The sequence below is a fragment of the Typopeltis vanoorti genome, chromosome 14, assembly GCF_054136105.1.
Source record: "Typopeltis vanoorti isolate ZY-2024b chromosome 14, IOZ_Tvanoo_1.0, whole genome shotgun sequence".
Classification (NCBI taxonomy): domain Eukaryota; kingdom Metazoa; phylum Arthropoda; class Arachnida; order Uropygi; family Thelyphonidae; genus Typopeltis; species Typopeltis vanoorti.
Window position 1 is genome coordinate 17,815,112 of NC_143562.1, and position 247,283 is coordinate 18,062,394.

Genomic DNA, 247,283 nt, shown 5'->3' on the forward strand with positions numbered 1-247,283 from the left:
ATCTTTGGATTGTAGCCCCGTATTTAGGTCATTCATATGCAATGAGATGTCGGTCACAAAGGCAAAGTTTATCCACTTCGGATCGTTAAATTCCGCAATCGGATTCCCTTTGGTTTGCATGAACTGCTGCATTTCGCTCCTTAAGTCAAAGACTCTTTTAAGAACCTTTCATTTGCCCAACCAACGCACATCACTGTAATAAACCACATCGCCGTGATACTCTTCGCACTCTTGGGTCAAAAACTCTTGGAATCGACGATGATTCAATCCTCTTGCCCTAATAATGTTGACGACACTCACAATAACACTCATGACATTCTCAAATCAAATAGTTTTCTGCACAAATTACCCTGGAGGATTACACAGTGGTAATGGACGAAATGTTTTCGTTCTAGTTCCAGTTCTTTCCGTTGCAGCGCAACAAACCCTTCGTTCTTTTCCACCATAGCAGGGGCACCATCAGTCACCACACCCTCAAGGTTGGTTAAGCTGAGGTCGAAATGCTGGAGCGTTTTCTTGGCGGCTTCAAGAATATCAGTGCCTTTCGTCGTTCCCCTCATAGGTATGAGTTCATAGCAGTTCCTCTGTCACACTGAATTGTCGATCAATGCCATGGACAAAGATAGCCAGTTGTGCTGTATCCTTCACACTTGTGCTCTCATCCAAAGCAAGTGAATATGACGTAAATTAGGACGACCGTTTTTTAGTTCCTTCAATGTCATTGGCAAGGTCTTCGACACGTCGTGCTACAATTATCCCAGACAAACTCGGTTTTTTAAACACTTTCTTATTATTTGGGCACAGAATATCCCCAGAAGTGATGAGACACTCTTTTACAAACTCGCATTCCAAGAAGGCTTTGATTTTTTAACAATTTTTTCAGCTATTGCATAACTTACTTTGACGCACGCTTCGCTGTCTTCCCTCTGCCTTTTAAACGTACCCTGCTGGCATTTTAAGTCAATTTGGAGACTTTGTACACACGAAGCTGCCCTTGAAGGTGATCGAAATTGAACGCATGCTTTGTCTCATAGTGTCGTTTTATATTGTATTCTTTTGATACTGACACTGACTCACGACAAATTAAACACACTGGCTTATCGTCGATCGGCACAAAAAAGTATAAATTGGTCCACTTTTCATTAAAAACCCGACAAGAATCACTTGATTTTACGCTTTTTTCTTGTAGACGCAATATTGACGGAAGGTGAACCTAAAAAAAGACCCAAAATGGCGGTGTAACGGTTATTATTCACTGACTATGTCTCACAATAATGAAAAATGACTGGCAATATAAAACCACAATAGGCTATGGCTGACAGGACGAACCAGCGTGCGCTTACACACGAATATCACACTGTTCACGACTGACTGACTGACTGTGGATGAGATCCTCTTGTATTTATATGAAAATAAAGAAGTATTGAGAACCTTCGAGATGTATCTGGAAGGCACTAGACAGCGCACTCGAACGAACTACTGCTTCAGCCTGCGACGTTAGTACTAGTACTTAAGTACCGTTTGACGCTGGTAGATGGCTGAAGAAGCATGTCTATTTGATATTTATTTTTATAGGATTTTATGTAAAGTATCAAATGCACAGCGTTCCTTGTAAATCTGGAAAGCATCTTACAATTCTAAATACCGCAGTATAGCTTAGTGGCCCGCGGGCTTCATTGAAATATTTTTTTATTTATTTAATCGCGTTTTAATGTTAAGTAGTTACTTTTTTCAAAATGGCCGGCGGGCCATGCGTTGAAGACCCCTGTTCGAGGACATACTGCAGATCCTAACAGTATCTGCAGTAATACAAATATATAAGTTTTTCTTAGATGTTAACAACTCATAATTAACCAAAACCTACAACAAATTAAGTTAACATTAATAATTAAAATAAAAATATATATATATATAACTTTCAGCAACGCTGTAAACACCGGATCTTTTTATAATTTAGCCTACAACATCTCCCTCAATATATAATAATTTTTTCAGAGTCAAATCGCAATAATATCGTGGTCTGCTACTAGAGGACGTTGTGATGTGTGCTAAATTCTATTTTAAAAAGGTGGATTACAATTATAATATGCAGTGTGAGTATGATGTTCGAATATCACATGTCGGTTATGTTGAAGAGGATATTTGATGCTTTGTGGGAGAATTACAAACAATATACGAACCGCAATAAAATCTCATTTAAATAAAGCAAATTAAATTAGTGACTACAATTGTGATGAGAAATCGAGGAATGAAAAGAATGGTACGAGAGTAACATAAAACTGGTTGCTAAGCAATTTCATTCTCGCTTTTTAATCTCTTTGAAGAAATGAAAGAATAGAAGTCTTTTGAATAATTAGATCAACAGTATATATTAACCTCGTAATGTCTTCCCATAGGAACAGTCAAAGTAGCTTGCTGAAATATGATCTCATAACACGGACTGTAGATCAAATCATGGTTCGGTGCAAAATGGAAATTTCGTGGTTTGCTGAACGTTTCCAAGGTTGAAGTAAAATTAAATTGGATTCCAATAATTCCGGACATTGCAGGCTTGCATGATTCTAGAATTAGAATATAAATGTTTTCTAAGTTAATTTCACGCAGCTCCCAGATATCCCGTGCTATGACGTCACATCCGGAACGATATATTTTTAATGCAACTATTTTAATCACTACGGTTTGAAAACAAAACAAAGTGGTCTCAATTTACCTCCAAGTATTTGGAATGACCTATAAAGGATGGTCTTGTTTACATGACATATTCTTATTATGATGGTAATGTCGAGTTTTTCAGTATTATTAAGGTAATACAGTGTCTAATAAAATTGGGGATAACATCGGTATCAAAGAAATGCCATCTTGACATTTTCATTTCTGGGACAAGGCCACACATTTTCTTTTCAAGATGATAAACTCAGAAAATACATACGCTAGTCGAAATGGTAGCGATATTGGAAGATAAATAAAAGCTTTACATGAGTAATAAAACCACGAAAACAACTCCCAAATCGATAAAAGTATCTGTAGATATGTGCGAGGTTTCGAAGATATTCTTGTGGTCATAAATCCAAAAGTTTTTCGGTTTATTTGAAGAGGAGTTTGAGCCTTCCAGAGTTTACGTTTCCTGAGTATTAAAGAAAAGGTTACGACAATATTTTTGCTTCAGTAAGCTGTTCTGAGGATTTGCCGAATGCATCATAATAGAGAGTATGTGGGATCCCTTCCTACGCTTGGAAAAAAGATTGCATCCAGTGTACACGTGTGTTTGCTACATTTATTTGGTATCTGATTTAAGAAATTCATTTCAAATATGAACAAGTAGTTTGCTCAAGATATTCGTTCCAATTATATTTGTTGTAAAGGGGGGGGGGGGGGCTCGTGAAGACAGATAGAAAAATAAAATGGAAAAATGGATCACTGGTAGACGCTCAAACTAAGAACTATGGCGCCTGTAATTATAATAATATTATAGACTTTATAATAATGCACTTTAAATAGAACGAGGATTTTGACGTTATAACTAGGAAACGTTGTAATGGAATCAAGAACAATTATGGTGTTTCTATAATTTAGTATTTACATCTGCTAAAATTTGCCGAGTTATCTCAGTTTTGATTTGAATTAGACTATTTCCATCCTAATCCTTTTTTTTATATGAACCTACTCGCTGAAATTGTTAGCTATTGGACCGAATAACATGTAGGATGGGCTAAGAGTTAGATAGTCTAGAAACCAAATATGAAACCTTTTGAAGCATTTAGGCCTCCAATGCGATGAAATTCATCAACAACTTAAATACATTCACATTTATATCTTCAGGGCAGCAAAATGACTCAAGAAGATTCAAAAACATGTCATAAGTGATAAAATAAATAATGTAGTAAAATGTTCAGTAAAAATGATTGTAGGTAATCATAAAAAGTTAGGTATAACAACATTCTTGTATAGTGACACCTTCATTATCGCAACAGTTAAGCCTAATACTGTTTGGGGCTCATGTACTTTGGACATACTTTTGTTAATTTTATGGTAATACTGAAATAGAAAAAAATACCAAATTTTATTAAATATACTGAATATCTAGTTTATGGGGGGGAAACAAAACAAAACAACAACAACAACAAAAAATAAGAACTCTAAATTCACTGGTTGTAATAAGGAATGACCTCACCATGCAAAAATGCCATAGTGAAACACCTTTTTTTTTGTCACTGTTTATTATTTCATACTTCTTTTTAACTTCTTTTTCCAGCTCGAATGAGAATAAAACGTAAAATAAACAGCTGGATTAATTCAGCGATAGCCAGAAAAGTTACGACAAAGACTGTGAGAAAATGACCTATTCATGTTTGAATATCGTTAAATGAGAAAGTAAAGAAGTCGAACAAAGATACCTTAACAAGGAAGTAAGAGAGAGAAAGAGACAGAGAGAGGAATGGAATGACTATTCTCTCTTGATATTGTCCTGATATTCCACAAAATATCAGGACAATTTCGACAATACTTTGTTTTGTGAGAACATCTTTGATGATGTTCCCAAAATTATAGCATGATTAGAAACAACAGAAATGATGTCACGAAAATAAAAGCTTTTCTGTTGTAGGTCACTTATCCAGTTTCACACGGTGTTGGAAAAGCTTCCCCTAAGTACTAAATTTATATAAGAAATATTATACTTGCTCTTTGGGTTCCGCAACTTGAGTGCCTCACCCAATCCCGCTTTGTCGAAGTGGGTTTCTTCTAATGTTTCTCCTGTTAATGTTCTGAGTTGTAAATGTGATTTCAACTCCATTGATTCTGCTACTTTTTTTTTTTTTTTGGCTTCAGCAAAATAAATAAATAAATAAAAAGTCATACGAAACAACAGAATTTAGAAGCACCTTAACGTCTTCAAATTGGTAGACAAGAAAAATTAACTGAATGGTTTGAAAACGCTTAAGGACTGTTTGTTTCATTTTGTCAATTTGTACGAATGCGAATCCTTCACTCTGACTGGACGCATTTTGCTGAAATTTGATATCTGAGATCATTACAGACATGTGTCGCGCTATTTTAACTTTAATTTACAACGGATCATCCGAATGAACGAAATTTTTTTGAAATATTACAAAGTAACAATTTCTTTCTGGCTAGATGAAATTAGAATAATTTTAGTGGGAAAATATAGCAAAACTATACAAAATTAAACAGCATATAAACCAGTAACTAAAAGAAAAATTAGTTATTTTACTGTTCTGTCTTTTTGTGTAGGATGAAAAAAAAATATATATATATATATAAAAGTAGTTAACTATCCGTAAACTTCCTTAATATATATGTATGTATATAGTAATTTGGAACGAGAAATGATGGTAGAAAGTACTCCTACCATACCCCCTTATACCCCCCCCCCACTTAAAGTAATTTCGTGAAGATTCGTAACAAGGCCATTCTCATCTTACCTCTCCTTGCGAAGAGAAGCTGCCTGATCGAGTTTCTTTTTCGGAAACGTTTGAATCCTCATCAGAAACGGAACAGAAAACATCGCGTTGATAGCGGAATACGAATAACTCTCCAAGTGTTAAATAATGTTAGGCTTTGTTTCTGGCCTTGAAGGTATACGTGCTATTTGTGTGTTTTAATCGATATCTGACAGATATCGATTAAACGTACGATTTGAAGACATACGAGCTGGCTCGATTAAACGTACGTTTGAAGACATACGAGCTGGCTAAACTGACCTAATAGGTCAGTTTAGCCAGCTCGTATGTCTTCAAATCAATAGTGGATACACGATCTGTCTAAGATCGTGTATCCACTATTAATTTTCGTAAAAATTTTCGACACGAGATACTATTATGTGTCCGTTGATTTCTGTTAACAGTGGATTACAAGATACAAATTTTACAACAAATCTTACAAGATACGACTATAAGTTATCGTGGCTTATATATAAATTTACCTTCAGAGTTTTTGAATTACACACAGGAAAGGTTTTTTTTCCCCCTGTTCCGCCGGTCTATATATATCAGGGGTTCCAAAACATTTTGGTCAAAGACTCGTAAACCAAAAAGTCACTAATAACAAAGATCCCCAACAGCAATAAGCTTCAAGTCAATATATTTTATAAACAGTTTTTTGATGTATCCAACTGTAATTTTCAACGAATATTAAAAAAAAAAACATTATTTAAAATATTAAATATTTTTAATTAAAAAATCAGCTAATAAATATTTTTTATTCCCTTATAGGAAGTATGTGAGGTCGTTTTAGCTCTATCCGACTTCTCTAGACTGAGTGAGTAGTGCATTCTTCACTGGTAGACAATCAAGATAACTGGCCAGAGACAATCTCTAATTATAAGCGGTAACCGATGAAGAGATGGAAAAATAAGTATTCCCATCTCGTGTCCCCTAACCCTAACATAATGTGTTATTGTCTGAAATAGTGTAGATTCTACGGTCGATTTTCTCGAGTTTCCAGGAGGGAAAAAAAAACCGCCTGCGCGTGCCAGAGACGACCTGCTAACTCGAGAACAGGTCGGAGAAAGGTTTAGAAAAAGTTACTCTAGTTGCCAATTAGATTTGAACTCAAGTGTATCTTCGGACAGCCTAGTGCAAAGAATGCAAACGCCATTTCTACTGAGCTATACAGGTCATTAATTTAATTTATTTTTTTAAATACTTTTAAATATTATTTTAACAAAATGTAAATATTCTACTAAATATTGACGACATTTCTTTTTGGCACCAGACATTAGGTTAAACATTAGGTGTCAGATCATTAGAGATTTTCTGTAAATTATTTCAACGCAACTCGAACTTTTGATAAAAGAATAATTTTAATAAGAAACTATTACAACAAAAGGAAATAATCCACTCCAACACTGCAGAACGAAAATATCTAGTGGCACCAGAAATATCACTGAAATTTGACGACAGCAATGACAGTAAAAGGACACCAACCAAACGAAAATATGCTTGGACACTAACTAAAACAATTCATGTTATCAAGAGTACTCAATTGATGTGCTGCCAATTACACGAGGATATGCTTTGCTGATTGCTTGAGTTAGCGACTTGTTTCGTAAACTAATTCTAGATTTCTAGAATTATCTTTGCGAGGAAGTATTTCCTGCAATCCCCATAATAATCTAACCGACCCCCCACATGCTTTATTAGGAACTAAATACCCCCCCCTCAAACTTCTCCTAATACCCCCGAGTCTTTTATATCGATACATACTTCACTATCTTACACAACATCGAAATATTTGATTGGCTGTACTGCACTAGTGCATAGTTTCGAAACATTTCTTTGCATGTTATTTCTTTTTTAAATTTGAACATTAAAATGTTAAAGGGAATTTTGTTTTCTCTTATTTATGTCATCAGTTATAATTTATGTTCAAATGTTAGGATTTTGATTACGTCCACTGAGATATTGCAAGCGCTCTTGCTAATTTGAAGATTTTAACGTCATGCACTTGCGCAGTAGAAGAAATCAGAGCACCTCTGTCATTTGGCGTTGGCAGCAAACAACGTCACACCAATCCTGTTGTTTTAAACGGTAGGTTAGGCGCGCAGATCTGCGAATTCTCAACTTGCTTAAAATCGTCTGCTGCTTAGCCACTATATTAAACAGAAGTTGCACAACCTCATCTAAAGCGAAAATGGCAAAAACGGTATGTGGTTTAGACTTTGTCCTTGTTTTATTATTAAAAAATAATTAGTTTTTCGTATGAATAAATTTTCTTGATTAAATAATTTTTTACTTTTTTTTCAGTAATGGCGTTAATTATCTGTAAATACAAAACAAAACAAAAACACAATGGAATGTATTCGAAGAATATTCAGAAGAATTAAAAAAATATGTATATGAAAAAACAATTGCATGAATTATGTTATTATAAATGATGAAGAAAGGTATTTATCTCAATTGTTTTCATGATTTGGACAAAAATGCCTATTATATGTTTAGAAGATATTTTGAATTATCAAGAAGATCTACGTGCTGTTTGTTTATGACAGACTTGCCTCGTAACCAATGGATACATGCATTTTATAGTGTTATTATTCTTAAAGCCAGAAGAAGTAAACGGTAGTTTTATTTAATTTATTATCATTATCGACTGGTTAGTTTCGTAATTATACTAATAAAATGTGACTCATATTTTCACTCAAGGGGTAAAAAAATAAAAATATCACGTCTAAAACGAGTCATTGTCCTGAAACTCTGCGCCGTTTACTTGTATTTGGCTGTTCGTCTCCTAGCAACAATTTCTAATATCGAACGTTGCCATGATAAATTACTAAAAATATCACTAGGGGAGTTTATAATGTTACTGGCAAAGGAAAGGAAAGCAAAGCAAAGCAGTTGATCAAAATTGCTATCTCGAGTTATGAGAAATTACTTTTTTTTTTAAGTCTAAATGTAAAGTTACTTCGCATTTGTCCCCCAATTACCTGCAGAGTATTTGTTTGCAGGTTTGCATTCCTTGTAAATTTAAGAATACATAACGTTTTCTTAAAACCTTTTCCAACTACTTCGAATACATTTTAAGCAATTAAGTGATGTTTTACAAAACAGTGCTGTTTGATGCTGTGTTTCATGCAGGAAAAGTATTTAAATATTTACACATTTTTCTTTACATCATCGCGGTATTATACATGATGTCTCCTTAGCTGTACATAACGGTGGCCTTCTGGGATATGCGATAGATTCGTCATGAATGGATAAATGTCGTTTGCAATATAGATCTATATTGAACTGGACAACAAGTGTAACAGCGCGTTTTTGAAGCAGGAAGAGAGGAATACCTGTTTTGTCAGTGAAGGACACCCCGTTTAAGCGTTTTATCTACCAGGTGGTTTTGGAATGAATAGATATATATACCCAAATCTGGAAAGGCTTCGAGACAATCAGAGATTGGGGACAGTTGGAATCTAAAGCCTAGCCATGATTAAAAAAAAAAAAAAAAAAAAAAACTCACGTGATAAACATGCTAAGGCTATTGACGCCTCATGGCCTTAACACTTGATTGAACTTAATCTATATTCTTATACATAAATAAATAAATAATAATGACAAAGTCGCATGGCATTTTCGTGCGTGTCTAATGCAGCTGATATCCTCAGTAATGTTATTATTAAAAGCTGGCCAATTGAATCAAAATATACTTTTTTTTATGTAATAATGTTATGTTCCCTCTCAAGTAATAGTTGAAGTTGACTATTTTAATAAGAATTTCAAAAGAACATTGTTTTTGTTTTGACTATTTACTGAGAATACATTCACACTATATGAGCGACGCAAGAGTATTTGTTCCTAACTATAACACTTTTTTTGAATGTTAGTCAAGTGAGTTTTAATTTATCGTCCTACATGTTTCACCGATTTTGAAAAGAAATGAACTTTCACGCCAATTACATTATGTCTCGTAACAAATAAATCATGTTCCCGAGACACGCGCATTGTCTCGCACAGTACTAATTTTGTATGAATTAGAATTGTCAGTTAAAACCTAGTCTGTTACCTTCATATAGCTTACCAATCGTATCCCCTGAAATGCCGATAGTAAAAATCGGTGAAACATTTAGGACGATAAATTAAAACTCACTTGACTAACATTCAAAAAAGTGTTATAGTTATTATACAAATAGTCAAGAAAGAAAAGCACAGTATCTGTTCCTGTTGCATGTTCTTTTGCTAAACAAATTTGGATGATCTAGTGTGAAATGGATATGGTGTCACTGCGGTTAAATTAATAAAATAAACGTCCCTCAAAAATATCCCCCCCCCCCGAAAAAATTTTTTTAAAAATTAAAAACTAAATCAGTCTCTTCCTCATTCACTTCACCAACATTCCTGGCATAAACACTAACTTAAATTATGTGTACCACTACAGACATACAAATATTTCCAGCTTTTGAACGAACCCAAAATCACTATGACAATATGAACAGTTCATCCTGACTGTCTAAACGATGCTATACTATACTCTGATCACTGCAGCCACGAAGGTGGTACTTGTGCATTTGCGAGAACTAATACTCCTTAGAGAATGCCTAATCTTGAATCTCTTCTTTTTGACCTCCTTGGCTTCAGAAGGTTTCTTTGCCTCATTACGTATCATTCATCTGCTGTCTCTACCACTCCCCTTAATTCCGAAACAACATTCTTCGAATTCTTACAACGGAAGTTTGATTTACTGATGCCAAACTACTTTAACAGTGAAGTCATAATCTTTGGTGACTTTAATGTCCACAACTCCAACAAGTAGCTTCCTTCTCCCCCCTCCCCCATTTTTTCCAACTGGAAGAGATGTTGAGCTGTTTATTAGAAGCAGTGACCTATATAGAAACTGTTCACGACCAACCACAATATCCGACAAGTCTCTGCTCTCAGTCAATATTCTGGATCTTTGATCTTTCTTAACCATTTTTGTACTATAACCGTTTCCCTCTTCACATTAGTGAAACGCCTTCCCCTCAGCCATTTACCACCTTGTATCCTTTGGCGCCAACAACGGCAAGTGGGAGGACCTCGGAAACTTTTATTCCCTCTTTCAATGGTCAGAATACTATTTCCATTCTACAGGTACTGATTCTTGTTGTGAATTCAACAACCGTGTAACAGAAATTACCCATGCTGGATTGAGTGTCTTCATTCTCCACTCTGCTCAAAATTCTCTCCCGGTCATGGTTTTACAAGAGGTCTTCCATGGCGATCGAAAACAAAAACATATAATAAGTGGATTGAGACAAAAACTCAAGTTTCATATACAAAAAAAAGCTCGCAATAATTGCAAAATCGTCTTCAACAGTATTAAGTTTGACTATTAAAGGATTAAATGTAGAAAATTTGCCATCTGTGCCAATGGCAGTGGAACCTTCTTAAACACTTGCAAAAGCTTTTGGGCACAATTTCTGTGTGTTCGCTTTAGTGCTCTCTCTCTCTCTCTCTCTCTCTTTTTATCCGTCGTCCAGATGGCTGTATTAGATCATCACCTAAAGACAACAAAGCTGACTTCCTGGCATCATCCATTTTATCCAACTTTTACATTGGTTATCTATGCAAGAGTTGGATAAGACCTTCTGCTAGAAAGTCATCAGAAGAATCTTGAACGACCTGAATTACAAATAATAATAATAATAATAATAATAATAATAATAATAATAATAAGCTTTTGGTTTGATGGTACCTCACTATTTGCGCTCCAAAACTGACACCTCACTTTTTTTTCATCTTCACACTATATGACACTCAGTCAGCATTCACTTCAGAGCCTGAAGCAAGTCCATAACAGGCAATTCCAAGTAAAAGACAAAAATATCTGTCATGAAATTATCGACAAACTGTTCTCATACAGGCTCAGTCTAAAGTAATGGAGATGCCTTCAACATTCAACTTCTTCAACACCTAGAGAACTGTCAGGGATCTTTTCTCAGTGACCTTAAATCCAATCCACGTTCTTTTCTTTGTACATACCTGTTTCTTCATAAATAAGCTTACCTTAAATCTAATTACTTCCTCGGCAGTTTCATTTATATTCCGAAGGCTATGTTATAAGATACTTCAAATATAATGAGGCAGCCAACCAAACACTATAAAATATCCATGTTAAAAAATGTTAATTTTCTTGACCATAACAGTTTCGAATAAGATTGCAAGACTCCTTAGACCACATAAAATAAGAGTGGCCTTTAAACCTATAGAAATGATTAGACAATTCTTAAGATCTCCAAACGATAACCATCCTTTCTTCAAATATGCTGGAGTTTACAATATACCCTACTCGTGCGGCTTGAATTATATCGGCCAGACTTCAAGGAGCCTTGAAATTACGCAAAAAGAACACCTTGGTGACGTCAATAATAACAGAGAAGAAAAATCGGGGTTAGCTTTTCACTTCTCAAGAACGAACCATGTCATACAGTGGGATAGAAACACAATTCCTTATATAGAGGAGGACTTCCGCTCCCGATTTATTAAAGAAGCCACAGCAGTTACCCGCTGTACACAAAACCTTAACAGGAACCAAGGCCTAATCTTGCCCGTGATTTGGAAGACCCTTATTAGATCTCTTAACTCACCAGAACTGAATTACAGTGCCAACCATAGAACGTTCCTAAATAACAAGTGAGATCATGCACGCTCAATGCATGTTTTGTACGCGCTACGTTCTTTTGTCTAATATAATTTGAAACGGTTGATTATGGTTTGTAACAGTTTTTTACTTTTTAGTGCCTTACATCAGTTATGTACCCTGAAGATGCCAACAGTCTTAGTTGGTGAAACTAGTTGGTAAAGCATAGTTATTTATTATACGTACTTGATCAATATAGTCCCATTAGAAGTCTTTTTATAACTATAAAATATCTTTTCTTTCCAAGTAACGTTATCCTTACTTCTGGATTATCAGGCATCCGGCACGCCCTCTACATAATCCTTTAATACCAAACACGCGATTATGATAAATTGCACTAGACCTCACTGTTGAATTAATAACAGTAACAAGCGACTTGTTTGGTAAAATCACAGCGTTGCATAGTAATGAATAATCCCTCTTAGCACACTCTAAATGTAGCTTTTTTATTTTATTTTAATTTTATTAACTCGCTCTTAAATTAAGTTGTTTACCAAAATCAAATCCGTTCTTTGTATTTGTATTATTTTGTATTGTAAAGAAAAATTCGTCTGACTATTCATCACAAAGCGTAATAAACAAAGTTTAATTAACTAGCGTCGGTGACAGAAGGTGAATATTTGAACAGATTTTACCAGTGAAAGATCTGAAAAATAAAATATCAATATTTTTAAGATCTTTCACTGGTAAAATCTGTTCAAACTTATTATTCATTTATAGAAAGCGCTTTTTTAAGATAACAGCAATTATATAGATTTCATTATTATTCAGAACGGCTTTAGCCTTCTCCAAAGCTCTTCATGTATCCTTTCCGGTACGCTGCCCTGCTATGACGTAGTTCCGGTTTTGTCCAATATTCAAGGTTGAGAGAATAAATAGTTCTAAAAATAGTGCTGCCATTTTTAGTCCGAAATGTATAGGTTATTTTATAAATAAATAATAAGTATAAAATACAAACAGTTGTTGTTATTCTTGAATATCCAATTCATTTTATTGGATAACAAGACTACAGCATTCCTTCTGCTTCCAGATATGAAAGGATACACTGTGTTGCAAGAATTATTAGGACACCGAAATGTTTCAGATTTTGTTGTCGTTGTTGTTTTGTAAATTTTTTTATTTGAAAAGTAACAAATGCATATGTTGCTGATCTTTTGCTTCGATAAATATTAGAAATAACGAGGGAATTTATCTAAAAGTAGATGATTGTTGAGAACTGTGCGCTGTTCAAGAAAAAAAAAACAGTTAAGGGAAGCGAATAAATATCAGCACTGAATACCAGAGAACCAGAGAAAGGTCCTATGGAGTGATGAATCCTGGTACCGTTTTTCTGCAGACAAAAAAACATGAAGCAATTCACCTATCATGCCTAATCACAACTCAAGGCGGCACAGTGAATTTATGGTCTGAGGAATGTCTTCATGCCACTCCTTGTCCTTGTTTCATGATACTACTCGTGCAATGACTGAATTTGTGTCATTGCACGAGTAGTATCAGGATACTTTGTCTCCTCAACCACATCTCAACTCATTGAGCATTTTTGATATGCTCACTAGAATGATTGGCCGAATAGTTAGCATCTGAGCTTTCTAGCCAACTAGGTCTGTTGGGTCGAATGCACTGAAAGCGCATTCGATGTTTGTGATGGTGGATGTTTGTGAATGTGTTTACGTCACACATGGATTTCATCATATCGTACGAAACCACCACTGTGCTTACTAGAGCCCTGAAATGGCTTGAAAAAGTTCCCTGTTAGTTATTCTGTGTACAGCATAATCAAAATTATCATATACCTAACCCTACAAAATGAACGACAGGTTTATAAATAGGTTTACAAACTTTCGTGGGGGAATTTACCTAAAAATGAATGTTCATATCAGGCCTGCCTCACTACCACAAATCCCACAGAAATTCATAATTTTGCTGAGGATTATTATTATTATTATTATTATTATTATTATTACTTCTTTATTTTAAACTCCACAGTGGCTGATTCAGAATCATTTGTTTGTCACTACTTTATTGAGAACTCCAATGAATAAATCGCGAAATATAAAAAGTGTGTGGTTGCACAGAATGTGCCAAGGCTGGTCTGGCTGAAAGTTTAAACAAGAATTTGAAGCAAGAAGCTTTATATTCGAGACAATACGGAACAGAACTTCAAACATTATGAATTCATTTAATGCATTGAAAATTATTTCGCCAACTTCTATTCAAAGAAAAAGCCGTTTCTGCAACAAGTTTATTTATCACCAAGTCAGCAAGTCGCCTTAGGGTTAGGACTATTTATGTTTATGTTTACTTTTTTTAAAGAATCTGTATTATAATTGTTGATCGAATCTTTGAATATTTTACGATAAATATTGTAATGAATTTAAGATAAAATTATTTTTTTAATTAACTTTATTTTTATTTATTTTTTTATATTGCTAAATATTTCAAGACGACATTTGCTGAGATAAATGGTTAAAGTTATTTTTTTGAATGAAGTTTATTTTTGTTTTAATATTATCATTAAAAGAATATAATCTTTTAGAATTTTATTTATCTTTTAAAAATAAAATGGTCATCTCATCTTGGCATAAATTCAATGCCTGGATGCATCTTTAGTTCAATATCTAGATGAAACTAGGTGTTGAACTTATGCCAATTTTATAGATTTATTCCGATCTTTTAACCAGACTAGACGAAAACCATTTGTGAGAAAAGACCCAGTTTGCAGAAGAAAAAAAAATCATCTTTCATCAGGACAATGCACCTGCCTACAAAGGTGTTTTGACAATGGGACAATTAAGTGATCTGCACTATGAATTGTTGGAACATTCACCCTATTCCCCAGATTTGGCTCCCTCTAACTTCCCTCTCTTCCTAAAACTAAAACTCTTCCTCGCTGGTCAGCGTGTTTCTTCGAATCAAGAGGTGATTGCAGATGTAGACAGTTATTTTGCAGATCTCACTGAGAACCACTACAAGGAAGGGATAATGGCGCTGGAACATCGCTGGAATAAATGTATTAGTCTTAAAGGAGATTATGTTGAAAAATAAAAATAATTTTGAAATTATAAATTCGTTTTTTGATTGTTAGGACGAAAACATTTTCAGACCACCCTCTATCTCAAATGCAGAAATGCACTTGAGGTAATGACACTATTTTTCATGACGGTTAACAAGATACTAGCCAACAATGAGTAATAATGATGTCAGAACCTATTAAGTGCTTAGATGAAGCCTTTCGTAGTCAACACTTGGAACTATTGTGCAGGAAGAAGCGAAGAATAAATGTTAAAACGAAATAAAATAAGAGGGGTAAAGATCATGACTATTCTCTATGCGTGTAGGATTACCACTTGAAATTCGATGTAGTGTGCTCAACTTAAATTCCACTTTTGAATTTTACTCATGCAAGGAGAAGAAGGGATGAAATCGCAGAGAGAGAGAGAGAGAGAGAGAGTATCACAAAACGTAAGACAAGTTTCGCATTTCTATGTAATCAAATATAAACGGGCATATTACACGACTAAGCAGTAACAATTTTGGATTTTCCAGTTAGCCGACCGAGGATGCGAATGTAAAACTCTGAGAAATTTGTTGACACTGCATACTTTTAAAATAAACGAAGCCAACGACTGTATAAGCTCAGAGCTTGAGACACTTTGCCATGACGTGCAGAACCACGTAGAACTGTGAAGTAGTCCATATGAAGAACAACTCATAGTGGATAGAGATGACAAACTCTGCATACTCTCTTTAAAATCTTCCCTTTAGCGATTACTTTTAGATATGCCTTACACGTGAGGAAAATAAATCAACACGTCAACAGAGACTGACTTCATCTGTTTATACAGACCACTTTTGTTTTATCTCGCAAGTCAAACCAACCTGGCCAGAGAACATACTCGTATCGATGGACAGACAGAAAACTGCACATAAAGTACGAAAAAAAATTTACTATACCGGATGCCTTTCCAGTGAGTGGTTACTTAACTACAGAAAGAAGTGACACTTCCGAAATAGTCTGTAAGCAATTTAACCTGTTTTTTAGGGAGGGAGGGGGGGGGGTTATATGATCATCAGACTCTACTGAAGTCGAATGAAAAAAAGTACTTAAAGAGTTGTCTCTTTAGATAGAAACAATGAAGCTAATAATCAGTTAATAAAAGTAAAAATAGGGTTTATAGGATTATAAATAGTACAGCGACAACTTCAGGCCTCTAGTGTCAGCTAATTGTCGAATTTTCAATCCCGGTTACATTAACGTGGCTCGAGTTTAGAATGCTAGCACCACTACGATATTCTGAACTATTGGTTTAAACTAATAGTGTTTTCTATAATATATGACATTAATCAAAAATGCGATAAAAAAATTATGTGGCTAACTAACAAATTCGTACTCTACACCATCCAATCTCAGAAAGCGTCAGTAATTATATATATTTTCCGAATTGTCTACAGAAAAAAAAAAAAACAGCAGGTTCTCCTGGACAATTTCCCCCGTAGAGAGTTTGGCGGCACGCATACCAAATGTAGAGACATACATATGGGTGATAGTAGACAGGTGACCTTTATATTATCATCTAATTCACCAGAGAATTTTTTATATCAACACATTATATTTAAATACATTATACAGTAAAGCTTGTTCAAAGCGGAATCGTAAGTGTCCGAATATATTTTCCACACTGGCCAAGTTTCCGCATTATACAAAATTGCAAAATAATTTAAAATCCATGAAAATCATATTACACGGTACATACCTGTTTAGGAATGAAAATCAGCGGCGCTGGCTCTTGTAAGTAGTTGATACTTGTAGACCTATGCTATTAAAATAATAGTAATAATAATAATAACACATTATTCAAGTATTAATGCTCTATTACACTTTACACTGCACATTACACGTTTCCAATATACAACTCATTGAGATTTTTTCCACAGATCCAACAAAGAAACTTGTTTCCACTTTTTTGTGATCATGTCTTTTTGAATGCAATCCTTAACTGTATACAATAGGTCAAGAAGGCTGGAAGAGTTTGAATCAATCGCAAACTGCATTACTTCACCGATGCAATGAAGGGCCTGTTCATGCGCACGAATTTTCGTTGAAATATCCTGTTCTGAGGCTGATTCTCCTCCTCCTTCTTCCTCTTCCTCCTCCTCCACATCTTCGTTTTGCGTATTTCTTCCTGCTAGTAGAGCTGTAGCAGATTCAAAGTTAATGTGTGGCTTAGATGGTCATCACTCCGAACAAAGTTCTTTTCCTCTGCAGAGATTGGATATTGCACCAATGGTTTCACTCGCCTCCTCCAAATTATCGGCCACATCACTTTCCCCAAACCCAGCTTTATCAAAACACCTTTTTTTACTGTTTCTGCTTTAATTTTCTTCACTGCCACCCGATCCAATTCATAACATCCAGAACCGATACAGATCTTGCTAATACGTAAGCGCTATCGGCTTCTTCTACATTCGAAATCAAAGATTGCATCAGTATTACTTGTAACACTTTCAAAATGCGATTTTCACATTTTGAAAGTGTTACCTTTGAGTGGCAGGTAGCATTGTCATGAAAAAGGATGACATTTCTATTTTCCTTCTTCATTTTTGCATTAAACATGTTCAACCACTCTTCTATTGTAGCTGCAGTTATTCAAGCTTTTTTTTTATTGTTTCCCCAAATCACTGGTAAATTATTAATTTTCAGGTTCTTGAAACATCTTAGTTTTGCTGCTTTTCCATTTCTCCCATCATATTCCCACACAATACCGTTGTAAGTCTTTCTTTGGACATTTTGCCCCTGGTACACTTTTCTCCTTTAACTGCGAGTGATTTTGTTGGTAATGGCCGAAAAAACAATCCTTTTTCTTCCGCATTGTAAATGTTTTTAGGTTCATATAGTGAAATCAATTCTATCAGTTTTGGTTTCCACTCACTCACCACACTTTCATCCACATCTTTAGATTCCCACACTCTTCGTTTCACACAATATTGTGCCTTTTCTTAAAACTATCCAAGAATCCTGTAGACGCCTTAAACTGATCATTCCCGAGAATTTTTGAACGAAACAGTAAAAGCAACACAAGTGCCAAAATCTAATAAATATAGGCGTATTTTTAAAACACTTACCGCTTTATACAAGTAATTTTTAATAAATTCTTCAAATATTGCTTTCAGTTTCCGTGTTGAGCAGATTCCTCATTATACAAAATAAATACCACTGTAATGCCTCTTCTTCTGTCCGGGACTATAGAATTTGTTCACATTGAGCAAATTTCCGCCTTGGACAAGTTTTACTGTATTTCCATGCTACGTCAAAACAAGTGCGTCATCATATTATGTGCAAATATAATATAATATCCAAGCAATAGTCATTGCGCTTATATAATTTAAATTAATGTAGTATTATTATTATTATCTGAGACTTAGAAAATTAATGTAATTTTCTAAGTGCATTGTTTACTAATACCCTTAAATTTTAGACAAGAAAGGGAGAATAACTTAATTTTTAGGAATGATAAATTAGAATTTAACTTACATTCACATTTTTAACATAATTTAAAATGTGAATGCGATTTAAATTTAAATGTACGTCTAGATATTTACAATAACGTCTGGTCATAACTTTACTGCTAACCATATTTTTATTCTGGAGTGCCGATACATGAAATAAAAACTGAATAACGGAAGTAGATTTATTAAATAAACACACACGCATTAGTTTTTCTCACATGCTGTTAAAGTTTAGTCTACTATATCTTCCGGGCTTTCAGCTAGCGCTCTGTTCTAAGCTATTAGAAATTTCTCTTGCTCTGAGAATCCTGATTAAAGCTATTCATTGATGTTTTGCCACTTATCTCAAAAGAAACTCGTAGTGGAAAGTACATTAAGGACGTGCAGGATTTACTCAGCAGATAAAAATATTTCATTCCCTCCAGGCGAGAATTGTTTTTTAGCACTAAGAACTCTTTTCACTAGAAACTGATTTTCTTTCTATCCAGTACAGCACTCCGGAGATGCCACAAAAATAAATGCTCTTATCTTAATGAACAAACCAAAAGTTTGCTTATTCTCATAGCCTGTTGATTTTTGAGTTATAAAACTACAATATATTTTCTTGCAATATAATTGACGCTCCTTTTTAGCATTCAGAAATGTAATTAGGTTATTTAAATATTATTATTATTATTATGAGAGACCTTCAGCGAGTCAGGGACTCATCGAGGGAGGCCACATACTACACTCACAAACTATCGAAATTATTCTTAAATTCATTCACACTGCTTGCACTCACAACATCCAATGGCAATCCTTTCCAATCATGCACCACCCTGTGAGAGAAAAATCTATTTCTGACCCTCTTCTTAGCGCCTTCATTGTCAGCTTCCAAAGATGCCCTCTCGTCCTTTCCTCACGCTCCATAAATCGAAACCTTCCATCAACTAAAATCCTGTATGACCCTTTCATAAGCTTGTAAGTCTCAATCATATCACCCCTCTTTCTCCAGTTTGCTAGTGTTTGCAATCTACAAATAATCAATCTGTCTTCATACTCAGACAACCTTGTCAACTTCAATGCTAGTAAAATCCAATTCTGTTTTATTTCTCGCAAAAAAGAATCATTTTCCCCCAGCATTGTTTTCGATAACACTCAAATTCACAGACAAGACGAAATTTCTCTTCTCGGAATTACCTTGACATCAAGCCTCTCCTGGCATAAACACATCACAACCATTGCATCCTCAGCTTCCAAAAAATTACGTTTTCTCTTTCGCTCAAGACGCTACTTCACCTCTAAACAGCTGTTAACACTATACAAGTCACAAATCCGCCCAGCTCTCTAATACTGCTCTCACATCTGGAGTGGGGCTCCAAAAAGCACCCTCAAAATGCTTGACTCAATACAGAGGAGAGCAATTAGACTAATAAATGACCCATCCCTCACCAACTCGCTCTCCCCACTTTCACATAGACGCTTGGTCTCTGCAATCTGTATATTCTATAAATACTTTCACGGGAAAGGTTCATCTGAAACAGCATCAATAATTTCCCCATCCTGTACCAAGCCCATTGGAACAGGTACAGCTGCCGCCCAACATCCTTTTACAGTACACCTCGAAACCCACAGAACAAGTTTCTTCTCTCCTCATTCATCCCTGCTACTGCAGTACTGTGGAACAGTCTTCCCCCTGACGTATTTCCCAAGGAATACAATATACAGGCGTTCAAATCAAATGTAAACAAGTTTCTCCTTTCACAACCCATCACCCATATAGGTACTAACGTACTATAGGTTGATCAGCGAACCTCCTGTATATGGGCCCAACAACATAAAAAAAAGTAAAATAAAATAAAAAAATACTCAGTATTCCATAATCCTGATATCATTTTTAACACTCTCTTTTGTACTCTCTCCATTAGATCAGAATCACAACGGAAACCAGGAGACCAGACTTGCGCACAATAGTCTAAGCGAGGTTTTATGAAGGCCTTGTAAAGAGGAAAAATAACATCCTTATATGTGAACGTTCGTTTCAGCATTGCAATTATCTTTTCAGTTGTATTTGCAATCTCTGCCACATGACCCCTAAATTTCAACTTCCTATCTACATTACAAGATCACTAGCCTCATCAGTTTCTTCTAGCATAATACCACCAATATAATACGACATTGGATATCTAATCATGCTAAAATACATGAATTTACATTTACTAACATTGAACTGACATCCATTTTCCCATACCCACAGTTCCAGCCTATTCAAATCATTTTGTTAATACTGCATATCATCAGCATTCCTGATTACTCTACCAATCTTTGGATCACCAGAAAATAGCTGTATATGTTGTTTGTCAAATACGTCCCAGTATGATTAATGAACAAATTGAATAATCGTGGACCAAGCATCGATCCTTGTTATACACCACTGGTTATATTAAATCTTTGCAGACAGACTCAACATTCCCCACATAACACTTTTTGATATTTGTCAGTCAGCCATTCTCTTATCCACACCAATATTCTATAATCCAAACCCATATTCTCCAATTTATGAAACAGTCTACCATGCTCTATTCTGTTAAAAGCCTTAGCAAAATCCAAACATTATCATGGTATATCCATTCTCCCTTGTCAAGTTCAATGGTAACATTGTTATAGAATGAAAGCAAGTTGCTAAAACATGACTTTCCCTTAGTAAAGTCATGTTGCTCATTGCAAAGTAGAGATTCGCTGTCAACCCAATTCTGATTGCGAACCCTAACCAATTTTTCCAAAATCTTCACCACTACCACTCCAGAGATGCTGATTGGCCGATAGTCGGATACATCAGTCTTTGCATCAACCTTGTATTACGATTGCCATACATTATTTCCATTCCTACGAAATCTTCGCTGTTCCGAGACCCATATTAAATAGCCTGGTCAAAGGAGTAGCTAGCCAGGTCAGTTGAACACTCTTTTAGCACACGAGCTGATATTCCATCAGTCCATATTGCTGAATTCTTATTCAGTTTGTGCAACAGCTTTAATACCTCGTCCTCATACATCTGAGTTTCTTTATCCAGTGTAGAGTAGCAGTGAGCTCAATGTCGTGTACACCAGGTTGATAGCTTTTAACAAAATGGGCACTCATTAGTTGAACAACCTCTTCTGCATCTGTAATAGCCCTCATGCCATCCGCATTTAGAAGAGTTATTCTTTCATATTCATTCTTTCCTTTACTTGCAGCATATCGATAGAATTCTTGTGGGTTGTCTTTAGCACGCAGAGCCAGTTTCGTTTCTTACTCAGACTTATCTTTACATACAACACTTGTGGCTATTCTAGCCTGCTGCTTATAATTTTCATAACGGACATCATCCTTTTCTTACGAATCTCTTGCTTAATAAGATTACACATCCATTTTACTCCTACCCTATTTGTTCTTCGAGCTCTCTGGACATATTCTGATATCGCATCATGTAAGTGTCGTTTAAATGCTTCCCATGTTCGCGCGGTTAGCCTGGTGGCTTTGCGCTTCGCAACCATATGCCTGGGGAAAGAGTGTCCTAGGTTCGATTCCCGTCGCTGACGTGAGAAAGCTAAGGATCTGCCATAGCCAAGTTAGCCGGTCTTGGGCGTGGACAGCAGGGTCCCCCCCCCCCACAGTTTATCTGGGGTTTTTCATCCCACAAGCAGGCAAACCGGCCCCGCGAACACACACGGATCTACAGCCATAAATATTTAACCTCCCATGAGGGGGCTCAACTCGCCTCAATAGGGACGGGGGAGGAAACTCCCATGCCCACAATTCCAGCCTATTGAAATCATTCTGCAAGTACTGCATATCAGCAGCATTCCTGATTATCCTACCAATTTTGCATCATCTGCAATTAGCTAATATTGTTTACTGTGCATAATGAAAAAAAAAATATCGCCCGTTGGCTTTTTTTTAAGAAAATATAAAAAATAAGTATTTTTGTATTTTTATTAGATCTGTGAAATTTGAACATTAAGAAGTTGTAACATGAGCACCGTTATGAAGATCTGTTACTGTATTAACATCGTAGTACTGTAATAACAAAAGACAAATGATAAATGTAAAATAAAAAAAAAACTGTTTGTTTAGATATATAAGATAACATAGGCTCTCTCGAGAAAATATAATTGCGAGAGATTTTATAAAGCATTGCTTAAATTAATTGTTAGGCCTCATTTAACCTTTTTTCACTGAAAGAAATATTCGATCCATTTTTATTTCGTCTGCTTGTTCACTGAATATCCAGTACTAATTTTCGCACGCGTCACTTTAAATAATTATAAAAATTATTTATAAGAATATCATAATTAAATTATTAATTAATGTTTTTTGGTTATTACAAAACTTGAATTTAGTTTATGAAATATTGTTATAAAATTAAATATTACAACCACGTGCTTGATACTTGACATAAATTTGTTACTTCACTTTATAATTAGCATTTATAAGTTATGCAAAGCTATCTCTTTTACTCGTACTGATGTCAAAAAAATTCATGAAACTATCTTTCGTTTCAAACGATTATCAGCGAGATTAAAATCCAAATAGTTCATCATAAAATATTAATACTGGAATTACCTAAGTTTAATATTTTTATCGTAAACTTTTCGGCTAAGTTTCATAGTCATTGTCAATACAGTTATAGGAAAACTCTAAAAGGAATAACGAATTGAAAGCACGTGATATTAAGTGCACTATCGGCTGCAAGAGAATAGCTCCATCTGCATTAATAGATATTCAAAATAAATTGCAATAAATTAACTTAGTTAATTATTTTTAAATATAAGCAAAATGCAATTACAATAAAGGTGAGTACTGGTGAATATAACTTCCCAAAATTGAAAACGTTTTAGGCAATCGTTTTTGTTCAGATTCGGGTTGTGAATGTGCTTCACAGCTTTCTTCGAAGAGTCTTTCCAGAAGAAAGTAATTTTTGTGCAGCATTTTGGTTTTGTTCCACTGAATCCTGTGTTTTGTAAATAAAGCGTGGTTTGCTTTTAAACCGGATTGTTGTGTCTTTTTAAGAGAAATGTATTCTTGATGTTCTTCAAAACGAATTTGTGCGGATCGACCAGTTTGTCCATAATAAGATAAGCCACAACAGCAGGGAATTCTGTAAACTCGTTCTGTAAATTTATTTTTTCGATAGTTTTTTCATTATAACCATTAGAAATAAAGATAGTTCTGATAATGAACAGTTCTTTGTTTAGAAGAGAATTTGTAGAAAAAATTTTATGAGCTTCTCAACTAAGGATTTGATGATGAGAGTTGGAATCAATGTATTTACCAGTATGAGTTGGTTTTCTGTAAATACCGAGAACTGTGAGCTGCCATTTTTTGACGTGCAATGAGAACATCCAGAAAAGGAAGACAATGGTTGTCTTTTACTTCCAGGATAAATCTGATTCTTGGGTTTATTGAATTAATATTTTCAAGACATTAATGAAGATCGGACAAGGGGGAGTTTTATACAAACACATCATCAACGTAACTGTACCAAACGATAGATATTCCGGAATATCTTGTTCGAAATGGTCCATGAAGTAATTAACTAGAGTTGGAGAAAACGGAGACCCCATAGCTGTTCCCTCTATCTGTTTATATAGTTTGTTCTGGCATCTAAAGTGCATTAATGAAAAAGTCTAAGAATTTTACAGTATCAGGAGGAATGTCTTTATAAAGCAATCCCGTCGTATTTTACGTAGGACATCCTAGGATATCCATACGTAGGACATCCTAAGCAATTCAGGTCTTAACTCCCCGTGAAATATATAGAAATGATGTCGAGACGCCAATGCCGCCATCTAGGAGCGAAAATATAAACCAAACTATTAAAGATGAATTGAAAGACAAACAACAATAAAACTTGATTTCCCAAATTATAAATTTATATATTTATATAAAATCATATTTATATATTTATTTATAACTGGTTAAAATTTATGACGTCATTGCCTGCTGTAGTTTTTATAATAATATATGAAAGAATCATGGACTTAAAAATATTTATGAAACTATTCATTTTAAAGATATTTTCTTTCAAAACAATTTGCTTGCGGTTCACCTAACAAGCAGGAAACACATGTATTATTATTTATTTATGTATTTCCTCCCTGTTACGTATCTCGCTAGTCGGTTGTGGTTACAAGGTTTGGAAAGAACTGCGAACATTTCTTTAACTTTTCTTGTAAATATATATTTGATTTTTTGTTTAACCAGAAACAACATCTTCCTGCTAAAAGGCAATGGACGATATTCACAGTGAAAGAACTCAACTTTTCAACGCTGACATTCGGAAAACATCATTTATAATAATCAAACTTTCAACAACAATCGTAAATGTTATATAAATGACATTATTAGTTGCAGATATTTCTTATACCAGCGTAAATGTGCGCTGAAACCTATGAGCCTGACGTCACTAGAAGCATGACGCCATATTTGTCTCCAACAATGAAAGTTTATTACACAAAAAAACAGGATTACGTTATAGCATTGCGGCCCAGGTTACTTGATTTTAAGATCGTGCACGCCTATTGATTTGTTTTGTTTCTTCTGCCTGCATGCATATAATAATTCTGTCCTGACAACTGATTTAATTGAAATTTGGCATTGCAGATCATTACTAAAATTCACGAAGGCCGCCCGAAGAAAGCACATTCAAAGTCGATTCTAGTCGCAGACTAGAGGACTTTCTTCGACCCCTTTCTGAGTTAGTCAATCTCTGCCAAGAGCAGATAACTTTTCTATTTCAGGAAACGCAGCTTTTTTCGTTTCGTTAACTCAAGAAAACCGACTCCCACACTATTTCAGATAATAAATACACTGTTAGGATTAGGTGTCACAAGATGGCGGCACTTGTCAGCCGACTCTCTTCACCGGATGCTGTTTATAAATAGTGTCGTCCTGAGTCTGCTATCTCTGATTGGCTATCGGTGGAGATTAAACTTCTCCACCAGTCTACAAAAGTTAGATAGAACGAAAACGGCCTCACCTACTCCCGTATAGGGAGTAGGTGAGGCCGTTTTCGTCCTATCTATTAGACTGGTAGACTAATAGATACCATGCATATGTTTTATTTTATTTTATTTTATTTTTACATTACCATGCATTTATTTTATTTTTACATTGCAAATTATACAAATTAACAATCCCACTGGATTTAATTTAATATGAGATATTTTCAACGTTTGTTAGGACAATATTATATTTATATGTTTTAGCTGTAACATGCGAACTGACAAAAATGTGTCTGCATATATGCAGACTAACTGATAATTGCTAAAAGTTAAAAGACGCTTGTTAAAACGAAAATAATAATAAAAAAATTGATTTCATCACAACTGAGAACCATTTCAATTTATTTATATATAAAAGCAAATTGCTCATCATCATCTGGGATAATGTTTACAGAGTGACGCATTGGTTTTGAGTTCGCAATATTTTGGCTGAATTATAGGATCGGTTTCGAGGATTTAAACTTTAATCCTGTCATGTGAACATTCGTAATGGGCAGGCGGAGTGCGTGGTATCAGCCTTGCCTCGTCCTGCTTACTGTTTATGATAAAACCTTCTTTAATCATAGATCTAATAATGAGCCCATTAGAAGCAATGAAGGGGAATCAACAGTAGATTGAACTGTGTAGGCCACTTCAGCAAACCACTGTCCATGAAATTACCTAGAGAAGAGGCATAAATCAAGAACGTCTGTGAGACAGCAGTCGAAGTAAGTCAGCAAGAGAGGAATTCAGTGAGCAGCCAAATTCAACCTTTTTTTTTTTGGATATCATCAAAAACTTTTAGAGGGATGTGCCCCCAAAGAAAAAGGAAAAAAAAAACTAGAAAAATTTCAAAAAACCTTTTCCTAATTAAAATTCATTTTTATTTATTTATTTTTTTAATTTTGTGTCGCGTCTTCTATTTCTATACTACTATGATTTAGATTAAATCCTCAGTGCGCTACTGCATCTTCTTGTGTATATCCTAAAGCATATATTTTATTAAACTCCGTCCAATCATAGGAGAGTTATTGATGAATAGAATTTCGACAACAAATTTGTTCATCAGATCCCTCAATACCTTTCATATATAGACGGAATAGCACGCACGTGTTATAATTTTGATATTCTAGTTTGAATTTTATGAAAAGAATTCTGTCGGAAAATTCACCAGAATTCTCCGAATAACAAAACTTTTATCACAGAAATTCAACTCTGATTTATAATATTTTATTTCATATTAACAGTTCAAGATAATGGCAATGTCATAAAACCCAAAACGTAGTGTGTATTTTACTAAAATCGGAACTTGTATTTACCACGGAAACATTACATCACATTTTATATCGATTAGATTAGATTAGGATTGCTATCAATTAAATTAGGATTAAGATTAGGTTGATATAAATAGAAAAAATCTTAGATCATCCATAAGTTTGTGTACATTAGTACTAAAAAACCCTGCGTTTCTGGTTGAAAAAGGATCTCTTTTTTGCCTTAAATACCTTGAAAACCAGCTGAGAAAAGAAGCCTGGTAAAGTTTCTCTAATCGGCGACTAGAATCGAACCCATGTCTTTCTTCTGAGTGTCTAGCGTTATCGACGCGGAAGTGTTGCAATACATTACATAGGAACTATAAATTAGATCGAATAACATAATTTAACATGCAATTTGTTATTCAATTTATGAATATACACGAGTATTTCTATACCGGTTTATTTAAATGTACATGAATTGTATATATTTGCATACATTTTTCTACTTTATTAAATTTACAATAATTTCTGGTATTTTCATACAGTCATAAAATTCCAATAAAAGTGTTTTATTTTCCCTGTAGGTGGTGCTACCATTTCTGCTGGTAGTAATAACGATGGCTCAAAGCGATATCAAAAAAAGAAGTGAAGTTATTCTGTCAATGATTGATCCTAAAGAGATTCATGACGAAGCAGATGCTTACGGACAATATTCTTGGGATATCAAGAAGAGAGAGATCAATCAAAAATCACGGAGACCTCAAAAGAAAACGTCGCTTGATGATTACTCTGTATTACGCAGTGATCGCAGTCAACAGTCTGATCTATCCAACATGAATGAGTTTCAGAAGATTTCAAACTTATTTGGTGATAGACAAATATCCTTGCGAGAACCTCAAAGACCAGTTTCCGGCAATAAGAGAGAAAAAGTGTTATCTGATCGGAATCAAAACTCTTTGCACGAATCTCAAAAGGAAGTAATTCCCGACAAACAAAATACAACGTCTGATAAAAAACAGAAGTCTTCGCCAAAAACGGAGAAAAAATATGACTACGTACCACGAAAATTGTCACCGAGTCATCAAAATCCAAAAAATTATTTGAAACCTCAGAAAGAATTGACAAATTTTCCAAAGGCATTTAACGATCCCCGTCACGCACCTTCGCAACAGCAGATATCGTGGCAACCGTCTCAAAAAGACGTTTTTCAACAATATGAGCCAAAGATGCCAACAACCAGTCAACAACAGATACCATGGCAACCACCACAAAAAGAAATTTACAACCAAGCGTCCCAAAATATTTTATCAAGCGATCCAAATCCGAACTATTGGCAACAAACCCATGCAAAGTGGCCTGATTACAGAGACAGAACGACCGGGCATCTAGTTAGATATAGTACATATGATGATGATGGTGGCAGATATAGAGATAGTAACTATAGATATCAACAGGCGTATAATCCGGCTTATACTCCGCGCTATGATTATGGATACAATGATTATAGATCTAGGAACAGTGGATATTATGGAAATCATGGACTTCAAAGGGGTATCGCTTCTGGGTATGGCTATCCGGCGTGGACTTCGCCGAGTAGTTTTCATGATGGATATCGCAATGGCTACAGTTACGGTCATCTCAGTAACCAATATGAAAATTCGAAATCGTACGGTAGTCCAGTACAATATGAGAGTCCTTCGCAAAGCTATGTTGGTCAAGAAAGATACGACAGTGGATGGAGACAACCTGACAATAGAGGATGGCAAGGAGATGCTGGACGGTACAGTCATAAACAGTACAAGGGTTATTATTACAATCCAGAAAATCAGATTAAATATTGATAAAATTCAAAGAAATTTTACGTGTGTACTTGTATAGCGGCTTAAGTATGTGATCACTAACTGTACTCTTTCAGAAACTGTGTAATAAAATATTTTTAGTTTACGTATTTTGTTTTCCACACTTTGGACTATTTCATAGTTTTTAAATCCTTCAAAATAGGACTTATATAGAGTGTCGCTTCCTACCCTTCGAATATTATTTTAAATATGAATATGAATTCTAAATTTAATTGTAGTATTTCAATGTAGTCGCTACACACTCAGCAAACTATACCATTTTATGAAGATTAAGAATATAGAGGAATAATAATAATAATATAAAGGTACTTGCGTGGTCCTGTAAGTGGCGTTTACTTCTATAGCGTTAGACTGCCTGCCTTAAGACTGTTATAAATTTAGAGGACAAAAAACGTTACTAAAACTAATTTCTCAAAGTACTAAACATTATTCCCGTCCATCTCACAAATATCATAATGCAAATTGCTTCATATAAATGCCTAATGATAGATACCGTTTGTGTAGAGACATGCTACGTATCACACAGCATTTCTGTTTTTTTTTAACTAACGCCGTCTGGTGTTCATTTTAATTAATAATCCTAAATTGCACCAATTTATTTGCTGATTAATTACGGTACATAAAACTTGAAACAAATAAGAAATATGTCGGGCAAAAAAATAAATAAATAAATGAATAAAATAAAAATAAGTAAATGCAAAACAAAAATAAAAATAAAATAAATATAAAATAAAGTAAAGAAAGAAAAAAATAATATATATGAATCTACTTCACATTTATGGACAGTATTCTTTTCTTTTTCCTGTTATTTCGAACTTTAAAATTCCAAACCACTTTCAAGCCTTTTTTATCACTCTTGTTCACGACATCACCGGATTTCTCCGCTTCTATTCGAAGTAGAAGATCAGCAGAAAAGTAGAAGATCAGGCGTCATTGTGTTTATTGATGGTGTCACTTTAATTCTTAGTTTTATTCAAACAACAACGCTATTTGCTCTACTTAAAAATTCGAGTGTTCTCAAAGCAGAGAAAAGTTTCCCGGACGGTGAGAGAAAGGATATATTCGAATTTATTTTTTGTACAAATACAGCGAACAGGTTCGTACGTTGTCCCCATTTCTCAATCACCCAAAGCGCTCTCTAGTTTTAAAAAAGTGTCGATCTTTTTTGGGAGCATTAAAAGTGGACGACTAGCCTTCCACTAATGCTTCGTTTTCAGCTTCGATGTTATAGTAATGGGATTGATGAACTAAGCCAGTTGCTAAACGACCACTTAACTGGGACAACATTTTCAGATCATAGTACATACTGTATGTTTGGTTAATGATATATATATATACCGCTGATGTCAAAACGAAAACAATGAGAGATATTGGTAATGTCAATGCTGAGAAATAGGTTGATTTGTTAATCTAATGGCGTTGTGTTTACATACTGGTCTAGTAGTAAACATAAAAAGAGATTTAAGTGTCAGTGAGCTCATAGAGGGATGATCTAGACACAACTACATCCACTATTTTCAACAATGTTAACTATTTTTCTAACATTTAGAAGTTAATTAAAAATAACATCCTTCTATTGCACTGAGCAAAGTTACAAAGGAGTGTAAAGAAGGTAAAATTGTTCCAATTCATAAGGGAGTTATAAGACAAAAGCTTTGAATTATAGGCCCTGAGTGTCTGGAGTTGTAGTTAAGGTGTTAGTGAGATTAGTTAGGACCAAGATGGGGTTGATAACAGAAAAAATACTCTTTGGTGACCAGCATGGATTTGTTAAAGGAAGATCGTGTTTTAGCAATCTGCTTACTTTTTATATTAAAGTGACAAATGGATAAGGGTGTTGAATACACAGTCGTACATTTAGATTTTGCAAAGGTCTTTGACAAATGCCTTTATCAAAGGCATTTATAAAAGCAGGTCATTGTGAGAAGCAAGTTTAATAGATCGCATCTCACAATGATGTGCATTCGCTTGCGAGCGTAGCAATATGACACTGTGGTTATTTACCAGCTTGCCACATGACAAGCTGGTAAATAAATTGGAAAAGATGGGGCTGAACAGCAGATTAGTTCGCTGGATTGGAGATTGGCTGTCTGATAGGCAGTGACGGCTCGTGGCTTGAAATCGTGGGGGTGCTGCAACTTTCGAAATATACATACACACTGTAAGTACAGTGTATATGTTTGGATAAAATATCAAAATGTCAATGCTGAGAAATAGGTCTTTGATAAAAATTAAAAAAAAATTAAACATGAAAAAATATTGTTTATTATCGATAAAATTATACAGTTTGGTATAATTCAAAATTACTTAAAAATAAAATACATTATCATAACCCCAATAATGTTCTAAAATAAAAACTATAACTAATGTTATGTCTTTAATTGTAATGTCCAAATATTTAAAGAGACGGAGTAAACACGATAAGCACTACGAACACTCTACTACTGGCGCAAACTGCACATAAACAACAGTGGAACTGCACGACGGACAGTGCCGCATTACGCTAATAGCTCGCCTCTCACTATGACGTGCATATGCTTGCGCGCGTAGCAATATGACACTGTTGTAAACACAGTGCATCCTTCGCCCTCTTAAGTGCTACAAGATGGATTTTTATTATTTTTTATACAAAATAAAAGAATTGTATAGGATTGTTGATGATAAAATTAAATAGTACAAGCAAATATAAATAAATTAATAAATATATTTATATATCGAGAAAAATTGGGGCTGCTGCAGTTTCGCAGTGCCTGTGCACGAGCTGCCCCTGCTGATAGGTATCAGCGTGTTGTCTATGGAGGAGCGATATCCCAGAAGAGGAAAGTTACTAGTGATGTATCCCAAGGGTAGGTTTTGAGTCCATTGCTGTTTAATTTGTATGTAAATAATATTGGGAGAAGTCTGAATGGTGACATGCAGTTGTTGGCAGATGATGCGAAGTTAGGGAGAACTATTAGGAGTAGAGCGGATGCTGTGTCTTTGCAAGTGAAAACACTTGCTGAATGGATAAATGAGTGGGGATGTCACCTCAATGTGACGAAGTGTATGGTTTTGAAATTTGGGAAGCAGAGATGGGATGTAGAGTAAACAATCGGTGGAAATATCTTGGAAGAGGTAGAGGAGTTGAGAGATCTGGGAATGATTGTGGAAAAAGACGTGAAATTTCGGTAATACGTTGCTAAAATTGTGAGGACAGCAAGCGGATAATGGGAATGATGCGGAGGGTACTGACTTGCAGAAGTAAGAACGTTATGGTTGCCTTGTATAAAGCTTTGATTAGGACACACATGGATTATTGTGCAGAGATTTGGTCATCTGGTTTTCAGAAAATTAAGATGTATTAGAAAAGATCCACAGACGATTGACTAAGGTGGTTTCTGGAATGTTGAGTATGAAGAGATTGAGAAAATGCAAATTGCAGAAATTGGTGGATAGAAGGAGGAGGATAGAAATGATGGAGACATAAGCTGTTAAGAGATTATTGACAGAATGATGTTGGAGAGGTTTTGAATATGAAGGTTGAGTATAAACAAGGGGGCATCCCTGGAAGCTGTATAAGGAGAGTTTGAGTAAGGGATTCAGGAGTAGGTTTATTGCATGCAGAGTGGAATGTATTGTCCGAGTGTGGTGTGCGCAGAGACAGTGAACATATTAAGGTGCAGTATGATAATCTATGTGTGTAACAGTGGGGCCACCCACGATGAGTCTTTGATTTAATGGAGGTTTTTTATCATAATAATAAGAAGAGTCAGAAGAATTCTCTCTCTCTCTCTATGAAAGTGAAATGAGAAAAAGAAATCCCTAATGAATTGTGACCAAACTCTAAACTCTCACAGTTCATTTATAATATTGGATAGCTCAGAAAAATTGATCTAAAGATCTTTAGGGAAGCGGAAAGAATTCCCTTACAAAAAAGAACGAAACTTGGAGTTAAATTCTGAATGAATGGTAAGTCTATTAGTAGTGCGTGTTTTCAAAGATTTAGAAAACATGGTCTGTTAGACAACTTTAAGGAAACTGTGGTGAAGAATCGAATTTGTGGTGGTGAGTGGAGTGAATCAAACACAGAGGCTTATCGAATAACCTGATTATTTTACTTTAAACTAACTCTAGTTTACCGAAAGAAATGAAATAGAAAATACTAAGCGAGGACTATCTTTATATGTTTATTAGGACAAATGATCCTGCTAAACGTTCATCACTCAAAATCAACAATGATTATTTTACTCAACCATCTCAAAATGAATTATATGATATCGAATTTTTTTAATATTAACTGTAATATTAAATTTTGTAATAATAATAATCATCATCACGAACCATGGGCTCACTGCCCGTTGATGTCTGATACCTGTTTCACTATCTTCTTCCACCTTTCTTTGTCCAGTGCACAGTGTCGCAGTTTTTGTACACCCATTCCACACCAGTCTTTTATATCGTCTATCCATTCTCTGTATGGTCTATCTCTTCTGTTTAAACCATCCAAAATACCAAACATAAATGTCTTTATCTTCCGGTCCTCACTCATTCTACAGATGTGTCCAAATAATTGCAGCTTCCGTTTTATAATCTTCTACATTAGATTCTCTTTTGGTTGTATCTTCTGATAGAGCTCTTCACTGGTGATTTTCTGTACCCATCCTATTCTTAGAATCTTCCTGTAACAAGTTCTTTCAAATGTCAAAATTCTTTTTCTTGATTCCTTATTTATTACCCACGTTTCAGATCCGTACAGTACACCGCTGAAGATGAATGTTTCCAGTACTTTTAGTTTTGTTTGCAGGCTGATCACTCTACTTTTCCAGATGTTATCCATGGCCTTCAAATTTGTTCTTCCATTTGCAATCCTGATCTTTATTTCTTTTTTACAGTCCAAGTCATACGTCACTTTACTTCCCAAATATGTGAATTGTTCTACATTTTTTATATCAGTTCCATCCACTTGTATCTTTTGTTTCATGTTCTTCTCACCAAATACCATTGTCTTTGTTTTTTCAGTTCATAACAAGCCCAAATCTCTTCCCTTCCTCATTTAAGAGTTTCAGTGTTTTTTGTAGTTCTCTTTCGTCTTCTTCAATAATAACAAATGTCATCTGTGAATCTCAGATTGTTAATTCTCATTCCGTGTAGAGATAAATTTTGTAATATTAAATATCAAACCTAGAGAACACCTGTATCCTGTATGGAATAAACAAATTCTGTTGTTGTTGTTTTCAGAAACTTGGGGGTTATAATTCTTGAGGGAAATGGAGTGACTCTGCCAAAGAATGCAAGTAGGATAAACCAGCAATTGCTTGTGTTTGCAAGCGTAAGGACTGTGGAGGAATGCTGGTAGCCATTTCATGGGAGACGGCGCCCTTGAACATGAAAATACCTATAGAGCAGGCATAAGGCGGAAACCGAAAGTCTGGATCTAGTTTGTGGTTACGAATTAACCGGACTGCACTCCTCTGGATACTATCAAGCATTTTTTTTAGGGGAGGGGGGACTTTGGTGCAGTATCCCAAATGTGTGAACAATATTTTAAAGAAAGGTCGAATCTGGGATTTATACGGTGTTAGGAATTTTAGAGGTGACAACTGAGTGAAAAGGGATACCAAGTTTCTTTGGAAACAGAGGAAGGTATAGATGTGATGAGTTTTAACCTTTTGAGCTTAAAGGTTAGAACTGTACGTCAACTGAAAAGGAGAGAACTGCTCTCGTGGAGATCTGGGTATCATCAATGGTGAGAAGAGGTGAAAGGTGATCCTTTTTGCTATGTTCGATGTTGCTCAAGAAATCTGCTTGAGTAGCATCGAAGTAGTAACAAGATTTCCTTGTTCTCTTTTGCGCTGAAGAATGGAAAGATGATCAATGTTTAAGGCATCATCAGCAGCAGAACTCGATGGATAGGATTTGAACCATGGAAGAAAAAGTCATCTATGGGTAAGAGTAAGAGCACGAACGAAAGTACAGAGTCCTAGTGTACTCGGCTTGGAAAGGAAGTCGCCTGCAATAATACGTAGAAAACAACCAGAAAGAGCATTAGCAACCATATATACCGTAAGTGCAAAGCTGAAAGTAACTATCAACAAGATAAATATCCTGGAAAATGCCAACGAAATGTCTACAGGCCTTTCCATGCCTTGCCTAAGTTAGGCGATGACAGCGAAAAGGTTCGGGTGAAAACTGGCTGAATGTTGGTGGGCAGCGATTACTTGGTAGACATACAAATGGTGATAGCATTCATTGTTATTAATGGGCAATTTATTCGCCATCGGAATTTCCACCAGTTATAACATTCAGCATGATATGTTTCATGTGTCTGTTCTTACGCTGTCGCAAATCATTTTTGCCAACGACATTGAATTTAGCTAGTAATAAGCTATCACACAGCTGTGTAGAGCTAACTGTACACGAATACGAACAAATAAATAGTGGTAGAATAAGGAAATACCGCCTCTTATACAGCACGCCGTGTTGCACTCGATCTTGGCGATGGTGAAAGGCGAAAACCGGCTGTTTATCCGTTTTTTTTTTAAACATAAACCATTAAAAGAGAGTGATGTTTTTCCACTGGGATAGGTGGCACTCCATTTTTAATGAATTACAGATTTATTTACGTATTTTGTTTATAAACAAGAACATTCACGAGAACTTTAGAAGTAACTGTGGACAGATGGACTTTCTCAATCCACAATTATTAATGCTGATAAAAAAATAACATCTACATTAGATGTCACAGTTTTCATCATTCCAGCGAGGATAAGCCTTTTTAATTTTTTGTGTGTGGAATTCATCTTCGGACTTATTTCGTATAATCTCGAAGTACTAAAATGTTAGAAATCGTATAGTATTTTATAGCAAAAATAACTCACCCTATTGAGCACGGACTGCGTCAAAATAATTCACTCGTTAGACAAAATGACGGAAAATTATCAGTTATTACAAGAAGGTTATATTTCCTATTCCAATCATCAGATAGAATCGGATGCTCTAAAGAGATTCTTACCAGTTTAATAACCCACTGAAAGTATTCGTTTTTTTAGAAATATACGAAAAATTTAGCGATTATCGTAATCATCATAGTTAGAATATGTCGAAACTCGGTCGTTCTTTAAATAATTGTCACGCAACCATAAAAAAACACCAGATAGGGAAAGCAATATTCTCTTATAATACTGGGAAAGATTTGAGATCCCGACAGTTTTTATACGGCAGGACAATAAGCAGACGTATAGTTTGGATTACACGACCTCCAGAGGTCACTTGTACAAGCCATAAAGCGCTCCGTCATTTGCAGAAAATACTATGCATATTTTTGACGCTACTGTTTTAAAATTATTGGATATCCCTGAGATGTGTGATTAATATTTCTATATTTATGAACTGATACGCTGATATTCGCCTTAAACAAGGTAGATCATTATAGATTATGTTTCTGTGAAACACATGAAGGGAAACGTGTTTATAGAACAATAAATCCATAAGGTGGAATCTAAAGTGCAGTTAGAAGTGTTAGAAGCTGGACGACAAATGAATGTTAACTTACTGGTTCTAAAACATTTAACAGAATATCCTTTAGCAGGAAGGGACTCTGATTTGTAAACAGCAAGCAGTTTCTAAATTGAAAATTAGCGGAGAGAATATCAAGCGAAAAAAATTTATATTGGTAAACAACTTCTTTCTTTCGAAATATCTATTTTTTTTCCTTCTAAATTGTTATTGCTAGAAACGCGTTATTGTTGTTTTGTGTTTATACCAGTATACGCATACGATTATCTTTTGTCTAAGAAAGGAAAACGTTTTTAAACTGGAGAAATTGGTTAACGATGAGATCAGATAAATACACTCAATGGACAAAAAATTAGAGATACCTTCCTAATAGCGTGTCGGTCATCCTTTAGCGCGAATAACAGCCTGTACTCTCCGAGGCATTGACTCCACCAGATGCTGGAGGCAATTCCAGTCACGCCGGTTGCAGCACTGTCCACAACTGTGCCTCAGACGTCGGTTCCAGATACATGGATCTGATTTCTCGATCTACGACATCCAAGAGAGATTAGATCGTATTTTAATCCGGGGACCGTGGAGCCACTGGACGGTCCCAAACTCAGATGAGTGTTCCTCGAGCCATGCCTGAGTGGTTGCGGGACGATGCGCTGCCGGTGGTGCGGTACATTGTCCCGCTGAAACAAACCATCGGCTGCAGGATGTGCGAAGACCATGAAAATGTATAGGTGATCATCCAGCGGATTCTGGTAACTTGCAGCGTTTAAGGACTTCTTCTGACACCCTAAGGGACTTAATGTGTTACATGAGAAGACTCCCCAAACCATCACCGAGCCACCACCTCCTTGAACAAAGCCGACCTGTCACGACGGAGCCATGACTTTACGCAGTCGACACCACACCCACATCCTCCTGTCAGCTCTATACAACTGATAACGGGATCATCAGACCACAAGACTCTGGTCCACTCTTCAGGGGTCCAGTTTTGATGGTCCCGACACCAGGCGAGGAGCAATGCGCGATGACGAGCTGTCACCAGTGATACGCGATTAGGGCATCGGCTCCCGAAGTCTATGGTACGCAAAGTACGCTGTATCGTTGGCTCGCTGACGTTGCTTGGACCTCCGATATTGAAACTCGATGTGATTTGTACCGTCGTTGCCCTGTAGTTGGTCTGTACGAGGCCTGGACAGTCTACTTCGAATCCAAGTCATCAATGACGTGTGGCCACCACTTGCTTGCTGGGCGCTGGTACGTCCGTTGATGATATACTAGTGGTAACTCCTTGATGCAGTTGCCCCCGAGAATCTTAGGGTTTTTACCACTTGGGCGATAGAATGACTCATCTGCCTTCCGCCTATAATACGTATGTTCACGATAAAAGTCGCGAAGATCGACGAACATTTACCCATGCTCGTCGATTGCGATACACTGTTTGGGAAGCCCCGATGTCTGTCTATTTACCGTCTTCGTTCGGTTTGGGTACACTAGTGTAGTCCGTTTGTATATTTTTTTCCCAATCAATTTCACAGAATTAATTTTGCAAGAATAGAATTCGACTAAGTTTTCTTTCCTCCATTGAGAATGAAATTGCAGTTAGATTCTTAAGAAATGTATTCATTCATTTTTATACTTGTTACCTGAATTTTTACGTGTTAGTTTTTGCTTATAATTTGTGAAACTGGTAAAGGAAGGTAAATGAGGTTGAGTAAGAAGAAATAAACTTTTGGAGTGTGTAATTCCATATATGGTAAAAAAACACTTCGTTCTCTTCTAGTAATGAGTTGTAGGTTTGCACCCTACTAGCATTCAGCCTACAGCTTTTCTCACAAGATAATACTAGAGCAGCGTTGTTCCCCTTCCCGCCAAGATTTCTGTCGCACACTTACAGCACATCATCACAGGTTGTGGTAGAAAAATGGAAGGGACGAAAAGAGAGAACAGAAAGAAAGATAGAAATAAAAATCTAGAATCCAAATGTGATTTCCACTTACTGCTGTCATAAGCAAGGTGGTATCAGAACGTGCGATGAACATCTATCACGGAGCTAGTCTGGACATGCTTAAGCAAGATAAATTGTGCCCCATTCTTTTTTTTTTTTAGTGTAATTTTTACTTTGATTAAACACAGTTTCTCTTTGATTCTCATTAGAGCGCACTGACCGCTTTTAGTTGTTTTTAATTACAGTAAGCATTCCGTAAATAATACAATAATAACAAAAATACATAACTGTCAATCAAGCCAATCAAAGACATAGAAACAGAATGATAAAGGCTGCTATAGTTAGCTGAGATTGTTTGGAATCACAGCCGAAGCAATTAAGGCCACGAAATCACTGTATTTATGTTTCTAAATTGAATGTGTTCTTATGATCACTTTGTTTATTTTGTAAGATGAAAAACATTAATTTCCGAGAGGAAAAACTCTATTATAGCCTTTAGGACGAGACAGGCTAATATGAGGTGTTCAGGCGACATGTTGCCGGTGAATCAAAATAATTCAAAAATTTTAATGAAAATTCGTAAATCAGGATATATTTGATTTTTTTTTTTCTTAATGAAAATAATCACCTCTTGGGAAAACTAGGGCTGCTCTTGAGGTCTGAAGTCAAAAAGTCTCATTATTATTAATGAGACTTTTTGAAGTTATTAATGATGTTATTCTTTGATGTTATTAATGCTTAATATATAGACCAATCATTACCTTGTTATTATAATTAATTATTCATAAAAAATCCTTTAGCGCTATCGAGTAATGAGGTCATCTCATTAATTTTTAAATATCTCTTTCATGGGCGATTTACTTATAATGATTAGAAGGCCATTAAGAAAATTAGTTCATGATATTACTTCTTGTGTTTTCAGAAAAATCTTTGATCGATTTTCTCATTTATCTCTGTCGAATCATTTTTTCTATAACTGCCGAAGGAAGAAAAAGAATAAAATAAAGCGATCCAAAGAAATGGCTTTTGTATTCGACATTGAGCCATTTGTTTGGCTAATGAGCAACATTATTGTTATACCAATCCAATACTACGCAGCCAATTTTAACCTTGCTGGGCTAAATGCGTTTAATTCCAACGATTGATTGTTTGATAGGTATATATACACATTCATTCTATCTTCTATCAAACGTACAAAAGAAGAAACCAAAAAAAAAAAAAAAAAAAGCAATACAATCTGCTCTGTAAATTTTTCTAATTGTTTTCCTTGTTTTCCAAATATTTCTAAACCACATGAGCACCATTATCAAACACTAATGATAGGTCATTAATTGCAAAACTTAGAATCTACATTAAGGCTTGTCTTACCCGTTCTAATGATACTTATTTCCAATACTGGCGATCCGCCTCTAACCTACGAAGTGTAACAGACGTCTCTTCGTTTATATACGGTCTACTGAATCCTAACGTTTGTCAGTACTGAACTCTACCGTTCATAGCCTCACTTTCTGTTTATAGCATTTCTACACATAAAACGACAGTTCGCTAGATAAATTTTTATCACTGAAAACAGTTAAGTTTTTCCTTCATTTTTTTCTCGACAGGTTTGTGATTTCCAAATATGCCAGATTTTTTTAAAACAAGAACGTACTTTGCAACGATTAGCTTGGCAACGTTAACAGATAGAAGTGTTTTTCTGAGGAAGCTGTAATATTTTAAAACTGTTTATTTTATTTTATTTTTTTTATTGCCAGTTTGTTTCGTCACTTCTGTGGTTCAGTTTAAAGTTAATGAAATCATCAAGACCAACAGATAAATGCTGTTTGGTCTCTAGAACTGAAAGGTAACGGCTTTGCTAAGCCTTTTTTCACTTCCCAAACGACATGCTACGTAGAATGTTAAACGTTATTTGCTGCTTTAATCATTGGGATTATTTTGATACACTTTTGCTGACTAAAGCTATTTTACGTTATCATATATCCCCTTGAATATTCTAATTCATCTTAACTATTTTTTTTTTCATTTGCATGTTTTAACACAATTTAACACCGCTTGTGCTAGCCGATACGAAACATCAGACATTAAACCCATCAAATACAAGTAAATTATATTATAAATAAATATCGATTAAAACAGCGTAAAATTAATGCATGATTTAAAAACAAATACCTTTATTTCACAGGATATATTTACTTTGATATCGTTTACAAAAGTGTAATGCAAACGTAAAAGTTACAACCTAAAATAATTAATTAATTTCCTGTACTGCTTTGAAAAGCGAAGAATACAGGAGCGACTCCAAACGACGTTGAAAGTGACGAAAGTGAATACGTACTTTAAGCTAAAATAAAATTTAAAAATAAATATATATATAAATTATTTTCTACAACCTTTTATCGCTTGTAGTATTCTTCAATTTATCCAGGGCTATTAACTGGCCCTATCTGGGGGTTGTTTCTCAAACTTCAGATATCAGTGTACCCTTCTTAAATTTTCATTATTATCAAGCATCCCTTATCAAAACAATAATACTAATAAATAATAAATAATAAAAAAGTATATTTCATTGTAAATGTCTATTTTATTTGAATTTATATGTATATGTAAATAAAAAAAAATATTTTTAATAGAACAAAATTTATAAACATAATATAAATTTTTACTTAATTTAAATAATTTATCATCAATGAGAGGAGTGATATTGCTTATAGTGGGATAACATTTCAACAAAATTTGGCCCTGTAGTTGTTAATTTCAATTTCAGATGCGGTTCGACATCTATAATTTTGGCTACAAAATTATAGATAGAACGGGTAAGACATCATTTTGGCTACAGAATAAATTTCCTGAATTAACAGATAAATCTCTAAGGTCATATCTGTGCGAAGTTGGATTTTCGGCCCTTGTCGATATTAAGACGAAGAAGAGGAACCGCATTATAGATATGAACTTGGAAACGGACAAATGAAGCTTAGAGATTTATCTGTTAACTCAGGAAATTTATTCTGTAGCCAAAATGATGATAACTTATTCTCGTTGTATTTATTTTTTAAGAGACCATCAGAAGTTAGTTCTAAAAATTGTTCTTCTTCTATTGGCGACAGACCCTTTGGCATAGAGTTGTTGATATTGAAAAGGTATCTTATCCACTTAATATTAATGCTAAATTCAGGGAAATATTTTTTTCTAGATTCATTTGTAAGTTTTGTAAATGCTGCATGATAGTAATTTTCACATCATCATCAATTTGTCCATTTGAACTTGCGAGCAATTCATGAAGAGATGGAAACGCGTCAAATTCTCCATTACAGGAAATATAGAAATTTCCTTGCCTTGTAAAGACAAAGACTATTCAATACAGTAAATATATCTGCCTGGTATGCTAATTGACTGAGCCATTTCCAATTATGTAAATATTTTTACATAAATTTTTTTTTACATAAAAAATTCGGTATTGGTTGTTCTTTATAAGAAAGGCAGTGCTTTGGAATGCACCAATTACAGAACTCTTGCATTAATGAGTCATCTTGGCAAAGTGCTGATGAAAATACTAACAGAACACTTGAAGGGGAATATGGAGGCACATCTTCCGGATGAGCAAGCCGGATTTCGACAAGATCGAAGTACAGTGAACAAATACTCGCACTAAGACTAATAGCAGAGAAAGCTCGAAGATTGAACAAAAAGATATATTGCTGTTTCGTGGACTTCCAAAAAGTATTTGATAATATTGACCAAAATATAACATGGGCTGTCTCGGAATCCTATGGTGTGGACAATAAATTGATCCGAATGCTGAAAGTTATAAACAGCCAAGCACAAGCAAAAATCAGAATAGCAGGTGAGACTGGAGATTGGTTGGCCACAAGTCAAGGCACAAGACACGGGGACCAAATATCACCAATTATCTTCATCACACATCTGGGAAGAACACTAGATAAGATTAAAGAAGGTGGAGGCATTTCAATAAATGGCATGAGTATAAACTACCTCTGCTTTGCAGATGACATTGTCCTGATTGAAGAAGACGCAGCAAGGCTGGAACAGACATTGCAAACACTATATACAGAAGGAAAAAGATGGACTAAATGTCAACTTTGAAAAAACTAAAACAATGATATTCGGACAACAGGAGATATTGAACAGAGTTATGATAGACAGATTTCAACTGGAAAATGTGGAACATTTCACATATCTTGGATGCCACATGACGCATGACTTGGGTCCCAAAAAAGAGATAAAAATTAGAATAGCCAGAGCAACAACTATTTTAAAAGCAATGGACAAAATATGGAAGAGCCGAGCTATAAAGATGCAAACTAAACTGCGCATTGTAGAAACCTGTATTTTTAGCAGCATGCTCTATGGATGCGAGGCCTAGGTGCTCCTGAGAGAATCTGAAAGGAGGATATTGGCATTTGAGAGGAAGTGCTATAGAAAGATCTTGAGAATAAGCTGGATACAGAAAGTGAACAATGAGGAAATCTACAAACGAATACAACCAAAAGAAAACCTGATCCAGAAAATAATCAAAAGGAAACTACGTCTATTTGGCCATATATGTAGAATGAATGATGAGAAAAAATTAAAAACGTTGCCATTTGGAATGATTGAAGGAAAGAACAAAAGAGGAAAAACCAAACAGAGAATGGGGCGATGACATCGTCAAATGGTGCGGAAACTCTATACACAAACTGAGTCATCTTGCACAAAATAGAATGCAATGGAAGAATCATATCAAGATGGCAGCAGACACCTACGAGCACTGGCCCCATGGTTGTTGATGATTTTGGAATATTTTTTCAATTATGTAAATGTTTTTTCAATTGGAAAACTTGTGATGGAATAAGCACGGACGGACTGAAATCCATGGTCATGAAAAACTTCTAGTTCATTCCGAAGTTCAAATAAACGAGTAAGGACTTTTCCAACGAACATTGGCATGGAAAATATGTTGTGTATGATTTTTACTTAGCATTTCTTTGCAAAGCTGAGAGAAAAGTCTAGCATTTAGAGGACCGCCTTTAATATAATTTATGAGTTCTACAGTTTCATCCAGAACTTTTCTTAGGTGTGTAGACATCATATGTGTAGCCAAAGCCTCCTTGTGTATACAGTAGTGTATCGACTTAGCATCTGGCGCAACAGCTTGAATTCTTGAAACAAGCCTTTTTTTAGACCATGGATTTCGGTACGTCCGTGCTTATTCCAACACAAGTTTTCTAAACAGGCTGGTTTTGATACATAAATGTATTTATATTGTTGAATATTTCTTTTCCTGTTGTATGTTCTGGTAAGGTTGGCAAAATAAAAGGTTGTCATGTAGTTTTTGATTGTTTCCGTACCTAATGAACGCTAGAAGATTTGCAAAATTTGTAATGTCGGTGGATTCATCGACCTGCAATGCGTAATAATGACTCTTACGTATATCGGATAACAATTTTTGTTTTATATTTTCAGCCATTTCAGTGAGTCTTAGAAACACCACTATTTGAAAGGCAAGTCAGATCAAAAGACCTTTTTGAATTATCTCCGATCATAATTTCTGCTATTATTTTTGCTGCAGGCTTCACCAAAGTTTCACCAATTGTTTCCGCTACACCGATTTTTGCTATTAATAGTGATACACGATATGAAGCTTCTAAAACATTCATATTTTTACCTCCTGACACGATCGATATAATTTTTTTGAGATCCTTTTAAAGATTTTAGTTTATTTTGAAAAAAATCTACAGGGTTGTCCTTGTATATTCCTTATGTTTCGATTTTATTTATTTCGTATCCAAACACAAGTAGTACAGTAGTAAGTAAGTGGTACAACATGATTTACAACAAATTAGGATACATTAAGATCTAAGCTGATCTTAATGTATCCTAATGTAATGAGATGTAATGAGATTACAAGAAAGAAGGTGTTCCGTGGACTGGGTTGTCCACACTCACAATTGTCTGGGCCAGTGAAGTAGCCCCATTTGATGAGGTTTTGTTCGCAGCGTCCTGTCGTCCGGAGTCTGTTGAGGCTTTTCCAAGTATTCCAGTCCAAATGGGTACCACATGGAAGATGTTCGGCTGTTGGAATACCAGTATTATTTTCAGGATATAGTGAAAGCCATTGTTGAAGTCTTGTCTCTAGGAGGTTTGTTGGTGGTTCAACAGTTGTCAGGAAGCTATGTCGGGATCTTAGTCTTTGGAACACTGCGGTCTGGCCGCAGTGTTCCAAAGAATTAAATTAAAATTAAAATTAATTCAGTTAAAGCTAATCTCTTCCTCATTAGTGACTGCGTACATTATTAAAGCAATTATATCACTATAAAAGTAGTACAAACCTATTAATCGTTATTTTAATTAACAAGAAATGTGTAATACGATGAAATAATAAAGCACATTGATTAATTTCTGCTTAACTGTCTTATTTACATCTACTAATGATTCATCTAATTACTTTTTTTATTAGTCGCCGTTATTGCAGGCTCGCAATTTATGTTTGTTCATAGACGAAGCTGAACGAAGATTCGCGAGTGATTGCGTGCGAATTTGCAAACTATTCAAATGAAGCAGTTATCATCATTTGAATAGGAGAATTTATACATAATATGTAATTTATTGAGAAATAAATATATACGCTTAAAATAATTCTTTTTTTTTCTTAATAATGCGTTAATGATGCATAGCCGAAAATTGCCACGTACCCCCTGAAGACCTTTCACGCATCCCCCGGGGGATGCGCGTACTACACTTTGAGAAACCATGTCGTAGACAATTTATTTTCGAAGTTAACTAGCAAATAATTTTGATGTCACTCTTCTTGTAGGTGTACTTGGAGAGTGGTCCGGTAATGGTATGTGGGGGAAACTACTAAGGCCGTGATTTGCAGAGAAATTAGGTAAAATCTTCCAAATATATGGCGTAATAAGAAAGGCATTACTATATGTATTTATGTCCCTTCTAATTTCAAATTAAATAGAATCCATTAAAATTCAAACAAAGAGAAATAGATCACATTCCAGTAAAAGTATATTCCCAAAGCCTTCCAGATTCAGTTAAAAATACACGTGGTCAAAATTCCGACCTAAAGGATTTTAATTTCTGTCTCCATTCTACAAAATCACACCCACTTTATAAACTCAAATTCAGATCTTTCAACCTCTTCTTTTTGATCTACATTTATACCCTTTTTTACTCTATTGATATCTTACTATAATATTCACGGTTTTAACTTTCCTTCTTTTTTTAAGGAGAGAGATCAAGCAGGTAGAGATGCTGACACATTTACTATCACCAGTTGTTTCAAACAATTGTTCACATGCGTTCTATACTTACTATAATACTAAATAACAATAACCATTCTCTGAGCACAGTAAATCTCTTCCTCATTAGTGACTGCGTACGAGAGCGATCAATGGGAATTTTGGACCATTTTTCCTGTAGGCTCATAATGAGGTCCTGGGATAAATGTCCCTTGACCTCACCTTTCTGTTCATCTCACAGATGTTTAGATTAGGGTTCTGTGGGGACCAGTCAAGTGTGGTGACCTATATGTCCACAAACCACGCAGTTCCAGCAGCAGCAGCAGTCTTATGACATGGTACATTGTCATAAGTTGTCTTGCTGAAAGAGACAATGGTCAGTTCCGTAGAAATGCTAAAAGTAAGAGGCATTGCAGGGTGTCCAGAATGGTTAGATACTTCTTGAAGTTCAATGTTCGTGGCACCCCAAACAGAGATCAGAGGCCAAACGAGAAAAAAACAGAATCATACTACCGCACGGCCACCTCCGAATTTCATTGTTGGGGTTATGCATTCTGGTAAGCGAAGTTCAGCGCTTATCCGCAACACCGACACCCGTCCATCTGTTCGGCAGAGTGTGCAGCGTGATTTGTCGCTCCATTACACAGCTTTCCAAGTTTCCACGTGCCATTGTACACGCTTCTTGCACCACTTAAGACGATTGCATATTTTGTCAGTAATGTGGGGCTTGCATATTGTGGTCCTAACATGGAAAGCCATATTATGATCGTTTCTGAATGTTTTTGTGCAGATTCGTGTTTCAGTCGATGCCGGGAACCCCGCATTCAATCGACGAATGGCGGTTTTTATATATTATCCTTCGTAGCACCCTACGCTCACGTTGGGTGAGTGTGGTAGCAATTGTAGCTGACTTCATGCGCTTTCATCTCAGTATGGCATCACTGACTGTTGAGCCGGGATGGCCCAATTTTTCAATAATCCGTTGAACAGATAGAGCTGTAACATGGCATCGCATCACAACGCTACTTTTAAACTCTTTTAATTTCCCTTCTTGCAGTCATTTCACCTGGACACAGTTGCACTGTGTCCCGGTGAAATAACTGCATCATGGGAGCATCATATTCCTCCAATTTATATCGGCTATAAACATGATTCGGTACATGGCACGAGGCATATTGCCCATGGCGGTGTCCGTTGACTTAAACCTCCCCTGTTCAGAACCTTATGTGGGTTGATCTAGCAACTGGAACATCCGCAAATTTGGCAGGGAGACTAACCAAGACAAGTGAAGAATTCTGCGAAACAAAGTTAGTTGGAAAAGTTTCCAATAGGGGAATATGTCACTTTTCAATGTAAAATAAGTTAAAATGGACATACGAATTAATAACGAAGACTAAAGTGAAATGAAAGATTACCTTTAGTGTCATAAGTCATATGTAGTCATAAGTCATAAGTGACTACACAGTAGTCACTCTTTCTTCTGAAGTGATGCCGTGGAAGCTGCCATACCGTGCAATCTCGGGAGCTGCCCCATCTTACATAAACATCGCCGTTGCTGAAGTTGTGGAATGACAAAGCTGTTTCGCGTATCAATTTAATTTAGCGAAGCCATTATGGTATTGCAGTTACTAGAGCCAAAGTGTTGTCACAAACCTATTGCACAGCTGGAGCACATTGAGTTCACCTATGCGAAAGATCGCCTGGTTCAATGTGGCCACCATTCTCGTGGACCAAAAATTGCATCCTATTCACACCATTTTCAACAGCAGAGCGTAACATGCCTGAAGGAGAGTCCGTCACAGTCCGTGATACGTTGTCCTGTAAAGATACCAGGTCTTCAGGTAACTCCACAACAAAAAATCGCATGGAGTAATCAAGGCAGCGAGGTGCCCATATAGCTGGAAAGGAACGATTAATCACTCTTTCTTCTGAAGTGATGCCGTGGAAGCCGTCTTACTGTGAAATCTCGGGAGGTTCCCCATCGTAAACGTTCCAAAGAACCTGTTTCTTCAAACTTCCGAATCTTCGATCGGACAGAGGACCTTCACGTAAGTTCTGGCGGATTTTAAACTCACGAAGAGCGGTAGAAGCTTTGCACTCGTCAAGGTAAAATAACTTTACAAGTAAACAGCGATAAGGTAAATTGAGGCGCATCTTGAATACAACTAGCAATTGGAATGCGTTTCTGAAGTTTTCCCTTTACTTTATAGTTCTTATGATGACAGCCAAACAGGTGTTTAACTTCGTGTTGTGCATATTTTCGGCTTCCTGAGCTACAACAGCGCCATACTTCTCTCTATCGGTGACTTTTTCAACTAAAATAATTTTGTTGAATCCTTCTTCCCATTTCTTGATTGGTCTTCCTATCAAATTTGGTGCCATTCCGGTTGTTAGATCGAGCTACATAAGGTTCTGAAAAGAAGTTTAATTATGGCCATCCTGTTCCTAATATTGTATCGCTACTTTTGTTTATTTTTTTGTCACAATTTAACTAACTCTGTGGAATATCTAAAATTCAGAAGATGCATTCGGGATTATTTCGAAAAATCTCCACGAGATTTCACACGTTGAGAATTCATGCGGAACGTTTTAGAAATAATTCCGGAAGTTGAACGATTACCAGACACGATCTCTTTCTCTCTCTCTCTCTCTCTCTCTCTCCGGATAATGTGGCCTCGTTTCTGTTGAAGTATCTTTTTGTTATTTTTCACAGAAGATAATCAGTAGTTCGATAATGTTTTTGAAGGCGACAATCCTCTTGACAGCTGATTGCTGTGATTAATAAGGATGCTAACCAACCAGAACGAAGATGGTACCTTCAGGTAGTAGAAAAACGATCTCAAAATGTTTTTTTTTTAAATTTAAATCCTTTCAGTTCATTTTTTTGCACTTTTTGATACGTGGATTGCGAATGAACTCTGCGATTTTCAATACAATAAAAAAAGAGATATTATACGAAGATCTATTATCAAAAAGTTCGAACCGTTTTGTCCTAGAGGAAACATTAAGCAAATAACTCATAATTGTTTTCTAGTTAAAAGTTGGACATTTGATAGTACGTACTTGGTGAAAATTCACTTAATGAGTAAACGCATCTGCTTCTGTTACACCCTTCTGTACGTAACGTGCTAGACGTAAAGAGAACCATACTGAGTGATATATATCATTCCATATTATGTTCCCAAATGGTTTAAATGACCAGAAAAACTTTAACTGTATATTTGACTGACAGGTGTAATTTTGTACCAAATCAGACTGAGACACTGGAGGAATATGAGCTTTCACAATTGAAAGTTTTGTATTTGTTCGGTCTCATGCTTTTTCGAGTTCCTAGACCCTCATCAGCTTTGTTAATATAGACTATGGGTCGGCAAACTTTTTAGGCCATCGACTCCATCATGGAATCTTTGATCCCCAATCGATCCCAATCATGTTAAATAAATGAATAAATGTTATCAATAATAATAAAAAAAAGTTTTAATCACATCTTTAATGGCTGGCTGGTATGATGATCTCCTCACCAATGGCATATGGCTTTCCATTCTTTGCTATATTAAGAGAGATACTGGATGATGCCTTCAGTCCTCCTTCGTAATCTCCACTGGCAAGTGCTCTTAAAAATGTCTTTAAATTTGGTAGTTTTAGGATCTTTTCTTTCAGTGCCTTGAAAAAATTAAGATCTTTGTTTTTCTCATTAGCTTTCGAGATGGTCTTCCATCTTTGCAGGCTTCGTGACATCATTATGGAAAGTCTTTTCACATAATAGGCACATAGGCATAGTTTCATTGGTAAATGATGGTATAAATCCAAATTTTAAATACTCTTGGGAATACTTTCGGCACTTCTTCTTGCTATTAGGGGCCGCCATTATGGGCACAATAACTTAAAAAAAAGTACACAGTAAATTCTAAGTTATCAGATCATTGAACACCCACTCTGATAGTTATGGGCGATAAATGCAGACTAGCCCTGATTGTCTCTATTCTAGATGTCTTCATCGGGGTGGGCGTGCGCTTCTCCCTCATTGGCTCAGCCAGTTGGCGTTGCATGTTTACTAGGTGTTACTCAAAATCGTTGTAGGTGTTTATTGATCCCTTTTGACCCCTAGATACTTATCGACCCCTTAGATAGCCACATCGACTCTCAGGGATCGATATGGACCACTTTGCCGATCCCTGATATACATGAAGTCCTTTGGTTGAAAAAAACCTGGGTTCTAATCCCGTTCGAACCTTTCCAGAACATTTCATTCGAGAGTGAGTTAGCCTGTCTCATACAAAGATGGAGGGTTTTCTTCCACGAAAATCGGGTTATTCATTTAACAACAGGCAAAACGGCTCCGGTAAACTAGCCCAAACATAAAAAAGCACAGACATAAAAATATTTGTCCTCAGAGGGATGGCAAACTAGCTGCATTAAATTGCCTAAAACAGCTAATCAGCAGACTCAATCCGTATTGAACGAATGAAGATTGAATGGATGCTGTTCTATTGTAACATCGCCTAATCAGTTGATCGAGGATGAAAAATGGATAGTTTTATTTATAATGCATCGATTTTTATTTAGAGATCATTTTTATTTATAATGCATTCAAACATAAGCAGTAAAAGCTTGATTGGTTGGCATGTTGTGCCAGTTTATCGAGGATCTCCGTCTAGGCACAAATGTAACATTGCAAAGTGCACGCCTTCTGCTAAAAGCTACCGGTTGACTGCACCGGTCATTAGCTAATACGCAACAGCTCACAATTCTGATCATCAGAACATATCCTAAACTATATTATCACCTTCACCAGCCTGGAATTAGAAGTGAATGATCCCTCCTAGAGGAGGGACCATTCACTTGAGTTGTTGGCACCATACATGAAGAAGTCTATCGGTTTGGTGTTGAACGAACTGTGCAGTACATCGATGTACTACAGATACAACACCAGGACGCCAGTTAGGATTGTCGCCTTCAAACCTGAGGGTCAGCAAGCTACTCTGAAGCTGCATTACATCTATTACATTCTTTGGCACGAATCAAGAAATTGTTCACAAGACTCTCAATTCGGCAATGCCAATTTACCACACTATCTCATCTTTTTACGGACTATAGTAAAATTCATACCTTTATTGCTGAGTAACAAGTAGAATTCTATAATATGGTGAAGATTTTCGCCCTTTGGAACTGATTTCGAATTGCAAAGCATAAATTCTTTACAAGGGATTTTTTAGTTGATGCTCAGGTAGTTGAGTCTATATGAAGAAGGCACAATTTTTTCCCTCCCAAAATTCGGATTTTTCATCCTGAAAATTAGATTAGCCTAATCTAAACGAGTTGGGGGAAAAAAACACTCACAATCACTGTCTTCTTAGCGTAGGAATGGTTACCATGGCTACTCTAATCAACAGGCTGCGGGTTTGAATCCGATTACGGGTATCGATGTTTGTCAATGGCCTTTAAGTGAGTGATGAATTTTATCGGTCGGTGAAAGACCATCACCACCTTGCTTATTGGAATCCTGAATGGCTTGAAAGTTCCATGTTTAATCTCTAGCGGACGATTCACATAGGTGGGATTCCCAAAAAAAAAAATGAATTTATGATTAAGGCCTAAGCGAAACCAATCCACTCAAGACATTCAAAAGAATGAAATCAATTTTATAAATGATGAAAGCTGGATTTTGTATTAGGTTACAATAGTACTATTTGTAGTACTATTGTACTATTATGATAGCACAATAGTACTACAAAGAGTATAGCATTGACTAGCAGGTAAACATCGTTTACTATTTTTAAAAATCCAGATTTTTTTTTTTACAACAGGTGCATCTCTTAACCTTTAAAACTACGAAAATCATAAATGTTAAACCATATTAGAATGAAAATTTAACACCACGAGAAGAATGTCCAGAAAATTAAAATTATGCAAGTTGCTAACCTGAATAAGGGTGCAAACAGCGTAACGTATGATATTAGCAACACTACAAAACAGTTATTGTATAATTTAGTTCGACGAAAACTTTGCACAAATTTGTAGTTATTCCTGATACCGATTTGTGAAGAAAGGTTATTTATTTATCTGGTGACATCATTTGATATCACCACTCTGCTTTTCGGCACTGAAGGAAGGTAATTTTATATGCACCACGACTGTGCAATACCCAAAAAGAAATTTCAGCGACAAACATTGGAATGCACTGCTTGGAAAGAAGTCGACGGACATCCGTATGAGCAAGATGCATCGTGCATGCAATAAGTCACATGTTTGCAGCCGGTATAAATTGGAGGAATACTATGTTCCCAAGTCAGTGGAACTGTGTCCGGTTGAAATGGCTACGAGAAGGGAACTGACCGAGTTTGAAAGAGGGAGTTGTGATAGGATGCTATGTTGCAGGCCTATCTGTTCGCCAAATTGTTGAAAAATGGGTCATCCTAGGTCCATAATCTGATACTCATAGTACGATGGAAGCGCACGGAGTCAACTGCAAGTGTCACACGCAGTGAATGACCCATCACACTCACTGAAAGTGACCTTAGCGTGCTACGAAGGATAATATGTAAAACCGGCATTTGTAGGCCGCTACACTGAATGAGGAATTCCGTGCGTCGACTGGAACATACATCTGCACAAAAACATCCAGTACCGAGGTTCACGTGGATTTCCATGGTAGGACTGCAATATGCAAGCCCCACATTACCCAGACCAACATGTACACTCGTCTTCAGTGGTGCAAAGAAAGTGTACAGTGGGAGGTGGAAGCTTAGAAAGCTCTTTTATGGAACGACGAATCAAGTTACATACTCTACCGAGCAGATAGACGGGTCTGAATGCAGCGGTTGCCCGGTGAACGTCTCTTACCAGAGTGCATAACCCCAACTATGAACTTCGGAGATTGCCATGTGGTGATATGATCCTGTTTTTTATGGTTTGGCCTCGGATCTCCGTCTGGAGTGCCACAAACATTGAACTTCGACTATCTCAACATTCTGGAAAATGCAATGCTTCCTACTTTGTGGCGTTTCTACGGAACTGACCATTGTCTCTTTCGGCAAGACAATGCACCGTGTCATAGGGCTGCTGCTGTAACTGCTTGGTTTGTGGACATGAACATCACCACATTTGGCTGGCCTCCACAGAGCCACAATCTCAATCCTATTGAACATATGTGAGATGAACTGGAGCGTCGGGTGAGGTCAAGGGACGTCCTCCACACAGCAATCCATGACCACATTACATGTACTGTATATATGACAATTTGTCCAAAATTCCCGGTGATAGCTATAGTACGCTTGTGAAAGTATACCCCGTAGGATTGCTGCAGTTATTGCAGCGAAAGAGGTCCTACATCTTATCACGGTTGGCACCATGGCTATTTGTTCCTCACAACTATGGTTTCTGTTGAATTCTTTCCAAGCTGTGTACGTAGCTCAGTTTTTTTTCAGCCTTTTACACGCATAGATAACTATTTGTCCAAATATTAGATTTCTAATAATTTTTTTTAAAAAAATCAAATTACCTTTACTATAACTCACGAAGATAGTATAACAATATATTTTTAAAACCAACATTAAACTTAAAATATCGCTTTAAAACTAATAGCATCTTTAGGAAATTAAAAAAAAAACAGTTTTTTAAATAAGCAAACAATTCAGATACATGATAACCATGTGAATAATACTTTATAAGGGCTTAGAAAATGGTCAGAAAAGCACAAGCCGTATACAAGCATTTACCACTTATGACATTGGCCTCGTGTCATGAGTGGTTTCGCCCGTAATTAGAAATATCCACAACTAACATAACCTTGGAAGTTACCAAGGTTATACACCCTGTCCAAAACGAAACCGAAATTTTCGAAAATAGCAGATACTAGTGACACCACCTGTTATACCTTTTTGTCTTCGAAAGCGGCAACCTTCATTAGTGTTGTGTCAACTGTTTATGATATTTGTTTCATTAGAAGCCGGGTTATGGTGCCAACAGTGACAGTGTTTTGACGAACGGTCGGAAAAATGAGTTTCAAACAAAGAGCTGCGATTGACTATTGTGTTAAACTTGATAAACGTTTTACCAAAACGCATGGAATGTTTCAAAAAGTTTACGGTGATGAATGCTTACACCGTACTCAAGTTTACCAGTGGTTTAAGCGATTTCAAAGTGGTCGTAAGACGCTTGAGGACGACGAAAAGCCGGGCCGTCCAAAAACTGGACTGAGAGAAGTTAACATCCAAAAAGTGCGTGATTTCATCAAAGAAAACCTGAAATCGTCCCTGAGATTGATTGAAGATGAATTGGGGATTCCAAAATGAACTGTGCACAACATTTTGACCGAAAGTTTGGACCTTTGTAAATGGAATTCGCGATTTGTTCCCCACAAGTTGACCAACGACCAAAAAATCTATCAAATTGAACACTGCAAGGACCTCATTAAAAACGCTCGTAAGGACTTAAACTTCCTTGAAACGATCTTTACTGGTGACAAAACGTGGTGTTTTGAGTATGAGCCCGAAACAAACCGTCAGAGTGTTGAGTTGAGACCACCAGAAGAGGGGCATCCGAAAAATAGTCGCTTGGAGAAGTCAAAAGTAAAGACAATGCTGATTTGTTTCTACGATTCCAAGGGCATTATCCACAAAGAATTTATTCCGCCTGGCCAAACAGTCAATGGTGAGTTTTATCTCGAAGTTTTGAAGCGATTGATAGCGAGAATTCGTCGCGTATAGCATGAATATCGTGATGCAGGCAGCTGGTCACTTTTGCTGGATAAAGCACCATTTTATCGTTTGAACATTGTGAGACAGTTTTTGAGCAAAAATCAAGTTTGTGTGTTGGATCACTCGCCGTATTCACCTGATTTAGCACCCTGACTTCTTTTTCTTTCCCCGACTTCATTTGTCGATGAAAGGAAAGCAATACGACACCATTGAAAACGTTCAAGCGGCAGTAACCACGACCCTCAACAGTATCCCAAAAACCGATATAAAAATTAATTTAACGAATTAATTGACCCTGCCAAACGCTGTGTCGAAGCTGAGGGAGAATATATTGATTGCAATAAATGATTTCCATAATTATAATTGGTCTGTGTTTTATTTTCTATAATAAGTTCGGTTTCTTTTTGGACAGAGGATGTATAAAACCTTAGCTTATAATGTTTTTGTGCATTTTGTGTTGCAGCTCCCTACATACATCGTTGCGATAATCATAATCTCCTGACAATGCAAATTCATAAACAGCAAATTACGTTCGATCTGGTGCGTGCGAGCGCGTGTGTAAAATATATAAAACAGGAAATAAATAAAAATACGAAAATTTGCTTTAAAATAGTGTTAAATATGAGTGACATCCCCATCCAGTAGCAATTTATTATATTAAAAAAATTAATTAATATAATTAAATTGTTTACTATATCTAAGTTTTATTGGATACTGATAGAAACACAAGTAGCAAAACGAGGAGATAAAAACGTTAAGGAACAAAGCAATCGCTTAATTTCATTTTGGTAATGAGCCATGTTGGCGAATCATGTCATTGCCACAGCCATATCCTCAAATGTTTTTATTGTATTTGTAACTAAATCTTACCTGTAAGCGAAACAAAGCGCCCTTCAGAAGCAACTGGGTTAATAGTCGGAATTAGTCAGCTGTGCCGAGTTACATCGTCTGCTTCTCTGGGTAGCTGGAATTTCCATTAACCAGCAGGCAAACGAACGCAATTCCTTTTAATGTTTTTTTGTGAGACAAGTTTTATTTACTTGTGATAAAAATTGATATAAATCGCTTATAATTATATACATTATTTATTAAAATATATAAAATATAAAACATAACAATATATTGAAATAAAATACAAAAATATATTAAAATAAAAATTAAACAGCATAAATATTATGTAATAACTAATTATAAAATTCTCGATAATTATATATGTAATTTATGAAATGTTTATAAAAATAAATTTAGATAAAAATAAAAAAAAACTAAAAATATATTTTAATAAAATATAAAAAATAAATTAATTAAACTCCCCAATATCAACACCGAGTAGGAGGCTTAATCATGGCTCGATCTCCAAATCAAGAAGTAATACTGTGTAATTCAATACTTGTTCACAAATAAGTTCGTGTGTGTATGTCTGTGTGCGCGTGTGTGTTTGTTTGGGGACGATGAAAAACAAACTCAAGTTTACAGAAAGAAGTTGTGTCAACTGTTTATGACATTTGTTTCATTAGAAGCCGAGTTATAGTGCCAAGAGGGACAGTGCGTTTTGACGAACGGTCGGAAAATGAGTTTCAAACAGAGAGCTGCGATTGACTTTTGTGTTAAACTTGGTGAAAGTTGTACCGAAACACATCAAATGCTTCAAAAAGCATACGGTGATGAATGCTTATCCCGTACTCAACGAGTGGTTTAAGCGATTTCAAAGTGGTCGTGCGACGCTTGAGGACGACGAAAAGCCGGGTTGTCCAAAAACTGGACTGAGAGAAGTTAACATCCAAAAAGTACGTGATTTCATCAAAGAAAACCCGAAATCGTCCGTGAGATTGATTGAAGATGAATTGGGGATTCCAAAATCAACTGTGCACAACATTTTGACCGAGAGTTTGGACCTTCGTAAATTGAATTCGCGATTTGTTTCCCAGAAGTCGACCGAAGACCAAAAAATGTATCGAATTGAACACTGCAAGGACCTCATTAAAACTGCTCGTAAGGACTAAAACTTCCTTGAAACGATCGTTACTGGTGACGAAATGTGGTGTTTTGAGTATGAGCCCGAAACAAAGCACCAGAGTACTGACTTTAGGCCACCAGAAGAGGGGCATTCAAAAAAAAGTCGCCTGGAGAAGTCAAAAGTAAAGACAATGCTGATTTGTTTCTACGATTCCAAGGGCATTATCCACAAAGAATTCGTTCCGCCTGGTCAATCGATCAATGGTGAGTTTTATCTCGAAGTTTTGAAGCGATTGATAGCGAGAATTTGTCGAGTATGGCATGAATAACGTGACGACCGACGTTCGTCAAACTCTTGGCCCTATAACTCGGCTTCTAATGAAACAAATGTCATGAATAGTTGACACAACACTAATGAAGGTTGCCGCTTTCGAGAACAAAAAGATACAACAGGTGGCGCCACTAGTTTCTTCTATTTTCGAAAAGTTCGGCCTCTTTTTGGACAGAGGGTGTATATATATATATATATATATATATATACATACAGAAAATTTTTATTTCATGAAATAAATAAAAAACCTTTCACTGCCAGTATAATCTTAATTTTAAAATAATCACAGGGACAAAATTAAATGTTGAAGAATTTAAAATATATCCTTCCGATTGCACTTATGGAGGCTCTTTTGCTGTTGGCAGATTTTCAATATGCTACTGGATGAGGATGTCAATCGTAAACCGACTTAGTCAATCGTCTCTGAACCTTTTCCAATACATCTTCATCTTTTTGAAAAACAGGTGACCAAATCTGCGCACAGAAATCCATATGTGACCTGATCAAAGCCTTATAAAAGGGAACCTTATGCATCCTTACTTCTACAAGTCAGTGCCCTCCGAATCATTCCCATTAACATGTCCCCGAGGTTTTAGGTCCTTGTCCACCATCACTCCAAGATCTCTCATCTCCTCTATTTCTTCCAAGATATTTCCACTGATTGTGTGCTCTACATCCCATCTCTGCTTCCTAAATTTCGAAACCTTACCCTTCGCAACATTGAGTTGATATCCCCACTTTTATACCCATTCATTAAGTGTATTCAAGTCCTCTTCCAAAGCCACACCGACTGCTCTACTCCTGACAGCTCTCTCCAACTTTGCATCATTTACAAACAACTGCATATCGCCATTCAGACACTTCTCCTAATATTATTTAGATACAAATTAAGCAGCAATAAATCCAAAACAGACCTTTGGGATTCACCACTAGTAAATGCCCTCTTCTTGGATGTCACTCCTCCATAAACAACTCGCTGATACCTATCAGAGAGCCAATTTTACCTATCAGAGAGCCAATCGGAACAATTTTACCCTCTTTCCATTCCTTTGAATCTTGTCCCATGCAAAACTCATGTTGAAAATATATTTAAAAGCAGTTGTTAACTTCCCGGAACATTCCCTCAACACGGTGAAATATCATCAAGTCCAACAGCCTTGTTTACATCACGTCGATTTAATTCCTGATATACCTCCTGCTCAAGAAGGAAGTTACTCTTCATGCAGTGGGAAAGAAGGAAGTTACTCTTCCTTCTTTCCCACATGCAAGTTGTGCATGATGTCACATTCACAAGAATGAATACGAGAGTGGTCTGTAAAGTTCTTGGCCTCGACCGTAGATGGCAACACTATCGGTACGATTTTTTTTTCCAAGTTGGTACATCTGTCATAAGCATCCATGTGAAATTGCAAGTCATTCTATCCAGTAGTTTGTTTACAGCTGTCTTGAAGCAAACGCATTGTCTGTATCCCTTGAAATGGAAAAATTGATTATCGTGTGGCTAAAAAATTCTTTCTAAAAATAAGTTTAACTCCAAAAGAAATTCATTCGAAGTTTATACAAATTTACGGACACTCTTTTCCTTCGTTTTCGAGAATTAAGAAACGGGCGGCCGAGTTTAAACATGGCCGTACCAGCCTTGAAGATGATCCACGTGAAGGACGTCCAAAAAGTGTAGCAACATCAGAAATCAAATTGATCAAATGCACGATATGTTATCGAATGACTGGCGAGTCAAAGTGGTTGAAATTGTTAAGACTAAAAGCATTTCAAAAGTACGTGTGAGATATATTTATAAGAATAAATAAGAAACTTATAAGAATAAGCTTTGCGCAAGATGGGTGTCGCGCTTGCTCACAGCAGATCAAAAACGCACACTCATGAAAATCTCTGAACAGTGTTTGGAGCGTTTTAACAAGAATAAAACAGATTTTGTGCGTCGATTTATTTCTGTGGATGAGATTTGGATTCACCATTACACAAGAGAATCCAAACAGTAGTCAAAACAGTGGACAGAAGCTGGTTGTTCAGCGCCAAAGAAGACAAAGTCGGTTCCATCAGCAGGAAAGGTCATGGCATCGGTGTTTTGGGATGCTAAAGCATTTTGTTTATTAATTATCTTGAAAAGGGTAAAACAATAACCGGAGAATATTTTTCCGATTTTTAACCAGACTAGAAGAAAAAATTCGCGAGAAAAGACCCGGTTTTCAGAAGAAAAAAATCATCTTTCATCAGCACAATGCACCTGCCCACAAAGGTGTTTTGACAATGGCAAAATTAAGGGATCTGCACTATGAATTGTTGGAACATCCACCCTATTCCCCAGATTTGGCTCCCTCTGACTTCTGTCTCTTCCCAAAACTAAAACTCTTCCTCGCTGGTCAGCGTTTTTCTTCAAATCAAGAGGTGATTGCAGCTGTAGAGGGGTATTTTGCAGATCTTACTGAGAACCACCACAAGGACGGGATAATGCCGCTGGAATAAATGTATTAGTCTTAAGGGAGATTATGTTGAAAAATAAAAATAATTTTGAAATTATAAATTCGTATTGGCCACATATCGAAGAAATTCTTTTTTTTTTTGGGGGGGGGGGGGTTATTGGATTATGAGGGTTTATCAGTTATATCGATATGAAATTATTTTAAAATTAACTGAAAAATGTACTAAATGTAATCGATACGAAATAATACTAAAACACCATTTATTCATTTAAGATTCTCCAGACGTATAAAACAAACAAAATTTGCATTCGACAAAGAAATACAGTGAAGCGTGTTTAAATTGTTAACCTTAAAAATAGCGCTTCCTGGAGGAAATGATTAAACGTAAATAAAAGATTACCTCTTCAAAGCAAAAAGGAATTTTCCGTGTTCCTTATTTGAATTAAACAATCGCCCTGTACCTCCATTCCCTTAGATTAAAATTAAAAAAGTTTAAATGCAAAAATATTTTTTTGTAATACATTTCATTAGCATTTAAATTTTATGTTTTTTTTTCCCCCACGGAGCTATGGGTGACAGTATTCTGCAGCTTATTTCCTTATTCACGATCATCAAGTTAACTAACTGAGATCAGTTAAAAAAAAAATTTGCACCAATTAAATTTAACGGACTCATCCAGAAATTAAAACTATTTCCGTAAACCGTACGTTCTTCTAAATATAAGATCAATAAAAAAATAAGTAAAATAATTATATTATGTCGCAATGAGCAGTTTTTCAGGAAATCAGTGATGCGTCTGAAATCAATGAATAAAAATAATCAAATGAATGACATCACATTGCACCTAGAACCGGAAGTTTCTTTCGTTAAAAGGAAGGCGATTAAAAAAAATGAAATAATAAATTACGCATCCAAGTCTGCTAACAGAATTTTAAAAAAATAAAAAAATAAGATAAAAATTTTATAAGAAACTTAAATAGGGCTTTATATTTTAGTTAATTAATTACTAAAATCATATTAAAAATTAAAAATATAAAATATATGTAAACACCCAACACTATAAAATTTAAATTTTGAATATTTATCACATTTCTATAAATACTGGAAAATTAAGAAAAAGTTTGTTGGATTTTTAATATTTTTAATTTCTATTTATTTTCACATAGCTGAAATGAAGCGATTGGCTCTTTTATTATTATTATTATTATTATTATTATTATTACGATTTTGTATAATATTTTTGAGTAAAATTAATTGAAAAAAAGTTTTATACACACACACACACATCTATGTTTTGTAATGTGAGGCGTAAGACTACAAATATCATTGACGGACAGATTTTTATTTTAACATCTCTAGATTATTGTGTTTGTTTACATTTATTATTGGTATTTAGTATCATTTAATTTATAACGGAAAATAATCATGCAACGCCTGAAAAATTATATTTTTTTAAATAAATAATATATAACAGGATCGTTTAAATATTATTAACATGAAAATATTTTATGACGACATGATGTTTTTATTTTTCAAAGTATAATGGAAAGTTAAAATGATTAATTAAGCAGACGACTTGCTCGCTACCGCTTGCCCTCTATATCGAGCAGTTCTTAAAAAATGATGATTCATTATCTAAAAAATATTCAGGGCTGTTTATTTTTAGATTTTTGCTCATTTGTTTAACGTGGAATTGGATCAATGCTATTTAATATATTTAACAATAAGTCATAATATTTACAGATGAAGTTTTTTTTTTTTTTCAGGGAATATAATGGAGTAAAATAAAAATAAAAATAAAGAAGAAAAGGAAGCCAAAAGTACATAAACCTTGTGCAACATTAAATCCTTTGCTAGCTGTATATAGTTGTTACAATGTTTACAGTTGACCGAACAATATCCTGCTAGACGGCGTTACTTACAACAACAGAAAAAAAATATTTTTTTCCCTATTTACACTGTTAATAATCATTCATGTTTAAAAGACGTTCAAAATATATAAAAAAATTAGTACGAGGTTATCGCATGACAAAAGATGCACCAATAAGTAGTTTTTAAAATCGAAATATGGATTCTTATATCTTGATCATCTAGATATACGTTAAAAATCTTCAAATGGAACATAGATGCCTGAAGATCTAAAAAAACTTGTGCTTAACAGTGAATTCTTTGAACGCGTTTCCTTAAGAGCATGTTAGTGACTGTGGTGTCCTTAGATGCACTGAATCGGAACCATCTGTTGTGAGTTAACTGGGGACCATCTTGGGTGAAAAACGAAAATGTGGGCGGACACCTGTGATGTAGAACGTAGGCTTCTTTTTCTCTCTTTCTGCTCACGTGGGACTGATCAAACACTATAAAATGGTTTGCTTAGCAGAAGAATAGCAATTGTCTCCTGTCTTTCATTCGTATATGAACATTGTGAGAACAATCGAAAATGGTGAATCTAAATTGCCAATTGTATCTGGTAAGTGTAGATTAGATCTTCTATTTGCTACTCATTTTCCATCAAATGAATTTCAAGATTACATTATGTCAAAATTTCCAATAGTGTTTTATTTCTCTCTCTCTCTCTCTCGCTTTCCCTGCAGTTCTTGGTTAATATTTTGGGTTATCATTGTCAAGAATGAACTTGTATAGTACGGGTTGTAAGACTGTGTTTTTCTCTATTATGTGTGAACAGTGCCTACAAATGAATTTAATTTGGTGTCTCTGATTTGTCACGAACAACTGATCCTAGATTTAACCTGCCAAACGATCTGATTATTTCTACATCTTAATCGCCAAGGAATACATTGCTAATAAATAAATGTACTAAGGAGAACAAATATTAAGATAAGTTTAACAAAATCACTATAATAATAATAATAATAAATTTTTGACAATTTTTTTCGTATTATTACATTTTTTCTTCACTACAAATATTCAGTACATGTGCTAGGTAAATATCTTATTTAAACTGAATAAATAATGACATTAACAATGTATTTTACATATTTTTTTCACGTACATATTTACAATGATTCACTTTTTATTAAATCGATAATAATATTTACTTGTTTCTTTGGGTATCTGGTATCTGGTAAATGTAATAATAATAATAATAATAATTACAGTCAGCTTGGGATCTGAGTATTTTACTTTTAATGGAGTACAGCATGCCTCTTAGGGGAGAAAGGGAGCAGTCATGTAATCCCAAAATGCATGTGTAACCAAGGGCGATTGCCATACTAGTTACTAGAAGAATACATACGCGTTGAGGACAGGTATTTACTTGTTTATATGCATATGATCATTCGATTAGATAAACTGATAGATATATAATTATCAGATTATTATATACAAAAATTATTTGATAAAATTTATATAATACGTAATTATTAGATTATGTATAATTTTTAGGTACATAATTATTATTTCGAATTTTAACACTTATTTTGTGTGTTATAAAGGTCATAATAATTCCTCAATTTTTTTTTTTTTTTTTAAATATGCAATTAGACGATACAGGTAATTTATTGTTGTCTGAATAATAGAAAAAAAAATTAAAACATCTTTCGTATGTCTTTTAATACAGTGAAAAAAACAGAAAAAATTGATATTGATAAATATTGATACTTCTGCGCATTCATCATGTGCAGAAGTATCAATAATAAATGCTTATTACCATACGTCGGAAAATTGGCTTTTCTTTTTTTTTTTGCTTGTACAACAATTGGAAAATTTTACTTATAAAGTACTTGATTTCGCGTGTTGGTAACAAATTCTTACATCCCATTTCTCCCCTTCAACATGAATTGACTCTTCCTGGCATTGTGCCAGCTAGGGTTCTGGCATGCGTGATCGGACAGTAACTCCAAGATGGCCATTGTAGTATCTTCCACTGTGCCGAATATTTCAAAGATAAATTACGAGCTGATACGCTGTCCACGCGGCCTGGTTGGCTGAGTGGATAGCGTATCCGATCTCCAGCCAAAAGCCTGCGGGTTCGAATCCTGCTGTGGTCATAGATGTTTGTGATTGTCTGTGGAAATAATACTGGTGGTTGGCGGTAGATGGTGTTGGTGTAGTTGCAAGTTGGTGATTGAATGGTGGAGACGGAGTTGTGGAGCTGGTTCCCTTCTTCGATGAGTCCTTGGACTCCCTGGAGATGTCAAATAATAATAATAATAATAATAATAATAATTAGACACTCTCATACGGAAGTGACATTCCTTAAAACAAATGTTTTCTTCTGTTACAAATGAAACTGTTTGGGGGCTGTGTCGCTCATAGTGATTCTCTGCATGAAATTATGTTCTATGATATGAATTGAGGTGTATAGCCAATGAAATATTCACAATTTAAAATATGAAGTGTGGTGCCAAATATTATGTGTACGTAATAATTTCACTTTGGGTCTCAATGATTTGGTTCGAAAACATCATTTACGAGTGCTATACAGAAGTAGTGTTTTGATAACAGTTGAAAACGTAGCCTCTTACCGAGTTAGCTGAACCTTTGTGCAACTCAATAGGGTTGTCTTTCCAAGAAAATCTGGGGTTTTAATCCTGAGATTCAGATAATTAGATTATAGAATTAATATAATTGGGCACAACAATGCTAGTTAGGTTTTGGAACACGAGATGATGATAGTTGCCTGCTGTGCGTTTTACACACACACACACACACACACACACACACACACACACACACACACACACACACACACACACACACACACACACACACACACACACACACACACACACACACACACACACACATTCTATTTCTTGTTTTAATTTACATTATATGCAGCACATTTCTTTCATTAAAATTAAAAATTTAAACAATTTCCAATATCAAATCAATATTAATAATTCACAGGCACATTAGCCATCAACCAGAGACAGAATAGTTGGAGATTGAAAAACAACTGGATTGCTTTTTTGGTGATTGAAACTCTCCATTTTGCGAATATTGTCCTAAGCAGAAAAAGGGCTGTCTAGGAACAGAGCACTGTATCCATCTCCATATAAAAAAATAAAACAAAGATGTCCTTAATTATTCGTCACGAGGATAGTTAAAAACCTACTTATTTGTTAAATGCGATGTAATCTTTACTATTTTCGCATTGAACAACAGAAATTATATCACCAACTAAAGGAGTATGTTCATTTGTAAATAGATGAAAATATATTCACGGTGGCTCTTTGAGAAATGTTATCGCCATATTCAATTTCTGGGCAAACTGATTTAGGTTGAATAGACTGGATTATGTAGAAGACTTGGCTCTGAGGGTGTTGTGTATTATATATTACTTGCGTATGCTCTTTGGGTTGATCGCTTGGAATAGTTCGCCTTCTCGCCTGTATTGCGAGACGAAAAACACGAATTTCTGCCACGAAATCCCTGTGATCTTTCTATGAAACTGACTAACTCACCTTCAGTTGAAAAGTCCTTATCAACTGAGAATCTCCTCATTTCCCAGTTCTATGAAAGCATTGGCCAAACGGAAATAAGCACAAATTCCATTCTTATGCCATTGCGAGGAATAAACTCTCGTTTACTTATATTATTTCGAGTACAAAAGGACACTTACACGTCTTCTTATATTTGGAAGCACTGCCCCGTTAGTTCTTTCACTCAGTTGTTTATTATTTCAGGTTGATTGGTTGGTTGTTCTATTACAGAAGGTCTTTCTCTCCTTGATCGTTCAGGGAAAAATTCTCCTGATAATATTGTAAAGAAAGGAAATAGGAGAAAAATATAGTTTCTAAATGTTGAAAACGTAGAGCATGCCATTCGGAAGAATTAACATATGTTGTAACTTGCCATGAATAAAACTGCATCTAATTATCACTTTTTATTAAGTCAAGTGTGTGTGTGGGGGGGGTTCATCCTGAACTTGCTGCATAATGATTTTAACTGAAACATTAAAACTCGCACTTCTAGTAACGTTCCAATGTTTATTTTCTCAAGTTGCGTCCAAAAATGAAGCAAAAAAAAAAAAAGTGGAAAGTATTAAGTATTAGCTTAGTTGGTAAAAACTTGACTAATAATCATGGTTATGAAGATATATAATGAATGTTATATTTGTTTATTTGTTTCCGACAGATTGGATCTGCACTTCTTGCATCAACATTTGCCACGATCACAAAAGAAGAAAACAGTCTTCTGTTAGCCACTTTAGCGAAACAGCCAGACAGTACGGAAAATGTTTGGAAGAGCGATACAAACACCGAAGTGGCAATTTTAGAACCACAAGGAGAAGAATCCGAAACTCCTTGGAAATATCACGGATGGCACGATGCATGGCTGGATTCACTCAAATATCTCCGACACGATAATGAAGACGATGTTGACAACTTAATAAGAAAAGGAGGCCATGATCTTGATCATTATCATCATCATCATCACCATCACCATCACGGACACAAAGGACATCACGGAGGTCATGGACACGGACACAAGAGTCATCATAGTCATCATAGTCATAGTCATAGTTCTAAAGGTTATGGTTATGGTGGTCATGGACACGGAGGCCATGGTCATGGTGGAGGTGGTCATGGAAGCCATGGACATGGAGGGCATGGCGGACATGGTCACGGAAGTCACAAAGGTGGCCATGGTTATGGTGGTCATGGAGGTCATGGGCACGGTGGACATGGACATGGAGGCTATGGTCACGGTGGTCATGGACATGGCGGTTCTGGACATGGACATGGAGGTCATAGCCACAGCTCTCACTCGCATTCGGGACATGGTCATGGACATGGTGGACATGGTAGTCATGGACATGGGCACGATGGTCACGGAGGTCATGGACACGGGCACGGTGGTCACGGAGGTCATGGACATGGTGACGGTGGTCATGGACATGGAGGGCATGGTCATGGACATGGAGGGCATGGTCATGGAGGTCATGGACACGGACACGGCGATCGCTATCATTTCCATTATCATGATCATCATCATCACAATGGTAAAGGCGGACATCATGGACATGGCAAGGGACACGGTCATCACTAATGTAATAAAGAAACGCTCAATAAATGTCTTTTTTTATTCAAAGTGCACTGTCTTTATAACCTAATTTTTGAAACATTGCTTCCAAATTAACAGGGCAACAGGGGCGAATTTTCAGTGTGGTAGGTGTGCGGTGCTCATCGTAGTAATACCACCGATATTGTATTTTTGCATTTATCCCCGTTAAAGACCTCCCTAATTGTTTGCAGACTTCATGTGGTTCCTAAAAGTAAACACAATATGCTAATGCTTCGTGAAGAGGACACTTTTCGACTTGTAAACATTGCATCACATTCGGGTTAATAGCCGAGTGCGCGCTCAAAATACACACACCTTTGACCCCTTTCAAAAGATGTGCAGATGGCGCAGCGAGTCAAATTCTTAGTGTTCTAGTAGTGTTAAACCCTCAAAAGGCGAGGCAGTGCGAGGTCTGTGACCATAGCACCTAGAGGCTGTGGTTGGTTATTGTGTCAATCAATCCAATCGAACGTTGTCATTTGTCATGAGTTGCTGTTTTTGTTTCCGAGTTTCATCTGTTTTGCCTTGCAGGAAGTGCAAGCAAAACAGATGAAAACTTGCCTACTACGTGAACTGGCGTGGTAGGCAAGTTTTTATATATAAAGACAAGTTTTTAATACATAATTTTCGATAAATTTGTAACTTTGTTTGCTCGTATTTACAATGGGAAACAGTATTGTAGTCGAAGGAAGCAAGCTTCGTATTCCTCCTGCAAATTTTACACCTTTTGAGTAATTCAAATATGCCAACCAAATTGAGCATTCTCCTTCATTATCGTTTTCTAATATACAGTATCTCTGCACAGATTTACAATACAATAAAAATTGTATTTGTATTGTATTGTAAAATGATGAAAAACTCGAGTTTTGGAGAGGAGAAACCAAGTCTAGCACCATATAAAACTACCTAACTCCTCTTTGGATTGAATTTATTTAATTTATGCATTGTGGTATTTCACTTTTATTCGTACATGAAGGATTCAAACACACCATCAGACCAAAAAATTCCAGATTCTAAATATCCAGATAGTAGATATGGCCATATACGTCACAAACATGGTATATTCAGATATAAAAGGGAGTACATGGTCAAACTCGCATCTGTCTTTCGTAGCCAATTGTAACATCATCAAATATGGTTATCAAATGTTCATAGATAAATATTAATAGTAAAATTCCGTAACGAAAAGCTCAGTGACACTCAGCAAGTATCTCTTCAGACAGAGGTAATGTACTAAACAGATACAGATGTATGTTTATTTAATCCAGCCAAATTATACTATTTATTTTAGTAGCAAGAATCATAGCGCTATTTGCTGATTAAAACACAAAAAATAAGCAACCTCAGAGCTCTGAAAGACATGATAAACTCGCATCTGTCTTTCATAGCCAATTGTAACATCATCAAATACGGTTATCAAATCAATCACCGTTACTCACTTGTCCAACTAATAAGAAAACGGTGGCGTTGTATCAGCAACTGTTTAATTTTCAAGCTTTAAGTATCCTCTGTCTAGTTATAGTAGCATGCAGATTTTTACTATATCATTTTATTATATAATGCCTTCAATCATTTTCACCTGTTTTTCATTGAAGCACATTATCGAAATGTTGGAAAGAAAATTGACAAACTGAAAGTGAAATGGGAAAAAAGTTATAAATAATTTTGTACGATGAAGTTTTAAAATATAGGTAATAACTTTTATGTGGAGGGTTTTATTTTGACATAGGTGCTGCACATTACTTTTTTGCACACGAGATTGCCAAAGATATACGTGCATTTGTGCCACTGTGATACCAAGGAATCTATATAGTGTAGAAGACATCGTATTGAACTTCTTTAATCAGGGTACAATTAATATACTGCCCATGGTTTGCCACCCAAGTACTCCAGATACTATTAAGGGTGTATAATATCAGTCTTGTATCAGTGGCGACTCGTGGCATGAAATCGTGGGGGTGCTGTAACTATCGAAATATACATAGTGTAAGTACAGTGTATACGTGTTTAAATAAAATATCAAAATTATGGTAAAAATTTAAAAAAAAATTAAACATGAAACAACATTGTTTATTATCGATAAAATTATACAGTTTAGTATAATTCAAAATTACTTACAAATAAAATCCATTATCATAACCCCAATAATGTTCTAAAATAAAAACTATAACAAATGTGTCTTTAATTGTAATGTCCAAATATTTAAAGAGACGGAGTAAACACGATAAGCACTACGAACACTCTAGTACTGGCGCAAACGGCACATAAACAACAGCGGAACTGCGCGACGGACAGTGCCTCATTACGCTAATAGCTCGCATCTCACTATGACGTGCATATGCTTGCGCGCGTAGCAAATACTAGCAATATGACACTGTGGTAAACATAGTGCTGCTAGCGTCCTTCGCCCTCCTAAGTGCTACAAAATGGATTTTTATTATTTTTTTATACAAAATAAGAGAATTGTATAGGATTGTTGATGATAAAATTAAATATTACAAGCAATTATAAATAAATTAATAAATATATTTATGTATCGAGAAAAATTGGGGGTGCTGCAGTTCCGTAGTTCCTATGCACGAGTCGCCCCTGCCTTGGATATTTTTTTCTGTCGTCGAGACTTTTAGTTAGGTACGGAAGTTTGGTTCTCTGTTACAGTTTAGTGATTGTAACAACTACACTCCTTTTTCATGATCGCGAAATCATCCTGAGAATAACTGATGTTCGTGCAAAACAACGCACGAACGTCAAATGATGTTTTGCACATTGAGATGTTAAATTCGTTGTAACTTCACTCAATTTAATTATATTTGCTTGGTTTGATAGCACCTACGTGACAAATTCTATAATCTAATGTTGAACTCTCTTGAGTTCCCAAGTTGCTGTCCACTTTAAACATTGGCCCACCATTAGCAAAGACAATACACCGAACAATCCAAACATGTTTCCGTTATATGTTATATGCACCGACATACCTCTATCAAATGAGAATGAATTTCTAGTGATGGTGGGTTACTCTTAACATGCAGAAATCACATAACACTTCACATATCTATAAGACCACGTTTCCAGTCGTTATCACATCTTGCAACTAATAGTTACACGGATTTGAGTAATTCCCTCTTCACCTGTTCCACACCTGTGATCCGTTCTTACTTATTTCTGGTAAGTCCTTGGACTTTAGCAATAACAACAACAATAAATCTCTGGGAAAGCCAGAGAAACTAAGAAAGAGATTATAGCGGAAAGGACATTAACAGATAATAACAATCTTTGTTACCGTTGAAAAAAATTCCAATGCTGTAAAATAAAATCTGGTGACAGAGACAAACTTTATCACCAGTGTGACATTACGGTTATAATGGACTGAACAAAAGACATGGCCAACAACAAAACAAATATAAGAAAAGGAGTTAAACCTTTAAAAATGGAGAGACACATATGCAAACATTAGACTGGCGAGAAACTAGAGAAAATGAAGATATAATAAAAGATACAAATGATAGACGATTTTAAAATTCAAATTTAAATAGGCTCGATCACTCGCATGGATAAAAACTATCTGCCGAAAGTATCCGGTAACGACAGCACCAAGAAGAGGAACGCTGGACGGCTGGAGAGAAGATGATATGGTTAGAGAAACCGGACATTATGAGGCCTTCAACAACGAAAAACTGGGAAAAATAGAGCAGGGTATCATGTAGCGAAAATTCATTAGAACTTGGTGTAATAACTCAAAAAAGGAAATGAACGAAAATTTATTACTTTTGATTATATCTAATGAATATAAACAAGAACAAATAAGAAGGAACAGGAAAAGCGTCACAACTAACGGATATGTATCTTTCGAGTGGAAAAGAACTGGATAAGATTCTCGTTATGATGTAAGGAAACTTTAGATGAACTTTTTCAACTGAAGGTGACTTGGCGCCAGCTTCATACGGAGATAGTAGGTCTCTTCTAGAAACTTGAGTTTTCCTTCCGCATTCAGGCAAATTTTGGTAGGACCACACACACACACAGTTAACAATACAAGCACTCTGCAGGTTGATAGAATGAACAATAAAAGCACTGTGCAAGATGGTAAATGGTAGAATGAAGACCCAAACCGAAGCGTGTAGACAGTTGATCGCATATAGTACTGTAAAATATGACCACCGGCAGAGAATCCAGGAGCTCCATGGAGGTAATATTTAATAATAATAACAATACTCAGGTTCGGCAAATTATACAATAATGTATTTCCTCAACCTCCCTTATTTTAATGATATGTCCCAATAAGTAAATAGGAAAATAGGAATTTCCTGAAGTGAGTAGTGGAATTGAATCTGCAATTACAGGTTAGGCAAAATGGCTTTGCCATTTAGTCTTACCTATAATTATGACCTCATTTTATTATTATTATTATTATAAACCTCCATGGAGTGAAAAGACTCATCACGGGAGGTTCCACTGTTACACACACACACACAGCTGATCATACCGTGCCTTCAATATGTTTACTGCCTTCGAGATCACTACACTCTTAGGCAATGCATTCCAATCATCCTCCACTCTTCATGCAAAGAACCTGTTCCACATTCTCTTGTTCACAGTCTCCTTATACACCTTCGAGGGATGACCTCTTGTTCTCTCTCTCTCTCTCCCTATCTTCTTCATCTATTCTATGCAAAACCTCCCGGACATTAATCTGATAATAACCTCTTAAAAGTTTATATGTCTCGATCATATCACCTCTCCTCCTTCTATCCACCAATTTCTGCAAATTGCATTTTCTCAATTCGCATTCATATTCAACATTCCAGAGACCAGAAACCACTTTAGTCAATCATCTCTGGTCCTTTCCCAACATCTTCGTCTTTTTAAAAACAAGGTGACAAAATCTGTGCAGAGTAATCCATATGTGGCCTGATCAAAGCTTTATGCAAGAGTATCATAACATCCTTACCTCTACAAGTCAGTGCCCTCCGAATCATTCCCATTATCCGCTGTGCTGTTCTCACAATTTTGGCAATTTTTAAATGTACTAATAAGTAAATATGAATTCTATATAGTGATCAGTGGAGCTGTATATGTATTTACTAAAAAATCCACTACCGCATTTTATTTCCCAAGAGGAATGCGCGAGGATATTTAGCCCTAACGTTTTGAAGACTATTGGGCAAGTAACCATTGGCCAATAACAGAATGATTGGTTCAAGATTATTAGTGACATTAATTGGAACGGGAGAAGGAAAGTACGGAAGACTAGTGCCTCCATCTCGTGTCCCTAATTCTATCAGTCTATAATATTGTTTGAAATAGTGTGAATTCCACGGTCGATTTTCATGAGTTTTCGGGATGAAAAACGAGAGTTTTCTGAAGAAAAAGCCTGTCAGCTCGTGCCATTGATCAAATAACTAGGAACCCTATTGAAGATAGGCTTAGAAAAAAGTTCCTCTAGTCGACGATCAGAATCAAACTGAGAATGGTCTTTTTATGGGCGCCTAGAGTAATGGATAAAAACATCACTTCCAGGGCAACACAAGTCTTTATCTGCGTTTTCTTAAAGTTAAAAACAATCTGTTTAGAAAATTATTTTTATTAATTAAAATATATAGTTAATTTTGTTTCCTCTGTCGCTACTTGACAGTAGCAAAATTTACGTCATACAGGGTGACTGGGCAAACGAATTTGTTATCGTCCTGGTAGTACTACTAATCATAATAAATTTAATATTCCTTTGTGATGTGTATTCTTATTTCTTAAAGAAGATTCACTTTTGTCCTAGCTTCATAAAGTATTTTCTCAACTGACGTTTAAAAATGGCTGAGGGAATAGTTAAGCTAATCAAAATTAGATCAGTTTTCTGGTACCTTTTATTCCCGTATAGGAAGTAGGCGATTTCATTTTAGCTCTAACATTTGGAGAGTTAGGGGGGGGGGATAGTTCAATTTCCACCAGTAACCAGTCAGTGAGCTGGTCCAAGACTATCATTCATTCTATATAGAGTCTGGCGAAGAGAGCGAGATGCTGAGAAGTATCGCCATCTTGTGCTCCCTAATCCTAACACTATGTTTATTGTCTGAAAATAGTGTGGGTTTACGGGACGAAAAACCCGCTTGTTCGTGTCATTGATCGATTAATCAGGAACCAGTTAAAAAAAAAAGCTTAGGAAAATTTTTTGTTGTTGACTGGAATAGAACTTACGGCACACTTTCTTCAGGAAGTCAAGGCCCATGGACGACACATGCCACTTCTACTGAACTACATAGGTTCTTTTTTTCAAAAAACAAATAAATAAAATAAATAATTAAATAAATCATAAACATGGACTTAACAAAGTAAATTATTTCAGAAACAGGTAATTCTGAAATAAATCAAATAAACATTCTCATGCCTCTTATTCCCAAAAGAGCAGCGTTCCTTTAGCAATAACTTTTCGAAGTTTGGCAGACAGCTAATCTCCTTTCCCAACCGATAGTGATTGTGAGGTTATCAGCAAATTGAGACTTCTAGTGGAAGGAAATTATGGCATGCAAAACTCCTCATCTGTTGTCCCTAAACTCTAATGGGTACATTATCATTGCACAGAAACCTCTTGAGTGCAAAGACGCACTGCATGAACCATCCATCATTGCTGAGCACACATTTATTTAATATTTCCAGGGATAATCATTTTTCTTACCCCTCTAGCCCAAGACTTAAACTTCTGCATCTCTCCTATAAAACTTATTTAGCAACTTAAATGTTTATAGCATATCCACCTCTATTCTGGCTATCAACCAACTTCTCCAAATGAAAAACTGTCAAAGGAGGAGGGATATCTTTCTTATCTTTGCTTGTCAGTGTGGTCTTGTCCGCGCGGTTAGCCTAGTGGCTGTGCGCTTCGCAACCATATGACTGGCGAAGGGGTGCTCAGGTTCGATTCCCGTCGAAGAAGTGAGGAATTCGAGGCTCTTTCTCAGCCATAGCCAAGTTAGCCGGTCTTGGGCGCGGGCAGTAGGATTTTTTCCGCTAGTTTATCTGGCGTTTTTCATCCCGCAAGCAGGCAAACCGGCCCCGTGAACACACACGGATCTACAGCCATAAATACCTAACCTCCCATGAGGGGACTCAACTCGCCTCAATAGGGACGGGGGAGAAAAAGGGAGGAAACTCCATACGAATAAATAAATAAATAAGTGTGATCTTCAATAACTAAGTGATCCTATGAGCCATCTAGGCTGCTAACTGGTGAATTTATCTAAGAATTGTTGCCTTCAGGATTTCAGCTCGTTATTCGACCCCACCTAGTCTCTAGCTTCCTCAGTTTCCTGCAGTATAATTTAATCAATGGGGTAAACAGCTTGTAATTTTTTCATCTTAAAAGGCATAACTTTAGACATTTCCACATTAAACTGGCGCCCATTAGCTTCTGTTTATATTTTAAGCCTATTTAAATCATCCTGCAAGATATCCACATTGCCTTGGTTAACTATTACCCTACCCAATTTTGCATCAGGAATAAACAATTGAATATTTCCCTTGATATTATTTCATATATCATTTATGTATGAATAAAATAGTAGAAGTCAAAGCACAGAGCATTGCTGAAACCACACATGCAAGTCACATATTGTTGTTTCCTGGATTCTGCTACTCGGTATTTGTTCATCAGTCACCCTTATATTCAGATAACCAACTTCATACCCCGATCGAATTTTCGTAACAGAGTCCCATGTGGTATTCCGCCAAATGTCTGCAAATTCCAGCGAGAGTGTAGTCGTGTAGCCTTTCCCTTTATCCAACTCAGTCGTTAGTCTATTATAAAAAGTGAGTGAATTACTAACGCATGACTCCCCCTTGAAAACCAATCAATAATCTATCATATTTTTATCCATTCATTCCCGAATTCTCTCGTGGATATACTTTTCCAAGACTTTTATCATCACTGCAAGATAGTGATTGGTGTATAATTTGTTAAAGTTTTGGTGCTTCCTTTATGCAAAGCAACTATTTTGCCTTACACTCCCTTCGCATGTTACCAGAATTGAGACTAAGTTAAACACGAATTCTCGTAATGCACATGCCGATATCTCATATGGTCCCACCTCCTTGCTTGCATTAAAATTCTGCAATAATACCTAAGTTCTTCATAATTCAACAATCTCTATTGTTACATCAGTTCCTGCCATATCTGTGATATCTTCAGTTCACTGAGAAACCCTTGCAGAGGGTCAGTAACTGAACTATTTTGTGTGCTTCTGTCACCTAGCCAGATCAATGCCATTAAGGTTATCCTTCCATAATCATTCTCCCTTTTACTTGCTATATCCTTTGGGATGTTCTTTGGCCTGTTTTGCATATTTCTTCCTATAAACTGATTTTGTTTTCCTTACCATGCTGTTATCTTTTTTTCCTGCAATCAGTTTGCTAAACCCCTTTTTTCCTTATGTACCCCTAATGGTTTATTTTATTTTATTTTTAATTTCACTTCATTTATTTTCTCTCTCTCTCTCTCTCTCTCTCTTTATTTGGTTACAGCTCTTTATTGACAATATTCATTCATCTAATTCCTACCTAGTTTATCCTCCATAGACATTGGGTATACAGTCTGATATTGCTTTGCTTTAGATATCTCCTAACAATCTCACATGACTGATAACATCCTTTCCTTTCAGATTTTTATGTCAAGGCGCTGTTTACACGCCTGTCATAATTACATCTAAGCTTGTACTTCCAGGTGTACCTCTTCTTAACTGAAAATTTTAAATGTTTAGCAAGCTTCCAAGTTCGAAACCACACAGTTACTTTCCCCAACAGGTGATAATTTTGCGGTCATTGATATGGATGGATCTTCTCATCCCATGACCAATTTCAGTACTCTCATACCCAGAATCCCCTCTTTCACTTCCTGTTTCAAGTGTCTCCTAGTAGTTGAATAAATTCCATTTGTTCCCATAATGGGATCTTTCCTTCTCATCCTTTCATTCAAGTCACTCATAATAATTACTCGACCTGGACTCGTGCTAAATTAGCAATGTATGTTGTCCACTCGAACTCACGCAACTTGTCAAAAACCGGCTGCTTTCCATATCCATGTCTCCCTGACTCCTTCCTCTTTTTTGATGCATTTCACGTATTAATGTCTGTAAGTTTGTCGAGATTGAACCAATCAATCCTAAAAACTCCCTCTTATTCTAGAGCATGAATTTCTGAATTTTTTTCTGGAATAATTATGAGTTCCGCTCTCCTTTTTTGTGATGCAAATTTGAATATCCAAGTTTTTCTTTGAGCAAAAGTGTCCTAGCTTATGTCAAAATCGAGTAACTTGCGAACCGGCTCAAGGAAGTCTTAGAAAGCGGCTAAATCGAACTTATAATGAGCTTTCTTTAGGGTTTGAGCTATGGAAAACTATTTTCCCTAGGCTATGCAGAAAAAATCAGCTAACACCTTTCATTCCCTTATAGGAAGTAAGCGAGGATGTTTTAGCGCTATGCTATCTAACCTTTGGAGACTGAGCGAGCAATTCAATCTCCACTGGTAGTCATTCAGAGATAGTTGGCCGAAGGTCATCAGTAATTTAAACAGCTTGCAGTGAAGAGACGGCTAACTAGTGCCGCCATCTCCTGGTTCATAACCCTAATACAATGTGTTAGGGTTATGAACCCTAACACATTGTATTAGGGTTATCCGGGAACAAAAATATGCTTGGTTTTTGTTCTTTAGTACCAAATCAAATCAATTTTTACTACCGACTAACTCGGAAATCGGTCGTAAAATGACTTAGAGTTTCGCTATTAGAAGATTAGAATCGAACTCACGACGCTTCTTCTTCGGGGTCTAGTGCCGAGGAGTGCAAACATCACTTCAAATGGGCTACACAGACCTTTTTTAAAAATTAAAAACAAAACATTGTCAGATCAGATACCTTAAACTGCATGAGGATGCAGGTCAATAAAGTAGTGTGTGCGTCCAGAATGCTAAGTCACCCAAAGAATGAGCATTCTAAGGTTCGATTCCATTCGCTGATTAGAGGAACATTTTCTAAACCATTCTTTGAACAGCTCCTGAGTAGTAGATCTTTGGCACGAGTACCTAGATTTTTTTCTACTGGAAACTCGGATTTCTCTTCCTGTAAACTGAAGAATATCAACCGTAAAACCCACATTATTTCAAACAATAACTATAGTGTGGGATTAGGACCACGAAATGGCAACACTTGCTATCTGCCTGTTTTCACGGGATGCCGTGTATAATCACTGATAGTCGTGGGTCAGCTATTTCTGATTGCTATCAGTGGTGACTTAACTGCTCCCTCAGTTTTCAACAGCTAGATAGGGCTAAAACAGCCTTGCTTACTCCGTATAACAGAAATATAAAGCCTTAGTGAATTTTTAAAAATTTTAGTGCAGAGAAAAAGGAGGAGAAGGAGACGAGATGAGAAGCAATGGCTTCAACATCCCCTACCCTCATTCTTCTTCTTCTTTTTTTCTCCAAAAGTTCACAAAAGTTCAGAAAAAATGAAAAAATCCTGCAATAACTTTTAATTCCTCAAAAGGAGTATTGTAGTTAATTTATTCCAAACAGACTTTTGAAAATCGGTGGGCAAGTCGTCGCCATCCTAAGATGCTACCAATAACAGAGCTCATTGCATCAGGACGATTCCACAGCAGAATATACAGTGACAAAATGCTCACCTGCCACACCCGTTTTAATAAAATTGTATTTAAAATGTGAATCATTTCCAAAATATCTACTTTTTTACTTTCTCCAGCTTTTTAATTTTTTTTTAATTTTTTGATTAATTTTTTTTAAAGAGCATTTCAACTAATATCACGAGACATTGAATTTATGTTTTTGTTTAGCCTGGTGTGGTTCATCACCGAGCATCGGAGTGACCATATGACATCTGTGGATGCCTAGTGAACATGTGATTATGATTAATTCATGCTTTGATCCCAGTATAGAAATTGTTATCAGTTATGAATATTTGATGTCTGGACTAACATCTAAAAGAAAGAATAGCATGGGAACTTCATTAACGTTGTGATTTTCTCTAAATTCACTACCTCAGTACTCATGTGTGATGTCCAAAATTTGATATCGTTGTTCATTTTGAATGACAAAATGAACAACAATATCAAACTCTTAAAAATATTGGTGGTGTGTTAAAAATATATGCATGTTTATAGGGAAAAATATTTCCGTACAATACTAGTGACAAATTAGTGGTAAATGAGCTGTTTGTTATGTGAGATTTTACCAAAAATAATTTGGTCTGATGAGTTACATATGGCCAGCAGTTTGATTTAATTCGATTGGAATTCTAGCCAAACTAATTAAGACTATGAGAGTTGTTTATTGTGCATTTGTATTTTCTTCTTCTTCAGGTTTGCCTATATTGAAGAATTAAGGACCCAAGTCTCCTGGAGATAAAACTCTACTATTCCACCATAATAAATTTAAACCTTTAGTTACAAAGGCCTTACAAAGGTTCTGTTCATCCTAGACATAGGCTGTATTCAAATCCTGGTTTTCTATTCTAAGGATAGTGTCGCCCTTGCGACTGCGCTGTAAAGGCACTGAGTTTCTACTAAGATTTGAGGTATTAAATATTACTGTATTGCATCATTTCCAGTATCCATTTTAGTGTCATCAGTTGTACTTTTCAGGATTTTTTCATATTCAGGTTGTTTATCTGTTTGTGTGTGGTTGTTTACCCGAACACAATAATGTGTTCTAGACTTCCGAAACGAGCGATGTGGAAAAGCACTGCATTTGCATGTTTTGTTTTGCACGCGATAAAACTGTTTCAGAGATTTTTAAAAGTGTATAGCATTTTTTTTTTAATTCTACAAAGTTGTAACAATTCGTTCCTGAAAGAAAATTGTAAAACGATTAAAATTGATTATTGCCTCACGATTTGGTGTTTAAGGAAATTATGTGCTGAAATTGGCCACGAAGCTGACACATTAATAAAAAATAAACAATAAATAATAATCAGCTAACGCTTTTTATTCTCTTATAGGGAATAGGCAAGTTGTACTTTATACCCCCTATCTGGCTTTTGGAGACTGAGTGGGTTCAATCTCCACCGGCCAATCAGAGATAGCTTGCCGATGTCTATTACTAATTATAGCAGCCACCGATCAAGAGGCTGGCAAATAAGTGCTGCCATCTCTTGGTACCTAACCCTAACAAGATATGTTATTGTCTGAAATGATGTGGGTACTACAGTCAATTTTCTTGAGTTTATGGGATGAAAAACCCTAGTTTCCTGGTGGAAAAACTCGCTTTTCCGTGCCAGAGATCGACTAACTCGGGAACCGATCGAAGAAAAGCTTACAATAAGTTCCTCCAGTCAACGACTAGACTTGAACTTAAGTCTAACTTGGAGCTACCAAGCGCAGAGGACGCAAGCGTCACTTTCACTAAGCTACACAGCCCTAGTACTGACACATTAATAATTCGTTGTTTCAGTGCCAATGCCAGCAGACATCACAATCGTTTTTTTTTATTAGTAACATGGCTGTGATCCCACACCCTATGTAATCTCCAGACCTGAACACAAATGACTAATTTTTGTTTGGAAGACGAATTTGTAGCTGCCAAAGAATGGTGATTTGAGAATTTCAGGTATTTATTATTATTATTATTATTATTATGTGATATTTTCAGGGAGTCCAAAGACTCATCTAGGCAGGGCTCTACAACTATCATTCTCCACCACTCAATCCAACAACTACACCAACACCACCTACCGCCCACAACCACCACCACCACCACCACCAAAACACCACTAGTATTTTCAGAGACAATCACAAACATCCATGCTCATCTATTTATTTTAGATGGTCAGATCCTGTGTAGCTCAGTAGAAGTGGCGTTTGCACTCTACAGCGCTGTACCGCACGACGAAAGGCGTTCGAATCCAGTTGCCAACTAGCTGAACATTTTCTAAGCCTTTTCTCGACCGGTTCCAGAGTTAGTCGATCTCTGGCACGGGCTAGCGGGTTTTCCTCCCAGAAACTCGGGTTTTTCGTCCCATAAACTCAAGAAAATCGGCCGTCGAACCCACACTATTTGCAGATAATTAAACTTACTAGGTTTAGGGTTAGGGACCACCAGATGGTCGCACTTACTAGCCGCCTTCTTCACTGCGTGCCGATTAAGTAGTGATAGCCTTGGGTCAGCTATGTCTGATTGGCTATCAGTGAAGATTGAACTGCCCACTCAGTCCCCAAAAGTTAGATAGGGCTAAAAAACGGCCTTGCCAAAAAAGCGTTGGATGATTTTTTTTTTCAGACGGTCGAGGAAGTGTTCAGTAAAATTTCTTATGATAAGAACATATACAATGAACATGGCAGTAGTCCCTCTGCAGTAATTCTAACCAACAAAATCTTATAATTAATAAATATTTTTATACTATTTTCTACTTGATGAACTTCTTGTTGGGAGGGGATCCGACCACACCTCCTTGTGGCCCCACTGGACCCATGAAGCTCTTGACCAAATTTCTTAAGGTCCGATTTCAAGCTGACTAACGTGGCAACGGCATCCAATTTTCCAATGAAGAGTTAGAGAAAGTTACCAACCGATGCTTCCGCAGCCGGGGTAGCCGACGCGTCTGGGGATGCAGTCCGGGCTCCTGATGATAAATATGTTTTAGGAGAAGACAACTTCTTGTAGATGTTTGCATAGCGTCGTTATATAGTCCTCCACAATCAGAATAAGAACGTTATAGGTAAAGTTTATTCGCTAAAATTTAACGAATAAAGGAGAAAGTTATCTGAGTTTCATTTTCTTTACTTTTCATTCGGTTCCCAAATTAGTGGATTCTTTGGACGCATGCTATGTTTTCTCCCTTAAACTCAAAAATTGACCACAGAACTTATACTGTTTAAAATAATAATATCAATTTAGGATTAAAACCACTGGATGATGGCAATTGTCTGTCGAATCTTGTAGTTCGTGGGACTTCTAGAAAATTCTACATGCAGATTAGAGGTCACGCAAACATTCGTTTGGCGAATGATTCGTGCTTTTTACTCGTGTTCATTTATATTTAGAGGAAAGCGAAGGAACAGTCATGGCCAGTTTTAGTAAACGAACGCTCGGGAAAATGTCCACAAACAAAAACAAAAAGTTTAAAATCAGCCAAGTTACTTAACTGTGACAGATCGTGGAGCCTAATATGCAATGGAAAATAAGAGAAAAAGAGCATATATGAGTAAGAGATTGGAGGGAGTTTTTAAAGGAGTCAGAGAGAAATTTCTTCCTTAAAAGCAAGGCCGTTGTTTACTCTATTTCGCTTTTGATCTTCACATTTAGTTAGTAAAAACTCTCAATGGTTTAAACTGGCATCGAGTAAAGAAAGTACTACAAACAACTGCCACTACCACCAGCACTCCATATTCTTGCCTGAGACATTGAGGTCTACGATGGATTTTCTTGAGTTGGGCTCAAAATACTCAGGTTTCCAGGAAGAACACCCTGTCTGTCTATGCTAGAGATGGAACTAGGGAAGGGGTCGAAGAAAGGCTTAGAAAATGTTCCTCTAGTTAGCGAGTAGAATAGAACTTGGAATGGTTTATCTTTGGATGATCAAGTGCTGTAGATTTAAATGCAATTTCCACAGAATCACACAGCTCTTGTTGTTTACATGAAACTGTACATATTTTTTAGAAACTCGTGTCACTCATTCTATTTGATTATTAAATTTTGCTTAAGTTTGTGCTAACTTAATATTATGTTGTCTTATGGTGTGACTGTGATCTCAAATGTATGTTGTTTAGTTTTATGTATGGATTCCAGGTTTGGAAATAGAGTTAACTTCAGAAAAAAAAAATCAGCTAACGCCTTTTTATTCCCGTATACGGGGAGTAGGCAAGGCCATTTAGCCCTATCTAACTTTTGGAGACTGAGTGGGCAGTTCAATCTCCACTGGTACCAATCAGAGATAGATGGCCTAAGGCTATCAATAATGAAGCGGTACACAGTGAAGAGAGACGGCTCAAATGTGCCGCCATCTCCTGGTCCCTAACCCTAACACAATATATTTAATATCTGAAATAATGTGAGTTCTACGGTCGATTTTCTTGAGTTTACAGGACGAAAAACCCGAGTTTCCGGGAGGAAAAACCCGCTTGCCCGTGCCAGAGATCGACTAACCCATAGAGTTAACTATATAAAATAGCAGTTCATAGTCCGCAATGAATCTTTTCACTCCATCGAGGCACCTTATAATAATAATAATAATAATAATAATAATAATAATAAATAATAATAATAATAATAATAATAATAATAATAATAATAATAATAATAATAATAATAGTGTCATATCATCATCATCCTGCAAGTTATGTGCATTTCCAGCCGCATGAGTAGATGAATGTTGACATGACCATATGCAGGCAACTGCACTGCATTTCAGGTTCCTATCTCTATTCTATATTATTATCTATATTGTGTATTCAATTTTGTTTCGGATTTTAATGTTAAACCCTTGAGTTACTTCAGAAGACAAATATCCTATTTACATATTCAAAAATATATTGATTCTGTAATTGATGAAAAAAAGTTGTAGAAGAATTTCATCTGGTCACGGAATCGAAATTAACTTATGCTGTTCTTCTGCAGAGCCATCAACGCGGATGACACCACAAGGCTACATAAGTACCTGAAGTCAATTCCTTAGTTAAGGAGACTGAATTTAAAAAAAATTAGAAATAGTATTCAGCATATGCTTAATATGGATCACTTCAGGAGCATTGCACAGTATCGTTTAATCAAAGGAAGATCGGTTATGCCAATCTGTTTATTATGTATGCTGAAATCACTAGGGGAACCGACCATAGTAATTGTTGTGATGTGATTTATTTGGATTTTAGCAAGGTTTCTGAAGTTTTCAAAACAACCTACTAATTAAAACGTGCACATAGGGAACCATGTAACAACAACAATAACAACAATAGGTATTCATGATCATCTACCTAGACGGGAAGAAATTCGTTGACAGATGAATGATTGAAATTAATTTTTAACTCGAATCTTCATAGACAAACATTCTTACGAACGGTGTTCACAGGATTTAGTGTAAGGATCCTTGATGTTTAATATCTTCATAAGCGAGCAAGACTATTCAAATATGAAGACTAAAATTTTTCTTTTATGATGACGTAAAGTTGAACAGAGCAATCAAATGTTTGGAGAAGCCAAGTTGCTTATGGAATGATCTTAAAACATTGGGAGAGTGGATAGGTAAGTGAGGTTTAAGTTTAATGTGAACAAGCTCAAATATATCAGATTTGATAAATAAATAACATTAGCTGAATATAAGTTGAATGAACAAGGCTTTGGAAAAAGTTAATAAATCCAAGATTTGGGTATTTTGTTTGGCAGAATATTAAAATTTAGGAATCATATTCATAAAAAACTAGTAAAGCTCAGCAGATTGTAAGATTAATTAAATAATTTTCCCCTATAGGAGAGAGAGAGAGGAAGTAGCTATACCTTTATACACGTCTTTATCAGGCTAATATTAGATTATAGCTTCCATTATTACTTAGCAATCGAGAGTATTCAGAGAAGATTGAGTAAGTGTATAGAGAGATTGTATCAAGAGACTTAAAAAATCTGTTGGTTGATTGTAATCTGATGAAATATTATAGCAGAAGACACAAAGAAGAGTTAATTACACTTTATAAGTATGTTAAAGGTCACGATATTCAGTAGGATTTAGCTGAAGCAAACTTTACTATTAGGCATACTGAAAAGATAGTGAAGAAAAAAGTGGTACAACAAATATACGAAGTTCGTTTTTTTACTTTAAGGGTTGAAAAAGTGGAATAGGCTACACGAACGAGTGTAGAAACTTGAAAGTTGTCTTGCTTTAAGATAGAAGTAGATAGTTTATAGACTGAAGAGAGAGAGAGATTAATTAAAATTCGTATATAATAATTATCCGAGGCCAGTGTAGCTCAATGGAGTGGCGCTTATATCCTCTGCACTAGCCCGCCAGAAGATAGGCTTAAGTTCAAGTATAATTGCTGACTGGACGGACATTTTCTAAGCCTGTCTTCGACCAGTTCCCGAGTTAGTTGATCTATGGCTCGGACAAGCGTTTTTTTCCCTTCTGGAAACAAGGTTTTTCGTCCCATAAACTCAAGAGAATCAACCGTGGAATCTGTTCTATTTCAGACAATAACAGACACTGTTAGGGTTCAAGACATGAGAGCAATTGTTTGCCAGTCTCTTTATCTTATAATTAGAGATAGTCTTAGGTCGCTATTTCTGATTGGCTACCAGTGGAGACTGAATTACCCACAGTCTCCAAAATCTAGATAGATTTAAAAGGCCTCACCTACTCCCTATGATGGAATAAAATGAGTTAGCTGATTAATTTTATGATTATCTAATTTGATAGTGTTGAACATATGAGTATTGTTATGTGTTTATGTATATATTTATGAAAAAATTAAATACACAAACAAAAAGGTTAAAGAATAATCACAAGCCATCCAATATATGAGGTGAATATCACAATATGCATTGGAATATTTTTATAGTGGTGATTAGTGAACATCTAACATGATGTTCATTTATTTTTATAAAAAAAAAATTCAGCTAACGCCTTTTTATTCCCGTATATATATAGGGAGTAAGCGAGGCCGTTTTTAGCACTAACTTTTGGAGACTGAGTGGGCAGTTCAATCTCCACTGGTACTCAATCAGAGATAGCTGGCCCAAGGCTATCACTAATTAAGCGGCATGTAGTGAAGAGTGACGGCTCAACAAGTGCTGCCATCTCGTGGTCCCTAACCCTAACACTCGTATTTAATGTCTGATATAATGTAGGTTCTACGGTCGATTTTCTTAAGTTTACGGGACGAAAAACTCGAGTTTCCGGGAGAAAAAACTCGACTGCCCGTGTCCGACTAACTTGGGAACCGGTCGAAAAAAGGCTTAGAAAAATTTCCTCTAGTCGCCGACTAGACTCGAAATCAAGTCTTCCTTCATGAGGCCAAGCGCCGTGGTATGCAAACGCCACATCCACTGAGTTTATTTGTTTATAGGCTGCTAATTCTATTAGGCATTTTCATTTACTCGTTACAATATACTTATGACACCTGTTTTACAATCACTGTTTAAATAAGATACAACATGTCATATGCTCAATTTCTATTTTCCTTATTGTCCTATTGAATTGTTTGAGCTGTTATTTTTGTTGGTATATGTTACATAGTGATTTCAGTCTATTTATAAGTTTCATTATCAGATCAGTCTATTCACGTTTATATATATATATATATATATATATATATATATATATATATATATATATATATATATATATATATATATATATATATATATACATACATATACATGCTAGCATTCACATTTTCCATATGTACCATTCGTTATACATATATCTTCATTCTATATCTTTGTTCACATATTTTGGATGATTATTTTATTAACTTAATTTAAATGCACATCTTATTCTTAAAATACATACATTGCTTATGTTTTTATTTGGATTTATATATGCATATATTTTGGTAGGATCTCTATATCTCATGCAGATTTTTTTTTTTTTTTTTTTTTTTGTAGGCCACATCCACTGAGCTACACAGGCTCTTTTGTTTTTAACGTGTAGTAATTTTTTAAATTATTTTCTAGCTTCCAGTAAGTCAGCCTGAGCTTTTGGCTGTGGAATCACCTCTGGATGCTACAGTGTGACTGGAACACCAGAGTGCACAGAGAGGAACCAACCTTCATCACCTTTTGTCATACTTACATGCGTATTCTAGTATAAATGTGAATTTAGGTTATTCGTAAAGTCTATGTTGTTTCCACTCTAGACGAACTTATACCTCCTGGTGGTAAAGGCTGTTAATATTAATATTACTACTACTACTGCTTCTGCTACTAATACTACTACTAATAAAATAACATTCCTATAATGATTTTTTAAAATTCCTAAATGGCCGGCTGAAAATTTCTCGGCCTCGATCATAGATGGCAACACTATCGGGAAGATTTTTTTTTTTAAAGTTGGTACTTTAAAAAATGAAATTCCATTTGAAATGAAATTCCAAGTCACTCAATCAAGTAGTTTGTTTTATACAGCTGTCTGAAGCAAAAGTGGATAAAATTGAGTATCTTGAAATGGACAAAACTAAGTAACGTGTGGTTATAAAAGTTTTCGTAAAAGAAGATTTAACGCCAAAAGAAATTCATTCGAAGTTCATAAAAGTTTATGGGCACTCTCCTCTGTTTCTGACACTTAAGAAATGGGCTGGCGAGTTTAAAAGTGCCGGTACCTGCCTTGAAGATGATCTGTGTAAAGAAAGTCCGAAAAGTGTAACAATACCAGAAAGAGTCAAAGTGCATGAAATTGATGAAACTAAAGGCATTTCAAAAGAACGTGTAGGATATATTTTGCATGAAGAATTGAAAATGAAAGAGCTTTGTGCAAGATGGGTGCCGCACTTGCACACAGCAGATCAAAAACGCACTCGCATGAAAATCTCTGAACAGTGATTGGAGCATGTGCGTCGATTTATTACTATGAATGAGATTTGGATTCGTCATTACACACGAGAATACAAACAGCAGTCAAAACGGTGGACAGAAGCCAATTGTTCAACGCTAAAGAAGACATAATCGGTTCCATCAGCAGGAAAGGTCATGACATCGGTGTTTTGGGATGCTAAAGGCATTTTGTTTATTAATTATCTTGAAAAGGGTAAAACGATAATTGGGGAATATTTTTCCGGTTTTAACCAGTCTAGACAAAAAATTCGTAAGAAAAGAACCAGTTTGCAGAAGGAAACAATCATCTTTCATCCAGAAACTGCACATGGCCACAAAGGTGTTTTGGCAATGGGAAAATCAAGGGATCTGCACTATGAATTGTTGGAACATCCATCCTATTCCCCAGATTTGGCTCTCTGTGACTTCTGTCTCTTCCCAAAACTAAAACTGTTCCTGGCTGGTCATCGTTTTTCTTCGAATCAAGAGGTGATTGCAGCTGTAAAGGGGAATTTTGCAGATCTTACTGAGAACCGCTACAGAGACGGGATAATGCCTCTGGAATAAATGTATAAGTCTTAAGAGAGATTAAAAAAAAAAAAAATCAGCTAACGCCTTTTTATTCCCGTATATACGGGAGTAGGCGAGGCCATTTAGCCCTATCTAACTTTTGGAGACTGAGTGGGCAGTTCAATCTCCACTGGTACCCAATCAGAGACAGATGGCCCAAGGCTATCACTAATTAAGCGGTACGCAGTGAAGAGAGACGGCTCAAATGTGCCGCCATCTCGTGGTCCCTAACCCTAACACAATATATTTAATATCTGAAATAATGTGGGTTCTACGGTCGATTTTCTTGAGTTTACAGGACGAAAAACCCGAGTTTCCGGGAGGAAAAACCTGCTTGCCCGTGCCAGAGATCGACTAACTCGGGAACCGGTCGAAAAAAGGCTTAGAAAAATTTCCTCTAGTCGCCGACTAGACTCGAAACCAAGACTTCCTTCGTGCGGCCAAGCGCGGTGGTGTGCAAACGCCACATCCACTGAGCTACACAGGCTCCGTAAAAAAAATCAGCTAACGCCTCTTTGTTCCGGTGTAGGGAGTAGGTGAGGCCGTTTTATAGTCCTATCTAACTTTTGGAGACTGAGTGGGCAGTTCGATCTCCACTCGTAACCAATCAGAGATAGCTGGCCCAAGGCTATTACTAATTAATTGGCACGCAGTGAAGATGGCGGCTAATAAGTTCCACCATCTGGTGGTCCCTAACCCTAACACAATATTTTTAATGTCTGAAAATAGTGAGGGTTCGACGGCCGATTTTCTTGAGTTTACGGGATGAAAAACCCCAGTTTCCGGGAGGAAAAACCCGCTAGGCGAGATCGACTAGAACCGGTCGAGAAAAGGCTTAGAAAAAGTTCCTCTAGTCGGCGACTAGATTCGAACGCCTTTCGTCGTGCGGTCAAGCGCTGTAGAGTGCAAACGCCACTTCTACTGAGATACTGATTTTATTTATTTTAAAATATTAAATTATGTTGCTTCTTGTAAGTTAAATTGATGTAATGTCATTTGTGTGTCCTTCAGAACGCATCATTGTCTCACTATTTTATGGTAGCCTTTCACACACAAGTAAATTACAGTTGAACCAAGCCTTTCTGGATCACATTTTCCCAAAACTTCTCCATCAAATACTACTTCTGGATTAGACTATAGATCCTGGAATTGCTCTATTGCTAGTGAGCTTGTATATGAGCTCACATTTGCACATGTTAGGGCTAATGACTCCTGACATACATGTGCTACCCTCTGGATAAATGTACTGGCTTGAATCCGCATTCCTACTAAAGAGGTATTAGAGTTGAGACTAGAATTTAAAAGGGGTTGTCTTTCAAAAACAACAGTTACAGGTCCAGGAAGTAGCCACGACAGTAACGATTCAGGAACAGTTACTTTTCCCAAAATGTGGATGCCTGTTACATCTGACAGACAAATAGCAATGGGTTTCATCTCATCTCGATTCTTAAGTTTATATATCCTTTTAACAGCTTTTTCATTCTGTGCAAGAGCAGCAATACCATAAATGGTATCTATTGGCACTCTATTACATGTCCACATTTCAATGCTTCTACTGTTTGGATTACTGCATAATCAAGTGATGAACCATTTTTCGTTAACTTTATGATACGTGTCATTGCGCTGGCTGGATACTGGACAACAGTTTGTATAAAATACCGTAAACCCACATAAGAATTGACAAAATTTAAAGCTTTCATGCTTTAAATTTTGACCAAAAAATTGAAATAAACACTATTGCATCAGAAAAACATGTAACGTGTAGCGTCGTTCCAGCTACTGCTGCCCAGGCCATATGTTGAAAATAAAAATAATTTTGAAATTATAAATTCATTTTTTCATTGTTAGGCCGAGGACTTTTCAGACCACACTCCTAGTTTTTAAACCTAACATTTTGTAATTTGGTGAGCAGTTACTTTCTTCATTAAGCATCACTGCAGTTTAATGCATTTATGTAGAGTGCTAGACAGAAGCGAAGTACTCTGTCGTGGCGAGTGGCGATTATTATGAGTCGTGATTTACAAATTGGAATTCCAGAGAAGAGACTCAAAAAGTATTTCTTCTGTAGACTTAGTGTCATGGAGGCTACACGTTCCAATTAAGTACTATCTAATTGCTAATTAATTAATGATCGATTTCATTGTTTGTTTACTTATGACTGTTGAATGTTTAGTCAGCAATTATTCGTCTAGTATCTTCACCATTTTTATTGAAAACCATTTCGATCATTTTTAAATTAAAAATAACTATTTTATTTGAAGGATCTTACCCATTTCTTCATTTTAGAAGTGATTTCTAAAAGAAATAAAAAGTGTTGCGATACATTTCGACTAAAGAAGGCGCAGTTGTTGAAATTGATTTTCTTAGTTTATATTCTTTTAGGATGGTTTCTGAGGGATGAGTGATGTTATTATAATTTACCATGTAAGGCGTTGAATAATTTATGCCATTTTGGCAATTCAGTGAATTAACCAAATCCAAATATGTCGGCGTACTCTAAATTAATAATGTGGTGTAAGTGTAGAGCGAGATGTTTCAGTTATATCAAGCTAAGGGAAAAGTAGTGGATAATTTGGTTTCAATGTGTTCCAGAACGATTCTTCGCAGGTTACGGCGTCGCACCGGCAGCAGCATTGCAGCTTGACCGTGACGGCGACACGTGTGTGATGTATTTGGCATTCGTATTTGGAATAGATTGAGTCTACGTTTAGGATATTTTTTCCTAATAACGACACTTTTATAAAGTGAACATCATGTCTGAGCCTCCGACGAAGAAGCAGAAAACGGTAAGCAGTCCATTTTCTCTTATGTTGCGCTTTCATTTTATTTTACCTACTTCTCACTACTGGGGTTTCTAAAATGGTAATGACTTTGTTTTTCAACCTGCATTGATTGTTTTCGTAGATATTACTAATCGTAAAACGTGATTCAAATAAACATAAAGAGAAGTCTGGTTTCCTTCAATAAATGACTTCATACGTACTCCATATTTAATAAAAAAGAACACAATTGATATCAGTGTGGTTATTAAGCCTGAAAAATGCAGCGTTTGTAACATACCTGTTGTATGCCAGTATGTATCTCACACGACTGTGCCTCCGGATATTCTTGTAACCAACTTTTCCAACAATTCATGAAGACGTGCAAATCGAATATACAGTCTAAACTTTCACTCACAACGGAGTACTAAAACATAAAAACAGAGTTAAAAAAAATGTACCTATACAGAATTTTGAGTTATATGAATACTCGAGAATAAAATATAGAGAGGCGTATTTATTTATTATTTTTTTAAATAATATTTATTCAGTGGAATCCCATCAGAAGAGTGGGAAAATAACAATAGTAAGTCCTGTTTATAATAACAATGAAGTGATCCTAAAAGTTATTAATGTAAGCATTCTGAATTTCTGTTGCATAATATCAATTTCCTGATATATATACCTTCAAGGGATGTTCAGGCAAGATGTTTAAGTTTACATTATTATTAATCTCCTCTCGCCAACTTTTCTGCAAACTAATTTAGTTCTCATCAGTGCAATATTGTCTTATCTGACAATATTGCACTGATCTTATCTTCTAAGGTACTTCTGGTTGAATCAATCCACCTAGACCTTGTTCTTCCTCTGGGTATTTTTCCTGTCATCTTTGCATTCAACACCTGATTTTTGCTAACCTTACTGTTCCCATTCTGTTTAAGTGGCCATACTACCTTAGAATAGATTAAGAACATTTAAATTAGCTTTGCTCACATTCTGGAATGCTAAGTGTTGGGTTCCTTTCTAATATCTTTATTTTTAATATAATTTTATGATTCTGCCATCGAAGGGTCACCTCGATAACATTCTGCCATCCTTCCCCCAATTTCTCAGCATTCTCTGGTCTCAAGATTTTGATGAAGTGCTTTGTTTCTAATCCAGCTCTCAGATCCATAACTTAAAACTGGTTTGAACGCTCTTATTCCACATAAATTTATTCAACTGGCTTCCCACCATGCCAGCTTTACTTATTCTGTTGTTTATTTCTATATATAATTTGTCATTTTCACCAAAAACTGTGCCTAAATAGCTGAAATATTTTATTTGTTCTAGGTTCTCCATCGAGAATGCAGCTGAAGTTTTTTTGTATGGCTGCTCATTTTCATGATTTTGGTCTTGTTATTGCTGATTTTCATGCCAAATATTTTTCAGCTGTTATTCAATTTAGTTAGAGAATCCTGGAGACCTGCACTGGATGTGTTTAGGAGTGCAACATCATCTGCAAAGAGCTAAGTTTGATAACTCTCATTCTAATATCAGGTTTAATGCACCTTTCTTTCAGAATGCAATCTATAGATGAGAATAAGAATGAAGATAACATGGATTCTTGACTTACCTGTGATTGTACATCAAATCATCTACCTGTTGAAAGTTTTTTATTTGGTTATAGTATACATTAAACTTGTCAAGAAATTATATTCTTGATTTAATCCTTTATCCAAGTGCAAGTGAACAATGTTTGCATGTTAAACAAGTAGCTCAGTCATTAAGATACTTCACACACAAACTTTGTTTGCTTACACTTGGATAAAGGATTAAATCAAGAATATAATTTCTTGACAAGTTTTTACCATTTATCTGTGTTTCCTTCAATTCTAGCAGTTGACTTACAACTTAAATATAGATTGTTTATTGTTCTGTAAATAATGTTCCATTTATTCCATATAATTGTAGCATTTTGGAAAGCTTTTCACTGGGCACCTTTCCATATGCCTTTTCCAGATCTACAAAACTGAAGTACATTTCCCTGTCATATCCTTATGAGCTCTCAGTTATTTGTCTTAAAGTGAAAATCTTGACAACCTCTATTTATTTGGCTTGATGGGTTCAAACCAAATAAATAGAGGTTGTCAAGATTTTCACTTGTTTTCTCCAGCTTACAAAATATGTAGCAGAATATTAAATGAGAGGCTTATAAAATATTTAAAGTTTCTACTCTAGATGTACAGAATGGTTTTAGAAAAGAATATTCATATGTAGATCTAACTTTGTCTGAAAATAACAGAAGAAAAAATTAATGTCTCGAAACATGTTTATTAAAAAAAAACATTTTGATAAGGTAAAAAATCGTGTTTAACATATTACAAGAAAAATACTAGAAAACTTTCTATGAAGTTATTTTACACAGAAATCAATAATGAAATATAGATATGAACTCTGAACTATCATCTTAGGGGCATCTAATCATTGATTTATTTCTATCTGTGATGCTGTTGTTTAATGTATATTCAAATGAAATAATAATAATAATATGGAACTAGTAAGGTATTGAATTATCCTCTAATGTGAATTTATACACACTCCTTTTCACAATTACCAGGTGATAATTACCAATTCTGATGTTAAATTTCAGAAAGCTATTCTAAACCTGAAGAAAATAATAAAAGATTTCAGAACGATAACCCGACAGAAAAATTTAACATTAGCTTTTAAAGATCAAGATTCAAGTAGAAGTAAAATATTAATAAATAAAATTTTTCAACAAGTTATTGTTTATTTTGGATGCATGATTTTGTTATCAAATCTCTTGTACAGGATACTATGATAGTAGTACATATATTTCTTATAAGTTTACCTTACTTCCTCTGAACAACTTTCATCCAAATTATTCTTATCAGGACTTCGATATTGTTAGATCATATATTTCAGTCAATTCAGGCATGTATAATTGCATCTGGGACTTTTTCTGCTTTATCTTTATACTGGCATTAAATACCTGTTTTGTTAACCATTCCTCTCCACCTCTGTTTAGATTAGGTCTGTTCACACGTTCTTGAATGCTAACAATGCACTATTAATAATTCTGACATAGATATCCTCACTTCACTTCCTTATTTTTTTTGGGTGGGGGGGGGAAGAGCACTTGGAACAAAAGTTTAATGATGTGATATAAAAACTGTAACATGCACACAACCCATAGAAAGATATTTAGATTGAAAGTCTCAAGTCATAGACTTGAGGACTGCCTTCTGTGTACACTGATAAGCAGGCATCCTTTACTGTTAAGTGAGAGATCTAATAATTACTTTTCCATATACTGATCTCTTCAGTTTTGGCATCATTACTGGTAATTATTTCACTTGGAAGGACAAAACATACAAACAGGAAAAGGGTATAGCTATGGATTTCGTCTCTCCTAGCTCATTTTGTATATGGAATACTGGGAAAAAAATGCTCCTGCACTGGATGTGTTTAGGAGTGCAACATCATCTGCAAAGAGCTAAGTTTGATAACTCTCATTCTAATATCAGGTTTAATGCACCTTTCTTTCAGAATGCAATCTATAGATGAGAATAAGAATGAAGATAACATGGATTCTTGACCATTGTTAAACTTTCTATCATGCTAAGATACATTGATAACATGATCTCCATTTGGCCTTGGCTTAGACACATTACAAGTTGCTCCTCCACCTCATCATCAGATACTACTACTCCAGAATCTAGTTTACTACAGGGATTGGGGGAGGAGGAAATTGCCATTTTAGACACTTTAATCATGTCTTCCTAATGACATGCTTTTGTTCGTAGTTTACAGAAAATAGTCTTCATGGAAAGGAATAATGTCAAATCCTTGTGGAAAGGAACAATGTCAACTTTTCAAAACATCATCCTCATTCTGAACAGTATTTCTGGTATTTTTAAAACTGTTAGCTGATGAACATAGGTTCAAATAAAGGTCATTAGCTGTTTCCTAACAGCTGAATGTATGCACTGCACCTTATCTCATGGCTATAGTTCTAGCAGAATTAAAAAAAAAGTATGTGTTAATTCTGCTAGAATTTTTAACAAGTTAATTCAAATCAATCACCTTTAATAGTGATTAGAAATATAATCAAAGCTGGGTGTAGCATATTAAGAGAATGCAGATAGAAAGATTGTCCTAAGCAGTAAGTACTTCGTTATAAGCCATTCAAAAAAAGAAAAAAAGCATCAATTATGAGGGGGGGGTCTGTAAGGTTCTGATAAATGCCTACAACAAAAATTATATTAATAAATTAATAACCACAAGAAAGAACATACGAGTATACAAGAGTATAAGAACATAAGTTAACCTTTATAACTCTGCTACTAGTATATTCTTTCTTGTGGTTATTATTATTACAAAAAAATGATATTTACATATCATTTTTTTGTAGATATTTATCAAAACTTTTCACACTCCCTCTCCCATAATATGTAAATGCTAATATTAATTGATAAATATATTATATAGTTGAATGAATTCTCATTTCATTACCTTCTATGGAGACTGCTACACTGCTTGTTGGAGGTGGCATTGAAAGAGTACCGTGTTTAGTTCCTAGAATAGGCTTACCAGATTTTTTTTTAATTTTTAGCCCACCCATGGCACTAAAGTGCTACTGGTGTACATTTTTTGTGTGGATAGCATTGCCATTAAAAAAAGAAATCAACAAATCTCCTGTATTTATCTCCATTTCTAGTAAAAAGGGATGAAATTAATTATTATTGAGTTAGCTAACAGAAAACACTGTAGTAATGCTGATTTATGAACTATATCCAGTATTTCAAATGCACTTGAGCATTCTGAAATTGACAAACTTAAATCTGCGTAATTAAAACAGAATTTGGAGTGGGAATAGTTTAGTAAGAAAGAGGATTGATGGGAAGGTAATTAAAGAAAAATTATAAATGATATTTTGATTATTCAGGAATTAAGCTAGCCAAAATTATCCCTCTGCTTCTTGTATGCTACATTGTGACAAGTGTTCTTACACTCAAGAGCTAACTACCTTTTATGTAAATCACCTTACTGTTCCTTTTCATAATCAGGTGTGTCTAAAACCTATTACTGAGAAAGTGAGTGCTTTATTTGCTTAAAAAAATCCAGTGACCATTTCAGTATCTTGTTTTAGCTAGCAGGGAAAAAAAATTTTTTTATATACTCTATAGAAATTTAGCTACTATAAGATAAATTTTGGATATGAATAATCTTGTAAATTTTCTGTCATATTAGGTCATATTTGAACATTTCTGGTTGAATATCATCTATTCCAGCTACCTTTCCACATTTCAGGTTTTGATGGCTCTTTCAAGTATTGATATGTGTTCCCGTTGATTGTTTTCTACCATCTTGTTAAAGAGTAGTCGTGCACTACTCACTGCTTGTTTCATTTATCAGTCTTTCAAAGTAATTATTTGAGACATCTTGAATCTTTAAAGGTACTTGTAGCATACCTATAAAACAGCAAAATTACATGATAACCACAGTAATAAATTTCAGTGGAAGTACAAATGTTTTGTATACAGAAAACTGATGATGTATTGAAAATAACAGTACATCATCAGTGTGTAGAAACAAGTAAATTAAAGAACAGGAAAACAAGATACAAACAAAATCAGTTTATCAATTAAAAAGTGGTTGCTGTATTGTAGCATTGATGTTCATTAATTCTTTTTTTCATAGAATGTCCTATCTGCCCAAAGCATGTCAAATTACATTCACAAAGGATTTGGTAAACATCACTTAAAGAAAGAAGTGACAGTTTGTCTTTTGCAGATGGTAACGGATAAGAAATTTTGTTGATAGAAAAATGTGTGGGATTAAGGTGATACTTCTTCAAAATACCTCTCCACAGTCGAGGACTCGTGGAGGGAGCCCATATCATTCACACCACACGTCACATCTCTTGAATTCATGAACACTATCTGCATCCATGACTTCCAAAGCCAAGCCATTCCAGTCACACACTACTCCAACAGAAAAATCTACCTTTCACCCCCTTTTTAGCTGCACATTCATTCTCAACTTCCATGGATGCCCTTTCATCTTCTCCCCACCCTCCATAAAATGTAAAATTCCATCTACTAATATCCTGAATGACCCTTTCAGATGTTTGTAAGTCTATTATATCACCTCACTTTCCCTGTCTGTTATCATCTGTATTCTGCAGATTCTGTCTTCTCCTCCCCAATAATCTACATCTACAGTTCTGATATCATCTTTGACATTTTCCTTTTCACCATCTTCACTGCACTGTATATGCATCACCTCAGAAACCAGGCAATCAAATCTGAGCATGATAGTCCAAGTGAGGTCATATCAAGATCTTATAAAGATACAAAATGACTTCCTTCTTCTTACATGTTAGTTTTTGTTTCAGCATTTCAATTATCCTCTGAGCTGTATTTGCATCTTTGCAATATGGATCCTGTACTTCACCGTCTGTTTACTAAACCCCATGATCCCTAAAACACCACAGTGTAAAATTTTACATTTACTAACAATGAATGAATAATCATTTTCATTTGTCCATAATTCCAGCCTATTCAAACTATTTCACAAGTACTGTATGGCAGTTACTTTCCTGATTACCCTGCCTATCTTTGAAATATCAACAAACAGCTGTATATCTTCAGTTAAATCTTTCTAAAAAAATAAAAAATAAGCTAACGCCTTTTTATTCCCATATATACAGTGAGTAGGCGAGGCCATTTTTAGCCCTATCTAACTTTTTGGAGGCTGCGTGGGCAGTTCAATCTCCACTGGTACCCAATCAGAGATAGCTGGCCCATGGCTATCACTAATTGAGCAGCACGCAGTGAAGAGAGATGGTTCTACAGGTGCCGCCATCTCATGGTCCCTAACCTTAACACTCGTATTTAATGTCTGAAATAATGTGGGTTCTATGGTCAATTTTCTTGAGTTTACGGGACAAAAAACCCGAGTTTCCGGGAGAAAAAACTCGCTTGCCCATGCCAGAGATTGACTAACTCGGGAACCGGTTGAAAAAAGGCTTAGAAAAATTTCCTCTAGTCACCGACTAGACTCGAAACCAAGTCTTCCTTTGTGCAGCCAAGCACTGTAGTGTGCAAACGCCACATCCACTGAACTACACAGGCTCCGTTAAATCTTTCTTGATGTCATTAATATTAGTAAAGATGGTTTAATCCTTTATCCAAGTGTAAGCAAACAAAGTTTGCACCTGAATTATTTTCAGGACTGGGCCAACTCATGGCAAAGGTGGTATAACTTCTCATCACTTGCCTTAGTATCCCATAATGCAAAGCATATATGCCTTGCAGACATGTATAATGCTATGCATTAAGAGAAGGGTCACTACCAGACTGGTTTCGACCTTTATTGAGGTTGCATCAGTGGGAGCCAGATCCAGAGGTGGTGATACTAATGTGGAGGTAATGGAGAAGTCATATTTCTATATACCAGTTGCAAAAAGGTGTCATACCTTATTATTAAAATTCTCTGGATTAAAGATAAGTTGATGGAAGTTTTTTCACTTGGCTAAGCTACTAATTATATATTTGGTTTAATCCTTTATCCAAGTGTAAGCAAACAAAGTTTGCACCTGAAGTATTTTCAGGACTGGGGCAACTGTGGCAAAAGTGGTATAACTTCTCATCACTTGCCTTGGCATCCCATAATGCAAAGCACATCTCCTTGCAGACACGTATAAGGATTAAACCAAATATATAATTGGTATTACTTATCTCTAATCCAGAGAATGTTAATAATAAGGTGTGACACCTTTTGGCAACTGGTATATGGAAATATGACTCTTCCATTATCTCCACCTTAGTATCACCACCTCTGGATCTGGCTTCCACTGATGCGACCTCAATAAAGGTCAAAACCGGTCTGGGTAGTGACCCTTCCCTTAATGCAGAGCATTATGCATGTCTGCAAGGAGATGTGCTTTGCATTATGGTATACTAAGGCAAGTGATGAGAAATTATATTGCCACGAGTTTCCCCAGTCCTGAAAATACTTTAGGCACAAACTTTGTTTGCTTACACTTGGATAAAGGATTAAACCAAATATATAATTGGTAATTCAGTCCCAAATCTTTTAATTTATATGAATGAGTATTTAAACGTTAAAAAGGCTTCTAGGCTGGTTGTTAAAAAAACATAAAGCTTTTAGAAAATAAGAACTCAATTTTTCTTCTAAACTTGTTAAATGTTCAACTATTATTGGAAGTGTTTCATTTATGCAAGTGTTACTTACCAATGGAAACATTTCCAACTTACCTTCAACAGCTTTTCTTTTCCAAATTTGTAGTTTTCTCTGAAATGCTTTCATTTTGTCAGTGGATGTGAGAATATTTTCTTCTTTCTCTTGCATGCTAGTATTCAAAATATTGAGCTGCTGAAATATATCGGCCAAATACTGTAACCTGGCAATCCAAAATTCACACCGAAGGAGGTTACAAAAATGTAATTGCTTTCTCTTCAAAAAACGCAAGAACTTCTTGTCGTAGCTAGTGTACACGAGTAAGTACTTTCCCCCTTGACAGCCACCTCACCTCAGTGTGTAAAAGCAGCCGTCTGTGTTGAATCCATATCGATACAAAGCTTTTCGAATAAATGCGATTTGACAGATCTTGTTTTAATAAAGTTTATCATCTGAACAACTTGATCTAAAACTTCTCTTAATTTTTCTCCCAATGTTTTTGCCATCAAGGCCTCCCTATGCAGAAAGCAGTGAGTTACGATAACATTCTCATTTTGTTTTTTTACAAAAGATGTAAGGCCCTTAACACAGCCTACCATGGAAGGGGCTCCATCTGTACAAATGCCTACACACGACTTCCATGTTAACTGCCATTTATCAAGATAGCTATTCAAAATGTTAAAAACGTCCTCACCTTTTGTAGACACACTTAATTCTTTGCAAAAAAGAAACTGATTTACTATTTGATCTTCATTAATAAAACGGACGAATGCTAAGAGTTGCGCCTTGTTGGTAATGTCTGTTGACTCATCAACTTGCAATGCAAAATTTGAATACTGAAGTTTATTACTGCATACATTTTTCTCGATATCAGAAGACATTTCTATAATATGCCTGTGAACTGTATCGTTGGACAGAGGAATCTTGCTTATTTTCATTGCTGCTTCATTTCCTAGCATTGTCATGACCATTTTTTTGCATGCAGGCAAAATAAGTGACTCACCTAAAGTATGATCTTTCATATTTTTTGCTATCAGTTCTGAGACTAGATAAGAAGCGATTTGAGCTTTATCAGAAACAGTAATTATACTTTTAAAAGAATTTGCCGCTTTTGTTTGCTGTTCAGACCATCTCTTGAAAAAACTTACAGATTTATCTTGTAAATTAGAGTGTATAGTTTTAAAATGTTTACTCAATTTACTAGGAAGCAATGATTCATTTGTCATTTTACATCCACATACTAAACATAGCGGCAAAGGATGATCTTCACTTCCGGTCCAAGTGAAACCAAAGCTTAAATAACTCATTATATTTGTGAGTAGGCCGCGATTTTGCTTTCTTACTTGCACTTAACTTTTGCTCACTTCCAGAATCTGATTCTTCAATATCACGCTTCTTTTTGAGAAATCTATCCATTTTATTTGGGTGTATTTATCTGAAAATAAGTAATATGCACATAACATCCACTTCCAACACTTTTAAAATAAGTAATATACACAACAAGAATAAACCATATTCTTGTTCTCTTTGCAAGAAAAACCACTGTTAATTAACATAATAATGATGTGTTGACAAAAAGAGCGGGATAAGGTTTCACTGGCCTGATTGCTGTTTTGAACTGGCTGGTTCAAGACTAGGCAGAAACCTTATGAGAACAAAAATTCTCATTCAGTACTAAGGAATTTAAAATGTCAGAAAAAATCTCTTAAAAGTAATTAAGAGAATAACTATATTTATTTTTATATCTGGACACATATTTCTCTGGAATACCACAGGGCGCACCCGGAAATCTTCTAGGATGCACCCTTTGAGAACCACTGCACTAAGGCAACAAACTCGTCTTCTTTGTTCTTTATATTCCTGGCATTAGTGTAGACATAACTTACCTCCGTGCTGGTTTTTGTATATATTCCTCTATAATCTGCATGACCTAGTTGGGCAAATTTTAGATTCCTGTTCATATCTGATACTTCATTTATACAGACATCTTTACATAGAACTGAATGAACACACAAACATGGTTTCATCATTGTCACCCTCAGTCACTAAACATATTTGTATCAATAATATATCATTATAATGTAGTGTCACTCTTGCATGCACACACCATTCCTCTCATCATAATAAAATTGTTTTCCTAATGCTCTGTATCAGGTCTCATACTAATAGTTGGATTCATATAACTAAAAATATATTTAATCATTAAAAAAATGTTTTACATGTTTGTAATTTATTATAACACATATGTTAAAAAATAAATATTTAGAATTTATGTTTGAATGAAATATTATAATTTCTTCCAAATTGCCTTTGCTTGTGAGGGGATAGATCTATGCCATTGAACATAGGGAACTGGTTGAATAAAGAGTTTTTCTTAGTCTTTTCACAACAGAAGCTTGTCAGTTATAAAGTAAACATACCCATAGTGCATTAGTGAGTGCCCACTTACACTAAGGATTACACAATTTAGAAGTACTACTCTGAAGGGAAACCAAATATCCAAACATGCAACTTTTTATCAAAGCTATTCCAAACCTGTAAGCAAGGTAGTGATCACACACTGGGCAACAGAAATTGCCTACCATCTAATGACCTTCACAAATTTCATGCCAGTCATGGGCTCAGAACCTGCATCCTGTTGGTTGGAGGGCAGAATATGACTGGACTGACAAATATGCATTGCCTGTCATCTGAAGACCTTCACAAATGTCCATTTGCTATAAATATTTGTAGCAAACATCATATTTGTCACAAATCACTGTATTACAAAGTGATAGGTTATAGAAAGTCTTCTTCTTCAGTGGCTCGACAGCCCTGTGTGGGCCCTGGCCTTCTCAAAGAACTTTTTCCATTCTGTCCTTTTTTTGGCAATCGTCCTCAAATTTTTGGCTTTCAAAAGTGCGAAGTGTCTATCAACATTGTCAATCCATCGTAGTTTAGGCCTTCCTCGAGATCGAATTCCGTTTGGTTTATGTGAGAATATTTTTTTGGAATTTCTTTCATCACACATTCTCACTATGTGGCCTGCCCATTTCATTCATTGAATTTTGATAAACTTCCCAATGTCTATTTCTTTATAGGCATGATATAGTTCAAGGTTTGACCTTTGCCATATTCCATCAATTTGAATACCACCAAAAATACTTTGTAGGATTTTTCTTTCAAAAATTCCAAGGGCCTCTTCATCCTTTATAACATTGTCCATGTTTTGGATACATATGTAAGTATAGGTCTTATAAAGTAACAATTTAGTACTTATTCTAATCAAACTTTCTGTATTTTTTTAGGTATTTTTTAAGTCATTGAAGCAATAACTATCAGCAAAAGTCATAGAAGCAATGACGCAGCAATGGTTCTGTTTTCAATTTCTATACCTGTATCATTCTTGGCATTAACTTCCAAGAATTTTACCTACCTTACCTAAGTAGGTAAAGCTACTCGCTTTTTCAAATTGGTAAGGTCCAATTTCTAAAAAATTAGTGGGATTTATTTATTTAATTTGCTCCAGAAAATGACAGCAAATTATAGCACTTTCCTATCCATGCAATGCATATGGCTGTAATGGCATACAAGTGCTTAAAGCAGATGATGAAAGGTAGTGCCGGGCAGACTCAGTGTAATTAAGCTGGGAATGCAAGTGTAACCTTTCACACAGAAATATTTTTTGCTGCATTCCATATATTTGGTTTTACTTTGATTGATCATGAGTTGCATTTTCTTTGTTTCACTTTCTAAAGCCAAAAAAAGCCTGTTTTAGAGCTATGGGTGTTTTTGCTGTGATATTAGTGTCATTAGCAAAGGCAAGGATTTGTACAGATTTGTTAAAAATGGTTCCTCTACTATTGATGTTTGAATCTCTGATTATTTTCTTCAAAGACAACATTTTTTTCCTGTCCTACTTCATTTTTAAATTCCGTAGGTTCTGAGACACTTCCTTGGATTTGAATTTTCAATGTTGTTTCTTTGAGCGCAAGTGCTAGTAGTTTTTCTGGGAAGTTAAAATCTCTCATGGCTTTTATGAGTAGTATTCTGTTTATAGGTTATAGAAAGTAGCTAGGTTCTCTTTGTTAACACATTTCTTTATTTTGAGTGAATTAGCCCCAAAGTTTTTTTTTTTTGGGGAGGGGGGCGGGAAGAGTTACAAATAAATAATATTTAGCAATAAATTATATTCTTGTTGGTTGACTTCATATCATGTAAAGTCAACAGTTTCTATACATAAGTAGCTTAACTGTGAAGATTCTTCCCTGCAAACTTTGCTTTCTCATGCTTAGGTAAAGAATTAAACAATATAATTTGTTTAAGTGAAAAAAAAAATTTTCAATAACTATCTTTGATCCAGAGTATTTTAATATGGTGATATACAATAAATTGTTACTACTTGTATATAGAAAATATGACTTCAGCATTGATTCAACCTTTGTTTGGATCTCGATTCCCACTGACAAGTTTGCATGTGCAGTATCTTCTTCAGGCTAAATGTATGTAGATGCCATTGACCTTGCATCATTTACCTCAGTATCTCATAATGCAAAAACATTATGGGAAGGGCTGCTACTCAGACTAGTTTCGAACTTTAATTGAGTTCTTGTCAGTGGGAATTGAGATCCAAACAAAGGTTGAATCAATGCTGAAGTCATATTTTCTATATACAAGTAGTAACAATTTATTGTATATCACCATATTAAAATACTCTGGATCAAAGATAATTATTGGAAGTTTTTTTTTTTTTCACTTAAACAAATTATATTGTTTAATCCTTTACCTAAGCATGAGAAAGCAAAGTTTGCAGGGAAGAATCTTCACAATTAAGCTACTTATGTATAGAAATTGTTGACTTTACATGATATGAAGTCAACCAAGTGGCTTACTTAGTCATGAAGATACCCTGCATTCAAACTTTGTTTATTACACCTGGGAAAAGGATTAAACAAGAATATAATTTCTTGTCAAGTATAATTCACTTTGAGACTGTGAAATGAACTTTTATATATATTTATATATATAAATATATATAAAATTTATATATAAGTATATATACACACACACACACACACACACACACAAACAACACACAGATATTTTTGCTAGTTTAAGGTGTTTATCCAGAAAATATGACAGCAAATCATAGCACTTTCCTATCCATGCAGTTCGTATGGCTGTAATGGCATACAAGTGCTTAAAGCAATTGATGAAATGTAGTGCCGGGCGGACCCAGTGTAATTAAGCTGGGAATGCGAGTGAAACCTTTCATACAGAAATATTTACACATACAAAGTGTAAATAAGTTTTAAAAAAAAGTGTAAATACATTTCCTCAAGAATGACAGGAATATTCTGATTTGATTGATTTTAATCAATATGAATTTTAATCTTGTTAATATGTGGTAAATTCTTGCTTTCTAATTTGACACCCTGTAAGGGTTTTTCACTGCAAGTATCCTCTTCCACTTTTCTGTTTTATGGTCTTCCAGGATTACCATCTGAGCCAGATCTTTTATGATATTATTCTCTAGTATTACTAGGGTTAATTAGGTGTCGCATCTTTTTAAAATGCTTCTTTAACTATTCTTTCCTCTTCCATACTTTCCATGTGTTCAACTATCTCAAGCTGTAACTCTAATCTGTATTTCTTGATTATTTTCTTGTAATCAATGTATAATGATTATTCTATATATTTCTATTTTAATTCTGTTTTGAGAGAATTATAGAAGATAAAGAGCTAATCATTCACTTCATTTAGTTTGATGTTTGTATTTCAGCTTGTAATGTCTATATTTTTATCTAAGATATTTGAGGGAAATAGCATTTTTAAATTTCTGGCTATTAATAATAAACTGATCATTTCATCTTGGTTATTATTTTTGCATACTTTTAAATATTCAGTCCTATTCTGGTTGGTTTGTGATGTTAGTTTTTCAGCAACTGTAAGTTTCTCCAACTGGACAAATATGTAAGAATTCTTTAGTGAGTTAATTCATTTTTAAATATTTCTCTTAATTTCCATATGTTATTGTACACATAACTTTTATACCAACCATTTCGGAATTTTACAAGAGATTTTTTATAATTTTTTTTCTCATTATGGTTAACGCTAAACGTCTGATTAACATGTATTATAATTAGCTGTTTTAATTTAATTTATCGATTGCATGATGTGTGTGAGCTCAGAGAGCTATTCTTTGTCAAACACTATCAGTTTTTCTGTATGCTTTTTTTTAAAAAAAAACTAAACAGCTCGTAGAAATCTATGACTTTAATTTATAGAGCTCGGTATGCATTATTATTTATTTATTTTGGTGTGTATGGGGGAGGGGGGTTCCCCTCTGTATCATGCGACTTAATATATGTGATCGATAGGTTGTTCGTATGGTTGCCGCTAGATGGCAATGCATGTCGTAGCTCTCTATCTGCTAACCTGCAATGGTTTTTTAGTGAAAATCTGAATGGTATAAATAATATTTAAAATCTTACCGTTTTTAGCATTGCTGTTATATTCAAAGGTATGCTTTATATAAAAAAAAAAGCGTTGTACTGTTGTTCTCTGTAAAACTGAATTTCATCGTAAATAGTTTCTTAGTGAAATAGGTTAAATAAATAGCAGTTCTTAGTTCTAGTCTCAAATAAACTGTGCTTTTTTCTGAGCAACAAACCATGTGGCTGTCAAGAGAAAGAATGACCATGGGAGAATCATTCTTGTCGGATGGGGCTTGGTGGTAGAATGAACAATACCGACGGGATTAGTTAAGCAGTTCAGTGATCATTTTGTTAAGAGTATTTCAGTACTGATTGAATTTATTTTGTTCAAGGATGAGAATTAAGGGATTGGGGTGTTTAAGTTATTTAATTAGCCACAATAAGTAAGTTGAAAAGAACGAAATTTCTCCACGCATTGCAAAAAATGTGCTAAGGAATTTATGACAACACCCTTGAATGCTTTATTGTGAATCTTCAGTCAGAAAAATTCCGAAACTAATGGAAATATATTTTTTTTCTTTGCTCTTTATGCAATGATACAGAAAGAGACATCAAATTACAAATCTTGCATTTTTGGAAGGATTAGTTAGCAATTATTTCACTAACGGCTTTACACAACTTGTTCAGATGCCAACCAGAATGCTAGCTAACCCGAACCACTTCCCAAACACCCTAGATCTCTTCCTCACCAATGACCCCTCCAAATACACAGTGAAAATAGTGGGCCCTCCTGGGTAATTCTGACCACAATCTAGTGCTCATCTCCTCCCCCTGAACGCTTACACAGACACTCCCATACAAGAGTAGTTTGGCATTATAACAGTGCCAAGTGGGACAGCCTCCACAACTTCTATGCCACATTCCCATGGTTGAACTGTTGTTTCCGGCCTTCGAACTTATTACCAAAGTAATTCTCACCGGCATGGAAACATACATTCCACACACTACTGTGAACTGCCATTCCCTAACTAAACCCTGGTTCTCCAAAAGATGTGCCAAGGCTGTACAGATGAAACACCAGACATACTGTAACTGACTGAAATCAAGAACCTCATCCTCCTTTAGAGCTTATACCGAAGCCTGAAATAGATGCAAAAAAAAAAAATCAAAGCTTCCAAAAGAGAGTTCGAAAGAGCAAAAAGCAGGAAACTAGCAGCCTGTCCAAATGGCAGCCGAGCCTTTTGGTGTCTCGCCAAAGCAATTGGCCATAACTTCTACCCAACACTTACACTATTCCCACTCTTATAATACCCAGATGGCTCTGTTGCATCATCACCCACAGAAAAAGCCAATCTTCTGGCTTCACACTTTGCTTCCTATGCATGCATAACTGATGATGGTAAATGCTCCCCCCCCCCCAACCATTCCAGGCACCCAACATACAATGACCCCTATATCTTTTTGCCAGGATGAGATCAGAAAAATACTGTCCAAATTAGACACAGAAAAGTCTCCTGGTGCTGCAGGTATTCCCCCAATTGCCCTGAAAGTTTGCACACCAGAACTGACTCCTGTCCTATGTCGCCTATACGAGGGCTGTTCGTTAAGTCCGTGCAAAGTCTAAGAGATGGCGCCACCAGTACGTATCGAGATTATTTTTAGTTTCTGGCAACTGTTGGAGGATCACACACTAAGTTTCAGTCAGATAGATCTATTACTCTGTGTTTGGCGTTCATTTGAATCAATCAAGTACCGTGATTTGTGAAAAATGGATGAGAAAGAATTTCGTATAGTGATTAAACATTATTTTTTGAAAGGCAAAACGGCTCAGGAAACTAAAGCTAAACTTGATAAACATTATGGCGACTCTGCACCTTCGATTAGAACGATTTATGAGTGGTTTAGTAACTTTCAAAGTGGCCATATTAGCTATTCGGTTGTGGACGCTATGTTAAGGCCACTACTCCAGAAATTATTGAAAAAACCATGATATGGTGATGGATGATATAAGAGTGAAGGTGCGTGAAATTGCTAAGGCTGTGGCATCTGAAATGACCATGTACATAATATTTTACATGAACGTTTACAAATGAGAAAACTATCCACAAGATGGGTACTAAGTTTGCTCATACTGGATCAAAAGCATCACCATGTGAACTGTTGCAAGGACAGCTTGAAGCTGTTTCAATGAAGGAATCCAGAGAAATTTTTGCTTCGTTTCCTAACAGTGGACGAAACATGGATTCATCACTACCAGCCTGAGACCAAGGAACAGTCAAAACAGTGGGTTGTAAGCAGGGAATCTGCACCAAAGTAAGCGAAAACCGTTCCTTCAGCAGGAAAGGTTATGGCCACCGTCTTCTGGGATGCTCGTGGCATAATCTTCGTAGACTTCTTGGAAAAGGGCAAAACAATTACTGGAGTGTATTATGCGTCTTTGCTGGATCGTTTAAATAATGAAATAAAGGAAAAACGACCACACTTGGTGAAAAAGAAGATTCTTATTCACCACAACAACTCACCCGCTCACTCATCTGCGATTGGGACCACAAAATTGTTCGATTTCCGCTACGAAATCCTTTCGCATCCCCCCCCCCCCCTACTCTCCAGATTTGACTCCCTCAGACTACTATCTATTTTCAAATATGAAAAAATGGCTGACAGGAAAAGAGATTTTCATCAAACGATGAAAATTGCCAAAACAACTGCCTATTTTGAAGAGTTGGACAAATCATACTATATGGACTGGATCAAAAAACTCGAGCATCGTTGGACTAAGTGTATCGACATCAAAGGAGACTATGTTGAAAAATAAAAAATGTTTGTCCCCAAAAAATTGTTTTCTTCATTTTGCACGGCCTTACCGAACAACCCTCGTATATATACTCTCTTGCTCCACTGGAAATTCCCCTATATTCAACCCATTTCCAAGAAGGGCGAGAAGTCACTGCCATCCAACTACCACCTTATCTCGCTTACCGCAGTCCTGTCTAAAGTAATGGAAAAAATCAGTTCCCATCTCCACTGTAAACACCTACCTAATCCTGCCAATCAACAGGAGATCTGCTCACATATGTCACCCATCTCTAGACAAATGCCATGGAGAAGTTTGGCGAATCTCAAGTGGTTGCACTTTACCTCCAAAGCCTTTGACCTGGTCTGGCACAAAGGCTCACTAAGCAAACTACCATAATTCGGTCTGACCCAGGACTTCTGTAGTTGGATTGCGAGCTTTCTATCTGGATGCACACTGTGTGTGATGGTAGATGGCTCCCTATCCTCTCACCATTCAATTAATTCTGGGATTCCACAAGATTCTAACCTCTCACCAGCTCTCTTCTTGCTATATATCAACGACCTACTTCAGTTGACCTCCAACCCAATACACAGTTTTGCAGACGACAGCACATTACACTCACTTTCATTTGATAAACCTTACAACTCACCTCAACCTACAGAACATCAACCACCACCCTCAGTTCCGATCTCAAAGCCATCCTACAATGGGATTCGGATAACCTCATCAATTTCAATGCTAATAAAACCCAGTTCTGTCCCATTTCCCATAAAAAAAAAAAAAAAAAAAAACACATTTTTTTCCCAGTGTCTTTTTTGACGATACCCAAATTTCCAGATAGTTTGAGATCTCTCTTCTTGGAATTACCCTCACATCAAACCTCTCTTGGCATAAACACATCACAACCATTGCATCCCCAGTTTCAAAAAGACTAGGATTTCTCTTTCGCTCAAGACGTTACTTCACTCCTGAACAGCTGTTAACCCTTTCAGGACCAGAAGGACTTATGAAGTAATACAAAGTTTTTAGGTATTAAAATGACTTTATTAGGTATTTATTTAACATAAAACATCATCATTATGTAGAAAAAATCGTATGTTTTATAGAATTTCATGGGACACGTGTCCCAATGGACGTAAAGGGTTGCAAATAAATTAAAATTTTATGTGGTGACACATGTCCCATGGTCCTGAAAGGGTTAACATTATACAAATCCGCCCAGCTATTGAATACTGCTCCCACATATGGGGTGGCGCCCCCTAAAAGCTCCCTCAAAATTCTTGACTCAATACAGAGGAGAGCAATTAGACTTATTAATGACCCAACTGTTTCCCCCCCACACACACTTTCTCGCAGTCGTTTGGTTTCTGCAGTATGTATATTCTACAAATATTTCCATGGGAAATGCTCATCTGAAATAACATCAATAATTCCTCCACTCACTACTAAGCTCGTTGGAACACGTGCAGCTGCTGCTCAACATCTCTTCACAGTACACCTGGAAGCAAACAGAACAAGTTTCTTTTCCTCCTCCTTCATCCCTACACTGCGGAACAGTCCTCCCCCCCCGCTGTGTTTTCCAAGGAATACAATTCAGTTAAATGTAAACAAGTTCCTCCTCTCCCAACCCACTACTCACACACGGTGCTAATGTACTATAGGTTGACAACCAACCTCTTGTGTATGGGCACAACATTAAAAAAAAAAAAAAAAAAAAATGGATGTAGGATTGGGTATATGAGAGAAATCGTTGACGACGGAAAGGATAGTCTTGTTTGTCTTTTCAATCCAGTTTGTCTAGTTACATTTATAAGTTGTTTACACTAGTGGCTAAAGGGATTGCCTATACTGTACTGTGATATTTCTGGATTTTGCAAAGACTCTTGACAGATTGCCACATCGCTGATTGACATGTCATTTGCGTGAAACGGGCTTGGGATAATCGGTTAAATCGATTGGATAGGAAACTGATATTAAAGATCTGTGTATAAAGGAGCTGTATCGCTTAGTATTGTGGATGGGCCGTATGCCTCGTATCGCTCTCCTACTGGTTGATCCGTTTTTCAAAATTAAAGAAAACTCCGCATGAAACTAGAAATATATTTGTAATCATAATTCGGAGATAGACATTTTACTTGTTTATTCCCAGGTTGCATTTCATTGTTGTTCGATGGTCTCCATAACTGTTAGCACGTCGTGACATTTAACCTTCTATTCCGTACAGAACGTGAGGAATTTTATGTTTTTTTTTTTTTTCCCCTTCAGCTTGAAGTCAGTCAGTTGACGAAACCTTCGTTTATATTTTAAGCCCGCAAAATAACATAAAATCAAAAACTTTGGCCTTAATTTCAACTGAGCTGTGTTGTTCAGTATACCAGAAAAGCACTCCACGAAAAGTTTAAATCTATAACACTGTACCTTGATCTGGTACCGCCTGCGTTTTGGTTGGAGAGCGAGTATGTTAACTACTCACTCAGCCAACCAGTGTCACTGGTGAGGCCGAGTGTCAACATTAAAAAAAAAAAAAAAGATATGCGTAATAAATGTGGACATTCTTAACTATTTTTTTTAAATTAAAATGTTTATTATACAAAATATAATTATTTTTTGCTATATGTTTAAGTACATACGTTCTAAAAGAAATAATTATTCTATATGCACGATAAACAACAATATATTTTGCAATAGTTTATCTGGCTCTTATCTTGTGTGACAGTCGTTCTATTCTTATCTAGCAAGAATTTAACATTGACAAAAGTAACGGCTATGTTTTTTGTCCTTCGATAATAATCGTGTTGTCTCGTATCTCTTATGTCGTATCTAACAGAACTCTTAATTTCAAATAAAGTCAAACTCATTGTTATTTTATTTATTTATTATCATTATTTTTGATAAATGTCATCTCTTACTGGCTGTCATTCTTTATTTATTTTGTTTTCAAGGACAATAAAAATGCATTCCCCAAAATCTTAAAACGCCCTTTAGATTTTTTGCGAATTCACGCACCCTTACTATATTTCCTTTTCTTTTAAGTTCTTGATCTTAAATATATTACATTAAATCTTATACCAATCCGGACTACGTAAAAATAAATTAAAAAAATTACCGAAAATATAAAATTGGGGAAAAAAATTCTTAGCCACCCACGGCCCAAATATACTATAAGTTTAATAATAACTTTTCATGGGCGAGAACCACATAAAAAAAAAAAATAATAATAATAATGACCACGGGCGTGTTTGCAAATTTGTCCGTCTGTTGTAATTATCTCATTTAGTTCGTGAAGGCCTCATAAGTTCTCTCGCCTCCCTGAAGTTTAAGAGACTCTTGTGCACACACACTAGCACCATTGATTTTCAAATTATAAATATTTAACACTTTAAAAAATCCGGTGCTAATATTTATATCGTCACATAAATACTTACCATTGTAATCATTTGTCCTTGCGCATTACACAGAATACGGTGTAGGTCAGCGGTATTAACCAACACAACTCCACGGACTTTTTCAGGTAATGTTATAATAAATGACAATCTTCATTTACTTTATTTTCACTAAAAACAACTTAATGTTACATACATTTTCACCGTATTGTAAGTCAATTTATTTCTAAAAGGAATAAAGAGCTGCTTTTTTTTTTTTTTTTTTTTTTTTAACGTGTTAAAGAATTTTTGCACTTCATTTCAAAACAACAGTGCACGAGTGTCTTCCGAACGAACCCGAGCGTCTTACTTAAGTCGTTTGGTAGCTACAATTTAATTTAACGCTAATGTTTGTGTTGTGAGTAGTAATCCTTGTGTAAAGTGGTCGTTGAAACTGGCCACACAGGAGAGCGTAAGAGAGCCTTGAATTTGACGATGCGGGTGTTATCATAAAATTAAAATTGCACAGATAATAGCTTTCTTTTATAGTGTCATAATAAATTATCACAGCAGTTGAATCTGAAATCGTTTTGGTATATGCTGGTTTGTAAGGAAGGAAAACTGCGCTAATTCTGTGATGTGGCAGAAAAATGCTGATTTAAAAATATTGTCCGAAAGTAATGTGGTTTATGAAATCTGTAAGGAAAATGCAGAAATATTTAAAGTTCGAGATATGAAAGAAGCATGAAAATGAAACTCAATGAAAAATTATCACATAAAAACAAAATAATGTAGTTTATGCATTACAATATGTGCTCCCTGCTTAATGTGACTTTTATGATTGTTTTCCCTTAGCCAAATTATCTGTCCCTTTATAACCTGAGGTGCAAATTCGAATCGAAGTATGCAAATATTCACCAGTCAAGTCCGAGAAGAAAATTTATTTTTTCTAAAACTCATGGCAGAAAATGCTTGTTCGCAAATGCATGTGCTTCGAAATGCGACTATCATCTTCTTTGCGAAACTGATTAATCCTTGAAAATTTTTCGGTAAGCATCGATAAAATTTTTGGAAATTTCCTAACAAAAATGTGTTATTTAATGTTTCATTGTGTTGTAATTCCAAAACTTCCATCTGTGGTTGGTTTGATACGTCATCAATGTCGACATTAAAAGGGTTCAAAAATAATCGTACTTCGATGCTATTTTTATGAAAATCCACAAATCTTGTTGAAAAGTCGGTTTGTAAATCTTCAATAATACCAACCAACTGTAGATGCAGATTTGCAACGTCTATAATGATGAAGATTTTCTTCCCTCATATGCTTCTTCATAACAGTAACATTATGACAAATAACACAAAGGGGCTTACCCCCATTTTCAATAAAGAATTACTTGCTGTTCCATTCAGCATTAAACCTTCTTCCGCAGTTTTACGTTTTCTTGAATCCATTTTTGAAATTATTTTTAACAAATATATATCCTCTGAAAAATAATAGTGGATGTTATTGAATTATATTAAAAGACGGAGCACGCGACTGCAAAACTTCGCCGAAATCTCGGTTGTCGTCGAATGAAGTCGCCTTTGTCATCCCCACTCGTGATGACTTACACGGTCGACTCGCGCCAAGTTGCACAGCGATATCAAAATATAGGTAGAAAATTATTTTTAATTTATTATTCATATTATAAAATTATTATTTAAATAATTCAACATACTGCATTCAGTATGTTGAATTACTTATATTACAACTACTTACATTCAGCAAGCCATGTAAGTATGGTCTTTTATCAGCGCCCAAAAATGCATGTTTGGGTCGCCGGTTGCCGATCCCTGTGGTAATCAGTTTCGTGGGATGAGTGTGTATTATTACACGTCGGAAAATTAGCGTTTCTTTTATGACCATTCTAGTTTTTAACGTGGTAACTATTTTGCTTTTATAATAAAGCAAAAAAGTTGGAAAGTTTTGCGTATAAAGCACGTGATTTCGCGTGTTAGTGACGAATCCGTATATCTCTTCTTTTCTCTCCTTCAACATGAATTGACTCTTGGCACTCTGCCAGCTACGGTTTTCTCAACTGGGTAGACTATAGTTATAATTATCTTATAATTACTTACAGTATAGTTTGAAATTTGCTTAGAACTGAATTTTCTAATGTCAGTATTTCCGTGGGTTACTATATTATTCAAAGCGCTCCATTGAATGGGAATAAGTAGATAAAAATTATTAAAAATTATATATATAACAAATACGTTAATAGACGTGGTAAAAAAATTTAAATTTTATTAAATAGTTAAGGTGATTTGCATAGTAGGTAAACGGGCAAAAAAATTACTGAATATTATAATTTCTAAATGTGCCACATCACTGTTAAGGGTGCCGGTACAACGTACCATTGCAACCCCCCTTCCTCCCCCAATACTATTTTTTAAATTTTGTAAATGTGTATTGTGGAGTAGTGTTCTCCTCCGATGAATTCCTGGAGTGTCACGTAATAATATCAACTGGATTATCTCATCGACATCTTATTATGCTTGGGTGTCCGCGCAAATTTTAAATCGAAATTGCGATCGGTTGCTGAAGTCGAATTCACTACTGATTACACAGAATAAGAATTTTTTTTTTTTCACATTCTCAGCTTTTTTTTTAAACTATAAATAAACAGTTCCTGGTTCAAAAATTAATTAAGAGATTTACGTAATATCTGTTTAATTATTTGTTGGTATTTTAATAATTCGTTCTTTCTAGTATTGTGCTCTGTGTAAGATGCCCCAAATAAAGAAAATGTTAAAAGCTAACATGCAATAAGTTAAAAAAAAAAATAGGGAGGGTTGACTATATTGAACAGGTTAGTAAACTACTAATCTAATTACCGATTTCTCCTTAAGAAAAGAAAAAAAAAACAGTGTGAGAATAGGATATGCTACAACAAACAAGATTAACTAGCAGCACTAAAGGATGTTTCCCAAACAGGAAGTAATAAATGAATGATTGGCAGACAAAAATTATTATGTAATTTACTTCAAGGCCGTTTACAAAGTGAGCCAAGCATGGTAAGGTTTTTGCTTTTATTTTTAGTTTATAACAGAGTTCGGAGTTCTTACTAAACGCTTCTAGATCTGGGATGGGATAAGTAGATAGGGATACACGTGCGCGCGCGTTCGCTAATATATTATTCAACACTTTCTGTTTCAAACAAGCGTGAAGCAAAAGATTACAGTTTGTATTTACATGATCAAAGAATAATTAATTATTTCAGTGTCGAAAGGAAAATGTTTCGGTCGTTTTATTCAAAGTACTGATATTAAACAGCAGGGACTTTCATCCGACATTCCACTGATTTAGACTTAGAATGTTCTCAATCTTAAATCCTCTTTCATCGTTTTGCTTGGCATGCAGAAGTCAGATTTCACGTTAACTTCTGCGGGTGATTTTGAAGATACTTCAGTAATTGCTCAGATGTGACTCAAAAAAAAAAAAAAACTTTTGTCAGAATAAAATCCTGCTACCCGCGTATAAGACTGGATAATCCCCACCTACAAAAAATCGTCGTATCCTTGACGGGATTCGAACTCACGGATTTCCAAACGAAAGGCAGATGTCATGTCTTCGCTACAGAGAACAACGCCTGTGTTTTACAGAGGTGCTGCTGTAGTTCTGCACGAAACATTTTGCGCATAATAATCCTTTTAATTCGCTTCATTTCTTGATAGCAGCAATTTCAAGGCTTCACATAATTAGGTCCGTGCTTCTTTTGGAATGAGTTCCATCATGCGCAGTCATAAAATTGCAGTAGAGCGGTATGAAAAATGTTTTTCATTTCTAAGAACGACTTAATTGTATCATATGATCTCAGTGTTTGCTTATCATTGGTCTGGGAATGTGGTAAAGTGAGATGTTGGTGGTGGCAAGGGTGGACCGTCAGCAAATTTGGCGGAACTTCAGAAATTCAGCATGCATACTGTTGTAAGCCTAGTGTAGACAATACCATATTTCAGAATTCGGCAAATTGAGAATTTTGATGGCTGACAATAGTCCATTACGCTATTTTCTGATTATTAGTTTCTATAATAAACTGCCCACTTATTTTATGACGGCATCTTAAAAGGAAATAATTTTTGTACCCAAAGAAATCTTTATCTTTCTTTCTTTCTTTCTTTCTTTTTTTTTTTAATTGCGTATACGAGCATGTCGGCATTTAAGACATATTTCAAGTTAAGAATCAAAAATGGTGAAACATGATATCCCGTGTCTTAAAAATATTTAATTATGTTAATTATTGATAAAAATATGGCAACTAAATATCTAAATATTGATATATATTTTATCATGGATGTTATCAGGGCATGTAGTTTTTTTTTTTTTTTTTTTACTGTCATGATGATGGCATGAATTACAACAGTATACGTTGAACACTGGTATAAACATTAAATAATAAAAAAATTGGCCGATCATTTCGTAACTGGAATACTGTATATTATTACACAAACACTTCCTGGAGTCGATTCATTCATTACATCGTTCATAAATTACAGTATAAAGAGTTACTTGTTGCGATTCCTATCCTGCATTATACTTAAAGTAAAAGTTATGTGTAAGCGGCAAGTACAAAATTTGTAGCACAAAAATAAACATTTGGAAAAACTTGGGGGGTCGTCTTATACGCCCACTCGCCTTGTACTCTGGCATATGCGATAAATAAGGGATAAAATGAACTGAGTTTATTCTAGAATGAAACCTTTACACTATGAAGCAATCAAAAATAAATAATCTATATAATTACATAGATAAATAAACCAACATTACATAGATATTTTGGCTATCTTTTCGCAACTGACTTCTTTTGATAAAGTTTGACGGTGGAAATATAAGACTAAATTTCCTTTCGGTCTAGACAGGACAATTTACCGCCTTGTACGGCGGTCCGTTGTTATATTAAGCTATCAATTAACTATATAAGTTACGTCGTCTGAGCAAACGTTGCTATTTTCAGAATGAACAGTTGCTTACTTCACAGAAATGTTTGTTAAAACTTTTGCAGAGATTTATAAATTTGAGCTTGTATTTGCATGTCAAAATACCCTGGGGGTGTTGCATACAACTATTTTTTTTTCTCCTTGTTTTTCCATTGAATGTATCGACAATCAGGAATTACAAATTTCATAATATTTGAATTTCAGTTCTTTTTTAAAGTGTGTGTCCACAGGAAACCGCTTACATAAAAGAAATATCGAGAAAATAGAAGCGAAGCGAATAAATTTCAGAAATAGAAAGTAACATTACCGTCCACTGCAGTTGTCATTTATTATAATGATTTTAAAAGATATCATTAGAAGTGAAGGAAGACAATGAAGCAATCATCGGAGTTGCGTGTTTCTCAGTAAAGCAATTGTGAGATGCAGCGAATAGAATGCTTAATCACTTCCTTATGCTAACAAGTTTTGACTTTAATTTTCTTTTTCTCTCAAGTATATTTACTTTTCCTGGTACAATCAATAAACAAATATAATGATTTCCCACTTATGATCATATGAATCCTTGCCAAGGACAAATTTAAAAGTTCACCGGAAGTGGTTTTACTCCTGCTGGGAAAATCTTATTCGCAATAAAGGTGGAATGGAAAGGGGGGGGGACACAGAGGGAGTTAGGGTTAGATATTTTGAATTACAAGGCAATTAAGACTGTAGAGTCGGACAGCATCTGAATCTGAAGGATGGCACTTATGTATTAACTTTTATTCGCATGATATTTGCCACTTTTGAGGGGTGGTACTATCTGGAGAGTCCGTAGCTCAGTTGGTATAGGCGAGCCCTTTGGTCGGAAAGACTCGGGTTCGAATCCCGTTTAACGTAAGGAATCTTTGTCTTTGCAGTCAAACCGGTCCCATGAACACACAGTTCTACAGATCTAAAATACTTAACCCTAGAAGGATACAACAGAGGCGAGCCGGTTGCATTAAATTGCCAAAATCCCCTAAGCAGGAGACTCATCCGTCATCCGTTTCTGATCCGTCTTGAACGGATCAGAAATAGATGGAGTGGGATAATGTCTGAGCAGTTATTTTGTAATAAAATTTTTGATATTAGTTTCCTAGCATAAAGGCTAATTCAAATTGTTTCTGATGGATGGTGGAAAGTTCAACAACTAAACAATTCAGAAATAGTTAAAGGTTCATTGTCAGTTGTATACATTCTGTGGCCACCTTTCTGTTTTAAGAGCGAAAGAAGGTAACGAGAGTTTTGCGTCAGGAAAAACCTTACGAATTCCATACTAGGTTCGGCTAATTCACCGTCAGTTCATGGAGAATGATGAAATTGGAATGGTGTGCAAAGAACTATCTGTACCACAGCAGTGGAATTTGAATTCTCAGCCTGTAGGCTGGAAGGATGACATTTTCAACTAGTCCGACTAGGCTAGTCTGGTTGGTCGAGTTGATTTGCGTGCTCGAGGTGGGGGTGGGGGGGGGAATAGTATGAAGTATTTAGTAATTTGAAGAATGGTGGCAAAATTACGTGCCTGCTGAAGAACTATGTCAAACTTATACAGGTGGTGAGATAAATTGTTAATGGACTGAATGATAACGAACTCGACAAGATCTGTGAAAACAAATACAAGGGTTTAATTAAGAAGTAAATTAGTGTGTGATCCACAGCGCCAGTGTTTTTTACTCGAAATTCGATAAAAATCTGTTTATGAACCAAGTAAGTGTAAACAAAAGCTTGCATTAAGAACACCAGGCGTGTGTATATCTAAATCCACCTCTGTAGCCAAGGTAGATGAAGTTAAGCTGATTGTCTGTAATCAGTTCCAAGAAAATATGCAAAGAAAACTGAAGAAGGCAAACTACAATATGACAGTACCAATTAATTTGATTTCTTAGTGCTAGTTTTCGTTTCCACGTTAGTTTCACAAATACGCATTTTGATTTTTTAAAACACGAACGCCAGTTCGTGTGGGTTAAATTCGGTGATATCAAACTTTTCTACTAAATTAGCGGTCTGTTTCCATTTCATGTTTATTTGGATAAACTAGGTCTAGGTCATACGCTTGTGGTAACTTTTTACTCCAATCATTAAATAGGAAGCATTTATGTCAGTTTTATGTTGTCACAACTCAGAACGTATTGGAGTAGCATACAAAATGCTACTCCAATGTTAATAACTTATTCAAGGATTCATAAATGACAGTCGGTCTATGAGTTTATTTTGCATCATTGTCGGTGATACTCTCTTCTCCCTAATTAAAATTTTGGTAACGTCCATGATGAAAAGCGCAGAAGGAGGCTGAATCCTTAAAAATGTATACAACAATAGCGCGATTTAATATGAGAGCTATAAGGGTTGATCTCTAATTAACACGAAGAAACCGCTGAATAATGCCGTCATCATTTTTTGCTTTCCCTTTGTTGGTGAAATTAATTATTGTATTGCCGCAACATCATAATTTCAGTACATCAGCAAATATGTGACAAACACTTCGAGAAACTGTTGTCTCAATCCTTTTTTGCAGTTCGACCTTCAGGAAGCGACAAAAGATATATCGAGGTCTAGTAGGCGTTCCGTGAGTTAGGTTTGGGTTCGTTTCGAATTATAATCGAAGCAACTTTGCAGCATGAAGCTAGTGTGTCTGTAATTGTATGTTCTACTGGTTTGGCTATTTTGTAAGAAGGAAAACTCGAGTTTCTAGAAGGAAAAATAAAAACCAAACCTTTTTCTCGAGGATGAGGCCGACTAACTCACTATTTGGAAAGCTCTTATAAAAGTTTCTCTTCCTAAACTGGATTCGAAGTCGGATCTTTCAAATCAATGATGAAATGTCGCGTTGTTTTCGCGAATCCGGAGACACTTTCTGTGGACAGAGTAATCCTGCATGCATCACACACACACACACACACACACACACACACACACATGTATGTATATATCAACGTAACATTTGAATTATTACCATTCTTATCCAGAATGGAGCATATGCACCCAGTCTGCATTACTACAAAGGTATGTCCAGCACAGTACCTTAACATCGTAGTTGGAATATGTTTGTGCCAACCAGAACGTTGCAACTCCTTAACTGATTTGAAAAGGGGAATGACCGTCCAGTATCCATTTCAGATACGACACGTCTTATTTGGTTAATCACGGCTTATAGTACGGTGGTTAAAGAATACAGATCGGTTCCAGATTGGCGATTTCAAGGAATACCGATTTGATTGCGCTGACAGAAATTCATGGCCACAGTTTATACTCGCAGAACAATATAAAAAGTCTTAGACCGACGATACTTGACATCATGAGGGTATTGTTAAGAAAGCTATGCGTGTTAAATTTTACGTTTGAATTAATACCAAGGCAGCTGCTGCCACGAGGAAAAAGTGTTCTTCGGCTAGTTTGTGTTCTGCGTGTGTGATGTCTTCTTCGCATGAGATCGCTGAATTAATTCTCGGTTGAAAAGTTTCGCATACGATCCGAAGATTTTTCCTCTAGTGAAATGGAATTATAAATATATATTTTTTTTCTATTTTTTTAAGCGTCATACTAGCCACACTAAAAATAAACCAGTACGGAAATAATGGTAACGATCAAAAGTGTGCGTTTTTCCCCGACTATAGTTTAAATTGTCTTATCCTTGTTTTGATCTATCAAAATTCGCCCAATTTGCGGTTCTGCTATATATATATATATATATATATATATATATATATATATATATATATATATATATATATATATATATATATATATATATATATGCGTAAGACGGATAAAGCAATGCAGGTGCCTTATTGTTTCTCGGGATGCATTCGAGGTTAGTGTGGTCAAGATCTGCTCTTCATGTTTATAAACAGAAGTTGTTCAACCAGCTCTGGAGAGCAAACTTAAGACTGGGTCAACGCGTGTGTAGGAATTCTTAATTGCGCGAACGTTTCCTGTAGCAGTGTGTCCCATCTTCTCTCTCTCTCCACGCGGTCAGGCCGATTGGAACAAAGAGATAGTAAACAGTTTAGATTTTTCACGGCTGTAAATATTTGTGCGTAATACGGATCGTTGGAAATTATCTTAACACTGCTATCAATAAAGTGAACATACAGTTGTTGCAACAGTAGAAAGTAGGTTCAATGTGAATGACGTGGCTTAATTGGCAAAGGCATGTGCAATTTTCTCTTCAATTGATACCGAATCTCTCTGGGTGTCCGTAACACTGTCATAAATGAATTCCAGAACGTCCGAAATATAACTTGTAAACCACTTTTTTTTTGTCTCCCACCTACGATAGTTGGTAAACCTGTAGTTCATCAGTATCGTGGGGGGGGGGTCAAAGTTTTTTTATTGTTTTTACATAGTGCTGAAGTCCTGCTAGAAACCAAACATGGAAATGCACGCCTCCAGTGAGCTGGCCAGTGTCTCACACCGGTCAATTAAATTCATCTCCGACATAAAGACAATCACAAATGTATCTAATGCATGTCCAAGTTGGGATTCGAATCTGTAACTTGCCGTTAACCACTCAACCATCGAGGGTGACAAGTTTTGATCGTTTCGCATAGTTTTTTTTTTTTTTAATCAAACGTGGAAAGTTTCTAAATCACTTTCCACATCTTTCAATGTTTTTCTGTCGAGCGTATCGCATGGTTTCTTATGCTAAATTGTACGTTGTCATAGTTTCATGCAAAATTACTGCTCATCTTAATCTCTTCTGGATCACATGTGCACTGATATTACATTTGCATTGTTTTGTCAGCTTCCATGTTAAAAGAAATTCCCATAATATAAAGAGATGCACGTATTTCCAGTACCATCAATTGATGGTATTATGCGTTTCCGTCACATGCGATCTGGAATGTGTATGTGCATACGTCGGGTTCTCGCTTCTACCATGTAGCAATCTAATTTAATAACTAGTAGGGCAGCATTAGCGAGGGCTATAGATATTCGGTATGGGGTTGTTGGTCTTAAACTACTTTTGATGATAAATTATAAACTTCATGTAAAGCTGGTTCCATATGGGCCAATTCGATCGCAAACGAATCCTTGCTTCTTTAACAAAGTTGCCTTCTGTGCCCGAAACACAATGATCCTTCCCACCGGACCTTTGCCAAAATAAAAAATAAAAAAATCATAATGTTGTAAACCATATTTAACTGATTACAAGAAACACCACTGTCACACCTCTAATGCGATAACGAACATAAACTTTATCAAAACGTGATCCCAGAACTTTTAAAGCGCTCTCTGAAGAGATAAGTGAGCAGGCACAACCTACTTTTCATGCAGTTTAATATCGTGGGGGAAAAGATCACTTTCCCCGGCGATAACCGACAGACTGTTTGAAATTGAACTGGTTCAGCATGACCTTGTGCATTTTCAAAGAGAGAAATCACTGATACCTCCCCACATCAGATTTAAATTACGAAAGAACCTCGAGCAAAGTACTGCAACTACTTCAACAGTTTCTTTAGTTCAGGGATTATTGTTCTGACCTGTTAGATGACATTCATCAAAAGGATCGTGGGTTTTTTTTTGGTGGTGGTGGGGGGGGATCACGACTTACCTCTGTCATGTATCGACTGGCTTGTGAACCGGCCTCAACTTGGTGACTAGAATCAAGCCTATGAGATCTTCTGTCGATGCTGCGTCATCACAAAGTCACACACATACCATGTTAAAAAGAGATCAATAAAGGCAAAAGTTTTAAAATGGAAGAAATGTTTCCTTATATGTAAATTTTATGAATCACAATTTAAAAACCATCCGAATTTCAATTTATTATATAATTATGCCTTACTTTGTCAGTAATATTAACAAACCTGAATGATAATAAATTTCTAACATCTTTTCATTACTTGATTTGGGAGTAGGCAGTATTTTTTTATCCCTAACATTTCCTTATTGTTTCGGAAATCGGTAGGAACCACTGCCTCAGGCCAACACTGATTTTAGCGTATCTACGGCCTATTGGGTAAGAGTCGATGTTCCTAAACCTAACCTCAGGAATTTGACTTTAGAAAGCACTAAATTGAAGGAGAGTGTTATTTTATAGATTCAGCTAATAACATGCGCGTTGAATACAGCCTCATTTCGTTTAATTACCATTACTACAGAACAAATATAGAGCTAGAAAATTAATAATGTTAACAACACCACGTTTTGAAGTTTCCTTGGTTCATCGGATTGGACTTTGAGATTTTCATAGTGTAGAGATAAAAGCTCGCCCTTATCTGGGATGTCGTGTGTGCGCGCGCAGAGGAAAATGATTATTGCTGGGAAATCAGAGTCTCATCGATGGAGGCCACATATCACCCACACCAGCTGTCATACCTTTTTTTGAATTCATTCACACTACTGTACTCACCAGCTCCCAAGGGGAAGCCATTCCAATCACGCACTGCTCCGGAAGGGGGAAAAAATCTAGCTCCCTCCCCTATCTTGACTACATTCATTCTCAACTTCCATGGATGTCCTCCTCCCATCCTCCAAAAAAATTCCATCTACTAGTATCCTGTAAGACCCTTTCAGAACTTTTTAGGTCTATCATATCACTATCCTTTTCTACTTGATTAGTATTTGCAGTCCAGAAATTCTCTGTTTCCTCATAATCTATTGCACCATCTCGATATCATCTTTGACGTTCTCCTGTGCACCCTCTCCACTGCATCACTTCGAGAGCCAGGAGACCAAATCTGCGCCATATAGTTCAAGTGAGGTTATATCAAGGTCTTGTAAAAGAGGCAAAATAGCGTCCTTATGCTTACATGCCAGTTCGTTTTAAGCATTAAAACGAACTAATATAGTTATCCTCTGAGTTGTATTTGAAATTTTTGTTATAATGCCTCAAAAAATTCAACTTTCTATCTATCAAGCTATAAGATTTCGAGCCTAATCAGTTTCTTCTAGCATCACCATATCAATATAATACACCCTCGGATATTTCGATTACACCAAAGTGCGTAACTTTACATTTACCAACATTGCACTGACAGCCATATTTACACTATTCTGCAAGTGCTGCGTATCACAGTCGCATTCCTGATTACACTGCCTATCATTTGCATTATCAGCAAACAGCTGTATGGCTCCTATCAAATCCTCCCCAATGTTGTAATGCGAAGTTTAAATAACAATGGAACACTAGTCCTGTGGTTCAACACCGGTCACCTAAAATCTCGTGGGTTTTTGAATATGAGGAACTATAAGTTTTAAGTTTTAAAAGAGGTATACCGTGAGTAGACATATCGATACAAAATTAATAACGGAAAAAACTCACGTACAAAGATTATTTAATAGTATAATTTTCGCCTGTGTGTCACAGGCATCTTCAGTACATTAAGCTCAAATTAAACAATAACTGACAATTCCAAAAAGCGAAATTTGTAAGATAACTAAAAAGGTCGATAACTTTCCTTAATTCTCTTATAGATAATGTATCTACATGGAATGAAGATCAAAAGAAAAAACTTAAAACCTTCTTCGTTGTCCACCTAGATTGTATGGTCTTCCAAAAGTTCATAAACCAGGCATTCCGTTAAGACCAGTCGTAGATTGTATAGGTTGCCCCACTTACAAAATCTCAAAATTTTTATCAAATTTACTCTCCTCTTCAACTAGAAGAACTGATACTTATATAAAAAATACTTTGGATTTCAAAAATAAAATTTCAGATCTTCATTTGGACGTTTCTGATATCATGATCAGTTTAGATGTTGTTTCTTTATTTACAAATGTGCCTCTTTCGGAACGTATTGAATTACTACAACAGGAATTTCCTTCAGACATTGTAAACGTATTTGATTTTGTAATAAATTCTGGTTATTTTTCCTTTAAAAATAAGTTGTATCAACAAATTGAAGGAACAGCAATGGGTAATCCTCTTTCTCCTGCTATCTCCAATTTCTTTATGGAACATTTTGAACAACGTATCTTTGACAACATTTCTCCCAGACCTACTCATTGGTACAGATATGTCGATGACATTTTTGCTGTATGGAATGGCTCTTCTGATGAACTTCAACAATTTCTCACTAAGTTAAACGCATTTCATCCTAGGATCAAGTTTACCCTAGAAGTAGAATCAAATAAACAGTTAGCCTTTTTAGATCTTCTAATTCTTCGCCAACCAGATGGTAACCTACATTTCTCAGTTTATAGAAAGAAGACTCATACAGGCCATTATATCCATGCGGAATCTCATCACCATCCCAGTCAAAAGGCAGGAACTATTAAAACACTGGTTCATTGGGCCCACTCCTTTTGTTCTTCAGACGATCTTTTACAGAAAGAACTACAATATATAACTTCTTCCTTTCTATCTAATGGTTATAAGAATTGCTTCATTAAAAGAACTTTGAGTAGTTTTAATATGTCTTCCTCTTCAAAAAACAGAAGAAATAATGCGCATTACTACCCCTTATGTACAAGGCATCAGTGAACGTATATCAAAAGTTTTAAAAACACTGAATATTTTTGTTGCCTTTCGACCGTTTAGAAAAATCTCCACCTTTCTGACTTCTCCTAAGGACAAGCTTCCACATCTTAATCATCCAGGTGTCTACCAGATTCCGTGCTCTTCTGGATTATCTTATTTCGGACAAACGGGAAGATCTGCCTCTATTCGGCTAGAAGAACACCAATCTTATATTGAATACTTTAAACCTGAAAAGTCTGGACTTGCAGAACATGCCATCTTCACCAGACACAGAGTTCATTGGAGAAAGACAAAAGTTCTTCACAAAAGTCAGTTTCTCATGGAACGCCTTTATAAAGAAACATGTGAAACCCTACTTCATTCTCCTAACTTAAATAGATCCGACGGCTTACGTCTATCCCCTTTACAAATCTAGCTCATCTTTACAAATAGTACTTTACAAATCAGCTCATCTTTCCTAACTTTTTATTGTATTGATTTTTTTTTTTTTTTTTTTTTTTTTTTTTTTTTAAGGAAAGTTATTGACCTTTTTAGTTATCTTACACCAGCTACTTAGGTGGCGCTTTTTGGAATTGTCAGTTATTGTTTAATTTGAGCTTAATGTACTGAAGATGCCTGTGACACACAGGCGAAAATTATACTATTAAATAATCTTTGTACGTGAGTTTTTTCCGTTATTAATTTTGTATCGATATGAGAAAGTATGCCAAACAACATATTCAAAACATGAAAATCCGTAGTAATATAAAAACTAATTATTCTAAGGGGGGAAAAAATCGCATTTTTCAGACGAACGGTAAATAAATTGAACTTTTACGACACAACCTCGAACCCAATTCCCATTGAGTAACGACAAACAATTTCCAAACAAACCTCTACCAAACCGACACCATGAGGGGTGGGGTGGGGGGGAATAAAAAATAATCCGTAATATTGTAAGAATTTGGAGTTGCATTCTAGACAAGCGACTTATTTCATTTATTTTTAACTGCATGACGTGCAGGTAGGGGGGTAACTGCAAGGTAAAATGAAATTGGATCTGGAAATTACAATAACGAGATAATTATAGGGCAGAAAATATTCTAAGCAGTATAAAGAATTATGTTTGTAGGAAAAATTACCCGATTTTGCATTTGGAGGTTGTGTCTCTGGTTGTTACTTGCAGAGACTGTTTATCATGTGCTGCTTTGTTGACGAACACAAAAAAGGTTTCATTTCTGTTGATATTAAGAACTCTCCGAAAATACAATAAGGAATAAATTTCGTACTTGGAACTTCCAGCCTGAAACTTTCACGGAAGTCATGTATACGAATCTGTAATAGCTGTGTGTTTCAAGGGCTTTGAATAGTTGTTTTTATAATCTTTATCATACCCACTCGCTTGTTTATAAACAAATTTTCCTTCTCAGGAAAACTGGGGGAGTGGGAGAGAAGGGACTGTCTGTTTTTGGAACAGTTGACATTTTTCTTGAAATCAAGACATTCTTAATACCGATTTCATCTGCATAGTTTCTGTATGCTCTAAATACAAGTGCTTCAGTTTACACATTTGTAAATGTTGGTATATGAGTTAGCCTATTTGCAAGATATTTCGTCTGAATAGCGCCAGTGCTAACATGCAGAGAACGAAATATTGCAGCGCAAAATAGTTATCAAAATAAGTTAGGAAATGTGTATGCAAGATAACATTGCAAACGCATTCTCGATATTAAGATGTTACCTAATACAAAAAAAAAAAAGGTACAGAATTACGTTCATTTGGGCCCGATTGACAGGCGTACACTTATGTACTGTCGCTAGTTATTTTAATATTCGACTAACATATATATACTGTACATACATGTGTGTGTGTGTTTATCTGATTTTTTTAAATTTAATTTTCGGTTACTAAGCTTGTAGGTTTTTTTTTTTTTTTTAATTAATCGTCTGCAAACTCTTGACATTTATGAGTCTTAGTATTTTGTTTACGAATTATATTTGATATACAACACATAAGGTATGCTGTAAATATAACAAGTACAAGTTGTTAAATGCACCAGAGTTCAGTTGTTGTTTTTTTGTGACCTTGAAATTACTAAATGCTGTTCCTTTAGGAATAAGATAAACATATAGCAGACGGTTTATGTTTAATAAAACATAAATCATCTGTTAAAAACCCCACTTCCTTAAAATAAACAAGGAAAATATTTGCCTCTTCTGTAAAATGAAAGATTTCTGCTATTCCAAATGTTAAGCTGTATTCGAAGTCTTATAACTAATTGTAATCTTCAGATTACTTATAAAAAAAAAATATGCGGTGAATAGTGGTATGCAGACTGATAACAGTGTGTTGCTTTTTTGAAATCTGATCCATGCTAGTAGTTTCCAGTCACGTTTCTCTGAAGAAATATCATTACGCAGTTTGCATTCTCATCAGAGATCTGTAATTTGTCACGTAATTTATGACCTGTTTTAAATTTTAGTTACTTAACCCTATGAAATGAAGAAAAGGGGAAAAGTCCAGAATATATCTTATTAGACTTTTGATTAAGATTTCGACATGGTCACCTTGCTTTGTATCTTGTGTCAACCTGTTGTTTTGATCCTTTGATTTAATTCGAATTTGGTACGACTTTAATCTGTATTCTGTGAATACAGATTAAATACTATTCATATAGATAGATATAGACTATTAATATAGACTACTAGATAGACTACTACACAAAAAAAGTCAATATCAGGTGAAATATTGAAAACTGCAATTCTTAGATTTCTGCTTTGAAATGAAACTTATATGAATAAGCATACATTTACTAATATTCATTAAGCGCCGAAATACACAGGAAGCAAAATTTGTGAACCCGCACCAATGTGTGATTTTTTTTCCCCCGTTAAAATATAAAAAATAACAAAAAAGAAATAATAAAAAATTAAATACGTTTCTTTTAAGACTAAGTAGATTTTTTTTGTCTTAAAAGATTTTAAATTTGTTTTCATTATTTCCCCTCCCCCCCAATAAAACCTACGACTCCCAAGGGGGCTGCGGCCCACAGTTTGGTAAGCGCTGCTCTAAAGCACAACTGAAACTTAATTAGTTGGTTGTACAGAGTGGGGTACTAATCTTACATGTGTGGCTCTTAGATCTCTAATTTCCAGGTTCGCTGCCACATACTCTATTTTCAGATATCTTGACCACTCCCAAATCTACCTTGAACAATCCTGTAAATCTAAATCCTCAGTTCATCGGACCCCATAATTAGTTTTTTTTTTCAATCTATCGCTTGTTGTGGACGTTGTGTTTGTTCGTTCCAGGATAGCCTGTCTTTGCGAAATGAAAAACCTGTATTCTGGAAACAAAGATGCCACTTCCGTATTTGCTTTGCTACTCACCATCACTTGAAAAAGTTCTTTTATTTAATAAATTATTCATCGCTGTCAACAACAAGATTCGGACTCAGATATTGGGAGATTAAACAAAGTATTCTGGTACGGAAAACTCTACTAGTCTGCACACGAAAGATCGACGAACTCTGGAATCAGTTAAAAAATAGCTGATAATTCCTTTGCTTGGTAACTTAGAATCAAACCTACAATGACTTTTGTTCTGCAAGTTTTGCTTCATGGAAATCATCACGATGCGAGCCCTAAAACTGAACCGTAGGATCTTCTACTCCGATCTCACTGGATAATCATTTATATCTGCTGCATAAAGACAGCAAATTCAGATGGGAAAAAAGCCAAAAAAAAAGCTTTGCTGAAATAACGATAATTCACATTATAATCATTCCTTTAGTCTGTTTTTCACATAACTTCATAAAATGTCAAGCAGATTTGTCACAGTTCATTGTTATCCAATCAAGCCTCGAGTATGATTCTTGATTTATTGTTCAAAATCTCACTTCAAAACGAACAACGTGCCAAAAGTAAGGAATGTCGATTGTTTATTTTTTTGTAATTTTCCGTATGATATGGTTTTCTTTTCTAACTGGAATAACCCATAGAAACCCTTCGGTCAGCAGTGCAGTCCAGTCAGAATGGTCTATATCTGATTTCAACTTTTTTGGTGGAGACAAGAGCTAATTAACCTTGACATACATTTGTTCCCTACTAAAGGATGTGATATCGCCGCCTCTAACCTTATCAATTGCCAAACGGTTTTATACCCGCACTTTCTTCATCCTGTATTATGTTACTAGAGGCTAAACTTATATTAAACAGGTCTTCCTCATCGAGTTGATCACTGTTTACATATGCCCTCAAAATAATTCGCTACCACAGTATAATGTTCTTATTCAAATATCTAAAAATCTTTACGGTTAATGTAAACATTTCGAGCTAAACTGTAATTCAGATTTGGCTTGATTTTAACATTTTGTTAATGACGATATTTTTTGCTGGGAGAGTTAAGAATCAATTTTTTTTTTAATTTTTTTTTATTTTTTATTTTACCTCAGTCTGAAAGTTAAGATCCTCTATGCGACATTATATACATTTACTGTACAGCAAACCTTTTAAAAAGTCGGCAGTTAACTGACGTCTTCAAAAGCACATTCTCCATTGTTCCATCGAATAAAGTTTGGATTGATCGGTTGTCTTGAGATGTTAGGTTGGCAATACAAAGTTCGTTTTCCCCACAGTGCGCAGTTCTTTCGGATAAAAGATCTGCACATTCTACTTTTGTTGTTAAACCATCAACTTTCACTGCGGTCTTCATTCTGCCTTGTCAACGTTTGGGTAAGTCTTGCGTTTTCTGTTAGCAGACTTTTTGATGACGTTTGGTAAGTCGGATCACGTCAACAGAAGTGTCATCGATATTTTTGAAGCGTTTCCCACGGACTGGTACTTTCTACTTGGTAACAGATCGTAGTCTGAAGGGCTCATATCAGGACTATATTAGAAATGAGGCCCTTGCATTCATACTCTTTCTTATTATCATATATTTCACATGAAACATGTAGCTTCGCATTGTCTTTCTTGCGGGAGGGAAAATCCCTAGTTTCTAGGATCGGGGAGGCTCGTGCACAGGCACTGCGGAACCAGCACCTCCAATTTTTCTCGATATATAAATATATTTATTAATTTATTTCTCTTTGTTTGTAATATTTAATTTTATCGTCAACAATCTTATACAGTTCTCTTATTTTGTATAAAACATAATAAGAATCCATCTTGTAGCACTTAGGAGGGCGATGGACGCTAGCAGCACTGTGTTTACCACAGTGTCATATTGCTACGCGCGCAAGCACATGCACGTCATAGTGAGATGCGAGCTATTAGCGTAATGAGGCACTGTCCGTCGCGCAGTTCCACTGTTGTTTATATGCAGTTTGTGCCGGTAGTAGAGTGTTCGTAGTGCTTATCGTGTTTACCCCGTCTCTTTAAATATTTGGACATTACAATTAAAGACAAAACATTTGTTATAATTTTATTTTAGAACATTATTGGGGTTATGATAATGGTTTTTATTTGTAAGTAATTTTGAATTATACTAAACTATAATTTTATTGATAATAAACAATATATTTTCATGAAACAAAACAAGAAGAATGTATTTTATTTTTAAGTAATTTTGAATTATACTATTATAATTTTATCGATAATAAACAATATTTTTTCATTTTTAATTTTTTTAAAAAAAATTTTACCATAATGTTGATATTTTATCCAAACACGTATGTACTTGAGTGTGTATGCATATTTCGAAAGTTGCAGCACCCCCACGATTTCAAGCCACAAGCCGCCACTGATCGGGGTATACTTAAATGAGAAGATAACTCATCGTGATATGGGAGAGAGGGGACATATCAAACCTTCTTGGACACATGTTCAATCTTCCAATTGCGCCTTGAAATAATAATCGTTATCTTTGTGTATATTGTCAGTTGTCTTGCGTAAATACGAGACTCGTTGTGGTTGCAAGAACAAAAACAATATTCCGGATGTATTAGAATAATATATAAATAAACTGCATAGCTCATTATTTTCACTTGACACGTCCTCCCGCTGTTCTGTTTATTGTCTGTGGTGTAATAAATGCATTTCCCATTTATCATGTCTTTTTTAGTACTTCATTGTGCAACATCATGCCATAGAAATGTTTCGTATATCTTATCACATAATATCATTTTCCTGAAGTAACAGTTTCAGAGCGTACCTTTTGACAGAAATGTCTAAGAGAAAAGTGCTATGTGTCATTGGAAAAAATGTCAGAATATCAAAGCAATGTTAACATTGATTGTGCAAGATAATTCAAATTTCATCGTTTGTAGAAGGGCACAGTCAGCCATCTAGAAGTAGAATAGTAGTGTTGGATGTATTCCAATTCTCGTAGTCTCTGGTTGAGTGATTATGCCACACGTTACTTAAATCTTTCTATGGCAAGAGGAAGTGCCTGGGTATTTTTCAGTCAGTGTTAAGTTAGCCGGTCTTAAGCCGATTAATTAGTCGCGTCATTGCCATTCTAATCAACCAAAGCCACGAGACCAATGTCGATTGTTAATTGTGGTGCTTCTCTTAATGTGTTTTGCCAGAGGAGGAGCTCTGGCAAAATAGAGCTCCTCTGAAATACAGCTATCAGTTTATCCCTCCTCCCCCTCCTTTCACGAGTATTTTTTTCCCATGAATCACGATACTAATACGTATAGATCTACAGTCTCTCATGGATGTGGTTGTCTTTGGGAGGAAGGTATAATACACACGATCAATGCTGTTTATAAATTTAGGAGAAATCAAAATTAATAAATTGAGGAAATATTATCGAGGGGGATTGTAAGTGAGTGGATATGAAATTAACTTGTTTTACTCAAGAGTAAAAATTTCAGAATCGCATACTCTTTTTAGGTACTTTTCCCAAAAATGCGTAGATTATCTTATAACTTTGCTTTGACAAGTTGGATTTTAATGAAACCTTTTTTTTTTTAACCTTTTAAAAAATTGTCAGGGTTTAAATTTTCTCTTGTGATCGTCTTGGATAGTTTGCAGCAGCGAAATTCGGCCTGATGTTTCGAAATTATATAACCTTGATTAGGTAGAATTTAATAAAACTCGGTATTTACTATCTCTCGCGAAATGTCACGTGATCTCATATTTTGCTTTAAATTGGCACGAGAAAAATGAGGCAAAACGATCCGATAAGGCATCGCAATTACTTCATCCTGGTCGGTGGAATTTAATGAAATTTGATGTTTAGAATCTAATAGTTCCATCACTCCATTTTGGTTTAAATCATGGGTTGAAATGGTTTTGAACCAAAATAAAAAGTTAATAATACCAGAGAGAAAATGTTTTTTCTGTCGTGAATTTTTTTTTTTTTTTATCTATTCGGATTGGAACAGTTTTCGGAGTTAAAAAAAAAAAAAACGCTCCCACAAAATAATACTTTATCGTCATCATCAAATTCCTGACATGTACCCTCAAGGGATGTACAGGATATTGATAGTACTACATGAAAAATTTACATCATTATTAATTTCCTGACCAAAATAAAAAAATGATAGTACAACATGACAAATAATACTTTATTTGAAAAAAAAAAATTATTTATTTAGTTTTGTTTATATTTATATAACTTTATATATGTTTATTTATATTCAAGCTTAATTTAAGAACTATGATAGTAAAAAAAATGACGCAAAAACCAAAAATAGTATTTGTTACTATTAACAAGGAAAAATAATATCGACAGTTTCTTCTTATTGTGCTATCTTCTATCGAAGGTCAGTGACCATCTTGGCGAACAAACTGCGCTCTTGTGCTAATCTGAGCAGTTGTGCACTGCTCTTTCCTGTCCACGTCTTGATGTTGTCAAACCATGATATTTTTCTTCCTCTAGTTCCTTTGCCATCAGTTCTTCCTACCAAAATACTTTGTAGAAGTTGGTATTTGCTGTTTCTCATGATGTGGCCAAGATATGATGTTTTTCGTTTCTTGATTATTTGTACAAGATGTTTAGCTTTGCCAATGGATTTTAAGACATCTTCATTGGTAATTTTTTCTGTCCATGATATCTTTAGCATTCTTCTGTATAGCCACATCTCAAAGGCTTCGATTTTCTTGATGGTTGTCGCCTTCAATGTCCATGTTTCAACTCCATAGAGTAGAATAGACCACACGTAGCATTTTAGCATTCGGCATCTGACTTCCATGTTTAGGTTTGTTTTGCTTTATTGCTGAATAGTGTTCTCATTTTCATGAAGGACTGCCGTGCAACTTCAATCCTTGGCTTTATATCTATTTCTGGATCCCACTGTTCGTTAAGCCAGCAACCAAGATATTTATATCTTGATACTTGATCGATATTTTTCCCATTGAGTTTCAGTTTCTTTGATGAGGCTGGATGTTTGCTGATAATTATGTATTTTGTCTTGTTGATGTTTATATTTATTACCATTCTTTGGCTTTTTATGTATACTCTGTCAATGAGTTTTTGGAGATCCATAATGTTATCTGCAATTAGCACGGTGTCATCTGCATATCGTAGGTTGTTAATAATCTTTCCATTTATTGCGATTCTCTCTGGACATCGACAGTTTAAATTTATTGGAAAAAACAGTTTTTCATTTATAGAGAAGATGTAAGCACTGTGTGTTGTCATGGATTTTTTTAAGTGTGTGTTTCAGACGCAGTATTATTTTCTGGGAGTGAATTTTTTTTTTTTTTTTTTGCTCCGAACCGAAACGATGTAATAGATCGGGGGAAAAAAAATTCTCTTCTGTATTAAATTTTCAGAGAGATATCATAGAACCTAATCAGTTTCATCAGTTGTGTTGCAGTAGGATCAAAAATTCGAACGCTTTAATATTGCAAAATTTAGACATAATTATTCAAAACGGCATCAAATTATATTTTAGAAGTGACAATAAATCCACCATCTAAAGTAAAATGGCTCTACGTTCAATTATGGTAATATGCCATCTTTCAGCAATCCTTGATAATCGTCTTACAGCTTCGATATTTGTTATTGTTAGACGTTCGATGCCGTATGGTAGACTGTGGTAAATTAGAGCCGATTATTTCTTAAAAAACAACAACAAAAAGTCCTCACACATATACCGGCCACTGAATTAGAATAGAAACTTTTATGCAAATATACGTAAGCGCCACTTCGTCACGTGCGTCCCTAAAGGAAGTCCAACACGGTATTAAATAAAAGTTTCTAATAATCCGCATTGAAAACTGAACTAAATTAAAGTTTGATTCGCCCAAAATATTTATATATAAGGAGGGATACTAATAAATATTCAGTATAGCCCGATAGCAAAACCGTGTCTGCTTTTTGAAACTTTCATAAGTACGAAGGTTATTCTCGTAAGGTCCTGGTCACTTTCGAAACTAAGTTTCAGAGGACATTGTTTTGCTATTAATTTATACTACTACTATATTGGATATTTATTTTTCTTTAATTATTTTTATGCCCAACGAAGCTATACGATTTTTAGTAACGTATAGTAACCTCACTTTAAAGGCTCACAATCAGACAATTAGTTTTTTTTTTCCTCCATAAGAAGGAATTCTGGCAGACGAAAATGCATATTATTTCGGCTGATTACAACGCCTAAAAAACCGCAAGAAATGAATCCTGTAAATAATAACGTTACTGAAATATTGGAAGGAAAATTACAGCCAGTGAATTAATAATTTTATTTAGTTTAACAAAAGTTTAATAATATACAAAAAAAAATAAAGGAAAACCTAGAAATCATATTTTAATCACATATAAATTCTCGAGTCTTCGAAAGCAACTAAGAATATAGATTTAGTAGTTGATAAATATATTTTCACAACAGACGTGATAGAATTTATACTTGTAGTGTTTGTCAGAGGTAGTGTTAAAAATCAGCAGAACATATTTATGCAAATTTCGCCTGAAAAAGATCTTTGATAAAAATTCATGAAGATGACTGTAAAAGTTCTAAAACACAATTCAATCACGAAGACTAATCAGAGTTTACCGAATACGTAAACCAGCCTATTATTAGACCAGTTTTGTTACGGAAACAAGACTAGATGATAGAAGAACATTAATGCAGACATATTTAATGAACAGTGTTGTTCGGGATCACTGCCGAAGCAACTAAGGCTGAGATCAGTGTATGGTTGTTAATTGCTTGTGTTGTTGGGTTAGTTTGCTTGTTTTTCGGAATGAAAATCACAGTTTTTTTAGAGGAGAAATCCTGCCATCCCCGTAGAAGACCTACTCACTCACAGTTGAAAAACCCGTATAAATATCGCGTCCTGAATAGATTCAAGCCCTGTCATTCTCCCAGATGTTACTGAGTTATATGTAGGCTCCCGAGACTAATAATAAAGGAAATGAGAAGCAGTTGCAAAAGTGGACAATTTAGCAATTAACTTCACCATAACTCTGCATTGCTTTGTCATTTTTTAGCCAAAATTACAACACAGCATAAAAAAGTCTAAACAAATCTTTGTCCATACTCTCCTTACTCATGGTTTCTCAACTTGAAGGTTTCCTTAAATTAACAATTTGCTTCCATTGTGGCCTTAAGTCTTAATCAAGTATATCGTATTTCGCGCAGTGTTCAATTCATCCAAAAATTTGGGTACCTGGCTTAGTTGGTTGCGACCTTCATTTCTGGAATGAAGGACGTACAAATAAATTGTTCAACTTTTGAGTACGTCATCTGCTCACGTCTACTAAGGGATGAGTTGATGATCCTCACTATTAATGAAAAGTTGACAAAGTAGATGCTGGAAATCGCGCTGCCGGTAGAGAGTAAAATATCACCAAAACTGCGGTCAAGCTTGAAAGTAGTGGCTGTAGATGGGGAATCACAATAAATAAATAAGCGTATAGGCTTCTAGTAGTTCAACTCGCTCACTAAGTTCAAAAGTTAAGAACATCTTTCTTGATCAGTACTCGACCCCTGCCACACTTTTTCAGTTTTGCCTCACACACTTGAGTCAGCTGTGACATTTTAAAGTTTACATTAGTTTGGTTTTATTTCCTTATGCTTTGGCGATACTTTGTACTCTCTGGAACAGAGTACAGGGAACAATGAAAGAGAACAGACACCAGAACTTGATTAATATACATGTTAATATTCTGTTTTCAATGTGCATTGGAGTTTAGGATTTGTAATCTATGCAAATAAATAAATAAATAATAAAAATATAGCGGAAGTAGTGGAAGCATTCTTTCCACTACACAGTGTAGATACACGTACCGCTAATGACGGGAGATCACTCAGGTCACTTTAAAATGAAGATGCATAAGATAGAACTGGACAGAATGCTTCGAATGAAGGTGGATTGAAGTGTTAGGGTTACAAAAATTGGTTGATACATACACGGAATGGGGGGATGTGGTAGAAATATATAAGCTGCTAAAAAGGTTTTATAGAATGGATGTAGGGAAAATCTTTCAATATGTCAAGCTTTTATTATTATATTACTACGAAGGTAGTGTGAATGCATGGAATTGGGCTGCCTGAGTTGGTGGTCGGTGAATATGATAGGTATGGTGTGAATAATGGTAATTTAGGCCTCTCGCGGTGAGTCTTGACGCATTGCGGGGGAGAGGGTATTGCGAAATGGCTACTGTGGGTTTCCCACGATGTGTCTTGGACTCCGTGAAGATATACTGTAATAGCAACTAAGGCGATTGGAGGAAGTATATTGTCAGTTAATTGTGTGTTCTCCGTCGGTTTGTTTTGTTTATATATGTTTGAAGTTTTGCAACTGTTACATACATGACACGATATCGTTTTTTGTGGATTACATCTAAATGTAATGGGAGAAAAAAAGTTGCATTGTATATTTGCAGGTATAAATGTGTATTGTAATTACTTTCTGTTGTAAATTAGGTTTCTCTTGTGATTAATATTTAGACATTTCTTCTGTAGAATATACATAATTTGTATTACAAATAAAATTGAATAATCAATTTTATTTGTTATGAAAATTACAAACCTTGAATCTTCCGAATTTGAGCAGGTTTGCGTATACTTTTTTTTTCCCCTTTTCATTTCCAAAAGTATGTCTATTTAGTTCAACTTTAATATCATAGTTTATTATTATTATTTATTTATTTATTTATTTTTTTAAAACTTTAACTTGCACTTGAGATTTGAAGTTATTGCAAAGCGATCGATTTTCTGGTAATATTCCCCGCTTTTCTATACTGTAACTTATACTATCATAAAATACATGTATTGGAACAATAAGAGTGTTAGAAGTATGTTATGCAGTGTCCGCATACTATATACATTGCATTTTTTTAAATATATTAATCTATACCTAATCGATACTTTTTTTTTTCCATAAAGAGACTTAAGTTATTAGCTATGCGTTATCAAGAAGAAATATCAGAAGCTTCTTTACTTCGCATTTTTCGTTTGTTTTAATTTAAACCCAGGAATTCTAGCGAGAATTCATGGTAGGCTTGTTACAAAGTCGCTCGCCGTTAATAAACATATTATACATTACTTCAGTATTTTAACCCTGACTTTGCAAGCTGTTATTTACCAGCATAGTATTTGAATGTAGCTAATATTTAAAACATTAAAAAAAAAAAAATCTTATCCCTTAAACCTAGAAGTGATGTCTTACAGAACATTCGAAAGCTAGCTTCTTCACTGTGCCAAAATCACTCAACTCGAATCGATTTTATCGCAAAAAATTTTATTTTTTACTGTATATCATGTATCATCGTGATATTAAATCGATAAAATAGACATTTTCAAAATCAGTACTTATGCATCTGTTCGAAAGTTATTAGCTGCTACTAACTCTTTCATACCGCACCTGTATGAATTCCACCAATGAAAAGTTGTAGTCCCTATTTGCACTCTAATATCATGGGTGTGCTTAAGAGTTTAGCTAATTCGGAAAATTGTTCCTGAAATAGTACTTTTCGAGTCATTTCAGGCCTTCTCGGCTGGTTTGTGTTATATACTAAATCAACAAAACTAAAGCGTTCAGTTTGAGAGATTCCCCCCCCACACACAAATTCTAGTAATTCTTCATCCACAAATAATGTTATATAAAAATGACGACATAAATTCCAAAAGCCTCTTGATAATGCACGATAAATTCATAAAAATTTCCTGACAATTACTTCGAGTCAACATGTGAGTCCAACAACAGAGCAAGGCACTTTATGCCTTGCTGTATGTTACTACTCATTGGCATTATAGTCCATTTAGGGCCTGTCTCAGGATACCCTTCCATTCTTCACGATTCTGTGCCTTGTTCCTCCAGCTCTTTACTCTCATTTTCTTTAAATCATCCTCTACATCGTCAAGTCATCTCCTTTTAGGTCGTCTTCTGGGTCTAGATCCACCCAGTCCAGACACGAAGACCTTTTAAACGGCTCTGTCATCCCTCATTCGCTGAACATGTCCTAGCCACCTCAGTCTTTTCACCTTTATTTTGATAATAATATCCACTTCATTAAATTAATCAGACGAAGAAGCTTTCCTTTTTTATCGTTTCCGAAGTACAGAGAACCTAACATAATCATTGTTTTATGTAAGGGAAATAATTTCATATTTGCACAAAATAAATGTGTGTTAGCCAATTGTGCAAAATGTACTATACGCTGACAATCTTTTGTGGGCACGATTCTCATAAATCATACCTCAGTATTTTTTTAGCTTGAAAAATCTGGCAATGCGAAGGAGGAAATAGTTACTTAGCTGAGACACACTCAACTGTGTTACTATTTCCTCCTTCGCATTGCCAGATTTTTCAATTTCGAAATCAAGATATGCATCTGGTCACGCAGCATCACCAATAAACGAAGTTTTTCGTCCTATCCTTTTCCCTCAGCCACACGGCTGGTGGGAGTGTCTATATGCTACCATATACTAGGGATTATGAGCAAGGCGGTTTCTCGTTGCCTTCCTTGCCGTAGTATATATATTTTATGACTAGCTGTGTGTGTTCACGGGACCGGTTTGCCTGTTTTGAGGGATGAAAAACCCTCTAACTCCGTATGAGACCGGTTAACTCACCTTTAGTCGAAAGAGACCAAATAAAGTTCCTCACATCATAGATGGGAATCAAACCCAGGTCTTTCCAACTAAAGGGCTTCGTCTATACCGACTGAGCTACGGCGACTCCGCATAAGGTATATTCAGGAATATTTTTAGAACGAAAAGGAAATAATTCCAGGCGATGCGCAGTATTCACGGTTTAGCCTAAATTGTTGGTGATTCTGTATCTCCCAAATAAGCCATCTCTTTATCTCTCTCTCTATTTTTTTTTTTTTTTTTTAATATTTTGCAATTTGGGAAATAGTGGCGAGGCATTTCGCAATTATTACTGTAGTTTTAACAATCATTTCTGAAAATTACAGATCCCTGTATTTTTCAGGAAGTTCACATTTCCGTTTACGCATTTTTAAATATACGATTTCATAACTTGGGCAATGTAGTCAAGGTAAAGACTGATGGATTCTGAGGAATGAGAGTCGCTCTCTCAGATGATGATTTGTGGTTTTAATGGTGCAAGGACAGTAAAGGTCATACTTGCGCCATAAAGGTTATAGCAGTGCACAGCGTAAGAAAATCACAGACATCCATGCTCGCCTCGAGATTCGAACCCGCGACTTGTTGGTTGGAGAGTGGGTACACTAATCACTCGGCCAACCAGGCCGACGTTCTCTTAGACTCGAGTGTAAATATATTATGAATTATATATAATTACACACCTGCTTCTGTCTTTTAAATTATAATAAAAGAAAATGTTAAACCCTGTGATTTTCTAAGTTGCAAATCGTTTGTTTCTGGTGATAATCATCTTGCTGCCCCCTCTCTTTAGCCGTTCTTTCTCTTAGTTTAAGAGTTTAAAATTCCGAAGTAGGTAATAATAATAACACTACTTACATTTCTTTATAGGTATGGTTTTTTTTTTTTTTTTTCAGAACTAAGTTAACACTCTAATATTCCTCCGATTTTGTGCTTTTTGGTTCATTCCAGCTATAAATGAAATACTATAGCTCATTTAGTACTTTGAGAGGAAACTACTCCAGTAATAAAAAATAAACTATTTTAAACCTACTTCAAGCCTCCGGTAAGCAGGCTAGTAGTCGCGCATCAGACGATGAAGATCGGCTTCTTCTTGAAACTTTTCCAAAATCCATGACATGATGGAATTGGAATCTGTGGACTGTAGATTAGAAAGATGAGAATGCTACCCACGTCTTAAAGTTAAACATGAGATGTTGGATCATAGTTTACTTACTGTCCGATTTTGGATAAATTTGATCCAGAACAAAGTAGACCTTCAAAATAAGTCAAGTATAGAAGCGAATTATCAGTTCCAAGAAATATTTGCATACTTGTCATCGTTTCTGTAGTGTTGCAAACTTACTAAACATAGTCTGCATTGTTGATGTCGGCTAGTAGATTCTTGTCAACTATTTCTTCTTTTCTTTCATTTTTTTTACCATAAAGTCTCCTAGCTCTCAACCACTGGAGAACTCAAGCATAAACAACATTAATATTTTGTAAGTTTTTAATGCGCTTTCAGTAAATTAACTGTGAGATTCAAACGTCCCGAAATCTCTTTTGATACAAGGACATCTAGGTACGTTTTTCGTAATCCATTACATAGTCCATTCTAGAATATTTAATGACTGCTGAGAGGGGGGGGGGGAGCAGTTTAATACATAATTCGAGATATCTGTGATGGATCAAAGACATTTTAGTCTACCAATGATCAGGCTTCTAGCGAACATTCTGGAAATCTGACTTGAACTTATGTTAATTGAAATTGGGAATATTTTTGTAGCGCTCGTTTACGATAGAAGAGTAAATTCTGAAGACCAAAACTTATTCTAATTTTTGACAGGAATTCAGAATGTTTAATAAGACATTGATTTATTTATCAACCAGGATCTTGTGTGAAACGAATCCGGTTGTTTTTTGCAAGTCAGGTACGGATCCGAAAGATAAGCACATGTGGTCGTATCATACTTAACTATAAACATTGAAGGTATGCAACAATTGCTGTCATTTACCTTTTGGAAACGGATGTAAGTGATGGAGCATTTTAATTATGTCGTTCATTGAAGTTCGCACAGTACTGTTATATTCATTGGATGGTGATGCCATCGGAGGGGTGGAACATCAGATAAATGTGAGGTGTTCAGATTTCATTTTATCTTTTATCACCCAACCGCTAACAGCTTGAACGCTGTGCGACGTCACCAAACTACGTGGCATCATTTTGTATATACTCAGTTGGGCTTTGGTGTTCCTTGACTGACAGAACGAGGCAACAGTTCACCGATAGCGGGATAACATCGTAGGGCAGCCGTCATGCTTAACACAGGGATCTATCGCATAAGGGTCAGTGTCACATTTTTCATTTGTAGATGGATTAACTTTTCCATAAGATCTTCCTTTGTTTTATTGTAATGAGCCATAAGTTTTTAACCACGTCAAAAAAGAAAAACAGTTATTTTCTTTCAATCTAAATATTAATTATTTTCCGCACGCAGTCGAAAACTATTCCATTTCGCGCCTTCTAATAGCAGGCTACTTGTTGAATCACGGTCACCTTCCGGAAGTGTTTGTGGAAGTGACGTAAGCGTCTCGCCTAATCGGTGCTGCAGAACTTTAACAGACCTGTCGACGGCTTGTGGTTTGTCACTTTGGAAAATTAAATGTTTTGAAAGTTTCTTTCAAAAGGAAAGAATTTCTTTGCTAATTTTTTAGAATATTAGTCTCTGGCTGTAACTTTTGGAAACTGTAATTTGTAAAAAGTAGTACGGTTATAGATCACACCAGCATTGAGATGTTTGTAAGTACTTCCTTATACGTAATATTCATCGTAGTTGAATACTTATGATGACAATCAGAAATTCTCTTAATGAACAAACTGCTACCTTTCAGAAATTGTAAAGTCCTCACATTGGAGAGGCTAAAACTTAAAAACAATGTTATTTATTTTATTACTGTTATTACTTTGTGATATATTGTGTCAGTTTCTATGCTGTAATTAGTCATTTTAATATTTAATATGTTGTGTTATTGTACTTAATGCTCTCAGAAGGAAATTTGTTTATAATAGGTTCTATAAACCTTCCCATGATGAGCTTAAGTCGTGAGACAAGTAAGATGAAAAATCGGTTATTTTCAGGTGCTTTTTCTTTCTTTTTTTTATTTTTTTTAATTTCTCTCCATCGATTATAGTTCTTGCCAACCATTTCTGGTTTATTGTTGTTATATGCCCTCCTAATAAACATATGATCGCAAAATCACACGTACTGAATTTTATGATTATCATTTATCATAAAACTCCGTTAGCTAGACAACCGAAGGGAAATCGCAGAAACGTTGTCGCTGACTCGGGGCATAGTACGTGAGTTTTATCAGTAACGTGTTGTTATACAACGATAATCGTTATATGTGAGTAAATAAGGCCAAAAACTGTGGCCTTGTAGAAAGTGATTGCTTAGTACTAATTATCTATACTGAATTTGATAAGTTTATCACATTACTTTTTATCTCGTTTTCTTCTTTTCTGGTTACATCTTGTAGTAATATCCCCATGAATCCATGAGATCTGGCATTAAAATGAATAAAATAAGACTCTTACTTGTGAAAGACTCAGAAGTTAGCTTTTACAGGATCATCTGGCGCATTCTGTCGTATCACTATTCCTTTTGTCCTTGCAATCCTTATAACTGTACTTTAACAGGCATAAAAATTTATAAAATGCTTAGTTGGTGGAGTTAAAAAAAAAAAAAAAAAAGTCGGAAACAAATTTCTCATTGTTCTGGTTTTAAATTCGCCCCCCCCCCCACTGTTTGCCATGTGCTCAGTGTGTGATTAGGTCTCACGTTTTCCATTGAATTTTCATCCAGAAGAATAGACAAATCAGCCACTAACCCAGAAAGATCATGAGCAGTGTTAGCTTAATTTAGTGTTATGTATTCTTAGACCAACTATCCAAGTCTTAACCAGCTTTGAAATTCTTAGACTAAATGAATTGTGTTTGTGGATATGGAGATACATACTCCTTTTCGAAAATAATAGCGGTTGAAAACTATAATAGTAGTGTGGCTCTCGTTTTTTTGAGGAATCTGTATTTAATCAGGAATGAAATTGATTTTGCAATATATATATACAGGGTGTTCGGGATAAATTTGACAGTTTCGTAAGGAAAAAGAAAATCTTCTTTGTATCTATTAAATTTAATGAATTGACAAAAAAACATTACAGGCAGAGTTAATTACAATACTATCAACAAGATTTACTCAAAATAACCACCATTAGCATCGATCACAGCTTCAATTCTGCTTCGGAACCTCGAACAAGCTGATGCTACAGTCTCCCTGGGAAGGGCCGCAAAAACTGTTTTAATTTTATCCATTAACTGGGCTTTTGTATTACTGGAAGTGCGATTGGTGTCTTTTTCAACTGCGCCCCATACAAAATAATCCATGGGGTTAAGGTCTGGGGAGTTTGGAGGCCAAACATTTGGACTGGTGAAGTCGTAGAAATTTTCAGACAACCATTTTTGACTTTTCCCAGAGGTGTGGCAAGGGGCCGAATCCTGCTGCCATACATACGGCCTACCATTGGCTACCCATGTTATCCAGGGCTTGACTACAGTTAGCAACTCCACGAACAAAGCCCGAATTCCAATGCCAGGGTTCTTCAACACCTGTTCCTGCAGATTTGCGAGGAATTCTGCTGTACGAACGCAATCAGATCGTCTGCTAGGGATCTTTCTTCTTGCTACATCCTCGTAGTCACCATTGCAAGTCTCTAGTTCATGCCTGATTGTTTTTACTGTATTCAGGGAGCATTGGACAGCAGTCGTAATATCCTTATTTTGATGGCGGGCACGAATCATCATGATACAAGTTATTCTCTTCCATGATTCAGGTGGGTTCCAGCTATCCATCCTTTCTGACATCTTGTATATGAATGAAGAAGGGTCCAAACTTTTAAATGAAGAGAAGTGTGTGTTAATACATGTAACTTACGGAAAAATATAATTAATTATAAATATGTCAAATTTATCCCGAACACCCTGTATATATATATATATATATATATATATATATATATATATATAGCTTTCATGTAACATGTTATTTCAAAAAAAAAAAAAATAAATAAAAAAGGTTAACCTATAAAACTATAGCACTTTTTGCTATGTGTAACTAGAGAAGGTAAATAATAGATAAAAGTCAAAGGACTCATTGTGGGGCACATTATTGCCCTGCTACCATCAACACCACCTGCAAATTGCATGTATGGCCGATTTTTCTATGCAGGATGAAAAACAGTTGTTAGGTGGGAAAATCCTTGCTAGTAGTTCTGCATGCGTGTAAATTTAATTTACCGATTAACATTTACTCCCATACAATTTACAATTGTACATAATTGCCAACTTTCAGCCTAAATATAAGCCAAATTGCTCAACACGCATCGATTGTTTAAAGCAGGTGGTTTGCATTTTAAATAATTTTCCTGTTGGTATCTTATCAAGCATCTATTCAAGTTCAGTAGGCCTTAAATATTCAATTTAATTATTCCAGTATTCTTTTTTTTTTTTTTTTTTTTTGGTACCACTCAGACTTATTGATCATCTACACTCACCATGCACTCCAATAATAATAATAATAATAATAAAACTTATTTACATCTCCTTTTGCATGCTTTTAGGAAATAATCCCTTCCCTTTAATCTGCCATTTGAAAAAGCTCTCCTGTGTCAACCTAGTAAATACCTCTGAACATCTTGGATGTTTGTCACATTTTGATTTCTAGACTGTTTTTGTTTAAGTAAAAAAATCTGATCTTGATGGTTCTATTTAGTCAATATCCAGCCTGTTCTTCTCCAACTTTGTTTTAAATTTTTTTTAGTCTCTTTTCAAGTCTAAATTTTACTTGTACTCTACATATGTTGTTTATAGGAGAAAACATCTAGGGATAATAATAAACTAAATTTATTTATTTAGTTACAATATCTTCACCTGGGGCACTGATTATTGGGTAGAAGGAATGGAATACTGGGAGGGCAACATGGTTTGTGAACAGTTGGTTGTGCTCTCAGCAACTTGTCACTGTATTATTAAATATGAACATCTGAGTTGGTTAAAGGTAATGGGTTTACAGTGATACTTCTGAACTTTGCATAGGCTTTTGACAGGATACTGCACAGGGTTCTAATCAGCAAATTGTAGCATATGGTAATGAATGTAAAGTTGATGAAGTGGATAAGAGAGTGTTTGATGGAGAGATACTAAACAGTAGTTTATTCAGCAGTAGTCTAATAGAAGGCCTGTGAGTAGTGGCATGCCACAGGGCTCTGTTCTTGGGCTGTTAATATTTAATTTGTATATGAATGCTATAGGAAATGATCTGAGAGGAATTATTGAGTTGCTCACCAATTATGCAAAATTGGATACAGCAATAGTCAATAAAGATGGTGCGAGATAATTTAAACAGACTAGTAGTATGGACAAAGAAGAATGGATGTCAATTCATCTGGCCAAGTGTAAGGTTATGCATTTTGGGGTGAAAAGATTATAAGCTGTGTACCATATTGATGGAACTGTACTCAAGGAAATTGAAGCCAGGGATTTGGAGGTGTTAGTGGATAGAAGTTGAAGTTTAGAGGATATATTGCAAAAAAGTGGCTAAAACAATTAATTCTATTACTTGGTTACTGAAGAACACCCTGATGAGCAGAGATAAGCATATTAATATATCTCTTTATAGGGCCTTGGTAAGACTCATCTTGACTACTGTGCACAGATCTGGTCACTTGGTTTCTTGGGGGATGAAGAAGAGGTGGAGTGAATCCAGAGGCAAGTGACCAAGATTGTGACAGGTCTATGGAATGCACCTTATGAGGATAGGATGAAGATTTGTGGCTTACAGAAATTTGTTGACAGGCAAAAAAAAAGGGGGGGGTGATATGATTGAGAGACAAATTACTGAAGAGTTTTTACAAGATTAATACAGAGAAAAATTTTTTTTTCGAACAAGTCTGATGGCGGGAGAGATAGGGACTGCTCTTAGGAATTGAGCAAGAATATAGTTGGCATGCAAAGACTAGATTTTTTTTCTTGGAGAGTAGTCAATGAGTGGAATAGGTTGCCAGTCTGTTGTGGGTCCCTTGACTGAATGACTCCAAAGTGAAGTATGATAGATATTGCACAAAAGTTGATTAGTGCTTGGCATAATGTTTAGGGTCTTTCTTGATGAGTCTAAGAACTTCATGGAGTTTCCCATGTAATAATAATAATAATAATAATTATTATTATTATTAGCTCAGTCACTTTGGTTGCCAATGCATATTCATGGACACAAAGACATATACTCTTCCCATGCATGTAGCACACCAGTAAGAAGGCAAAGATGTGAAAAGTAGCATGGTAAAGTCCAGCCCCTCTGCAGGCATGGTAATGAGATAATCTTAATAATTCAGCTGAAGGTCTCAAAATGATCATCTCCCAGATTTTGGGTAATGGGTGGCAGCCATATTTGTTCATATTTGTCGAGCTTCATAGTATTGTAGAAAAAAATCTTTATCATCCCCCCCCCTCTCTCTTTCTCTCTCACTTGCACATGTGCACACACACACACACAGGCAACAACACCTATAGCAAATAAATGCTGTGTGGGCTGAGATTAAGAACAAAGCAGTCTGTTGATAATCTTCTTGAACAGCTGGAGGATCTTCCACAGAACTGGCGTTGATGGAATAAAAGTTGATTTGAAGTAATAGGTTTGAGTCTGCAGTTCTTAACTATAAAAGGATGCTTGGTAGCTGCTTCTAATCTTCATGTAGGTTTAGTAGAAATGAGAGGCATAATGGATATTTCTGCTGAACAGTGACTGTGGAAATATCTGTAGAGGGAGGGTGCCACAATGTGGAAACTGATTGTCTATGAAAGAGTGGCTGAAGAGTCTGTGAAAGATGGATCATCAGTCAACTGAACTTCTCTCTTCTGGATTGCATCAAGAAGTTTTAGAGAAGTCTTAGGTGCACCACCCCAAATATGAGAACAGTATTCCAGAGTTGGGCAGATCCAGTTGCTTGCTCTGTACAGAGCAAGCAACTGGATAGGAAAGAAGTAATGTCTTGAGCAAAAAAAATGTCAAGTTTTCTGGAAGCTGAAGATGCTATAGAAATGATGTAATTATTTATGCCAGGGATTAGGAATAAGCTGGTCTCCATCAAAAGTAAGTGGAGAATAAGTTCATTTTTGTGAGAAAATAAACAAAACTGTGTTTTACCTATTTTCTGAGTACAGTATAGCATATGGATGATAATGAACAGGTGTTAGTTCAGAAGCACACCTCTTGAGCTGGTGGGATTCCATCAGGACTGGAAGCTTTTTTTTTTTTGTGTGTGTGTGTGTACAGTTGTTCAAGATTCTTCTGATGTCTCTTTGATGAGATTATGCCCAACTGCTTTTGCTTTGGACCAGAAACCATGACTTACATTGACACTGGTGGTGAGTTTTCTACAATTAGGCCTATCAAAATGATTTAGCTTTTTGAATGGTTTACAGGAGGCATACAATGTAATGTTCCAGGTAGAGAAAGCTTTTCTTTTAATGTTACACAGTGATCAGCATTCATTTCGATAAATATGGAAATAATTGCTTTGTTAAAGTAATGACTTTAATTTCCCAACATTTCGATGTTCATATTGAGGTCATCTGGAGTACACACACGCACATATACGTAGTATGCCAAAGTAACAATGAATGATCAGGGTATCTAATTTTTGGTATAGTTGAAAGAAAATATTGTAATGTGCGAGTTTTTTTTAGGTGCCCCCAGATGTAAGGAATGGCAATGGATTTTTTTCTAATCTAGGTTTTGAGGGTGAAATGGGTGGAGAGTCTTGTTGATTTTTTTTTTTTTAAAGGGGAAGCCATTAGTTAGCTAAAAAGCGGTGTCCTGTATGCAGCTGATTTCAGCTAATTGGCCAGTATTGGTCAAGCAGATCTGTCTTCTAAGGTTTTAATAATACTATACTGCTTAGTGTGTGTGTGAGTGTGAGAGAGAGAGAGAGAGAAAGAAAGTAAGTGAGTGAGGGGAGCGGTTGATGTGATTGATGGATGTATCTGTCAGTGTGAATGGGTTTCCTGTATACAGAAAAGGGATGAGGATTTGTTGAATACCCTGGTGACCAGAATGTCAACAAGGAAGGGCAAACAATTTTTTTTTTAAGTGAAGTGGATCATAGATATTAGTTAAGATGTGCTAAAAACATTTTCAACCTATTCAAGCAATTTGTTCAAATTGAGAATATTGTCAGTGTAGTTGACGCATATTGTTGATTTCAGTGGGGCAGTTTTTTTTTTTTTTTAATTTGTTAGAGCAGAATGTAAACCAAGATGCATATTTACTTCTCTTAGTGTAATATCTCCCTCCCCCTCCAAAAAAAAAAACATTTCTGACACCTAAAGAAATAACCCTAGAATTATACTAATATAACACTAGTACGTTATAGTTATTAATATAAATTTGTGCACTCAGCTACTTGGTTTTGGTTATAACTTCAATAAAATAAATACATTCTGTTTCTGTCGACTTACACAGTTACCCTACACTTAGCTGTGTAGCTGTTACCTCATGTAATTAAATATATAAATGAAAATAAATCAAATTAATCACATCAATCCACGTTTAGAAATTTTTTGAAATATGATTAGTCTTGTTTCACCAGGTCACTTTTTTTTTTTTTAGTGTAATATCTCTTATCTGATGTGTTGTTAATTGTACTTAGCCTAGATCATGTTGGTGTGGAAATAGAAATTTGCATGGACTTACTGAAAGAAAAAAAAATTACCCCATTTTGACACTTTCCAAAATAAAGTAGTCATTTGTTGATGTAACCTTCAATATTTTAGTACACATAGTTGGATGACCCATAGTTTTGCATTATCACGGTTTGGTACTCTAGTCCAGTGCTTCCCAAACTTCTGGATGTCAGGGCCCCCTTTGGAAAAAATAAAATATTTCATGGCCCCCTCGAAAAATATCATAATATAGACATATTATTATAATATTTATTGTATTTATATTCGATACGAAACATACACAGCGAATATTGTAAAAATCAAATGCAAATATTACATTTTTAGCATCTTACATACACATTTGACATGGCATATTATCTCATATTTTTATATAGATAGATATATTGTTATTGTACATTTGCAGTACAAGCACATGAAATGTAAAATAATTAGTAATAAACAGAATTAAAAACATAAAAGAAGTTTAATAACAATTTAATGTGATGGATGTGTTTCAATACTGCTACACAAAAAGTCAATATCAGGTGAAATATTGGTACCAGTTTCAACTCTCTACCTGTATCATTCAGTTGCAGGCACTTGTTTGACTAATACGTGACATGCTAAGTGGCTGTAATGTTAAAAATTGAGTACTGCACTGTGATATTATTTGATCTTTTTTTTTTTTTTAATTTGACAAGTGCTGTCAAAAATGAGTTGGGTAGGGTTTATGGGGAAGCTTCTCCTTCATAGGCTAAACAGTTTTGTCTAGGAAGAGAGAGAGAGAGCATTGAAGATGATTCTCGTGATGGTCGGCCTGCAGAAGTGATGACTGAGGAAAATGTCTCTTTTGTTTAGGAGGAACTGCTCAATGACAGATGGCTGAAGCTCAAAGAAATCTCAGCAAGGCTGGGGCTTTCTATAACAACCATGCTTTACATCATTCATGAAGGTCAGTGCAAGGTGGGTGCCCTCACTTCTCTCTTCAATTCAAAAGGAGCATCGTGTGACCTGTTCCTGCACGTTTTTAGAAATTTGTCAGGGAATCAGAGAGAAGTGCTGGAATCCAGTACCACCAGGGGTGAAACCATGGTCCTTTATTATGGTCCTCATTCCAAAAGGGAATCCATGGAGTGGCGCAAAGCACTGCCGAGAAAAACCAAAGTCACTCAGTCCACTAAGAAGATCCTGGCAACAATCTTTTGGGATTGTTAAGGAATTCTCTTGATTTTTATTTATTTCATATGGGTCCCCCCCTGTCCCTTAGGATGGGTTGAATCTTCCTAATGAGGGATTAAGTATGTATTTATGACTGTAGAGCCATGTGTGTGTGTGTACACGGGGTCAGTTTGTCTGTTCTGAGGGATAAAAAAACCCACGTTTCAAGGTGAAAAAAACCTCTACCTGTATATGAGATCAACTAACTCACCTTTAGTTGAAAGAGAGCAGATAAAGGTTCCTCAACAAAGGTTCGTCATGGGAATCAAATCAAAGACTTGGATTTGATTCCCATCAAATCCAAGTCTTTGGATTTGATTGGATTTGATTCCCATCAAATCCAAAGACTTGGATTTGATGGGAATCAAATCCAAGTCTTTCTGACCGAAGGGCTTCGCCTATACTGACTGAGATAATGTGAATTAAAATCTATAAATGCAAGTGCCCATGATATCACACCAGTAGTTTATTCATCTCGCATTGCAAAGTATAAAGTCAACAATAGGGCTGTATGTATAGATAGACGGTCTATGTACATAGAGGTGTATAGCTGTTTGTATAGTCTTGTTACATAGTCGAACATTGACCAAATATTGAATTTAGTGTATACATTTAACAAAGAATGTCATACCACATTTTATCATCATATATCTATCAGTTCATGAGATTAAAGCTAATTTCTAATTAAGGCCAATAAGATGAAGTTAACTAACTCCCTAATATGACATGAATAATAAATGACTGTTTTGCTGCCAGAGGGAGTGGGTTGGTTCTTGACAATGAACCAACAGACCCAAACTAATTTTGGTTGGTGAAGTTAAAGATCTTTGGGAAAAGAGGAGTTGCTAAATAACTTCTGTTTGTGCAGTTCAATGTCTTTCTGCAATTATCCCTAAGATAAATTATCCCCCTTTTTTTTCTTTCATTATAAATCAGTTTTATTAGTAAAATTATATAGCTCTAAGTCCAATTGTTGTGATTATTATTTATGTCATGCACTTTTCTGTGATTGTCTGCAATGAGCTCTTTGTTTTGTTGAAAAATTTATTTTTTTTTACTTGGTTATATTATAAATTAAAGATGGCAAGAAATTATATTTTTTGTTTCATCCTTTATCCAAGTGTAAGCAAAGTTTGTGTGTGAAGTAACTTTACGACCAGGCTACTTGTATTTAGAGGCTAATGACTTCATATCATTTGCCTTAGTATTCCATAATGCAAGGCACATATTCTTATGGACATGTATAATGCTATACATTATGGGAAGGGTCACTACCCAGATCTTTTGACCTTTATGAGGTTTTATCAATGGGAGTCAGCAGAAGTGATACCAAAGTTGAAGTAATGTAGAAGTCATATATTTCCCATATACAAGTAGTTAGAACATGTCACACCTTATTACTAAAACACTCTGGATTAGAGATAGATGGGTAATGGCCTTTCCCATAATGCATAGCATTATACATGTCCATAAGGATGTGTGTCTAGCATTATGGAATACTAAGGCAATTGATATGAAGTCATTAGAGCCCTATTATACAAGTAGCCTAGTCATGAAGTTACTTCACCTGCAAACTTTGTTTGCTTACACTTGGATAAAGGATGAAACTAAGAATATAATTTCTTGATTTTCTTGACATCTTTAATTTCTATCTTCGTTTTGGATATGCATTTTTTCTCCTGACAATACAGTCAAATTGATAACTTAGAATATTGAAATCTAAAATCTTTAGCATGGTATCAGTCATTTATAAATATACAATGATTATTATAATTAAAATATTTGTGTAACTAATTATTATTTCTATTGCAATCGTACTTTTAGTTTGGTCGAGCTTCCCAGTGAGATCCTGCCATTTTCCATTGAGATTAATTATATTAGCCTGCCTTAAAAAAAAGCACAGAAAACAAATATAAACAGAGGTGCAGCACACCTTTATATGGTTTTTGAATCTGTTTTCACTTATTACGATATGTTTTTATTACAGTCCAATTCTTTAGTGAATTATGGTTTCTTCTAAGAATATTTATTATATAATAGTTTATATATATTGTTATGTCATAATCTTCTTATTATATATCTATATGTCGTATAGTATACCCAGTGGCGAGCTATGGAAATTTTAACAAAGGGCTCGCATCATTGAGGAAAAAAAAAATGTATTTCACACAAAAACTTTTATTAATACAGCTTGTGTACAAATTCCAATCAAAAAGTATGAGAGGACAATCAACCTCTAAAGGCTATCATTTTTAAACAAATATTTCATGCTCTAAACATGAAATATTTAGATCATGAAATTAACTGTGTTAATTTAACTTACATAAGAAAAACATTTTTTAACTATCAAAATATAATAAGAATGAAATCTTTTATAAAACATTTGATTGGCTACTGGTAATACGACTATCAGAAGGGAGAAGGGTAAATATAGCGCATGTGTTTATTTTATGTTCAAACTTGGGTGCATTCGTTATAGAGGAGTTGAAACAATAATTCCAAATAATCTATACACTGCTGAATAGACTAATTTTTGTTAGGTTACATATTAAGTTACAAACTATGAGTTTGTCACTTAATATGTTTCAAAAAAAAATACAAAAGTAAACAAGAAGAACAAGGGGCTCCCAAATTTGAGAAAAATTTAACAAAGAGCTTGTGCGAGCCCCTTATAGCTCACCACTGAGTATACCTCTCCTTGGATGTCATGTGGTACCATTGAGAACACAAAGGAATTGCCTCAGGGACGAGCCAATTCTTAGGTGACAAAGCCTCTGAAATTTGCCTCTCTTAAAGTTCTGGGAAAATTTGTTTTTTATTGCTGCGCCACCCAGAACACTTAGATTAAGAAAAGAGTTTCCCAATCAAGAAGTGAACTTGCAGATGTACTCACTATTGACCTTTGTTTACAGTCGTGACCTTAACTATCGTTTATTCCCTCCCACTTAGATTCAAATAATTTATGAGTGGCGCATCGGATTCTTAGACACAGGCAATCAAATTAAAGATAGCAAAAGGTTTATTTATCATATTTGTTGTCATACAGTGTAAAGAATAATCAATCATTACTATTAGAATGTTAAACAAAATAACTTACAATATGATTATACATTTTAAACATACATAAACTAACATACATTTTAAACAAATATGAATATCATAGAAACACTTCTCTAAAAGAATCATAATCTAGTATTCTTAGATCATAAAACAAAAATGAAACTTCAGACTTTGACTAAATTACTCAAATAAAGACACTTCAATACCTCTTGAGACATAATTATCAATCAGCACATGTAAAAAACATTCCTTTTTTACATGTGCTAACACATGTTACATTTGATAACAGTTAGACATGCGCATAAGCACATGTCTAACTGTTATCAAAGCACTATAGTCTTGTCTTATTCTAATCAGAGTTCTTAAATTACAGTTAATTTCTCTTCCTCACACACATTACTTGACAAAAAAGTTACAATACCGTACTTGATGATCCTTTATACTTGTCCCTTCGATTCCTGATTTTTTTTATTATTTCCTTTCTGTTGGTTTTATGGCTGGGATTCCTGCAATCATTGGTTGGTTGGTCCACACGTTGCTAGTATATCGAGCCTATGTCAAGAACATTCTTGGCGAACAGTGATTCTGCATTTGCGTAGCACGCTACCGAGTCACTGAGCTTTCCCATGAGTTGCCTACTATCTGTGTAAAACATCTATCCTTTCATCATAGGGCTTGAGACCCATAAACTGTTTAACTACTATGCGGCATCTCCAACTGCTACTACCCGGGAGTGAGAGCAGAACTTCCTGTGAACTACACGTCCAGACGATAGAGAAGAGAAAACTACAAAAAGCCCCGTGGGGGGGGTTCCTAACTCTTTTATATCAACTCCCTACCGGTACTCTCTGTAACCTAAGTTGTTCACCTGTCACGTTTTTATTTGTACCCATGGGTCTCGCTTCTGTAGTGTCTTATCTGAACAGCTTAGGTCTCCACGTTCCGTATACGCGCGAGATCACTTGGGGCAACTTCTTAATCCGATGGTTTGCCCTTGTGTTCTCATTTTGTTACATGCAATTTATACAGCAATTCATTGTGTATCAATCTTAACAAGTAATATATGTTAATATGGTAATAATATAACAAGTAGAAATTCTTTTACACTGAAATATACACAATTTTTCTTCTTAATCACTGTATCCTATATTTGTCAAGATATATGTAATATATACTAGGATGCAAGCATATCCTTTCAGGGTTTAACTTGTTAAATTGTGATTGAATAAATTCCTAATGAATTTTATTCATTCAAAATTTAGCAATATATTCAGTTTATACATTTATTTATATATAAATACAAAGGTTGATTTTTTTTTTTTTGTCAATAAATTCATTAATATTCATTTGTTTTTAGAGTCAATCAAAATCTACTAATGTCACCTATCAAGTTCATCATGTCTCCAGAGACAAAAGAGGGCAAATTATGGGCCAGAGAGCTGGCTTCCGAGGTTGTACTATATGGTATACAGGTATGTTAACTTGTGACTTGAATTTTAATTAATCATCAGACAAGATGACTTTCAAAATTCGTTTCTGCTTTGTATTTTCTTTAACATAATTTTTTTTGTTACTTTTTATGTATTATATATATATTCTAAAAAATTTTATTGCATATAATTGCAATTTAAAATCTCTAAATATTTATAGAGCCTTCAAAATTGAGAAACATATAATCCAGTTAATCGTTTTATCATGTGCATTATAATTCATAAATTTTCTGCAGATATCATAAGAAACATTTAAAGGAAAATTATATTGAAACTTCTTAACTTCTGTTCCTTTAAATAAATCAAAACTTTTTCAAAAATTCTTACATCCTACATTGATTTTTGTAGGATTATAAGTTTTTCCGAGGTGCCTCGGATGTAGGGAATGGTGATGGATTTAGAGTAATCCTTGTTGTAGAGGGGGATTGTGGTTTGTAGGTTTCAATATTTTTTTGGATTTTTTTTTTCGGGGGGGGGGGGTAGCCATTGACTGAGAAAGTGTTAAGAATGTGATTTAGTTCAGTGTTTAGGGCCATGTTGTTAGAACAGATTAGTTTACCCCTGTTGTAGAGTGTTTTCACCACTCCATATTGTTGTGGGGTGTGGGAGGGATTGTTGGTGAATGTACCCCCCCCCCAAATTAAACCCTCTCCCTTCAGAGCAGAGATTACTTAAGATCTATCACCATTCCATACATTTGGGACACATCTGAAAAATTGACAAAAATCCTAAGGAAATACAACCTTACAATCACTCACAGACCATGTAGAAAATTGGCATTCCTTATCTGCTCCACCAAAGACTAAGCTGACCATATTTTGATTTTCCCAAACTGGGATGTTTCTACTGGTATGACAAATATATTAATATTGACTTTTAACTTTAAATTGTTTAATTGGCATCAAAATAATTGTATATTTAAGCACGGTTCTTCCAAGAAAAGCAAACAAAACAAGTTTATTGTTAACTTAAAATGAAAAATATTTTATTAATTATGTGTTTTAAATGTTTATTTTGTTTTTTGGAATAAAACTGTTAAACTTTAAAAATAGTTTTTATTCCATGAATGTTGATGAGATTAATGATTATTTTAAACAATGTTGTAATATTTTTATCCACTGTCTTTATTCCTTCTGAGCTGTAGTATACCACTCATATTTATCACTTGAGTGAACCTTCTTTAAAAAATTGTGTGTTGTTTTTTATTTTGTAGTAGAACTGTGTATGGTGAGTTCAATATTAATTTTACAATACAACAAACTTTTAACAGTTGATTCCAATATTCTACTTTTTTCTTCTGACCCCACACATTGTTCATCACTGAAAATATTCTTTTGACTGGAGCAGAAGTACCAGGAAAGCGGAATATGTATTCTATGACACATGAGAGGTTACACAAATTTATCTTTTGGCTCTTGGAATGGGAGACAATCCAACCCACTTTTCTTCACTAGTCAAGTTTTCTTCTGTTTGCCTCCTATTTTCTTTTAAAAAATTCTTAGCAATCACCAGCTCATCAAAAAGATTATACAAATCTATAGCTTCAAACCCAACTGTCTCATTAACTTTTTCTGCAGACTTTTCTACATCAGGCCATGATAAGGTGTTATTGTTGACCCAAGCCAAGGATCTGGTTTCCTCACCAAAGCTGTTTTGCCATTTCAATGTAAGAGATGCATCTCTCATAAAAGGCGGTAACTTCTTGCATGACAAACTGTACCATTAATCTGTCCCTCATCTTCAAATGATTGTAATAGTTTTTTGAATCCCTATGGCAAAATCTACTTTCTAGCCTTTTCTGAATGTTTGTTCTCAGTTTTTCAAGCTCAATGATCACTTCAGTTAGCCAAAATGGTTTCATTGAAGAGACTGAGCTGTCCATGCACAAACCACAGGTACATTTTTCCACACTCACTGTTGAAAAAATTACTTATATTCACTGGACAGTGCTCTAGCGAGCAGAAGTAAGACTTCAGACTTTCATACATATGAAGAAATTGTTCAATAGCTGGGAGGAGGGATAAGAATCTTGTATTTCCATGTTTCAGTAATTTCCTGTATTTCACTTGCACAAAGTCAAAAATCTTTTAGCTGAGATACACAAACAATATAAATGTAAAAACACTTTAACGATCAAAGCTTAAGTGTCTATTGGAAGAGCATCTACTGCAGTTTGTAGACAATTATGGACAATATGTGTGCCTCACAGCCAACACCAACAATGTTTCTCCCCAAGTCTTTCTTCAAACGTGCGAAAATGTTATTTTCATCTTGGCGTTTTACACCTCCAAAGTTGGCGTTGCAATTATCGCCACAGAATCCAACAATTTTAGTAGACAGTTTGTGTTTCTTAATGACAATGTTAAGTGATTCCATCACTATTTCCAATGTCTCAGCAGGGAATGTTTCAACATCCAGAAGTTTAACCTTTATTCCATATTCGGGCATGAAATACCTCACAACGACTGGCAGAAATTTAATTTCTTTCCTGTTTGATGTGTCTGTTGTAATTGTGACAAAATTACATTTTGTCATTTCACATCACACCCAATCAACTTCATCACAATATCTCGTAAGAAAAGGAAATTCCTTTTGTATGGTGAACTTACAATTCCTTTTAGGCATGACAGGGATGGGAACAAAGCAGAATTATAACATAAACTAAAGCAAAACACTCTCGGCACACATCAAGTTCACATTGTGAATAGCACTTGAATCACTACTAGAATGGACGAACAGTGTTGTAAACACGCACGACACTATATCATGGACATGTGATTTCCACACCTGTATAGATTCTGTGTGCACATTGTTTCATAGTTAGTAGTGGTCTAGCCACAATCGAAGTAGCCTTGATGCAGATCGATTAACATATTCTAGAGTTTAGTGCAGCATTGTTATTTTTATATTTTTGTTTTTCTGTTTTTACTTCCCTCCCACACATGATAATGTAAAATAGCAATAGTAACAATGTGTAATATTATGTTTTCCTGGGAAATTCACAAATCAGCTGGGACACCGGGACTGTCCTGTTCCGGACATATGGTCAGCCTACCAAACACCAGCCACATTCCCTAGGCCTGCCAGGTCTCTTGAAGTTGCAAACTGTCCTACTTTGACCAAACAGGCAAGACAGTCAACATCAGAATTTCTGAACACAAGGACTACACCCGGTTTTACTAATACAGCCAGTCAGGACTTGCTGACTATGCTTTGGACACCCACCACAGGATATACCAGAAGAAGGCAGCTCTATTACACCACAGCGAATACAAAATATGAAAGGCTGTTCCTTGAATCTTTCTCAGCCCTGAAAACTTTTCAAACCTCAAAAAATTTGGGTGCATGAGACTGCCTCAAATTTGGGAAGCACTAATCCTCAGATCTTCAGCCCAGCAGCCAAGACCCACTCAATTTAGCCCACTAAGTGGCACCATTTAGGACTCTTGGTCTGACTTTGGTTGCCTTTCTTCAGCCTCATTTATCTAGCTTTAGTGCCTACATGTACATATCACTATTTTTTTGTGATCCCTGATGATGGCAATTTAATGTTGCCAAAATATTAATTAAAGTTTTTATAATTAATATTTTAGTATATGTTGTTATATCTTGAAAAATAATAGTTAAGCTTATATGTTGGTTACTCATATCTACTAGAAGGCTACTTTTATGTTTCAGACATGTGTAATACATGGCATTATACACATCCGAAAGGATGTGTGTGCTTTGCATTATGGGATACTTTAGGCAATTAATGTGAAGTCATTAGCCTCCATGTACAAGTAGCCTAGTGGTGAAGATACTTCACGTGCAAACTTTATTTGCTTATACTTGGATAAAGGATTAAACAAGAATATAATTTATTGGCAAGTTTAATTTCTAACAAAGTGAAAAATCTTTTTACAACTTTTGCACACATTTGAAGGTTTATTATGAATGACTGATTAATTTGATGTAATCCTGAAAATTAGTTGTCCTGTTCTTTTCAGAAACACCTTTGTGTAACAAAAATTAGAACTAAGTTTATTTCATAAAGATTTCTCAAATGAGTAAAAAAAAAAAAACTGTAATAGTGAGTAATTGAAAAATTACTGTAATAGTGAGTAATTGAGTTATGGATATGAAAGACCTCTGAGGTCATCTGTAGGATTATCTCTTATTTTGAGTTAGTGGTAAATAGTCCTGCAGTTATCTTGGTGATGAATCAGTCATGGATTAGTTGTGAATGTCTATCTCGTAGGGTCTTTTTTATGACCATCTCAGTGACAGACTGAGATGGTCTTGCAGATAGTCTGCATCTGAAGTTAGAAGTCTTAGAGGTACTTAGTAGTACTTTAACATAACTTTTGCTTACTATCCTGTAACTATTTGTGACCAAATATTGTCCATATTTTAAGATATGTTTTTTAGAATTTATAATGAACCACCTTGTTATGATAAGTTTATATGGATCCAAGTTTCTTACTGTGACCATTCATTGAACCTAACATGCCAAAGATGACTATTTCTGTGTGTCATAATAAAATTTTCAAAATCTTTAATTGCAGAAGAAATATAGTTCTTACAAAAGTTAACAAAGGGAAAAGGCTACATTTACATAAATGTCTGATTATAACAAAATGAGAGTTCTTGGAAATTCCATCACATCCTGCTGGTAACGACATTACAGTCCCAAACAACCAGACTGAAATTTGCATTACCAGTTTCTCTCTCATATGATATAAAGACAGCCTAAGCTACATGAGAAAAAGGTCCCTCAACAAGACCTCAAAACTACATATTCTTTAATAAGAAAGTCTGCAGTCTTTTTACAAGCAAGGTAGCTGAGTGTATATTATACTTACTCTTCAACCAAACAAGCTGTGGATCCCTTAGTGGCATGAATTTCAAGAGTCATTATGTGGTAGGTGATATTTGTTTCTCAGTAAGACCACTGCTGTACATATTTAGAAGCCTGAAGTAGCTCAGGAAAAAAAAATTCTCCTGTTCACACATGGTTTTGGATTATTTTTATGTAAATCTTAGGCAGGAAACGGAGAGATCTGCATAAAAAAAATAATAAATAAATAAAATCTTAAAGTAGTATAAATGGTAGTTTGTGTGATGTTGAGTGCCCTTGCATATTAAATCCTTGGAGGTATCATGTAATAATAATAAAGAACACTGCTCTTTCTTTACCATTATGTTGTTAAAAGAAACCATTATGCTATTAAAATGAATTTCTTCAGAGCGCAATTGAATTAAGACTTCATCTACTGCAAATGCTTGTTATAAAATATTTTATAAACAAATAGAAGAGAGTGTGAGACTCCCTAGAAAATTCTCTGACCATTTATGTTATTTGAACAGTTAAATCCAAATTTTTGCCACCTGCTATAACAGTATAGCAAAATAGTATGCCAAAACAGCATAACAGTTTACAAATAGAAGAGAGAGTGTGAGACTCCATAGAAAATTCTCTGGCCAGTTATGTTATTTGAACAGTTAAATCCAATTTTTTGCCACCTGCTATAACAGTATAGCAAAAGAATATGTAACAAAACAGCATAACAGTTTCCATTCTTTGATTTTCTTTCCACACACACACACACGTAATAATCCCTCATTCAACCTCAGTGGAAAAACAGTATGCTGGATAATTAAAGGGTCGGATAACTGAAGGTACCATTACATGGGTGTTATACCAGAAATCAGTTGACACACTGATCCATTCAAGAGTAATTTAATTGGAGGTTCATTCATTTGAAGATTGGGATAATTGAGAGATCACTCTGTAAATGTGTTGTTAAAGTGATTGATTGACTGACTGATGAATTTCATCCTCTTGTACTGTACAGTAAGTGAGCAAACTAGAAAGCTCTTTGTTCATGGTGGTAGTATTAAGCATGCAGCTGACAAAAAAAATCCCAAAACCTGAAATCTGAGAGTAAGTAACTCCAGAAATATTTGAAAGTTCATGCTTTGCTGATGAATCTAATTCCATAACGAGTATTGGATAATGTTGCCGGGCAAAGTCAACAAGGTACTAATGATTATATATAAAGGTGTTTTTTAACATGTATAGCAATTATAACACAACCCTCCTAATTTATAGAATTTCTTAATTTGATGAACATTACAACTTCAAATATAACATTTATAGCCCATCATAATATAACTAGTAGTGAAGTATTAAAGCAATAATTTGTTATAGGTGGATGGTTTGCTATAGTGAATTTCCTTTAGAATGGCATTGATTTATATAGTGCCTTGGGTGGGAATTTTCAGAAGTGTGATAGTGAGTTAGTTCAGTATAGAGATTGCTGACATTGGCATTTTGCATGGAGATAGCAGTCCAGGATTGTAAGGTCCTGATATATAAAGAGCTTAAAAGGCTTAACATAGTATTTTAAGAAAGTAGATAAAGTAAAGTAAATTCCATTAAAAAAAAATCACTGATAAAGCAAACTTGAAAACTGTTTAGCTGATTGGCTGAATGTTTAGCATGTCTGCTCTCCAACCAACAGGCTGTGGATTCAAATCCTGTTATTGACATGGATGTTTGTGATTGTCGATAGGTGGGAGATGGATTTGCTGCTTGGTGTCAGACCACAGTGCTGCTTATTAAAGGCTTGAAAAGTTCTGTGTTTGGTGTCTAGGTCAAGGTTTCTGGATTAGGTAAAGGATAAATAAAAACATTACAGAAAAAAAAAATATATATAACTTTTATAATTTCACATTTATTGAAAGAAAGTCAGCTAACAAAAGCTGATATATTTGAAAGGATTCTCATAAGGAATTGCTCTTTGCAGAAATTTTAGAATAACCAAGAATAATCACATAGGTGTTTAGTTTCTACAGCCTGCATCTTCTATAAATACTTCTATGGTTGCTGTTCATCAGAATTGGCATCAATAATTCCCTTATCCCCTTGCAAATCTGTACAAATGTGTGCTGCAGCTAATCAACCCTTTCTCACAGTTCAACTCCAAACCCACAGAACAAATTTCTTTACCTCTTTGTTTATCTCTTCCACTGCTACTCTTGAGATCTTCTGCCACGTGTTTCTCAAAGAATACAGTCCACAGGTTTTCAAATCAGGCCTGAAGTTCCTTATTGCCTATTCACAGTAGTAGCATACTATAGGTTAACCAACCTCTCTCATGGATGGGTTTTCCATTAAAAAAAAAAAAAAAGGGGGGGGGGGAAACATCCATAGAGCAATTTCCATATGTTCTCCTAACTTTTTTTCAACAAGAATTCCCAACTATGCAGGATTTTTTTTTCAGTGGCTACGGTGAGCCTGGACAACAAATTCACCATATCATTACATCAAAGACACTTCAAAATATCTTTAATCAGTCTTCAAACTAATCTGAAAACTTCTTGTCTCCATTCCAACAAAGAATTAGATGCCTTTTTTATATATATTGCCTTGTTGTTTCTTAATACTTCAGACAAAATGGTAGAACTACTTAAATTCACCCCTAAGAACAGAGCAGTTGTTAGCAGTTAAATCAATTTTGGATAGCTATGCAGTTTACATAAGATTTGGAAGAAGGTGGCTCTTATTATTCTCACTTTTTATCATTTACATAAATAGCTTACCGAGTTGTCTGTTATGACTATTCTAGTTAATGGAGACTTTTTTATTCTATATTTGCTGAGTGATATTGCTGTACATTCTACCTGTGCATTCTGGTTGCACAAATTCTGTCTAGCTGAAAGAAGTGTTGCAGTTGTAAATATGAACGAAACTGGATAAGGCTCAAAGGTAACTAAAAACCATGAAAGGAAATTGCAACAAACATGACTGTTGTAATTTTCTTTCATTATGTTCTTGGTTAATGGTACGATATATAAGAATACAGCATAATTCATGAACAATGAATTATGTTTCATGAATTAAGCAAACTTTTCTACTGATGCACACATGTCCCTGGGCATTTTTCCTTTTCCTGTCCTCTTTTTTCCTATAGTTTTATAATCAGCCCTTGTGTTTCTTGAAAAGTTGGAGATTATATGCATTAGGGTAAATGGTATGGAAAAGACTGTTCCAAACGAATGAAGGAATTTGGTTCAACAAGTCTGAGCTGAATGTTGACTAGCAGCTGCCCATGTTTATACTTGATTAAAAGGAAAGGGAGTACTAATGATGGCAGTTCTGTAGAGCAGTGTCTATGGAATATAGAAAAAGCATAATGCAGAAACTGAGCATCTGGGATTGGAAGGAATCGGTGGGAGAATGATCGTGTATTAAGTGAATACCTCTCTTCTGAATACAGTGTAGCATCCTGAGAGAGGATTTTTGGGGATCATACTAGATGTGAAAGCAATATTTTAAGGTTGGGGAGGGATTTAGTATTTATAACACTGAGTGGATTGTTATCAAAAGTGAGAGAGAGGCATAGTCTCATTCTGGGAAATAAGGTGGGATTGTGTTTTGGTAGCATCAAAATTCTGAATTATCTTCATCTGTTCTATTTGAACATATGCCAAGATTTTTGTCTTACATCTTTGGTGTCAGTATTTCTGTGTTATTCAGTCAAATTATACAAGGTTTATCTTCAAATTCACCAGAGCAGTTTCTTCCTCTTTTATCCCTTATACTTCTCTTCCTTGAAACAAACAACCTTCTTCAAATTTTCTTCCTCAATGAATATAACATCTAGCTGGTTCAAAAACTTCTATCTCATTTTCCACTATCTCACTTGCACACAGTACTACCATATAATTATGTAGCCATTCATCTATGACCAAGAAAAAAGTAAGTCAATTTAAATAATATGTACTATAGGATGGTGTTGTTATTAAAGATGGAGGTTGCATGTTATTAAATATGCAATAACTCATTACACTTGTTTAAAGGATGTATGATTATTCTCAAGACATATTAGTGATGGAGATTGTTAAACATTCTCTAGATGGAAGTGCATCATATTGACTGGAACATATGCAGCCATAGCTTTTTAGTTGTTAGTTAGCTAATTATTCACATGTGACGTTATTTTGATGACATATGGTCACTCCAATACTTCATTGGGTTTTGGGAGTGAAGCTTTCTGCTGGAAGTGGTAGGGTCATAGATGGCCTTTCCACAAAGAGTTAGGACAGTCACAAACATCCATGCCCCTGGTGGGATTCGAACCAGCAGCTTCTTGGCTCGAGAGTAGATACGCTAACCACTTGGCCAACCAAGCTGGCATAGCTTTTAGTTGTTGAACTGTGTTATTAGACACTGGCTAGCTATACATGTGTTCCTGTATAGCTAGCATTTCATTATACAAATAAGTATTGGGTGGTATAATGTCTGGCAAATTCAGATGAAAATCCACTTGGTTGCAAAGTAAATTACACCAGACAAAAATTATGTTCTTATTTTAATCCTTTATTCAAGCATACGCAAACATAGTTTATGCATGAAGTAACTCTGTGACCAGGCTACTTCTATATAGACTGACTTCACATCATTTATCTCATTCTTTCATAATGCATAGTATGCTTCCTTTCAAATGTGTTTATTGTTGTGCATCATGGGGGGGGGGTTCATTACCTACACGGGTTTCAACTTGGGGCTATATCAGTAAAATCTAGATCCAGGAAGTTTCTGAGATTAAATCAATCCAGAAGTCATTTGTTTACGATGAACAAATAGAAATAATTTATCTAGTATAATTTACTTGGTAATGAAGTGGAAAAACTTTCTACAACTATCTTTGATCTGTAGTATTTTGGAATGAGATAGTTGTATACAACCATTCTGTTACTTGTATAGAGAAAATATGATTTCTTCATTGAGTTATTAACTTCAGTATCTTCTAGATCTAGCTCCCATTGATGAGATTTGGTAATGGTCAATGTCTTGTTAATGAATGCATGACAATATACATGTCAAATTGTGCTGTGCATTATGGGGTATCGAGGCAATTGATGTGAAGTCAACAGCCTTTGTATATAAGTATCTGGCAAATATGACAAGCTTAGGAGATTGCTTGGTTCAGTGCCATGGCATGTAAAACTGCAAGGGCTGATTGTTGATAGGGCATGGGAAGTGGTCAAGGAGCATTTGCAGGAGGTTATGGCGGACTGTATACCTAGAGTCCGAATAGTAAATCAAATAGGGGTTAAATGGATGAATAACACCATTAAACTTGAGTTGCAAAAAAAGAAACAACTGTGGAAGGAATTTAAGGAGAAAAGTGGCCTGCATAAAGTGCAAGTGAACGGTATAAAGCGCAGGCCAGAAGGGTAACGAGTGTGGTGAGAAAGGCAAAAATGGATTATGAAAGGAAATTAACCATGCAAGCTAAAGAGAATCCCAAACAGTTCCTTCAATATGCTGCTAGTAAAAGAAAAACTGTACACGACAGAATGATTTTAAGGAACGCTGATTGTAGGGAGGTCACTGAATCAGTCGATATAGTGGAATTACTGAGTGAGCACTTTGCAAGAGTATATCATTCAGGTGGTGATGTGGAAGGAATGAAGGAACCATTAGTTTATATGGGAATTGTGGTGAATGAAGTGGAGGCGAATAGTCTATTACAGAACATTAATGTGAATATATCTGTGGGATTGAATGGTATATCAGCACGAGTCTTACGTGAAGCAGCTAAAGAATTGTCAGTGCCCTTGACCTTAATGTTTAATCTGAGTCTCGGGTCTGGTTTAGTCCCAAAAAGGTGGAAAGAGGGGAAAATAGTTCCACTGCATAAAGGAGGATCCAAGACTACTGTTGCAAATTACCGACCGATCAGCATATCAGGAGTCGTTGTCAAAGTCTTGGAGAAAGTAGTGAAGGGTAAAATACACGAATGGATTGATGAAAATGAGATACTGTATGGGGGGGGGACAGCATGGTTTTGTGAAGGGTAGATCATGCCTCAGTAACTTGCTCAGGTTTTATAACACAGTGACGACTGAATTGGATAAGGTGATGGATTTACAGTGGTACTGCTGGACCTGGCTAACATATGGGAATGGATATAGGGTTGGTGAGATGGATAGGAGGGTGGTTGATGGAGAGATACCAGAGAGTAGTTTACTCAGGAATAGAGTCCAAAAGACGGCCTGTGACTGGTGGTGTGCCGCAGGGTTCTGTTCTTGAACCACTGCTGTTTAATTTGTTCATTAACGATATAGGGAAGGGTCTGAGAGGAATTGTTCATTTGTTCACTGATGATGCTAAGTTGGGTAGGGCAATAGTGAATGCAGAAGATGTCAGAAGTTTGCAGGATGATTTGGATAGATTGGAGGTATGGGCTAAGGAGAATGGATGTCAATTTAATGTGGCAAAATGTAAGGTTATGCATTTTGGGGTGAAAAGATTAGCAGCAGTATATCACATTGGTGAACTGTACTCCAGGAGATTGATGAAGCCAGGGACTTGGGGGTGTTGGTGGATAGGGAGTTGAAGTTTAGGGGACACATCGCCAAAGTAGCTAAATCAGCTCATCAAATCACTTGGATGCTGAAGAATACTTTGACGAGCAGAGATAAGCAAGTTATTGTTCCTCTATATCGAGCCTTGATAAGACCCCATCTTGATTACTGTGCCCAGATCTGGTCACCTAGGTTTCTTCTTGATGGGGAAGTGGTTGAGAGGATCCAGAGGCGAGTGATCAAAATGATAGCAGGTCAATGGAATGAACCTTATGAAAACAGGTTGAAGATTTGTGGGTTGCAGAAATTGGTTGATAGGCAGAAAAGGGGAGATATGATTGAGACATTCAAATTGCTGAAGGGTTTCTATAGGATTAATTCAGAGGATATTTTTGTGAACTGGACTGATGGTGGGAGGACTAGGGGACATCCATGGAAGCTGGGCAAGAGTGTGGTTAGTAAGGGTGTTAGAGCTGGGTTTTTTACTTTTAGAGTGGTGAATGAGTGTAATAAGCTGCCATAGTCTGTTATGGGTGCTATGACAGTGAATGAGTTCAAAGCAAAGTATGATAGAGACTGTGTGAATGTCAAATAGTTGTGATGGACATGATGTTTAGGGCCTCCCTCGATGAGTCTAAGGACTCCTTGGAGTCACCCGTAATAATAATAAGTACCGTAATGAAAATACTTCAACGTAAACTTTGTTTGCTTATGCTTGATTAAAGTATTAAAACAAAAATGTGATTTCTTGTCAAGTGTAATTTATTTTGTATGGATAGTCTGTTATAAGGTGCCATGGAAAATAGTTGCAATGTTTCCCAAACATCATAGGCTGTAGCAATCTCATGTATGAACTACACATTAAATGGTAAATTTCAAACCCAATAAAATAACTTCAAATTTTGAACAAATAGCAAGTAATTTTCTGTGTGTATTGTTGCTGAATCATTATAACACTTACTTTGCTTATGTTCATCAAAATGGGAAGCCATAGTTTGGAATTGTACACCAGACCTTGTTTTTGAAAAAAGATGAACTGTTCTCATCTGATCATCAGAAACCAAGATATTCATTCAGAAACTAGACATTGAATAGAAAGCTTCCTTTTTTTTTGTAAACATTGGTGAAAGTGTAAGCACAAATGTATTTGTGTCTGATAATCACTTTTGGTGACTAATCTGCAGTCAATATTGAAAGTACTCTAGCAAAAGATGCATTGCACAGTGAGAATATCTGTTCAAGGAATGCTTGAACAGATATGAGTAGATGCCAGTGACTTTCCCTATGTAATAAAATTTTAGTATGTGTGGGGAGATCCTGTTTCCTTTGTAACTATGTTTGCATTTTAACAAAACTGGTCTTTTCTTGGAACTTTTCACTAATATGCCTGGTCCACCACCTAAAGTTATTGAACACAAGCAGAAATAATGCTTAATGATGAAATCTTCCCACAGATGCTTAGAGCTATTTTTACTTCTCTGGTGGTACAACTATGTTCATGCTGCATCATTACATTCATCACATATACTTGAACACTGGTAATTTTTGGTATATATTTTCTGGACCTTTTGTGCAGGGGGAAAAAAAGTTTATAAATACTTGTTATTTATAATTTTGGCATGCTGCTTCCATAATCAGTTTTATTATTTTTTTAAAAAATAATTAGGCTTATCTGGAGCTGGAAAAACAACCGTTTCCTTTGGAGTTGAAGACTACTTGTGTTCCTTTGGTGTTCCTGCATATGGGCTGGATGGAGATAACATCAGGCAGGGACTAAACAAAAACTTAGGATTCAGTTCTGAAGATCGAGAAGAGAACATTCGTAGGGTTGCTGAAGTGTCCAAGTTATTTGCAGACAGTGGTGTTGTAGCACTCACTAGTTTTATCAGTCCATTTGCCAAGGTTTGCTTTTTGTTTATTTTTTTGCATTTGTTCATTGGCTTTAAGTTCATTTACACAAAATAATATGCACTCACATTGGATTAGTGTGACTTAATCATACATATATACAACTGTGTCAAGTAAGAGTTAGAGCTACATTACTGGGAGAAGACTTCCACATAGCCCCTGTAAGGAATACACAGAACTGACTAGGACTTCTGACTTAATGTCCAATCCACTGTTTCATGCGATTCACTCCATTAGTAGATATCCAATGGATGCTGAACAAAGGAAGGTGGGCTGGCAGTTTAGAACTTAGTCATCCAAATTGTATTTTGTATTGGCTTAAACCAGAAACAAATAAACATGATGGTATAACGTGATGAAAAGGGCATGCTGGGTGGGGTATTGCTCAGTTAAATAAGGCTACTGCTTTCTTTTCAGGGGAAACAAGATAATCATTGAAAACTGAGCTAGCTAATGAAACAAACTCAAAAGTAGAATTGAAGATAAGCACCGTCAACATAAAGAATTAAGTGAAAAATCAAACTGACAGAAGTGGACATGACTGGTGTTATTGAGATGAAGACTAAAACAGATGAGATTATGCTAAATAATAAATATAGGATGCCATATTTGAACAGTAGTGATCAGAAAATGGAAGGAATGGTGATAGCATTCAATACCAAACAAAGATAAACTTCTTGATAGTTAATTGCGAGTAGTTACACATACATAATTGGGGAAATGAACAATGAAACTTATTTTTTATGTCTATGGTCCCACAGAAGGTTCTACTAAGAAAGACGTGGAAAAAGAAAATTTTCAAGTCATTAGACTTGAAAATTTTCATTATCTCATAGACTCATAGACTCGCATTTCATTAGAGAAGGTAGTTGACATAAAAAATAAAAGAAAAAATGAACTGATCTTGTTGGAGATCTAAACAGCAGATTAGGAAATGAATTTCAAGCATATAAAAATGTTTGGGGAAAATTTGTAGAAAAGTGCAAATTAATAATAATGGTAAATACCATTATTATTAGTTTTATACAGTCATCACTAACATGTTTCAACATAAAAATGTGCACAGATTCACATGCAGAAAAGACAATAACTAAGTCTCATTGACCGTGTTATTGTTGATGGTACTCTCTTCATGCTGATTCAGGATACAGCAAATGTTTGAAATAATATGAAGTGATTATCACTTAGTTTTAAGCAAGATAAAAATCAGTATAATATTGAAAAGAAATATGTATGCAACAAAGTTTTAAAAAGAATAATAAATGAGCAACTTTTAAATTAAAGTAGAAGTCCTTGAAAAAAAGAAAACATATTAAAAACTCCTAGGAAGTAAGTCAGTAGATGCCCTTAGAGAAGACAGAGGAAAATGTAGGATTGTTAAGTTCTTAGTTAAACAAGTCATCATCATCATACGTTTCAAGGATTTAGGCCTAGCATGGCCTGTTCCGGCCTTAGAAGTCATCGTTGAATCGTTTAAGAGGACGTCCTGGTTTTCTTTTTCCTAATGGCTTGTACTTTAAGGCTTGTTTTGGTAATCTTTCTGTTTTCATTCTTTGAACCTGTTCCATCCATTTATGTTTATATTTTTTAATTTTTTCTATTACCGGTTCTTGGTTTAATTCTTTCATAATATCTTCGTTTCTTTTGTGATCAGATAGGGTATACTTTGCAGTTTTTCTCATAAGCTTCATTTCTGCTGTTGTTAATCTTTGTTTGTCTTTTTGTTTTATTGTCCAGATTTCGCTTCCATACATTAAGACTGGTAGGGCTAATGTATTGTATACTTTTAGTCTGGTTTGTTTTTGAACTAGGTTTGGTTTAAATATAGAGTTAATTACACCTGTTATTTTTAAATATTTTGCAATTTTTACGTTTATATCTTTTTCATTTTCATATGTGATCATACATCCTAGGTAGTTAAATGAATTCACCTGTTCTAAGATCTTGTTATCTATTACTATTTTAGTTTTTGCTGGATCTTGTCCTTTAAAGGCCATAGTTTTTGATTTTTCTGTTGATATTATCTTACCATAATCTTTGGATATTTCATTTAGATTTAAAATAGCTTTCTGCAAGTTATCTTCAGAATTTGTAATTATTATTTGATCGTCTGCAAAGATGAGAGTGTTTAAGTTAACTGTAGGTGAAAGTTTAATTCCTTGGTGTAAATTTTTACTCCATTTTATTATTATTTCATTTAAGTAGATATTAAAAAGAGTTGCTGAGAGGGGACATCCCTGTCGGACCCCTTGGTTTATCTCTCTTGTATATGATAGCTCGTGATTTAATCTTATTTGTATTTGATTATTTTCAAATATACTTGTGATAGCTTTCAGGATATTATTTGGTATTTGTCTTTCTTTTAATATGTTAAATAATATGTTTCTTTTAACTTTGTCAAATGCTTCTTTTTCAAAGTCAATAAATGCAATATGTGTTTCCAAATTATATTCTCTTCTTTTCTCTACTATTAATTTTAGGCAAAAGGCTGGGTCTATACATGATCGTCCTTTTCTAAATCCATTCTGTACCTCTAGAATAAAGTTTTCGGAATATTTCATTAGTTTGTTATTTAAGATTCTGCTATATATTTTGTAACAGGAATTTAGTGTACTGATACCTCTATAGTTTTTAGGGTCATCTCTATTACCTTTCTTAAAGATAGGAATCACAATTGCTTTTTTCCATTCTATTGGGGGGATACCAGTTGAGTAAATTTTATTTAAAAATAGTAAGAGTCTTTTTTTGAATCTTGTTCCTGCGTATTTATATAGTTCTGAACCTAGCTTATCTTCTCCAGGTAATTTTCCGTTTCTTGTTTCTTTCAGGCTGATTTCTAATTCTTCTTCAGTTATTTCCTTTTCATTTTCGTTAATTGTTTGCCAGTTGTCTTTTTTAAAATATTTGTCTGTCTACAGTTCTGTGTAGTAATTTAGAAATTCTTCTAATTTTAATTCAGTGTTTAATTTTATGTTTTCTTTAGTATCTGCATTTAGGTGTTTCAAAATCTTATATACATTGGGTCTTATTTTATATAAATCATGTTCTAAATTAGAAACAAATTTATTCCATGATTCTCTGTCTTTTTCTGACTTCTCTTTTAGCTATGGCTCTTATTCTTTTATATTCTATTTCATCTTCTAATCTTTTACTGCTTAACCATTTGTGATAGGCTTCTTTTTTCTTTTTAATTATTTCTTTGATTGTATCATCCCAGATCTTCAGTTTTTTTTCTTTTATTGAATTTTTTGGTCTTTCCTAAGCTTTCATTTGCTGCTGCATTTAGTATCGTTTTTATATTAAGTCATTCTATTTCTTCATTTTGTTTTATTTTATCTAGATATTGGTTAATTCTTTGTTCATATAGCCATTGTACATTTGTGTCATTCAATAGTCTAGTTTTATAAACAAATGTTTCAATTTTTCTTTCTGTTCTTGTTACTTGTAGCCATTTAGGTGGTAATCTTAATTTTATTTTAACAAGGAAGTAGTCACTGCTTATTTCATATCCTCTGTGAACTCTAACATCTAGTGAAAATTTTGATGTCTTTTCATTTAATATGAAGTAATCTAATATTGATTTCCATCCTCTTGCTGCCCAAGTATATTTATGTATGTCTTTATGTTTATAGAAGGAATTCATTATTTTTAGGTTATTATAAACTACAAAGTCAATCAATTTTTTACCATTTCTGTTTAGAGTGTGTTCTCCATGTATTCCTATATTATTATTAGTTTTCGTGTTTCCAATTCTTGCATTTAAGTCTCCTGCTAAAATTATGTAGTCATTTTTATTTATTTTATTTTATATGTTTTGTAGCTGATTATAAAAATCAATATTATCCTGTTCTCTTCCTTCTTCTGGGGCATATAAACCAATTATTGTTAAATAGCCTGTATCTATTTTTATTCTAGCTTCTGTTATTCTTTCATTCCATAATTTATAATGTTTTAACTGTTTTGAAAGGGAGTTATGTATCCAAATCATGACTCCTGCTTGTGCTCTTTGGTCTCTGTCGACTCCACTGTATATATCACATTAAAATTTTCAGTTCTCATAGTTCCTTTAAATTTCTTTTTTGTTTCAGTGATTACTGCTATTTTAAAATTTCTTTCATTTAGTAATTGGTCTAATTCTATTTCTTTATATGTTATTCCTCTTACATTCCAGTTTGCTATGTGTATTATATTTTGTCGTTTCCATTTTCGTTTTCCCTTTTCCATTCCAGGGTCGTTTCCCATAGATTCAATCCGATTATCTTTTTCTGTCAGCTTACAAGTAGGATTATGTTCTCCATGTCAGGGGACTAGCCTGACGATGGAATAGTTCAGTGGTAGGACCTTAAGGCTTCTGAACTAGCCTTCTTCCGAATTTAAAGCCATAGGAGGAATAGATTATAATGAAGGAGAAAGAGTAGATTATAGAAGAAATATAGTCAGGTTTATAGAGAGGGCATAGTTGTAAGGCCAGAAATGAAAAGACCCCATGGTCCTTGAGTACTCTAATAGCATAAGGGTCATAAAGTAAGAAGAGTTGGCTGATAAGGCCTTTTAGGAAAGATTAAAGTAAGTGGATCTTCCTCAAAGTAGAAGAAGGAGAGGATAGATCCAGCCCACGGGGTCCATGGTGAGTGCCGCTTCCCTTACAATCAAGATGATTGCCCCTTATGGCCCTGTTGGTCCATGAGTCCTTATTCAGTATATTCGGACCACCCCACCATATACGCATACGCACGCACGCGCGCACATACACACATGGTGGGCTCCCCTATCCGCCACCCAGGGGACGCGCTCTCTAGGGGAGAGTGATGGAATGAATATAAAAGATAAATATTCTGAAGGCAACAAAAATGTTTTGTAGGTAGTCCAAAAAAAAAAAAAGCTCTGAAACGGAGGAAAGAGTACTATAAAAGAAATTGGAGATGATAAAGGGGACATAAAAATTGAAAATATTCTGGATGTTTAAAGTAATTAATTTGAAAGGTTATTAAATGAGATAAGCTGCAAAAGAAATGCTCTGGGAAATATTGAAGAGGAATGCAGTAAGGAGTGTAGTTGTCGAAGTAGAGAGGCCTGAGATGTTGAAAGTCAGTCATAGTTGACATTTCACTAGAAATGTTAAAATATGGAAGTATAAAATTTTATAATGCCTACACTACCTAATTCAGAAGGTTGAATGAATTCCAGGTATTTGCAATATTATTTCATATAGTTTCCATCTATGAAAAAGGGAAATAAAACTTGAATATAAGAATTAGAGGAATTTCCCTACCAAGTATTTCAGATAAGATTTATGCAGGTATACCTTGAATAGTGGCTACGAGACATTTGGAGAAAAAACAAGCTAGGTTCAGGCCAAAGAGGGATTCTCAGGATCAGATTTTTGCTTTGTGACAAATCGTTGAGAAATCATAGGAATAAAATAAATAATTCTGAAATAAAAAATTCTGTGAGAAAGATCCTTATTGATATACATTCAAATATTAGTTTTGAAGAAAGTGAAACTTGAATTACTCCCACAAATAGTATCGGCTATGCAGCCCATAAAAGTAGATGTAGAAACGTTATGCAAAGAAAACATAAATCTTATGTTAGTTAGTGACATAACATTAGAATTCATGCTGGACAAAATTAAGTATACAAAACACTCTTTCAAAAATAATGCTCTAAAAGAGGATGTAATCTTATGAATGAAAGAAAGATGTACCATTTATTCTGATCTTTTACAGTATTTATATAATTCTAAAAAATTAAATGTTGATGATAGTTATGGAATTTTTAATAACAGCAATAAAACTGCTATAACAAATGCAATTCTCGAATTACTCAAATGTATACATACTGAGGATAAAGATGTACAAAAGGACTAAACAGTAACTGATGATGATGATGATAATGATTACAAATTCAGTATCATCATCATCAGTGGTCCTAACAGGTATTTAAATGCCCACGACCTTCCAGCTATACTTGGACATCTCAACCACAACCATAACTTGAGGATAAGGTGGTTTGTAGATGCATGTGCTCACAGGGCCAGTTTGCCTGTTCTGGGGGACGAAAAACTAGAGTTTCTGGGTGAAAAAAAACCCTACCTCCGTATGAGATTGGCTAATTCACATTTCATCAAAAGAGACCATATAAAGGTTCCTCAAGTCACTGATGGAATCGAACCCAGTCTTTTCGACCAAAGGGTCTGTATCAACTGAGCTACGGAGACTACAAATTCAATACCATCATGAACTTCAGTTTCACTATCACCAGCTGTAATTTCCAGATTAGAATTGTTCAGTAAACCTTTTGATGCGTTAATTACAATTCATCCCACAAGTATTGAAACAGAGATCCTTTTCAAATGCAAGTCATTACTGCAATAAGATTAGATTACGACCGGAGGATGATAGTTTGATTACCCTATGTTTTTTAAGCGTATATTTTCTACACAATAAGAAAAACAACAATATACTCTTATAAGTGTTTAATAAATAAAGTATTCGATTATCAGGGGTGCTTAAGGGTCAAAGCTACATAACTGAGAGGAGACTTCTACATAGCCTTTAAAGGAATGCGGAGAACTGCCTAGGGCTTCTGACCTGATGTCCAATCCTCACCTTCTTGTGGTGCACCCTGTTGAGTATCTAAGTGGATACTGAACAAACGAGGATGGGCTGGCAATTTTGGATTTAGCCGACCAAATTGTATTCTTATTGGTTAAACCAAAATAAAAAATGATGGTACCACATGACAAAATTTCATGCCGGCTGGGGCGTCGCCCGGTTAAACAAGGCCCCCGTTGTTTTCGCCAGGGATCCAGGGCGAACAGCGAAAAGTCAGCTACTGGAACAGATCTGAAAACACACCCCAACTCAACATCACCAGAGTTAAAGATCGGTATTATCAACATAAGAAGCCTGAATGGCAAAGAAATGGAGCTAGCTGAGGAATTAGATAAGTACCAGATCGACATAATAGAGGTGACTGAAACAAAAAAGGCAAAAACTGGTGAGATCTTTCTGAGCAATAAATACAAAATGTTATATTCAGGCAATGACAATCAAGGAAAAAGAGGAGTAGCCATAGTATTCAACACAAAATATGAGGCTAATCTTCTTGAATGGCAGTCAGTCTCAAGTAGAGTAATGTGGGCAAATATGAGAATGGGGAACTGGACAATGAGACTTATTTGTGCCTATGGTCCCACAGAAGGTTCTACTAAGGTAGAAGTGGAGGAATTTTTTGAGGCTTTAGAAAAAGCAACCGACACAATGAAAAAGGAAAAGTTGGTCCTTGTTGGGGATCTAAATAGCAGAGTAGGAAATGATTGTGAGATATACAAAAATATTTTGGGAAAATTTGGAGAAAAGAGCAAAGCTAATAATAATGGCAAATATCTGTTGGATTTCTGCTCAGGACATGAACTGGTTATTACTGACACCATGTTCCAACATAGGAATAAGAATAAGAAGGGAAGGAATAAGAAAAGTCTCATTGACTATGTTATTTAATGATGTTTTCTCCCTGGTGCAGGACACCAGAGTGTACAGAGGATTTGAAATTGGAAGTGATCACTATTTAGTCTTGAGCAGGATAAAATGGAATTTCATATTGAAAAGAATAACGTGTAAGAAAGTTTTAAAGTGAATAACAGTTGAGGAGCTCTCAGATGTGAACTGTAGACTAAAATACACAAACATGATTTAAGAAAAAATGAAAGAATTTGAGAACAGGAAGTAAACCTTGGAGATTCAGTGACAAGCCCTGAAGAAAACACTGATTCAGCCAGAGCGGCATGTGATGATGTTGTGTGTAAGGATAGAAAAATCAGAACTCCATGGTGGACACAGGAAGTTAAAGAGGCAGTGAAGGAAAAGAAGAAAGCATATCAAAAGTTCCTGTCAATGGAGGAAAGAGTGCTGTAAAAGGAGTTAGAGATGATAAAGGTGACATGAAAATGGGAGAAAAAGATATCCTCGAAGTATGGAGTAATTACTTTGAAAAACTGCTAAATTAAACAAGCAGTGATGACAGCACAGTGGTAAAAAACACTGACCAGACATGCAGTCAGGAATACATATCCATACTTGAAGTAGAAAAAGCCATCAAAGGCTTGAAATGTGGAAGGGCAGCAGGAGTAGATGATATTCAACCAGAAATGCTGAAGTATGGTGGTATAAGAGTCTTACAGTGGCTGCACTGCATAGTTCAGAAAGCCTGGACAGAGGGACGAATTCCTGATGATTGGAGTAGAGCTCTCATAGTACCCATATATAAAAAGGGAAATAAAACTGAATGTGAGAATTACAGAGGTATTTCCCTACCGAGTGTTCCTGGCAAGATCTATGCAAGTATACTTGAGAAACGGTTGAGAAGAATTGTGGAAGAAAAGCTGGATGAAGAACAAGCTGGATTCAGGCCAAATAGAGGCTGTCAGGATCAGATCTTCACTTTACGACAAATAGTTGAGAAAGCATGGGAATATAACAAAGATCTGTATTTAAGTTTTGTCAATTTGGAAAAGGTATATAACAAGGTGCCAGGAGAGAGAAGCTATTCAATACGCTACAGTTATATGGTGTGAATGGCATTATATCAAGCAATACTTAGTCTTTATTTGAGTTGCAAGTCAGCAGTTAGAATTGAAGGAAGTACAGGAAGATAGTTTAATGGTAAATCTGGTGTGAGACAAGAATATACATTATCCCCTCTGTTATTCATTATCTATGTGGATCACATTATGAAGGAAAGTGGTATTAAACATGATATCAGAATTTGAGGTTAATGTCAGCTCTTTGCTTTATGTGGATGATGTTATACTTCTAAATAAATCCGCTACAAGTTTGCATGAGTAAATGAATGACTAAATTGAATAACTGTTGTAATAGATATGGTATGAAGATCAGCATTAAAAAGACAAAGACAATGAATATAGGCAGAATCATTGAAAATGTCAACTGTGTTGTGAACGGGGAACCTGTGGAACAAGTAAAACATTTGAGCTACTTAGGCACGATTTTTAGTGAAGATGGTAAATTAAATATGGAAATAGACAACAGAATCAACAAAGCTGGTATGGTAGAAGTCAATTGAATAAATTCATGCGGAATAAGAGAGAAATTTGTCGGAACACTAAATTAGTTGTATACAAGACAGTGTTCAAACCAGTTTTAACTTATGGATCTGAGAGCTGGGTCAGAAGTAAAACACTTGAACAAAGACTAGAGACCGCAGATATGAAGGTCCTGAGAAAGATTAGAGGTGTGAACAGATGGCATCAATGGCAATATCATATTAAAAACGAGGCTATTAGGAAAGAACTTGACATCATCATCCAGGAATGCATTAGCAGATCTCAGGTTGTATGGTCACTTAAACAGAATGGGCGAAGAAAGATTAGCAAAACAAGTGTTCTCTGCCAGGTTGGCAGGAAAACGATCCAGAGGAAGACCAAGATATAGGTGGATTGATACGGTACAAAGTGCCTTAGATGATAGAAATATAAGATCTGATAATGTTGGAGTCTTGACAGGTAACAGACTGATTTGGAGGAAAATTGTAGATAGGAAGTTAGTAATGATGTAAATTTTTCATGTAGACTATCATATCCTGTACACCCCTTGAGGGTACATGTCAGGAATTTGATGATGATGATGAAATAAAAATGCAAACCTATTTCTTAACATTTCACAACTACCTGGCATGTATATGGCAGATTTCTGCAATGTGCAGACTGGGGAAAAAAAAAAATGTAGCAAACTGCTGTAATGCATGTGTATAAATTAGCTTAATTTTATTAATTTATTTTAAATGTTAAGAAAATAAATTTTTGTTAGCTGAAACTCCTGGGCAGTCAAATTTTTAAAATTTGTGAATGAAAAAATAGAATAAATAATTTTGATTCTTTAGGACAGAGCTCAGGCTCGTGCAATTCATGAGGAAGCTGGCCTTCCATTTTTTGAGGTCTTCATTGACACACCTTTAGAAATTTGTGAAAAGAGAGATGTTAAGGGGCTTTATAAAAAGGCAAGAGCAGGAGAGATCAAAGGTTAGTGGAATGATCTGTAAATTAAATACATGATTTCTTTGCTAATCTTTACTGAAACAGTGCATTTGAACATTCTTTTTATTATTTATTGTTCATAAAAATAAATATTTATTTTCACTTGAATAGACCTAATCACAAATCAAATTGTATTAGGTAGTAAGGTTACCCCCCCTCCTCCTTAAATGATTCTAATACTTATTATTCATTGAAGGTGTATCTATAGAAAAAAATTAAATATGAAATTGCTATCATGATTAACATCACAAATCATTGTCTTCAAAGCATGTCCCCAGCTACAGTGACTTTTGGGGTTGGAAGACCTGGATGAAGGGAACTTTGGATGTAGCTGATCAAATTGTCTTCTGTATTGGCTTAAATTAGGAAGAAACATGATGATAGAATACAATGAAATGTCATGCTGTTAGGAGTCATCTGTTAGGGAATCAGGGTGAACAACAAAAAGTCACCTATGCTGATGAGTTTGTTCCAGTAGCTATCATTAGAAAGAACTAACAGAAGAACTAGAAAAGCTCCACGTGAACATGATTAGTATTACTGAGATAAAGAATAAAATGGTGAGATCCTACTATGTAATAAATATAGGATGATATAGTCAGGTATTATATGATCAGGGCAAATTCTCCATGCTTGCTGTGCAAGCTCATTACTTGAGAAAGAAGTAATGTTTATTTGTTAATAAATGCATGCATTTATAAGCATTCCATTTAGGCTTTTATTTTTGTAGACAGAAGACGTCTTAAGTTTGCATGGCAATAATTGAGCTTTGCGTTGTGCATTGAAAGCCGATGCTTGCTCGTGTAGTCAAAGCTACCTTGGCTTGCTCGGTTGTGGGAGCTTCCAGGTCCTTGCTGCAGCACTATGATTTCATGTGTGCGCATAGCCATTTCTGCTCCCTTCACGTCATCTCACTCTGTTGCTTAAACACAAGCCATATGCAGTCAAAGTAGCTCTAGCCAGTGAGCTTCAGCCAGCCTTTACAAGTGTGCGTGTTGCTTGGGAAAATTAAGTTACAACCAACTTTTTATGATGATGTTATTGACCAGTTCGTAAAGAAGAACCGTAGGGTAGAATTTGTATTCAAGTAGGTCAGCTAAATTGAAAAAGATAGAATATCGTTTGTAAAATAAATTTGTATGTATTTGTATGATTAAATGTACATAAATTTCTAAATATATAGTTTTAAATGGTCAAGTAATTCATTATTCTGCTAATCAGGCTTCAATCACACCTCTCACTCCCTGAATGATAACAAGAGCAAGCCTGAATTTTAAGACCAGCATTCGCCCCTCTATATGATCAAGAAAAAGGAGTAGCGACATCATTCAACACTACATGCAAAGGCACTTCTTGATTGGCAGGCAACTTCATGTAGAGTTATATGAACAAATATCAAAAGGAGTTAATTGGACAATGAAACTTGTTTGCGTGAGTCGTGTTGACTGAGTTAGTGTATCTGCTCTCCAACCAGCAATCTTTGGGTTCATATCCCACTCTGGGCATAGATGTTAGTAATTGTCTTTAGTTAAAGATGAATTTCATTGCCAAATGTGAGAACACCATCCTTCTTATTAGATATCTGAAGTGGCTTGAAAAAGTTCCATGTTTGGTCTCTAGAGCATTTCAGACTATATGTTAAGAAAAAAAAAAAAGTGCAAGTCGGCAGGATTCTTTAGCTAAATTGAAAATAAACAAACTATGAAATTAGGAAAATGGAAAACTTCAGCACATTTTTAAGGTTAACCTGTAGAACAAGTAAAATATTTCAGCTATTTAGGCACAATTGTTATTGTAGATGGCCAAATAAATATGAAAATAAACAATAGAGTAAGCATTTACAGTATATATTTGCACAAAGACAAGAGACTGTAGATATGAGTTTTGAGAAAAAATATGCAGCATGAAAAGTTTGTCATCAGTGGCAGAATTACATGAAAAATGAGATGTTAGCAAGGAACTTGAAGATATTTGTTAGCTCTGCTAAATGCTAACAAATATCTTGAGTATCTTGACAAGTATTTTGTCTGGTAGAGCTAATCCAAGGTGGTATTGCCATTTAAATAAGGAAAAAGAAAGAAAAGTTAGCAAAACAGGTGTTTGAACCATGATTGCAAGAAAAGGACCCAGAGGAAGGCCAAAATAAAAGATCTCGGAATAGTCTATCATTTGTCAGCACTCAGTAATCTGCAGGAAAGTTGTGAATAGGAGAGATTAATAGCGTATAGAAATGCTTTTGGAAAATTTGCAGAAAATCAAAGCTACTGACACTGCTAACAAATTTCTGTTCATGACATGGAGAAAAGTCTTATTGAATATATGATGCAACTGAGACTCCAGCATGGTGGATACAATAAGTTACAGGTAGTCCTGAAAAATAAGAAAGCATACTTGGAAGTTCATAGTAAGTTGGCTGATGTCCTGAGAGAAGGAATACAGAGAAATATGTAAGAGAGCTGAGTTGCATGTAAAAGTGACTAGGCTTATGGAAAAAACTTTGGCAAGAGTACAGAACATGAATTCAAAGGTGGCACAATGTTCAAGACTGTTGAAAAACTTATAAATGGAGGAAGAAGTACCGTAAAAGGAAATCACAGATGATAAAGGTGCCAAGAAAAGTGAAGATCAAGATATTCTACAGATGTTTGGAGCAATTTGAAAAATTGTTAAATTGCAATTGTTAAATAACAAGTACTGTTACAATCAATGACAAAATGGTGGTGGAAACTGTATTGTTTCACCATTTATTGTTGCTAGTGATGTTTGTCCAATGTTTCAGGACAGAAGAGTATACAGGGGATTCTAAATTGGAAGTGATCATCATTTACTTTTGAGTAGGATAAAATTGAATTTCACATCATTGAAAAGAAGAGTGCGCAAGAAAGTTTTAAAGTGAATCAAAGTTGGGCCACTTTCAGATGTGAAGTACACAAACATTATTCAAGAAAAAATGAGAGATTGAAAACAAAAGCCAAACCTTGGAGATACGGTGGCAAACCCCTGAAAAGAACATTGATTAATTGATTCAGTCAAGCATGTGGTGAGATTGTCTGCTAGAATAGAAAAAGCAGAGCTCCATGGTGGACTCAGGAAGTCAGAGGCAGTCAAGGAAAAAGAAGATAGTATATTAAAAGTTCCTGGCAAGTACGTCAGCTTCTGTATCTCTAAGAGCTTGGGCTCTTATAGAATTCAGAGCAAAATATAAGAAAGGGAAGCTGTAAAACTAACTGAACAGGTCATGAGTAGACTTTGGTAAGGATGTAGAAAATAAATATCAGGAAGGTGGCAAAATATTCTGGAGGCTATTGAAAAAGCTGCAAAATGGAATCGGAAATGATAAAGATGACACGAAAACTGAACATAATGATATTCTAGATGTCTGGAGTAATTACTTTGAAAGTTTGCTGAATTAAACAAGCAGTGACAACATGATGGTAGAAAACACTCAATGGAAATGCAATCAAGAATATTTATTAATATTTGAAGTAGGAAAAAAAGGCATCAAAAACCTGAAATGTGAATGGTAGCTGGAGTAGATGATATTCAACCAGAATTGAGTGCAAAAGGTATAGTATTTTAGGAATGACAGAGGAGATAGGGAGGGGGATACTACAGATGATATCAGATGACTTGGGTCCTGTTAGGATAGAAACACATGAAACAGCCATTGGCGCACCCAGGGAGGCCCCCCCCCCCCCAAAAAAAAAGAAAAGAAAAAGGAAAAAACACTAGAAAAATTTCCAAAAATCTTTTCCTAATTAAAATTCATTTTTTTATTTATGTTGTGTTGTGTCTTCTGTTTCTATGCTACGTATGAATTAACGGTCACATAAGGTGGCAATACCCTATAGCGCTCGTGAATCCTGGCCGCTGTGAACGCAAAGCAAATGAAGTAGTGCCCGGGCGCTACTTCGTTTGCCTGAGCCGTGCCAGAGGAGATCAGAGGTATCATGTATTGGCGATCACTGCAGATGCTCAGTCATAGCTCGTATGCAATGCATAGTGTATATTCTCAAATCGTCTACTCAATTCCCCCCCTCCCCAAAGATTAAATCTTGCGTGCTCGTCCCCCTCCAAGATTAAATCCTGAGTGCGCCACTGAAAGCAGAAATTGTCATAATGTCCACTGTAGCACTGAGTTTGAAGCTATTGTGAAGTGGAGGCTAACAGGATGAAATATATGATGGGGTGTTGCTACATAGTGGTTCTGCTGGAGATAAAAAATGCATCACCAAATTACCCTGATGAATACTAAATGAGTAATTCTATGTATGAGTGAAATTATTTGAATATTGATTGGGTAAGAACGAAGGAGGATTTATTAACTGTTGCCTGATAATTTTCTCTCTCGAACAGCATGTGAAAGAAGCAACTTGAAGACAGTGTGTTTAGATTTGATCATCAGGTGTCTCAGTTAAAGATGCAACTGTTCTTTCACCAGTTGTTGACCGGTGCTGTACTGACCTGGGAAGTAGCCAATCATACAGGTGTTCCAATCAGGACAGGTTATATGCAGAACTACAAATCTGGAAATTATAACAAACTCAGGAAAGTATTATCTTTTGCTTCCATGGTATCGTTGTTGAATGGAAATGAAATGGATGTGTAATCTCATTAAACAAGAGATCCATAAGAAGATGTGTGGAAGGAATATAATGAGTTTAAGAGTGAGAGGAGTTATGAAATATATGAAGCTCATGCCAGAAAAGTCAAGAGCATTGTACAGAAAGCTAAATTGGAGTATGAAAAGAAATTGGGTGCACAGGCTAAAGGCAATCAAAAAGAATTTTATCCATTATGCTGCAGGTAAAAGAAAGAATGAATAATGAATGCAGAAGAATAACTACTGAATGCAGAGATTATCAAAACTAGAAGCTGAGGTAGTTCAAATAATGAAGACTTGCTTCACCAAGATCTATCAATTTGGTATATGTAACATTGTTCACAGTGCTGCCACTACATTGGATACACGGGTGCTTGAGAAGGAGGTACTAGACATGTTGCATAATCTGGATATTAATTCTGCAATATGGCTAGATGGAATATCATTATGTGTGCTAAAGAAATATTCAGCTGAACTGGCTAGGCGTATAATTTGAATCTTAGCTCAGGAAAGAATACATGATAATCCCATTGTACAAGTCTGGTCCAAGGACTGATTTGTTGAACCATTGACCTATTAGTTTCTGGAGTAATTGTAAAGATTTTAGAAAAGTTGGTAAGAACTCGCATACAGAAATGGTTGGACAAACAAGATATACTTTGCAAGGAACAGCATGGGTTTACTTTAAGGGAGATCACGTCTGAGCAGTTTGCTCATATTTTATAATAATGTTACTACTGAATTGGATAAAGGGCATGGATATGCTATAATACTGTTGGGACTTGACTCAGGCATTTGATAGGATACCAATGAAATGTTGCTGTACGAACTAGGGAATATGGGATTGGAATATAAATATTGATTTCGATAAGTAGGTGCATGATGGACAGGTATCAGAAAGTGGTATATGGAGAATGTGAATCTGCCAGATTTAAGGTGACCAGTGCCCCAGGGTCAGTGCTTGGACCACTGTTGTTCAATCTATGCATTACTGATATTGAAAAGGGGCTGACAGGAGATCTTCAGTTGTCTGCTGAGGATGCATATACAGGCAGGGCAATCAGAGCTGCAACTGACATACTGCATTTACAGGGTGATTTGAATAGGCTGAAAGTGTGCTCAGAAGTTAATGGCTGTCATTTCAATGTTAGTAAGTGTAAAGTTATGGTGAATAGTAAGTTGAAGTTTAAAGAAATCACAAATACAACTCAGAGGATAATTGCAATGTTGAAATGACCATTGACATGTAAGGCCTTGATATGACTCCACCTAACCACAGTACTCAGATTTGGTCTTCTAGGTTCCAAAGAGATAAAGAAGCTCCTGGAAAGGCTGCAAAGAAGAGATACAAAAATGCTATTGGGATTATGGGATATGTATTATGAGGATAGATTGAGAGTATATGGATTGCAGACACTGGTAGGCAGAAGAAAGACGAGTGATATCATAGAAGTCCATAAACTTTTGAGATGGTGTTATAGGATATTGCTTAATAAAATTTTCATTATATGGAAGACAGGAAGAGCACAAGAAGGCATCTGTCAAAGTTTGTGTGCAGTTAAGAAAGGTGTGAGAGCTAGATTTTTCTGTCATAGAGCAAGTGGAACAGTTTGCTTATTCTGTTGAAGTAGTGAGTGCATTTAGTGTGAATGAGTTTAATAGATGGTATGAAAGCTGGTGTTGATGTATGGGCTCCCTTGAATCCTAGACTCCTTGAATTCAGAAGGCCTTGTCCAGTGCTGGTGCTAGAGTTTATGCCTCCTGGGGCAGGGCATGCATTTGACACCCCTTATCCCCCTACATAAAATGAAAAAAAAATTTTTTTTTAATGCCTTACCTATTAGAAGTGGGAAGAAATTTTCCAATGTTTTTAAATTTAAATTTTATTTAAAATATTTTAATTTCACTTACATTACTACAATAGTTTCACTGTGTATTATTTTCACTCATGAAAACAAAAAGCTACTGCTAAGAAATGCTAAAAATGTACTTTATGAGCTGCAAATTTTTTAACAATTTCCTTGAAATTTAAATTTGTGCCAAGCTCTCGTTCGATGGAAATAGATGGCAAATCACTAAGTCGTTGTTCAGACATCGACGATCGAAGATAATTTATCCTTTCTTTTAAGCTTACACGGTGATTTAAACACGGTAGTTGTCTCCATAATTTTCAAAAATGAAGACAATTTATAATTAATTTTAATTTGGAGAAGATCCTTTCAGAGCTCGCAACACTTATTGGCAATGTTAATAAAATTCTCAAAAGCCACTGCCACATTTGGGAATAAATCATGTTGACTTACATAACTCAATACTTCTAAGGGTGTGCTTCCTTTCTTAACAGAGCTCAGGTTAAAACATCCAATTCATCTGCCAGTTCTATCGTCTATGTCTTTTACATTTTTGGTGTGATCAGATAAGGCACTTTCTAAATTTTTACATTTTAAAACAAGATCACTTTTCTCAATTTCTTGTAATTTGTGAATGTCATATAGAAATGAAAAATATGTACTATGCGTTTGAAGTTGTTGAAATCTCTCCTTTACCGAATTTAATGCTATGTCGAGCACGTTGAAAAAAAAAATCCACTTTAAATTTTGTTAATGGAATCTTGTATTGGCATATCTTCTGATTCATAGTTAAATTGTCTTCTGGCTTTCCTTGGTATAGCAGACAGAGTAATTGCAAATTCTGCTACAGTATCCAACTGATCTGCCAACACTTGCTTCTTTCAAGATATTTTCGAAACCTTCGTCTGATCGATGTCTTTCTAAATAAAGTATAACTTGTTCTAACTCACATACAGTTGCTGAAATATCTATATTAATTTGTTGTAGCATTTTACTGGCGATATTTATACCATTTAAAATGTTATGCCAAGTAACAGTAGAATAGAGAAATTGAAAATTCTGCAATTTCAATGTTAGACATTCAACTTCATGTCTAGCCATTTTATCCATACACTCGTCAACAGCGATTTCCAATAAAGAGTCATAAATATCTCCTGGTTGATATCGAATAGGATGAATGGCTTCTACATGGCTTTCCCACCACATAGCAGATAGTGGTTTTAATGTTAATTTAGTATGCTTTTTTAATACATCCCACAGTATGTAGAACCAGAAAAAAATACATATAATTTTTGTATGAGATCAAAACATGAAATCGCTTTTTTTTGATGACATTACTGCATCATTTACTATCAGGTTAAGAGAATGGCAACTGCATGGAATAAAAAAGGCTCGAGAATTAATATCAACAATGCATTTTTGAATGCCAGAATTTTTCCCTTTCATGTTTGAGCCATTGTCATAACCCTGTCCTCTTAAATTATCACTTGACAAGCCATTTACTTCTAGTTGTTCAATTATTACTTGAAATAATGCAGCTCCAGTGGTGGTACTAACTGGTACGAATTCCAAAAAACTCTCACAAATTTCTACTTTTTTTTTTCCTCATTAACCACAACCTTCGCACTACTTCACCATTATGTAATTGTCTTTTGTAATATGATGGTTTGAAATGGTGACCAAGACTGTCTTGCAGAAAATTAAATTTATTTTCATCAGTTACCAATTTGTACTGGTCCCTTTTCTACCATGAACAATCTAAATGAATCATTAATTATCTGAGGCCATTCTGCAGGATTGTACGAAATTTCACTTCTTTGAGTTCCACTAGTGGTGCTAGTGTAAATTCTTGTGATTCTGTATTTTGCTTTTCTTCCAACACTTTGGAAACTGGCGATTCGGAGATCGGTTCTTCTGTAATTTCTAACGTTACATTTTTCTCATTAGTTTCTCGACTTTGTGCAGTTGAAGCAACTATTTCACCAACACTATCATTAGAATTATCTGTTAAGAATTTACTCAAGGAACCACTCATTTTTTTTAATATTTGCGTCTTTTTCTGCTCTTTTTTTACAGTATTGAGTCCCCGATAATCGTTTCCTTCTGTATCCCTACATAATTTTTTTAACGAGATTTGTCAAATGCTTCCCCATGAAGTTAGTCATGCCACTGCGTGCCACGTAATATAAATATAAACTATAAATATAAATAGTTTAAATATAAAATATAAATACAGTGAAACTTATACTTAAAATCATATGAGTTTTATTTATGAGTGAAAATTGGCGGCACTGGCTTTTGTGAGTAGGTGATACTTATAGACCTATGTTATTAAAATAACAGTAATAATAATAATAACACATTATTAAAGTATTAATGCTCTATTAGACTGCACATTACATGTTTCCAATATACAACTCATTGAGATTTCTTCCACAGATCCAACAAAGAAAGTTGTTTCCACTTTTGTGATCATGTCTTTTTTGAATGCAGTCCTTAACTGTATACAATAGTTAAAGAAAGCTGGAAGAGTTTGAATCATTTGCAAACTGCATTACTTCACTGATGCAATGAAGGGCCTGTTCATGTGTACGAATTTTCATTGATTCATATTTAAGAATTTAGGGACACAAAACACGCATGTTGAAATGATTATTTTACTAATTATTAATAAAATAACACTTGATGTTTTGACCCCTGTATCGAGGTCATCATCAGGATATATGTGTATAGGAACGAAGCTACATGCTGTTGCATTCTATAAAGGTAAATTAAATCTATGTTGTTAACTAATCTTTTTCTTAGCCTGACCTCTAGTGATAATAAAATAAAATAAAATAAAATAAAATAAAATAAATGAAAACTACAATAAACTCTGCTAAAGTCCTCATGTACTAAGATTCTTCTGGAATTATACAGTTCGTATTGTTATACTACAATTTTCTTCTGGATTTGTACAGTTCAGGTTGCTGTTGAATGTTCTGGAAAAAAAAAAAAAAACACTTCAGCAGGTCTTCTTGTATTGAGATTTTTCTTTGTGGTTGCTATGAAGGTTGCAGATGGGTCCTCCATATTCTTGAAATGGTTAGACCATCATTTTTATTCAGATTTGGATTATGTTTGAGCATTTCACATGCTGCTTTGAATTTCCTCTCGAACCAGGTTTTGGTGCGGTGTAGGGACTTGGTACCTTTCCAGTCAATTCTGTGGTATGTTTGGAGTGCGTGGTCAGGAAGACCGGTTTTTCCAAAATTGAGATATTTAATATGTCGTTTGTGTTCATCCTTCCTGATTTGGATGGTTCGCCCTGTTTCCCCTATGTATGGTATCTTACATGTGCATTGTGTTTTGTAAACCCCTGGGTGGGCTAGGTGTGGCAGAGGATCCCTGGAAGAACTGAGTAGGTGTCTTAAATTTTGTCGGGGGTTTAAAGGTGGTTTTGATGTTGTATTTGTGTAGTGTTCTGTCTATTTTTTTTCGGAAATGCCTCTAACATATGGTATGGCAATAGCATTCTTGAAATCTTTTTTGGTTTTAGTGGTATCTCTGTGGAGGATCTTGTGAATGTTTTTTTTTTTTACTGTATCCGTTTTTTTATAAAGGTATGGTTGATGATCTCATATTCCTGGTTAAGAGCTTGCTCATTTGCTCAGATAGTTTGAGCTCTGTGTTTAAGGGTGCTTATGACCCCTAGTTTTTATGTTGGGTGGTGATAAGAAGTTTTGTGTATGTATCCTGTGTGTGTGTAGGTTTGTGGTAGACTGAGAAGAGAGATAGCCTGAAGGAAGATGTGTGTCTAGGAACGAAGAGTTTTTTTTTTTTTTCTATTTCAATGGTGCATTTGTGTTGTTTGTTCAGTTGGCTAAGGAATATATTTAATGCTTCGTGGCCGTGGGGCCAAATGGTGAAAACATAATCCAAATCTGAATAAAAATGATGGTCTAACCATTCCAAGAATGTGGAGGACCCATCTGCAACCTTCATAGCAACCACAAAGAAAAATCTCAATACAAGAAGACCTGGTGAAGTGTTTTTTCTTTTTTTTTCTGGAACATTCAACGCAACCTGAACTATACAAATCCAGAAGAAATCGTAGTATAACAATATGAACTGTACAATTCCAGAAGAATCTTAGTACATGAAGACTTTAGTAGAGTTTATTGTAGTTTTATTTTATTTTATTTATTTATTTTTTATTTTATTTTATTTTATTTATTTATTTTTTATTTTATTTTATTTTATTTATTTATTTTTTATTTTATTTTATTTTATTTCTTTATTTTTATATATATGTTTTTTTTTTATCACTAGAGGTCACGCTAAGTAAAAGATTAGTTAACAACATCGATTTAATTTACCTTTATAGAGTGCAAGGTTACATGCACTCTATAAAGGTTACATGTGTATAGAACCAAGCTACATGCTGTTGCATGTAGCTTGGTTCTATACACATGTAACCTTCTGATAATGACCTCGATACAGGGTTTGAAATGTCAAGTGTTATTTTATTAATAATTAGTAAAATAATCATTTCAACATGCGTGTTTTATGTCCCTAAATTCGTAAATATGAATGCTGATCACCGTGTAACCTTAAAAGAAAGAATTTTCATTGAAATATCCTGTTCTCCAGCTGCTGCTGCTTCTCCTCCTTCCTCCTCCTCATCCTTCATATCTTCATTTTGTGTATTTCGTATGGCTAGTAGAGCTGTAGCAGATTCAAAGCTGTGGGGCCAAATGGTGAAAACATAACATTACAGATTCAAAGCTGTAATGTGTGGCTAGATGGTCATCGCTCAGAACGAAGTTCTCAGTATCACAGGAAAGTTCTTTTCCTCGGCAGCGATTGGATATTGCAGCAATGTTTTCACTCACCTCCTCCAAATTATCTGCCACATCACTTTCCCCAAACCCAGCTTTAGCAAAACACTTTTTTACTATTTCTGCTTTAATTTTCTTCACAGCATCAGAACCGATACAGATCTTGCTAATGCATAAGAGCTATCGGCTTATTCTACATTTGAAATCAAAGATTGCATTAGAAATCATCTGTAGTGCGATTTGGACGTGTAAATAACACTTATATTCGTGGGCTGTAATACACTTGTTGCATTTTCTGGGAACTAGGTGATTTTGACATTTGAAAGTGTTATCTTTGGGTGGCGGGTAGCATTGTCATGGAAAAAGGATGACATTTCTCTTTTCCTTCTTCATTTTTGCATTAAACATGTTTAACCACTCCTATTGTAGCTGCAGTCATCCAAGCTTTTTTATTGGTTCTCCAAATCACTGGTAAATTTTTAATTTTCATGTTCTTGAAACATCTTGGTTTTGCTGCTTTTCCAGTCACGAGAGGCTTTTCCATTTCTCCCATTATATTCTCACACAATAACACTGTTATTGTGTGAGATTTTGTCCCCTGTACACTTTTCTCCCTTAACTGCGAGTGATTTTGTTGGTAATGCCTGAAAAAACAATCCTGTTTCGTTCGCATTGTAAATGTTTTTAGGTTCATATGGTGAAATCAAGTCTAGCAGTTTTGGTTTCCACTACACTTTCACCCACATGTTTAGATTCCCCACATACTTCATTCCACACAATATTGTGCCTCTTCTTAAAACTATTCAACCATCCTGTAGACACCTTAAACTGATCATTCCCGAGAGATTTGGCTACTGCGAGAGCTTCACTTTGGACCAAATATGTGAATGTTTTTTTTTTGAACTTGCATACGTGAACCATTTCCACACTACTTTGTCGATTTCCTCATTGCTGGTTACCTTTGCCTTCCTCTTCATTCGACCGTTTCCTTGCAGCTACTCGTTCATTATTTTATCCTTTTGTTTAAGTGTGTTGTATACTTGCGTTTCGCCACACTTAAACCGCATCATTATTTCCCATACTGAGAGTTTATCCTTTTCTTTAGCTTCAATGACTTTGACTTTTTTGTTTAGCGACACCGCCACGTATGACTTAGCCATGATGCAAAAAATGAACTGATCGAGTTGTTGAAATTCTGGTTACTGAAATGTTTGGACTTACCGGAAACCGACCAACATTAATTCTCAAACGAAAAAGAAATTAAAGGAATACAAGTGCCAAAATCTAATAAATATAGGTGTACTTTTAAAACACTTTATGCTTTATATAAGTAATTTTTAATAAATTCTTCAAATATTGCTTTCCGTTTCCGTGTTGGGCAGATTCCACATTATACAATATAAATAACACTGTAATGCTTATTCTTCTGGCCAGGACTATATAATTTGATCACATTGAGCAAGTTTCTGCCTTGGACAAGTTACTGTATAAATTTATATAAAACTAGGGGGCTCCGCCTACAGTGCCCAACACCCTGTGTGTCGAGTCTTCAAAAGGGAGCATCCCATGGCACCTACGGCGCCGAAAAGAATTAGATATTTATAACTATATTTTCTTTAGAGAATTACTGTTGTACAATAGTTGAACAATTAAAAGGACACTGAACAAAAAAACAGGATGAGAAACTTAGCTAAAATTTTATAAAGTAATGCCACTCGCACTCTGTTATATAGTTCTGAAACATGGACAGTTAAAAAGAAAGATGCAAGTAAAATACAAGTTGCAGAGATGAGATTTTTAAGAACAATTAAAGGAGACACAAATTTGGACCATATTAAGAAATGGAGACATCAGAAAAGAACTAGATATTTATAACATCATGAAAAGATCAAGGAATATAGAGAGAAATAGAAAGAACATCTATCTAGTATTTAAAGATATCGACTACCAAAAGAAGTGGATAGATATAGACCAAAAGGAAAGAGAGAGAAAGAGGGGAAGACAAGTGAAGCTGGAACAGGCAAATGCCTAATCCTTGAAGAGAACTACTACTGTTGTATTTATTATATATGTGGCACGCTGTTACAGTTTTCATTTTGGTAAATTATGCAGACTGTAGTTGTGTTAGGAATAATTACTGTAATTTCCCGACATCTTGTCTCCTTAGTATTAAGGTCGTCATCTGGAGTATACACTTTTTTTTTTTTTAACAGCCTATATCTTCCCCACTACTGGGTAAAGGCCTTTCCCATTGCAGGAGGTTTGGGTCTACATCTCCCATGATGACCCACTCCATCTTGGGAGAGTGTTTATATAGTTGTATGAATGAATATATGAAGGTGAAAGACAATCACAAACATTGATGCCCTTAGTGGGATTTGAACCCACAACCTCTTGGCTGGAGAGCAGATACCTAACCACTTGGCCAACTAGGCCTGCAGTATGCACGTGTGCACACAGATACATACATACAAAGACAAGCTATATTACATTTCAATTAATATGCCAAAGTGACAATGATTTGATCAACCATTGTTTTACTAGCCTGATCTCTATTGAAAATAAAAAAAAAAAATTTGTCAAAGCTATATCTTATTTATAACATCGTCAGAGAACAAATTCATATCAGTACTTCTAATATAGCAAAATGGTGGCCTAATCAATACTTTGATTAGGTGTGTTTGTTATATTAAAGCTAAAATCCTAGATTACTATAGTCCTAATTATAATTAACTCTCAAACCAAAAGGTTATGTAGGTAGAATATGTGCCATCCATATTATCGTTAAGATTAGGGTGGTTGATAAGAATTTCACAGGACTCTTTAAATTTTGTGCTTATATTACGTTTTGGTTGATGTAAAGAACAGGTGCATTTCCAGTCAATTCTATGTAGACTATTCAGGGCATGATCAGCAAGATCAGATTTACCATAGTTATTAAATTTAATGTGCAACTTATGCTCCTTTTTTCGAATAGGAACTGTACGTCCTCTTTCACCTATATAGATCAAAACAGGTGCAATGAATACAATATACCCATGTGGGCCATTGGAGGAAAGATATCCTTGGATGAGTTGAACAAGTTCTTTAATTTTGCAGGAGGTTTAAAGGTGTATTTTTATAGTACAGTCATCCCTCGACTTATGTCCTTTCGAAGATACGTCTGTGATCCCATATGGGAATAAATAACATTTTCGGCAATACTTTTTGAACAAGATGCAAGCAAGCGTAAGATAAAGCATGTACATTGGCTACAGCGCTTTCAGCGGCAACCTCTCTTAGCAGTCAGAATGTGTCTTCATCAGTTTCTCTATTGATTTTCTGTTTGAGAAATGGCTTATTTGTATATTTATCGTTAAATATTTTGGGATGTTGTGTGAAACATGGACCCTACATGTACAATCGAAAAAACCTCCTGAATAATCACAGAAAAAGAGGCGAGCAGTTAATTTTGAAATGAAGTTGCAAAATATGGAAAAGCCACTTGCATCACGGATAGAGGACCTGAACCAAAAGCACATATCCCTCAGTACTATGACCGCTAAGTCTCTTCAACATGTTGAAGGAGATAGCAGGGCCGAATTGCAACTTCAAATTCAACACTTCTTCCGGTTGATTCATGAGATTCAAGCAGAGTTTTGCGCTGCATAATGTGGTGAATCTGCAAGTGCTGATGAGAAGCCTGCTAAAAAGTTTGTGGAGAAATTGGATAAAATTATTACAGAAGAAAATTATTTGCCACAGCAAATATTTAATATGGATGAGACCTCCTTCCTTTTTTCGGAAAAAAATGTCCAAGTGGACATTCATTCACAAAAAGTTAAAATCTATGCCTGGTTTCAAAGCTCTTAAAGCCTGTATTATGATTCTGTTAGGAGTAATGTGGCTGGGTATAAACTGAAACCATTTGTGAAACAGCACAGTGAGAATTCACGAGCCTTCAAAAACATTAGGAAGCATATTCTTCCAGTTCATTATCGGAGCAATAAGAAGTTGTGGATGACTCAAAAATTGTTTGAGGATGACTTAATCAACTGTTATGCAAGTGAAATGGAAAGCTATTGTATGAAAGAAAATGTAGAATTTAAAATTTTATTAATTCTAGATAATGTTCCAGGTCATCCATCTTATACATCTTATAGTGGTGATCTCCATCAAGTTCAAGGTCATGTTTCTCCCTCCAAACATTACTTCATTGATCCAACTGATGGATCAGGGAGTTTTTGCAGTGTTTAAGGCTTATTATCTATGGAGAACTTTTTCACAAGCCATTTCTGCTACTGAAGGAAATGATCATACTTCCATGCAATTCTGGGAAACATTCAATATTTATCATGCTATTAAAAATATTGTTGTTTGGGACAAAGCGACCTCAATGTATGAGTGGCATATGGAAAAAGACATTAAAATAGTTTGTGCACGATTTTGGAAGTTTGTAATAGTGGGCCCAGGAAACGATCTGAATGTCGGAGTGTTTTAACTCATAGAAACTGCCCCTGAAAAGTTGACCAACGAAGAATTGGTTGAACTGGAGAAACAATCTGTTGCAGAAGAGGAAAAACGAGAAAAGGAAGAGGGAAAAGAGAAACAAGAAGAGGTATTTAAACAATTCACAGTGAAGGGTCTTGCAGAAATGCTCTCTGAAGTTAGTGATGTTCTCAAAATGGCTGAAAACATAGACCCCCAATGTTGAAATCTACTTATTAGTAGAAATGAAAGTAAATGATGCATTTGCTTGCTATAAACAAATTTATGATGAAAAGACAAAGAGGAATAAGCAAAGCACATTGGACATTTTCATCAAAAAACAAAGGTTACACCAGAAGACCCACAGCCTGATCATTCACATAGGGAAGGTAATGAAGATGTGATTGTGGGGGGAAGATTTAGGTGATTATTCTCCTGTTTTATAGTGGCAGTAACACACAGTACAGTTTTATAATAAGGTTTAAAAATTAAAATGACAGTATACTTATTATGGTTAAATCCCTAACCCCTATAACTCTGTTGATTTAATGTATTGACTTACGTCCTGCAGGATGGAACAGAACACAGATGTAAGTTGAGGGATAACTGTATTCTGTTTATGTTATGTGATATCCCTTTAATGTACAGAATAGCTGCACTTTTATTGTGGTCTAGTTTATTTGTTTTTAAGTGGAGTCTTGTGAGGAATTTTCTTGATAGTATTTTTGCTGTAGCCATTTTTCAGGAATATACATTCCTTACAATATACTTTGCTGATAACTTTTAATTTAAGTATTTGCTCACTGGAGAAAATCTTTAAAGCCTTGTTTTTAGTGCATTAATGCACTAAAAACAATGTCACATGCACTAATAATGACACATAGATTTTGTGTTGGGTGGTGGTAAGAGTTTGTGCATATATTGGCCAGTATGTGTAGACTTAATGGTAAACAGTGAAGGAAAGACTGCAAGAAGGAAGATGTATAACAAGTGTATCTATTAAGGAAAAGTGCATTCTGACTTTGAATTTCAGTTGTGAATTGTATATGTTTGTGTTGTTTAGGTGGCTGAGGAAAATGTCTAATGTCTGGTGACCATGGGACGAAATAAAGAAAACATCTTCCACATATCTAAGCCAGACTTTGGATTTTAAAGTAAAGGAATATAGAGTACATTGCTCAAAAGCTTCCATATAAAAGTTAGCAGTTCAGGAGATAAGGCACAGCCATGGGCCTACCATTCTTTTTGCAGGTAAAAAGTATTTTGCCACACATAACAGCCAAAACATAGTACATGGACAAAGAGCATCGTGATATCATGCAGAAATTTGTCCTGTAAAAGAGGAATTGTGTCATTGATTGGGACATTTGTGAAAAGGGCAGAGCAGAGACATCAAAACTAACTAATAAATCACTTTTTCCAAGTGCGATATCCTTAATTTTATTTACAAAGTTGTTTTTAATATAGGACCGGGGGGGGGGGGGATGACCTAGCAACTCCTTGAGTGTTGATGCTAGTTTCTTGGCTAGATGATAATTGGGGTTGTCGATACCTTCAACTATCAGTTGAAATGGTATGTTCTGCTTGTGAATCTTAGGCAAAATGTAAATTCATAAGGAACAAGTGTAGTGGTAGTTTTTTAACTGGTTTAAGTAATTCATCTGTTTTCTTTTTCATCCGGTGAGTTGGGTTATATTTCACAAGTTTATAGGTGCTGTTGTCTGAGACAAATTGATTCGTTTTTTCCAGGTAAATTGTTCAGTTTAAAATATCTGTGGCACTGCTTTTATCACCTCTAGTAATTATTTTATTAGAGGTCAGACCAGTAGAATAGCAGTTGATCAAATCATTGCCACTTTGGCATACTTTGAAATGTAATATAGCTTGTCTTTGTATATGGTGTGTGTGTACTCCAGATGATACTTTAATATGAAGGTCTAAACATCAGAAAATTAATTATTCCTAACACAGTTGTAGTCTCCATAATTTATCAAAATGAATGCTGATCATCCCCTGTAACATTAGAGGAAAGGATTCTTGTATTACAGTTTTAATGATCTGTGCATGAAGCTGCTTACTGTAAGTGTGTATGTTTTGATATGTTTTTCCAAGTGGCTCTTATGTCCTTTAATTCATGTATTAAGTTATCTGTATGAAAAATGTTTTCACATTTTTGTGAAAACATTTTTCATACAGAGGTGCTTTTTTTTTTAATGCTTGAACGATAAAAGTATTTTTTTATTTTGTTAAATAGGATTTACTGGCATAGACTCAGCATATGAAAAACCTGAAAATCCAGATCTAACAATAAAAGCTGGAGAATTAACAGTACAGGAGAGTGTTCAGAAAGTAATAAAGCTCCTCTTAGATAAGGTAAGAATTTTACCATCTTGTCTTAGCTTTTGAGTTAATCTTCTATAACTGTAGCAGATCATTATATTTGCTGTAGTATTTATATGATATACAAACAAATCATAATTTAATTTTCAGTGAAGGTTTGCAGATAATCTTTCTGAGAGGGATGGGCATATTGCTGATGAATTTTTTTTTTTTTCCAGTTAGTCTCAAAGCTGTTCGTTTAGAGTTTTAATATCATATTGGTCTGTGATAACCAAATTTTCTACTTCATTCTTATTCCTTCACTTGGGTAGTCAGTCAAGTTACCCAAGTTCACTCATCTTGGGTAGCATGATTGACCACTTCTCAGCCTAAATGCTATTAATCATTGTCCTAGAATGTCCATTACCACCCCTCCCAAATCCCTAGCCTCTTCAATTTTTGCAACACATTAATCATTTCAATATGATACTTAAGCCTAAAGTGCATTAACCTTTCATTTTGCAACATTGTCAATTTAATCATTATCCCTTGCCTACAGTCCCAATTTATTTAAATTGGCACTGTGGATGTCTACATCACCTTTATCAGCTTTGCAATCCCCAGTTTTTCTTCATCAGCAAACAACTAACTGATTAATTTCTTCTTAAATCATTCCCCATATCATTAATATACCAATTAGAGAGAGCAGTAGGCCTCGCACAGAGCTTCAAGGCACACTCTGCTAGTCACCTCATTGTAATAGATTCCACTCCACCATATACTGCTCTCTGATGCCTGTTAGCTCTCTCTCATTCGATCCATATCATGAGTTTCATATCCATTCCCATTTGCTCCTTCTTCTGTAACAATTTTCCATGCAGTATTCTGTTATTTCTTTGCAAAATTCAAAAGTTTCATATATACTTTGTAATAAATTACTAAGGCAAGACCTATGTTTAAAGCCATGCTGCCAACCCTAGAGTATCTTATTCCTATCCACCCTTTTTACCTTTAACCAACTTTTCCAATACTGTAATTACTTCTGAGATACTAATTTGGTCTGTGATTTGCTACTTCTGTCTTGAACTCGCCTTCATGTAAGTGAACCATAAGGAATTACTGTGAGTAGGCATATTTAAATCATTATAATACCGGAATTAACTCGTAAAATATTATTTATTAGTATAATTTTTGCCTGAGTATTATAGGCATCTTCAGTACAAAGGCATCTTCCTAAAAACAGAGAAATTTCTCTGTTTTTAGGAAGAAGCATACAGGCCATTATATCTATGCTGAATCTCATCACTATCCCATTCAAAAAAGGCTGAAACTATTAAAAACTGGTTCATCGGGTCCACTCCTTATGTTCTTCAGATGAGTTATTACAGAAAGAATTGCAACATATTTTTTCAACTTTTTTATCTAATGATTATAAGAATTCATTCATCAAAAGAGCTTTTAACAGTTTTTACAAGTTATCTCTACTTCTTCAAATACAGAAGAAGTAGAGCTAACTTGTATTCTTATTCCTTATGTGCAAGGCATTAGTGAATGCATAGCAAAAGTTTTAAAACTACTAAATATTTTTGTTACCTTTCACCCAATCAGAAAAATCTCCACCTTTCTCACTTCTCCAAAGGATAAGCTTCCACATCTCCATCATCCAGGTGTCTACCAGATTCCTTGCTCTTGTGGATTATCTTATTTTTGGACAAACAGGAAGATCTGCTAAATCTCTCACACACAAAGAAATGTTCGAACACCACAACGTAGTCTACAAATTTCCTTGTCAAAAAGACTATGACGTCACCTACACTGGCTCTACAATTAGATCTTTATGGACTAGACTACAAGAGCACTTCAAGGATTGCAATATTCCCATTCTGGATTATCTGAACACAAAAAAGCATCGCAACATCAAAAAGAAAAATAAAACACAGAGTACAGGGAAGACAGAAATTGCAGCTCACGCCCTTGAACTGAAACGTATCCCCCAAATCGACAAGGCCATAATCATAGACAAACAAGACAATGCTTAGAATATCCAAAACTATTGCCATAAAATGCGATGAAAATTCAATCAACATCCACTGTCCCTACCTAATTTCCAAACGTTGGATGATCCAGAACTTACAAATTAAGCCGCGCCACTGGCCATTTAGCGACAACAAATGCCCTTATTTGGCAGATTCAACTTCCAGTCTTGACATAGCCGTACACTTATTTCGCAAATGTTCTGATGATGGTCAGTCAACCAAAACGGTCCACACCCCGTTAACGCTCTCCCCTGCCCCAGTTTCTTCATAAGTAACCCCCCCCCCCCCCCCCCCCAAAAAAAAATGCGCCCCTAAACACAATAGTATTATATATATATATATATATATATATATTATTATTAACACCAAACCCGGGTTTCCAAATTTATTTTTTCCTGCGTCAAAACTCCCCCCCGTTATCAGCAGGATCATGAAATTGGAAGACATTCTGGTATTCAAACAAGGTATGTACAAATTTTTCCACCTCTTTTATTCTGCTATAATTGCCTTCTATACCCACCCATAATGTCCTAAAAAAAAAAAAATATATATATATATATATATATATATACAGGGTGTTCGGGATAAATTTGACATATTTATAATTAATTATATTTTTCCGTAAGTTACATGTATTAACACACACTTCTCTTCATTTAAAAGTTTGGACCCTTCTTCATTCATATACAAGATGTCAGAAAGGATGGATAGCTGGAACCCACCTGAATCATGGAAGAGAATAACTTGTATCATGATGATTCGTGCCCGCCATCAAAATAAGGATATTACGACTGCTGCCCAATGCTCCCTGAATACAGTAAAAACAATCAGGCATGAACTAGAGACTTGCAATGGTGACTACGAGGATGTAGCAAGAAGAAAGATCCCTAGCAGACGATCTGATTGCGTTCGTACAGCAGAATTCCTCGCAAATCTGCAGGAACAGGTGTTGAAGAACCCTGGCATTCTAATTCGGCTTTGTTCGTGGAGTTGCTAACTGTAGTCAAGCCCTGGATAACAAGGGTAGCCAATGGTAGGCCGTATGTATGGCAGCAGGATTCGGCCCCTTGCCACACCTCTGGGAAAAGTCAAAAATGGTTGTCTGAAAATTTCTACTACTTCACCAGTCCAAATGTTTGGCCTCCAAACTCCCCAGACCTTAACCCCATGGATTATTTTGTATGGGGCGCAGTTGAAAAAGACACCAATCGCACTTCCAGTAATACAAAAGCCCAGTTAATGGATAAAATTAAAACAGTTTTTGCGGCCCTTCCCAGGGAGACTGTAGCATCAGCTTGTTCGAGGTTCCGAAGCAGAATTGAAGCTGTGATCGATGCTAATGGTGGTTATTTTGAGTAAATCTTGTTGATAGTATTGTAATTAACTCTGCCTGTAATGTTTTTTTGTCAATTCATTAAATTTAATAGATACAAAGAAGATTTTCTTTTTCCTTACGAAACTGTCAAATTTATCCCGAACACCCTGTATATACACCCCTTATTTGAGTAATAATAGCCAATGTATTTAAAATAAGGGACACTCCTAAACTAGCAGTAATTATAATAATAGCATGGGAATTTTCCCAGAAACTATACCTAATTAAAAGAGTTATTTATAACATGGTGTAAAGTCCATAATTTCTAAAATGAATCACTATCTTCCTATTTAATCCACCAATTAAGTAGTAAGATGCAATGCATCTTCCACCCATCATCACAAATAGTAATTTTTGTCTGTAAATTTCATTCCCTTCTAGTTTTTTTTTTTTCTCCCCATTGTTTGCATTTGTACTTTTTCACGTTATCATTGTGTGTGTTTTATGTATGGTTTTTGTCAATTGTTTGCATTTTGTCATCAATACACTGCTTGGAAAGAAGTGTATTGATGACAAAATTTATTTCTCACTGTGATGTCCATTGACATCACAGTGAGAAACAAACAGCCATAGTGTCCATCTTAATAAGATGTAGGACTTCCTTTCACTGCAATGATTGCAGCAATCTTTCCACAAGTGTACGATAGCAATCAGTGAAATTTTGAACTATTCTTCCTGTAGGCATGTAGTAAGGTCCTGTTATGTGGTGGATGTCGCTTGACTTTTCCTGATGCTCCAGTTGAGATCAGGGCTCTGCTATATTTAAGTGTGATAACGTTCATGTTTGCAAACCATGCAGTTACAGCAACATCAGCCTTATGACATGGTCAGTTGCATAGAATTGTTACAAAGTAGGAATCATTGCATTGTCCAGAATGTTCAGATACCTCTCGTTCAATGTTCATGGCACTACAAACAGGTCCAGAGCCAAACCAGAAAAAAACAGGACCCATACCATCACAATGTCACTTCCAAATTTCATAGTTGGGGTTATGCACTCTAGTAAAAGACATTCACCGTGCATCCACCACACCCTTCCGTCTGCTCAGTAGTGGGGGTAGCATGATTCACCACTCTACAGCTTTCCAAGCTTCCACTTTCCACTGTACATGATCTTTGTACCTCAGAAGATGACGCTACATGTTGGTTCAGGTAATACCGAGCTTGCATATTGCGGTCCTACCATGGAAACATTCAGAAACAAGGCTTGCATGTTGCGAGCCTTGTTTCTAAATATTTTTGTGCAGATTCATGTTCCAGTCGACAAGTTGAATGCCTTGAACTTTGCATTCAACTTTCTGGCCAACAAATCGCAGTTTTTATGTATTATCCTTCGTAACATCTTATGGTCACATTCAGTGAGTGTGGTGGGTCATCAATTGCTGGTAGAACTTGCAGTTGACTCCCTCACTTTCATCTCAGTATGATATCACAAATTGGACCATCCCAGGTCAACATGCTGTTGACCTGGGATTGTTGATGGCTCAATTTGTCGAACAGATATGCTTGCAACATGGTATCCTATCACAGTGCCTCTTTCAAACTCCGTTTCCTTCTTGCAGCTATTTCACTTGACACAGTTGCACTGACTTCGGAGGCATTGTATCCCTCCGATATATATACCAGTTACAAGGACATGACTTATTAAATGGTATGATGCACCTTGCCCATTGGGATGTCCCTTGACTTCTTTCCAAGTAGTATACAATTTATCACCATTTCCTTTGTTCTGTTTCCCACAAATTTCTTTTGTTTTATTTCCTTTCTTTCATTTCCTGATATTTTCCTTTGTTCTGTATCAGTGCACATTTTCTTGCTATTTTGTCTATGATTACGTCATTTGCAAGGAAATTCAGTTCACTGTCATGAAGGCTTTGAACTCTTATTGTTTGATAGTGAACTTAAAATAGCACTGGTTTTAGGGCTATATTGATAACTTGATTTTTTTATTATTACTGTAGCTGAATACCATTCTATTATTGTTTTATTTATTTTTCTATAGGGTATTATTCCAGAATCAATATTAGACAGCGTGAAAGAATTACTTGTATTATCAAACCGTGTGGAATCAGCAAAATTAGAAGCAGAAAATTTACCTGTTTTAGATATAAACAAACTGGATTTGCAGTGGTTGCAGGTGTTAGCAGAAGGTTGGGCAACTCCACTTAAAGGCTTTATGAGAGAAAGGGAATATTTGCAATGCTTACACTTTGGCTGTTTATTGGATGGTAGGTACTAAGATGTTTTGATTAAATTAAGCCAACAGTAAAAAGGGAAGCTCTCAGGGGATAGAAAGTATTTTAGAAATTTTAAGAATAAAATGAAATATTTATTTTCATTTTTCAATATTTATTCATTTTCATTGTTTTCAACTGTTTATTATGCATTGTATTTTAACATACTTCCAACCATATTTTTTGTAATGTATTTATAAAAATTGATTGTGCATTTATAATTCTTATTCAATATGTTCATTAACTTTTTACTTAATGTCGAGTTAAAAGTTAATGCCAACTGAAACTTCAGCATCTCTGATGCTGAAGTTTTATTTAAACATAAAAAGCTTTTGATTATGATGAAACATGGAAAGATGCTTTCATTGAAGCCAGAGAGGTACTTCACAGTTATGCAAAAAATAAATAAATAAAATAAAAAGAATGATAAATTTGAAATATTGGCTTTTTATCATTGGCATTTCATTTTTGAAAAATGCATTAATTCCATTGCAAGAAAGCTTCAGAGATGCTAGTTTTGGGCTTTATTAGAAGAATGTGAAAGAAGATATATAGACCTTATGTTACTTATGGTTGTAAGATGGCTTAGCCATGTTAAATTTCTGAACCATTTCAGTAACCTTTCACCTAGAATAAAAATTTTTGATGAAAAAAAAAGAGACTCATATGCTACTAGACAATGAAAAATGGATGGTTAATCTTTCTGTTTTGTTACAGAAAAGCACAGAAAGCACAAGATTGTAATTGACATGATCAACATAGTGAAGTCATTTAAAGAAAAACACACTGTTTGTAGTGTAGTTAAGATGAGGTGATTTGAAAAAGTTTGATAACATGTTAGCTGAGTTATAGCAGTTGGTGAAAAACTGAGTATGAACAGTTTGCCAGGTAGCTGTGTTGCTAAACAAATTTCTTGAAATTTAATTTAATGAAAATAAAAAAGAAATTTGAGAATTTCTCTAAACCAGAAGATGTTATGTCATTTCCATTTAAAGATGGCATCAGTGTGGAAGAAAGAAAGAGCAGTAGAATAGAATTCTTAGATGTTGTTTCAGCATCATGAGATATGAGGATGAGATATTTAGACTAAAATGTGATATATTCCATGAATCAAGGAGCTTTGGGCCTAAGCACTTTTGGAACTTACTTTATGAAGAAAATAATCTATGTTATGTGGTGAGTTGTGACATACTCAATGCATTTTTTGATTCTACTTATTTATGTGAATTGGCTTTCTCTTCAATGGATGGAGATGAAAAATGTGATTAAGGCAAAACATTTAAGATGTTTTGACAGATGAGCCTTTTCCATCATATTTGTGAATGATAAGCTCTTGCAAGCTACAGTATGACAAACTTGCTGCAAATGTACAATGCCAAATTTCATTGCATCTTTAGATAATAAGCAGTTCAGCTTGCATTATTTGGGCAACAAATCATTAAGCACATATACTGTTATAGTGGAGTCCGGTTAATTGGGACACACTAAGGGCCGACCTGGTTGGCCGGGTGGTTAGCATATCTGTCCTCTAGCCAAGAGGCTGTGAGTTCGAATCCCACCAAGGACATGGATGTTTGTGATTGTCTTACTAACCAATTACAATACATACTGCTATGACCTGTGTCCTGATACAGTATGACCCTTGATGCCTTTGTGCCATAAAAAATCAAATAAAAAAAAAACTTGAGGACCAGAACACTTTTGCCCAATTTAAGAGCTGCCCATGCAAAGTTTTATGTAAAAACTTGAAAACTATAAAGCCAACTACTGTTTACTGGATCACATAAATGAATTCTGAAGCAAATGGTCCAAATTAGAGAAAATAGTTACACCAAAATCAATTCCAATTTAATGTGTGTATATAATTCCTAAAAGTTAATATTGTTTGAGGAATTTAAGCATATCTTGCTGTGTTCACTTGATTTACCGAAAGTGTTGTAGTGCAGATAACTGATTGCCTTCGTTGTTTTCCTTCCTTGAAATAGCTGCAATTCAGTAAGAAAATTCCTGGCATTCTGGTTAGCAGCTTGCTCAAGTATGTCATCCCCATCATTTTACTGGTCTTCTCATGCCTCATGGTGTTTTTCTACAATTTTTTCAACAGTTGGATCCTCACAATCTTTAATAATATACATTAATAAAAACATCTTGAATGTTTTTATTAATGTATATAAATAATTCTTAATTTCTGATACTTTGCAGTTGCAAAGTGGTTTTATTTTTTGCTATTGATTGTATTTGGTATTTCCAAGTCTGAGTACTTAAAACCACAATGAACAAAGCAATGCTTGAATGGTCGTACTGCTTATTTCTTGGCAACTAATTGTACTTCTTGCAAAAGGTTGTTGGGCTGTTGAAGATGTCAACAGATTTTCTGCAGTTGCTTCAAGCATGTAGTTTACTTTCAGTTATACAGCATCTTCAAAATTTTTTTTTTATAATTCCCATGGTCATTGGCTATACTAAGGATGTTAGGAGGCACGAATTCCAGATGTCTTTCAAACAATCTAAATGAGTGTGTCACACTTGTCAAGAAACAGTAGAAATTTTTCTTAGTTTCCATTATAATTTTATGTCCAAAGTCATTCATTTGTAAAATTTCAGAAGTTATCCATGCAATCTTGTTAGCATAGTTACAGAACTGATAAATGGAAAGTGTTGGTTTTCCCAGTAACCAACAGTTCCTTAATTTATCTGTTTCTGACATATTTGAACATCGTAAGTTATGCAGTCCATTGCTTTCTTTGAACTTTCAGCTTCATGTTTATGGGACAGAGAGCCATCTTGTGTGGCATGATAAAACAGGTCTGTTTCATCAGCATTGCAGATGTCAGCTGCTCTGAAATTTTGAAGCAAGTTGGGCATTTTTGTAGATTTCCATTTTCTGCAGTTTGTGGCATCAGCACCATCCTTGTTGTATGCTTTCTTGAATTTTAAGTTAAATGTAGATTTCATTCAAGACAACCAACCATTTGTGCCTTTATCCTGATGACTCCAGGTTTTGAGCTAACTCCTCTGACTTAATTGCATTGGACCCCTGACATATGCACCTCATTCATTTACAACAGAGAACCATTGATTGAGGGCCTCCTCAGCATCTGGATCTTTGCCTTCATGCTTTTATTTACAGAATGTTATGCTTGTCCTTGTAATGCCCATTCATCTCTATTTATCTTGCTACTGTATCACACAGAAAACTAAATTTTTGGCATCCAGTTATCTTCATCAGAAGGTGATGACTGGTGTTAGGCAGTTGGCCTTTGCTTTGGTCAAGTAAGGCAGTTTGGTTAGCTAGCATCAAATCTCTCTTGGGATTTTGTAATTTTACATCTGAAATTTTACAAAATATGGTAAAAGAAAATAAAAATTAGCATATTACACTGTCTGAATACAATCGCTGCAAGCTCATGATGGATGCTGTCAGGTGAACCAGTGATTACTGACTCAATATGGTCACCATGCATGATGACCATATTGAGCACCCATGATGGATGCTGTCAGGTGAACCAGTGATTACTGACTCAGTATGGTCACCATGCATGCACTATAAGCATGCTTATAGTGCAATAAACTGCAATTAATTTAGCCAGTAGCCAAATTAACCAGAATCTACTGTATATATTTATGTAAATTATTTTATATATGTATTTCAATTTAAATTTTCACTTTTTATTTATTAGTTGATCTTGTTAAATTGTTGTAATCAATTTCAGCTATATTTCATTCTAGAGCTCAAAAGTTTGATCTTGCCATTTTCTAAAACTAGTTGTTTAGCTTATGTCTGTATGCAAAAAAGAGGAAATTCTTTATGCTAATAGTTTCCTCATCACAGGTGGAATTTGAACCTAAGTTTCTTTACCTAGCATTGAATAATGCATGTCAAACTCTTGGCTTACACATCAGAGGCGATGTCATAGTGAAAGACTACACAGTTGTTTTGGAAGCAGCATTGAATTTTACTTAATTTTCTGACTTAAATAATAACTAAATGAGAATTACATTTAGTTGGGGGGGGGGGAAACTCTAGAGTCAGAAAAGCTGTAAAAACAAATTCAAACATGATTTGTACAGATTCACCATGTGGATCATTCCATATATTAAATGTAAGAAGTTCATTGTTACACAGCTTTTAGATGGCTGCTGGCTTAGTCAAGGTCTGAATACTCATAATCATGTGAGAAACTTCCAGGTGTCATATAGGATGAAGCCTTGGTTGCTGTTTAGGATGCATTAAGAGCATAACTTAACTGAATTCTTTGAAAATCTGGTATAGGAGGTTGTCTCCTAGTTGTTGAGGCTAATGAATTACTAATTCATGTTGTGTTCTGTGAAGATGTGTACCTGATTTATTCTTCCTTTTGTGCTGTATATCAGTAGTGTTCTTTTTTTTTCTTCTTTTTTTTTTTTTTTTGTATTTTGAAACTTCTTCCATTCTATTCAGTGTAGGCTTTGTCACATGAACAAAAGATCTTTTATATACAGGTGTTTTTTTTTAAGGAAACATTGTCCTTTGGGACTGTAAGAAATTTTGAAGGATCTGAACTAGTTTGAAAGCACATGCAGAGCTATACATCTTGGAGGCCTTCTGATGAAAGGTAAGGTTCCATTCCCCTACCTTATCTCTGATGTAGGTTAAGGAGATGAAACTCTTCATATCTGACTTTACTGTTGGAAACTTTTTAAGAACTTTTTTTTTGGATGACCATTTTGAAGGAAATGCTTGAATAGATTAATTTCATTTTACTTTTTTTAGTCACCTCATCTTTTATATTTAAAGCACATTTTTGATATAATGATGATTCCAAGCTTTTGTTATAGCTGGTGATATGCCAGTGTAAACATTTGGGAACAGAAGTTTATTTATTTCTAAAAGTAAGCTGAATTTTTGTGTGGAAATTATTTAGAAAACAAATGAAATTGTCTTTTAGAGTATGCCTTCACATAATGAATATTTTATCCATTTAATACTCTCTTCAAGTAGTACACCGGAGGGATCCAGACTTATTTTTAAATACTTTCAAAGCAGTTTAAATCCTTCAGAATTTCTTGTATTCTACAAAAGACTTCCATTTTATAAACACCATAATTATACAAGATCTTTTGCTCATGTGTTGAAGCCTACATTGATCAGAACTGCAAGAAATTTTGAAATCCTAAAAAAAAACACACAAAAAAAAAGGGATAAATCAGGCCTTATATCTCTCATCCTCACAGAACATCATGACATGAATTAGTCATCTATCTTGATGTCTTGCTTTTTTTTATATATTGATCCCATATATGAGAGGTCAAAGAACCTATAAGCAAATCAGTGCCATGTGTGCAGTGTTGATTGAGAGTTTGACTTTGAAGAGTTACAGTTTGTAGTTGTCTGGGAATATTTCATGAGGAAGGCTGTTCCAAAGGGCAAAGATAGATGGAATAAAAAGAAGAGGTGAAGCAGGTTCAATGTGTTTGCAGTTATACTGAAAATGGGCCTGGGCAACCGCTCCTTGTTTTTACAGGCCTTACAGAAAGTAGAGCCTGGATGATACCCTTTTGTAATAGACTTTCAAAGAATCCAGTGAAGTTATATGTTGATGAGGCGCTCTAAATTGAAATCAAGGTCTCATCCTACACAATATTGAGAAGCCTCTCAACAAATTATGCACCATATCTGACATTACTAGCTAACATCGTGTATGCTGGTCAAGTCATTATATAGTGATTACTAACTTATCTGAAATTATTTAACTTCTTTAAAAACTATTTAGTTTTCAGTATCAAAACATGTAGAAGTCAGCACTCTTAATCAAATTTATAAACGAATGTCCATATTTTTATTTTTAAATATTTCTGATTTAGTTTTAGTTCTGTATTGTATAGAGGAGGAGGAGAAGTGTAAAATAATCATGGCTACAAACATTGATCTAGCTATTTCTGGTACAGAAATGATAATGGAAACAGTGGTATTCACAGACTACATCAGCCTGCAAATTACTCCTCTGCTCTTATCCACATCATGCATATCCATGACAGTATTTCCATATCAAGAATGATAACTTCAGCTGTATGTTGCATCAAGCATTATATACTTGAAAGACCTAAAAGCACCTGAGATTTTAAAGGAGGAAGAATGTTGAAATTATTAAATTTTAAGATTTTGATTACTGAAATAAGCATTATTATCAAAAAGGTTATACGCTGAACTACAAAGCTGGAATTTATGATCAACTTAGGAGAATACTATCATTGTATCAGTTACTGAATGGGAAATGTCAGCAATGTATGGGAATCTTTTAAAAAGTGCTTAAATGAGGCTGTATCTGAATGTATCCCTAGTGTTTGAAGAATAGATACGTTGGAAGTATAATGGATGTGCAACCTTATTAAGCAAGAGATCCACAAGAAGGTGATGATGATGATGTGGAAAGAATATCGTGAGAATAAGAGTGTGAGGAGTTATGAAATAAATAAAACTCAGGCCAGAAAAATAATGAGTATTGTGCAGAAAGCTAAATCGCAGTATGAAAAGAAATTGGCATGCAAGCTAAAGGCAATCCAAAAGAATTTTATCATTATGCTGCATGCAAAAGAAAGAATGAATGTGAAAGAATAACTTTAATTGATGGTACTCGAATGTTGGAAGCTAATGAGATTGTTCAGTTAATGAGTGCTCACTTTGCTAAGATATATCAACCAGGTGTGTATAACATGGTGCACAGTGCTACTGCTACATTGGATGAAGAGTTAGAGGTTTATGAAAATGAGGTTGAAGAGCTGTTTCATAACCTGGATAAGAATTTGTCTATAGGGACAGATGTAATATCAGCACGCTTGCTAAAGGAATGTTCAGCCAAATTGGCTAGGTCTTTCACATGTGTGTTTAACTTGAGTCTCAGCTCAGGAATGATACCACAGGAACATATGATAGTTCCATTTCACAAGGCTGGTGCAAAAACTGATGTGTCTTACTACTGACCTATCAGTATCTCTGGTATGGTAGTGAAAATTTCAGAGAAGTTTTCTTGCAAAAAGCAGCATGGGTTTACTAAAGGAAGGTCATGTTTTAGCAATGTGCTCATATTTTATAATATGAACAAATTGCTCATATTATAAAATATGAGCAATTTAATAAGATACCACTAAGGCATTTAATAGGATACCACACGATAGGCTGTTGCCTAAACTGGATAATATGGGATTAGAATATAAACTGTTGACTTGGATCAGGGGATAGTTGACAGATTTCAAAAAGTGGTATACAGTGGGTGAGAATCTGCTAGATTTAAGGTGACCAGTGGTGTACATCAGGGTTCAGTCATTGGGCCATTATTGTTCAATCTATACATTAATGACATCAGGCAGGATCTAACATCAGATGTGCAGTTGATTGCTGATGATGTGAGGATAGGCAGGGCAATCAGGATGCTATTGATATTCAGCACTTACAAAATGATTTAATTAGGCTGGAAATTTTGGCAAACAAAAATGGCTGTCAGTTTAATGTTAGTAAGTGTAAAGTTATGCACTTTGGCATGATTAGAGTTCCAGCAACATATTATATTTAGTGGAGTTATGCTACAAGAAAATGAAGAGGCAAGGGATCTTGGCATATTGGTGGATAGGAATTTGAAGTTCAAAGGTCACATAGCAGAAGTTGCAAGTACAACTCAGAGGATGATTGCAATGTTGAAGCAAACCTTGACATGTAAGGATAAAGAAGTAATTTTGCCTCTTTATAAGGCATTGATAAGACCACATCTGGAACTTAGATTATGAGGACAGATTGCAAGTATATATATTGCAGACTCTGGTTAACAGGAGAAAGAGGAGCATGATAGATGTCTATAAACTTTTGAATGGGTGTTATAGGATATCAACTGATGAAATTTTTCATTATATGGAAGGTGGAGAGAGAACACAGGGGCATCCATGGAAGTGAAATTTATTTGCAGTCAAGAAGGGGGTAAGAACTAGTTTTTTCTCCCAGAGAGCAGTGAGTGAGTGGAATAGTTTGCCTTTAGGGGTAGTGAGTGCATCTAGTGTGAATTAATTTAAGGGAAGGTATGCCAGCTGGTTTGGGTGATTATAGCCTTTTTCGATGAGTCCTTGACTCTTTGGAGGTCTCAGATAATAATAATAATGCATAGAAACTCAGTCATAAATATAATTTCATGTGTAAGCTTAAATTTGCTTAAGCAAGTTACTTTATTTATGCTTGATTTAGATGTAGGCAAACGAGGAAATCTTTATCTGTCGTAATTGTGTGTTATAAATGCCATCATAATTGACTGATAATAGTACACTACTACAAGTGCACTCACTTGTAGTGAGAATGCTCTGCTTTCCAACCAACAGGCTGTCTTTTTAAATCCCAATTGGGTATGGATGTTTACTTAAGTATTTAGGTGTTAAACAATTTTCATTTCCATGTTCTCTCGAGCAGGATTCATGGATTATTTAACCATTCTATCATCCAGGACATCTGGATCTGTCCTCTCCTTCTTCTACTTTGAGGAAGATCCACTTACTTTAATCTTTCCTATAAGGCCTTATCAGCCAACTCTTCTTATTTTATGACCCTTATGCTATTAGAGTACTCGAGGGCCAATGGGGTCTTTTCATTTCTGGCTTTACAACTATGCCCTCTCAATAAACCTTACTATAATTCTTCTATAATCTACTCTTTCCCCTTCAATATACCCTATTCCTCCTATGGATTTAAATTCGGAAGGCTAGTTCAGAAGTCTTAAGGTAGCAGCCCTACCATTGAACTATTCCATCGTCAGGCTAGTCCCCTGACATGGAGAACATAATCCTACTTGTAAGCTGACAGAAAAAGATAATCGGATCGAACCTATGGGAAACGACCCTGGAATGGAAAAGGTAAAACAAAAATGGAAACGACAAAATGTAATACCAATAGCAAACTGGAATGTAAGAGGAATAGCATATAAAGAAATAGAATCAGACCAATTATTAAATGAAAGAAATTTTAAAATGGCAGTAATCACTGGAACAAAAAAGAAATTAAAAGGAACTATGAGAACTGAAAATTTTAATGTGATATACAGTGGAGTTGACAGAGACCAAAGAGCACAAGCAGGAGTCATGATTTGGATTCATAACTCCCTTTCAAAACAGTTAAAACATTATAAATTATGGAATGAAAGAATAATAGAAGCTAGAATAAAAATAGATAGAGGCTATTTAACAATAATTGGTTTATATACCCCAGAAGAAGGAAGAGAAAAGGATAATATTGATTTTTATAATCAGCTACAAAACATATATAATAAAATAAATAAAAATGATTACGTAATTTTAGCAGGAGACTTAAATGCAAGAATTGGAAACACAAAAATTAATAATAATATAGGAATACATGGAGAACATACTCTAAACAGGAATGGTAAAAAATTGATTGACTTTGAAGTTTATAATACCTAAAAATAATGAATTCCTTCTATAAACATAAAGACATACATAAATATACTTGGGCAGCAAGAGGATGGAAATCAATATTAGATTACTTCATATTAAATGAAAAGACATTAAAATTTTCACTAGATGTTACAGTTCACAGAAGATATGAAATAAGCAGTGACTACTTCCTTGTTAAAATAAAATTAAGATTACCACCTAAATGGCTACAAGTAACAAGAACAGAAAGAAAAATTGAAACATTTGTTTATAAAACTAGACTATTGAATGACACAAATATACAATGGCTGTATGAATAAAGAATTAACCAATATCTAGATAAAATAAAACAAAATGAAGAAATAGAAATAGAATGGCTTAATATAAAAATAATACTAAATGCAGCAGCAAATGAAAGCTTAGGAAAGACCAAAAAATTCAATAAAAGTAAAAAAAACAAGATCTGGGATGATACAATGAAAGAAATAAAAAGAAAAAAGAAGCCTATCACAAATAGTTAAGCAGTAAAAGATTAGAAGATGAAATAGAATATAAAAGAATAAGAACCATAGCTAAAAGAGAAGTCAGAAAAAGATAGAGAATCATGGAACAAATTTATATAAAATAAGACCCAATGTATATAAGATTTTGAAACCCTTAAATGTAGATATATATATAAATTTTATATAAAATAAAATAAGACCCAATGTATATAAGACTAAATTGAATACTGATACCAAAGAAAACATAAAATTAAACGCTGAATTGAAATTAGAATTTCTAAATTACTACACAGAACTGTGGACAAATATTTTACAAAATACAACTGGCAAACAATTGACGAAAATGAAATAGCTAAAGAAGAATTAGAAATCAGCCTGAAAGAAACAAGAAACGGAAAATCACCTGGAGAAGATAAGCTAGGTTCAGAACTATATAAATACGCAGGAACGAGATTCAAAGAAAGACTTATTATTTTTAAATAAAATTTACTCAACTGGCAAACAATTGACGAAAATGAAATAACTAAAGAAGAATTAGAAATCGGCCTGAAAGAAACAAGAAACGGAAAATCACCTGGAGAAGATAAGCTAGGTTCAGAACTATATAAATACGCAGGAACGAGATTCAAAGAAAGACTTATTATTTTTAAATAAAATTTACTCAACTGGTATCCCCCCCCAATAGAATGGAAAAAAGCAATTGTGATTTCTGTCTTTAAAAAAGGTAATAGAGATGACCCTAAAAACTATAGAGGTATCAGTATACTAAATTCCTGTTAAAAATATATAGCAGAATCTTAAATAGCAAACTAATGAAATATTCCAAAAACTTTAGAAGTACAGAATGGATTTAGAAAAGGACGATTATGTATAGGCCCGGCCTTTTGCCTAAAATTAATAATAGAGAAAAGAAGAGAATACAATTTAGAAACACATATTGCATTTATTGACTTTGAAAAAGCATTTGACAAAGTTAAAAGAAACATATTATTTAACATATTAAAAGAAAGACAAATACCAAATAATATCCTAAAAGCTATCACAAGTATATATGAAAATAATCAAATACAAATAAGATTAAATCATGAGCTATCATATACGAGAGAGATAAACCAAGGGGTCCGACAGGGATGTCCCCTCTCACCAACTCTTTTTAATATCTACTTAAATGAAATAATAATAAAATGGAGTAAAAAGTTACATCAAGGAATTAAACTTTCTCCAACAGTAAACTTAAACACTCCTCTTTGCCGACGACCAAATAATAATTACAAATTCTGAAGATAACTTACAGAAAGCTATTTTAGATCTAAATGAGATATCCAAAGATTATGGTGTGATAATATCAACAGAAAAATCAAAAACTATGGCCTTTAAAGGAAAAGATCCAGCAAGAACTAAAATTGTAATAGATAACAAGAGCTTAGAACAGGTGAATTCATTTAACTACCTAGGATGTATGATCACATATGAAAATGAAAAAGATATAAACGTAAAAATTGCAAAATATTTAAAAATAACAGGAGTAATTAACTCTATATTTAAACCAAACCTAGTTCAAAAACAAACCAGACTAAAAGTATACATACATTAGCCCTACCAGTCTTAATGTATGTAAGTGAAATCTGGACAATAAAACAAAAAGACAAACAAAGATTAAGAACAGCAGAAATAAAGTTTTTGAGAAAAACTGCAAAGTATACCCTATTTGATCACAAAAGAAATGAAGAAATTATGAAAGAAATAAACCAAGAACCAGTAATAGAAAAAATTTAAAAAATATAAACATAAATGGATGGAACAGGTTCAAAGAATGAAAACAGAAAGATTACCAAAACAAGCCTTAAAGTACAAGCCATTAGGAAAAAGAAAACCAGGACGTCCTCTTAAACGATTCAACAATGACTTCTGAGGCCGGAACAGGCCATGTTAGCCCTAAATCCTTCATACGCATGATGATGATCATCATCATCTATTTACAAGGATGGAATTTAAAATAAAATAAAAAAAATCACCAAACAGCATTAAATTATTAATACAGTTGGTTCTTGCTATAGCGAGCTTGTGGTGATCACAGGAATAGTTTATTATAGTGAGTAGTTTGCTATAGCAATTTCTTTTAGCATAGGACTGTTTCTGTAGGGCTTTACTCTAGTGAGAGTGCTATAACTATTGTAGAGTCTGTATGTTTCGTAAATATTATTTTTAAATCATGAACAGAATGACTGTAGTTTGTATCGTAGCTAGAAATTTTAAATTTTGTAGTGGAATCTGATGGTAACTATGAGGAACTTTTTGTGATTACTGCCAAGTTACATCCACAGTTTTTCTTGTGGATGTAACTTGGCAGTTTCCTATTGCTTGTATTATTGTTTGCTTAACATAATAGTGGAATGAATAATAATTCTAGTCAATGTGATTATAATTTTTGTAAGAAATAATGGTCTGTTTTTTGAGAACAAAAGAATGCAAGTGTAAAATAAATGAAATTAGTACCTTTCTATTCAACTTTTTAAAAATCATATGCATAAAGGTATATAATTCTTTATTCATATGATTATAATTATCATATATGAAAGGTTATGGATTAATGGACTGGAATTATTATTATAATCCATAAAAAAAAGTATTAAATGATTATATAGTGAACAAGTTTGTTATGGTATTTACTTGCTTTGTTTGTTTGTTCGTTTGATATATAACAATTTTACTGAATCCATAAGATCTATCTTAAATTTCTGCACTAGCAACAGTTCTTGCAGTTACATTCATCTGAGCTGATTATATCTTCATATTATGTCAAAATTGAAATTAATTATTTTTTCATTCTCATAATATTTTCCTATATACTCTCCAGGAGGGGTTATTAATCAGTCCATTCCTATTGTTCTGCCACTAAGTACCAAAGATAAAGAAAGGCTGCAGGATTGCTCTGCTTTTGCTCTCAGATATCAAGACAAGAAGTATGCAATTCTTAGAAATCCAGAGTTTTATGAACATAGAAAGGAAGAGCGGTGTAGCAGACAGTTTGGAACATCCAACAGAGGCCATCCTTATGTGAAGGTATCACTTTCAGAATATTGACATTTCAGAGAAGCTGCTTTAGTTATTTCATAATAATCACAGTAATTTATTAGTAGAATTAACTTTTACATCTTAATTTCATAGTATAAAACAAATTATTTTATAATTTATTTTATACTATGAAATATAAACAGGTAAAAAAAAAAAAAAATATATATATATATATATATATATATATTTTTTTTTTTTACCTGTTTATAGTACAATATTTAGAGACATAGATATGTTTTAAGACAACTGACCTTTTTGTATGAATAATATGAATATTTTTGGTACTGATCATGCATTGTTTTGGCTTGGACGTGTTTTACCCACATATTAGAAATATAAATTTATTAAATTATTCTCACATTCATAAGAGTTCCTTTCACCAGAGAAAATTGGTGGTCATCAAAATAACATTGTCACTCAATCAGTTAGAGCTGTATTAAACTGTAACAAATGTTTTCATAGTATTCTGTTTTGCTGTTCTTTCTCAAAACTGTACTATTTTCTACATTAGGACTGCAAACTTCCTTTTCTTCAGGGCTTCTGACCTAATGTCCAATCCTCACCTTCTTGTGGTGCACCCTGTTGGGTATCTACCTGGATACTGAACTAACGAGGATGGGCTGGCAATTTGGTATTTAGCCGACCAAATTGTATCCCTATTAGTTAAACCAAAATAAAAAATGATGGTACAACATGACAAAATTTCATGCCGGCTGGGGCGTTGCCCTGTTAAACAAGGTCCCCCCGTTGTTTTCGCCACGGCAAACAGCGAAAAGTCAGTCACTGGAACAAATCTGAAAACACACCCCAACTCAACATCACCAGAGTTAAAGATCGGTACTATCAACATAAGAAGCCTGAATGGCAAAGAAATGGAGCTAACTGTGGAATTAGATAAGTACCAGATCGACATTATAGGGGTGACTGAAACAAAAAAGGCAAAAACTGGTGAGATCTTTCTGAGCAATAAATACAAAATGTTATATTCAGGAAATGACAATCAAGGAAAATAAGGAGCAGCCATAGTATTGAACACAAAATACGAGGCTAATCTTCTTGAATGGCAGGCAGTCTCAAGGAGAGTGATGTGGGCAAATATGAGAATGGAGACCTGGACAATGAGACTTATTTGTGCCTATGGTCCCACAGAAAGCTCTACGAATATAGAAGTGGAGGAATTTTTTGAGGCTCTAGAGAAAGCTACTGACAAATTGAAAAAGGAAAAGTTGGTCCTTGTTGGGGATCTGAATAGCAGAGTAGGAAATGATTGTCAGACGTACAAAAATATTTTGGGAAAATTTGGAGAAAAGAGCAAATCTAATAATAATGGCAAATACCTGTTGGATTTCTGCTCAGCACATGGACTTGTTATTACTAACACCATGTTCAACATAAAAATGTGCACAAAGTCACATGGAGAGAAGAGGCAAGGAATAAGAAAAGTCTCATTGACTATGTTATTGTTGATAGTGATGTTTTCTCCGTGGTGCAGGACAACAGAGCGTACAGAGGATTTGAAATTGGAAGCAATCACTATTTAGTCTTGAGCAGGATAAAATTGAATTTCATATTGAAAAGAATAACATGTAAGAAAGTTTTAAATCGAATAAAAGTTGAGCAACTTTCAGATGTGAATGGTAGACTAACATACACAAAGATTATTGAAGAAAAAATGAAAGAGTTTGAGAATAGGAAACAAACCTTGGAGATTCAGTGGCAAGCCTTGAAGAAAATCCTGATTGATTCAGCCAGAGAGGCATGTGGTGAGATTGTCTGCAAGGATAGAAAAATCAGGACTCCATGGTGGACACAGAAAATTAAAGAGGCAGTGAAGGAAAAGAAGGAAGCATATCATACGTTCCTGGTAAATAAGTCAGCTTTTGCTCTTAGAGAATATAGAGACAAATGTAAGAAAGCGAAACATTGTGTAAAACTAGCTAAATAAAAGTCATGGGAGGACTTTGGAAAGAACATAGAAAATAAATATCAAGAAGGTGGTAAGATATTCTGGAGGTTGTTGAAGCAGCTTAGGAATGGAGGAAAGAGTGCTGTAAAAGAAGTTAGAGATGATAAAGGTGACATGAAAACAGGAGAAAAAGATTCTAGTAGAAAGACTTATATGTTGATTAGACATAACTGGTAATTCATTTATGGAATTAACAACGCATATAAAGTATATTAATTAAAGATAACTTTAATGAATCACTTCTATATTTCGGCAATGTCACATTGCCATCTTCAGGAACATAAAGATATGGTATGTGCACTAAGGAACTAACAAAGCAAATGAGCTTTTGCTTTGTTAATTCCGTAAATTAATTACCAGTTAGGAGAAATAGATATCCTTGAACTATGGAGTAATTACTTCGAAAAATTGCTAAATGAAACAAGCAGTATTAGCACAGTGGTAAAAAACACTCAACAGGCATACAGTCAGGAATACATATCCATACTTGAAGTAGAAAAAGCCATCAAAGGCTTGAAATGTGGAAAGGCAGCAGGAGTAGATGATATTCGACCAGAAATGCTGAAGTATAGTGGTATAAAAGTCTTCCAGTGGCTGCACTTCATAGTTGAGAAAGCATGGATAGAGGAATGAATTCCCAATGATTGGTGTAGAGATCTAATAGTGCCCATATATAAAAAGGGACATAAAACTGAATGTGAGAATTACAGAGATATTTCCCTACTGAGTGATCCTGGCAAGATCTATGCAAGTATACTTGAGAAACGGTTGAGAAGAATTGTGGAAGAAAAGCTTGGCGAAGAACAAGCTGGATTCAGTCAAATAGAGGCTGTCTGGATCAGATCTTCACTTTATGACAAATAGTCGAGAAAGCATGGGAATATAACAAAGATCTATATTTAAGTTTTGTCGATCTGGAAAAGGCATATGACAAGGTGCCAAGAGAGAAGCTATTCAATATGCAACAGTTATATGGGGCATTATATCAAGCAATACTTAGTCTGTATTTGAGTTGTAAGTCGGCAGTTAGAATTGATGGATGTAGAGGAGGATGGTTTAATGTTAAATCTGGTGTGAAACAAGGATGTACATTATCCCCTCTGTTATTCATTATCTATGTGGATCACATTATGAAGGAAAGTGGTATTAAACATGATATCAGAATTGGAGATGTTAATGTCAGCTCTTTGCTTTATGTGGACGATGTTATACTTCTGAATAGATTTGCTACAAGTTTGCAAGATTCCCAGACTAAATTGAATAACTGTTGTAATAGATATGGTATGAAGGACAGCATTAAAAAGACAAAGACAATGAAAATAGGTAGAATTGTTGAAAATGTCAACTGTGTTGTGAATTTGGGGGGGGCGGGGGTACCTGTAGAACAAGTAAAACATTTCAGCTACTTAGGGACGATTTTTAGTGAAGATGGTAAATTAAATATGGAAATAGACAACAGAAGCAACAAAGCTGGTATGGTAGGAAGTCAACTGAATAAATTCATATGGAATAAGAGAGAAATTAGTCAGAACATTAAATTAGTTGTATACAAGACAGTGTTCAAACCAGTTTTAACTTATGGATCTGAGAGCTGGGTTAGAAGTAAAACACTTGACCAAAGACTAAACATCGCAAATATGAGAGTCCTGAGAAAGATTAGAGGTGTGAACAGATGGCATCAATGGCAATATCATATTAAAAACGAGGATATTAGGAAAGAACTTGACATTGTCAGCATCCAGGAATGTGTTAGCAGAGCTAATCTCAGGTGGTATGGTCACTTAAACAGGATGGGCGAGGAAAGATTAGCAAAACAAGTGTTCTCTGCCAGGTTGGCAGAAAAACAACCCAGAGGAAGACGAAGATATAGGTGGATTGATACGGTACAATGTGCCTTAGATGATAGAAATATAAGATCTGATAATGATAATATTATAGTTCTGACAAGTAATAGAGTGATTTGGAGGAAAATTGTAGATAGGAAGTTAGTAATGATGTAAATTTTTCATGTAGTACTCTCATATCCTGTACATTCCTTGAGGGTACATGTCAGGAATTTGATGATGAACTTCCTTTTCAGCACTTTATCCAAATTTTTGGAAGAAAATTACTTTTGAATTTCCGAGATAGTTGGAAGAAAGTTTTATATGATAGTAATTATTTTTTGTACTGCTCATTTTTGTTTTTTTTTAAACTTTGATTTATGGTATAATAATTAACTATCATTCTTATTCTCCAGATATGTGTAACCACCATGTTATTATATATCTTTACTGGGTTAAACCCAGCATCTAAGATGTAATGATGATTTTGAGGGCCTCTCTTTCTGTATATATCAGTATCTCAGGATTAAGGTTGTCACTATCAGTAGATCTTATATTGAATTAATTTAGGAATGATTGTATCATATTGCCCTTCCAGAGCAATGTGATTCACTCATTTATTTACAAATTTTTCTTGATTTAGCAATTCCACACTTGAATTGCACACTGTTTAGTGTGCAATTCAAGTGTGAAATTGCTAAATCAAGAAAAAGTTCAGAGGCTGTTAAAGTACTGTGTAATATAATTTTGGGTTGTTTTTGTTAATTTTGATATTTAAATTGATATTTGATTTAAATCGAAATTTAGATCGCTAAGCAACTTTTAGGAGGGTGGGAGATACCAAATTTGGTCAAACTATCTAGCTAGAATAGGTTTTTTTTTTTTATAAAGATAGATATAATGAATCTAATAGATGTATTTATGCATTGTCATGGAATTACACTAAAAATGAAATGTGGAAAATGGTGAATTTCAGTCACAATCACTAAAATTCACTATTTTTATATCAGTTTGTTAAAAAAACAGAAGAGAAAGGTATTGATATGTGGCAAAGTTCCAAATGAAACAGACAGTATAAGTTTCCTCTTAGTTTCTGTTTTTAGTGTCTGTATGTTTAAGAGCACTAGCATTTTATATATATATATATGTGTGTGTGTGTGTGTGTGTGTGTGTCAAGTTTTGAAATAAAAAGGTTATGATATGCAATACATATTGCAAAATATGATTTATACATTTATTTATTTTATTTATTTTTTGTAGATGATTTATGATAGTGGTGACTGGCTTGTTGGTGGGGACATAGAAGTTTTGGAAAGAATATATTGGAAAGATGGTCTTGATCAGTACAGACTTAGTCCTAATGAACTCCGTTCCAAATTCAAGGAAATGGGAGTAAGTATTTGATTATCGATTAGGCTTAAAATGAAATTTAGTGACAGTTATAATTATTAGCAAAACTGTGCTTGGTTTGTTTTAAATTTTTATTTCTATTTTCTTTAATAAAGCATTCAAGTCAGTATTTTAAAGTATATTTTCATATCTCAAATGTGATAGGAAGATTTGAATTTTTTTCTGCCTTTTAGTAAAAATATTAGAAAAATTCAGAATTAAAAAAAAATACTGAAAAAATACTTCAGCATTTCTGTTTCACTTATTCAATTTTTTTTCCCATTAAAATTAGAAAAATAAGATTTTGGCAATGCAACAAGCAACAATTTATTTTGTATTTGCTATCCTTTGCACTTCTTGCTGATGAGATATTCTGATTGTAATTTTCACAAGGAAATTACATGTGAGATGAAAAAATAGCAATATATCCTATAATCAAGGATAATGTGCACAAAGAAAGTTAAACTTACACAACAGAATCTTCTTCTTCTTCTGCAGCTTCTCCCACTTAAGTGGGGTCACTGTTTATTATGAGTCTCCTCCACACCTTCCTGTCTTGGGCTGTCACCACATCCAAGTTCTTCATCTTCAAGTCCTCTTCTACCAGCTCCCTCCATCTCTTCTTTGGCTGCCCACGCTTCCGCCTTCCTTGCACATCCATCTGCATGACCCTTCTTCCCACATATTCGTCCTCCCTCCTCATCACATGACCAAACCATCTCAACCTTGCCTCCTGTATTTTCGCTCCTAAGTTCGTAACTTTCACTGTTCCCCTGACATATTCATTTCTCAGATGATCCTTTCTGGTCACACCGCACATCCACCTAAGCATTCTCATCTCTGCTACTTCCATCCTGCTAATGTTATTTTTCCTCAGGGCCACAGTTTCTATAGCATATGTCATAGCTGGCCTCACTACTGTCCTATAAATTTTGCCTTTCAGATTGATCGGCACCCTCTTATCACATAACACTCCAGCCATCTCCCTCCAGTTCCTCCAACCTGCTTGTATCCTGCATCCCACTTCCTTCTCACCTCCTCCATCTTCTTCCACTGTCGAACCTAAGTATCTAAAGTCTCTCACCTTCTTGATGACATTTCCTTCCAGGTCTGTCTCCTGGCCACCGCCCACTGTGCAACACATATACTCTGTCTTACTTCTGCTCAGTCTCATACCTCTCTCTTCCAGTACTTTTCTCCATCTTTCCAGTTTAGTTTCCGCTTCTTCTCTTGAATCTACACACAGCAAGATGTCATCTGCATACAGCATTGTCCAAGGTGCATCTTCTCTCACCTCCTCTGTTACCACCTCCATCACAATATTAAACAGAAACAGACTTAATGCTGACCCTTGATGCAAGCCAACTGTTACTTGAAAACTTTCTGTCTGTCCCAAACAGGTCCAAACACTTGTCTTCACATTTCTGTACATTTCCTGCACCAACCTGACATATTTCTCTGGCACCTTCTTCTCCCTCAGACACCTCCAGACTTCTTGCCTTGGCACTCTATCGTATGCTTTCTCCAGATCAATAAATACCAGATGTAGCTCCCTTTGTTTCTCTCGATATTTTTCCATCATCTGTCGTAACCCAAAGATAGCATCTGTTGTTGATCTACCAGGCATGAAGCCAAATTGTTCCTTTGCAATCTCCACCTCCTCCCTCAATCTACCATCAAGAACCCTTTCTAGGATCTTCATTGTGTGGGACATCAACTTTATTCCTCTGTAATTTTTACAGTCTTGTGCATCCCCTTTACCCTTGTAGATGGGAACAAGAGTGCCTTCCCTCCATTCCTCGGGTATATTTTCCTGTTGGCAAACTTTCATGAACAGGTCCCACAGCAGGTCAATTCCCTCTTCCCCCAGTGCCTTCCATGCCTCCACTGGAATTCTGTCGGGGCCCACCGCTTTTCCATTCCTCATCCTCTTCATGGCCTCCGTCACTTCCATTCTACTGATGTTCTGCACCATCCCCTCAGAAGGCTGCCCATCTCCTCTGCGAGTCCTTGCATTTTCCTCATTCAGAAGTCCCTCAAAGTATATTTTCCATCTGTTTCTTATGTCCACATCCCTCCATAATACTCTTCCTTCAGTATCTTTGATCTGCCTCACATGTAAGATGTCCTTAGCTGCTTTATTTCTACATTTCGCTAGTTGGTAAATTTTTCTTTGTCCTTCCTTTGTTTCTAATTGATCATACAGATCTTGATATGCCATGGCCTTCGCCTGTGCCACAACTCTCTTGGCTTCTTGCTTTCTCTCTTTGTACACCTCTCTGTCCTCTTCCACTCTTGACTCATCCCACTTCTGCTTTGCCTTCCTCTTAGCTGTCACTGCCACTTGTACATCATTATTCCACCACCAACCCTCCTTCTGCTCTCTAATCTTTCCAGATGTCTCACCAAGCACCTCGATTGCACAGCTTAGGATTACTTTTGAATTATGTTTCCACCAATCTTGTACACTTTCCAGTCCATCCGAAATCCTCTCTAACACTCTCTCCCTAAAATGATTCCTCACACTCTCGTCTTTTAAGCGAAACCACTTAATTGTCTTCATCCCATGGCAACCAGAAGTTCTTATCTTCGATCTTAATTTAAAGTCTGCGCACAGCAGTCGGTGTTGTTGTGCTACTTGATCTGTTGGAATTACCTTACAATTTGTCACAACCTTAAGATGTTTTCTTCTAGTCAAAATGTAGTCAATTTGTGAGCTGTTGTTACCACTTCTAAATGTTATCAAATGTTCTTCCCTCTTGAAGAAAAACGAGTTCACAATTGCCAGATCAAACGCTACTGCAAAGTCCACAACCCTCTCTCCTTCCTGGTTCATCATTCCCACTCCGTGGCCACCATGCACCCTTTCACAGTCTCTATTCTGTCTTCCTATGTGCCCGTTCAAGTCTCCTCCGACAATCACCATCTCATTTTCTTCCAATTCCCTCATTTCTTCATCTAACACGTTCCAGAACTCATCTTTTTCCTCTGCTGTACAACCAACTTGCGGGGCATATACACATAATACGACCACCCGCACTTCTCCAAGACCCAATTTCATTCGCATGATCCTGTTGTTCCTTCTACCCACGTCCAGTACTTCACCCTTCATTCTGCCACACACCACAATTCCTACACCATTTCTTCCCTCGTTATTCGCTCCAGAGTAGAACAATTTATATCCATCTCCCAGTTCCTTTGCCTTTCCCCCTTTCCACCTTGTCTCCTGCACACATAAAATGTCCAACTTCCTCTTCCTCATCATGTCTGCCACCTCTCTTCCCCTTCCAGTCATGCTTCCAACATTCAGTGTTCCCACTCGCAACATCCTCTCCACCTGCTGGGCTCGCTTCTTTAACCGCACCTGCCCTTGATGCGGTAGCCCTTGTCCACTTCTCACAGCTGTAGGGCGATGTGGCTGCGCGTCGCTTAAGGGGTACGCCCTAGCCCTTATATCATTTTCTCTTCGACTCATAATCATAGTTTGAGTTGGCACTGAAGTTTTCCGACCGGATGCCCTTCCTGACATCAACCCTCGCATTTATCCGGGCTTGGGACCGGCACCTATTGAGGCTAGCTTGCCTCCTTCGGTGGCTGCATAAGACGAAATGACTTAGCAAGATAGGAAAGACTCACCCCTAGCCCTCGAATACTCTAATAGCATCAGGGGGAAGGAGCAAGGAGAGGAGAAAGAAGAGGAGGGACCAGTCTACAGAATAATATAACAGATATATATTACATGAAGTAAGGCATGGAACTTACACAACAGAATGATATTACTTATTTGAAATTCTGAAGCATAACTTCATAACTTATTTCTGAAGTTATGCTTCAAAACTTATGCTCTGAAGCATAAGTTTCACCTATTTCTAATGAATATTTTCTACTAATGTTTTCCATGGTCATCCTTCTCAATATTTAGTTTGATAATGTACATCCAGTAATATCCAAATATAAGTTGCTTATCTCTTTCTCAACACAACTTCTGTGTTGCAGCCTGTGAATTTTCACCATTCTAATGCAGCTCAAGTTTTCTGTGTTCTAGTTTTGGTCATTTTATTGCTGATTTTCTTCCCAAATTTGTTACAGCTATTATTCAGTTTAGGTAGAGAATACTGGAGACTCGTACTGGATGTGTTTAGGAGTACAACACGATCCATATGATTCTTTGATTCTAATATCAGATTTAATGACACTCTCCCTCATGATGTTGTTGATCCATATAGTTCGAGTGTGGAATTGCTAAATCAAGAAAAAGTTCAGAGGCTGTTAAAGTACTGTGTAATATAATTTTGGGTTGTTTTTGTTAATTTTGATATTTAAATTGATATTTGATTTAAATCGAAATTTAGATCGCTAAGCAACTTTTAGGAGGGTGGGAGATACCAAATTTGGTCAAACTATCTAGCTAGAATAGGTTTTTTTTTATAAAGATAGACATAATGAATCTAATAGATGTATTTATTCATTGTCATGGAATTACACTAAAAATGAAATGTGGAAAATGGTGAATTTCAGTCACAATCACTAAAATTCACTATTTTTATATCAGTTTGTTAAAAAAACAGAAGAGAAAGGTATTGATATGTGGCAAAGTTCCAAATGAAACAGACAGTATAAGTTTCCTCTTAGTTTCTGTTTTTAGTGTCTGTATGTTTAAGAGCACTAGCTTTTTATATATATATATATATATATGTGTGTGTGTGTCAAGTTTTGAAATAAAAAGGTTATGATATGCAATACATATTGCAAAATATGATTTATACATTTATTTATTTTATTTATTTTTTGTAGATGATTTACGATAGTGGTGACTGGCTTGTTGGTGGGGACATAGAAGTTTTGGAAAGAATATATTGGAAAGATGGTCTTGATCAGTACAGACTTAGTCCTAATGAACTCCGTTCCAAATTCAAGGAAATGGGAGTAAGTATTTGATTATCGATTAGGCTTAAAATGAAATTTAGTGACAGTTATAATTATTAGCAGAACTGTGCTTGGTTTGTTTTAAATTTTTATTTCTATTTTCTTTAATAAAGCATTCAAGTCAGTATCTTAAAGTATATTTTCATATCTCAAATGTGACAGGAAGATTTGAATTTTTTTCTGCCTTTTAGTAAAAATATTAGAACAATTCAGAATTAAAAAAAATACTGAAAAAATACTTCAGCATTTCTGTTTCACTTATTCAATTTTTTTTCCCATTAAAATTAGAAAAATAAGATTTTGGCAATGCAACAAGCAACAATTTATTTTGTATTTGCTATCCTTTGCACTTCTTGCTGATGAGATATTCTGATTGTAATTTTCACAAGGAAATTACATGTGAGATGAAAAAATAGCAATATATCCTATAATCAAGGATAATGTGCACAAAGAAAGTTGAACTTACACAACAGAATGATATTACTTATTTGAAATTCTGAAGCATAACTTCATAACTTATTTCTGAAGTTATGCTTCAAAACTTATGCTCTGAAGCATAAGTTTCACCTATTTCTAATGAATATTTTCTACTAATGTTTTCCATGGTCATCCTTCTCAATATTTAGTTTGATAATGTACATCCAGTAATATCCAAACATAAGTTGCTTATCTCTTTCTCAACACAACTTCTGTGTTGCAGCCTGTGAATTTTCACCATTCTAATGCAGCTCAAGTTTTCTGTGTTCTAGTTTTGGTCATTTTATTGCTGATTTTCTTGCCAAATTTGTTACAGCTATTATTCAGTTTAGGTAGAGAATACTGGAGACTCGTACTGGATGTGTTTAGGAGTACAACATGATCCATATGATTCTTTGATTCTAATATCAGATTTAATGACACTCTCCCTCATGATGTTGTTGATCCATATAAATGATGAATAAGAGTGGAGTGTGTGCCCTTGTCTTACATGTGATTTTACATTAAGCCATTTTCCTGTATTTCCTTCTATTCTAACTGCTGACTTAGAACTTAAATATAGACTGTGTATTTCTTTACATAATGTTCCAGTTAACCCATATAATTGTAGTCTTTCAAAAATTGTTTTTCAGGGTGATTTGTCGAATATCTTTACCAGATTTAGCAATGATATCTGGTCATATTCCCATGCTTTCTCAACTATGTTATAATATGAAAATCTGATCTTGAAAACCTCTATTTAGCCTGAACCCAGTATTTCCTTCTCCAAGTTTGTTTCTCTTCCACAATTTATCTCAACTTCTTTTCAAGTATGCTTGCTTAAATCTTACTTAGAATACTTAGTAGAGAAATGACTATAATCTTCACATTCTTTATTCCTTTTTCTAGATGCTGTGTATAGAGGCTTAAGTGCTGTGAAGACATAATGTTGGAGGTTTAATGGATTTTTTACAACACTCAGAAAGGATTAAAAAGAATTTAATACTTCCTATATTTCATCCTAGTCACTAGGACATCTACGGAGATTACAAAAATAACTAATGTAACATAACACAAATATCATACAATACTAAGCCCAACCACGTGGGTGACACTAAATATCTCCTCTTTGTTTACTAATATTCCCTTAACTGACACCTTATCTCTCTTACAAAAAGTTTTCCCTTCTGACATCTTAGATCTCTTTTCCTTTGCCATTAACTCTGGGTATTTTTCTTGGAAGAACAAAATCTACAAGCAGATAGAGGGAACTGCCATGGGTCCCCCCCCTCCCCCCTTGACAATTTCTATATGGAAGATTTTGAAAAACGAGCCATAGACTCAGCCCCACTCAAACCTTCTATCTGGCTAAGATATGTAGATGATGTGTTCTCTATTTGGCCTCATGGCCCAAACACATTAGACTCCTTCCTCAGTCATCTCAATAGCCTACATCCAAGAACCAGTTTACTATGGAAAAGGAAAATAACAATTGTTTACCCTTCCTCGACTAGACACCTTAGTCACACGCCTGCCTAATGATACACTTGCCTTCACTGTATACAGAAAACCCACACACACAGGCAGATACATTCACAAACTCTCACACCACCACCCCTCTCAACAATATGGCATTATTAAAACTCTTACCAAGAGAGCCCACAATCTTTGTTCCAGTGGAACCGCCCTCACTACTGAGCTTAACTACATACACAACACTTTCCTCTCCAATGGCTACAGCGATCACAGTATCAAAAAAATAATTAGTTCCTCTCCCATTCCCGGTCCTTCTCGTCAACAAGAATTTAAAAATGCCATCACCATACCTTACATCTATGGCACATCCGAAAAAATAGCCAAGATTCTAAAAAAGTACAACCTACACACAGCATGGGTTCCCCCATGCTGTGTGTAGGTATATATAAATCCCACCGCAAACTTGCTACCCTTATCCATTCTACAAAAGATCAGCTCCCTCCTCTCTCTCTGCCTGGAGTTTACAAAGTACCCTGTTCCTGTAAGCTGGCGTACTTCGGACAGACAGGCAGATCAGCATCCATCTGCTTAGAGGAACACAAGTCTTACATCTGTAAACACAACTATGATCATTCAGGCTTGGCTGACCATGTCTTGGACACCACCCACAGAGTATCATGGAAGAAAACCACCATGCTCCATCACAGCAAATTCAAGAAAGAGAGACTATTCTTAGAAGCAGCAGCAGCTCTTAGAAATCAACCAAATCTTAATAAATACGGTTGCATTAAGCTTCCGAAAATTTGGGAAACACTCATCACCAGAGATCCTACTTTATATTCCAGGCTACTTACAACTGCCCTTAGAGGGCGCTCCACCTAGATAGGACTTTAGTGTCACCCACGTGGTTGGGCTTAGTATTGTATGATATTTGTGTTATGTTACATTAGTTATTTTTGTAATCCCCGTAGATATCCTAGTGACTAGGACGAAATATAGGAAGTATTAAATTCTTTTTAATCCTTTCTGAGTGTTGTAAAAAATCCATTAAACCTTCAACATTATACTTTTTCTAGATGAGAATTCTTGTTGTGTTCTGTTTATCTAGAAGAAGGCTATATTTAATCTGTGTGGTTAGTTGGTCTCAAATGGCGGTGGCAAGGTTTTTTTTATAGAGGAAACCTGACAAACTGGCCAGGAAAACACATCCAATTTACATATGAGAATGTATGTGTATTTAGACATAAGACTTGACGTGCTATTTAACCACATGAGGCACCTATAGATGTGCAATCCATTTTTTTTTTCCATGTGTATTTTTCTTAACACATTCAGCCAATCTGTTCTGCAATCATGCCATGTCTATCAGGTGCATTTTTGCATATTCCTATATATTCAAGGTAATGGAGAAGTTGGTCAAGAGCAAAATACAGGAATGGATCGACAAAAATGGGATACTTTATGGAGGGCAACATAGTTTTGTGAAGAGTAGGTCATGCTTCAGTAACTTGCTCATGTTTTATAATACAGTGACAGCTGGGTTGGATAAAGGTAAATTGCAGCACATGGGGTTGGAAATAAAGTTGGTGGAAAGAGTACAGAGTAGTTTATTCAAAAGTAGTCTAGAAAGCCTGTGATGAATGGCTTGCCACAGGGCTCTGCTCTTAGGCTACTCCTATTTAAATTGTACATTAATGATATAGGAAAGGATCTGAGACAAAATATTGTTTGCCAGTGATGCAAAATTGGATAGAGCACTGGTTAATACAGATGATTATTTGAAGCCTTTTGGCTCTTTATTTTAGTTAATACAGATGATGTTAAAATTTTACAAGATCCAGAGGTGAATGACCAAGATGGTAGCAGGTCTATTGAATGAACCTTATGAAGATAGGTTGAAGATATGTGGGTTACAGAAATTGGTTGATAGCAAAAGAAGGAGCGATATGATTGGAATATAAAAATTACTGAGCGGTTTTTACAAGATTAATACAGAAGAAATTTTTCAGAACAGGTCTCATGGTGGGAAAACTACAGGTCGTTCTTGGAAATGAAGCAAGAGTGTAGTTAGCAGGGATGTAAGGACTAGATTTTTTTTTCTTGGAGAGTGGTGAATGAATGGAGTAGGTTGCCAGAGTCTGTTGTGGGTGCCATGACTGTAAATGAGTTCAAAGCAAAGTATGATAGATACTGTGCAAATGTTAGATAGTACTTGGCATGATGTCTTTTATCTGTTATTTTGATGTATGTTTTTAGGGTATTTTATTATGTTTTCTGTTAGAGTAAAACTTCTACATGTGCTTGTGCAGTGTGGTGGTGATAAATTTATTCACAAATTTGCCTCTCTTCCCTTTTTAACCAAAACACTTCATGAATGCGCATATGCATAAGTAGAGTTTATAGGATATATAATTTGCTCCCTGTCTTAGTAATTTATTGCACCACCCATAATACTATAACTATAAATTTGATATTTAATTATCTATAACAAATTGATTATATTCGGGCCTATTCTTTTCCTTAGCCATGCCACTCTAATGCGAGTGGTTCGTATTTGATTAATGCAGGTTGAAATATAATTATTATACCTCTTAGAAATTTAAACATACCAATTAATTGTAGAAATTTTTTTAATTCTTGGTTACTTATATATCCTAAAAGCAGCAAATTTTATCCCTTCTACATACTACGGCTTCACTACAAAGTGTCAAAGTGTTTAATATTGTTAATTGCTGAAAAAACCTTACATATTATGTATCCATAATGATATTTGTAATTTTGGGTATTTAAATAAAATTTTAAACGTTTGAATATTTTTTAATATTATTATGGAACACTGACAGTTATTGTTTACCCCCTTCTTTTAGGCAGATGCTGTATTTGCCTTCCAATTACGCAATCCTGTTCATAATGGCCATGCATTGTTAATGCAGGATACAAAGCAACGCTTACTTAAAAGAGGCTACAAGAAGCCAGTGTTATTACTGCATCCTCTAGGTGGGTTTGCAACTTATTATGCAAAATAATTGTAAATAATATGTATCGTTGTTCTTTCCTCTATTCAGTAATATTATATTATCACTTCATGTGTAATGCTTGTGGTCATTCTTTGCTGTAATTGCTTGATTGGAATTTCTGTGGTAAGCTGGAACATTTAACATTGACTGGATCAAGGAACATTGCTTCATTGATCTCTCCATTATCTGATCCTCAAATAACCAAATCCTCATCTTGAATTGGTTAGCATACAACTGATACCTTCCTTAGCATTACATAACATATATATATTCATTTAATTGTATTATGTTTACTATCAGAAAATTGATTCTATGGCTGGATAATTGAAAATCATGTAATTCTCTCTCTCTCTCTGTTTAGCTGTCTTTATAAAAAAAATACTGCCTCATCCATTAATCATACCTAAGAAGGCAATTTTCTAATAAGTTTTTCTGATATACATATATACAGAACTACTTTTGATTTGGAAGGGAAAAAACATACAGAGGACAGTTGTTTTCAGTAGGGAACTTATTTCATCTCCAAATAATTGCTGACCTTCATTAATGTGCAGTATCTTATTTTGCTAGGTGGATGGACCAAGGATGATGATGTCCCTCTTCCCATAAGAATGGCCCAACATCAAGCAGTTCTAGAAGAGGGTATTCTAGATCCAGAATCCACAGTTATAGCTATATTTCCATCACCTATGATGTATGCTGGACCAACAGAGGTAAGTAATTGGCAGATAACGATCTATGTAAATTTTCTTTTTCAAACTATTTTTCTTTAGAGGAAAAACTTTGGTTTCTTGAATAGTAGCTAAGCTTTACTATTCCATAATATACAATAGTGAAAACAATTCATTTGCTGATTATTAAAATTTTTCATGTTTTTTATACATAAAGGACTAATGAGCATGTTTCAATTATTTTGTAGGTACAGTGGCATGCTAAAGCTAGGATGTCAACTGGAGCAAATTTTTATATTGTTGGAAGAGATCCAGCTGGTATGCCTCATCCTGATACTGGCAAAGATATATATGAACCGACACATGGATCTAAGGTAATTACATTCATCTACTTCACATTCAAAATTTAAGTTCTCTAAACTAGAATTTTGATATATAAGAAAGTTCTTTAACTGACTAATGACATTAAATATAGAATTTTGAAGAATTCCATTGTATTATTGCAATGAATTCTTCTTCTTCGTTGTGCAGTTTCAATTTCAGCCAAGTTATTAAGGTGTTTGTTAACACATTCATGCTGGTATAGTCCGACCACATAAGCGAGAGCTCTAGTTGGCAGACTGCCAAGAAGAGTAAATTCATGTTGAAGGGGAGAAAGAAATAAGGTGATGAACGAAGTGGTCAACAACATGTGAAATCACGTGCTTTATAGGTAAAATTTTCCAACTTATACAAGCAAAATAGTTACCACTTTAAAAACTACAATGATCATAAAAGAGAAGTTAATTTTCTGACGTGTAATAATAAACAACTCATCCCACAATACGGATTGATTACCCTATTATTGGAATGGATTCTCCTTCTGTTGACATGTGCAGAAGTGTCTCGTATCTGTGGGCATACCATAGTGTTATTCTGGCCACGGGAACGCTTTCTGTATGTATGCATGCCCCTTCTTGTGTCAGGCAGGCACATTTTCAAAGATCATCTAGCATATTAGTTGCACCTTTTTTAGTAGAATTTTATTATTTTTATTTATTGGAAAATTAGCATTTCTGGAGTTGCATATCGAGAATCTCAAATGCAGTTCAAACTAATTTCAAGTTATATGCATATACATCTTTATTTACTTTCTGCACTCAGTAACCTGCATTACAAACAGGCATGACCACTTACTTTTGGCAACAAAAAATTTGAAAGAGCATGTTAGAAAAAAACGTATTTAGTTAGATGTTCACATATTAGTTATTCTGAGACTCTGAGACAATAGAATTCCAGAATTTTGTATATGTACTGGAATTCTGGATGCCGAATCCTTATATTCATCCTTTGGTGTTTATTATTATTATTATTCCTTGTATGTTAGGCTCAATGGCTTGTCACATTAAGTAACTTGGCATATTTGAAACCTAATTAATGCCCTGATATGGCAGTTAATCCTATTGGCATTGTCATGCTTTCAGTAATGCATGTCCTCAAAGAAACAAAATATGTTGAAGTTAGTTATTATAGATAGATGTTGAAAGTTTTTTCACTTGACTATACTATAAATTAAAGATGCCAAGAAATTATATTCTTGGTTTCATTCTTTATCTTGCTTTCCTTTGGACTTGCTATCCTTTTGAAGACCCCCAGAAATCAAATTCAAAGAAATCACTCTAAATCAATATTTAAATAATAACTGTTCAACAGAAGCTCAAGCTGTTGAAATAAACCTACCAAACTATTCTATTTCAATCACAAATGTCTACCACCCTGATAATACAAATATTGATATAGACATCATTGAAAAGCTAAGTGAAGCTCCAACTGATACAACCATCATACTTAGTGACCTAAATGCAAAAAGCCCAACATGGGGCTTCCCTGATTTGGACCATAAAGGTCAACAATTGGAATACCTCTTTACAGATTTGGAACTCACAACAATTAACAATGGACAGAGAGTACCTATCTCTAAAACTGCAGGAACTGAATCTGCTATTGGCATCACAGCTATTAATTATAGCATTGCATCAAGTGCACAATGGAAAATTTTGGGAAATGCCATCAATGACCACAGACCCATAATAACAACACTAAACTTCAAGATTGATCAAGAACAGCAAATCAAAAGGACATGGAACTTCAGAAAAGCCGACTGGACAAAATTTACCCAAATCTTGGAGAGCCTCTTTCAAGATGAACCTGTCTCTGGAAACCTTGACAGAAAATTACAAATCCTTACTTCACACATCAATAAAGCTGCCAAAGCAAATACCAAGAGGCAAACGGAAAAATACCTGGAAAGATCACAATATTGATTCGATGATTACAGAAAGAGACAATATCAACAAAAAATTCAGAATTAATAAAACGGATGAATACAGAAAGAAATTAATGGATATAACACACAAAATAGAGCAGGAAATTTGGAAGTGCAAGCAAGAGAAATGGGTAGAGCTTTGCAGTAACCTGGACCCAAGAAAAGACAGCCAACACTGGAACATTATTAGAATTCTAGATAACAATATCAAAGAAGAGAACCAACAGAACAAATTTCATCATAAATGCTGGGAAAAAAAGCTATTACAGATCAAGAAATTGCAAACACCTGGCAAAAACCTATTCAAACAACTCCAAACTTCAGTATAACAGAGAGGACAAGTACCCTCAATAAATGCACAAGTAAAATACTAAAACAAGCAAGAACATACCAATCCAGTTAAATCTTCTCCGAAGAATTTACACTAAGTGAACTAAATTCATCAATTGCGAAAACTGGACCTAATAAATCTCCTGTAATGATCTTATATTTGGTCATATGGTCAAACACCTTGGCCAAAACGCCAAAGAACAACTTCTGGATATTCTTAATACTTCTTGGCGAACAGACAAACTCTCAAAAGAATGGAAAACATCAGTTATTGTATTCATCCTGAAACCTGGCAAAAATGCTACAGAATGTCAAACTATAGACCTATCGCATTAATTAGCATACTCTGTAAAATTACTGAAAGAATCATACACTCCAGGCTCATGCACTGGCTGACAAAAAAATAAGAAAATTAACTACTACCAAACTGCCTATAGAGCCCATCATTTGACAACAAATCAATTATTCTATTTCTGCCAAACAATAATAGACTCATTTCAGGAAAAAAACCAACAAAAAAGACAACTCCCATATTCCTTGATATGACTGCTGCTTTCGATCGTGTTTGGATCAAAAAATTAATACAAACAGTACATTATATCAGAATTAGAGGAAATGCTTTAATCTGGATCACTGATTTTATGAGAGGAAGAAAGATCAAGGTTAGAATCAATGCAGCAATATCTAGAGTGGAGAACTTAGGCTGGTGTTCCTCAGGGCTCAGTACTCAGTCCCTTAATTTTCCTTTTATATGTCAATAACATTCATCCCTACCTTACAGAAGACACAAAAGTAGCTTGTTATGCAGATGATATATCTACATTTGGCACACTAGTGCTAAAATCAGAGAATCAGAAGAGATTCTAAACAAATCCATGAAAGGATTAGAAAAATGGTCAGATGAACTTAAACTCAAAATCAACCCAGATAAAACAAAACTAAGCACCTATAGTACAGACAGGAAAAATAGACATTCCTACAATTCCAAAGTCATGATCAACAACAAGCTAATTGAAAAAGTCACAAATCCAAAATACCTTGGTATTACGCTTGACCAGCAATTACATTTTGCACAACACATCTCTAACACTTCTAACAGAGCTCTCAAGAAATTAATATACTGAAAAGGCTTTGTGGAAAATAAATTGGGATGCAAAGCCAAATATCCTCAAAACTACTTATACTATACGAATAAGGCCAATAATGGAATATGCAGCACCTATCTGGTCACCTTCGTCTTCATCGGTAAAGGAAAAATTAGACAAAGTACAAGCAAAAGCATCCAAGATTATCATTGGTGCAGTCTCATCCACTACCAACATCAGAGCCCAACAGGAATGTGGCTTGACCTGCTGGAGGACAGACAAAAATTTGCCACCATAAAATTCATTAATAATATCAGAAGCTACCAAAGCGATCATATCTCCCTAAAAACTTATGCACATTGGAATCAAAAATGCAGAGTTCACAGGATCATCAACTTTACAATATGACACTTCTTCTTCAACCTTTTGGTTCTGTCCACTGCTGGACGAAGGTCTCCCCTATGATTTTCCAGACCACTCGGTTTTCTGCCTCTCCCATCCATCTCACTCCTGCAATTTGTTCCAGTTCATCCCTCCACCTTCTTCTTGGTCTTCCTCTTTGTCTTGCTCCATCCATTGGTCTCCACTCTGTTGTTTTTCTAGTCCATCACCTGTCACTGTATCTGGCAATATAGCCAGCCCATCTCCACTTAGCCTGTTTAATGTATTTTACAATATCCATTACAAATGTTTGAGATCTTATCCAGGTAGTTGTCTTTCTATCTCTTAATGTTATTTTTAGCATACTTCTCTCCATGCGATGTGTTGTTCTCAGCTTTTTGTTTAGGGCTTCTGTTAAAGTCCATGTTTCTCCTCTGTATGTTAGGACAGGAAGTATGCACTGGTCGAAAGCTTTCCTTTTTAGACTCATAGGAATGTCACTTCTGAATATGTCTCTCATTTTCCCATAACCCATCCATCCAAGGTGAATTCTTCGTTCAATCTCTTTTCTTTGGCAATTCTCAAAGGATAACAATTTGGCCCAAATATACATATGAAGTAACTTTCTATTTCATGGTTTTCAACTTTGACAGTTCTATGGTTTATGTATTTATTCATCATTATTTTTTGTTTTTTTTCTGTTTATTTTTAATCCAATTACTTTGGAGGCTTCATTTAGCTGATTTAGCCTTTCTTCTAGAACTTCAAGATTATCTGCTATTAGGACAATATCATCTGCAAATTTCAGATGATGCAACCTTTCCCCATTTATGTTTTTTCCTTTTGTTTCCCAATCAAGGCTTCTAAAGACGTCCTCTAATGCAGCTGTAAATAATTTGGGAGATATGGTGTCACCTTGCCGGATGCCTATTTGTATTGGGAACTTTTCACTGTTGAAAAGTTCCCAATACAAAAGTTGCATTATTATAAATATGTTTTAGTGTTTCAATATATGGTTTCTTGTTTTTAGCAAAACAAGTGTTCTCTGCCAGGTTGGTAGCAAAACGACCCAGAGGAAGACCAAGATATAGGTGGATTGATAGGGTACAAAGTGCTTTAGACGATAGAAATATAAGATCTGATAATGTTGGAGTCTTGACAAGTAACAGACTGATTTGGAGGAAAATTGTAGATAGGAAATTAATAATGATGTAATTTTTTTCATGTAGTACTATCATATCCTGTACACCCCTTGAGGGTACATGGCAGGAATTTGATGATGATGATGATGTTGATATATGGTTTCTCGGTTCTCAGGGTTTCAAGAGCTTTTAGTGTTGCAGATGTTTTGACTGAATCAAATGCTTTTTTGTAGTCTATGTGGCCAGACATAAGTGTTTATTGTATTCAATTGATTTTTCAATCAGCTGTCTTAATGTGTGAATATGGTCCAAAGTATTGTAATTCTTTCTAAATCCAGCTTGTTCACAGGATTGCATTCCCTCTAATTTAGATTTTATTCTATTATTTATAATTTTTGTGAAGATTATATATGGTGGGAAGTAGGCTTATAGGTCTGTAGTTTTTAATTTCTTCCTTATTGCCCTTTTTAAAAATTAATATTAGAAGTGAATTGTTCCAATTTTTTGGAATTTTTCTCTGTTTTAGGCATTTATTAAAGAGTTTAGTCAGCTGTTTGAAGACAGGACTTCCTCTCAGTTTTAAGAAGTCTGCCATAATAAAAAATAGTCTACCTATTTTCATTGTCTTTGTCTTTTTATTGCTGACCTTCATACCATATCTATTACAACAGTTATTCGATTTAGTCAGGGAATCTTGCAGACTTGTAGTGGATTTATTTAGAAGTATAACATCATCTGCATAAAGCAAAGAGCTGACATTAACATCTCCAATTCTGATATCATGTTTATTACCACTTTCCTTCACAATGTGATCCATATAGATAATGAATAACAGAGGAGATAATGTACATCCTTGTCTCACACCAGATTGAACATTAAACCATCTTCCTGTACTCAAGTCTAACTGCTGACTTACAACTCAAATAAAGACTAAGTATTGCTTGATATAATGCCCCATTGACACCATATAACTGTAGCGTTTTGAATAGCTTCTCTCTTGGCATCTTGTCGTATGCCTTTTCCAGATTGACTAAACTTAAATACAGATCTTTGTTGTATTCCCATGCTTTCTCAACTATTTGTCGTAAAGTGAAGATCCGATCCTGACAGTCTCTATTTGGCCTGAATCCAGCTTGTTCTTCACCAAGCTTTTCTTCCACAATTCTTCTCAACCGTTTCTCAAGTATACTGGCATAAATCTTGCCTGGAACACTCACTAGGGAAATACCTCTGTAATTCTCACATTCAGTTTTATTTCCCTTTTTATATATGGGTACTATTAGATCTCTACTCCAATCATCAGAATTTGTCCCTCTGTCCAGGCCTTCTGAACTATGCAGTGCAGCCACTGTAAGACTTTTATACCACCATACTTCAGCATTTCTGGTCGAATCATCTACTCCTGCTGCCTTTCCACATTTCAAGCCTTTGATGGCTTTTTCTACTTCAAGCATGAATATGTATTCCTGACTGTATGCCTGTTGCATGTTTTTTACCACTGTGCTATCATTGCTTGTTTCATTTAGCAATTTTTCGAAGTAATTACTCCATACTTCAAGGATATCTTTTTCTTCCGTTTTCATGTCACCTTTATCATCTCTAACTCCTTTTACAGCACTCTTTCCTCCATTCCTAAGCTTCTTCAACAACCTCCAGAATATTTTGCCACTTGATATTTATTTTCTATATTCTTGTCAAAGTCCTCCCATGACTTGTTTAGCTAGTTTTACACAGTGTTTAGCTTTCTTACATTTGCTTGTGTATTCTCTGAGAACACATGCTAACTTATTTCTCAGGAACTTTTGATATGCTTTATTCTTTTCCTTCACTGCCTCTTTAACTTCCTGTGTCCACCATGAAGTTCTGATTTTTCTATCCTTGCAGACAACCTTCCTACATGCCTCTCTGGCTGAATCAATCAGGGTTTTCTCAAGGGTTTGCCACTTGAATCTCCTAGATTTGGTTCTTGTTCTCAAACTCTTTCATTTTTTCTTCAATAATCTTTGTGTATTTTAGTCTGCAGTTCACATCTGAAAGCTGCTCAACTTTTATTTGCTTTAAAACTTTCTTACATGTCATTCTTTTCAATATGAAATTCAATTTTATTCTGCTCAAGACTAAATAATGATCGCTTCCAATTTCAAATATCTGTACACTCTAGTAGTGTCCAGCACCATGGAGAAAACATCACTATCAACAATAACATAGTCAATGAGACTTTTATTATTTCTTGCCTCTTCTCTCCATGTGAATTTGTGCACATTTTTATGTTGGAACATGGTGTTAGTAATAACCAGTCCATGTCCTTAGCAGAAATCCAACAGATATTTGCCATTATTATTAGCTTTGCTCTTTTCTCCAAATTTTCCCAAAATATTTTTGTATGTCTGACAATCACTTCCTTCTCTGCTATTTAGATCCTCAACAAGGACCGACTTTTCCTTTTTCATTGTGTCAGTTGGTTTTTCTAAAACCTCAAAAAATTCCTCCACTTCTACCTTCGTAAAGCCTTCTGTGGGACCATAGGCACAAATAAGTCTCATTGTCCAGTTCCCCATTCTCATATTTGCCCACATCACTCTACTTGAGACAGACTGCCATTCAAGAAGATTAGCTTCGTATTTTGTGTTGAATACTATGGCTACTCCTTCTTTTCCTTGATTGTCATTGGTTCTCCGCATTCCTTAAAAGGCTATGTGGAGGTCTCCTCTCAGTTATACAGCTTTGACCCTTAAGCACCCCTTTGAAAATATCAGTTTGTCCCTTATTACTGTTCAGTGCAGGGTGGCTGATATTGCAGAGGATCTTAAAGATAACCTGCAAAAATCGGCTAGTGAATTTGTCTATTATTCGCTTGCTATGGATGAAAGTACTGACGTGAAAGATACTGCATAGCTTTTAATATATGTAAGAGGCGTTAATAAGAATTTTGAGATGAAAGAGGAGCTTGCTGGTTTGTGTTCAATAAAAGGAAGAACTACAGGAAAGGTGATCACAGAAAATGTAAAGATGTGTGTAAGCGAAACACTATTCTTAAATTTCAAGAATTTAGTAGCAGTTTGCACTGATAGTGCCCTATCTATGTGTGGAAAAAATGTTGGTGCTGTAACATTTATTGAACAGTATGCAGGTTAAGCAATGACAAAATTTCACTGCCTAATTCATCAGCTGGTGTTATATGTTCAAAGGTTTTGCAGTTTGAACATGTGATTAAAGTAGTATTTTGCTCTGGTCAACTATATTCGAGCTCGGGGTTTGAAACACAGAATGTTTCAAGTATTTCTAGAAGAAAATGATGCCGAGTACGGGGATCTACCATACCACACTGATGTACGTTGGTTGAGCTGCAGTAAATTTTTGTCACGCTTTGTCGCTCTAAAAAATAAGTGATTGTGAGGATCCATTTTCTGTCGAAGAAGGTCGAACCTGTCGAACTCCGTTCTGAAAACTATCGGGTCAAGCATACGGAAAGTACTTTACAAGAGTTTTATTCTATTATGGATCAGGATAAATTTAAAAGTTTGTTGGATACTGCCTACCAGGTATTTTGTATGTTTGGGAGCACATATACTTGTGAACAAACATTTTCGGTCATGAACTTTAAACAAAACCAAACTTTGATAAAATAGTGGCAACAAAGAAATCCAGTGTGTCACCTTGTGACATTCAGTCAATGATATTTCACTGAGAATAAGTGTGATATTCTCAATGAAATTATTAGTAAACTTTGTGTTTATGTTTAAGTGGTTTTTATTGAGAAATTTTGCAGCTATATCTGTTTGTAAATAATTTTGATTATAATTTTAATTGTAACTCTCTAAAAAAGTTAAATATGCATATTAATCAGTATTTACTATAGACCTACTAACAAATTTACTTAAGTTTAGCTGCAGTGGGCTAGTCTAAGATTCTAGGTCCGAAGTGATCTGGCCCTTGGTCAGGTGGTCCAAGTTGGGTTTGGCCCTCAAAGACAATCTAGTTGTGCAGGCCTGCACTATCAGAACAATATCTTCACTAATTAATTTTAACCTAAAGTTGTTTAATGTTATATCCACTATTTGCAAAATTCAAAAAGATGTAATTCTCTTATATTTGAACATATATAAGAATATACAACAAACAATGAATCAAACTATAATGTCATCTGATAGTGTATACGAGGGTGGTCTGAAAAGTTCTCGGCCTAACAATGAAAAAACGAATTTATAATTTCAAAATTATTTATATTTTTTGACATAATCTCCTTAAGACTAATACATTTATTCCAGCGATGCTCCAACGCCATTATCCCATCCCTGTAGTGATTTTCAGTAAGATCTGCAAAATACCCCTCTACAGCTGCAATCGCCTCACCTCTTGATTCGAAGAAAAATGCTGACTAGTGAGGCAAGAGTTTTAGTTTTGGGAAGAGATAGAAGTCAGAGGGAGCCAAATCTGGGAAATAGGGTGGATGTTCCAACAGTTCATAGTGCAGATTCCTTAATTTTCCCTTTGCCAAAACACATTTGTGGGCAGGTGCATTGTCCTGATGAAACATGGTTTTTTCTTCTGCAAACCAGGTCTTTTCTCACAAATTTTTTTGTCTAGTCTGGTTAAAAGATTGGAATAATATTCCCCGGTTATCATTTTACCCTTTTCAAGATAATTAATAAACAAAATGCCTGTAGCATCTCAAAACACCAACCATGACCTTTCCTGCTGATGGAAGTGACTTTGTCTTATTTGGCACTGAACAATTGGCTTCTGTCCACTGTTTTGACTGCTGTTTGGATTCTGGTGTATAATGGTGAATCCAAGTCTCATCCATAGTAATAAATCGATGCAATTTTATTGAATAAAATGAATAAAAATTTAACACAGTGAATAAACTCAGTTCTATTCTTGTTAAAATGCTCCAAGCAGTGTTCAGATATTTTCATGCAAGTGCATTTTTGATCTGCTGTGAGCAAGTGCGGACCTATCTTGCGCAAAACTTTCTCATATGCAATTCTTCATGCAAAATATATCCTACATGTTCTTTTGAAATGCCTATAGTCTCAGCAATTTCATTTACTTTGATTCGCCAGTCATCCAATACCATATTGTGCGCTTCATCAATGATTTTTGCTGGTGATACACTTTTTGGACGTCTTTCACGTGGATCATCTTCAAGGCTAGTACAGTCACATTTAAAGTCGGCAGCCCATTTCTTAATTGTTGAAAACGAAGGAGAAAAGTGCCCATAAACTTTTATGAACTTCATATGAATTTCTCTTGGCATTAAACCTTCTTTTACAAAGAATTTTATAATCGCATGATACCCAATTTTATTCATTTCAAGGGATACAGACAACATTTTTGTTTCAGACAGCTGTATAAAACAAACTACTTGATAGAATGACTTGCAATTTCACATGGATGCTTATGACATATGTACCAACTTAGAAAAAAAAAAAAAATCTTGCCAGTAGTGTTGCAATCTATGGTCGAGACCAAGAACTTTTCAGACCACCCTCATACTTTGAGGTATAGGAATGATTGGAATAGCTTTGCTTCCCCCCAGGCTCTATAGATGGAAGTTATCATTTTTCTCTCTATAGAAAAGTGAAATCTTTCATCGCTTTCTATAAAAAGAAATCCATGGGCATTTTACTTATCTGAAACTTAACTGGTAATTTGCATTCTGTAATTCAAGAAATACTGGTATAATATTGATTTTTCAATTAGTAAGTCACTTAATAAGCATAAATATTTTTTCTTATGTTAGGTCTTGACAATGGCTCCTGGCCTTACTCAGCTTGAAATCATTCCCTTCAGAGTGGCAGCTTATGACAAATCAAAGAAGAAAATGCAGCTGTTTGATCCTAATAGGAAAGATGATTTCCAGTTTATTTCTGGAACCTATATGCGTGCTCTTGCTAGAAATGGAGAATATCCTCCTGATGGCTTCATGGCTCCTTCTGCCTGGAATGTTTTGGCTGTATATTATCGTTCGTTAATCAATAATTCAAAATAGGCTTCCACTGAAAACAGTATACTGTTCCAGTAATATGGTGCTAGGCAGTGGTTTTTTGTGGCCAGTATGTGATCACTGTCTGGATGTAAAAATGGGAAAATGCAGATTTCAATGTTCTTTCCCAAGAAATTGTGGACCAAAAAAAAAAAAAAAAAATTCATTTCCACTACTTTAGCATTTGCAATTTTAGAAGCAACGAGAAAGTTGCTAGTCTTTTAGTTGTGTGTTTATTAACCATGCAGATCAAAAGAACTTACGTATAAAATAAACAGAACAGGAATCAGCCAAGCTGATTTCTGAACTGGTTGCGATACAGCAAAATTTCTGCAATATTCCAAGAGGACTTGCAAATTAGTTGATAAATGGAGAACTTATTTCTCAAAGGAAGCATTTTTTCTATCAAGTGTTAAAACAGGAGTGTTATTTGAAGAAATGTTAAATTTCAGTATAACTGATGTTGTCCCATATTAGAATATTTTTATGGAAGTGTTTTTTCTTGAAGCTCTGGAGCAATTTGGTGTCCTTTTATTGTAAAGAATGAAGAAATTTTTGAATTAGACTGAAAGGAAAAAATTGAAACAGTTTTTACTTTGACTCAAAATGTTTGTTTTTATTGGTTTTTATAAGATTCATATATGTATATATTAAAAAAAAATTGGCAAGTTTATGCAAAATTATCATGGTTGTATAAGTGACATGTGCAATCATTACGCCAGAAGTTTGTAAGCTAGGACTTCAATAAATATGTAGCGTGGTTTGGAGTTGATTAATATTGTTAAACTGGCCTAAAATTTCATATCTTAAACTTTCCAGGAATTTAATTGCTGAAGAAAGTAGTGCCTGTTTTGTACCATGCAATCTTTTCAAATGTATAAAAGATAAATTAATATATTTTATACAAATTCTCCCTGCTCCCTTCCCACTTTCATAATGTATTTGTGTTTGTATAAAAGATTTATATTTCATCTGTTATAAATATTTTAAAAATAAAGGCAGGACCTATAAGAAATGTAAAGGTTTCCATTTTGTGAGTGATATTTTTTATCTGATTGCTTTTTTTTGTAAATCAAAATAATAGGCAGCATTTGATGCTCTCTGCATTGACAAATGTCTAATTTTAGATTGGTGTATAATCAGTGAAATAATTTTGTACAAAAATTTAAGCAGCCAATTTTGTTTACAATGAAATATTTTATTTAAAGTTATTTATGCACTTATTGAAACACATTTTTTTTGGTAGGGCATAGGGTTTTTTTTTGGGGGGGGGGGGTACTGTGATTGCTAAATACCACCAGACTGTATTTTTGAAGGGAGAAAAATTAAAAAAAAGATATTTCTACTAATGTATCCTATAATTATAACTTATGTCAAACTTCTTTCCTTGTTTAGTTACCACTAAAATAGCTGCTAATCACCCACTATGTTTGTCCTTTGTAAGGCTCAGAAAAATAAATGCCTCTGCTAACTTGAGATTGTGGTTTAAATTCTTTTGTGTTATTTCATTGAGAATCAGTTGTTCTGAGATCGTTGTTGTAATTGTAATGTTTATACAAATGAAATGAATTAATAATCTAAATCAACAGTTACTGCTAGCTTTTTAATAATTAGTAATTATTTCCTACCCCAGCGGCAGACCAGGCGACGGGTCGGTTGGGAGTAGTACTAACAAGAAGTCGCATCTAAAGTAACACGCGGACCCTGCATGGGAAGCAGGAATAACGCGTATAAGAAGAAGAAGAAGTAATTATTTCCTTCCACGAAATGACATAAGACAAATTTTCAACTAAGTATCAAGGATATTCGAAGTATAATTTAAAAAAATGAATAAATATACGAGCAAACATAAATGAAGATTCAAGTAGCTTTCTGCTTATGGGTCAGTATATTTGATTTTATTATTGTTGCTTTTGATTTGCCTGATCACAGATGAAAACCAATATTTCAAAAGCCATTTGGCCAGTGTACTAATAGGAATTAGTTTACTAGTCCTTAAATAGGTATTTCATGTTAAAAGTTTATAACTTCATAGTCCTTAGTGTCCATTGAAAACATTTGCCTACTTGTTATAAAGTAATAGAGGATATTTATTACCCATATTAACACTGAATGAGCATAAAAATTGAAGCTAGGTTATATGACTTCAATAGCATATTGTACTCTGCAAAACAGCTTTTTTTTTTTTTTTTTTTTTTTTTTTTATGATAATATGTTAATAAAAGTGCTTGTTAAAATATTAGTCATGTAATTTATGTGATTACTGTCACATAAGTTTCCAGTTATGTTTTTACCTTTCGCATTGGAATGGAAGCATTTATTAATGATTGAGATTTTTTTTTTGTGATCATAGAGAACATTTCTGACAAAAATAAAAAACAGTCTAGGTTTATAAATGTTTGGTTTCTAGGTAAGTGTTTAAAATTGCTCTGATCAAAGTGTCTTTAGATGTCAACTAATCCTCTAGAAGTAAAATGTTTTATAAGTCTCATAAAAAAGAAACTATGTGCTGCATCTGTATGCTAAACATAAGACAAAAATCGGTGGAATGCGACAAAAAGAAGTCTTTTTTTTTATGTAATTTCAGTGATTTTAACAGAAATTTTGTTGATAACATGAGTTTATTATATTAGGGTTAATAATTGGGCCACTAGTTGAAGTACAAAACCACCTCAGGCCTGGACAATGATCAGCAGATAAGAATTGTTGTGTGGTCCACTTCTGGAAAAGCTCTGACAAATACAATGAGTATTTCTGCTGTAAAGGAATATCCTTGTTGGAAAAAATGCCAACTTGACCAACTTTGGTAAATGATCATGTCTGGAAATATCACCTCCAAAGCAAGAACTTTCAATTTATATACAGGGGCATAACATATGTGCAGACTTAGAACCATCTTAATTTGAGAATACAGCACTACAGATAGTATATGAGACTGCACTTGACAATAATGCATCAGATGATTTCTTAATCAGTTGATGTATAATCCTGCTGCAATGTACTGCAATATTGTGAATGGAGGGAAGGTACATTTTCGGGATGAATGCAAATATAAATATGTTCCTCACAGCTCAGACATTCATATTCAAACTGTGCACGAAGTGTGAACTGATGTGTTTAAGACACCGAGGTATGCATTTTTAATAGGCCTATGGCTGAATCTTAAGTATTCCTGACTGTAATCCTTGTGTGTTCAGGGCCACTTTGCCTGCTTGTGGGGGAAAAACCCTGTTGTCCATGCCCAAGACCAGCTAACTTGGATATGTCTGAAAAAGATCCTTAAGCTCCTCACATTGGCGACGAGAATTGAACCCAGGACACTCCTTTCCCAGGCATATGGTTGTGAAGCGCATAGCCACTCAACTGACCGTGCAGACTTTTGCCCATATTTACAATGGGAAACAGGCTACTGAATGTCCCATTTTCTGCCAGAGCTTTTGCAGATTATTTGATTATAGTCAAAGAAGTTGGAACTTGTATATAAATAAGTGAAATAAGTTATTTCAGCCTTTCTTTGGTTCAATCCAGAAAAAAAAAAATTTCCGAGTGATTACTTTTTCCAATTTCTGTGCATATTATATAGCTGTATATTTAAAAATTGTATCAAAATTCATATTCTCTCTCTGTCCCACTTTAATATTTGCTAATGATAATCTAATCTCACCACGCAGCATAAACCATTTGTGCTTCTCACATAAACAGCACATGTGAAGTATAGCTATTGTTCATTTGACCTTTTTTGCTTTCCATATTACAAATTATATTAATTGATAAATTAACGTATTCAAAGTTATCCTACAATTAATTGCATTGGACCAATTAAGATGAGCACTGATACACAATGCACTCTTAAAACTTTCATATATGAATAAAAATGCAATCATACAGTCAAATTGACATGAATTTTGTAGCAAGGGTTGCATAAGCCACATGGCAGCACACCCAACCTAAATGGGCAGCCACGCCACTGCATAACAGTATATGTTATTGTATGAAAGTTTTTTTTTTGTGTGTGTGTGTAATGAGGTATCCAGTGGTATATTATATTATATTGGTGGGATTATGCTAAAATAAATTGATCAGGCTAGGAATCTTGAAATTTTAGCAGACAGGTAGTTTAGGGGCCATGTATAGCAAAGACTGCAAAATACAACTTAAAAGACAATTACAATGCTGAAATGAGTATGGAGATGTAAGGATAAGGATCTCATTTTGCTTTTTTTACAAGGCCTTGATATGACCTCACTTAGTGTTCACCACAATAACCACATCTGTTGTACACAGATGTGGTGATGAGGGTGATAAAGAGGAGTGTTAAAGATGATATTGGGATTGTGGAGTACATTAAGAGTTTGTGGATTGCAGACACTAGCAAACAGGAGAAAGGGGTAAATATTGATAGATTTACAGACTTCTGAAATATATGAGTAGGTAGAATTTTTCATTTTATGGAGGATTGGAAGAGGATGGATGAGAGTGCATTAAATTGGAAATTAAAATGTGTACAGTCAACAGAGGGGGTGAGCTAAGTTTTTCTCTCCTAGAGCAGGGCACGATTGAAATAGTTTGTTTTGGAATTGGTGAGTGCAGGTAGTATGAATTAATTCAAGAAATTTATGGCAACTGCTGTGGCTTCTCAAAATGAGTCACTGATTCTCTGGTGGCAATAATAAATTATTATTATTTCGGGTGACTCCAGGAGTCCTTAAACTCATCGAGGGAGGCCCTAAACATCATGTCCACACAACTATGCGATTACATTCTCACAGTCTATCATACCTTGTCTTGAACTCGTTCACCGTCATAGCACCCACAACAGACTCTGGCAGCTTATTCCACTCATTTACCACTCTAAAAGTAAAGAACCCAGCTCTAACCACACTCTTGCCCAGCTTCCATAGGTGTCCCCTAGTTCTCCCACCACCAGTCCTGATCTCAAAAATATCCTCTGAATTAATCCTGTAGAATCCCTTTAGCAATTTGAATGTCTCAATCACACCCCTAGTATTTTCAATTACATGCTGTCTCAGATAGTTATCCCTTAATAATTGAATAAAATCCTTTTCCTTCCTCACATGTGTCCTCTCCTCCTTCCAATCAATGTTACCATAGTTGAAATCCCCCATAATAATTATCCTCCTTCCACTCATTTCATCAATTTCCGTATGCATACTATCTCCACCATCTATTCCATCACCTGGTCTATAGCAGCACCCAACTGTATATTTTATTCTGCCAGTCTCAATCTCACACCAAATAGCCTCAAATGAGCTCCTTTCACTATCCTGCGATACAACTTCAATTCTCCTTGGCTGCAGTTCATCAGCTATCATCAATAATACCCCTCCCCCCCATTTTATTCTCTCTGTCCCTCCTAAACACACTATAACCTACACATTCTATCCCACTAACTATATCTTCTTCCGTCAGCCATGTTTCACTAATGCCAATAACCTGTGGCCAGGAAGAGCCAATCAAGGCCAAAAATTCTTCCTTCTTGTTCCTAATACTCCTGGCATTAGTATACATGAAATGCAGTGATCCCTTAGTCCCATCCCTATATTGATGCGTTATTCTAAATGACCCATTCCCATTTTTTGTCCTTAGTGCTGGCTCGGGTACATTATATACATTCTTACACTCATCTGTCTCACTGATGTCTGCATATCCATTCTCACCCCCTCCTTGGTAGTTCTAGTTTCCCTGGTTTTGCACATCCATTTTCACTTCATTCAGCAACACTCTTTCCAGTCTCTGCACACTAAGTCCATTCAAATGCAGGCCATCTATCTTGTATAAGTCCTTTCGCCCTTCAAACTCATTCCACACGTCCACGAATTCCACACCACACCATCTGCATAACCTATGCATAATGTCATTTGCGATTATGGCCCTCCTCCTAAACTCCTCTCTGTCATACCGCGGCAACAGACTAACCATTCTAACTCTGTCACTCTTTTCTTTCGCTACCCTTAACAATACTTTCAAGTCCTCTCTCATAAAAAATTTATCACCTTTCAATTCATTCGTACCTGCCACAATTATTAATTCTTTCACCTATTAAAATAAAATAACCTTTCTTTTAGCTTGCACGGTGATCCGAATACATTTTGAAAAATTATGGAAACAACTACCGTGTTTGAGTAAAACTTTAGTTTAATAACGTTTCGACCTTTATATCAAGGTCATCTTCTGGAGCATATGCACTATGTACAGAAAACAAGCTACACTACAAACTGCATGGTTTGTTAAAGTTACTGACCAACTGTTACAACAATTATTGGCCTGACCTCTGGCGCAAAAAAATAAAATAAAAGATGAAATAGAAAAATAAAAATATACATCAACGCTAGTCTTATTAGTAATATTATCTACTGGTTGTAAAATTACATTGGGAGCAACAAGTCTATGTATATATATAAACACCATGATCATACATATACATTCCAATGAGTTGGTATGGAATGGTTTCCAATACTGGCTGAAGGTTGCCTAGAGTCCTGATATATGCTGGATACTATGTGTTAGGTGGGCTGAATGTGTGCCATCCAGATTCTTGGAATTTCATGCCACCATTATTGTTGATATTTGAGTGGTTTATCAGAATTTTGCAGGCTTCCTTAAATTTTCTTTCATACCAGGTTTTAGTATGGTGTAAAGAGCGGGCAGGTACGTGCTATTTACAGTCTTGTTGCTCCCAATGTAAGTTTACAACCACAAAAAAAAAAAAAGAAATGAAAATTAAAAATTTTTATTTTTCATTTCTTTTTTTTTTTTTCCACCAGAAGTCAGGCCAATAATTGTTGTAACGGTTGCTCGGTAACTTTAACAAACCATGTAGATTGTAGTATAGCTTGTTTTCTGTATATAGTGTATATGCTCCAGAAGATGATCTTGATATAAAGGTTGAAAGTGGATCTTAGTTTATATTAAACTTAAGTTTTCTCAAACACGGCAATTGTCTCCATAATTTTCCAAAATGTATAAATAAAATAAATACGTATGAGATAGTAGCGGAAAATTAACAGAGAATCAGTTGCTATTAAACTTTAGAAGCATATATATATCATCATCAAATTCCTGCCATGTACCCTCAAGGGGTGTACAGGATATGATAGTACTACATGAAAAAATTACATCATTACTATCTACATTTTTCCTCCAGATCAGTCTGTTACTTGTCAAGACTCCAACATTATCAGATCTTATATTTCTATCGTCTAAGGCAATTTGTACCGTATCAATCCACCTATATCTTGGTCTTCCTCTGGGTCGTTTTCCAGCAAACGTGGCAAAGAACACTTGTTTTGCTAATCTTTTCTCTCCCATTCTATTTAAGTGACCATACCACCTGAGATTAGCTCTGCTAACGCATTCCTGGATGCTGACAATGCCAAGTTCTTTCCTAATTATATCCTCATTTTTAATATGACATTGCCATTGATGCCATCTGTTCACGCCTCTAATCTTTCTCAGGACTCTCATATGTGCAGTCTCTAGTCTTTGGTCAAGTGTTTTACTTCTGACCCAGCTCTCAGATCCATAAGTTAAAACTGGTTTGAACACTGTCTTGTATACAGCTAATTTAAGAAATTAGTGTTCAGACTAATTTCTTTCTTATTCATTCCATATGAATTTATTCAATTGACTTCCCACCATACCAGCTTTGCTGATTCTGTTGTCTATTTCTATATTTAATTTACCATCTTCAGTAAAAATCTTGCCTAAGTAGCTGAAATGTTTTACTTGTTCCACAGGTTCTTCATTCACAGCACAGTTGACATTTTCAATGATTCTGCCTATTTTCATTGTCTTTGTCTTTTTATTGCTGACCTTCATACCATATCTATTACAACAGTTATTCAATTTAGTCAGAGAATCTTGCAGACT

General features: G+C 35.2%; 3 protein-coding genes across 5 annotated transcripts; 2 read left to right on the top strand and 1 right to left on the bottom strand.

Moving 5' to 3' along the window:
* The first annotated feature begins 7,515 nt into the window (after positions 1-7,515).
* Positions 7,516-28,837, top strand: LOC150099266 (uncharacterized). Its single transcript, XM_090403771.1, has 2 exons — positions 7,516-7,662; positions 27,478-28,837. Exons 1-2 carry the CDS (start codon positions 7,651-7,653, stop codon positions 28,732-28,734), a joined length of 1,269 nt encoding a protein of 422 aa, XP_090259897.1. The 5' UTR covers positions 7,516-7,650; the 3' UTR covers positions 28,735-28,837.
* Positions 28,838-87,098: 58,261 nt separating this feature from the next.
* LOC150099267 (threonylcarbamoyl-AMP synthase-like) lies at positions 87,099-87,506 on the bottom strand. The gene has a single exon (XM_090404297.1). The coding sequence runs from the start codon at positions 87,504-87,506 to the stop codon at positions 87,099-87,101; it is 408 nt and encodes a 135-aa protein (XP_090260423.1).
* An 839-nt stretch (positions 87,507-88,345) lies between these two features.
* On the top strand, positions 88,346-240,869 carry Papss (3'-phosphoadenosine 5'-phosphosulfate synthase). Of its 3 annotated transcripts, none has more exons than XM_090404477.1 (12): positions 88,346-88,750; positions 152,292-152,406; positions 165,452-165,687; positions 175,597-175,735; positions 193,745-193,863; positions 199,223-199,448; positions 212,220-212,425; positions 222,410-222,541; positions 227,341-227,470; positions 228,061-228,203; positions 228,410-228,535; positions 239,151-240,869. In XM_090404477.1, the coding sequence occupies exons 1-12, from the start codon at positions 88,718-88,720 to the stop codon at positions 239,397-239,399; spliced, it is 1,854 nt and encodes a 617-aa protein (XP_090260603.1). In that variant the 5' UTR covers positions 88,346-88,717; the 3' UTR covers positions 239,400-240,869. The 3 variants fall into 3 exon arrangements, with proteins under 3 accessions (XP_090260603.1, XP_090260604.1, XP_090260605.1); XM_090404478.1 differs by lacking the exon at positions 88,346-88,750 and adding an exon at positions 139,080-139,224; XM_090404479.1 differs by lacking the exon at positions 88,346-88,750 and adding an exon at positions 139,528-139,678.
* Positions 240,870-247,283: the final 6,414 nt, after the last annotated feature.

Bases quoted from the DNA above. Each gene is read 5' to 3' on its own strand.
- Papss (XM_090404477.1), top strand. From the start codon at position 88,718: ATGTCTGAGCCTCCGACGAAGAAGCAGAAAACG. The intron at 88,751-152,291 runs GTAAGCAGTCCA...ATTTGTTTTTAG, and splicing joins CGACGAAGAAGCAGAAAACG to AGTCAATCAAAATCTACTAA. The intron at 193,864-199,222 runs GTAAGAATTTTA...ATTTTTCTATAG, and splicing joins TAAAGCTCCTCTTAGATAAG to GGTATTATTCCAGAATCAAT.
- LOC150099267 (XM_090404297.1), bottom strand. From the start codon at position 87,506: ATGTGGACATGTAATAGAGTGCCAATAGATACCATTTATGGTATTGCT.